A 225,272-nucleotide genomic window follows, 5' to 3' on the forward strand; every position below is an offset into this window, starting at 1 on the left:
AACAAACAATTTCGAACAGACTTTAGTGCTTGATAGGATATGCACACCAATAGAAGATGTCCTGTGTTCGTGTTCTGTCCATGATTTTAGTTTGCAAGCATTTAACTTGGACACGTTGCTGATTAACTCTTCGTCTCCGCACACAGCGTACAGATTTACCACAATTATCGAAGCAATTGTGTTTGCCGACGACCTTTTTCATGCTGCAATCTTACCCAAATTTAAACTTAAATTTACCTTCTTTAAAACAGAGAATCTTGACTCGGGTACTTCAATGGATTATGTGATAAACAAACAAACCGAACTGATCTACAGCGAGGGACATACGCCTAATTCCACTTGTGTCAGTCAAAAGTTGAGTATTCTCATTGAAGGTGATATTTTTTACAGTCACCCTCATTCACCACTAATTTTAAATGTCGCATCTGAAAACAAAATATTTGTTGAGATCGTTTCGGAAGAAAAGTCACGTGAGTTTGACATTACGAACAACCAAGTATCATCTCGCGTTTCATTGGTTGGTGAGCACGATCTTGTTAGTGTATCGTCAGCAAAAGTTATTTCAGTGTCATGGCCGAACTCACATACAGTGGACGTTCGTATTGCAGCAGCGTTGCAATTTCTTGGAAATGTTCCGATTGAAAAACTGCCTAGTAGCGAGTTTTTCTCCGCTACGTTGTTTTTGTCCGATGCTTCTCATTCAGAGCTAAATGCAGGAATATTCATATCCGAACTGGTTGAATCCAACCCCTGTGCAATGGCTCGATCTGCATTAGTACCGGGATCAAACATCTCTGTTCAATTTAGTTTTACCATACGTAACCCAACTGCAATAAGCGCTCTACGCCGCGTTACTGACAAGTGGAGTATAAATGTATCATTTTCTCCCAGTTATCGCTTAGAAGAAGTTGTCACCAACCATAACGCGGTTCCTTTGGAACTTACAATATTCAATCAAAGCACAACTGTGCTGCAACAAAGTCTTTTTGCTGTTCGTTCTCTTCCACTTTCTGTAAAGGTTGCTTTTCTAGACTTGCCCCAAGTGCTAGTTGCAGATGGAAAAAGCACTAACCAAATATCCACAAGGGTTTCCGTGGATTTACTTCGCCCTTTAAATTCTGAAATTTTGAACTTGTTTGAGGAAGTAACTAGCCAAAATGTTGACATTGAGTTTTTCATTGCAGTCACTATTAGTGAAGCGAACTGTGTTTCTTCCCATTGCAAACATGTCACCTTGGTTACCAACAAAATTACTAGAAGCTCGATAAGTTTTCTATATCAGCACGAACCATCCATCGAAGACTTTGACAACTTTGTGTCAGTTTCTCAATTTATTTGTGGTTTGGCGACTGTATCCTGGACCTTCAAACCAGTTGTAAGTGATGAAAAGGTTTTGCAACTTTATGATAGTCCAAAAATCACAGGGAATGCACACAATCACATGTTGATCAAGTGTCCATATGCAACAGAAAATCTGTCTGTGGCGAATTTTTTGATTCACGATAGTTTCAGTAAAACTATATCAAGCTCTCAGACACAACGCACGTTCAAATCTTCATTCATTACTGCATTTCCAAGTGGTTGTCCCGATTTATTGTTATTTCTTAGTCTGTGCCAAGTGTCCAGTTGCTTTGAACATTCTGATAACGTTGGTATATCACGTTTGACAAGTTTCAACTTAACTAGTTTCACGGTTATCCCTTTTACTGCCATGTATCGCTCCATACAAAGACATGTGTATCGTGTCGAACTGGAAATTGATTTACTGGTGACTAGTGATCAAGACAGTCAAATTGCCCCTGGACGTGAGCACTTGCCTTTGTATTTGAGCTGTGATAAAGATCGATGGACCAAAATCGTGGATCTGGACATCAGCGCAAGAGGGACAGAAGAGAAAGAAATGCCATTTGTCATCTCGAAGTTTCAGCTAGCTGGCGGTCCAACCATTTACGCCAACAAAAAAAGTGAATTAACTAAACTTACGTCCTTTTTCACACTGTTATAAAGTAAACCACTTGTTTGTTTTACATGTAGATTTTGGATTTAACAAATTGACGGAATTTGGCAATACGTTTTACAATTCGCCTTACGTTTTGGAAGCTGCATACAAGAAACCAGTACATAATCCGCGAGCGTTTGGGTTGAAATGCTCAATTGCCTATTACTTGATTGAAGCCAATGTTTTCCAACAAAGCGAAAACATATTGTTACCTCTTAAACGAGCTAAATTGAATGAGGCCCAAATGTCAATCCTGAGTAACTCACTACAAAACGGAATTCAATACCATCTTGATGACTTCGAACACGGAATAGGTCGGAACTGTTTAACTTTCTTCAGTGTTGTGCAATTGCGCTAATTATTGCATTTTAGATATCGTGTTAAAAGACTTGCTAAAGAAATGTATGTTATTCAAACCTTGTACAACGTTGCAATAGTAACGTTTTACACAAAGCTATTGTACAAACTAGAAGTATCTTTTAATAACACTCGGTGTTAGAAAACCACTTCTCATCATTTCCATCTTATTTACAGAGATCCCTGTTAATATGTGTGGTGGTGTAATAATTGGAATGATTATAGCAAGTTCTTCATCGACGTTTATGCGTCATCAATACATCGAATCTTCTCTTGCCAAACAAATTTCGACTACAATCCAAGTCAACATTTTGTGCGACTACGACTTATTTCGTTTGCAATTAGATGATTTTATTTTGCTACCAACTGGTCGATCAACGCTGTACCAAGAAAATTCGTTTCTCTTTTCCCCAACGATATCTGTAAAAGCTTCTGAAGAAATTCTTTTGGAAGTTATAATGTCAGTTTTTCCCAACAACGATTTGTTTACCCAAGACATAACTTGGGTGGCTGCGTTTTCTCTTGACAATGTACTTGGTGATAAAGACTTTCCTGTTAAGCTCCAAAATACAGCCTTCTTTTTCCAAAATAACTCACAAACTATGTCTGTGTTCTTGAAAACCAAACTCCATCTACCAACTCCCGATGAAATACTGTTGATATCAGCTGGATATCCATTTGATTGTTGGCGTGGGTTGTATGTATTACTGGGAGTTGTCACCTCTGCAGATGAACTACTGTTGCATAACAACTTTATTTCCATTCCAATCAAGTTGGATTGCGCTGAAATGACAACTTCATTAAATGTCAAAGAATTTGTATCCAACGATGCAAATAATATGGACAACGTAAAAACATTTGATACTGGTGAAAGTTGTATGGCCTTTCCCATTGATGAATTGCACAACAGTACGATTGATGTTGTAATGCACGTGGAATCAAAACAACCATTTTATGCCGGCAAAAGTCTAGCCATGGATGAATCGTTGTTCAAATTCTACCTTGTGCCCAAAAATAATCCGCAAGACACAACAAATCGAGTTGCGTTACTCATCGATTCATTGCTCATACAAAATGGCAAGTACAAGTCATATCGTTTACTTTTACGTGTACTTCGCTTATTTTACATTTTTTACAGTTTCTGCTGCAAAAGGGGATGGTTTTTTCGTGACTTCACACGTAGTCCAAGGCGCCCTGAAGTTCAATACCAACTTGACCACCAGTCAACTGTATTTGGTGGCAGTAGATGTTGATTCAACTCACGAAGCATTTGTACAAGATTTATATACTTTCTACGCATCAAAACTGGTCCAAGTGGAATCCAATAAAAATACTCCTTTCAATGTCTTCGACTTAAAGGTGCAGTTGTATATGCCGTTTCAATATAGTAATGAAATAAAGCTACGTTCATTTGGTGTTCACGTTAATGTAATGTTGTGTAATTGCTGTACAATTTCAAGCATTATCTGCAAAATCATTTTTTTGCAGGTCGTTGGCAAACAGGATCGCTTGTGGTTCAACTTTGCGAGTCCACTTCATCTTGAGTTTCTCGTATCGTGCCAACTTGCACCCTCGGAATGCGAAACATTGGAAAATTCAAGAAATCGCTTTGGGTATAATATTTTTATTCGTTAATCCAGCTCAAAGTTAATTCTCAGGAATGTTTGTTACAATGAAAGTATCAGGAGATTGAAATATGTTGTTTAGCTTTTATTCTTCAGGCAGTTTTGCGAGAGTTTGCTTCGACAGCCCGTGGACGATCTATATCTCATTGTTTAATTTCGGGCGCAAAAATTTTGCGACCTTGATCCCGGTAAAAGCAAACTACAACACATCTGCTGTCATATAATCACATGCTAATAAACCTTTATCTTGTAACCAATGAATGTCGGGATTATGTTTTCAGCTTCAGAATCTGGGCAAGTGGACTAAACAAGTCCTGGATAGAACCAGTTTTAATCTTTCATGATACGACTGTTGAGACTTCATATGAAACATTTGTACCAGATGTGGCAGTGATTAAACCACAAGAAAAGTTTCAATCCACTTTCTCTGTGCCAAACTATACCAACCGATTCTTGATTGAGACGAAAGCATTTTCTAGTAGTCAAAACATACCCTGCATTGCATTGAAGTAAGTTTTTTATTTGATATGTATAGAGTTTTGAAGAAAATAAACGTTTTGAGCTTTTACGTAAATGTTAATCTATAATCGCAATGCTGTTTTACATAACTATGTGAGGTTCTGTAGCGGTTGTACATTTTTTACATTTTTTCCATTTTAAGTTTAGGTTGCTCGGCGAACTATAGGTGTTACATCTTAAGAAGTGCGCAACCGCTGTAGACAGAATGTTTTCGTTTTAGATACATCGGCATCGAACTAATTCCAGCCAAGTCTGGGCATCAAACAGCAATAGCCTGGGCTCCAATGAAATGGCAGTGTGAGAATCTAAATGAGAAGAATACACCGGCAGTTGATATTTCTGTTGCAACGTTTGATATAACTCGTCTTTATGGACTTCTCTTTGATGGATTTGCAAGATTTGAGGCTACGTTTCATGTATCTTCCAATGATGACAAACTTATTACAGAGTTAACAGATGATCCCAGGGAATTATACAGCAGGTTTCAGTATTCAACTTATGCTTCAATGGATGAGAATTTATCTGCCGACGACACAGAAATTGTAAACAAGGAAAGAAAATCTGCCTTTGAATGGGATTCTTCGATTATCAGGTATTAATTTTTCGCCAATCCATATTAACACCAGTATTTGTAGCTTACGTAGAGCTAAGTTATGCAATGACAGAAATGTTTAATTTTTTCGTTGCTATAATTTGTTATCAGTGATGGAAACCTGCCATACAGCGGAAAGTTGATGGTCAGTGGTGATTTAACTTTGACAAAGTTCGAAGTAGACAGAATCTGTTCTCTCGCATTGACATCCAGTGTTATCAAGATGTATGTTCTGATTTATGCCGACAGTGGAAACTCCCAAGAGCCAAACATAATAGGTGAGTCCTACTAAGCTGCACCACAGCGTAGGCTATATAAAAACAATATCTGGTGTTGCAAATGTTTCCCTTTCCTCTCTTGCATTTTTTCGGCTTTTTAAATAATACTGTTAATTTGTTTTTATTCAAGGACATTACGATGAGACAGTTGAATGGGTCAACAATGTTCGATCCCTGGAAGTTCCGACAGAATCTTGTGTTGATCGTACATTTGCATTTAACATGATTTCCTATGTCTCACTGGCTAAAGGCAATCTTATTTCGTTAGGGGAACCAATGAAGTTGCAATTATCCGTGTTACATGCTTTTTCAACTTTTAAACAAGTAACAAACACGACTGTTCCTGATGTATTACTATCACTCATCTTACATAAAAACGATACAAAGTCTAATGGAAGCACAAGCTACACAATAACTGAAGATGAAAACGTTTCAGCATGTTTACTTGTAATTGAAGAAGCAAAAGGCGATGCAGGTTTCTGGGTGGAACAATCATCCAATTTTAGTCACCGTGGCAATGTAGATTTTTTGTCCTTTTCACTTCCGCGCAGTCAAAATTTATGTGGACACTTGTGGTCTCTTGAAATCAAAGTCGCTTCTTTTTACCTGCCATCTGGACAAAACTTGACCAAGATTGTTTCGTCAATTGAAATACCTGTAATGATCATTTGCTCACCTGAATTACTGACTATCGCTTCGCTTGACCTTGTGCAATCTCCGGAAAGCCTTGTTCCCAGTTTCTCACAGTCATTTGCATTTTTTCTCGAACTCCAGTCGAACAATATTAACCAAGTGGGTTATAAACAAATGTACGAAGTTGTGGTATTTATACGCTCATGTGATCGATCAGTTTGTAACGATAGTGAACAAACGATTCCCTCTACAGCCCGCATTGCAACATGCATCATAGAAAACGGTAAGATTTTCTTAAAATGTAAACGTATTTTTAAAAGTTGATCTGCCTGCTTTCTAATTTTCAGATTTGGAAACGGGAGGACTGATCAAATACAAATGTTTTACCGATTTGCCGATACCAACGGATTTGTGTCATGCACACCACAAACCATGTTTATGGATTAACGTTAATTCTCGTAAGTGGTTTCTGAAGTGTAAAAAAAATTGATACGTTACAGAAAAGGGTTATTTTCGGTTTCATGCTTTGCTGATTTAAATGACTTTACTGAAAATGTGCTGCAACTTGATCACAAACAACGCAATATATTTTTTAGCTCTACACAACAACACAGCATCGCAAAGGATTCGATTGGAACAAACTGTTATTGGCTGTGAAAATACAACATCTCATCTTTATGTTGATTACTCTGTCCATTACTTAACCAAAGAAAATATTACCGTCCATCCGTTGACCGATACTCTAGTGTCTTTCGTTGTTCAGGCGACACAACATGAAAACCTGATAAATTCCAGTCAAATTTTGCAACAGTTTAATCAGTTATTTGAGATCAATGTTTGGTTTTCCTTCCAAACTGACGTCCAGTTTCCAGTGTAAGTGTTATACCCATATTTCGTGCTAAATTCCTGATGAGTTTAAGAACTTTTTTGATCATGGCAGAAAACCGGATTACACCAAGCGTCGTGTACTTTTCACGGAGATTTTTCCAGTTATAGCGAGCAGTAATGTCTCAGCTCACTTTGATGTCAGGTTTCCATTCGATCCGAAATTCGGATGGAACGCTTTGTGTTGCGGGAAAAACTACCTTGTCATCGAAATTAAGCCCGCTAAGGAAATGATTCACGACTTCTTCCACGACAATAACTTGGCTGTCCGACCAATTTTCATCTACTGCAAAGGTAAAGTCGTGCCTTTCAGAAATGTCTAACATTTTATTTAATGTAGTTCACGTTTTTCAATTGACCCCAAACAAAATGAAATAGATTTACTATTTACGTTACAGGTGATTTCTTGCAAGTCGAAAACAGTGTCTTAGTTGTCAACAAACCGAGTCGTTACTTGTATACTGATGCGGTGCAACCATTTCGCTTGAAAACAAACATCAGATTATTGACTGACGAAAGCTACATCGAAAATTTGCTGATGTTAAAACGAGAGCTGTTTGTTCATGTGACCGCATATGTATCAGAAAATCCCGCACTTGACCTGCTCACTGACCAAGAAGTTTTAGTTTTACAGCAAAATACTACTGCCATTACCACTATTTCGAATAGCAGGTACGACATATGTCTTGAGTTAAGGTACTAAAATCATCGCGACTTTTCATGCATTTAAATTATTGCAGTTCAAAGTTGGAGCTTGACCTTTCAATACAAATTCCACACTTGGTCTGCGATCGACACCCTTTTTACCTTTTATTTTTAATCCGAGGTAAGTTTTAAAAGTTTTTATTTTATACAGTTGTACTATACATCTCCAGGCTAGTTAAAAAACCTGTTGCGTTAAAATATTTTAACTCGATTGTTTCTAAACATGTTAGTTGTTTATTTTACTTTCCCCGATTTGCTTTTAGGACCGCCAATGTTGATGGAAGCTGAGATGCAATATGGCAACAATATCGCAGTATTTCCACTACATAATGGTGACTTGCTTAACTGCGAGGTGAGCAAAATGAACGATATCGGCTTGTCACTGGCAAGTGTGACCATTCATCAAGATGTCATTGCACTGCAAAGTATTTGCTCAGCTGAATTAGAGGTTGCTATCGACTCTTTCAGGTAAGTTTTTGTTTATTACGCTACGGCCATTTTTTTATTGAATGCACAAACTAGTGTTTTCTGCCTGAAATAAGTTAACCCCATTTGTATAACGTTCTCTATATATTATTCTAGTAATTCTTCTCATGATAAAGTTTTTGTAATATTACATGAAAAATTTAATCTGGTGTTTACTATTTTTCATTTTTTTATGTTTAACAGCACGGAAAACAACCGTGGAATGGCGTTGGGGGGTATTTCGATATCTGTGTATGCCAGTGATGTTGCACATTCTAGCCATATCGCGTTTCCTTTATTGTTGACCAGTCTGGAAAAAGTTGCAGATCCACTTGATTTGATAAAACTTGAAAGTTCTATCATATTAAATATCACTGGGCGAATAAACTTTACAATCCCAACCGACTTAGCGGACAAGGATATACAACTATGTGGTCCTTTGCAGTTAGTTGTAATTGTGGATCAAGAAAATATCTTTCCTGATCGTTTTCGAACTGACAATCAAAAATATATCACCGTTACTTTATCATGTCCTGGTGATCTTACTGCCATTACTGAAACAACAATCTATGAAGAGCATTTTGTACCAGCCTCTCTTTCTGAAGGACACTATGTAGTTTTTCCAAGCCACCTGGTAGTAAGTACAATTTCCTCTACGTCTGTTAATTTTTGTTTCAAGTTATGGAATACTGCTGGTCGCGACATTGAAGACGGTAGCTTTCTTATCAAGTTTACTGACGAAAACTCCTTGGCGGGTAACGACCGACAGATGTTATCAGAACATGACCCTATGACCACAGTAAGTTACCTGAAGAATGGCCACTGGATGGAAGTCACAATGAACCTACAGTTGAGAATTGCAGTGGAGTTCTGTCAAAATCAAACAACTATTAGGCAGGGAGAGATTGGCAAAGTGAATTGGAATGGTTTCATCATGACAACGTTTAACAATCAAACTGATTTCTTGGCGTACAACAACATGTTTCCATTCACAGCTTACGTGGCTTGTCCTGGATCATTTGATCTTTTGTTTCCCGATGTTTTAGGACCTTTAGCTTTGGATATCGTGGAACAGCTGGAAGTTGATAAGGTTATCGACTTTAATGCAAATCTCTCGCTGCGAGTGCAAATGGAAATGCATCTACCACATGAACCACAATTACCAGACATTCTGTGCGAACCCGTGATAGTTAAACCAACAGCCAACAACACCGTAACGAGCGAAGGTTCTGGATTTGATTCTGATTCTGTGCCAACAATCTGCGCACAGGGAGATTTTCGAAATGAAACATACCTTGTGTTTTTGTTAAAACTTAAGTTAGCAAGTGACACAACATTTACGTTACCGGTTGGGGAACAAATATACCCTGTGGGTGACGTTTTGGAAAATGTTGAGGCAACGAAATCCAATTCAATATCGTTTGTGCAATACCTCACACTTCAATTGAGGCAGGATTTAGTTTTCCCACTGTGCATTGCTGAAACAAATTCCGTCGACATCCAAGTAAGTTTTATTTTAAGAGCGCTGTTGTCCCCAATATATTAGTACGGTTTTCAAACTTGTGGAACATATGATTAAAACCACAGAATTGCAACAAACGTCGAAATTGTTTTGTTTTTAAAAAATGTGTTTTGGGTATCAAGTCAACCATATTTTGTTGTGTAGCTCGAAGTATACTTAGTTCGCGAAAGCAACAATGAACTTCATACTGTCAAAGAACAATCGTACATGAACAACGCGCTTGTCATGCACGAAATACCATTTGTGAATTGCCCGACCGGGACACGGTAAAATTCACTTGTCTATTATTTTCATTAAAGTTTCTTAACTGTTTTTTTGAATGTTTCAGAATTTACATCAAGGAATTCGATTTACTTAGTCAAAGCAAAGTTCTCACCTTAAACGCAGTCATTCCGTATTACCTCGGTTTGACCGCATTCACAACTGAGCAGTATATTGATGAACCACAGATTCGTCTGAAGTCGCACATATGCACAACAACCTTTGGCAACTTTGATTTTAACTCAATTATCAGTACTGCAACATACCTCGCAGAACTGGAAAAATCAGGATGTTTTGAATATAATATGTTCACTGACGAACAGACTAAATTACTTGGCCAACCTATTTATGACGGCACTCTAAATTTAAACATCAGTGATTCTATGCATGCTTTAAAACTGGATATTAACAGTCACACATATTCGTTATGTTGGAAGGTTATTACTGTATATGTTTTGGCGTACACAGAGCGGGCTTCATCATCCCAAACAGTAAGTTCCATGAAATAGCATGTTTTAACATATACTTGTTTACCATTCATTAAAGTTCAATGCTGCTTTCTGGGATCGAAATATTATAGAGAAAACACTTTAGTTGGTGTTTTGACTTTTTTCCCATGAAGTCCACCATATATGACCCAGATATAACACGTTGGAAAAAACGTAATGAAATTAATTTTTACAAACAGGACGGCAGTTACGTCATCGACGTCAGACGTAATGTGGCTAGTGATGACGTGTACTTTGATTGCGGTTCACGAGTGATTGATGAATGCTCACGTGAAATTGACCGATGTAAATTTCCTTCCACATGTCGTGATCTGTATCACGGATATGAATGTGTTTGTGATGTCGGTGAACTGGCTGATCAAAACGGCCACTGTGTTCCATTGGAGAGCTGTTCTTCGATGGTCAACGGTTTGGACATCTTTTTCTTTTTTAAAAAAGTGTTTAAAAATAAATAATGTTTTACTGCGATAATTCAAATGACATTTGCAAACTGGATGTTCATGCATTAAACACCCCAAAAGTTTTTCTAATTTTAAAACTTGAATGGTTTTCTGCTCTTGGAACAATGGTCTTGTCTATGATCGTTATGTTATTTTTTGTGTTTATGTTAACAACTAAAACTGTACTGTACTTTTTTATTCAGAATACGGGTGAAAGTTTAATTAAATATTATAAATGTAAACTAAAAACAAAATTGCCGGCGATGCAGAATGAAACGTAGACATTTTATTACGAAAAGGTGTATATAAACGCGCTTGTTTCCGCTTGTGCATTATTCATTCACTGATGATGACAATTGTTTTTGTCGACACGTTTGCTTAATAAAATGTCTACGTTTTATTCTCCTTAGCTGGCAATTCGTTTTAGTAAATCTACTTTTCAAGTCCGTATCTTATGTACTTAACTCTTATGTTATTTCAGGTACAATGGATGGTATGCAATTTAAATGTGAAATTACCTGTCACAACGGTTCGGTATACGACAAGGGTTTGTGTAAGGTTGAAGACCAATGTTTGGCCCGATGTCATGGTTTCGCGACGTGCAAAGCCGTGGACGGTAAGAAGGAATAATTCGTCTTTTAAAAAATATTCAGTTTTTGAACTTTAGAGTTACTTCCTATTTTACAGGACTAGGAATTTGTCAATGTAATGATGGTTATGTAGGAGATGGTTTTACGTGTGTGGATGCGAAAAACTGCACAGAACAGTCTTGCGGCAGGGAAATCTGCGAGGAACTTTCACCTGGGTATCGGTATGTGAAAACAACAGTCAGGTTATTTATGGTAGTATTTAAAATCAATATGTTAACCTTGGTAGTCTTTACTTACATGTTACCTATAATTGGCACAAAAATATTTGTTATTCATGTGTAGATGCATTTGCAATGGAACTTGTTCTTTCAACTTGGCGTCTTGGGGTTCGTGGAGCAACTTTACTGAATGTTCATCTGTATGTGGGGTTGGCACACATTTGAGATCACGTGTTTGCCTGAACGAAGCCGAGGAGATATTAAATATTACAAACTGCAAAGGTATATATTTTCGGTAATTTTACAAACATTTGAAGAAAAAATCTTACAATGACATGTATTGCTACTTTTTTTGTGAATTGATTCTAACAGAGGTTTGACAAACATTTGACTTTTAGGTTTTTACAATTACTATTGGTCATCGAAAATTGGAAGGTCTGTATTTCATCTATTTTATTTTACTTTTAAACATTTTGTTGATTTCTTGTTTAGCTTAGCGTCATGATGTACCCAACATTGATGTGTCATTTGTACATCCACAACAATTGCGGTTTAAATCACCAGCATTATGAATTACCCTTGTTTTCATGCTTGTCTTGTATGTAACTAACTTTTCAGGTCGTTCTGTGGAAACAAGTTACTGTATTAACGAGGCTTGCCCAAATACAAACACCGACCTGTGTGCGAAGGAGGCCGACCGATGCGACCAGCTGAGTGGAAGAGGAATGTGTCACAGAGTAGCTTTGGATGAGTACAGGTATACACTTTAAGTTGTCAGTTTGTCAGATTCAATCTACTTTAAGCTGTTGCTCAAATTACGTGCTGTGTAACAGATGTGAATGCAAGCCTGGACATCACGCTATGCTGTATCCCAATGGAAATTTTAAACGATGTAGAACCGACGTCACTGAACAGAACTTGACGGACCGCACGTAATGAAGACGCGATTTTTTACCGCCTTTCACGTTTATTGTTACACCATGTTCTTTTGCAGATCTAGCTCAAAACCTGATCCACCGTTATCAAACTCAATGTGGATCCAACCAACTTCAAGTGCTATCTGCACGAACAGTTCGTCTTTCAACGAAACCCAGTTTATGGAGATAAAACTTCCCTATATTATCCCACTTGCATCAGATGTAATGGCGTCCAACATTCTCACCTACAGTAAATATTTGTACGTTGCCCCCAATGGAATTGCCGCGTTGTCAGGCAAGCCGTTGCCACTAAAAGCAGCACAGACACTGCAAAATCCTGGACACGTTTTGTTTTTCCCGTTTTTAAACGCATTTGACTCTGTCATGGCACCACTCTGGATGCGGGCAAAGTTAAAGAACGAATCAAGTTTATGCGTAGATACTTATAACCGTTTCGAACCAGGGAGTTCTACCTTGCAAAACTTGCTAATGGCTGACAGCTTTATAAACGAAAAAACACCTTCGTCATTTAAAAGTTTACTGCTGGTCGTTGCGACATGGACCAAGCTGAAAACAAAGTGGGAATTTCCCACTGGTTTACATAGTGCCAATGTGGATGACAACTTAAACTTCCAGCTGATCTTGGCAACTGACTATGAATCCACGTTTATGATTTACTCCTACGGAAAGCTTAAAGTGTTGTCGAAGCCCTCGGATGCCGAAAGCACTTTTGCGCTCGGCCCGGCTGTTTTCAAAGGCTACATACGACAGATGAACACAACATATGGAGATGACTCTGTGTAAGACAAGAACCTTTAATCGGCAGATGGATAATTAAAATAATGAATTTCCTAATTTATACGTCTCCAGATTCTCCATTGCCAACGATCAAGTTATCCACACAATGAGTCCGATCTTTAATATCACGGCGTTACAGAATAGTCATCAGGTGGAAAAGTTAAGTCAAGTTTACGCAAACGGTAAGTTCTTTGGGAAATTGTAGTGTAAGGTTTTTGGGAAAATTCATCTCAAAAAGTGGACTAAATAACCAAACTTAGGAGCTACATTGACTTAGGCTGATGTTGGTAATGATTTGTGTATTTCTTTTCGCAGAGCTGTCCTCCTGTCTAAAATGGAGCACCAATGAAGAGATTAGGCAGAATCTAACAATACGCGAAACATGTTCTTCTACTGAAGCTGAAGTGACCCTTGACCCGCTGCTATGGGTAAAGTTAACCTGTTTACTTATTTAATTGTGATTGGTTTATTAACATATTTTGATTTAGGAAAAAACAATCCATTGGGGAGCAACGGAAGGGTTGAAAAAATACGCAAGTACTTTGTCTCCCTCGTCGGAAAATGTTTTGCTGGTAAGTTTACAAACTGTAGGGTAGTGGCGAAATTATTGCAGGGCAAACTTTAGCAACTTTAGATGAACACTGGCCAGTTTGTTTTCAAAGAAGTAATGCTCATCCCAGTCCAAATAACAAAAAGTACAATATTTTTTAATTTCCAACTCCCAATTGCTGGTATATTTATGATGCGTTTATTTTTTAGGCGTGGGCTGAGATTGGCCGAACTTCTGTAAACTGTTACACCAGAATTCTAACTGACTCAGAAGGTTGGAACGTCGATTGCTGCTACAAGGATGGAAGTTTAGTGGCTGACTTTTATCGTTGGCATTTGTCGGGATTTGTTAGGAGGTAAATTTTTTTGCACTAATAAAGTGACACGAATAAGATTGTTTGTGTAATAGGTTTAGTGACAAGACGAGCGAAGCATATTTGCAGCAGGATCTAATTCCGATGTTACAATGTTGTGGGCTTGCCCAGGAAACGGGAGGAGATTTTACAAACCGTTGTAAAATGTACACTGACAGACGACCAATATCAGGTATGGTCGCCAATATCAGGTAATACCAGGTACTTGACAAGTGAAGTATTTCAGTGTGCGTACATTGTACTTTATAAAGATAAAACGCTTTTAAGACAAGCAAGCGCAAATTACCTGTCAATGCTCAAACACAAGCATTTAATAATAAAAGTGTCTACAAGCACAAGGAAAAGAGTGTTTCAATTTTTACCATAAAAGGGTAGCTAAGCTGTAAAAAGCTACTTTGCTAAAGTTTCATTGATTTTTTTAAGCAGGTTTAGTGCAATGGGCAACAATCGATTATTACACGAAGAATCTCGTTACCTGCTCCGCAAGGACAAGTAGAAATAAGATTTTTTAATAGGTTCATTTCATTTTACAGCCACTGATCGCAGTACAATATCAGCCACAGCTGTAGGTGGCGGAGATCCTGTGCTTGAGACACTGGATGGCGCATTGGTGCAAATTGACGATCCTGGACACTACGTCCTACTCAGGAGCGATGAAATGGATATTTACGCCACTGTCGACTGCACAAGCGTAAAGAGTGAAATAGATGATGATCAACTTGCCAGCGCTTTCACCCGTTTCCAGTTTCAGTTTAGGGGAATATCCCACACTGTGGATGTGGAAATCGTAGTTGTGGATTTTAATTTGCTTGACGTTCGATTTTTAAATGGGGATAAAACAAGTTCGGATTTCACTTACTATTTAGGTGAGTGATACACAAACATATTTACCCGTAAACAGTCAAACATACAGCGTGTATAACTGCTTTGGTGTTTTAGTTGTGACGAAAATATTTCGATTAGATTTTGCAGTAAGCCCTGTACTTTGACAGATAAAGGAAACAGCGACACCGAAATGTATGAGAAGGTGGACTTCGCATTTAAAAACACTGCGATTCTGAGTTTTCGGGCAGTAGAAAAGTCTCTAGCATTTTCCTTTCGGTTCCCATACACGTACAGAGAAAAATGCAGTGGATTGCTCGGTAAGGAAATCCTTTTTTATTTTTTATCGAAACCGCTTCCTACATATGAAACCAAATTTCAACCAGGTAACTTTGATTCTGAACCGGCTAATGACTTTGTCACGTCAAGTGGTCTTCTGTTGCCAAGCGTTGTGAATGCGGATTCCCCAAATCCTAGACTGGCATCGAACGAGTTGGTGAAACAATTCGAAAATTCATGGAAAATTTCCAGTTTAAAATCTTTGCAGAACAGCTCTGATTTGAATTTCTTTGAACCTGAACATCAGCTTACTTTCAAAAAGGTAATTAATCGAGTATTATTATGCTGTTCTTTTATACGTTGGTGTTTCAAATGGTATGTATCATTTGTGTGTAGATGCGTTAAGATACAAATGTAAATAGACAATTTCATTTTCAAACTGGCGTGATATTTAAATATCGGAGTTCTATGCCGAGAATGGTAAACTAGCGGTTTAATGATTTTTCTGCACTTAAAATTTTGGCATTGACAGCGGTTGCTTGATACTTTTCAGACGTCAATTCAACACGAAATACCTTCTGATCAGATGTACGTGTGTAGCAATTATTCAGGACTTGCCAATGGAGTATGTAAGCACACATTGTCAGGTTCTTCGAGTATTCATTTTGCAACTTCTTCCGCTCAAACTATTGCTTCATTGGAAGACGAAATTATTTCCAATCCAACTGGACGACCTCATCCCAATATCACGTGCTCCTCTCAACTCTACATCACTAGAGGGCGCAGTAAAGTAACCTGCCAAATCCAGGTAATTGACGTTAAAATACTGGCTTGTCTGCCTGGTGATAATTTATGGGTTGGACTGTAATTTGAGTACAAACATAAATTAATGATAAACCATCACTGGTAGAATGCGATACAGTATCAAAATGTCTTTTATTTATACTTGTGTTATCGTAAACTAGTCTATTTTTTTCTAATTAGTGTTTTAAAAATGCTGCGTCAGACTTTCGTATTGGCAATTCTTATAGCATCACATTTTTTTGTTTAGACGAAATCACTGAGACAGTTTTCATTGAAACTTGGTTCCAACTCACCCGGCAATTTAACACTGGGACATTTTCTCGCTGGTTTGGCAAGTTACACTTTAACCATCGACATTTCAAGTGGCGCATTCGACACAAACAGGTTTTATGAAGCATCACCTGAAAACGAACCACAGTTTGATCTCTCGCTGCTTCCAGAATCCATACAAAGTCCTGTTTTGATTGAAATGTTCACCTCCACTGCCATTCAAGGTATAACTTGCGCTATCATGTGTGTTTTAAAATATGTATATTTTGCAGGTGTTTTGAAATATGTATTTTAATCTAACGATTAGGCTGAACTGATTTTTTTTATAGGCGATGCGACAGACGACATAGAAGGAAGTGGAATAGTTAACGAAGAAAACCAACAAAAATTTGAAGAGAGAATGGTCGCAAAATACCTTCTACCAATAGTGTTTTGTCCATGTGACAACGAATTAGAATGTTTGTTCCAGGATGTAAGTGTTTGTTTTTGTCCAAATAGAATAGAGCGTGACGAAGTGTACGTTTTCTAATTATAAATCGTATGTTTATCTGAGTACATACGCTGTTTCATCAACCGTATTTACTAGTTTACGTGTATAATTTGAAATTACGTTTCAGATATTCTCTTACTATGAGTCTGTGTTCACAACGAATTAAACGCTTTCCAGCCCAGTTATTAATTATTTTCCAAAACATCTGTTGTCTGGAAAACAAGCCTTGCTTATGCAAATTTGTGTTATGTGTTACTTAACTATAACCTGCGGAAAACTACAGTGAACAAACGTTGACGAAAGCGTGTTTAAAAAATTGTTGTGTTAAAACTTTTAAATGTTTAAATCGCGCATCCTGCTCTTTATTGGTTTTAGTTCGCTCACATAACTAATTGCATACATTCTAAACTTTTCACTGCGGCCGGCGCGTGCCGCATAGTTTGCATGTCCTAGCGCTATTTTTTTTGGTGCGCCGATATATGGTGTTTCTACAATCTCATTTAAAATCTGATGATGGGACTGTTTGTATTGTTAAATTGTATACTATAGGACCATAGGTAGTCGCAATGCTTGTATATTACGTCACAACTAACAAAATAAGGCAACGCGCCCCCTCTTGTCCCCCGCTGCGGAGGCCCATGCCCTGTTCTAAACAATGGAAAAGAGTATCGAATATAGCTTAAATAACGGTCTTGCCGAGTTGGTTTTCAAAACGTCAGGCTAACGTTCTGATTTATCTTTGAATTTATTAATTTAAACTGGGAGGGATATAGGTAGAAACAAATGTCATAGAGTATCGACAAAAGTGCTTTTAATTTTCAAGGGTGACTTTGTCCGTGAAGCTTCCTCTGGCGTCCCGCTGCCTGATGGTGATTGGTTGAAAATTGCTTCTTGCCGATGCCCACCGTGGAAGTACGGAAAAATATGCCAATATGCAATGAATCCTTGTTCCGTTCATCCTTGTTTTACAGGTAAAATGACAGAAAAAAACTGTAAAACTTTACATAACACCAATTTTTTTTAAATAAATTCATGAAGCCGCCCTAAAATGATAAAAATGGTGATAAATTGCATGTATGAAACAAACATCTACACATTTTTTCTCTCGTATGTATGTCTAGATGTTGTCTGTTCACATGGTGAACAATACGACAACTTTTCCTGTGGAGACTGTCCGGCAGGAATGACTGGAGACGGTGTCGATTGTGTGTCGCTATCATGTTCTCAAGACCAGATCGAAAAGTGTGAGCACACATGTGCAATTGTGGATGGTTTTCCAACTTGCGTTTGTGGTGTTGGTACTTTGCTTAATTCCGACAATTCCACATGCATGGGTCAGTACTTTGTAGTTTTCTTGTCCTGCTTCAGAACGTAAAATAATTGTAATCTTTTTTAGACATCGACGAATGTGGTTTTAGTAGGGAGATGTGCAATAAACCCTACTCAACATGTGAAAACACTTATGGAAGCTACTTGTGCTCATGTCATCAAGGGTTCATGCTGCAAGGTAGCCTAGTGTTATAGCGATGTTGTTACTAATGGTATATTGTGTTGATAAATCACTTCCAACTGTGATCATCATAATACAGGCGAATATTGTGTTGACCTTAACGAGTGTGATGGAAATAACGGAGGTTGTGAAATTCGGTGCGAAAACAATGTTGGAAGTTATGAGTGTTCTTGCACAGCTGGATATCTTCTTGGAGAGGTGCGCAGTTTAATTACAGTTTTACGTTTTTGTTTTTGTTTTTCCACACATATATGTTGAGAACATTTTGACAACATAGGAATATTGACAACATTCCATTCCAAAACGTCGGTTTTTATTTTCACTTAGATCAATGCTGTTGAATCATGTATAATGTATATTATTTTTAATAATTCATGCCAATTTTGTAAATTCGGTTCGTGAGATATTTTAATTTGATAATAATGATTTTTTTTCTAATATTTTTTATTATATCAGGCTGTTCCAGCATGTTGTTGTGTTATTACCCATAATTGTATTTTTGCGTCAGGACAAGAAATCGTGTTTCGATGTGGACGAGTGCTCGTTTGCAAATAGATGTACACAAGGTTGTATTAATCAAGTGGGACAATACAGATGTTTTTGTGATCTCGGGTATAAACTGGACGAAGATTTAATAACCTGCATCCGTAAGTTGTGTGTGATACAGTTTAATTGAACATATAAAACTCAATTGTTGTTTTCTGTAGCGGAACAAGAATGTGACGAGAAAACAAAGTTACGGCATTGTAATTATCCGAATGCGGTTTGTGCCTTGACTGATTCCAATAACCCTGTGTGCCGATGTACTTCTGGTTATACATTTGATGCTTCTGCACACATGTAAGAGTAAACTTAAGTGTCAAATCGCATGTAGAAAATGACATGCCCGAAACGTTTCGAAAAAAACATAACATGAATGTTATCAATTGAGATGAGAATTAGTTTTTATTTCGGTTGTACCTTAGAGCAGTGCTCTTCAACCTTTTTTGGTGTGGTGAACCCTTAAAGTTGTTGTGGCGAACTCATGCACCCTGTTTACTTAAAAGGTAAACTAATATAAAAAGCGACATGAAAAATCGTTATGCATATCATCTTGGCAATTAACTCCAAGCATATGTTCGCGACTTCTCTATGAAACATCAGCGAAAAAACCAACACTCGATATCCTAACATCACCCGAATGTAACACAGCCACTATCAAACTAGACACGGGGATAAACCATTGAACAAGTTTACCTGGGTTATTCATAAGTTGAAACCTACATCTTTTTTAATATCTTGAAAGTCAAACATTAATGGTTCATTAAAAGTTTGTGATGCACCCTTGTATACCTTTTGGTACTGGTACACCCCATGCATATTTTGGTGCACCCTAGGGTGCACCGTGCACACCGGTTGAAGAGCACTGCCTTAGAGAACCTACAGAATTTAGCGAATCCTGCAGCAAAGATTTCATACAGCTGTATTTTAAACTTACAGATGCCAAAATATCAATGAATGTTCTCTGTCGTTGGAATTGTGCTCGGAAAACTCAATTTGTGTTGACACAGAAGGAGATTTCTACTGTCGATGTGATGCTGGGTTTGAAACCATCCCGGAGACTGTCGGCTGTCAAAGTATAAAATCATTGCTTACACTAACACTATATGTTTAATTACCTCTCCTAGTTCGCACTTGTTCCACATTACTTTACACTTGTTTTAACAACCACTATATACATAGCGAAATGACGAGTAGGCTACATAGAAATTGAAATAAAGAGGAAAAGGATGTGATGGTTGATAAACAGTAATTAAGTTAAAAAGTAAATAAACAGCCAAACCTCGGAGGTATTTGCAGGACTGTAAAATAGTAAACAGAGAAAATAATTTTATAAAACCAACTTATTTTTCTGCCAGACGTGAATGAGTGTGAAATCCGGAATGGAGGTTGTGATCAGATTTGTGTTGACGTGGTTGGTTCGTATTTATGCAAATGTGCGGATGGATACAAACTTACTGACGATGGAAGAAAATGTGAAGGTCGGTGCAGTCTATATTTTTCTAACTATATGCTATATGCGTTGTTGGTACACTTCGATTTTTTAGACCAGGATGAGTGTGCTTCGCAATATTCATCAGGGTGTGATGAGAATGCCATCTGCGAGAATCTACCTGGTTCTTACGTATGCCATTGCAAACAAGGTACATGTTTTGTAATTTATTGTGAAGCAATAGGAAAGTTATCGTGCTGGCCATTAAGCTCATCTGAAAAACATATCCTGACAAGTATTTTCTGAAATTTCAGGTTTCATCGGAAACAACAATATGTGTAACGATGTGAACGAGTGTGTGTTTAGCAACGGAAATTGCCAGTTTGAATGTGAGAACACAGTTGGCGGACGCAAATGCTCCTGTCCGTTAGGATATATTCTCAATCCTGACTCCCGAAGCTGTCGTGACGTCGACGAATGCCTAAGACCGGAACTAAACACATGCGAAGGCGTATCAATGTGTTCAAACTACATTCCTGGATATTCGTGCGTCTGCCCGACTGGACACAGAAAGATAATAGGAGAAAACACCACCACGTGTGAGCAAACTGCAGCTGCAAGGGCGAAAATTGAGAGCGACTTTGCACTCAGTGATCAATGCAAACGATGCCAATTCAGGTAATAGCCAGAACTATACGTTTAAATTCATGAATAATCGCCAGCAGGTTTTAAATAAGCACAGCAATTGGTGCGGTTTTCGGAAAATGAACTTAGTCAAGTAAACTTTTATTTCATTCATTAAATTTGTCATTGTTGAAGTGTTACATAAAACAGCAAGGACACCGTATAAAAACATGGGTGATCGAGTCAAGCATTCTATTATTTGAATGGTGCTTGAACTGATGTGGGTTCGAAACTGACCAAACAACCTGGTGAAGTACAGCCGGTGGCATATTTATTGTGGTGCTCTGTTTTCTGGAAACAAGGAATAAAACTAAACTTTAACAATTTAATATGCATGATATCCACTGTTTATTTGCAGCTGTGAAATAGTTGCAGTTTCAGCAAGGTGTCTCTGTCCCCAAGGATTCCGAGTGGGGACGATCGAAAACAACGAACAAGTCACAAACTGCTACGATGTTGACGAATGTTTACAGCCAAACATGTGCGGCCCCAACGCACAATGTGTAAATGTTCGTGGTTCCTACTACTGTCAGTGTGTTTCAGGTGTGTAAGACTGATTTTTTGCAATTCAAGAAAACATAGGGTGCAGTTTTGTAGTATTTTGTGACACTGATTACACAGCGCCAATTGAAATATTACGCTACCACAGTACAATCCTTAGAAATCGGCTAAAACGGGTGGGGGGAAGTGGGATAATAAGTTTACCAATATATGTTATAGTTCCAGGACCAATACCAATATATGGCTCGTTCAGGGTATTTTAGAGATACACCAATACTCATGAGAGTAAATTTGATTACAACTTAAAAAGTGTTTTGTCTAACTTTGCAATAAAATCTAGACTTGTATGAATTGGACGAAGATGGTTGGGCTTGCACGGACAATGCGGGTTCATGGGGCCACTGGAGCGACTTGTCACCCTGCCCCGCAAAATGTGATTACGGATTTAGATATAGAAATCGTACTTGCAACAACCCACCGCCCAGCAAAAATGGACTGAAGTGCAACGGATCAGCAGAAGATTATCGCCTATGCGCCGAGGAAGAATGTGAAGGTACATGTGACGAAAATACATCTGCAAATTTGTACAGAACTAGCAGATACTGGATGTTTTTCCACTTTCATGCATGATTGAAAAGATTCATCAGCAATTCGATGACAAAACTGCGAAGTCGTGCAAATCTATGCACATTCCGTCTTTTTGGAACAGAATTACGCCTTTGTTGTTATATTTTGATGCGCTCTTTTTTACACAGTTGATGTCATGGCCGAAGATTCTTCTGTCGAACTTGTAATCAACGCAAGTGTAATCGAGTGGGTTCTTCACATTAAACCTGTTCTTTCAGTCTGGGTTGCTGATGCAGTTGATTCGTATTGCTTGGTAAGATTAACATATTGATATTTTACCATAACAAAACAATTTTTTTGACAACTTGATAAGCCGTACTATTTTCTATTTGTTACTTTGATCTAATGCTACCAAGTGATTTTGCTTTTTTATTCAGGCAAATTTCGAGGAATGTTGTGGGTTTCCGTCTAGGAATGAACAGAATATCGTTAAAGGAAATTTTGCCTTGTTGGATAACACTGTTGTTCCATCGTTTCCTCAAAAACAAGGCAGAAATTTAAGGTAAAAGTATGTTTTTGTTTCACTTAAGAACCCGAAATGTACAATAAACTAATGACTTGCCTAATAAAAACACAGTAGTCAATCTATTCGACGTCACCAAGATGGTAGAGTGATTAGCGCAACAGTCTTGTGTTTCGAATCATAAGTTTGTGGGTCTTAATCCTGTCTAGCAAATGTGAGTGGCCTTTCGGTAAGCAACGTTTCGCCACACACAAAGCCTATGCCGTTTATTAAAATTCATGTGTAGTAGCACATTGAACAACTTAGCTACATAAACTATTTTAGGTCACTAGGCAAAAATGTTGACACGCTACACTTTATTTCAGAATAAAAGTTATAAGTAAGTGGTCCTGGCTGTCAGACTTCTGTTACTCCAATTCAGACCATCAATCCAGTCTAATAAAGTCGAAACAGCCATGGCGATACTTGAAAGCTACAACTTTGCTATCGGCCATTAAAGATGCAAGCAACTCGAGCGACCATTCTATACTGGGACACGATGTGGTGTCTTTAAAGCTCGGCAAAGTTCGAAAAGCCCCTCCTGTGTTTTCGGCCCCCATCCTGGGATCACTTTTCTCAATTTTGTTGTTTTCGTCCATCATACTTAGTTACTTTTTGATCGCTACATGTAGAGATATTCGTCAACGAAAAACGTTTAAATAAGCGATGACCAGAGTCCGTCAAAATAAGCTGTGCTGTTTTTCAATATTGTGATCATGTTGTGATAGCTTGTGTAGAAAACACTTGTACAATAAATACTTCAAATATTGTTTGAGCATCCACTGCGATGTAAAAAAGATCTCTTCTACTCTTCACGCAAGATAGACTTTGACAGACATAGTCTTCACGCAAGATAGACTTTGACAGACATGGCATTGTTTAAAATGGAAAAATGTGTACATCGGGGAAGTCCCCCAACTGCCCAGAAATGCACATCATGGAAATGTAAATCTACGTAACCTACCATGCGACGAACACTGCTTTTGGCACCATTTTACTCCCTCCATGAATTTGGTTTACTGTTATGGTTACTTGCTACTAAACATTACAAGTATTTTTATCTGTCAAATTGTGTCTCACTTTCTAATCGTTGTGTAAAATTGTCGTAAAAATACACTCAACTACTTCAGAAAAGCAATGCGGATTTTCGCACATGGATTCCGAATTTCCGATATTTTGATCAGCATCATTTTTTGTAATTTAGTTTAGGATATGATATGTGCAGTCAGTTGACATCAGTTCTATAGAACCGTCTCACACAATATTATGAGATTAGCGAACCGGTTAGCATTGCTGGGATAAATAGGACTTTTGTGATAGAACCGGTTGACAAAAAATTTAAATCGTACCACTGTGACCACTGGAAACGTGGGTCACGTCTAAAACTGCGGGCCCACTTGGCCCGCTAGGCCCAGCACTTGGCACGCCCCATGCAATAAAAAAAACTGCGGGCCCGCAGTTTTTCCTTGCTAGAGCCGCGACAATCACTAGATATAGTGGGCCCGCGGTTTTTCCTGTGAGAGGCGGGCCAAGCACTAGATATAGTGTGCCCGCAGTTTTCACACTTGCGAGAAGCGGGCCCGCAGTTTTTTAATTCCATCCATGAAGCGAGCCAAGTGCTGGGCCAAGTGGGCCCGCAGTTTTAGACGTGACTGCTGGAAACGTTAGTTTATTGGAAAGTAGGGAAACTATTAGAATAATTTTTATTGAATATCTTTCTAGTTCGATAAAATAAATAAACTTTCCAAATATTCCGGTCATGTCTTATAATCTGAAGTTGATTTGCTTGTTTAGATTTAAGGTTTTCAACACAAAACGTTTTCAAAAATCTTAAAATGGAAGGTGTTCTGAAAAAAATAAAAATCCAAACAGGGGTAGTCAAGAGGATTGCAAAAGAGAAAACCATGTATGAACAGGAAGCGGTGACCATTCGACAACAGATTGAAGATATGAAAACAAGTGGCAAAGATGAATACGACATTAAAAAGAGAATTGAAGTTTTGGAGGAGTCTGAAATGATGGGCCCTGACTGTAATAGCCGTTTGAAAGTTGCAATAGAGAAGTTAACTGGCTTGGTTGAAGAAAATGAGGAGTTGAAAAATCAAGAAGTGTATAAAGTGGCCAAAAATTTACTGGTAGAAGTTATAAACTGATGTGGATACTGTGATTATTATTTGTGTTTTATAATAAACACCAAATTGTAGCAACAATATGTTTTTATAATTCCTTTATTTCTGTTGTCAAAAACGATATCTGTTGAATGTTATATGAAGTGTTTTAGGCTGATAGACATGCTGGTGCAAACCTAAGAAATAATTTTTATGAACGGTTAGCCTTGCATGGTACTGATTAATCATAACAGTTAATAATTTTAAATGTGTAGACCTGTTTTATAGTGATATTCTCAAATTGAATGCAACCTATGTAGAAATGTATTGCTGTGGTCTATCTTCATGATTTGTTTTCGTAGGTCTGAAAACTTGTAATGGTAAGATTATAGAGAATTTAAACCATGAAAAATTTAAAGTTGCTTTATAGAGAAAGGTTGCTTGTAAAGCCAAGTTCAAAGTTTTTTACAAACAACCATGAAGCATCAAAGTTCTTTATTGCTGATGATAACACAATCGAAGGATACAATGCTTTGGACATGCAAAAACTATTTGATTTGGATCTTAAAAACCCTATGTATGGCATTGATGCTTATAATTTGTGTATTGTTGGGTTGCAATTCATGTATGGCGAGGAACAAATTTGTGTTGCAATGCAGCATGGTGAAATAGCTCTTTGTAATATATTGGATCAAGGCTTTGAAAGCACAGGGATGTTCGATTGCAAACTTAATTCAATGCACTGGAGCCCAGACCAAGAAATTGCACTTTTGGTGACTGATCGTGGTAGTGTGGTTCTGTTGACCCATGATTTTGACCCTATTCAGGAAATTGATATCAGTACTGACCAGTTTGGAGAGGGCAAATTTGTTAATGTTGGCTGGGGTAGCAAGGAAACACAGTTCCAGGGTTCAGCTGGAAAATATGTACCTGGAAAAACAGCACCTGCTGAAAAAACTTTATTTACTATTGATGATCAGGAGACTAAAGTTGAATGGAGAGGAGATGGTCAATATTTTTCTATTAGTAACCTTAATAACAATGAGCGGGAGGTTAGAATTTGGAACAGGGATGGTGAACTTCAGTACACATGTGAGAAACTGGCAGGTCTAGAAAGTGCTTTTGCATGGAAACCATCTGGTGCTTTGATTGCCACAACTCAGCGCAAAGTCCATCGACATGATGTGGTCTTTTTTGAGTTAAATGGTCTACAACATGGTGAGTTTACACTACCATTTGACACCAAACAGGTAAATGTTCAAAGTCTGGCATGGAATGCAGACTCCAGTATTCTTATGGTGATTGCACAATCAACCCTTCCTGAAGTTAACAAGACTTACCTTCAGCTATGGTACTGCACAAACTATCATTGGTCACTGAAGCAATGTTTGGAGTTTGATCGAAAAGTTAAATTCTCCTGTTGGGACAGTGAGCATCCATTTTCACTTCATGTTATTACAGGTGATGGATATTATTTAAATTATAAATGGGCTTGGATGATCGATGCCCAAGTGCCACCAATGACCATGAAACCAATCACATCAGACAGCACCAATACTTCATCTGTTGCTGTCATAGATGGAAATTTCATTAAATTGACACCATTTGCAACGATGTCTGTTCCTCCACCAATGTGTGCACACCAGTTTAAGCTTCAAGATCAAGCTGCTGTGGTTTGTTTCTGCCAATCAAATGGTAGTTTAAATCAAATTGGTGTTTTAACCAACAAAGCACAGTTTTTAACACTAGAACCCTGTTCTGCCTCTGTGACATCTAATAAACCAGAATTGGGGTTTGCATGTGATGAAGGAACAGAATTATGCAATTTTGTGGTTGGTAATGTTTATGACCTCAACAAATGCCACAAGCAAATTGATTGGCAAACTGTGCGGCATCCAGTGTGGAGTGATTTTAATACTTTAATTGCTGCTGCTGCTACAAGATTGTCAAATAGTGATTGCCTTTTAATTTTGAAATTGAACGGAGATAAAATTAGTTGTGAAAAAATAATTGATGTGGAGGGATTTGTGATTGCGATTACAACATTCTCGAACAATAAAAACTCTGTCCAAATTGTTTACCAAAACCATCATGGAAAAATATTTCATTGTACAGACAATGATGGAATGCCAATGGAAACATCAGAAAACTTTAGTGGTAACATTCAGCTGCCTTGTCTTTGTCCAAGAATGAGTGTGTGTTCTTTTGGTACAGAAATGGAGAACTCTACTGTGGGACTTCTTTCGTTATCTCCACAAAAGCAGTTGTTTCTAGACAATGTAATGATAAATAGTGAGTGCACATCATTCGCAATCCACAGTAAGTTTGTTTTAATTACTACCTCATCTCACAAGCTTATTGCAATTTCAAGAAAAACCTCTTTTAATCAGCTTATTGATCTGTATTCAAAAACAACCCAAACAGTGGCTAATGTCATATCGGTCACAGAGGTTTCACGTTCTGTGGAGAGAGGTTCCACTATTGTTGTAGTTACACCATGGGCTACAAAAGTGGTACTGCAGATGCCAAGGGGAAATTTGGAAGTAATACATCCTAGACCACTTGTGCTGTCAATATTAAAAGAATTGCTTGATCTCGGAGAATACAAACAGGCATTTATGATAATGAGAAAACACAGGATCAATATGAATCTCTTCCATGACCACAATCCAGAACAGTTTTGCAAAGAAATAGCTCGTTTTGTTAAACAACTTGACTCAACTGAATATCTTAATATATTTCTTAGTGATCTTCGCGAGGAAAATGTTACTACCACATTGTATCAGCAATATTATCCCACTAACTCCAATGCTTTAGACTCCTTGTTAGCTGTAAAATCAAGCAAAGTTGACAAGCTTTGTGATTTGGTTCTTTCTGAGCTGACTAACAGTGAACAACACCTGTACTCAATTCTTACAGCCCATGTGAGAAAATCAAAACCTGAAATTGATGCTGCTTTAAACAGAGTTAAATCATTAAAAGAAAGTAATAAGCAACAGGTCAGTGGTGCTCTACAGCATTTACATGTGATGGTTGATGCCAGGGTTTTATACAGAGAGGCATTGGCAACCTATGATTTGGAACTAGCACTGATGGTTGCTCAGGTTTCAAATGATGATCCAAAGGAGTATATTCCATTTTTAAATGAATTGAAGCAACTTGAAATCAATTACATGAAATACAAAATTGATATGTTTTTAAATAAGTTTGTCAAAGCACTGGAAAACATTGCAAACTGTCCTGATCATTTTGATGAATGCACTGAGCTTATCAAATCCAAAGAGCTTTACAAGGAAGCAATGAATGTGTTTGACAGATTTAGTGCATCACACAAGGAAATTTGCAAACTTTATGCCGAGTTTTTGATATCGAAACAAAAATATAAGGAGGCTGGTACCATTCTCTTCCGCTGTAACTTGTACAAAAGAGCACTAAAGTGTTATGCAGAAGGATCTAACTGGGAGCTTGCGCTAAGCTGTGCTGCATGCCTACAATACAGTGAAAAGGATTATTGCATTCTAGCTATGTCCTTGGCTCAGGGTCTGTTAGAACAAAATCATCACCTTGAAGCAGCAAATGTATTTGTATCTGAGGCCAAGGATCCGCATGCTGCTGTCAATGCTTTGGTCAAAGGTTGTAAGTGGGCACAGGCCCTGCAAATTGTTTACAAATACAAAATGAATGATTGCATAAATGATGTTGTAAAGCCTGCCATCCAAGAAACTGCCAGCTCTTTTACTTCAACTATAGCCAATCACAGGGATAATTTTGACCGATATTACACAAGACTTATGAAAGTGAGAGAAATAAAGAAAGAAAAGCGATTAAGAGTAAGTTGTTGAAAGATATTTGTTTTCAACTGTGTAATTAATATCAGTAAATTAATTACTTTGATTATTTTGACTTCGGGAGTTTGACAAAGTTGGTGACTTTAATTTAGTTAAACCCATCAGATTCCACTGAGTTGGAACAATTTTGCTCTAGTTTTTTTTTCAGGGAAAACAAGTGGTTGAGGAAGGATTAGAACCCACGACCTTGTAAGCACAAGGCAGTGGTGCTAACCACTGTGCCATCTTGGGGAATATTTTTCTTGTTAAATGAATGTTTCTTTGCAAAAATCGATCTGAAAATAAATACATGTAAAACTCAAAAGTGTAAAAATGTGTAAAAAAAACTAGTATTTTGCCTTGTATAGCGTTAGCAATTAATTCTAAACTTTATGTTCAGATGCAGATGACTGGAGAAGAAGAAGATTTGGATTCTGATATTGCATCAGACTTTGGCAGCACAATAACCAGCTCAAGTCAAGGAAGTAGGATGAGTAGAGCATCTGGGCGAAGTGCCAAAACTCGCAGAAAACAGCAACGCAATAAATATTCACTGAGAGAAGGGTCCCGCTTTGAAGAAGAGGGTTTGCTACAAGCCATCCACACTATTATAAAACAATTAGCAATACTAAAGGATGATATAAATAGTGTAATTTCCCACCTTGCATTATTCTATTTGGATGATGAAGCTTGTCAGTTGCAAAAACTACATGCAAGCACAGTTAAAATTTTTACAAAGGCTTTACCGCAAATATGGACACTGCCAGATGAAAGTTTGGGTTTCACTGGTGCCCATGCTACTGTCAACAGCATACTTGGATCGCAATCTGCTGCTCGGCAAGAAGAGATAAAATTGTCTGATTTGGAAATTTGGGTTCCACCCAAAATCGACTCTCAGTCAACAGGCATGCACATGTATGAATAATAAGGCATGTAATCGTCATTTAACTTATTTTGGAGTTGTTTAATCCATTTTCTATGTTGCGAGCACAGACATAATGTACGATATTGTGATACGTCCATCTTCAGTTCGGCAGAAACTTTTGTTCTGTAAAATTTTATGTGTGTTCTGGTGATACAGTACTGGGAGTCGCCACCCACCCGGAAAAAATGGGGTGATGTTTCAATGTTTTATGTATTGATGTATCAGTCACATCAGGAAAAGTTCGTGATCAGGACTATTGGGTTTCAATGACATTTTGTTGAGGTAAAACCAATTATACGTACAGAGTGATTTCATTCTTTTCAGATTAGTTTTAATTGATGTGTTACAGGAAGATCGATTTCAGTTAGGGAAAGTGGTAGTTATGGGCACCAGGTCTCAAATGTATCAGGTCAGTGAAGTTGAAGTTCATGTAATCCTGTTATATAAGCGCACTTTTTATGCGCAGAAAAGCACCATGAGGTGGCGCAACATAGCCTCGAGGCAGATGGAAAGTGAACCTAATTAGGTTGTGTTGGTTTACAGGTAAACACTTTAACCAAATAACCCGAAAATTATCAACTGAACCTTTTGGACAGGTGACTGACGTTTGTCAATCATTGTCTCGTAAGTTGTTCTCTCTTATCAACATGTGTAGCTTACACGCGTATTCGATCAAAGAAAGTCAAATTGCGTACAACTTTTTTAAAGTCTTCTGTTTCAGCCCTAAATCTGTCCATAACTTTTAAATTTAGGCTCCGAAACGGGCATACCGAACACAAAAGCCATTTTACTAATACAAAAAAGAGAGACTTTAAAACTGTTTTCAAAGTACTACACTTCGGTATTGGCAAATATCATTTGCCAAGCGATTTTCATAAAACTTGAAAAACCGATGTATTAAGAAACCAAATGGTTTCTCTTACACCTAATTTTGTACTTTTTTATTTCATCTGCAAAAAATAGTCTTAATTACACTGGCTAACAAATGAATGCTAATGAACTTTCCCCCTAGGGTGCACCGTGCACACCGGTTGAAGAGCACTGCCTTAGAGAACCTACAGAATTTAGCGAATCCTGCAGCAAAGATTTCATACAGCTGTATTTTAAACTTACAGATGCCAAAATATCAATGAATGTTCTCTGTCGTTGGAATTGTGCTCGGAAAACTCAATTTGTGTTGACACAGAAGGAGATTTACACTAACACTATATGTTTAATTACCTCTCCTAGTTCGCACTTGTTCCATATTACTTTACACTTGTTTTAACAACCACTATATACATAGCGAAATGACGAGTACATAGAAATTGAAATAAAGAGGGAAAGGATGTGATGGTTGATAAACAGTAATTAAGTTAAAAAGTAAATAAACAGCCAAACCTCGGAGGTATTTGCAGGACTGTAAAATAGTAAACAGAGAAAATCATTTTATAAAACCAACTTATTTTTCTGTCAGACGTGAATGAGTGTGAAATCCGGAATGGAGGTTGTGATCAGATTTGTGTTGACGTGGTTGGTTCGTATTTATGCAAATGTGCGGATGGATACAAACTTACTGACGATGGAAGAAAATGTGAAGGTCGGTGCAGTCTATATTTTTCTAACTATATGCTATATGCGTTGTTGGTACACTTCGATTTTTTAGACCAGGATGAGTGTGCTTCGCAATATTCATCAGGGTGTGATGAGAATGCCATCTGCGAGAATCTACCTGGTTCTTACGTATGCCATTGCAAACAAGGTACATGTTTTGTAATTTATTGTGAAGCAATAGGAAAGTTATCGTGCTGGCCATTAAGCTCATCTGAAAAACATATCCTGACAAGTATTTTCTGAAATTTCAGGTTTCATCGGAAACAACAATATGTGTAACGATGTGAACGAGTGTGTGTTTAGCAACGGAAATTGCCAGTTTGAATGTGAGAACACAGTTGGCGGACGCAAATGCTCCTGTCCGTTAGGATATATTATCAATCCTGACTCACGAAGCTGTCGTGATGTCGACGAATGCCTAAGACCGGAACTAAACACATGCGAAGGCGTATCAATGTGTTCCAACTACATTCCTGGATATTCGTGCGTCTGCCCGACTGGACACAGAAAGATAATAGGAGAAAACACCACCACGTGTGAGCAAACTGCAGCTGCAAGGGCGAAAATTGAGAGCGACTTTGCACTCAGTGATCAATGCAAACGATGCCAATTCAGGTAATAGCCAGAAATATACGTTTAAATTCATGAACAATCGCCAGCAGGTTTTAAATAAGCACAGCAATTGGGGCGGTTTTCGGAAAATGAACTTAGTCAAGTAAACTTTTATTTCATTCATTAAATTTGTCATTGTTGAAGTGTTACATAAAACAGCAAGGACACCGTATAAAAACATGGGTGATCGAGTCAAGCATTCTATTATTTGAATGGTGCTTGAACTGATGTGGGTTCGAAACTGACCAAACAACCTGGTGAAGTACAGCCGGTGGCATATTTATTGTGGTGCTCTGTTTTCTGGAAACAAGGAATAAAACTAAACTTTAACAATTTAATATGCATGATATCCACTGTTTATTTGCAGCTGTGAAATAGTTGCAGTTTCAGCAAGGTGTCTCTGTCCCCAAGGATTCCGAGTGGGGACGATCGAAAACAACGAACAAGTCACAAACTGCTACGATGTTGACGAATGTTTACAGCCAAACATGTGCGGCCCCAACGCACAATGTGTAAATGTTCGTGGTTCCTACTACTGTCAGTGTGTTTCAGGTGTGTAAGACTGATTTTTTTGCAATTCAAGAAAACATAGGTTGCAGTTTTGTAGTATTTTGTGACACTGATTACACAGCGCCAATTGAAATATTACGCTACCACAGTACAATCCTTAGAAATCAGCTAAAACGGGTGGAGGGAAGTGGGATAATAAGTTTACCAATATATGTTATAGTTCCAGGACCAATACCAATATATGGCTCGTTCAGGGTATTTTAGAGATACACCAATACTCATGAGAGTAAATTTGATTACAACTTAAAAAGTGTTTTGTCTAACTTTGCAATAAAATCTAGACTTGTATGAATTGGACGAAGATGGTTGGGCTTGCACGGACAATGCGGGTTCATGGGGCCACTGGAGCGACTTGTCACCCTGCCCCGCAAAATGTGATTACGGATTTAGATATAGAAATCGTACTTGCAACAACCCACCGCCCAGCAAAAATGGACTGAAGTGCAACGGATCAGCAGAAGATTATCGCCTATGCGCCGAGGAAGAATGTGAAGGTACATGTGACGAAAATACATCTGCAAATTTGTACAGAACTAGCAGATACTGGATGTTTTTCCACTTTCATGCATGATTGAAAAGATTCATCAGCAATTCGATGACAAAACTGCGAAGTCGTGCAAATCTATGCACATTCCGTTTTTTTGGAACAGAATTACGCCTTTGTTGTTATATTTTGATGCGCTCTTTTTTACACAGTTGATGTCATGGCCGAAGATTCTTCTGTCGAACTTGTAATCAACGCAAGTGTAATCGAGTGGCTTCTTCACATTAAACCTGTTCTTTCAGTCTGGGTTGCTGATGCAGTTGATTCGTATTGCTTGGTAAGATTAACATATTGATATTTTACCATAACAAAACAATTTTTTTGACAACTTGACAAGCCGTACTATTTTCTATTTGTTAGTTTGATCTAATGCTACCAAGTGATTTTGCTTTTTTATTCAGGCAAATTTCGAGGAATGTTGTGGGTTTCCGTCTAGGAATGAACAGAATATCGTTAAAGGAAATTTTGCCTTGTTGGATAACACTGTTGTTCCATCGTTTCCTCAAAAACAAGGCAGAAATTTAAGGTAAAAGTATGTTTTTGTTTCACTTAAGAACCCGAAATGTACAATAAACTAATGACTTGCCTAATAAAAACACAGTAGTCAATCTATTCGACGTCACCAAGATGGTAGAGTGATTAGCGCAACAGTCTTGTGTTTCAAATCATAAGTTTGTGGGTCTTAATCCTGTCTAGCAAATGTGGGTGGCCTTTCGGTAAGCAACGTTTCGCCACACACTAAGCATATGCCATTAAAATTCATGTGTAGTAGCACATTGAACAACTTAGCTACATAAACTATTTTAGGTCACTAGGCAAAAATGTTGACACGTTACACTATATTTCAGAATAAAAGTTATAAGTAAGTGGTCCTGGCTGTCAGACTTCTGTTACTCCAATTCAGACCATCAATCCAGTCTAATAAAGTCGAAACAGCCATGGCGATACTTGAAAGCTACAACTTTGCTATCGGCCATTAAAGATGCAAGCAACTCGAGCGACCATTCTATACTGGGACACGATGTGGTGTCTTTAAAGCTCGGCAAAGTTCGAAAAGCCCCTCCTGTGTTTTCGGCCCCCATCCTGGGATCACTTTTCTCAATTTTGTTGTTTTCGTCCATCATACTTAGTTACTTTTTGATCGCTACATGTAGAGATATTCGTCAACGAAAAACGTTTAAATAAGCGATGACCAGAGTCCGTCAAAATAAGCTGTGCTGTTTTTCAATATTGTGATCATGTTGTGATAGCTTGTGTAGAAAACACTTGTACAATAAATACTTCAAATATTGTTTGAGCATCCACTGCGATGTAAAAAAGATCACGACTTCTAGTCTTCTACTCTTCACGCAAGATAGACTTTGACAGACATGGCATTGTTTAAAATGGAAAAATGTGTACACCGGGGAAGTCCCCCAACTGCCCAGAAATGTACATCATGGAAATGTAAATCTACGTAACCCACCATGCGACGAACACTGCTTCTGGCACCATTTACTCCCTCAATGAATTTGGTTTACTGTTGTGGTTACTTGCTACTAAACATTACAAGTATTTTTATCTGTCAAAATGTGTCTCATTTTCTAATCGTTATGTAAAATTGTCGTAAAAATACACTCACCTACTTCAGAAAAGCAATGCGGATTTTCGCACATGGATTCCGAATTTCCGATATTTTGATCAGCATCATTTTTGTAATTTAGTTTAGGATATGATATCATCAGTTCTATAGAACCGTCTCACACAATATTATGAGATTAGCGAACCGGTTAGCATTGCTGGGATAAATAGGACTTTTGTGATAGAACCGGTTGACAAAAAATTTAAATCGCACCACTGTGACCACTGGAAACGGGTAGAGCTACTAACAAAGAGCTTGGGCTGGCCCTCGCCCTGGGAATTTCTGGTAGGTGGCGCAACAGAGCATAGGCGTTTACGGTGCTGTTACAGCAATTTGGGTTTATGGTAAGAATAATTGCTGAGTCAGCACCATAAACGTCTATGCTCTTTTGCGCCACCTACCAGAAGTTCTTAGGGCGGGGGCCAGCCCAAGCTCTTTGTTAGTAGCTCTACCCTGGAAACGTGGGTCACGTCTAAAACTGCGGGCCCACTTGGCCCGCTAGGCCCAGCACTTGGCACGCCCCATGCAATAAAAAAAACTGCGGGCCCGCAGTTTTTCCTTGCAAGAGCCGCGACAATCACTAGATATAGTGGGCCCGCGGTTTTTCCCTGCGAGAGGCGGGCCAAGCACTAGATATAGTGTGCCCGCAGTTTTCACACTTGCGAGAAGCGGGCCCCCAGTTTTTTAATTCCATCCATGAAGCGAGCCAAGTGCTGGGCCAAGCGGGCCAAGTGATCCAAGTGGGCCCGCAGTTTTAGACGTGACCGCTGGAAACGTTAGTTTATTGGAAAGTAGGGAAACTATTAGAATAATTTTTATTGAATATCTTTCTAGTTCGATAAAATAAATAAACTTTCCAAATATTCCGGTCATGTCTTATAATCTGAAGTTGATTTGCTTGTTTAGATTTAAGGTTTTCAACACAAAACGTTTTCAAAAATCTTAAAATGGAAGGTGCTCTGAAAAAAATAAAAATCCAAACAGGGGTAGTCAAGAGGATTGCAAAAGAGAAAACCATGTATGAACAGGAAGCGGTGACCATTCGACAACAGATTGAAGATATGAAAACAAGTGGCAAAGATGAATACGACATTAAAAAGAGAATTGAAGTTTTGGAGGAGTCTGAAATGATGGGCCCTGACTGTAATAGCCGTTTGAAAGTTGCAATAGAGAAGTTAACTGGCTTGGTTGAAGAAAATGAGGAGTTGAAAGATGAAGAAGTGTATAAAGTGGCCAAAAATTTACTGGTAGAAGTTATAAACTGATGTGGATACTGTGATTATTATTTGTGTTTTATAATAAACACCAAATTGTAGCAACAATATGTTTTTATAATTCCTTTATTTCTGTTGTCAAAAACGATATCTGTTGAATGTTATATAAAGTGTTTTAGGCTGATAGACATGCTGGTGCAAACCTAAGAAATAATTTTTATGAACGGTTAGCCTTGCATGGTACTGATTAATCATAACAGTTAATAATTTTAAATGTGTAGACCTGTTTTATAGTGATATTCTCAAATTGAATGCAACCTATGTAGAAATGTATTGCTGTGGTCTATCTTCATGATTTGTTTTCGTAGGTCTGAAAACTTGTAATGGTAAGATTATAGAGAATTTAAACCATGAAAAATTTAAAGTTGCTTTATAGAGAAAGGTTGCTTGTAAAGCCAAGTTCAAAGTTTTTTACAAACAACCATGAAGCATCAAAGTTCTTTATTGCTGATGATAACACAATCGAAGGATACAATGCTTTGGACATGCAAAAACTATTTGATTTGGATCTTAAAAACCCTATGTATGGCATTGATGCTTATAATTTGTGTATTGTTGGGTTGCAATTCATGTATGGCGAGGAACAAATTTGTGTTGCAATGCAGCATGGTGAAATAGCTCTTTGTAATATATTGGATCAAGGCTTTGAAAGCACAGGGATGTTCGATTGCAAACTTAATTCAATGCACTGGAGCCCAGACCAAGAAATTGCACTTTTGGTGACTGATCGTGGTAGTGTGGTTCTGTTGACCCATGATTTTGACCCTATTCAGGAAATTGATATCAGTACTGACCAGTTTGGAGAGGGCAAATTTGTTAATGTTGGCTGGGGTAGCAAGGAAACACAGTTCCAGGGTTCAGCTGGAAAATATGTACCTGGAAAAACAGCACCTGCTGAAAAAACTTTATTTACTATTGATGATCAGGAGACTAAAGTTGAATGGAGAGGTGATGGTCAATATTTTTCTATTAGTAACCTTAATAACAATGAGCGGGAGGTTAGAATTTGGAACAGGGATGGTGAACTTCAGTACACATGTGAGAAACTGGCAGGTCTAGAAAGTGCTTTTGCATGGAAACCATCTGGTGCTTTGATTGCCACAACTCAGCGCAAAGTCCATCGACATGATGTGGTCTTTTTTGAGTTAAATGGTCTACAACATGGTGAGTTTACACTACCATTTGACACCAAACAGGTAAATGTTCAAAGTCTGGCATGGAATGCAGACTCCAGTATTCTTATGGTGATTGCACAATCAACCCTTCCTGAAGTTAACAAGACTTACCTTCAGCTATGGTACTGCACAAACTATCATTGGTCACTGAAGCAATGTTTGGAGTTTGATCGAAAAGTTAAATTCTCCTGTTGGGACAGTGAGCATCCATTTTCACTTCATGTTATTACAGGTGATGGATATTATTTAAATTATAAATGGGCTTGGATGATCGATGCCCAAGTGCCACCAATGACCATGAAACCAATCACATCAGACAGCACCAATACTTCATCTGTTGCTGTCATAGATGGAAATTTCATTAAATTGACACCATTTGCAACGATGTCTGTTCCTCCACCAATGTGTGCACACCAGTTTAAGCTTCAAGATCAAGCTGCTGTGGTTTGTTTCTGCCAATCAAATGGTAGTTTAAATCAAATTGGTGTTTTAACCAACAAAGCACAGTTTTTAACACTAGAACCCTGTTCTGCCTCTGACATCTAATAAACCTGAATTGGGGTTTGCATGTGGTGAAGGAACAGAATTATGCAATTTTGTGGTTGGTAATGTTTATGACCTCAACAAATGCCACAAGCAAATTGATTGGCAAACTGTGCGGCATCCAGTGTGGAGTGATTTTAATACTTTAATTGCTGCTGCTACAAGATTGTCAAATAGTGATTGCCTTTTAATTTTGAAATTGAACGGAGATAAAATTAGTTGTGAAAAAATAATTGATGTGGAGGGATTTGTGATTGCGATTACAACATTCTCGGACAATAAAAACTCTGTCCAAATTGTTTACCAAAACCATCATGGAAAAATATTTCATTGTACAGACAATGATGGAATGCCAATGGAAACATCAGAAAACTTTAGTGGTAACATTCAGCTGCCTTGTCTTTGTCCAAGAATGAGTGTGTGTTCTTTTGGTACAGAAATGGAGAACTCTACTGTGGGACTTCTTTCGTTATCTGCACAAAAGCAGTTGTTTCTCGACAATGTAATGATAAATAGTGAGTGCACATCATTCGCAATCCACAGTAAGTTTGTTTTAATTACTACCTCATCTCACAAGCTTATTGCAATTTCAAGAAAAACCTCTTTTAATCAGCTTATTGATCTGTATTCAAAAACAACCCAAACAGTGGCTAATGTCATATCGGTCACAGAGGTTTCACGTTCTGTGGAGAGAGGTTCCACTATTGTTGTAGTTACACCATGGGCTACAAAAGTGGTACTGCAGATGCCAAGGGGAAATTTGGAAGTAATACATCCGAGACCACTTGTGCTGTCAATATTAAAAGAATTGCTTGATCTCGGAGAATACAAACAGGCATTTATGATAATGAGAAAACACAGGATCAATATGAATCTCTTCCATGACCACAATCCAGAACAGTTTTGCAAAGAAATAGCTCGTTTTGTTAAACAACTTGACTCAACTGAATATCTTAATATATTTCTAAGTGATATTCGCGAGGAAAATGTTACTACCACACTGTATCAGCAATATTACCCCACTAAATCCCATGCTTCAGACTCCTTGTTAGCTGCAAAAATCAAGCAAAGTTGACAAACTTTGTGATTTAGTTCTTTCAGAACTGACTAACAGTGAACAACACCTGTACTCAATTCTTACAGCCCATGTGAGAAAATCAAAACCTGAAATTGATGCTGCTTTAAACAGAGTTAAGTCATTAAAAGAGAGTAATAAGCAACAGGTCAGTGGTGCTCTACAGCATTTACATGTGATGGTTGATGCCAGGGTTTTATACAGAGAAGCATTGGCGACCTATGATTTGGAACTAGCACTGATGGTTGCTCAGGTTTCAAATGATGATCCAAAGGAATATATTCCATTTTTAAATGAATTGAAGCAACTTGAAATCAATTACATGAAATACAAAATTGATATGTTTTTAAATAAGTTTGTCAAAGCACTGGAAAACATTGCAAACTGTCCTGATCATTTTGATGAATGCACTGAGCTTATCAAATCCAAAGAGCTTTACAAGGAAGCAATGAATGTATTTGACAGATTTAGTGCATCACACAAGGAAATTTGCAAACTTTATGCCGAGTTTTTGATATCGAAACAAAAATATAAGGAGGCTGGTACCATTCTCTTCCGCTGTAACTTGTACAAAAGAGCACTAAAGTGTTATGCAGAAGGATCTAACTGGGAGCTTGCGCTAAGCTGTGCTGCATGCCTACAATACAGTGAAAAGGATTATTGCATTCTAGCTATGTCCTTGGCTCAGGGTCTGTTAGAACAAAATCATCACCTTGAAGCAGCAAATGTATTTGTATCAGAGGCCAAGGATCCGCATGCTGCTGTCAATGCTTTGGTCAAAGGTTGTAAGTGGGCACAGGCCCTGCAAATTGTTTACAAATACAAAATGAATGATTGCATAAATGATGTTGTAAAGCCTGCCGTCCAAGAAGCTGCCAGCTCTTTTACTTCAACAATCACAGGGATAATTTTGACCGATATTACACAAGACTTATGAAAGTGAGAGAAATAAAGAAAGAAAAGCGATTAAGAGTAAGTTGTTGAAAGATATTTGTTTTCAACTATGTAATTAATATCAGTAAATTAATTACTTTGATTATTTTGACTTCGGGAGTTTGACAAAGTTGGTGACTTTAATTTAGTTAAACCCATCAGATTCCACTGAGTTGGAACAATTTTGCTCTAGTTTTTTTTTTTCAGGGAAAACAAGTGGTTGAGCAAGGATTAGAACCCACAACCTTGTAAGCACAAGGCAGTGGTGCTAACCACTGTGCCATCTTGGGGAATATTTTTCTTGTTAAATGAATGTTTCTTTGCAAAAATCGATCTGAAAATAAATACATGTAAAACTCAAAAGTGTAAAAATGTGTAAAAAAAACTAGTATTTTGCCTTGTATAGCGTTAGCAATTAATTCTAAACTTTATGTTCAGATGCAGATGACTGGAGAAGAAGAAGATTTGGATTCTGATATTGCATCAGACTTTGGCAGCACAATAACCAGCTCAAGTCAAGGAAGTAGGATGAGTAGAGCATCTGGGCGAAGTGCCAAAACTCGCAGAAAACAGCAACGCAATAAATATTCACTGAGAGAAGGGTCCCGCTTTGAAGAAGAGGGTTTGCTACAAGCCATCCACACTATTATAAAACAATTAGCAATACTAAAGGATGATATAAATAGTGTAATTTCCCACCTTGCATTATTCTATTTGGATGATGAAGCTTGTCAGTTGCAAAAACTACATGCAAGCACAGTTAAAATTTTTACGAAGGCTTTACCGCAAATATGGACACTGCCAGATGAAAGTTTGGGTTTCACTGGTGCCCATGCTACTGTCAACAGCATACTTGGATCGCAATCTGCTGCTCGGCAAGAAGAGATAAAATTGTCTGATTTGGAAATTTGGGTTCCACCCAAAATCGACTCTCAGTCAACAGGCATGCACATGTATGAATAATAAGGCATGTAATCGTCATTTAACTTATTTTGGAGTTGTTTAATCCATTTTCTATGTTGCGAGCACTGACATTATGTACGATATTGTGATACGTCCATCTTCAGTTCGGCAGAAACTTTTGTTCTGTAAAATTTTATGTGTGTTCTGGTGATACAGTACTGGGAGTCGCCACCCACCCGGAAAAAATGGGGTGATGTTTCAATGTTTTATGTATTGATGTATCAGTCACATCATGAAAAGTTCGTGATCAGGACTATTGGGTTTCAATGACATTTTGTTGAGGTAAAACCAATTATACGTACAGAGTGATTTCATTCTTTTCAGATTAGTTATGGGTCCCCTTCCCTGAAGGGGACACATTTTGATTTTACTCGATTTCTTTTTTTTTTTTTTCTTTTTTTTTCTTTTTTTTTTTTTTCTTCCCTGAAGTTTGTCCACCCCATTTTGCCATGAAATCTTTGGTGAATTTAGATGAAACTTTCACAGATGGTAGATATGGTTGTGCAGATGTGCCATCTGCTTCGTTTGTCATGACAACCCCAGTATTTACCCCGCTAGCCCCCAAAATGTAAAATGTTGTTGGTGCGCACCACAAACGTTAGTTTTCTGCTAGCCATCAAAGTGTAAAATGTTGTTGGTGCGCACCACAAATGTTAGTTTTCTGAGGTGTTATAAAGGCAACCAGACATTTGTTACCAGTGTTTGTGGGTTTGTTCGAGGATGTTTTGCAGTTGACACTTAACAGCCTTATGACGTCAGAAGCAATGTTGCTAATAACACCTCTAGTGGTGAAAATGTTAAACATTGTCAGAATTGGATAAAATTTTACATGACTGTTGATTGGGTCATTGTGGTTTCATATTTTATACTTTTGGGTTTTAAACCCCATTAGTTACCCCACTAACCCCTAAAATGGGTGAGTGTTTTAAACGCTGTCGGAATTAGATGAAATTTTGACAGCTTGTATAATTTGTCATTTTTAGGTTTCAATTGTTGTGTTTAACCCTGTAGCCCCAATATTTACCCCTCTAGCCCCCTAAAAGGGTGAATTTGTTAAACATTGTCCGAATTGGATTAAATTTGGACAGCTTATAGAGTGTGCTACTTATAGTTGTTTTTTGTTATGTTCAACTTTGTCGCCCCAACATTTACCCCACTACCCCCCCAAAATGGGTCAATTTTTTAACAATGTCAGAATTAAATTAAATTTGGACAGCTTGTAGAGTGTGCATTTATAGGTGTATAATGTTGTGTTTTACCCTGTTGCCCCAGCATTTACCCCACTAGCCCCCCAAAATGGGTCAATTTTTCAAACTATGTCTGAATTAAATTAAATTTGGAGAGCTTGTACAGTGCAATATTTATAGGTGTTAATTGTTGGGTTCAACCCTGTAGCTCTATCATTTACTCCACTAGCCCCCAACAGTCATGTGCAATTCGCGCTGATTTGTGTTATAGGAGCTGATTGTTGTGTTTTAGCCTATTTTCTCATTGTTTAACACTTTTTTTCTCAGATAGACCATAAAATAGAAAAACCTTCAAAAATGTATAAATGGACTGAATTTGAATAGTTTGTTCTCCACATAGCATATTTATTCAGGCACAGTACCGATCACTGTGTTTTACCTTACAACACCCGACTTTCTCATGGTTATCTCTTGAAATGTATTATTTACAACTTTGCATGTGTGGGGGACCCATGAGTTTTTGCTTGCAGAAACAGCCAAGGTTATAAAAGACAATGGATGATATGGGACCTAATATAAAATTAGTGTAGAAAATATGTGTTATAGTGTATATGCAAGGGCAATATGTGCTAAGCCACCCTTCTAGTTTTAATTGATGTGTTACAGGAAGATCGATGTCAGTTAGGGAAAGTGGTAGTTATCGGCACCAGGTCTCAAATGTATCAGGTCAGTGAAGGTGAAGTTCATGTAATCCTGTTATATAAGCGCACTTTTTATGCGCAGAAAAGCACCATGAGGTGGCGCAACATAGCCTCGAGGCAGATGGAAAGTGAACCTAATTAGGTTGTGTTGGTTTACAGGTAAACACTTCTTTTTTAAAGTCTTCTGTTTCAGCCCTAAATCTGTCCATAACTTTTAAATTTAGGCTCCGAAACGGGCATACCGAACACAAAAGCCATTTTACTAATACAAAAAAGAGAGACTTTAAAACTGTTTTCAAAGTACTACACTTCGGTATTGGCAAATATCATTTGCCAAGCGATTTTCATAAAACTTGAAAAACCGATGTATTAAGAAACCAAATGGTTTCTCTTACACCTAATTGTGTACTTTTTTATTTCATCTGCAAAAAATAGTCTTAATTACACTGGCTAACAAATGAATGCTAATGAACTTTCCCCAATGTCCCTATTTAATAACAAAACTTTACACAGGGGATTTGGGGGCACTTCCATTGCACACTACGAAACCGACTCTTAATAATTTTATTCATCTTCTGATGGATGTAACAAAACATGGAGATTTAGCGTGCGTGGGAGGTAAAACTGAGGGCTTGCAATAAAGTGCCCACGCAAGCCTCACTCATGATTTTTATCGGTTTTTAAATATTTGTTTGCCGAGGATTCGAGTAGCCGATATCTACATTACACCTGTGCTTTGTACTTCAGGTAGATTAACTTAAAGACATTTAAGCACATGTGGTCAATTTATGTGTTCACTTAAAGGCGTGTCTGTTCATAGTGCATTTTTAAAGCAAAGATTAACTGTCGTGGGCAATAAGTTACAACATGCGTCGACTCGGCTCGGGGGAAGGACTCTGCATTAAAGTGAGGACGTGTCTTTTTTATGGCGGTGATGAAAAAGTTGAACAGTAAAGTCGGTTTTTCTACACAAGTTGAAACGTTGTGATGTGTCGGGTATTAAACGTACGATAATTGCCGGGCTGCACTTTAGAAAGGTGGGTTGCAGTTTTTGTATGTGCAACTTTTCCTCCGCGGAAAGTCCGGTAAAGCATTCTAATTACACATGTCAATGCGCCCTGCACTGGGCGGGAACGTTGCCGGCCAACCGCTTTCATATCAAATGCGAAATCAATTGGCGATTTATAATGGCGTCGTTTCGTTTGCATTGTTTATTTTCTGTTGCCCGCGGCCCGTACCGGACTGACTGCTTTTTAGATTTCGAATTACCCATAGAAACTTACTACTTTTCGCAACAGTTACAGTATTGCAGTGTGCAACTGATTCTGTATGACCATAAATGCTACCTTGTAATGCCTAAAACAATCTCGACAAATTAAAGATGCGTAGAACCACACCCAAATTTTTAAGTCACATAAACTTCTCCACATTGATTGAGCAGGTGTGTTAATACTTCATACAGGTTGTCAAAAAGCCAATGAGCTAAAAATGTTGAACGTTTATAACTAAAAGTCACTGGTCCGTTTTTTACCAGTTTTGTTCCGCCCTCTGTGCTACAATAAATGTTCGTTGTAACGAATAAACTACGCTAATGAGTCACCTATGCGTTTTGTACGTTTCTTGATTACTTTTGTTGCAAAGTTGTTGGTAAGGTTCGATTAGTTTGCTGTAAATTATTACAACAAAATTGTAACGTTGCGCCATACATTATCAAACCCTTTTGTTTCATTTCCACCGATTCAATTTACTGCATATCGCCCGACGGACCGATAGGTGGGGAAAAAAAGCGAAAGCAAGAACATGAGAAGCGAGGGCGACGGCGGGAAAGCTTCAGTTTGCGACCGTAGCCGAAGAGTGCGGCCGTGATAGATATCAACTCACGTGGGCAACTATAGGCGAAAGAATTTAGAAAAGTGTCGCAGAACAGTTTAAATTCACCAGAGTAGCGTTTGCAGGAGCCCAATACCAAAAAGGGACAAGGTGAGTGTTGTGGTTTGTAACACAGCAATATAATGTACGATGTTAATTTTTGACGATCGAAAGTTGCACCCAATCTCGTTTTCAAGGATAACGTCAAAAATGGAAAATGAAAAACGCGAAACCGAATGTGTTGCGTGTGGTTTTTGTGGAAACTGTGTTGCAAGCCTTCTAGATTGCATGAAATTAGAGTTGCACGAGATCGGAGTAGATGAAACATAAAAATACCAAGTGTAATCCTTCGTAATGGTCGGCACTTCAATCATTCGCACTTAGTAGTCACGTATTACTTTCACAGCTGAATCCATCAAAAACCGAGCTTGCTTGCTTCAGGGCAGTACGGGCTGTACTTGGTGAAGGGCACGGCACACGAGAAGTGATGCTTTGCGCAAAATATCCGTCTAATTAAATGCCGCCTATTTCCTGTGCCGCTTTGAAAAACTGACGACAAGTTAAAAACCCATTTCCGTTTAACACTAGCGGGGATGAGTTACTTTTATATCCTGAAATAACTGTGAAATCGGTAACCACCCGTGACGCACTAACTGCTTTAACAGTTACGTACTTAAAAGACAAACCAATTTGTTTCAAAATTCCCCATGGCAATTGTTACCCCGAAGAAGTTATGTCCAGGTATTTTCAGCATGCCTAAAACACACGCTATGGGTTGTTTTAGAGCTTGACCTTTAACATCCGCCTACGCGATAGTCATGCCTTTAGCCGTGTTGCAATGGCAATATGCAAGGTTAATTTTTCGCTTGTGTTTTTGCATAAAATGTCAAAATTGCAATCCTGTCCAAATAGAGACGGTTCCGAATTGGTCGATGCGTCACAGAGTGTGAAGGTCGTCATATAGACGCACCAGAAGGTTGTGATTGCCCGTAGCGCGCGTTCTATCTGGTGGAAGGCACAATGTTGACTCCCCGGAAAATATCTGTGACATCCTGTCCAAATAGAGACGGTTCCGAATTGGTCGATGCGTCACAGAGTGTGAAGGTCGTCATATAGACGCACCAGAAGGTTGTGATTGCCCGTAGCGCGCGTTCTATCTGGTGGAAGGCACAATGGTGACTCCCCGGAAAATATCTGTGACATGCCCCGCGGCCAGTCTCGCAAACTCCGCTAACGTACTGCGGCGTCCTAAAATCCAACCAAAGATCCCATAGACTTTATCTGCAAACTATTTTAAATTCACGTGTGTATTTGGTAAACTGAATTAAAGGTTTCTTGATTCTGCGATTTAGTGCCAAACACTTTTCAAATCCCGCTTGTGATACGCCAATCACATTTGTTTCAAATCTTAGCGCGATCAGCCAAAGTGGCGTGTGCGTCGATACTACGTATATACCAGTTGATGACGTTATGAATATATTTGTATCTTTTAAGGGCGTTATGGAGACTCGCCACGTAATGGCGCTTGTCGCCTTTCTGGCCATTTATCTTGTGACGACCGAAGCTCAAGTAGCAACCATACCAGCCAATATAGTGGTAAGCTTTCAGAATTATTACACAATCTTCACATTTATTTACATTATATAGCATGGATGGGTCCAAATTGCAGTGCTTAGTTTACCCCTAGCATATTATGTTAATTTTTAAAAGAGCTGTTATGACGTTACACATATATACCGGAAAACAGTGTCGTCGCCTTATTGCCGATTAGGCGGTGGTATATCGCACAACTCGGTCCATATTCAATATTTAAAACAGCGTAAACTCGCTTCTCTGTATCTCTTGTTGCATAAGTGTTAACTATTACTACACTGTTTAAATTAGATATATTTTTCAATGGGACAACTAAACATATTTTAATATGACAACTGTGCTAGAATGATCGCATAGAAAACTTAGCGCACACACTTAAACTTTTAACAGATACGGAGCTTCACGGAAGTGTACGGCACTTCACTACTGGTCACTGCAAACTTCGCCGATATTAGAACTTGCAACATCTTCAACAGAGATCGAACTGCATGTGTTAACGCAGGTAGGTTATACACACCCTTTACGATAAAGATAGTGAGCCGCAAAAATGCAAATCACTTTTCTTTTTTACAGGCGTCATTGTGGGTCAGAACGACCAAACTGAATGTACGATAAGGTACGGATGCTGCTACAACGAGCTTGAACGTGTGCTGGATGGTTCAACGGTAATTTGTTTCCTAGTTTCTTCTATTTGGTTCTCTGTAATCAGGTTATGCTTTTGTGAAAAAGATACATTGTAATTGCAAAATCCAAGCCTTGCTGGAAATAAACTGATTCAAATCGAAAATATAGTTATATATTCGTTTTTTGGGGGGCATACAACCCAACATACAAATAGTTAAATTATTTATCTGTGTGCAGCCGTCCTGTTATCAAACCTCGCAATACACTTCATCTCGACAAGGCGGCAGTGGGGTAGCGGAGGTTCTGGCTCAAACTTTTCAGGGAGCTGGCTTTGGTTTTCCGGCTGGTGTTGTGCCCGGAAATGTTCCAGGAATCTCTGGTGGGCTTGCTGTGCCCGCTATTCCTTCTTCCCAAGGTAAAAAAAAAACTTAAAATTACGTTCGCAAACTGCCTATTTTTTAATACCACACAAAGATAACAACTTATTTTACATTTAAATTTATGCAAATTTGATAATTTTTTACATTTGCAGTGCGGTCCTTTACCTACAACGGATGGATTTTCTCGTACTATCTTCAGAGAGTCACCTACCGTGAAGCATTACTCTACGCCGAAAGCGTGAACGAGCAACTTATCATCATTAACAACCAGAATATACAGGATACAGTCAATCGTAACCTGGAGTTCGATATTGGTGTAATTCTAAATGGAATCTGGGACAGCACACCATGGGCTGCTGGGTACTGGGTCGGAGGCAGCGATGTTGCTGTTGAAGGGAATTGGTTTTGGAATGACGGCTCCGATATAGCATTGCCCACTGAAACGGGCTTTCAGAATTGGATGTCATTGCCACAAATTAACTACCAAGAACCGAACGCCCGAAATTCTGATGAAGACTGTCTGTACGTGCTTGCCCACAAGGAAATTGGCGTGTATACTGGCCTTCTTGGTAAATGGTTTGACGGTTTCTGCAGCCGGAGAAAGTTCTTCATCACCCAGAAACGTGCTCTTGTAGCAGGTAGGTTAAATGATTTCAATAACAAGCTTAATTCTCATTTTATTTTGCTCGTGTAGTTAATAACAGCATTGCTCGTACATTTAAGACCCGCTTAACATCACAAAACTAAACATCACGCGTCTTTTTTACACAGATCCATGTGCAAACTTTCCATGTCAGAACAGTGGACAGTGCCAGAGCCAGGGCCTCAGTTACATCTGTATATGTTTGTCCGGATTCGGAGGATCAAACTGCGAAATCGACAACCGCCCAGTTGGTAAATCAAACATTTTCATATTTTCACACAACAATTGTTTTGCAACACTGTTATTTTTGCGTTGGGCAACCCCGACAACAAACATTTAAAAATACCCCGATCTTCTTCAACATTTTTCCCTGTCATGAAAGCGTGAGAACAACTCATTTGATCCTCTTTGTAATATCTTAAACGCTGTTTACACAGACCCATGCACAAGTTTTCCGTGTCAGAATGGTGGTCAATGTCGTAGTCAAGGGTCTTCCTACTTCTGTACGTGTCTATCCGGATTTATAGGATCAAACTGTCAAATTGACAACCGGCCAGTCGGTAAGTGATGTTCTCACGTAGTTTACTGACGTAAACGTATTGTAGATTGCAGTCCAAACATAGCAAATAAATTTTAGTAAGTCGCTGGTGAATATGATGTAAGCAGAACTTTTGTGGGTGAAATTGAGTATCTCCGTTAAAAAATAAAACAAACATTTAGGCAGACAAATTGACGTTCTCAGCCAATTGTGGCTTTAAAAAGCCCACTATAAAGCCAAAACTTGGTAAACTAATACATTCAAATCGTAACCTTTTCATTAGCATGGAATTGCCTTTATACCCGTTTTACAAATGCGGCATGTGGGAGAAATTAACGTTTCCCATTGTAATTGCCGGTTAAAGTTGATTTCACCTACTTTGATCGCATCTAGCAATTATATCGCAACAATTGTTCGTTACGCCGCGATTTATCGCCTTTAAATTGCCCAATACCAATTGGCGGTCATTATTGCAAATGACTGCCTTTAGCCTTTCATAATCTTACACACCTTGAGGGCGCACAATGATTGATCTGACAAGTTTACCTTTAGACCTTTATTAAAAAAACTATGACTAGAGTTAGCTACTATGTTTCTAAATCACCTTGTTTTTGTATGCAGATCCTTGTTTGGCCCTGCCCTGTTTGAACAACGGTTTGTGTCGCAGCGTTGGAAGTCAGTTTGTGTGCGTCTGTCCTCCAGATTACACCGGCTCCACTTGCCAAATTCGTGAGTCTTGTTTACCTTGGACTTTTAGAAAGCAAGTTCTAACTGATCATTTGACCGATTAGTGAAGGCTTTGATGATTTCAATGTAAAAAATCAAAACATAAATGCATGTTGTAAATTTATGGTTATGCAAACAAAATCAATTGTTTTCATTTAATGATATTTATATCATGGAAATTTAAACCATATATTTTCTGTTTCAGGTTTAATCACTACGACGACAACAACGCAGGTAACACGTTATTTTCATACATATATATAGTTCATTTAAAGTTACCTATTTATCATGAAAAATTTGAATTTTATTACGGATTATGACGGACCAGAAATTAAATTTGCATCTTTGACTTTAAGGCACCTATAACCGTCCAACCACCAAGACAGGAATGTTGTCAAATTGCCCCAAGTGCCAGGTACGCTGTGACGAAGAAAACCAAACTTGTTGTTAAAATTGCTTTTCTGGTGTGGTATTGGTTTCATGTATTTTTATGCTGTTTTTGTTCAAACTGTATGCTATTCAAGATATAAAAGATTTATTACATTTAGGACTAATATTTATTAATGGTAACTGTCATTGCAGAACGCCATGCGGTGGTCGAACCAATCTTGCCCAATGCCTGTTTTCACGGGGATGTTGCTACGATTCCATACAACAAGAATGTTACATACCTTTGAGTAAGTTTCTTTAAGAAGCGTTAACAAAATTGCCTAAAATGTAATCCTGTAAAAATATACTCCTGCCAAAGTCAGCATGATTTATGAGACGTTTTCCCCCAGTTGCCCACGGTCATTGCTTCTTGGCAGGGATGCAACCATAATTTGGGTAACAACACTGCTTTACCTGACACATAAAACAGTTAAAAACAGCTTAAAGTTGGGATTGCGGTCAAATTACATGCAAATATCATTGCAGCGTGCTTCGGAAACTGTATTTTACTTTGTTTGTGGTTTTATTTAGATGTTAACATATTGCTGATTTTCGTTGTAGACCCTGTCCAATGTGCAGCTCTAACTGCTACACCACCACCTACAACAAGACCGGAGACCAAATCGCCCTCGGGAGACAGTAAGTCATATTTCTTTGCCTTGAACCTGCATGTAAATATTTTCGTGTACTGCCTGAAACAATAATTTGTTAAATTAACGAATCGTCGTTTTCTAAGCGATGTGCAGTTATCTTTGTGAATTGTGTTTATAATTAGGGAATTTAAATATGAAATTAAGGCCATTATGAACGATGGATATATGTCAATTGCCACCGATACCCATTCACGAATGATTTTTTTCTAGCTGGAATAGGCTGGCTTTTGTGGAGCGGTTGGTCTGAGTGCTCAAAAACCTGTGGTCAAGGAAGTCAAATCAAGTTTCGTGCGTGTGTCGGGTCAACACCTGGTTCTGCGCTTTGTCCTGGAATAGGTCGAGAAGTAAGAGAAAAAGAACAACAGAAGTTATTTGCTTTAAAACCTGTATCAGTTGTAACATGATTTGTTCTGTTGTTTAAGCTATAATATCTTAACATTTTAAATTATGCATGTTTAAACACAAAATTGGATCAGTATTTTTACAACAGTTTTTGGTCGCATCGCATTGCTTACAACTGTATTTTGCTTAGGAAATTACTTGCAAGGAACGTGACTGTCAGGGATGGGCTGACTGGGGTGAATGGAACGCTTGTCCCGTAGCCTGCGGTGGCGGTACACAACTGAGGTAAAACAAAATATTTTGACTCTTAAGATATTAAATGTAAAACCGAAGTTATTTTAAAAAGAAACCTAGGGTACTAAAATCACATGATATTTGTTGCTTTAACATTTACCCCGGAATTGTGTTCACTCAACGTTTGCAACATTAAACAGAGTTCGTGAGTGCGTGAATTTCGCTGCCGAACCGGCGGATGTGGCCTGTCCAGGTTCTGGGGCTGAAACGCAAGTTTGTGCGAGCAATCCTTGTCCCGAATGGTCGCAGTGGACCGGTTGGTCTGGTTGCAGTGTTCCATGTGAGGGTGGGACATCATTCAGAACAAGGTAAGCTAATATCAATTAGTTTTATTTTGCTACCAATCATTTCTGATGATTATGATCAAACGTTGCATGACTGCCGATTAGTGTTATTTTTCTGCGGCCGCTCTTTTGATTTGGTTCTTCTTTTCGGTTCATTGACCGCACGTTTATTGTGTTGCGTTGCTTTTGTTGCACTTTTAATTTTGCTGTGGATGTCAATTTTTTGCTTTGCTATGCAAAACAGAGCTCTTTAAACTTTGGTTTTAAAACTCAACCATACACTGAAAAGGCTGACAAATAATTTTTATCTTGCTGTTAGTCTGATTCGATATAAACGACGATTATAGTAAAAGGGGCGATTAAAATTTTTCTTCTTCACTGTAAAAAAGGTTTGGAGAGCTCTTTTAAAGTTGGTGATTGTTGTGCATCAATATGCTTTTATTGATTTGCTTTAATATCGCAAAAAGTTGATGTGCTTATGCGCCGCTTCGCAAATATTGAACACTGATCACAACAACAACAAACCAATCAAGCAAATTGTGGCTTGCAACTGCTCAGCTTTTGTGGATTTGGCAACACAAAAACGCCAAATGACTTTTGTCAAATGTTAAAGAACCTGTCCAAGTGGAAATCAATGTCCTGGACCCAACAGAGAAACTATAACATGCAATGTCAACAAGATATGTGCATCGTGGACGACATGGACTAATTTTGGCACTTGTTCGGAGACATGTGGTCCAGGCACACTTAACAGAATTAGGTAAGATTTTAAAACTAATGTTTTTGAAATAAAAATTTTGAAAATCTTGTTTGTTCAACTTCACATTTCGGCCATAAATACTGTATTTAACGTACTTTACATGGCAGGGAGTGCGTTGGGGAAGGTGAGTGTGTCGGAAACTCAAGCATTGTTGTCACCTGTTTTGTTGAAGAATGTCCTAGGTGGGGAGATTGGTCGACGTGGGGTGGATGTTCGACCTCCTGTCTTGATGCTACACGTAGTAGAAGCAGGTAACAAATCATGTGATTACTTTTGAGCGAGAGCAAAAATGCACTTAATATTCAACCTAAACCGATGTTTGTTCCTGGAAGGCTGGTTGTGCCCCAATTTTTTGGGGGCAAAAAAATATTGAATAGAAGGCTTCGTTCAAATTGGAGTAAAATTGCACAAAAAGCTTGTGTACTAGCTGTTCTAATGATTATTTTCGACACAGTATTGGGAACTCCGATGTGTTTTCTGCTTTGCAGGGTTTGTGAGAGTGGAAACAATTGCCAGGGCAACGCGTTAGAGGTGGTCAATTGTGGTTTACCATTTTGCCTCCCCTCGTTCGATGACAGCATCTGGTCAAGTTGGTCATCTTGGGGCAATTGTTCGGCTCCCTGTGGTGGCGGTGTGTCTTTTCGCACAAGGTGAAAGTTCAAAGATCACCGCAGTCATCTCAGGAAACCGCCTATTTTTCGTCGTTTTTTAATTTGCGTGCATTTTCTATCTCTGTATTGTTTGCTTGTTCATATCATTGTAAGTCGGCAGAGGCATAAACTTTTTCCTGTTGTTGTTTTTGTATATTTTTGTGCTTCCGATTTTATTGTTATAAACACATGTGTCGTAATGTGATTACCAATTGGACAACGACTTTGCAGATCCTAATACCTTTTTGGCTTGCAGAGAATGCCTCAATGCCATAGATGAAAATTCTTGTATCGGTGCCAGTCGCGAGGATGATGTTTGTAACACCGGACCTTGTGCGACTTGGGGAGATTGGAGCCCTTACAGTGAATGTCCAGCAACATGTGGTGGTGGTAAGTAAAACATTTTAAAAACATTGTAATATAATGCGAGAAAATAGGCTCTCTACAAAATCACCAAAACGTATCGACATAGATACACCTGCCAAAAAGCTACCCGCTGTCGAAATTTTGTTGTTTCTGTTTGTTCAAAGTTAAATCAAATGGTTACGATGTATATTAGAAGCTGTTCTGATATAAACTGATTTGATTTTCCTCAGAGATTCAATTCCGCCCAATTTGTGCATGCAGTTTTAGGCTATAGGCTGTGTTGTCAAAAGTTTGATCGAAAATATCTAATCCACCTTTGTTTTGAAATTTGACAGCTACGCAAAGTCGGTCTCGTGTTTGCATGCATGGCGAAATCGGTGACCCCGGCTGTGACCTCATCGAAGACGCATCAATGACGCAGGACTGCGCTCTTAACGACTGTGAGTTTTGGAGTGAATGGTCGGAATATGATACCTGCAGTGCTTCATGCGGAAGTGGAACACAGGTAAAAAACTGGAGAGCAAACTTGTCATGTGCTAGTGAAACATTTTCTTTAACTATACTTATTTGTGCAGACACGAACTCGTATATGTAGAAACGGAGTGCCGGGTGTTGGAGCTTGTTCCGGTGCGGACAGCAACACTCGCACTTGTGTAGGATCGGAGTCGTGCCCAACATGGACAGAATGGGGTGACTTCCGTGCATGCACACGATCGTGCGGCGGTGGACTACAAACCAGATCGAGGTACTTTTGAATTTTTGCATGTAATAAAAACAAGTTGTTGGAAAATCCTACGGTCGCGTCGAAATTAGAGTAAACCACGGGAATAAAAACTAGTGAAAAATGTCTTGATTAAGAAGACAATGGGCGATAATACGATCATTTTTTAATGTTCTGATCGTGTAGTTTATTGTTTTTAAAAACGACGTCTTCATAAAGCCTTTCTCTTTTTTCAGGACTTGCCAGTTCAGTGAGAGCGACGATGAATGCGAGGGCGATTCCTCTCAAACCGTGGCTTGCAACAATCAACAATGTGAGACATGGAGCCCGTGGGATCCATCCGGACTTTGCAGCAAATCATGTGGTGGCGGTAGTCAGATGTTCACACGTATCTGTGTGGGAGGATCCGAGGGAATGCCTGGTTGCTTAGGAAATTCTACCAAGGTATTGACGGAAAGAAACTTTGTAACGCGTCTGTACTCTTTGAACTCTCGGTGAAAATGTCATTTTTATGGAACTTTATTGGCACATACAGGGTTTGTATTTGCAAATAAGAAACGATGTCAGCTTAGTTGCTTTTAATTTGACATATGTTTTTATAGTTAGTTCCTTCTAAGCTACAAGTCTTCATCTAAGTATTCAACTTTTCCTATAGTACGAACCATGTAACTCTAATATCTGCCCCTTCTGGAGTGATTGGGAGAACTTCGGTCAGTGTGAGGGCGAATGCGGCGAGGGAACTCAGCTGAGACGGAGGATTTGTCTTCCCTCTCCAACGCAGGAGAGTTTATGTGCAGGATCCCCTGTAAGCTCAGTGTCATGTGACACTGGAAAGTCTTGTGGCGGATGGTCACAGTGGGGTGAATGGGGAGCATGTGGAAAGACTTGTGGAGGTGGAAGTCAAACCAGATATCGAACATGCAATGGTAAGTATTTACACTGTTTTATTTATTTGTTGGCTTTTAAGTTGGCACAGAGTGTAAACTTCACAACATAAATGGAAGTTTTTATCATTTAAGCAAAAAATGGTCAATGAAGTCACGTACAGATTTGTCGGACGCCGTTATATTGTTTACAGCCATACTACTTGGAGTAGCAGGCAAAATTATCACAATTAAGTTAAAGATCGTAGGTTTTCGTCTTTTTGCATTTAAGGGAAAACAAACGCCTAATTCAGACTTTTTAGTGCCCAGATGCACACTACAAGCAAATTAGGTAAATGTTTTTTCCACAGGTGGTTCAGTCGGTGACCCAGGTTGTGATGGACCTGCTGATGAAAACCGCGAATGTCAACAACAGGCTTGCCCAACTTGGTCAAGTTGGACGGTTACACAGGAATGTCCTGATTGTGGACCTGGAACAATTATCCGATCCAGAAACTGTATTGGCGGAGAAGTTGGTCAAGACGGTTGCATGGGAGAAAGTGCGATGTTGGAAAGCTGCTTTATCAAGGTAAATATCAGGTTTAACTTTTTGTCAGAGTTTTTACATAAATTTTAGAGAGGAACTGATGTTGTGTCAAAAGGGCAACGTTGTGATGCGTTTTGACTAAAAATGGAAAGCTCAAGAGATAAACTTTTGTCTCCTCAAAGTCTAGAACGTAATATTGATGCACTTAAATGATTACAAACGTATTGTCATGTTAATTAACTTGGCATATAATTAATTTTCAGTATAGAGTGCTTGTCCTAGAAAGGGTCAAGTTGAAAACTTATAGGGCTTGTTCCAGATACCTGTGTAAAAAAGCTAGACTATTGTGTACAATATTTTGATTTTTTAATATAATGTGGTATATTTTTACTACCTTAATGGATATCAGCTTTCTTGTAATCTTAAGGTAATTACCGAATTTAGAATTAGCGCTAAGAATTATTTTGCACAGATGTTGTCGAGGTATATCTTTGTACTTAACGTGTGTCTATTGTTGTAGGCTTGTGCTGCCTGGCAAGAGTGGTCCCAGTGGGGTCAGTGTTCAGAGACATGTGGGCAAGGCACCAGAGAAAGAACACGAATTTGTCAGGATGGTCAGGTCGGAGAAGCAGGTTGTCTTGGGGACAGCAGAGAAATTGAGGATTGCAACCTGGGCTCTTGTGCTACGTGGTTGGAATGGAGCGGATACTCTCCTTGCACGTTAGTATTCTGTTTGTATGATTAGCATAATGCAGTGGTTCTCAAAGTATGGGTCGCGACCCAAACATGGGTCGCGCAGGGTAAAAAAATGGGTCGCGCTATGGCGATTCAATGCTGTCCAAACGAACAATTGCTGCATTAAGTAAACACAAACGAATTTACTTAATGTAGTAGTAAAGTCACCTCACTCGACCACGTTGTACAGTAAACGGAACCAACTATTACCACATACAGACGACAATAGGCTTCCAACTTTACTGTTACGCACATGGCGATTGTAACGTGACACGTCGTAGCACGGGAAATAGTAGGACACGTTAATCATGCGAAACTGAATGAGGATATGTACCAGTTAGTGTTTAAGGATGAGTAAGTATTCGCACAAGGAAACATTTTTAGAATTGGGATTCACTTCTATCAATGATCATAGTGCTGCAAAGCCACAATGTGTGTTGTGCTATGCAGTGTTGTCGAACGAATCGATCTCGTTAAGTCTGCAGCCATTTGACATGGTCCTTAGGAGCCCATATATGCGGCGACGACGTGGCCTCGAAATTGCAGTCCGTCTTAATACATTTTTGATGTTTGAGACTTGGGTCGTGAGATGTTCATAAAACTCAAGATTTGGGTCGCGGTCATAAAAGTTTGAGAACCACTGGCATAATGTGTATAGAATGGACAATTTAAATTTACAATCTAAAATGGATAGGTATAGAATGAACATTTAAAAAAAATGTACAGGTCTTTTCACGAAATTGGAATACATACTTTTAGTTTTATAGTTGTATCAAAACTCAACACTTAAACGTAACTCAAAACTCTACCGAAAACTTGTTTTGCGATATAGTTTTAATCATTGACTATCTTAACAGTGCTACGTGCGGTGAAAATGGTCGCCAGTTCCGTTCTCGGGATTGTCAGAGCGGAGGTGACAACGAGGAAGGTTCAGGGCAAGAAAGTTGTTCTGGGTCTGGATCAGAAACCAGAAGATGTAACGTCAAACTTTGTCCGACGTGGGCCTTCTGGGGTAATTGGTCAAAATGTGACCAACCATGCGGTGGTGGAAACATGGTAAGAATTAAATTGCACACCGAAAATCTTTCTTGGTTACCAAATCTTACAAATTTACTGATGAGGTTGAATTACAGTTGGGATGAACCTGGTTTGGGGCAAGAAATAAAAACAAATTTACAATTCAGAACGTTATGACGTACCGCATGGTATTTTCAATTAATAGTTACTAACAATAATTTCAACAGGATCGCAGAAGGGTGTGCCAAAACGGCAGCCCTGGTCAAGATGGGTGCATTGGCGTACTGATGGAAAATGCTGAGTGTAACACTGGTAGTTGCGGAACATGGGCGTCATGGGGTGAATTCACCGATTGCAACGCTCTGTGTGATGGTGGAACTCAATACAGAAAAAGAACATGCGAACTCGTTCCCGGCGCAGGTAACATCCACATGTTTTCTGATTTTTTTCAGTTAAGTTTGTGTGTGACATAGCACATTTTTCTAATGTGTTATTGAACTTTGCGTTGTTTTTGACACACTGTGTAAAAATAAAAGAAATTTCATCACAAAATGAGCAATGCAAGTCACATCATTTCTTCCCAATTATAGTTGGATATTCTTGTCCTGGCGACGGCACCGATGAGCAAGTGTGTAACACCGGCAGTTGCTCAGGTTGGGGATCGTGGGGTCCATTCTCAGACTGCTCACTAACCTGCAACGCCGGCTTATCAACCAGATACCGATCATGCGAAAACGGAGAGGTAAGGCATAGAAAAGTAATTTTGCTTGACTTGGCTTATCACAATTACTTCATGCGCGTGACTGTGATGTATTGGTAGATTAAAGACTAAATAGCTAACCAAAAAGTTTAATATGCTATTTGGCCAAAATAGTTCACGGCGTTTGTCCCAGGTTTTCTGAAGGTTGTTTTAAACTAAACAAAGTCAGTCAATGTTTGCCACAGTTATCGTGATAACTAAACTTTCTCTTTGAAACACCTTGAAAGTTAACTAAACATAAAAAATTTTACAGTATGGTGAAGGTGGGTGCGCTGAAGGCGCCAAATCGGAGACAGTGACTTGCAACACACAGGCATGTCCGAGTTGGTCAGAGTGGTCAGAGTATGGAGACTGCAATGTACCATGTGATGGTGGAACACGACAACGAACCAGGGATTGCGTTAATGGAGTTGCTGGGGAGGCTGGCTGTCGTGGAATGGTTGTCGAAACACAAGGATGCAATGATCAGGTAATGTTTAAATTACGAATGATAGGTTTACCGTTTTGACCGAGCCATCCTTTGAGGGTGGAGTTATAATCAATAACATTTTGAAAAATAAATACTTGTTTGGCTTTATATGTGGCTTGGAAGAAAATCGTGTTTAAATTCCTCATTTATTGCCTTTATGCATTTTTTACAGGATTTAATTTAAGGCAAAATTTTCAATAAATATGGGTGGGTGATAACTTTTATATTTATACAGCCTTGTCCACGCTGGGACGGATGGAATGATTGGTCTGCCTGCAGTGTTACTTGTAATGCAGCTGTTCAGAAGAGAACTCGTAACTGTAGATACGGATCACCAGAAGATTGCGACGGAGATAGCGAAGAGAGCCAACAGTGCGCCACTAACCCTTGTCGTAAGTTCTGGTTTTATCTCTAACTTATGTGCTGGTAAAACTTGTGTTTAGTACTCTTATTCAATACAAACGAAGTTGTTTCATTTTTACCCGACTTTAGACTTGATTTACTTAAATTTCTGCTGTTTTTCTTGCAGCGTTCATGGGCGACTGGGGCCCATGGAGTGAGTGTTCAGAAACCTGTAACTTCGGTCAAAACGAAAGAAGCAGAGAGTGTGTGAACGGAGAGTTTGGAATGATTGGATGCGAAGGTTCCGCAACTGAGTCAAAACCTTGTGACGATTTAGTAAGTTTCGTTATAATTTTATAAAAATGTTGGCCTCATATTCTAACGTTGTATGAAACTCCAAACTTCATGCAAGTATTGTAACACTATCATTTTTTTAGCAACCCTGCTTTAGCTGGTCACAGTGGAGTCCATGGGGAAGTTGTAGAAATTCTGGGGGTGAACGTATCAGCTGTGGAGTGGGAACCAAGAGACGATTCCGAAACTGTCCCGGTGGAACCATCGGTCTTCGGGGCTGTGAAGGTCCCAACGAAGAATTTACTCCTTGCAACGAGGGACGCTGTCCATACTGGGACGAGTGGTCAACATGGTCACCTTGTAATGTGAAATGTGGTGGCGGGATTACGGTAAGTCGGAAGGATCGGCATATAATTGCTTTAAATCGGATTTAAAGCCCGAATGAATTAATTTTAATGCTTGGGCTAAGCGACGAAATGTGGCGTGTGACAAAAACATTTTCTTTCAATTTTTGAAGGTTAACAGGATTCCTAGCGAACCTGGCGTAGTTAAATGATATTGCGCTGAAACCGTTCTAAACTTTTTACCTGTTTTAATTGATTTTTGCCTGTAGAACACGTCACGATAAGTTTGTGTCGAAAATCGATTTTTGACAGCCATGTAACTTGGCATACTATTTCGTCAACGAAATATATGGTAAATGACATTAACTATCACATGTGTGCTTTTTAACGCATATACATTACTGGCATATTACCGTCAGTGTTTTTGCTTATTGATTATGTTGCTACTAAACCATTATGCTCATTGTAATTTAAACCTAAAATGATTATGAACCCTTCTTAAATTACAGGAAAGATTTAGAGATTGTATAAACGGGGTTCCTGGTGACAACGGTTGTGAAATTGATGGTTCAACAGAAATTTTGGAATGCAATACTAACCGATGTGGTATGTTCAAAATTGATTTTGTTACTTTGCCTTGACATTACCGAAACGTTTTTACAACCAAAACTATACAGACGAATAGTATTTTTTTCTAAATGTACATCGTTGTTAAAATTTGTATTTCTGAAAAACAGATCCACCTCCCAAACCAGTCCTTGACAGTAAGTTGCACAGCATCCACACTAACAGTGCAAAATCATACTAACGTCGTAACTATTTAGTTTATTCACTAACATATATAACATGTACTAACCAATAAAATACGTACAGTACTAACCATTACTATAAATATTGTACTTAATGCATTTTTAAATCGTAACTGCATGCTTTTTACACTTTTCTCCGGTTTTATTGTGGTATATGTAACTTACATATTTTAAACACTCTTTTATTCTTGGCAAATTGTTAACTTTCATGTTTAAAAGTACATCATTTTCACATACAAAATCAGCAAAAAACACTTGTTTCAGCTATTGCATACATCAATTGATATATTGGAACGAAATTTTCAGATTGTACTTTATTGGATATTGGCTTCATCATTGATTCAAGCAGCAGCATCGGAAGCGATAACTTCGAAACTGTGCGAAGTTTCTTGCGATCAATAATGCGACTCTTGAATGTTGGGCTTGACAAAACGAGGGTAAGATTTCAAACCTGCCCAGTGCAGTCAAATAAGAAACTTATTTTGTTGTTGACATTGAAGGACAGTTTAAGTTTGTTTATGGTTAACGTTTAAGTTTTACGAACTTTTTCTGTGTTTTGTGAAACCTTACCTTATTTGTACGCATTAGTTTGCTTTCGTTATTCTTGGTGTCCCTGTATTGAAACTTTATTCCCTCAGGTTGCTGCCCTACGATACAACAGAGATGTTTATCCTCTGTGGAGTTTCGCTCAGTCAACCAGCACTGACGATCTAATCGACAGAATCAATCGAGTAGTTTACAACGGATCTGGTACCCTCACCGGTCAAGCACTTTCCTACGCAGCAGCAAACATGTTTACAGAAGCGGAGGGTGATCGACCAACTGTTGCTGACCTTGCTGTGGTGTTAACCGATGGCAGAGCGCAAGACAGGCCGGATAGCACTGTTGATGTAAGTTATTTTTTCGTCTTGTAATGTTTGCGCTTGTGAGCACTACTTTCTGGTGGGTAGTTACCGTAATTATATACTCCCAAATAAAATGGTCATTTCGGATAGGGTCTATGCTTTATAAATTGTAATACGACCTAACATTACTGAATAAACGACTTAGCATTACTATAAAACAAATATTTAGAAGTGAAGAAAGGTTTAACTATTTAATTGTCACTAAACGAATTGTATTTGCAGTTTCTGAAGGAGAATGGTGTCATCGTGGTGGCGATCGCGGTCACCGAACGAATTGACGTTGAGGAAATCAATGCGATTGCATCAGATCCGGATAGCACTTACGCCTTCTTCGTTGAAGATTTCGAAGGATTGCTAGAAGTGGTCGAGAACGTGGCGTCATTTGCATGTGGCAGAGGTTAGTAATATTGTGGTACAGTTTAAACCCACATGAAAATTAAAAGTGACATGACGATTTATGTGCTTAGTGTATATATAAAGATCTACACCTTACTGTATTATAACATATAAGTTTATTTTATCAGCTACGTGGGGTGAATGGGGTCCTTGGACACCGTGCCCTCGAACATGCGGAGGAAGTCCTCGCGTCAGAGAGAGACAATGTGTTGGCGGTTTCGGCACCAACGCAGGAATATGTCCCGAAGGTGTAAGCAGTCAGAGTGAGGTAAGAACTCTTGTTCTGTGAACATGTCTTCGTGGTATTTGGAGGTGTAATGTTGCGTGACAAATACTCCGACCAGAGTTGCAAACGGGCCTGAAATTGGAGCCCGAACCGGACCCGAACCCGAAAGTACAAACCCGACCTGAACCTGAATCGTTTTTGAGCACCCCGTTTAGGCCCGAAAGCTTGATTGTCAGGCCTATACATTGAAGCCTCAGGAAAGACCAAGACAACAAACACAATTGATCTTGAACAAAGCGTTATAGGGCTGTTTGACATTAGGTCATTTTTTTTTAAGAAACCTAAGCCCGAACTCGGCCCGACTTACAACTCTGACCAAGGCACCTTTTTTTAAAAAAAAAAATTTTTAACACCACCTATATCATGTTTTGATATCATTATTCAATTACCTGGCAATCGATCCCGATTTTCACGCTATTAGTGGTTTGCCGCAAACTGCCGCAAAACGTATTACACCATTGGGTTGAATATAAAGGGTCACGATTTTAACGCTACAGATGTCGCACACAGATTTGCAACACCGCACCTTGTCCGAACTGGTCTCCGTGGACGCAAAACGACGAATGCTCAGCGCCCTGTGGTGGAGGCGTCTTACAAAGAAATCGTATCTGTATTTTCGGCACTGCTGGCCAACCTGGTTGTGAGGGATCGGAAGTCAACAGCACCGACTGCAATACACAGGTACAGTAGACTTCATTTTGGTGGAACTTTATACAGATTCAGTCGCAGCAAGCGGATAGGCATCATCACCTACAGTGGAGTGATGCCGACAGGTTTCTTGTGGAGGCTGAAAGTTGTAGGATACAGGAATGACTTCTCATCGTAACCGATATTTTTCACATGCTAGACTTGCCCAACGTGGTCACCTTGGAGCAACTGGGGTGACTGCGATAAATCCTGCGGTGGAGGTGATCGTTTTAGGTCACGATCATGTAATGGTGGATCGCCTGGGACCACCGGTTGCATTGGGCCAGAAACGCAAACTGGATCCTGTAATAGCAGGGTATGTTACTGCATCTATGTAGCTGTGGTAAAACACACAGATCGTTACCGGTTATTGCTTTCTCGTAGTTTTGTCCCGAATGGTCGGGCTGGGCACAGTGGACCGACTGCACGTTGTCTTGTGGCAACGGCACATCAACCCGCAGGCGAATTTGTTTGTATTCATCACCCGGTAGTGAGTGCTCGGGTCCAGATTCCCAAACTATACCGTGCAATGGCCAGGTGAGAGGGCCGGGTTTGTCATTACTAACCTGCCTCTCAACTTGCAACCTCTCTGTCTATCCTTTACTTGACTTTTCTATCGTTACTAACAAGCGATTCCTTTCGCTGAATTTCTTCCCAGGATCTCTATCATTCAACGATATTACAAAATTTCGTTGCTAACAATGATGAAGACTTCTACTAACAGCCTTTGAATCAAGGGCTCAATTTTCTTGTAAAAATTTCCGAACAGCTAACAGGTGCTTTTTGTTGCCTGTTTTGAACATGGGCTAACTGTGGCGGTTTGTGCCGTGCGTTTGTAGCCATGTCCTCGTTGGACGCCATGGACACCGTGGAGCGACTGTTCAGTGACGTGTGGAGGTTCTCGCGTCAGTCGAAGTCGAGAATGTGAGTACGGAGTCAATGGGGGACCAGGATGTCGCGGATTAAGAGCGGAATCAAAGAGTTGTGCCAGTCTGGTAGGTTCATGTCTTTTAATAATGGTTTTCTTGATTTTACAACGTGTTTTTTGGGGACTTATTACTTTCATTGGTTTTCGTAAAGTTTAGAGCTCAAATAGCAGTTTACTTTATATTGCTAAAGGTCTTAAAACTTTTGTACGCTTACTTCTAAACTACACAAAACAGGTAACTGTCTTGGATGGCTTATTAAACTCTGTAAACACTGCTAAAATCAACAATGTTTTTTTTAAACACGACGAATGCTTTTATTATCGCTTCAAGAGGTGATGATATAAATATAAGCCTGAAGCTAGGGTGTGTTAAACCACCACTTTGGTTGTAGATTTGTTCGACTTGGTCCAACTGGCGACCCTGGAGCCCATGTAGTAAGACATGCGGTGAAGGAACGCGGAAGAGAGCACGTGACTGCACAGGTGATCCCTCGATTGTCCCTGTGTGCGCCGGAGATGAAAGCGAAGAGCAAACTTGTATTCTGAGAGTAAGCTAATTTTATTTCAGATTTTACAACACAAAAATCTGCAGAACCAAGTTTCAATTTCTGTTGTAACTGTATTGCTAAAAACTTTACAATGGTTTTTAAACAACTGTCTCTCCGTTGCTTACATACTATTTCAAACGAGATTTTACGTTTTCATATTACCAAACAGATATTTAGAGAAGTAAATCTCCCTTGTCACGACTTTTACCTTTTGAAACAAAGCATCATTTTCATTCTATAATAGCGCAATTTTCATTGAAGGTTAAAGATTCTTGCCAAGTAGCGTATGGTAACAACTTACATTACTTACTAAAATAACAACAGTCCAAATTATATACGTGCTTATTGAATATAGCTCAAAATGTAGTCATCTTATCACTTCAAGTTTAATTTTTTTTGATGTTTTATGCTTGTTTTTTTTCAGTCAATTTGTCCAAGTTGGGAGATATGGCCCGATACGCCGGATGACGTGGAAGAATGTTCTAGAACTTGTGGAGGTGGAACTTATATCCAGAGGAGAAGATGTATTGAAGGTTTGCCTGGTGAGAGCGGATGCACTGGTAAACCGACACGTTTGGCTACCTGTAACGAACAGGTAAGATTGTGCGGTTTTGTCGTTTCAATATTGTTTGTTTGTACGAAAATCGATTTGCAGAGATTTTAGTTTTAGTTTTTGATTGTGGCTTTTTATTAATTAACATTGCGCATGTCCTGTTTAATGGGTAATCAGCTGTTAAAATCCGGTTGTTGCGGTGTATAAGTGAAAAATAAGTCATATCATTTACATGTCAACTGATGGCCTTAAAATTAGTTGCAGGTTGAAGATAGCTCAATATATCTTGCGTTTTACAGCCTTGTAGTTCTTGGGGCGACTGGGGATCGTGGTCAGGATGCAGTAAAACTTGTGGTCAAGGTTTTCGAATCGCCGAACGTGTTTGTTACCGTGGTGAGGAAGTTGTCAACGATTGTCTAGGATCCGTCCAAAGGCAAGATGTCTGTTATTCAAAGGTTGGTGGCTTAATCAGTTTTTTATTTTGCATAAGTATGCAATGAGAGGCATGGTGTTGCTTCACCACTGAGAGTGACAGTAGTTAACGACACATGTGATATTTATGTCTTGTATGTACAGCCCACGATATAAATTGATTTTAACAAATCCAACACCGACAGGCACAGGGCCATGGCCCAGTATTTATCACTCCCTGTTCCAATAATATAAAAACTTTTAAAAAAATAAACTATGCTAGCAGTCAAGAAAACAAAAACAAAAGAGAAAACAAAAACAAAAGAGTTCTAACTATATGATTGCATTTGTGTTTAAATAGTTAGTTGTTTTACCTTTTTGTTACATATTTGGACATTTTGAATGTTAGGCGGCCATAACTTGGGTATTCTCATGTTGTACTGAGACTATATGCCTCATTTTTTGGACTAAAATCAGAGGTCATTGGACTAAATCAGTTTGAGAAACAATGTTCTGTTTGAATAGTTTGTTTTTGGTGGACACATTACCACCAATTTGTATTTCTTTCTTTAGGACTGTGCTCAATGGTCAAACTGGGGAAGTTGGTCAGGTTGCAGTTTGACCTGTGGTGGTGGTGGAACGCGATCTATGAAAAGATTTTGCTACAACTACGAAGAAGCAATAAACGAGTGCGAAGGACCGGACGAGAGCATGGAGGCTTGCAACAATCAGGTAGAGTAAAACCGTCTCTGCGTTAGTTGACTTTAACTTTCAGTTTACTATAACAAAAATTGTTTGTTCAGAACTGCCCTGAATGGACAGCATGGCAGCAGTGGGGTGAATGTGATAAGAATTGCGGAGGTGGATCACGAATCAGAATCCGCGCTTGTTCAGTGGACGAAGAAGGAGTTCTAGGATGTATCGGTCGATCATTCGACACAGAGTATTGCAACGGTCAGGTATGTATCGCAGTGTATAAATATTAGTAAAAACTTGTCAAATGGACACACCAAAGTATCGAACACGTGAACAACTTTCAACGTGTGTTTTCTCTTTCAAATAACTGGGGACTTCTAAGTTCTAACTATAGCGGGTTTAAGTCCTGCTTTGCTGTTAAGTCGGTAGAAAGCTTCCTAAATTGCATAGGGTCGGCGCTGGAAATGCGAATATTTTTCTAAAAGCTTTTTGCTCCCAGCTGTAGCGCTTACCGCCCGCAGGTATTCCAAAAACTTTCTACATGTATCGTTTACTAAGCCCTCTAAGTCTGTTTTCAAATGCAATACCCTGTTTTGTTCCCGACAATTTTCGATTTTTCAGTGGGTTAGCCTGTAAATAAAACTTTTTTGTCTTTTTTATTCTCAGGCTTGTGCTTATTGGTCGTTGTGGAGTGAATGGAGCGGGTGTGGAGTTACTTGCGGTCAATCTACTCAGACAAGACGTCGTATTTGTGTGAACAGGATCGAGGGCGTACAAACTTGCGAAGGCGCTAGTTCGGAAACAATACAATGCACCGACCTACCAGTAGGTTTTTATTGTAATCTAACACTAAATCTAACTTTCCTTTGATCATGGTTAAAGAACTGCAACATCAATCTACAACACAGCGCAAACAATTAGTTATACAGGAAATTTAGCGAAAGGTCATAGTTAGTCGCCGAATCATGAAAACACTAATAGGTTTGTTGGATATGAGTGTATACCTTTACCTAAGTTAGGCAATATTTCCTAGTGCTGGCAATAAAAATCATTATTAACTTCCAATTTTACATATAATGTTTGGTTACACATTTTGCTCTTTTTGTTTATTGTTGAAAGCTTCGCTAGACTCTGGTTTCTGTGTATGTTTTCTTAAATCTTGACTTGTGTTCAGAACTGTCCAACCTGGAGCAATTGGAACAACTGGTCGCCGTGCAATGTGCCTTGCGGTCAAGGAATCCGCGAACGCACCAGAGTTTGTAACAATGATGCAGAACAGTTTGGTCTCTGTTACGGACCCGACAAACAAACTGACATCTGCCAAGATCTGGTAAATCATCTTCAATTATTCACAACATTTTTTCCGATTTTTTTATTTTATTTTAGTTATCCAAAAAAGGCTCTAGTCTAAAGTTAGGCTAATGTCTTGGCACTAGGTGGGACACATGAAACGCCAATAAAGACAAAAAATGTGATCACTACGCACTTATAAACCGTTTACATTTTTTAAAGCATTTTAACCAAAATTGACATTGAAATTCTGATTTCTGTTTCTGGGTCACAAAAAAGCTTAAGTTAATATCAAGCTCAAGTAATAAATAAAATTTGCTCAGGTTTGTCCATACTGGTCAGAGTGGACGGGATACAGTTCATGTACGGATTCTTGCGGTGGTGGAAGCCGAACACGAACAAGATCCTGTTTGCCAGAAGGAGCAGACTGTTCCGAACTTGGTCCTCTGCTGGAAACATTGAAATGCAACGAACATGTAAGACAAAGTTACATATTTTTGGGCGCCCAAATATCGAAGTGATGTGTAACCTTACCAATTTGAACAAAGGCAACCTTTAATTTTCTTACACAATTTTGAGTTAAACGCTTTGTATATCGGCTATTGTAGAAATGTCCAGAATGGTCGAAATGGACGCCATGGAGAGACTGCTCCTTGACGTGTGGATCAGGTGAAAGGTCAAGAATGCGTATGTGTCTGAACGAATACGGAGAAGGTGGTTGTGATGGTGACGATCAGATGATCGAGGTCTGCAACAACCAGGTATGTCTTTATTAATTACAAATCACTACGGGTATAGCATGCACTATTGAAACAAACTGTTTGTGTCCATAGCAATGTCCATCATGGGCTTCTTGGTCGGATTGGAGCGACTGCAGCGAAACCTGTGCCGGTGGCGTCAGACGGAGAAAACGAACTTGCTCGAACGGATTTCCAGGCGAACTTGGATGTCTGGGCGACGAAAGCAATGAAGAAACTTGTAACCTGCAGGTTTGTATTTACAACAAAAAGTAAATACGAAGTTGTCCGTATTCCCCTTTCTCGTTGCCTTGTGCACTGACTTTAATAGAAAAGTTAAATACAGAGATCTATGTGATGGAAGTTTTAACTTCCACTTTGCTTTTAGATTGTACATTTACATAACTTCTGACACCTATTTATTCAATTCTGTGCAGCCCTGTCCTGAATGGACAACTTGGGGAGAATGGACAAGTTGCTCGGAATCATGTGGCAGTTTTGCGAGTAGGTCACGTGTTCGTGGATGCAGTAACGGTATGCCGGGACAATATGGATGTATGGGAGATGATTCCCAAACCGAATCTTGCAAATTAGGAGTAAGTTTCGGGTTTTGAGCCTTTTTGTTGGGACTGGTAAATGACATGTGCACGTGTAATGCGATATAGGTAAAAGAGTTTTTAAGTTTTGTAAGGTGCAAGCAAACCAGAACCGTTTAAAAACTAATCTACCACCATATAAAGTTCAAACAATTCAGCATGGTAGATTTTATAGTCGAGACTAAACCATACCTACACACATTTAAGGTTGCAATCGGCTTACTGCTGAGTGCAGAACAAACTTTTGTATAGTAATCCACACAAAGCTAGGCAAAAATTAAGATCTTGAGGCAAATATTCTGACAGCGTAGTGATTATTTGTCAATTTCTAGATGTGTCCATTCTGGTCGACTTGGGCGCCATGGCAACAGTGTACTGCCCCGTGCGCAGGTGGAACCAGGTCACGTGTTCGACTTTGTGTGAACGGTCGCACCGGATTCAACGATTGCGAAGGAGACGTTTCCATGACGGTTGCATGCAACATACAGGTTTGTATTGTAATTTCGTACGCTCCGTGATATGACCTAAATATTTCATTTGCATTTAAAATAATTTGAAAGCGTGAACTATTTTTTATGTTTTAAATCAGAGCTTGTTTTAATTATAAATTAGAACTTTTTTTAATTAACCGATTTCTGCATTTTTTTCTAAATAAGAATCCTTTGAACACAAAAAGCAATTTTATGTATTGACTTAACCCGCCTAGTTGTACCAAACGCCAGTAAGTGGGCGGTACTGAGTATGAAAAACCCTTTATCAGACCGGGAAATAAACAAAGTCTTAAGCTTCACAATGTTTTTTTTCAGGAGTGTCCAACGTGGAGTCAATGGGGTGAATTCGACGAATGCAGTAATGATTGTGGAGTTGGAATGCAAACGCGCAACAGGACATGCTTGAATGGTTATGCCGGTGACGTGGGCTGCGAAGGGTCCGACGTCGACCGCATTGCTTGTGTTGGAGAGGTGAGCAGTTGTTTTTGGCGTTCATTTTTACCTTTAGTGCGACGTTTATTACCAACATAAAATTTGAAGCGCAAAATGTATGTACAGTAAAATAAGCCTTGATTAAATAAGTTCTGATTAAATATGATAAACCCTTTTAAAGGGGGGTTTGTTTGCAGTTTGTGATCTTTTTGTTTGTGGGCAGCATAGCGTTTATAAACTTAATATACTAATAATGTTAAATTTTAGGTTTATTAAGTTCAGTGTATCTTGTAGAACTGTGCAACTTGGACACCGTGGACAACCTGGACTCAATGTACTCAGACTTGTGGCATTGGAACACGTTCTCATCGACGAACTTGCCTGAGAAATAGCATTCCTAGTGTTGGATGTAGGGGATACGCGGTTGTCGAAGAACCTTGCTATGGAACGGTAAGTTACGCGATATTATTCAGTTTGTTGTCTAATATATCATTTAAATCGCTTCTTATACGAAGTTGAAAAAAACTTAAACTTTCCATATGAATATTTACTTCGGATTTAACCTGTGCTGACGAATATTGGTAATGGATATTATTTAATTAAGTATTTCGTGCCAAAAATAGTGGCTTGGTGCTGGACAATGACTACAATTACCAGTAGTTAAACAACATCATTTTACGTTTCAACATACATCTACCTACTGTCTAACTCTAAAACATACCCATAAAACCCAAATCTGAAAACACTATAATTTTAAATGAACAAGTCGAGAACTGCTTAATTGTAACGCCTCGATCTGCGCTTTCGGTTAAAACTCTGCCGCTATATCCATAGTCTTTATTTTAAAATATTGTTAATTTTCAGGCCTGTCCGACTTGGTCACACTGGGGTTACTGGACAGCTTGCTCCCAAACATGCGCTGGAGGTTTCCGTGACAGGATGCGAGTTTGTATCAACGTTGGAAATGATGAAGCTGGTTGTCCTGGATCTGACACCATGACTGATGAATGCAACATATTTGTAAGAATCCCACAATTATTTATGTACTGAGAATAGTTTATGTATTTTAGAATGTTTATTTTCTTAAAACTTGACAACGAGGCAATGGAAATATTCTGTCGAAATAGATAGTCCAAAATTACGCAAAACATTTGGTAATGAGTCAGTTGTTCAGATAATGGGTCACGCCTGTCTTAGACCTTATCTGAAACATATTTAAAGGTTTATCAAGTAGCTATATCACTGTTATACTCGACTTGTAATAAAAATGAAGAGATAAAAAGCATACAAATTGACTTTGATACACATAAAACTACTTTAAGCGCCATATTTTTGAAGCAAACTTACACCTGATCTTTACAATAAATTGACAGGATTGTCCGACCTGGTCATCATGGTCCGAAACAGTTTCATGTTCTGCTGCATGTGGAGGTGGAGTTCGTGTGGTGACCAGAACTTGTATTGGAGCGGCACAAGGAAGAACATGTGTTGGTGTCAGCAGACGGGAAGATTTCTGCAATGCTCAGGTTAGTTCCTTAACCGACAAATTGTTTTTACACAACCTTTACTGAAATACTCAAATGCAAGTGAATCTTGGTAATAGTGTTTGTTGCCAAAAATTGGGTACTTTATGTTTCATCTTTTACCAATTGCCTAAATTGCGTTTGTTTTACAGCCTTGTCCAACTTGGTCGATGTGGGGTCAGTGGTCAGTGTGTTCAGCCCCCTGTGGCGAAGGAGTTCGTTCTCACACTCGAACTTGTCTGTATGGTGAAGTTGGAGATAACGGTTGTACCGGTGACGTGTCGGAATCATCCACATGTTTTGTCCGGGTAATTTACGTTCTATGCGTTACGCTCCAAAACGTTGTCATGTCTCTTCTTTTATAAAAAGAAATCTTATTATTTTCACTTTTTTAATATCCAAAAAAGTGTTTGTTAGTAGTAAAGATAATTGGCATCATAAAAATTAAAAATAGAGTACAATCAGTTTGACTCAACCCAAAACCCGGTTATTATAACAGTAAGGCGATCTTACATCGTTATGACGAAATATGTGGGGATTGTAATCTTCTTTCAACCTTTAGAACTGTCCGTCGTGGGAGGAATGGAAGGAATGGTCTGGTTGCTCTCGAACTTGTGGTGGTGGCAGACGCAGCAGAGTGCGATATTGCTTAAACGGGGATCGTGGAGTGGAAGGTTGTTTGGGAGATTTCGTGCAAAGCACCGCATGCAGCACACAGGTTTGGGAAAATTGTTGAATTGAAAATTATTATTTGTCCACTTGTGTTTATTTAGCAAGCTTTATTTCTAATTTTTAGCCGTGTCCATACTGGAACAACTGGGGTGAATGGACAAGTTGTTCAGAGACATGTGGTGGTGGAACTCGCACACATATTAGGACTTGCAACAACGGTATCCCTGGTGATGCTGGGTGTCGAGGTGTCACTGAACAAACCGGACACTGCAACGTACAGGTACACTTCATTTGGTTTTCTTAAAACAACAATTTTCCGTTTAACAAACCGTATGTTACAATGTTCTAAGACAATCGATTTGTAAAATTTAATTACAAACATTAAAGTTTTGCCTTCAGTTGTAATGTAAAATAAAAGAAGCTTGCATAGATTTAAAAAAAATACTTATATATTTTTACTTACTTATGCATATTAATGGTCTGAACTTGTTTTATTTGTTGTTTAGGATTGCCCGATGTTTTCTGATTGGTCAGAATGGTCGTCATGTGGTGTGACGTGTGGACAGGGTATGAGGTCACATGTTCGTAGTTGTTTGTACGGAGTATTCGGGGATGTAGGATGCAACGATGGAGAACTCGCTGAAAAAGCAGATTGTTCAGTCGGGGTTAGTTGTCTCTTCTTTAATTTCTTGTTAATTTTGCTTAAAGTCAAAGTTTCAAAAATAAGTGACTCATATTGGTAACAGAATGTGGGGAACAGTCAATCAATTGTTTAAAAACGTCTTAGCAAACAATTTATAATTTTGGACTAAAATACTAAGAAATGAGTGATTCGCTTTTACCAAAAGTCACGCAGTAAAGTTAGGTCTTAATATAACTGCCATGCTTGGTTTTGTAAAGCTGTATCTATGTAGACCTTTGATTAAAATTACTCGCGATTTCTTCATACCTAATGCCAGATATATATGTATCTAGTATTATCAGCTTAATGGGTGAAGTTATCAATGTGTTTGTTCTTTACAGTCTTGTCCCGCATGGTCTTCGTGGGAATCATGGAGTGATTGTAGTGAGGCATGTGGTGGAGGCTTCCAAACCCACTCCCGTGTTTGTGTTGTAGATGGGGACATCGCAATCGGATGCCCTGGACCTTCCTCTGAGTATCAGACCTGCAATTCTGACGTAAGGATTGTGTTGAGGCTTTGAAAGCTACCACAATGAAAACTGTTTAATAAATAAATCTCCTGCCACACATCGCCACAGTGGCAGTTTTTAATTAAATTTTTTGCAAACTTGTATATTACGAACATTATATTTTCCTTTGCACTGATGATGACAAAAGCGATTTTGTTTGTTGGCTTTTGGGCAGTTTTTCGGGTCAACGTAGATTATTAAACAAAAGTGCTAAATCAAAAACCTTGCACATTTTTTGTTCAAATAAAAAAGTAGATTTTTTTGGTCTAAAAATCCCAACATGTGTTGTAGGCTTGTGTTTTCTGGAGCCCTTGGAACCCTTGGCGTCACTGTAGTTTCACATGTGGTGGCGGTAAAAGGTTAAGGTCTCGTATGTGTCTGAACGGAGAGGCAGGTCAACTCGGCTGTGAAGGACCAACGGCGGAAGAGCTATCTTGCAACACACAGGTACTAAAACTCAATGCTAAAACAAAGTCCAGTTTGAACTAAAGCGAAACATGCGTGGTTCTTAAACCTAATGTTTAAATATGTCAATTTACAAAGATGTTTCACAATAAAGGTCGATTTTAAGTGGCTTTTAAAATTGTGTCATTAACAAACTGAATCAAAGTAATTTGATAAACCTTTCTATTGTTTGAGGAAAAAATTAAACAAGTGTTTGAAAAAGCTGAGATAATATAATTTTTTAAAGCTGCAATGGTATAAACGGTAGAAAACATGTCACCATAGAAATATGCATTTACGGTCGGTTGTGTTTTTTAGGAATGTCCGACATGGGCGCCATGGGAAGAGTGGGACGGTTGTAGCGCCCCTTGTGGTGGCGGACGAACTTTCAGGTCACGTACTTGTGTGAACGGTGGATTCGGTTCACAAGGTTGCGAAGGTTCTTACGTTGAAAGCAACGAATGCAACACTCAGGTAATGAATCCAAACTGTTTTCATATGTTCATACGCTTTCTTATTTTAATGTTCTAATTGTTAAATTCAGGCTTGTCCGACGTGGACTCAGTGGTCACCATACAGTGATTGTTCGGTAACATGTGGACGTGGAACTCGATTCAGAACTCGCAAATGTTCAGGACTTGGCTGTTTTAACTCAACAAGTGAACGGAGAACCATCAGCTGCGTCCGCGGGGTAGGAGCATATCTTTAGATATTGTTTATGTCGAGTGTGTTTGCCACAACTTATGCATACACATTTAAAGTTGTTTTAAAACTTTGCAAAAAGGATTTTTGTTCATTTTAAACCACTGTCGCAGTGTAAACGTTAATCGACGTTTCTCAAAAAATGCAATTGTTTGAAAAAATGCCGAGTTAAAAAGTGCGCTTGGATTGGTATTTAACCACTTAAAGGCGTTCTACGCTATAAACGTCTGTGTACAAAATTCCATGTGCCGAATGAGTTTTATTTTTTCCCAATACCACATCTTTTGTTTTGTTGAAACAATTGCTATATATTTAGCTAGATATTTTTGAGTGATTCCAGGCAAATTTACTTTTGTTTAATAAACAATGTGTTTTAATTCAGCAATGCGCCTATTGGACGGACTGGGGCGACTGGTCATCATGCAGTCGTTCGTGTGGTGAAACTGGAACTTACACAAGATACAGAATATGTGTGGGTGGAAATGCTGGGGATGCCGGCTGTGAAGGAACTGCGTCAGAAGAAGGATTGTGCGGAGGCGGGGTAGGTTTCCACTGTGAACGATGTGCAAAATACAGTGTTGATATTTGAAACAAGTCTAGTTGCAACCTGATTTTTGTCTTAAGTGACCTAAAAGTTATCAAAACATGTTAGGCGTTTGGTACGAGTTCTGTACAACTAAACAGTTGTCTTAACTTTTTATTGCAAAATATTTCCTGAACCCGAGTAGTCGGTACCGAGCACCGCTGTTTTTGATGCTCGGTGCTCGGCCGAGCAGTTGCACAAACTGGCCCGAGCATTAAGTTTGCATTACTATGCCCTGTAAACGAAACTATTGCTCGAAAGGGTATCCAAGAACAAAAATCACTGTTTTATTAAATGCGTCAGATTTTGGAATAACGCGTCTTTCTTGGGTCTGTGTAGCTTAACAAACCGCTGGTCACTTAAGGGATCTTGGAAAGCTACAAAACTAACGTGGAATTAAGAATGTTTGTAACGTCACGACACACCGACCGTTCTCGAGCACCGAGCATTAATGTGAGATGGTCGGTGCTCGACCAAACAGAACATTGACAGTTCTGGCACATCCCTAAAACCTCGCATTATTTTTAGACTTGCCCGAGCTGGTCATCCTGGGAGAACTGGAGTGATTGCAGTGAACAATGTGGAGGAGGAATTCAAACTCACACAAGAGAGTGTTTGAACGGAATGGCTGGACAAAGCGGATGTACTGGTCCTTATGTTGAACAGAAGTTCTGCAATGGAAATGTAAGTTGGGATTCCAATTTAAAGTAAATTTAAAGCGAGTATTGTTAAAATAGTCCTAAACGATTTAAGTATATGATGTCGAATTTGTCTGCTGCAAGTAATACAAACAAATTTAAATGGCGCACTGTACAAACAAAACCGACAGAGTTATGGACCGCTTTTCTCGAAAATCAAGCAGAGTTTGTCGTCTAAAAAGTATGTTATTGATGTAGGAATAGAAAATGATTTCCTGAATATTTTCAAAATTACAAAAATCGTATCGATATATCTGTGTTTATCGACACACGCGCTTCAGGTTTCTCGTCAAAAAAACGCAAAAATGAATGCGATGTCAAATAAGCGCACTTAATCCATACTTACAAAATTTAATAAATTATTAATAATAAGTGAAAAAGTCCGATAAAGTACAAAATTTAATTGCGGAAGATTTCTCTAAACCTGAATATCGTGTTACAGGCATGTCCACACTGGACGTTGTGGGGATTCTGGAGTTCCTGTACATTGGCTTGTGGAGGCGGAAGCAGATCACGAACACGAGCTTGTGTGAATAGTGGAGATGCGTTGACCTGCTTTGATGGAGTGCCGAGCGAAACAGAAAACTGCAACTCATTTGTAAGTTCAACGAAGACGTGATTTTCTGTGTACTATATTTGCCATATTTCGTTGACTGAAAATTATCACACGACAAGCAAGTTAACCAAAAATGAGACAGTTTCTTTTTAACGTTTTCAGGAGTGTCCGACTTGGTCAGAATGGCAATCGTGGGGAGATTGCAGTAAGGATTGTGGAGGCGGACACAGGAGTAGGTCACGTGTTTGCAATAAAGTCGATGACGGATTTTACCTCGACTGTCCTGGAAATATTATGGAGTCGGAACAATGCAATGAAGACGTAAGAATTTTTACTTAACTTGTGATTCATAGGTTAAGTAGTTTTTCGATAACTATGGGTGTAATGAACACACAGTAAATGTTTCGCTTTAGTCAAACAACCAAAACCATAAAAATCGGGATATTTTGTTCGGTGCAATGTTGTTGCACAAGTTCGTTTTTTTTAACTTGGCGCATTGTGGTCCAATAATGTTTTACGTATTGCAGGTATCTAATTTTGTCGATTTTCTGCTAAGAAATATATAAAATGACCTTGAACTTGAAAGGCTTTTTAACATTATAAAGCAAGCTAATTAGGCCATTTAATTTTTTAGAAACCAAAATATTTGAACTTGAACTTGACCTAAACATAACCTTTAAACCTGAACTTGACCTAAACATGACCTTTTTGCGATTGTAAAGCATTTTGTTTTTATGTACCTTTTTATGCAGAATGGGTGTTTCTATGCGATTTTTTTAAAGGTGACCTTGGCCTTAACATTAAACTTGTCCTTGGACTAGATTCATACCTTAACTTTCTATGTAGCAATGTGCGGTGTGGAGCGGCTGGAGCAGTTGGTCGTCATGTACCGTCGATTGTGGCAGAGGAACTCGCTCTCGATCCAGGGAATGTCCCTCTGGTTTGCCGGGTTTTATCGGCGAATGTTCAGGAGACAGTGATGAAACAGAAGATTGTGTTATCGGGGTAAGACACCTTCTAATATCTCGTAAAGTTATCGGTTCGATCTCCCATTGTTTTGCACGAATTTATCTCTATTGTCCTTCCCTTCGTTGACGAATCCAGACAACTAGAAATGAACAATCACATCTACTCTTTGTAGGCGCTTCAGGGCTGATCCCAGTTATGAATTTATGTTCATCTTATCTACTCTTTGTATTCATTTGAGTACATATCGAAGATATTATTATTTTACAATGCTTTATCTACAAACATGCTAATTTACCAATCTAGGTAACTTCTGCCTACAATAGAGAATTTCTGGGAAACCATTGTGAAGTAGATTCCTTACACTTTGAAATAACATTTATTACCTGAACAACATGAAAAATAATTGGTTCCCTATGTAACTTTGATTTGAAGGAATGTCCGTTTTACACTGAATGGTCTGAGTGGAGTAAATGTAGTTTGACGTGTGGTGGTGGGGAGCAATCAAGAAAACGGCGATGTGAATACGGAATATCGATAATCGACTGTCTTGGGGATCCAGTTGAAAGAAGGACTTGCAACAACGTTGTAAGTATACGCTATTGCGAAAATCTAATATTCAATTGTCATTTTACAATATTTTATGTGTCATGCACGTGGACTGTATCTACAAGTTGTTTTTATTAAATCGGTCGGATTTATAGGTAAACTGTTTTTACAAATAAAAGCTTGTTAAAGGTCACTTTATGATGATTGTTAGCGAATAAATCATTAGCACAAATTGAATTGAAAATCTCTTTGTTTTATTTTGATTGTATTTGTTTCCGCAGGAATGCCCAGATTGGTCAGATTGGTCACCATGGTCAGTTTGTACAAAGACATGTGGTGGTGGAATTCGTACGCACTCCAGAATCTGCTTGGGTGGAGATGAGAATGAGATCGGGTGTGTTGGTGCCACAGAAGAAGAGGAATATTGTAATGGAAGGGTACGAGAAGCATTTGTGTACTTTTAAATCATAAAACTACTTCTAAGCGAATTGTTACAAATGGTCATTATTTTTTTTTCAGGTTAGTTTTCCCCCCAAAAAAATTGAATTTTAACTTAAGTACATGGCTTAACTGAAACTTTACAGTGTATACCCATGGCAATAAGCAATATACTTCTAATGTACATTGCAAACGTGTGCCTTTCTTTGTATCTTCAAGAAGTGTAATTTACTGTATACTTTGTTTCCACAAGAAAACTTTTCTATCGTAATGTATCAAAAAATTCCAACTGACTGGTATTTTTTAGTGTATTTTTTGTACGTATTTTTTCAATATTTATTGTAACAAATATTGTTCCCTTTGTAACAGGCGTGTCCGTACTTCTCACCATGGAGTCAGTGGGGAGGTTGCTTTGTGACGTGTGGTGGAGGATCGCAAATGAGAGCTCGTGTTTGTGTGAATGGGGAACAAGGAGAGATCGGTTGTATCGGAGATGTTGCGGAAGATCAGTTATGTAACAGCCAGGTTGGTGAATCACTCATTTGATTGTTGTCCTACTCGTATAAATACAAATATTGTCGATCCCATGTGTTAGCTTATTTTTTTAGTTTTTATTTAATCTAAATTTGGTGTCAATTTTTCCTGAACAATAATATAATGACACTTTGTCTTTGTTGATACTTTAGACTTGTCCAAGATACGGTGAATGGGGAAGTTGGTCGTCATGCAGTGCCACTTGTGGTGGTGGAAGTACGTCACGGACAAGATCATGTCTTTTCGGCTCGTTTGGAATGATCGGATGTACTGATGTTTCCGAACAAATTGATTCATGCAATGAACAGGTAACTGTAAAAACCTCGATTTACCATTCATGTAATGCTTTTGAAGTGATGTAGGCTCCACCACAGCGTTGCCTTTGGTTTTGTTACCAATCTTGTGCTAAACATCAAATCAGGTTTATCCTTGTATAGACTGTTACTGTGGTTTTTTAAAAAAACCTAATAAATGAACATATCTCTTAATTACCCTTGGTTTATTTTGTAATCATTTACTTCAATTCGTTTAATTACTAGGTTTGTCCGGAGTTTTCTGACTGGTCCGAATGGACAGAATGTTCAAGGACATGCGGTCAAGGTGAACGACAAAGAGTTCGAAACTGCATCAACGGTGAAGTTGGTGAACGAGGTTGTATCGGTTTGGTCGATAACGAGGAAGTTTGCGTGCGAGGGGTAAGAACCATTAACTTGTTGATTAATTGTTAATGATTGATTGTTAGTTTGATAATTTATAACATATTTTTTTTAGTAATTAACATTTTGTCACGGGCAGTAGGCTATTATGTCTATGTTACCTTTAATCAAAGTTGTTACGAAACTTGTAACTTAGTTTGGAGTTAGTAGTGTTTTATTCTCAAATACAACCTGGCTGTGTTCTCCAACACGAATAAAGCTTTTAGTCACCGCCTCTTTACAAGTGAAATTTGTACACATGTCTAAGGCACAAACGGAAGTGTTAGATTTTGCAAAAGTAACACTAATAAAGCCAGGATATGTTTTATTTACAATTTTTGTTTTTGCATTAATTTTGTTTGTTTTCACTTTTTCTTACAAAAAATTTTTTTAAGACCTGTGCATACGGAAACTGATATAAACAACTTTTCCTGCAGCATTGTCCGTATTTAACCTTCTGGTCGCAATGGAGCAGCTGTAATGCTTCTTGTGGTGAAGCGATCAGATACAGACAAAGGACATGTGTCAATGGTGATTTCGGCGCACCAGGATGTATCGCTTCAGACAGAGATTCTTCTCTTTGTCCATTAGGAGTAAGTCAATAACGCTGTGGTTTAAAAATGTTCAATTTAAATATTTTTTTCACTGACCTTGGATTTAAAACCAAGCGAAGGCGCGAAGTGTTACCCTTATATCAAAATATTTATCATATTACGAAATATTATCGAATTTGTATTTTTTAGCCATGTCCGTTCTGGTCGGAATGGACACCCTTTACCAATTGCAGCGAGCTTTGCAATGGTGGCCTCAAGTCTAGGTCACGTGTCTGCGTTAACGGAGGTCTTCTTAACGACGGCTGCTATGGACCGGCAATTGATGAGAGATTCTGCAACGGTCATGTAAGCATTAATTCATTTAGTGTCGCGTTTCAAGTAAAAAAATAATGTTTACAAAGACTGATAAACAATGTATTTAATAGTTAAGTACTATTTTAGTAATTAATTCAAATTAAAAAATGTAAAAGAAAACAAAACTTGTAAGTTTCGTGTAAAAAACGTTTTGTCAAATTTTTGGACACAGCTATTGCGAAACCACATTTCAGTGCAAAACAAAGTTTTAATTTTAGTCATGTCCTTACTGGAGTTCTTGGTCGTCATGGAGCGGGTGTAACGCAAACTGTGGAACTGGAATAAGAGGCCGAAGACGAACTTGTGTTAACGATGGTTCGGGCGGACTTACTTGCGATGGATTTGACGAAGATACTTCACTCTGTGCAACCCAGGTTTGTATGCATTTATATTTCTTGTGCCCCCTACCCAAGATAGACGCTGTTAAGAAAATTACAGAACCTTGTAAATAGCAGAAAGAGTATCAATGTTGCAATGAAACTAAACAAAAGTAGTACAGGTAGCTTTTTTCTGTTTTTGTTCAAAAAATATATTTAAGATCATAATATTTTCATCGTGAATATCTTTTGCCATGTTAGTGGTAAAATAAATTACTTTAATTTTTTGCAGCCTTGTCCAACTTGGGCTGAATGGGCGAACTGGGGTGATTGTAGCCTTCCATGTGGTGGTGGTACAAGCCGACGTATCCGTGTTTGCCTAGCAACCGGAGGACTTCGATGCCCCGGATCAAGCGACCAATACCGGGACTGCAACGTTGAGGTATCTTTTAGTACAGCGCCTAGTAAAAGTCTGTCCCATTGGTTAGATTGTTAAATTTGTGTCAGCAAAGAGGATAGCATCATTTCACTGTAGTGTCATAGTACAATGTTGTTTTTAGTGAATATCAGTCACGAAACATTTAATGTACATCAAACTCATTGTACTTTAACTACAATCAAATTGTATGAGGAAATTCATTGGTAAACGTCATGATTAATTTCTATTTAGAATTGTCCAACATGGCAATCATGGAGAGAGTGGAGTAGTTGTAGTCAGGCTTGTGGACGAGGTACAAGAAGACGAAGTAGGGATTGTGATGATGGGCTGATCGGTGAACCTGGATGTGAAGGTCCCGCTGTAATGGATGAATCCTGTATAAGAGGGGTAAGCGTGTTAGCAAAGTTGCGAAGTGCTCAGATGCTTCGAAGTCATTATACATCCAATACACTATTTTCCATGTGTACATATTGCCAAACTTTTGTACTCAGTGCATGCAGTAAATCAAAAGTCACGAAATAACATAACTGTCATAAGTATGCGGTGATTTCGCGTTGTTTTGACCAAGCGAAAGGGACTAATTTTTTTATAACCAAATAACGATTTATCATGCGTCAGTGTCTTGAAAATTGTTTTCTATTGTAGTTCTGTCCGTACTTCAGCGAATGGAGTTTCTGGTCAAATTGTGATGTGACATGTGGTGGAGGCGGAACTCGAACCCGATCACGACTTTGTGTGAATGAAAATCCACTGCTCGGACAAACATGTGAAGACGGTGCAACCAACGAACTGCAAAACTGCGGCGAACAGGTAATAAATAAATGCTAAACACAATTATCTGATTTTTTTAATGATAAAGTTCGGACAAAACTTAAAGTTTAAGGACAAATGGTAAATCGCTTTTTTAATCAGGCTAGAGTTAGACCATCACGCAACAAAAAAATGGTATCTACGAAACTTTTGTTTCTCAAAAAGCAACAAATAGAATAGTTTGTAGTGCAAAGGAGTCCATTTTAATTTTGTGTTTAAACCTTTACAGTTACTAAACCTTTACAGTTAAGGCTTTTCACACACTCGTGCTTAAGGTTAATCGTGCTTAAGGTTGTTTTCTGCGCATTACAGAATTGTCCTTCATGGAGCTTGTGGACATCATGGGATGCTTGTGATGTGGCTTGTGGTGGTGCGATTCGACACCGAACAAGGCAATGCAGGTTTGGATTCCCTGGTATGATTGGATGCACCGGGCAAACCTCACAGGACGATTACTGCAATTCTGAAGTACGTTGTTTGGATTTGCCAACGAAGTTTTTAATTACTTGTTGGGAAATATTTTAAATCTTGTCTTAACAGCCGTGTCCGACGTGGTCGAACTGGGGATCATGGACAGATTGCACTAAATCATGCGCCAGTGGACTTAAATCTCGCTCAAGAACTTGTACAAACGAAAACTCTCTACTTGAACTGTTTTGCGATGGATCTTCCAGTATGAGTGTGTTCTGTAATGTTATGGTAAGTCTAACTATTTCTTCTTCCTATGCACATTTGGGCTTAGTTTATTCAGTAGATTTAAAACCTAAAACGGATTTAATATTTTGCCTTTAAAGTGTGGTTTGAATTAAATCGTGATTTTTGAGCTTTCGGGCAGTGTGAATGCAGGTTTATGGGTAGACTTCATGTAACTTATTTTTTGTGCGTAGGATTGTCCATTCTGGGAAGACTGGAGTGAATGGTCGAGCTGTAGCGTCCCTTGTGGTGGAGGATTAAGTCGTCGTGAAAGAATTTGCCAGAACGGTTACCCTGGTGATGAGGGTTGTCTTGGAGATCCTAAAGAACAAAGAGAATGCAACAGCAGGGTAAAAAATTGTGTTTTAGCTGCCAAATATGTTGAACTTGTTTGATTAACTTGCTTTCCTTTGAACTAATACATTCGTAACGTTTTATCGTATTTGGTTCAGTTATGTTCTTACTGGAGTGAGTGGGAGAATTGGTCACGGTGCAGCAGTGATTGTGGTCGTGGAGAAAGAGGCCGTGAACGAACCTGTGTAAACGAAAACGAAGAAAATCCATGTATCGGAGGAAACTCACAAATTGAAGACTGCATCATTGGCGTAAGTTAACACCCCTGACAGAATAAACCACATGGTGCTTTCCGTTTGATTTCAAAACCATTTGCTCACTTTGTATTTTAGTACTTGCATGCAAATCGTTAATATGTTTACTTTGCTGAGAGTATTTGAACTGAACAGTGCTTGGAAAATGCTTTCCATTCTTAGTTATATTTACTTTGCAAATCGAAATTTTACTAAAATTAGTTTAAGTTTTTGTTGAGAATCTTGATTTAAACATCAAATCGTTAAATCCGTTTTTGTTTGCTATTATAGAACTGTCCGTTCTGGAACGACTGGTCGGAATGGAGTAGTTGTTCTGCTACATGTGGTGGCGGAAGTCAAGATAGAACACGAAGATGTGTGAACGGTGTTGCTGGTGTCGGGTGCGAGGGTGAAGGTTCAGACTTAAGAGATTGCCAAATCCAGGTTAGTATTATAAATATCTTCCGTTTGCCGTGCGAAGGAGAGATATGTTAACTTTTTATGTATTATGTTCAGAGTTGTCCAACTTGGTCCTCGTGGGGAAATTGGACAGATTGCTCTAAATCGTGTGGAGGTGGCCGACGAACTCACAGCAGATTGTGCATCAATGGACTTCCTGGTGATTACGGTTGTCATGGACCGGTCACGACCGACCAGTTCTGCAACGGCCACGTAAGTACAAAACCGTTTTAATTTTTGTTCATACGTTTAAGTCCAGTAAAAATGAACTTACGTTTTGAAACGTTTGTGTGCTTGTCATAATTAATTATGATGTATAAATGTAGTTCACCTAATCAGCGACATTTTTTACAACTTAGTCATGTCCGTACTGGTCAAACTGGAATTTCTGGAGTGGATGCAGTCATACCTGCGGATCGGGAAGCACTTCCAGATCTCGTCAGTGCATTAACGGAGTCGACGGAGAAGCAGGTTGCTTAGGAAGCGCAGGAGAAACAGCGACATGTAGTGACAGGGTACTACTTATTGTTATATTTTAACAATTTTCTGCAAAAAAACTTGTTGAATAAAGGTTTTGCTGTTGCAATAACGTACAATGGCAAAGTTAAAACCAGCAAATATTTCAAGTTACTAGTTATATTGAAAAGGAAAAGAAAACTTCAATATTATGTAATAGGCTATTGCTGCCAGGCATACTGTATAACAAAGTATTGCTCATCCAGCAGTTTTTATTATAAATAATCGACGTTTCGACGTCCTATACAAGACGCCTTCATCAGGATAATGACGTAACTTGGAGAACAAAATTCTTATAAAGCGACAAATTGCAAAACACACACACAAAAATAGCGATAAGAAGATCGCGCGGCTGCAAACTCGCACCACGCAATGATAACACAGCTCAGTGCTGTAAATTATCGGGCGCTTTTACAGCACTGAGCTGTGTTATCATTGCGTGGTGCGAGTTTGCAGCCGCGCGATCTTCTTATCGCTATTTTTGTGTGTGTGTTTTGCAATTTGTCGCTTTATAAGAATTTTGTTCTCCAAGTTACGTCATTATCCTGATGAAGGCGTCTTGTATAGGACGTCGAAACGTCGATTATTTATAATAAAAACTGCTGGATGAGCAATACTTTGTTATATTCAATATTATGTGTTCGCCCGTGACTAAAACGTTGTTTTTATCCTTTCTCGGTTGACCACGAAAAAAATCAAAAACATTCATCTGATATGCACGTTACAATTCTAACGGTATTCCAACATTAAGGCATGTCCGGAATGGGATTTCTGGACCAACTGGTCGCAGTGTTCAAAATCTTGCGGTAGTGGATATCAGTCACGTGCCAGGACATGCATCAATGGGCGTCCGGGTCACACCGGATGCGATGGACTCGATTACGAGGAACTTGATTGTAATACTCAAGTAAGTTATCCTCTGAAAAAAAATTCAATTGTCGTCTGAGTACACAACGAAAAATGTTCGCAGGAATGTTCTGTCTGGCGAGAGTGGGTTGCTTGGTCGGTGTGTAGTAAATCTTGCGACGGTGGAGTACGCAGCAGGTCGAGAACTTGTACATCGTTTGGTGGGTGCACTGGACATAGTCAAGAAGAACAGTCGTGCGGCGATCGAGTAAGTGAAAACATATTACATTATTTTCTAATTCCGTTTACATACATTTGATGCCCCTTTCCTCGTAAGTATGAGTAGAAATATTTCTATTTAGCAGTTTAAGTACTAAAAGGTGTTAATTAGAATGATTAAACTTTGTAATTATAAATTAATAAAACGTTTACAGCCTTGTCCAAGATGGTCTTTCTGGTCACCCTGGAGAGCTTGCTCGAAGACTTGTGGTAGTGGAAGCACAAGCAGAACCCGAACCTGCCTCAACGAAAACAGCTTGCTCGAAGAGTTCTGCGAAGGCCCTAAATCCGAAGATTCTGATTGTAACACTAGGGTCAGTAAAGCTGAAAACGTTACACCTTGTGTTATTATTTAAAACGTTAACTGCAATTTGTCAAACTTAATCGCCTTAAAGACTGCGTTTAAAACGAATGACCTTACTCATTACAGAGTTGTCCAGTATGGCAGAACTGGAGTGAATGGTCAGTCTGCAGCAAAACTTGTGGATCAGGACGACAAGAACGAAGACGTACTTGTCAGAACGGAATAATGGGTGTTCCAGGATGCATTGGTTCAACCAGTGACTTCCAAACATGCAATACAGACGTAAGTGACACATGTAATATGAACCATCATCCGAAACATTGGATGTCTTTAAAACAACATATTAAAACAAATATGACACAGAGAACTACAGTGCATACAGTTTCCTGGCTGAATGAAAATTTACAATTAGGCTTTGCCACTTTGTTGTTTGTTGCGTACTTTTGATAATATAAAACGCAAGACTCGAATAGTAAACTTTGCGTTCACCAGGAATGCCCAACTTATTCAGACTGGGGTGAATGGACTGCGTGCTCGTCTGCCTGTGGGTTCGGAACAATCTCCAGATCCCGTGTTTGTTCGAGTGTAAACGGAGGTTGCAGAGGACCAGCTGAAGAAAACGACGTTTGTGAAGTCGGGGTGAGTATTCAAATGTCAATAAAAGACAACAAATTTTCGATTAAAATTGCTTTAGTTTCAAAAGAAACCAAAGCTTCTAACAAAGCTCGAACGTCTAAATTCATTACTTAGAACACAATGATGTAGTTAAATGATAGTCACAGATAGTGCATTGTTAATCGTGTATATTTTCATAGAACTGTCCATACTGGAGTCACTGGGGTTCATGGTCTCAGTGCAGCCTGACATGTGGAAGTGGATCCTATGCGCGTGAACGTATTTGTGTGAACGGACAGGATCCCGCAGACTGCCCTGGAGAACCGAGCGAACTAGCAAACTGCAATACCCAGGTACACATTATGTCAACAACATGTACTCGGATCAATACATATTAAAAGATGTTACAATTGTTTTACCGTTTTGCCAACTTATTTGAACAGTTAATGTTGCAAAAACATATGAATGTTTTTCTTTTTGTAACAACTCTGCCGTTAAGTGTTACCAAACAATCCTATCAAATCAAAACTTGTAAGCAAATTAAACTTGTTTATTGTGGTTTAAGCCCTGCCCGATACTTTCCGATTTCAACCCGTGGAGTGATTGTAGCGCTACTTGTGGCGGCGGTGTACGAAAAAGATCACGTGCCTGTATGGCTGGCAAGTGCGTGGGAAGTCTTGATGAAGAGGCCGAGTGTAATGTGCAGGTACGTGATTTCAATTGCTTAACAAAACCAAATAAACTAACTATGGGTTATTATTTTTCCGGCTGTTTAAAAACGCGATCAGTCATATTGATGCGTTTAAACAGTTTCTTGGCAAATACTTTATTATGTTAACACTGCAATATTTATATTTACCGGTTTTGGATTTTTTTGACAAGTTATGGTTTGAAAGCGAAAAAGCGGCTTGAAAGTTTTCTTTTACAAACTCATGACTTGTTTTATGTTTAGCCGTGTCCTGCTTGGACATCTTGGTACGAATTCGGACCATGTTCCCATTCTTGTGAAGGAGGTTTAAGGATCCACTACAGACAGTGTCTCCATGGCGACCCTGGTGATCGTGGATGCGAAGGAAGCAATAACGAAACTGATGTTTGTAACCAACAGGTAAATGCAGGTCAAATGCTAAATAACCATGTAGGTCTACCATATGGTGTAGCTGCTAGATTAATGTTGGATATGCCTAAAAGGTAATGTGGGCAATTGCTAAAAGTAAGCAGTTTGCTAAATGAAACGAACGAACTAATATATCTGACTTGTTTAGGAATGTCCCGAATTCGGTCCATGGTCAGAATGGGGAGACTGCAGTATGACGTGTGGAGGAGGCGTACAAGTGAGAACGCGAAGCTGTGCCACATTTGGTTGTATTGGTCCATCACTTGGACAACGCAGCTGCGCTATCAACGTAAGTGTGGTCTACAGGGCAACGAATATTTGCTCAATTCTTATTCCAACCTACCACAAAGTGAAAAAACGTTTAATTTAAAATTTTCAACCAAACTTGCAACACTTCTTTGAAATGATACCGTTTTTGCCTACGTTTATTGAAAACATAATCTAACACAAGAGCTCTTATTCAGACTCCAAAATTTAAATGAGTAGATAAACCATTTTGCTTGTAGGTTATAAATGCCAGATTATCAATAGTTATATTCATATTTGCAGTTTTGTTAACATCAACTATTTATCTTTAGCCATGTCCATATCTCTCACAATGGTCGTCGTGGTCTGCTTGCAACGCTTCTTGTGGGTTTGGACTTCGCACTCACTCGAGAGTCTGCATTAACGGAGAGTTCGGTGACATCGGTTGTGAAGACATACTAGTCGCCTTCGACGTGTGCGACCGCGGAGTAAGTATCCTAAATCGTTCGAAATCCTTTTGTCAAAAGTGTTTCTTCGATTTTTGAACCTTTTTGAACATGGATAATTACATTCTACCTTTTGCTTGCCTTTGATTGTCGTTACTTGGACAATAATGTCGCGTTTTAGCCAACATTGGCAATTTAAGTGCTCAACTTTTATTTGAAAGGACTAGTTGGCATAGAAAATCACCATGGTTAATTTACTTGTAAATATTACTTGTTCTCATCATGGGAACCAAAATGATAAAAATATTGGCTATTAAATTTTATCAGCCAAACTGTACGTAAATAACGTGTCCGGGAATTATAAACTCTTTTATTTTTGCAGGCTTGCAGATACTTCGGAGATTGGCAGAACTGGGGAGGATGTACCCTGACATGCGGCGGAGGAACAAGGTCCCGGTCACGTAGCTGCGTTGGAGGTGAAGTTGGAGAGGGTGGATGTATTGGAGACGATACTGCCACTATTTCATGCAATCCACAGGTATGAATGGCAAACATGTATTTGTTAGCGAAATGTAAATATTTTCCGCTTATTTACCTATACTACTGTGTATGGCAAACAAGCTTCTTATAGAACGTCTAAAATTGTGATTATTTACTTATTTTAGATGATTAGTTTCATCATTAACGTCGAGTAAAGTTTTTTATATTAACGACCAAAGTAAAATCTACACATAAACGAGTTTCATGCCAAACATTTCTTCGTTTTTTAATTGTTCTTGTAATAAATAAATTTTATCGTGTAGGATTGTCCTGTGTGGGATAATTGGCAAAACTGGGGAGACTGCTCAGCCACTTGCGGCGGAGGTAGAGTTGTCCGAAGAAGAGTTTGCCTGTTTGGTTTCTATGGCGACATTGGATGCCACGAAGGTTCACTAGAAGAATCTGACAGTTGCAATTCACAGGTCATTATATATTCTTCACTGACAATGTGTCACGTATTCAAGATTAGGCCACAAAGTTGGTCCATCAAATCTTTGTGGAAGCTTTTCTTTTGTACAAAGTTGAAGGCGACGTAACTAAATTTATAACATGCTGTAACTGAAGGTATTGTTGAAGTCAAAAAAAATCTTTTTAAAAAAAACTGCTAAAAAGGAAAAGCTTAAAAAAATGTTTCTGCAAATACAAACTAAATATTCAAGAAGGTCTACGTAAAAACGAAAGATGTTTTTATTTAATCTTTCTTGTGCTTTCAGGAATGTCCGACTTGGTCTGGTTGGGCTTTATGGTCGGGATGTAGTGTTACATGCGGTAGAGGTGAAAGGACACACAGAAGAACTTGTTTGAACGGAGAAGTTGGTGACATCGGATGTAGCGGGGCCGTCGACAAAAAGACGGTCTGCATCCAAGGAGTAAGTAGTCAAGCACATTTATTCAAGCACATAACAACTTTTGTTTGAAAGCAGTGTGGTTGGTGGTTGAATAAGTGTTGTTTAATGAAATCCGTAAAGCTATACTGATTAAGATCAACAGCTAATTTTCGGTATCATCGGTTTTAACCGTGTGTACTTGTATTATAGGTTTGTCCATACTGGGCAGATTGGAGTACCTGGTCTGGTTGTAGCGAGCAATGCGGTGGAGGCACCAGGAATCGATACAGGAACTGTGTGAACGGAGGACCCGGTGATGGAGAGTGCACTGGACCTACTAGAGAAGAAGAAGTGTGCAACAACCAGGTAACAACCACATCACATCTTTTTTATCGTTGAACAAATATATAAGTGACATGGATCTGTCGAGTAAAGTCAGTACTCCTATATCAGTTCCAAGCAACGCTGTTTTTTATTTGTGGTGCCGGACATAACATACGGATCACCCCCGTACGCAAAACCGGCAAAATATCAGCTTAAATACAAAAAAATCAGGGGGGAGGATGGTGTTACGGTATATACTTTATAAGTTTTATTAACTTAGCTTTAATATGCTAGGTTCCCATACAACCAATAACTCCTTTTGGTTAGACAGTACTTGTGATTACGGTAATCTTGACTTGTGCAACAATTGTGAATATCGTGGTTGAAGAAATTGCATATGTAGGCTTGTTCGGCTTGGTCGGATTGGAACACTTGGTCATCCTGCTCTCAAACTTGCAACGGTGGCGTTCGAACGAGAGAACGGAATTGTCTCAATGGTGATGTTGGAAGCAAGGGATGTCGTGGTATTGCTGCTGCGGAGGAATACTGTAATGCATTGGTAAGTAGTTGTTCTTTTTGAAATGTTTTTTGTAATATCTGTCACGTTAAATAGAGTTTTGCCGCCGAAAATCAAGCAACAGACACAAACAAGATGTCCGAGTTATAATTACAAATTTGCAAATGATTTTAGTGCACACTATTAAGCATTGGGTGTGATTACCAATTGGGAAATACATAAGCTGTTATATGTTTTATAGACATTTTACTATGCTGCTTTCTTTTTTAAGGTTAATGGAAATTTACGCCATTGTCAACGAATGTTTAAATCGTTTGCATTGAGATTCTGTTAAAATAGCGATATGAACATTTCAATGATTTTGTTTAGCCATGTCCGACCTGGTCAACTTGGTTGAGTTGGGGACGTTGCACGGAAGATTGCGGTGGCGGTTCACGAACCAGGACGAGGTTTTGTATCAACGGCGACCCAGGTTTACTTGGCTGTGAAGATGGTGGAATTGATGAAGCTGAACTTTGCAACAATTTCGTAAGTTCATTTCTCCTAATTCTCCCTTTAAAATGGCCACAAGTATAAAAGATTGTTCTTCTAAGGACTGTCCTTCATGGTCTGATTGGGAGCAATGGGGAACTTGCACAGCATCATGTGGTCCAGGATATCGCAGAAGAACCAGAGTTTGCTTCTCATCAGAGTTCGGTTTAACACGCTGTAACGGAGACAGCGAGGAATACGAAGATTGCAATGATCGCGTATGTTTCTGTTTAGAATTTTACATTCTTCTGGTTTTTGCGCGTGGTGGAAAAGCATCGTTTTAGTATAGTATTAAAAAAGCCTAACCGTATAAAGTGATTTGACAACCAGTGATAAATTTTGTAGCTTTATTCTGCTTTATTTGCTTGTGTCACGTGTTTTAAGGCCAACATGCGCCATTTTCAAATTGAAAATATCTCAAATTAGGATGCACAGTTTACCTAAAAAAAATAATTTAAAAGTTAAAAATTTGAGCATAACGTAGCGATTACCCTTTGTGACATACTTTAATTAAAGCGTCTTACTTCTTTTCCGTTTGTAAAGTTTGTACAAAACGTAAATTTCATTTTAGACTTGCCCGTCATGGGGAGCTTGGAGCAGTTGGACTGGATGCAGTCTTACATGTGGAAGAGGAGAAACTTCGAGAAGCAGAATATGTTTGGGTAGTGAAGCTGGTGAAGGAGGTTGTGAAGGACAAGCATCGGTGATCGTTTCTTGCATCAGAGGAGTAAGTACCAATAATATGTATTTGTAAACAGTTTAATTTCGTCTTTTTCGTCTTTTCAAAGAAATGCAATCGGAAACAACTCCTGGTTTGAAATCATAAACAGCCTTAACCACCCCGTATAAAAATAAAACTAATAGAACTAAAATGCTCAACAAACTTTTCACATGCTTTAAAAGTTCAAGCAACGGTGCTGTATGTAACCTCGTATGTTTATTGTACATGAATAGCTAAAATTTGACTTGAAAACCAAACAAATAAAACCTTTGCATTAAAATAACAATTTAGCATATTGGCTTTAATTTTGAATTTTTTCTTCCAGCAATGTCCGTTCTGGAGTGACTGGGCTCCATGGAGTGATTGTAGCGCCTCATGTGGTGGAGGTAACCAGAGACAATCCCGACGTTGTATGAATGGAAGAGCTGGTGATTCGGGATGCGAAGGTGAAGATATTGATCTGAGGGTCTGCAACCTTAACGTAAGTGACAAGAGTTTTTAAATCTTTTAAAAGTGTTACATTCCTTTACTGTTTATCTTTTAGGCTATAACTTATGCAAACATTGGTAAAAGATTGATGCACGTTGAGAAAAGATGTTTGTGAAACGTTTCTTGTTGCTAAAGTATATTGATTATGCTCTATTTTAATCAGTACATGTATTGTATAAATCGTATAGTAACCTCTCTTAGTGGCCTGAAACAACTTAAACAAGCATGTTTACGAGAGTCAGGCACAAATAAATTGCTAAAGTTTTAATTCTTGTAGTTTAGTCGAACCAAAGTTTCAGACAAAACCCTTTGAAACTGTTTTCGACTTTTATAGACTTGTCCAACATGGACCGCGTGGGGCAACTGGACGACGTGCAGTTTAACTTGTGGTGGCGGAGTTCGATCCCGACGCAGACTGTGCGCGTTTGGTGAAATCGGCCAGTCCGGATGTCATGGTAAAGAATTGGAAAACTCGTACTGCAACGGACACGTAAGGACCTAGACGAAAACAATATACGAGCAAGAGGATTAGAATGTACGTTTTTTTAGGTTTGTCCAAACTGGTCGCCATGGAGTCCGTTTAGTGAATGTGACGTCAGCTGCGGTGGTGGCATTCAAAGCAAGGTCAGACAATGTTTGAATGGGGTACAAGGTCAACGTGGATGTATTGGACCTCTACAAACATTCGAAAGTTGTCGGGAAGTGGTAAGTTTGCAGTTAAAACTTCCTACTGATTTTTTTAGGAATAAATATTTTGCTTACCCAACCATAAGTGCATGTATAAAAGTGTTTATATTTCCGTTGCAAATGATTCATTATGATTTTTTTTGGATTTTTTTTAAGAGTGCGATACATAAAATATTTCTAAATATCTTTCCTGCTACTGACACAAACATAGTGCTTGAAAACTAGTTTTTGGGTTTAACTTACCTAATACATTGGTTTTTATTCCACCATTGGTTTTGAATTTTTAGGTTATGCTGTAGTGAGTAAGTTTAATGACTACAAACTACCTTATAGCACCTTCTTGTTTTAGCCGTGTCCTACTTGGAACGAGTGGGAATCGTGGTCAACTTGCAGCAGACGTTGTGGTGGTGGACGCAGACAAAGAGTCAGGTTGTGTCAAAATGGTCTGCCCGGTGACGTAGGCTGTGACGAAAACTTCATCCAATCACAGAATTGCAACAGCGAGGTAATTTAAACCACGTATAGTTGTAGTTAACCTTTAACATCGCTGCTTTAATCTTGTTGGGACCGTTACATGACATTTTCCCATGGTGTTTGGTTGGTATGTACCCAGGTACGAACTTACGTTGCCAGATTCATTTTTACGTCTATGCTAAGCGGACTTAACAAGCGTAGAAAGGTGATCGTTTATTAAAAAAACTGATTACAGACCTGTCCATCCTGGACTGCATGGAGTTCATGGACATCGTGCAGTGAGACTTGTGGAATCGGTGTTCGTTCCCACTCACGTGACTGTCAGTTTGGCGTCATAGGCGAGATCGGCTGCATTGGTGAAGCAAGTGAAGAAGTCGACTGCGTTGAATCGGTAACAACTAATCTTTCCTTTACTTTCTGCTAAAAGACTTACTAAATAACATCAATTTCATTTGTGTGATAGGATTGTGCATACTGGTCGAGTTGGAGCGAGTACGGATTCTGTAGTGAATCATGTGGAGGTGGAAGTCAGACGAGATACCGACGATGTGTGAACGGAAGATCTGGTGTTGATTGCGTTGGAAGTTCGGAGGAAAGCGCGGATTGTAATCAACAGGTCAGGACTTCGTCCCGTAATATTGTGTTTTTGTCCGTTTTTTTTTGTAGTTTATGCCACAATGCGAGTTACGTTAATGATTTTTCTGGACTAACTTGTTTGATTTTAGTCAGCGGTAACTTTGTTACAGTGGTTCTGCCAAGAAATTGTGACGTCACACATAATTTGTACAATACTAATGACGGAATTTCGGATGAAAGTAACATTATTCTAACTCACAAATCCTTTACATACAAAGTGGAGATTGTCTCCTCGGCGTGCAATTTTGTATCTTGTGTTTTAACTGTATTGTATTGTTTCACCATACAGTTGTGTGTGTCCTGGTCTGCATGGGAACAATGGTCGGAATGTTCGGAGACGTGTGGTGTAGGATCAGTTATACGAATTCGTGAATGTATAAACGGTTTGGAAGGAGATGCAGGTTGCTATGGAAAATCCACAGCAACTCGCGACTGTTATATCCGGGTGAGTGAAATTTGTATTCTATGTATCGCCATGATACTAAAGCAAAATAATTTCTATGCGTTTATTTCGAGTAATAAATCTGCTCTTTTGAAATGTTTGAAGTATTCACTAAACAAAAAGCGCACCATTTCCACTGCCAACTTGGTCTAGCGGGACGATTTGACTTTATTGGGTTTTTACTTGTATCACCAGTACATCCTTGTCTCAACTAGTCCGTTCTATAGTATGTACTTTAGAACAAAAATTACCTATGCTTTTTGTATGTTACGTCATGAATGTCACAGACGTTTAAAAGCAAGGGCTAGGTGTAAGCTGAAACAAAATCGAAAGTTAGGGTTTTGTATTTAAAAATTTGGTGTATATTGTAAACGTTTTGTAATTTTTTGCAGGCCTGTCCATATTATGGGGAGTGGAGCTTTTTCACGAGCTGCACAAATTCGTGTGGAGGTGGAAGCAAAACCAGGAGTCGGGTTTGCTTCAACTCTGAGGGACCGAATGATTGTGGTGGAGACCTCACCGAAACTATTTCCTGTAATACTGGGGTAAGTCGAACCTAATACGTTTGTCATAAGGAGCAGTCAATAAAAAATGTGGAAAACACCAGGTAAAAATTCTATTCAGCCAAGAAATAAGGCATCACTGTACTGTGCTTTCACCCAAAATTGCCTTTCAAAACACAGTGGTATTTGAATCCGTGATTTGTCTACTGATAAAGATGTATTGCATAAGATATTTTGTATGCAGGTTTGCCCGTCATGGAGTGCATGGTCCGAGTACTCGGTCTGTTCAGAATCATGCGGTGGCGGATTGCAATCCAGAACAAGACGTTGTTTGAATGGAATTTACGGTGTGCTGGGATGCAGAGGAGTCAGAAAGGAATATGCAGCTTGTGGCGTTCAGGTACGTGATACTGTCCATAGTTTTGTATTTATTAATGGTAGTTTTCTTTTTTCGTGCATGGTGTGAAAGTATACCGCTGAAAAAGTCTGTAATGATATTTTTTGTATTTGCAGGAGTGTCCGTCGTGGAGCTCGTGGGACAGCTGGTCTTCATGCAGTGTAACTTGTGGCATCGGAACCCGCTCACATTCGCGAGTTTGTATCAGTTCAGATGGAAGTGTTGGATGTGTGGGACCAAGTGAAGAAAAAGATCAATGTATTGTAGAGGTAAGTAAAAAATGTACCCAAAGGCAAATGGTCGCATTTTTTTCTTTTTTAGAGTAGACTTTCATTTTTTGGGATTTTTTTTACAGATTCGTGTACCTTTTCCCCGGTCGTTAAAATTGCAAAGAAATACATAATTTGTTATATATAGGTTTTGATTGTAAATAAAAATGAGTATCCTTTCCTTGTCAGACATGTCCATACTGGAGCACATGGGACAACTGGTCACAGTGTAATGCCAGATGTGATGGTGGAATTCAGTCGCGAGTTCGTTTCTGCGTCCATTCCGGATCCGAAGATTTCTTGTGTGAGGGAGAAAACGCTGAAACACGGGACTGCGGAACAGATGTAAGTTCGCAATCTCAACTTTTTAAGTGCTTATTATAAATATATATTGCGTTGCTAAAATAAAAAGCCTTTGCAGTTTACACAAGTAATGGATTTTCAATTTTTTTTCAATTAATGGAAACTTAAGCTCAACGTTTTTAAATATTTTGTACTTAATTTTGACCAAGTGACTTTCGTGCCACGATCCTAAATTGTAAAGAAATAACTTTTGACAATAAAAAACCGAAACGAACCCGGTTTGAATTTTTGCAATTTGGAAAAAATTTACCTTTTTGCGATCCATTTAAACAATCATTTTTTGACCTATATTTATCATTTATTGTGGTGTGATGAGAAATAACATTGGTATTGTTTTGTGCAGTTGTGTGCAATCTGGACTCCATACGGCAACTACTCTGCTTGCAGCCGATCTTGTGGTGGTGGAATTCGCACCAGATCTCGTACATGTAGAAATGGAAGTCCTGGAACGTTAGGATGCCCTGGAACAGCTGACGATGAAAGCTACTGCAACCCTCAAGTAAGTCATTTTTAGAACGAATGTATACAAACTGTTGAGTAAAATCCCACATAATTAGAGAATAGTGTCATAATAATTCTATTCATGTATTTTATATTACTCGGTTACTTAAAATTTATGTCTGCAAACTCAACTTAGGCGTTTTTCGTAGTTTGGTTTACAGGCAACGAATTATTTTTTCAGCCTTGCCCTTACTTTTCACCATGGAGCGCATGGAGGGATTGTACGAACACATGCGGCGGAGGAACCAGAACACGTACTCGAATTTGCGTGAACGGGTTCGTCGGACAAGTTGGTTGTTTGGGATTCCTATCTGAAAGGGATAATTGCAACCAACAGGTAAATGTTTAGTAGCTTATATTTTTCAAGTTAGACTTTCAATTCACTTATTGCTGTGAATAGGAATGTCCGACCTGGTCGAACTGGCAGCAGTGGGAGTCTTGCTCTCGAACTTGCGGAGGTGGAAGACAATTCCGACGAAGATCATGCAACAATGGATTGTATGGACAAATCGGTTGCCATGACGGACCGCTCAGTGAAGGAAGGCGATGCAACGAAGCTGTAAGTTAAAATAACTTTAGTAACACTTTTCTTAGCCACAGTTGCACAGATATTACACATTTTTGTTTGCGTCTTCTTTATCCGCCGTAACATATTAGTGTTTTAACACAAAAAATGTTGAATAACGTACGGCCCTTAATACATTAGCAACAACACAGACTTTGCATGTTCTTGGTTTAAACTTTAAATCCTCGTTAAGTGTGTTCAGTTTGAACAAGTGGTCCTGTTACCTATCGTTTGCCGTCACTAAGTAAAATAAATAGCTATTGCATTTTACACAGCCTTGCGAGATGTGGTCATCATGGGGAAATTGGGCAGAGTGCAGTGAAGAGTGTGGCAGAGGTGAAAGGTCACGTTTAAGGTCATGCGTAAATGGTGAAATCGGATTTGGTGCGTGCATCGGGAGAAGCGTTATCACTGAAATGTGCCAACAAGGGGTGAGTTTGCTAAATGAAAAATTACTATGGCTGAAGCGTGGAATTTATAATCGTTTGTCGACATAAATAACTTGATTGAATTTAACAACAAATTTCACGATTAACTTTAATTGTAGAATCTTGGTTTAAACTTTGCAGCGACGAATGCTTCTTAAGTTATCCTAACTATTTCTGGGTAATATTTGGACTAAACTATTTTTACCTGTTTTTTTTTTTTTCTTTTTAACATCCAACCACGAAACAAAGGCATTTGCTGTAGTTAGTAACGTCCTTTGTTTGCTTTTAGGATTGTGCATTCTGGGATGACTGGACTTCATGGAGCAATTGTCCAGTGTCATGTGGACGCGGATCTAGAATGCGAACAAGAAGTTGTCATAATGGTGTGGTTGGAGATTTTGGTTGCAGCGGAAATAATCTAATCGTGGAAACCTGTGCCGATGTGGTAAGGAAAAAAAATATTGCTAATTTTCTATTTTTTAGCTTCCGTTTCTATTTGGAAAAGTGTAGTGTGTTTTCCCTTTTGACTATCGAAAAGGTTGATTATTTTTTTTGTCGTAAAGCCTTTTTTGGCACTAGAAATTTACTATGATCATTTCTATGTGTGTGTTTTTTGCAGCCATGTCCTAGGTGGAGTGAATACGGCAACTGGACCGCTTGTAGTTTGTCTTGTGGTATTGGAACTAGGTCCCATTCAAGAATCTGTATCGATGGTATACCGGGTCAACTTGGCTGCATCGGTGCTTTATCTGAGCAGGAAGTTTGCTTTAACCGCGTAAGTTTTTTTTGTTTTGTTACATGGGACGTGTTTGGTTATTTTCGTCGATAATTTTTTTTCAATACAAATTAATACAATTTAGGACATGTTTTTAAAAGGTACGATGCACAAATTATAAGTTTTTTAAAAATTTATAAATTTTCATTAAAATAGTTTAAAATGGGAAGGGTTATGCAAAAATACGGTAATATACTATTGACAATCGGTTGTAATTTTGCTAATACTTATATGACAAAACATAATGTGAAAAAAGAGAATCACCAAAATTTTTCGTACTTTAGCATTGTCCGACCATATCGAACTGGGGAAGATGGACGGAGTGCTCAAGAACTTGCGGATCCGGAATTTCTTCGAGAATACGGCATTGCCTCAATGGAGTGTTTGGTGAACGTGGGTGTAGCGTTCCTGCACAAGAATTCAGAGAATGTAGCACCAACGTAAGTTTGTCTTTGAACATGTCAACACAACTTGAGTCCATATTTTGTAAAAACACTACTCAATCGTTTTGGGTGATTTGTAAATACGCTATGCTTTTCAAAGTTTAATTAGACCGAGTTATCAAATTAAAATAAAGTATTGTAGAAATCACATTGAAAACTGTGAGACTCTAATGCCATATTTAGTCTTTCATAACTTAACTTGCTTTAAACTTAAAATGGAAACTGAGCTTGTTAACTTTTTAGTCTTGCCCCATCTGGGAACTTTGGGGCTCGTGGTCGTCATGCAGCGTCGATTGTGGCGGAGGTGAAAGGTCACGAACTCGTCTTTGTGGCGGAGGTTTACCAGGGGATGACGGTTGCGACGGATCAGATCGTCAGACAAATATATGCAATCTTGATGTGAGTTTTCTTCTCTAAGATATCGTATACCAATCTCCCCTTAATCGAATTATTGTTAAGTATTTATAATGTGCTCGTAAAACCGGTTGTGTTGATTTCTTAATTATGCTATTTTTAGCCGTGTCCGTTATGGTCATCCTGGGGATCTTGGAGCGAATGCGATACTACATGTGGTAGAGGTGTACAGTCACACACTAGAACTTGTACAATCGAAGGAGCTTGTAATGGAGATTCCGTAGCTCTGCAGTCTTGTATCCGTGGAGTAAGTTTATCTGTTCATTGCCGATATTTTAATTGACAATATGTAGTTGCTTCTGAATGAAAATCCGAACAAAAATATTTTGTCTTTACAGAGTTGTGAATACTGGACTGAATGGAGCGAATGGAGCAGGTGCAGCCGACAATGTAACGGTGGTTTCCGTACACACATACGTACTTGTGTTAACGGTCTTCAAGGAGATAATGGATGTCAAGGTAGCAGCAGTGAACAAGAGGAGTGCAACTTTGTGGTAAGTAAAAATAGGAATACATAAACCGTTCATATCATATTGAAACAACTGTTTAGCTACTTAAACATCTTTTATCTTTGCAGGACTGTCCGTTCTGGCAGAACTGGTCTAGTTGGACAAGTTGTACGGCTTCGTGTGGTGGAGGAACTCGCTCTCACAACAGAACGTGTGCTCTCGGCCAACCAGGGGATTTCGGATGTATCGGTCCAGTTTACGAAGAGCAATTCTGCGGTGGCGCGGTAAGTCATATACTATCAAACAGTATTTCATTTGTAAACACAAATCACTTTGACAGGCATGGTAGCCGTGCTAAGTAAATATCTCTACAGGTCTAAAGAAAACCTTAAGTTTGCACCGGGTCTGAATATGCTTTCAGAATAATTTTGCCACATGATAATTTTTAGATGGCGACAATAATAAATTTATTCCAAATGTTTAGACATGTCCTAGCTGGTCATCTTGGAGTCGATGGAGTTTCTGCAGCAAGTCTTGCGAGTCTGGTGATAGAGTGAGAACGCGAAAATGCGTCGCAGGAAACATCGGTGACATCGGGTGCGAGGAAGGCGATTTGTTCATAGAACCTTGCAACCTTCAGGTAAAGAAAATACACTGTACTTTGTAAAATTAAAGGCGACTATAAAAAGTAATTAAATAATACCCCGAAAGAATATAAAGTTGTAAAGGTTAATCTTAGATACACTTCTTTTACTAAAGCAATTAAACTAAATAACAAAAACCCCTCGTTTTCATTCTTAGTTTTAGTAACCTTAACTGAACGTAATATTTTCCCACCAGCCGTGTCCAGCCTACCGTGACTGGAGCGAGTGGAGTTCTTGCTCGAAGACTTGTGGACGTGGATTACGTAGTCGATCGCGGTCGTGCTTTGCTGGTGACCTTCCTTCATTCTTCTGCTCTGGACTTAGTCGGGAAGAAGAGTTCTGCAACCAACAGGTCGGTAGACTGTCAAAAATAAAAGATTTTAAGTCTTTGGAGCGACATAACGTTTTGACAATCCTTATGTTATTCTCATATGAAATGTAAAACCCAAGGAAGTTAACCAGTAAAAACAGCACAAGTTTTTCTGTAGCAATGTCCATTCTGGGATTTGTGGAGCCACTGGACTCCATGCGATATTACCTGCGGTCGTGGAACTTCCATCAGAACACGTCAGTGCGTAAACGGTGAAGTCAGCGAAATCGGATGTGTGGGTGACGTCACGGAGCAGCGAACTTGTATTCACGGAGTAAGTTTTATGTTTTGGTTTGACAAAAAACATACAAAACGTAAAAACGCATTGAGTTCTCGTAACCTGGCGTTGAATGTTTTGCTGTGTGAGTGTTAATGAATATGTGAAAAAATGGCTAAACTAAAAAGTAAAAGTAAAAAATAGAGTATTTCTATTAAGGCGTGTGTAGCTAAATTCGTATGTAAAAACGGCACAAACATACGATAAAGCAGAGATGTGATTTCAGAACTGTCCATTCTGGACTGCATGGGACGATTGGGGACCGTGTGATAGGACTTGTGCAATTGGAAACCGTGTAAGATACAGGAAATGTATGAACGGCGGAGAAGGAGCAGTAACTGGATGTCAGGGTGGTGCAATGGAGAGAGGAGAATGCAACAATATTGTAAGTAAAGTATTTGAATTTATTTTCAAACTACAAAGGTATACTAAACTCGATTTTACACATCTAAATCCTAAATAAACAATGTTGTTATTAGTTGCGGAGTTCTTACGTGTTTCAGTTTCTTTGATTCAATAAGCAAACAAAATAAACATTACTTTTATGTAGCCTTGTCCGTTCTGGACTGATTACGGACCTCCTGGCTCTTGCTCTCATTCCTGTGGTGGTGGAACAGCAAGCCGCTCAAGAATTTGTGTAAATGGTGTTCCTGGTGAAGTTGGATGTTTGGGAAGTGAAGTGTTAGTGTCTCACTGCAACGTTCACGTAAGTTCTTGTTTGTCACCAGGGTTTAAATATTATTGCGATAAAGTTAACATAAACTAATCAGATTTATAATCCGTGTTCAGTCGCACTTCTCATTTAATTTGGATGAGATTCTAATCCAATCGTTGAAAGCGCAAACAGCTGCAGAATGTTTCAAACAATACACGGAAATTAATCGTTTGTAATGTTTTTGGGATTAGAAGGTGCTTTAAAAGTCAGCATCAGTTTAAAAGTCAACGAGACTTATTATAGTACTCCTAACAAACATGTTTCTATTTATTGCTCAGTTCGCCGTTTTTTCAAATTGATAAAATATGAATTGTGCAAAAATGCCAACTTCAACTGTCTATATTTTCTGCCTGTTTTGATTTTTTTGTTTTTTGTAAAGACAATTGTGTTGAAGTGTTCGGATATTTAACTGACCGCTAATCCGTTTCTTCGCTGTTCAGACTTGTCCTTCGTGGTCTCGATGGGGAAGTTGGGGAAGCTGCGATGTGGTTTGTGGAGGTGGAAACATGAGAAGGTTCCGCGTATGTCTTTATGCACGGGACGGTGATGTTTGCTCTGGAAACAATGAAGAAATCGCTAGTTGTGGCGACGCGGTACGACATAATTTCGTGACATTGAACAATTTTTACAAACAGTACTTTTCAATTGCTTAACTCGTGTCCTGTAAATATTTGCAAATTAAAAACTTTAATACGGTTTTGTGATAAGACTGGTGATAACGCACTCAATCAATGGTGATGGTTAAACGTCACATCGAGGGACCTAGCTTCTACCAATTGAATCCAATCCTTTACTTTGTGTAAATTTTTTAAACAATAAAATTGGCATTATGCATAACTAATGCGTCAAGGTGTTGTAACAAAAATTGTGTTGGATTTAGACTTGCGCATCTTGGTCGTCTTGGGGATCATGGAGTTCGTGTAGCAAGAGTTGTTCTGGTGGAACTCGAAGTCAACAGAGAGTCTGTGTTGGTGACGTCGGATCGTGTGACGGATCATACGAAAACACCGAAACTTGTAACACCGGAGTAAGTTTAAGATGAATGCACTAAAATACCTCATGTAAAATACCTCATGTTGAAAGAAAGTCTCAAGAGGCAAACAGATTAAGTGTTTTTTCGGATATTGGAAGTTTTCAAAACATTAAAAAACGCACACATCGGGCCGTTGTGTTTAGCAGTAAAATTAATAAACTTGTTAATTACCACGGCTGAAACTTTTCTCAAATATGTTTTGTTGAATATATAAAAAAATCAAAGTGTTTGAGCATATCTTGATCAAAGCTTCTAAGTATTTTATGTAATTATCGACTTGTGTTTTACAAGCTACAATCGCCATTGTTTTAGAACTGTCCATCTTGGACGGACTGGACGTTGTGGACTGACTGTAGCAAGACCTGCGGAGTTGGCAAACAATCCCGACAACGTGGTTGTAACTTCGGTAACCCAGGACAACAAGGATGTATCGGCGATGTCAACGAAGAACAAAATTGCTTGGCTAAGGTGCGTGCGTTTCACCATTTTAATTGGAACCATTTCATATAAAACAGGATTGTACTTTTGTTTGCTGCCCTTGCAGTTTAAACTGTTATATGAATTATGTCAGCTGATCAAGATTACAGAGATTTCTTATGAATTTGATTAAAATAAACGAAATTTAAAAGAGACCCAACCGAAAATACATGTTACCCAACAAAATTGACGAAGGTCATAAAAATATTGGTCAATTTTCTTTTACTCTTGTTTCCCTTTGCACTGCATGCGGCTGCAATGTTTTTGAAACCGCCTTTTCTCAAGAAATGTTTACAATTTTACGGTGACTTTCTAATCACAACCGATAATTACTTCGCGCGATCAAAACATTGATCAATAGCGCCCGCTCAATAAAGCCTGGGTTCTATGACCCACGGCAATTTGCGAGCCAGTGTTGTGAAGGGATTTAGAAGGTTTAAAACTTCGCTTGTAAAAAAAACGGAAATATTTTTACTGTCCTTTGGAACTGTTTGTAATGTTAGTATGTGCGCACTAGTTTAATCAGACCGCATCAGCAAACAGGTACATTCATCTGTACTTGCAAATGTAATTATTTTCGGCGTGTAATATACCTACAAACTACAAACTTCAGCGCTTTTTAGGTGGATTTTCTGGTTACAACTCGTGAGCGTTTATACCTGCAATATTTGCGATTTTATACTCAGGTGTGTGCTTACTGGGGAACCTGGGGTCCGTGGGCTCGTTGTACAGAGGCATGTGGCGTCGGAGTTCGAACTCACACACGAGAATGCATCAATGGTTCACCGGGAGATGTTGGATGTGAGGATAGCGATAGTGAAAGCACAAGTTGCGAGAATGCGGTGAGTGTCAAATGCCCTGTATTTTTGTTCGTGTAAAAATGACGGTAAATTTTTAGTTTGTATCCAGCCGTTTTTGCAACTGATGAGTTTATTCGTTGGTTTTTAGGGGTGACGCTTACTTAATATAAATTTTCAGTATGAATTCGACAAGTCGCTCGTTTTTTTATTTCGTAAATGCAATATTTGCGTTTTATAGATCGCCTTGCCATATTATTAACCTAACCACTTTTAACCTAAATTTAAAGGCAGTCGCATTTTAACCGAGTATCACTGGAGAACACCATAATGTATTGTTGTTGGAGAGAGTAGTGAGCAAAAAAAGCCAGCTGATTGACTGTTATTTGTGTCTGTATAGCCTTGTAAAATCGAGTTTGAATGGTCACCATGGAGCAGTTGCACTAAGACTTGTGGCGTGGGAAAACGTTTCCGATCACGAGTGTGTGGAGGACCTCGCTCTGCTGAATGTGAAGATCTACCAGGACAAGAGGAAGTTTGCAACATCGTGGTATGCCCTGTTGAATAGAATTTTTCTTCTCTTCAAAATCAAATTAAAATTGAACATTCCAACCCCTGTAATTTTAAAACTTTCTTTCGTTAAAAAACGGTTTTTCTGTGCCTAAATTTACCTTTTAACATACTAACCTTGTTTCTGTTTTGCAGTAACGCATTTAATGCTTGGATCTTACACTTGTGTTCTTCTATTCCATTGGAAAGAAGTTCCAACTAACATTTTCTCTTCATTAACCTTTACAATACAACGTTTGTTGTAGCACTAACAAGCTTTGTTTTACAGGATTTAAACACTAACCTTGTATTTTGATATGTGACATAATTGTATTAGTGCAAAAATCTTAATCATATTTTTTACTATTTTAACTTGTTTTTTGTTTGTTTGTTAATTTTAACTGTATTTACTAACCATATTAACCCTTTTCTCCTTCTCTTCTTTTTTACACTTTCTTGCAGGTTAATTAACCCAATTTCAGATTAAACTATTTTTTGGTAGTTACCAATCAGTAAAATAAAAACACCTTTTTATTTGTTTTTTGATGATATGTTTACTATGTTTAATCTTTGACTAATTTCATTACTCTTAACCACACTAACCAAATCTTCTTTCCCAATAACCAAGATGTTTTTTCTTTGTTGTTTGAATATGTTTTGCTTTTGAATACTTGTTGTTTGTTATTTGCTTTTAACATTTTGTAACGATAAGTTAATAACTAACTTATTATACTAACCACTAACCCTTTTTTCCTTTAACCAACTACTAACGTGTTTTTTTAATTAAGTAATTACCAATACTCCAATTAACTAATAAAGTGTGTTTAACCTAAAGTAACTCTCGTATATAAATTTTCTTATTTTTGGATTAATTGTTAAATTTAAATGCAAAACGTAGCACTTGAAAAAACTTACTCAACAATCAATTTGCAACACAGAGTTGCCCGTCGTGGACGCAGTGGTCGTCATGGAGCAGATGCAGTCGAACTTGTGGTGGTGGAGAAAGTTCCAGAAACCGTGTTTGCACCAACGGGGAAATCGGAGACATCGGATGCGGCGGAGAGGCGGCAGAATATAGAAACTGCAGCCAAAGCGTAAGTTCTATCAACGAAAAATAATGTTTGCATTAAAAAAAAATATTCTTGATGTCTACAAAATAATAGATGCACAGTAAATCTTTGGCCGAATTGGCGTAGTATAACTAAGATCCAACCTTCCTTGCATACTGCTTGGAGATAACGCTATAATATACTTCCATGTTTTTTGCAAATATTTTGTGATTAAGTTTGCTTACTATTCTCCTTTGGTGTTGTGTCGATTTTGGCCCTTCTAATTACTGTTTTTGTTTTTTTGTTACAAACTTAACATTGCATCACAAATTGTATTTGTAGGTCTGCCCATCATGGACTACCTGGTCTTCTTGGGGAGATTGTAGCGCCACATGTGGTGTCGGTTATTACTCGAGACAGCGATCTTGTCAGAACGGCATGATCGGCGACATTGGATGTAACGATGTTGCGAGTGAAAGGGATTCGTGCGGAAGTCTGGTAATTATTAAAAACAAATTGTTTGAGAACAACATACGGCTACTTGACTTGAAACTATATGTATATTTAAAGTGTACATTTTATATCAATTACACGTGCATACTTTATCATACAACACAAGTCTTGTACATTGTTATACACACTGTATTTTTATTTAGTGGTTTGCTGTATATCAACTTTAAAGCTTTTACATCCTTGTTTACAAGCGCCTGCGTTACTGCCTTTGAATTTAACCCAACTATTTGATTAACAGTTGGATCGTTGTCCGACCTGGGCCGAATGGGGATCGTGGAGTCAGTGCACAAAGACATGTGCGGGTGGTGACAGAACTCATGTTCGTATTTGTTTGAATGGAAATGTTGGTGATATCGGATGTGATACTGGAGAGCAAGAAACAGAAGCTTGCAACTCGATGGTAAGTAAACATATTTTTAGACAACTTTGATGTTTTTTTAAAGAATATGTTTTTTCGGCTAATTCACGAGGCAACCGATTTTTGAAACCAATTTTGTGGGCTGTATGGAAACCCTTTATCGCTTTATGTAAATGAAAAGTTTTGTTGTCTACCTTTTTTCAATTGTCGTTAACTTTCAGGTTTGTCCTACTTGGACACCATGGTCAAGTTGGTCTGCATGTTCACTCACCTGTGGTTCCGGCTCGCGCTACAGAACTCGCGGATGCCAGGGTGGCAAGTTTGGTGAAGTCGGTTGTGACGGCGATATCCGAATTGACGAAAACTGTAACGTTCAGGTACAAAATATAAGTAAATTAAAAACCGTAAATTTGTGCTAACATTTGTTTACTTTTAAACAACAACCATTTAGCGTATTTTTTTCACGTCAGATCTTTACGAATATATATGTATCTCTTATCAGACCTTATACTATGTTAACTTTTACAAAGCCACTTATCTGATGATTTTTTTTGTAGAACTGCCCGACTTGGTCTGCGTGGGGTGCGTGGAGCGATTGTAGCAAAACGTGTGGTGAGGGCATTTACTCTCATGAAAGAGAATGTATTAACGGTCAAGTTGGTGATCTTGGATGTGACGGACCCACGGTGGTCGAAAATGTTTGTCAAGTGAAGGTATGGTGCCATTTTGATTTCTTTTGTTTCTTTTGAAGTTAATATTTTTTTTGCCATCCAAGTAAAAATGTAAGCGCTATTTGAATGTCAATAACATGTAAAAACGCATAATAAACAAATTTCTAATCATTCGTATTTATCAACACATTTCCGTTTTGGGGGCATTACGTAGTATTTTTGCACTTTTTACGCATATACGTGAGTTTTTGGCATATTTTTAAAGTTATATATGTTCTTTGTGTAGTACAGTATTACATACACCACGTCCACGCTCGTATTTTCGTTAAATTTTTGGCATATTTTGTGTGTAGCCGTGTGCGTATTGGTCACAATGGAGTGAATATGGCAAGTGCACGAGAACATGCGGTGGTGGTCTTAAGAGCAGGGAGAGACTTTGTGTGAATGGACAAGCTGGTGATGAAGGTTGTGAGGGATTACTAGATGAATCTGTCACCTGCGCATCAATGGTAAATAACACCGAATCAATTACATGTTACAAAATATAACATTTGATGTTGGCTATTGCACAAGTTTTCCACATACATTACATACAACTTGTGATTTAGCTTTGCCCGGTCTGGGGACCTTGGTCATCTTGGGAAGAATGTACTCGCTCATGCGGAGGGGGAACCACCCAGAGAACTCGATCATGCGAGAACGGAGTTCAAGGACAGATCGGTTGTGAAGGATACGTGCTCGATTCACAATCTTGTGGAACTGAAGTAAGTTGAAATAAGAGGCATGATTTTCAACCGTAAACTTGTTATTCAAAATCACTTTTTCAAAAATCTTGCATTTCTTGTTTATGCTCCTTTTGAGTATAGATGGTTGTACCAAGTAAAGAGTTAAAGCCGCTGTATGTTGAGTGTGTTAGAATTGTCTGACGTTAGTGCAAAATGATTAACTTTGCAATTTTTACCCGAACAGCAATGCGCCACTTGGACAAGCTGGGATGAATGGTCGTCTTGCACACTCACATGTGGGGGTGGTTCACAAAAGAGATCACGTGAGTGCTCGGGTGGTGATGAAGCCGAAGAATGTTTGGGACCAGCGGAAATGACCAGAGGATGTAACTACCTGGTAAATAATCTGCTTGCGATTGTACTACCTCTTAAAATATATCATTGATTAATTCCTATTCTAACTTTTACAACTAGTCGTGTCCTCACTGGTCTCCATGGTCGCGAGCTGATTCATGCAGTAAATCATGTGGCGGCGGACAAAGACGTGAAAGCAGAAGTTGCTTTGATGGTGAAGTCGGTGATATTGGATGTGATGGAGACGCTGAACGCTTTGTGGATTGTAACAGCCAGACTTGCCCAACCTGGTCGTCGTGGGGCAATTACACCAGCTGCTCGCGTTCATGCGGTGGAGGCGTCAGAAAACGACTCCGTACCTGCATTGGTGGTATAGCCGGCGTAGATGGATGTGAAGGAAGCACACAAGATCAAGTTGTCTGCCAATCTCAGGTAAATTTAAACAACCACATAAAACTCTAGGCTACACAGGATACTTTTAGTTTGGCTTTTCCATATCATAGGACCATTGTCTATTTTATTCTATATTTAACTTTTAAATTTTGAAATGTGTCACAGGAATGCCCATACTGGACAGCATGGAGTGAATTCGGACCATGCAGTAAAACGTGCGGTGTTGCTTTGCACAAACACACTCGTACTTGTGTGAATGGCGAACCTGGAGTGCATGGCTGCGAAGGGAGCGATGAGGAAAGCGGAGTCTGTAATCTCGGAGTAAGTACTGTTTTTTTTTCTAATTTAATTAAATTCTCGTGGAAAGAACAACACCAGAGCCCGCCGTCGTCGTGTCTCTTTGTAGTTTCGTTTGGTGAATAATCTCTATAAAATTAATTTACTTTAACCCACCAAGTTTGGGTTGGCTAAAGCAATTCCGCTTAAGAATCTTGCTCTGGAGGCCAAGATAGGATTATAAACCAGAACACGCTTATCCCTTTTTTTGCTTTTTATTTGAAAGTTTTATGTACGATGACCCAAACGATTTAAGCCGTACCTATTTGTAATACTGTTACAACTTTAAATTGTTTTTTGGTAACTTTCAAATATTTTTTGTAATCGCAGAATTGTCCACGTTTCGAACCATGGGGATCATGGTCGCCGTGCAGCCGCACATGCGGGGGTGGTAGAACTGAACGAACGCGTTCTTGTATTGATGGGGAGATCGGAGATATTGGATGCGATGGCCCTGGCTCGGAAGAAATTGATTGTAGCCTAAGGGTAAGAGACCAAAGCGTATTGCAACTAGAAGTCATTTTATTAGCTAACGGGGTTTTAGTAGCTTAAAAAAACACAACAGTGTTTTTCTGGTTGGCCTAAGCTAATACGTTAACCATTGAGAAAATGGTTGATTCATAGTTTTAAGTGAGTTTTTAACCTAATCACACATTGACCAAATAAAAATATTTCAGGAATGTCCATTCTGGGGTCCATGGGGATCATGGAGTTCGTGTCCAATAACTTGTGGGTTCGGTAGAGTCACTCGATCACGTGATTGTACTAATGGTGGAATTGATGGATCTGGTTGTGAAGGTTTCCCGGTAGAAGAACAATCGTGTGCCGAATCGGTATGTGGTGCAGAAAAAAGTCTCTTTGAAACATCTTAAATATTTAGTCAACACTGGTATTATAAGATTTAATTCAGTAAATTGCGTTCGAAAACCGATTTTGAGGTTAATTGTGTTATGCGGTTTACTCAGAGTTAAAAGGAATTGTTTTGGTTTAGTTTTGTAATTAAGTACACTTTGCCTATTTAGGTTTGTCCCACGTGGAACAACTGGTCGGAATGGGGAGGATGTGACGTCACATGTGGTGGAGGAAGACGCGGACGAAGTAGAACTTGTCAAAACGGCGAGGTTGGTCAGATTGGATGTGAAGGTGCAAGCAGCGAACGACAAGGCTGCAACGAACAAGTAAGTTAAAAAAATGTAATAAATATTCGTTAAAAAGAATTAGGTATTAAGTATAAATTGTTGGAGTTTGTTTATATTCTAACGACTTGTTGCTACACAAACGCTGGTGAAACTTAAACATAGACTAAAATAAAGTTTGGTTGGACTTCACAATTCGGGCAATAGCTTCCAGAAAAACAAATGCTTTACTAAACTGATTTGTAAAAACTTTGTTGCGAAAACAAAAGATTAATACGGAGGCAATGCATACATTTAATATTCTACTATTCGTTTGCAGCAATGTCCATCGTGGGTAACATGGTCGTCATGGAGTCAATGTTCACATACTTGCGGAGGTGGAACTTACTCTAGAACTCGTTCCTGCTTGTTCGGAGAGGCTGGTCAAATCGGATGTCTTGGATTCACGCAGGAACTTGCCAATTGCCAAACCAACGTAAGTAAACTTGGTTCATTTTCTGTTCAAATGAAATCAAAAACAAAGCAAATATTTTACACGTGATAACCGCCATGTTTTTACCTTGCTAAAAATGCTTTTTGTGCGAATGCATGACTTGGTTTCAAAAAGAACTTTCTAACGCAAGGATCTACAAACCAACAGCAGAAAATGGTATTGAGTCAAAATCTTTTAAAATCACTGTTGAAATTTGAAATTTTGACGTGACTTTTTGTTTGTAGGATTGTCCATCGTGGTCAGTGTGGGCTAGCTGGACAGATTGTAGCAAAACTTGCGGTAGTGGATCTCGTTCACGATCCCGAAATTGTCAGGTCGGATCAAATCTCGTGTTAGGGTGTGAGGGAGCCAACGAACAAGTTGAAAATTGTCAAACTCAGGTAAGAATTTAAGTAAAATCGTAATTTTGTCCCCATTTGTATGTCGCCTTTTAAATATTTCAAATTTCAAATAAAGATTTTTTTGTCTAATTTACCTTCAAAAAGTGTAATAAAACTTAAACTACAACGACAAACTTTTCAGACTTGCCCAAGCTGGACGAGCTGGGGTCAGTGGGAAAGTTGTGATGCTGAATGTGGTGGAGGAACTCAAACAAGAAGAAGATTCTGTGACAATGGAGTTCCTGGTGACAGAGGTTGCACCGATTTGCCTACAGATTCGATTTCTTGCAATGAACAGGTACCTAAAAATGTTTATTTTTGTCGACTTAAGTTTTCCAAATATAAATAAGCAAGATCTATTTCTAACTGTTTTTTTAAAAAAGCTCTACATTACAATTAAAAGGTGTCAACCACAAAATCTAATTGTTAACCCACAAATTTAAAATTTATACTACTGCTTTCGCTTTGGACATTTACATTGTCACACATCTAGCACAAGTGAACAAATGTCTCATTGTACACACCTTTAGATTTTAAATTGCCAATCAACTAACAGAATTATTGTTTATCCAACAGCCTTGCTCTCAATGGTCATCTTGGGGACAATGGGGACAATGTTCTAAAACATGTGGAGGTGGACAGCAAAGTCGTGAACGAATTTGTTTGAATGGAAATGCAGGCGACGCTGGTTGTCCTGGTTCCGCCCGAGTAACACAGATTTGTAGCGGGCAATCATGTCCTGGTAAGCATTTACTTTCACCACAACTTTTTTTTACGTTGTTTTATTTACTGATGTGTCTTCGTTTCTTATTTTTTATAATCATTTACTTTTGTGTCGTTGAACAGTGTGCTTTAGGCAGAAACGTTATGTTATAATCTATTGTCCTGGTTAAATTTTGGCTATTTGCACTCTTAATCGACAAAAACACCTTGACAAATTTGTGCTTTATGTGATGTATTGTTTTAAACAAACATTGAACGTGTGATCCCCATTTAATATTGTTGTGATTTTCAGTATGTTCACCCAACTACGAGGATGTTGGAATGGAATCAGGTTTCGTTGTGTGCAGTGACGGTGTTGAAATCGGATCAGTTTGCACGTTCAACTGCAGAGCTGGATATCAGATTGTCGGCATGTCCAACCTTGTATGTGAATCAGTTGCAGGTGTAGCTGCGTGGAGCAATTTACCACCAACCTGCTCAAGTAAGTTTCAAATCTTAAGTTATCTCAATTTTGTTCATTTTTGCCGTGGCGATAAGGTTCAGTGGAGGATTTTGTAGGATTAAAACATTATTTTTTCTTTGCAGAGAAATGCAGTGACCAGGTGGACGTAGTGTTTGTCCTGGACAGCTCGTCTAGTATCAGAGCTGTCAATTTCCAGGTGGTGCGAAAGTTCTTGACCAGCCTCGTTGAGAGGTTTAACGTCGGCCCAGAAGATGCATTGGTAAGACACCCAACTTCCTAAAATAAAAAAACAACATTTACAACAAACAGTTGTGGCAAACATATTACTTTTGGCGAAACAAAAATTGCGTTCAGTAAGAGTTAATTTGCAACTTTTGCGCAGTTTGGAGCGATTCGTTACAATAATCTCATCGACCGTCTGTGGGATCTCAACGCTTTCACCAACAAGGCCGGAGTGTTGCAGGCCATCCAACGTATTCCATACGATGGTTTCGGAACTTTAACCGGAAACGCTATAAACTACACACAACAGTTTATGTTTACCGAATCTACCGGTCGAAGAAGTGGAGTCCCGAAAATCGTAGTGGTCATCACTGATGGTAAGTCGTCTAAACAGCTTTATGTGCTCGAATAAAAATAATAGTGTTGACAATTTCGTATGTACGCGATTTGCCGATACGATAACAGGCTAACAAATTGGGAATCGTATGAATATGTCCCTCTTTTGGACTAATTTTGGGGGGTGACAGTATTTTTTTCATAATATACTACTATTTTGTGCAATGTACGAAAATAAATACCAAATTCCCTTTTTTGCCAAATTCGTTCTCCAATATACTTATTCTAATTAAAATTTGTTCTTTACACTTTAGGTATCTCGTTTGACGACGTCCAAGTACCTTCGCTACTGCTGAAGGCTGACAACACGCTGGTGGTGGCTGTTGGTATTGGTAATGTTGACATTACACAAATCAACGAGATTGCTTCCGATCCAGACGCAGACTTTGCCACGACTGTGGACGATTTCAACTCTCTCACCAAAGTGGTGAACAGCATCACAAACCAGATTAAACTCTGTCAGGTACATGTTTTAAAAAAAAAACTTTGTTAAAACTGTATTCTTGTTGTGTTTTTTTTTTAATTACACGGTGGAGTTACGTATGTTTAATACGAACCTGCTCCAAACTCCGTTAAAGTTTGGGGTTGGGGATCAGTTGTTATATACTAACCAAATTACGTAAAAAATACTAAAATGACATGTTGCAAATTTGAGACAACTAAAAAGCACGCCGCAATTAATCATTTTTACTTCTATTTTCCAGGGTATTGTCAACGTTACGGATTGTCCGTCCGAACCGGTGATGGATGTTGTGTTCGTTGTGGACAGCTCCTCTAGTATTGGGGCAGCAAACTTTGAACTTATGAGACAATTTATCACCAACCTTATCGAAGTTTTTACCGTTTCACCTTCGACTACACAGGTAAAAAATATTGTAAAAATATGTTGAATTACGTTTAGTGGCATTATGTTGCTCTTTATAATAGAAATATATGAGGTCTGATAGCAAAAGAAAAAAGTTTAACGAAAATGTTGTGTAAAAGTCAAGTTTTAAAATCATGACTATTTGGATGCGTTAACTGGATAGCGCAAGTTCACGACAGTATGTGGGTTTACGTCAACATTTTATTTAAATCTTGTTGGTGATTCAAATACCAGTCATAGGTTACAATTAAAACAACCGTGATGTTTTTATGTCATCTGGCTTTTGGTAACATCTACCTTTACTTGCTTTCAGGTCGGGTTCTTAAGATACAATAGAGACGTTGATCCCATTTTTGAACTCAACACGCACACCACCACGGAAAGTGTTATTACTGGTAGGTGTATTTTATATGTGCGTAAAATAACTAGAAGGGATTCACAATAACCTCGATCTAACCTTTTCACAGCCGTAAACGGTATTGTTTATTCGGGATCTGGCACAAGAACCGGACAAGCTTTGTCGTATGCATCGACTAATTCTTTCCGGGCTTTCAACGGACGTCGACCTGGAGTACCTGCTGTTGCTATTGTGATTACTGACGGTAAGAATTATTGTGTATAGTACAGTAATTAATGGTACAGTTTAATTTGGGTTATGAATTTGGTTGGCTGAAATTAAGTATTTTTTTTGCTGCGCTAACTTCATTTTTGTCTGGTAATATCCTAGTTTGGCCAAATCTGCCTACCAATGCTCGATCGGGGTTTAGTTGATTTTATTTCGCTCGAAGAACAGAAGCATAATAGTAAAAAATATACACATTAGCCGTAAATAGCTGTGCACTATAAGCCTACGAAGCACAAATGATGACAGTCCGAAACTAGTAAATCAGTAGCACGCGGGTTTCTTGACACATTTTAACATTTTTTTCCTTTCACAGGCAAAGCACAAGATCAAGTTGCCGGACCAGCCAGCGCATTACGTTTGTCCGCAGAAGTCATTGCTATTGGTATCCAGGGAGCGATTGACAGCGAACTGAGAGAAATTGCCGGACCGCCGCCAGAGGGCACTGATGCGCAGAACGTCTACAGTGTTCAAGACTTCGCAGCTCTAGCAAGTCTTATCGAGAACATCAGTCGCGCTGTGTGCTTTGCTGGCCGTGGCTCGGGCTAATTCGTCGATTATTATTCTTTGTATTATTTTAACGCAATTGTGCACTAACTTATGAGCATGCCTTTACGTCATATTAGTTTCGCTACGGGTGCCAAGAGTATAGGTGGGAAAACTTGCGGTGAATTTGTCGTAGTTTAGCTTGGTAGCGTCCAGTCTTCTACATCGTGTGTACATATCTTCACAGTCCCGCTCACCCACCGTTGCCAAATAAAATATTTGCAACCCAACGTTGCAGTGTGCTGCTTGATTTCAAGGATAGAGCAGTACGTGTTTTTCCGCCCAGAATACATACTCGACCATCTCTTGACATACAAGATTTTTTTTTACCATTTATAATTGCAAGTTGTTTCAAACCCGCGAATAGTGATGCTGGGACAAAATTAGCCCCAAAGGTTGAGCTGCATTGGGTGATGTTGAGTTTATTCGGTTGGTGAAAGAAAACATATACATAGCACTAAACCAATCACTTTATAGCTGCACAACGTTGAAACGTTATGGTGAATGGCGGTGGATGAATGCGCTGCAGTAAGTTCATCAAATAGTCACAGCGCAAGGCAGTGGTTGTCGTTTCTTGTCAAGCTGCCTATATTATTGCGTCCCTTGAATCATTTTTTATTTGTTTGTTTCGAACTATAGAGTTGTGACTCTTAATTTAACTTATCTGCTGCCATTGGGTTAACGCAATGCCACCAAGAAACGCAAAATAGCTGAAATGATTTAAACCTATAGCGGTAACCACTAGCCACCTTGATTGTGGGTCTTTTATATCTTCGCAGTCATAATTTGAAATTACTTAATGCAGATACCAACCTTCCATATTAACTAAAAAGTTAATTAAAAAAAACTGTATTGTCTTGGATGAATGTATTTTTCGCCATGAAAGCTAGAAAAAACATAAGGCGTTATTGCACAAAATAACGAAACAGATATTTTAAACAAAAAGCTTTGCGTAAGGGAACTAGGCACAGCAGATAAATGCATATCGCACACTGAGTAAAAAAGTACAAAAACTGCACTGTTTTACCAAGTACATAGATTGAGATTTACACATTGGTTATTTATGTTTTTATGATGTAATCTACAGTTGTGGTAAACTTAAACTAAACAATTCTCAAAGCAAAAAACACAATATTTTACAAATGTAAACCAAATATGTTTAATATCAAAACAACAAAAAGTGCTCACAACTAAAATATTTTAGACAGCTAAATCCAGAAATTTGTACCACTCCACTGTAGTCAGTTTGGGAAACAAAGGCACATTTTAAAAGTGAAAACATGATAAATCATGCATGGACAAAATCACCCATATCTTCATCATCAGTAATACTGAACATTCTCTCTGCCTGCGTTCGTGGATCTTCATCATTGCTCCGACTAAAAACAATTATGACTGATAATTATGACACACAGTTATTGTTTTCTTTCAGATATATATACAGAAAAAGTTACAATGAAAAACCTGAGTATGTAAAATTATATATGCTACAATAACAGATACAATGATTCATCAAATTTACTGATATTTTCAAAAAACAATAAATCATGTTTCAATGGGTTGGCTATTTTTTTAAGCACAGAAGAAAAATTACTGCTTCCTGGCATTGGGAAACAAAATCTGTTTCCATGCAAAAGAATTAAACACATACAAACTTACCACTTTTTCGTATCTGAATTTTCCGGTGAACCTATTCCAACGGGATCCAACCTTTTCTCAAGAGGCTTTTCGTGTGCTTGTTTCCCACTTTTGCTTACTCCTTTACAAAAAATACATAGCAGTGTTTCTGTGATGATCATTATGCTTGTATTTTACAAATCACATGAAAAATTGGTATTTTAATGATATAACCATACTTAGGAGATACCATTAAACATGTCCTAAATATTTACTCTGTAGTCTCGATTCAAATTATCCCAAGATTACAGAAAGGTTAAGAAGTGACAGAATAGGCACATAAAAATGTTATCGAACAAAGTTCATCACAATTTCATTTGTTTTGACACATTAGTGAATGAAACTAATAACAAAGGCTTAAAGTTGAATTGTTAACACACATGATACTTGTTTGCAACACAGTTACATTCTATGTCTATGCCAGTGAAAACATTTGATTACACTTGTTTGATCCAAACATAGCTAACCTGATGTGTAGGAATCCCATTCAGGTTCTTCTCTAGATTTGGCTTTAGGTTTTGAATGTGAAAATTCAGATGTTACAAAATCTTCCTCACTCGACATTCCATCACCACCTCGATCAAATGATAACGAATCAAGTGTTGTGTTACAGTGATCAGATGTAGAAGATGTATTGGCTGCTGTTTCTATATGTAAGGTACACAACAAAGTCAAGTTTGTCTCAAACAAGTACCTTTTTGCCACTTTGCATGTAGGTAAATATTGCACTTGCAAAAAGCGCAACAAAAATCGTAATATAGTTTGTTGACAAATTCATAAACTTACCTTTGCTTCTGCTTGCAACTTGGTTGCGGAAAGCTATGGAACGTGATCGAACTTCTTCAAGAAAGTCTTCAAAATCATCTTCCACCTCTTCACTAAAAATTTACAAAACTAATTGAACAGTGTTTTGTTCAAACAAGTAAATAATACAACATACAGGGTCAAACTGTGTCGACTAGTTGAGTCTCCACCTGGCGTTGATAAACCTGCTGCTTTTTCCTGCAAAAAACATACAAAAAAATCTTTAGAAATAAAAACCTTCAGTAGGGTACAAAATCTGCAGTATATATTGTTTGATAGTTGTGACATCAGAGTTGTTTTAATTTTATTTCAAAAAACTATTACTTTACTATTTTCGCCATATTTATGCAGCTTATCTAAAAATGCTCAAAAATCAAGTACTGATCAATCAAATGCAGTGTAAACTAACGAAAGGCTTCACCCAGTACACTAAACTTAAAAATGTATTCAAGAAGATACTTACTTTTAGGGAGAGTGTCATTGAAGTCGCTCTTTCAGCTTCACGCTGGGCTTCCAAAAAGGATTCTTCTTCAACCCTGATTTGTTCTTCTTCTTCAAATAGCTGAAAACAAACTAGGATTTAAAAAATGCTTGTTACAATGTTAGGATAATTAATTGATAGGTATAAATATCCGTAGTAAATTTATGCTACTAACCTGTTTATTAATCTGTTCATCAACCTTTTTCTGTTCTTCAATGATTTTATTGTAATCACGTTTGGCAATATATTCCCGCTCTTCTTGAGTGATAACACTAAACAAATAGCATGATTTACTGTGTGAACTGACAAAACAAAATTATTAAAAATGTAAACATATTCTGTACAAAGGTAAAAGAATTCATCAACTTTAACTTATTGGCATTTTTGCTATCTAATATCATATCATAAGCACATTGGAAGCAAACTACATATATCTGCACTGTTGTATCACTGAATATCACTTATACCCAGACAAAGGGCAGATGAATTGCAATTGACCACAATAAGTCTGTTCACATGCACAAATTTACCCAGGTAAATTATGAAAATTTACCCTGTTTTGTCGGAAAAGAGAAAAAGAAATAAGGCAAATGGAGTGAATTACTGGGTAAATTATGAAAAATTTACCCGAGTAAATTTGGTGGGTAAATTTCAAAAACACACTGGGTAAATTTTACCGGATGCTCTTCTCACAACATCTGTGGCTTCACAGACGCAATGTGTTTTAAAAATATGTTGGTAGAAACTTTGACAACATGCAAACAGCAACGATCATTAAAAATTTGTTTACTGCTAATAAACACAATTGACTTTGCATTATATGACTTAACAAGGTTGTGTTGTTTTGTTTTATAAAAGTTTAAATGCTCAGACAATGGACAATAGGCTGAAAATTTAATACATGTTTAAAAAGGTGTCATAAAAGAAGAACGCTGTCCAGTAAGCCGTTACACCTAACCGACGCTAATTTGATTCCTGAGAATATGTTTTATTACATTAAAATCAGGGTAAATTTTTCGTCATGTGAGCAGAGGGCATTTTGGAGTAAAAATTTACCCTGAATGTGACGTCAGAAACCGGAGTCAATTTGAGGGTAAATTTTGAAATTTACCTGCTCATGTGAACAGGCTTAATGTTTTAGAATTGGAAAAGTTTGGAAACAAACAAATAAACAAAGAAATGTGTTAAATTGGTGGCTACATTAGCTAAAACGCCCAATCTTTTGTCACTAACTGCACTGATAGACCTTATAGGATAAAACAATGTGCACGGGCTACTCTAAAATAGGAGCCCGTGTGCACTGTCTGCAGCTTATTTGTCATGTCAATGCTTTTGAATAAAATACGTCTGCTTTGGCAATTTGGTTTAATGGTTGATTACAAATATGTTTGTTTATTAAACTGAATACACCTACGGCAAATCAGATCCATAATTTGGCTTATGTTCATCCAACATTAGGTTTTCAAATTCAACTCCAATATTTCGTGAAACGTCATCTTTGTATTTGACCAGATGTCGCAACCTGCAACGCATCACTACGTTGTATTGTATAAACATGTAAAAAACACTGAATTCCACTAAAATTGTTGTTTTAATTAGTGTATACTTTAAGACAGTAACTGTATAGCATTAACAAGTGTTCGGATGAGCTTTAACACCACATAACATACCTTTGTCTTCTTCGATTGCCGAATATAATGCCAAGACATCCAAAACATTGCTCCATAATTATATTTGCACTTGTTTTGTCAATGACGAATCGTCAGTCGTCACACACAAACAGAAATCGACAAAACCATTAAGTTCACATGTTTAAACAAAGTTAAATACTTAAAATTCTAGTACACAAACACTTGTTTACGCAATGAAGAACTGGATAAGATAACTTCCAATTGCTGCTCTCGTGACCAGCAGCTATTAACAATGATGCTGCACGTCAGCCTACATAAATGACGTCATAATAGTCAACAGAACGATACGTTTATGAATGTTGGTCCATAGAAATAAAAAAATGCTTTAAAAAAACTCTCAACGTCATTGCAACATTTTGTCAACATTTATGATACCGACTGTAAACGCAATTCCGCCTTCGTTTATAAGCCGCCCTCGATTGTAAGCCGCATGTTGAGGAGTTAAAAAACGCTGGATTTTTAGATACGATTGTTTCATAATCATAATACATCTTTTAGTTGTTACATAGTATAATTATTTGCCCACATCTGTTAGTTACGTTGATAACTGTGCTCAACAGAACGTTTATCGACGTATAATCAAATTTTGAACCCCAAATAAATTAAAAAGTTGGAGTGTAGAAATAACATCGGTATAAAATTAAAATGTAAGCCGCCCTCGATTGTAAGCCGACCTCGATTGTAAGCCGCCCTCGATTGTAAGCCGCCCCCGACTGTAAGCTGCACAAACCACAGGTAAAAACACAACAATATAAGCCGCGGCTTATGATCGAGTAAATACGGTACTTACATGGCTGCTTTAAGTTAGACTTTTAAGTTGGAAGCAATGTTACTGCTTTTCGTTCGCCATTCGCTTAAAGCAAGGGTGGGCAACCTACGGCCCGCGGTTGTGTAATTAAATGGTTTGATTGTTATCAGTTTATCATTAAGAATAGGCATCTTTACGTACAAACGCACTATTGTTGTGTGTAAGTGGGCTTGGAACTGTGTCATAGAGGTGTGTTAAAGTTCATCAAATGTGAGCATGATTTGTTAGTATTCTAAACAAACCTGTTTAAGGTTGAAGTTTGAGCAAGCAAGTAATGTATATTTTACTTGATATTGTATATATGTTCACAATTCACATCGAACAAATACGAGTTAAAGTTGAGTTCGCATAAGCGCTTGTGTTATTGAATTACCATCGTTGCGGCTCGCCTCCGTAATATCACTATTTTTTGGCCCGCACGTGCAAAAAGGTTGCCACCTCTAGCTTAAAGTATGCATTCATGTTGTACAATCCAATTATTATGCACTCGAAACATTTTGAATTTAAACGTAAAAAACATTTAAATGTTTAAGGGCAGAAGTTTTCTGATCTTATTGCTTATCCCTATCAGCATGTGTTGCATGATTATTTCTGTGCACTGTAAACAAAACAAATAAATATGATGATGCACAGGCGCAGCCACCTAGGCCTACTGTACCTTTTTTGGTAGACATGTTTTTCCTAATTAAAGAATTTCAAACTTGTCCTTCAGACAAAAAAAGAGTCAAATATCCCCCCATTTACCTAGTTTAAATATCATGCTAAACTTCAAATAAGTACAGAATAGATACAGATAGATTTAAACAGCAGCAAAGATTGTTGTCGAGTGTCGAGACCCACACAAAACAGTCCCATGGTCTGAATCGAAACTCCAATGAGCTGTGATGTTAGTAACAGACAGTGGTTACTCGCTGCGACCCACAAAATTAAAGGCCGATTTATTTTGTCTTGTTAAAATGTTGGGCATAAAGTTTATTCCACCTCTAATCGTACACTTCGTTCAATCACCACATTACTCGAAATACGAAAAGCAGCTCTGCTGGCAGCTGAAATCATACGATTTATTGTTGTAAACGAGTTTGTGACTCAAGTTTGTAGAGCTCTTCCGGCAAATGTAAATTTTATTCCGACGTCCTATACAGGTCGTCTTCATCAGGGTAAATAACACTGAATGCGACTAGTACAGTGCACGATAAGTTTATGATTAATGAGGTATTGCAACTAATTTTGCTCCTACCTTGTGTGTATTAATTTGGGACATAAAAGATACAAAACTTCTTACGAGTCTCTAAACTTTCATCTACACGTAAAATGTGTAGGTCTATATGCTGTTATATTTTTAGCATTAACCATACGCTTATTCAAACTTCGTAAATAGCCCACTGAAGCTTCATTCCTTTTTGTACGTTATTTCGGGCCCTGATTAGCTTTAGAATGTTAAAGCTCGCCAAAACAAAAGAGTGGTTGAAATATGGTTACAGTTTTGAGTAGGTTGATAGTTTAATTAAAATCCTTTTATAAAACGTAACTTTTGACCTCCGAAAAGAACTCATACACTTATCTTAAGTTTTTACGTATTATATTACATTTTCGAACGAAAAGATCAGCTAGAAAACAAGGCAACAATTTATGAAATGAAAAACTTTAGCTACAATAGCATGTTGGAACAGAAGAGAAAAAAGTTTGCAGAATTCAGTCTTGTTGATGCAGTTGTTTCATGTAGTTGTCGATCTAAAATAAGAAAAAAAATATTAAAAGTGGCAACGTAATAACTACCAATATGTACTTGCCATAACATGTCCAAGCAGCGGGTTTTCGTTCGAATGTATTTCCTGTAGCTGTCTGTGTATTTCGCTTTCCATGTTGATGGCAAGAACATTCGCTTTGTCACGGTCTCCAGGCGACATCAGCAAACAAGCTTAATACGAAAAATACATTAGGACGATCGCAACATAAACATACATTGCTATTTTTGTACAATTACTGTAACAACTCACTTACCTAACGCAAGAGCATGTAGATTGAGAATTTCAAAATGTTGGGCAACATTTGCGAGATCAATCCGTAGAAGAACAGGACATTTAATAAGAAATCGATAGGATGAGAGGGCGGTATTTCTCTGAAACACAACACACAAGTTTTGAACATAAATAAAGCCAAAAAACATCTACATTTCGTACAAAGTTTACTGTTCGATACAATTAACAACAATTTTGTTGGGGCTTATTAAGTTCGTCATACCTGACTTTCTTCTAGTGGTGGAGTAAGAGCAACTAGTGGCAGAGTAACGCATGACTGCCAGACAGATGGGAGACAAGAGAGAGATCGTACACTCGGTAAACGGCAAATTTCAGGAAGCAATTGATGCAAATAAGACACCTTGCATACAAATAAAAAAATTAATAATGTAGAATTGCAATAGAGAAAAATAAACCAATAGTCATATATCGAACATAAAAACAGACCAACAATACCTGCTGCAAAGAAACAAGTTGTTGAAGCAAAACCACCCAAGTATCGGATGAGACCGAACCAAATTCACGACACAAGTCAGCAGCAACACGTAGAGCGAGTGGATTGTGTCGATGGGAAGGTGATGCGATGATACTGCGTGCCACAGCTGATTTATCGGCTCGTTTGAGGTTTGAACTCGTGATCTTAAAGTTGGCTGCCTCCAGCTCCGTAAGATATACCAAGACACGTAACTCAGCCCTAAAAAGTAGTTTAAATACTAACAAGGCATTCTAATAGATTTTTGGTTCTGGCGTTAGTTTGTACATTCAAACATTAAAATGAGGGTGTAAAACAAACCAGCAAATATAAATTAGGTTTCGACTGGACAACTGCAGAGCAGGATTTAAATAAACAAGATTTCTTTATCCACGCTCCATACGATAAATGCAGAGAAGTAATTCTTGTCATACAAATTATGGATGCCAAAAAGATTTTAGATTTTTAATTGGATGATATGAGATGCATCTTTTGACTGTGATTATTATTCAGACAAACACAAATTTTTAATTTCGGTAATTACCGTAGGTCTTCAGATCGCATCCCACACATTGAGAAAATGGTGTCGTCGTCAGCAACGTCCAAGAGACATTTAAGACCACGAACTCGACAGGGGTTAGTAAATTTTTTGTTCTTGTGATCTCCAACCCACCGTACAAGTAATCTACAATAGTTACAATTAGCCACGGGATTATAAAGAATTTTAGAAAAAAAAACTTTTAAATGAAAATTCGAGGGGTTAAGGGTTTATAAAGTATGTATTTTTTTACTTTGCTTGTTGCAAGGGATTTGCGTGCGAAATCAGATAAAGTAGAAATATGGTTTCTTCCTCATCTGGACTAGGTTGAGTTGATGATTGCGCGAGTGCCTTTGCCCTCATCCGATCAATCACCACTGTCTGTAAACCAATTAGGGTATGTATTTGTAATGCTAACCAGACTTGGATCAAGTTACTAATTTTTGTTTTAATCGTTTAACGAATGAGAGTAAAATTTTAGTGGATATTATCGAACTATGGACAGTATAGGTATAGGCAACCAAACGTTACCGATTCCTCGTCAGCTTGTGGATCAGGTTTGTCAGCAGCTAACAGGAGTTGATAGATAAGAGCTCGTTGTAGACCTGCGATGTCTAGGTCGTGGATTTCAGCAAGGCGATTAACAACCTTATGAATATCTGAAACCATAAATTTTTAGTCATTTGTTTGACGATGTGAAAAATCATCTGATTTTATGCGCTCCATTAGAAGTAATAAAAAAACTCCAAAATTAATTTCCCATCAGTTTTTTGCAGCGAATATTACCCAAGACCAAAAATTGGCATCAAGAACGGCCCAGTTGTAAAACAAATCAGTTGTTACAATCCAAACAACATCCAATGGAATAAGTTGCTTTACTTTATCTTTGCCTCGTATAAAGGAATAGTGATAAACATTGCCGAAATACAAATTAAAAAAGCTACCAAATTTTCGCAAAGCTGAATAAAAGATGTAATACGTCATGCACGGCAGTGACAGTTGGTACGCTTCAACATTTTATGTTAGCAACATTATCCAGATACTGGTACAGATCAATATCATACCTGGGTATCTATCACCAGGTTGAAAGAAGCGATGCAGTATTGTGTTGTGTTTGTACAACATCATCACTAACTCGGTTGGTTTGTTAATAAGAGCTAAAAGATCCGCAGAGTCGAGTTCGTTTTCTTTTAGTAGCAAGTGAGTGTCGGCTTGTTTGTAATTCCGCGCAAGTGTGTTGAAAGCATTGGAAATGGTTTTGTGCTGCGGAGAATCTTCTGGAACGTTGTTAAGCCACCGAGTTACCAGTTCCATGCACCTTAACAAAAACATTCAATTTGTGGACAGAAAACAGGAGAGTAAAATATTTTTTTAATGTCAAAAAAACACTGTGAATGACATCACCCTAAATAGATGTTTGATAACGAACCTGCAAAATGTTTGTAACTATTGTTGTCAAAAAGTAAAAAAATACGGTAAAAAGACAAATGTCGGGATATCATTTGTTTACATGTGTCATAGACCAGGGTAAACAAATGTGAGAGTCTTGGCAATGAGTATAAAAGGAAAATAACGAGAAGAAGGTTTGTTTTAAATATTCTACTATTACGTTCTTAACTGTGCCCCATTTCTCCTTGTTTGTCGGTGATTCAAACATTTTCGACAAGTAACAGAAGTTTCTATGATCAGTCATCATTGTAAAAAAACTACTTATTTTACCATTTATACGCTGCAACTTTATTTTCACCAGATGGCAGAATTTGGGAAACACGTTTTGCCATAGCAACTGCCATATCGAAGTGTTCCATACGTTCTGTAAGTGCTTGAATTTTCTGCAACAACTTGTTGTCTGACAACATACTTTCCTGGCCTTTTTCCTACAATCAAAAAACAAGTTAATACAGCACTAAAACAGTACCAACTCACTTCTTACTGTGTAGAGTTTCAGGACATTTTCCGCTGCGGTTAAGTAAAGTGTGTCAACATTTAGATCCAGTAGCTTAGCAACGGGAGCTAGGAAGCAAGCTGAATTTTCATCGGCCTCCGCTGTCAAAATCTTCCACGACTGTGATGCGTCACCGAACAAGAAGGGATGTAAAGGTAATCTGTCAACAACAAGAAGTCGATATGAAAGAGTCGGCGAAGTACCCAACGACTTTTAATACTGCATTAGCGTCTATGGATTATGAGGAGCGTGGTAAATGCAGTCACGACATAATTTTGCACTCATCATCAAAATTGCCATTGTTTCAACGTTTTCATAAAACTGTATTCGCACAGATTGATCAAAATACTTTTTAGCCAATGTGCGGTGTATCTAAACTATTTTATTAGGCTGAATGATGAGTATTTAGTATTTTGGCATATAACAAAATGTCCTTATACCTCTGGCTGGATTGCTTAAACAGAGAAGATTTGATTGTGAGGTTTTCCCGCTGATCCGGATTCCACAGACGGTAAAGTTCGTAATCGGTTGGCGGCTTGTGATGTTTCACGTTGCGCAGTGAATTGATCAAGCGCAAACCCTATACATTTTTTTTACAAAATGATAATAAATCAACGAAAAGATTATGTGGTAAACATATGTGTTCGTCTCGAGATAATGAAATCAATAAAAAAATATTAACGGTAATAAATCAACTAAACGGTAACTCACAATTTAAAACACAGTTTCTTTACCTTGCCAACATTGATGGAACCATCAGTAGCACATTTGCATGATTCGATCACGTGAAGCAGAAATTCACAACGGTCGTAATCGTAAGGTGACACGTGATTTCGAAAACACTTTTCGAGCTGACGGCGCAATTCGTGTTTGTCGCAGATTCGTGGAACCAGCCATTCTACACAAAAGAACATAAATATTTCATAATCTATTAAACCAGCGTGCCCCTCTCGTGCGGGAAAACGTTATCTGCTAAACGACTACCTTGAGTATTATTTTGTTAATTACGCCATTGCCTTTTGTAAAGAGCCCCTAATTGACAGTATTCTGTGCATATCTTTTTCGAATCTGATTCAATGACCCGTTTTCTATTCGATTATGCCGTGAAAAATTGCAATCTACAATTTCATTGATAAGTTGGGGGAACGAGTAAGGGTTAACTTAAAGCGGCAAAAGATTAATAACTATCAACACCTTGTTATATTATAACAACCCATTTCAACTGCCCTAATTACTCAAACAAAATATCAAAATCTTTAAAATGTTACTTAATTCTTCCTTGACTTTGCTCCACGGAACCTTTTCTTCACTTTCTTCGTTCTCACGAGACGAGTTTGGCGATCTGAACGTTTGACCGACGGCAAGTAAGGCGGTGGAGGTTTGTGAGATTGGCATTAGACAAGAACTGGGTGAAATCGGATTGTTTACGTCCATAACATTGTGCAGATCGGCACCAAGCAACACTTTCACGTATTGAATAAGAGCTTGATCCCGGTCCAGGTTATAATTCCTGAAAAGCAAATTAAGTCCGAAATAAAAACAAAACTACCTGTAAAAAAACACGAATAGTTTGGAAGATAAAGTGGCCTTGAGGAAAAGCCTCATATCTGACGTAACAACGGACCAAGTTGAAGTCAAATTTATCACTCAAGACGTTTTTTACAAATAGCGTTTTGCCAAACAAAGGTATCTTGAATGGTCAAAAGGGTAAATGATGAGTTAGAGCAAACGATATGCAGACTGAATCATTGTGACGTCCATGTTTTACATACTTGCAGTATTTCAATATAAGCGATCCAGTGATTTGAGGTTGGGCGATGATTTGCAGCAAAAATTTTTGCTTCCATTGTTGCGGTGAGTTAATCAAGCTTTCGGCAGCAATCTGCAAAACAATCAAAACTTATGTAAAATATATATTTTATAAAAGTAAAATCGAAACTAATTCGCTAAAAACGAGGAAAAGCACACCAACCGACATTACCAACATACACGTTGGTACTTATATGTACGTATTTTAATATGGTTTAAGATTAGCTTTCAACCCAGCTAAGTAACAATTAAAAAGGGAAACTTGACCTTTGAGGTAAACGATTCATAGCAGGTTAATTGGATGCCAAGTGAGACATTTTCTGGATTTGAAGTTAAATTTACTTGGTATTGTAAATTTAGAAAAACCCGAAACCGCCCCATGCAAAAATACTAAATAGAAATGTAATCCGAAACCTGCACCTGTATCAAAATTTTCGACTAGCGGATAGGATATCACAATTACAAATTACCTGTATTGATGAAAGTTCCTCAGCCCATTTAGCGTCAAGTAATAGTGCCTCAAATCGAGGTGCGTGGTTGAACATGCAACGTAATCTTGCTACTGCCAAACCGGTTTGGGCAACACCCTTTAAAATAAGTATCATTCGATTAGCTTGAAAGCACACGTCGTTGACCTAGCTTAAAAGCAGCTTTGATCCCAAGTTTATTTTATATTGCACTACCATTATCTTTTTGTAGTTTTTCCCTCCATTTTGCTGCACGTTGTTCAGGATTTGGAAACACTGATCTGAATCAAGATCGAGCAGTAAACCAACAGCAAATGGAACATCCGGGTCACGACTCATCAAAATCTGACAAATGTTATATTTTTTAGCAAACATTATTGTTGTGTTGCTGATGCAGCGAGGTGGTTTCCAACATACCAGCAGCCCCTTGGGAAGTTAACTGGGTGATTTGGGCGCATCAAGAGAAAACCGGATCGTTCAAAAGGAATATAACGACAAATTTTGTCGCATATATATTTTAACGCATGTAAAGTACAGTATTTGAACAAATGTTATTACAATAATGGATTATTCTAGCCCAAAACCCTTTAAAAAAGAAAATAGTAAATTAACTGATATGTTTACGGTTAAATGTATTTGTTTCTGCTTGTTCTACATTGCTGGCAATTTGGTTCTTACAGTAAATATATTGTTCAAGTCCGTGTCTTGTGTACGTAAATACTTTCTTTCAGTTTTGTGTAAAAATGGGTGTTTCAATTGAACTAGCTGTTTACAGGGAGGCACAGATAAAAGTTTGAAAGCCACTCGTCCAGTGACAAACAAGGTAAACATTGCAGTCCAAAAGTGAATACTGTATCCAAAAAAGTATTTAATATTTTACTAAAGTAAGATTTATTACCTTTTCAATGAGAGTTTCCATGTAACTTTTTATTTCGGTTCTTGCCTGTTTAATCGCTGTAACGATCAAATCGGTCATATTTTTTCTGGTTGCAACATCTCCCTGAAAAAAACACGTTTCACACTAAATCATTGATTCCAGTGGAGAAGTAGTTGATAACAAACAAACTTCTGATTCCTATACCTGATAAAATATTTTGTGGTTTATCAAATGACTAATAGTTTTATACAGACATGTGACGATGAGATGCAAAGCAAGCACACAATGTCGAGCACTTGCAAGTTGACCAGCTATTTGCATGGAAACTTCGCCGAGTCGACTCAGCATAGTCTTACATTTCTCCATGCTGGTTGGTTGAGTGCAAGCAAACGATGTTCCTGTTGCGAAAGAAAGAAATTTTGTGAAACTTGGAGCTGCTGCTGATATGTGGACTAAGATTTGGCCTTCGTTCGTTCTTTTTGTGTAAAGTAAAACGACTAAACTATGGCTAGGAATATAATAATAGAGACTGTGTACTTATAACAAAACATATTCCAACTAAAATTGCTTAACAACTACTATTAAATTTGGCCAAAGATTGAATTCAAGCACAATCTTTAATTTAAATAGTCAGATTGGCTTTACAATTGGTTAGCGCGTTTTATAGTTTTATACAAAACAAGTATTTTAAAGTTTCCATAACATGACTATAGAGACCTTGTGGGGTAAGAAGGCAATCCCGTAACTTGGCAACAAGTGGAATAACTTCAGCCGCTCGCAAATTTAATCCGTCGTCCTCGTGATACCAGTTGTGGAGCCACTCACTGTGCTCGTACTTGGAGCGACGAACTTTGGGTCCACTCGAAACACACTGAAGTATAGAATAACATGAATGTGCTTAGTCACCAAAAAATACTCTTCTTGAAAAGGCAGCATTAAGAACGAAACCTCATGAAATAACGTGCTAGGTCAGTGGTTCCTAGGGATGTTCAAAGTAGAATAATTGAGTATTCTAGAATAATTGATGCGAATCTAGAATATCGAATCCAATTCTTATATTCATTTTGACTGAGCAATCATTAATCTTGACAACAACTAAAGTAGACCAGTTTAATACATTATAAAACATATGTTTCATTTATAATGTAAAAAAAGAACCAACCAAAACAAAGAAAAACACTAGGAAAAAACTTTGCACAACTGCATTGAAACTAAATGATCCAAAATCAACTTAGCCAGAAAAATTAGCATAAGGTTAAAAATAACTTTTACAATTTTATTTAGTGACTATTATTGCCTTCAGTAGAAGTAATTATGTTGTAAGCATAATTGTGGTAATTTGATTTGTTGATGGTAGAGGAATGACATAGACTCCCTAGTGTACTAATATATAACGTTTGTTAACCTAAAACAACTGCAAAAACAGGTACCCTAGCAAAGTTAAAACATTGGGTGATGTAAAGCTGGGACATTGGGTAGTTTTAAATTCCAATTAAACTACCAGCGATTTTGCAACACAAAATGTGAACTTTGCAGCGTGTACTAACTGCATTCTTATGTTTGGATGAGGTTAAAAAATGATGCCAACGTCATATGTTATGGGATTCCATCACTGTTTTTGGGATATTAACATACAATCCTATGCTTCCAATCGCTGCCTAACGCCATGACCGTTAAATTTTTGTTGTGTCGGAAAAAACGTCGGAAACAATTAGATGCTAGTAAGACGTTGCAAAAAGTCGCCGGTATGTCATTTAATGGCATAAGCATAATCACGTGATCAGATGCGTAACAAGTGCGCTAATCGTTAATTATGCCTCCAACGCACAACCGTCGTTATGGCGTTGTTATAGCGACTCGTGACTTGGCGTTATAACGTTGTATAGCGCTCACTGCTTTGACGGCGACGATGCGCTTGCCGTCTTTGCAACTGGTACAATGACCGGGCGTCGACGTAAAAGCGCAACACATGTGTTTACATTTTTGCCAACGACGAGAGCACACATTTATATCGGTTCCAATTACCCAATATAAACGGCAAAAATGGATTCGAATCCAAATGATTCGTTATTCTACTTTGAACATCCCTAGTGGTTCCCAACCTTTTTTGTCCTGTGCACCCTTTTAGTCGATATTGAAATCTAATTCCCCCCTACAAATTTAGTTTGCTAAAATATCGGTTACATTACCATTTTAATGTAATTCTTAGAACAGAAATCAAACTCTCGATTATAAGCTCTATATCCTCTAATACAAATTTGTGACACAATTCTCCCCTACAAACTACACAATTCCCTAGTGGGGAATTCCCCCCTGGTTGGGAACCACTGTGCCAGGTGCTACCCAAAGTGCGAACCCCTGGTGACGGGGAAATATCACACTGGAGGGCCAAATACTCCGACAAGGGCGCGTTTACTGGCAAACAAACACTACTAACTTCAAACAGCTGGAAAAATCTTTGACTGTGCTTAAGTTTAACACCACTAAATCACAGTAGGTTTGTTGTGGCGAGATGCAATAGTTTCCAGCACTAAAGAAGTACGATTGATAAGTACATTAGCAGTATGGTTATGTTGCCAGTAAAACCACAAACCAAATTTAATTTCCACCACACAGCATTTGAAAGCTTTAACCAAACCCACCTCGAGTTATTTAAGGCATATTTTTAAGAGCATATGTACCTGGGACAATAAATCCTGTGTATTCATGTCAGTTGCAAGATAGATTTCGCTCGCAATATTCGTCAGACTGAACAAGTTAATTACGTCAAGAAGGTCGTTGCTGTGGCAACATGTTGACGCAGAACCAACAAGATCACGAATATCTACAGAAAAAGTCCAATGTTTTGAATTTAGTTTTTTTAGCAGTAACAACAAACAGCATAAACGATGTGTTGTTGTTTTTTATTTGCAATTGTTTTCATACTTGGAAGTTGCTTAGCGATTTCCCCTGGGTGGGAGTCGAGTTGTTTAAACAAAATAAAAGAAACCCGTTGTAATGTGTTGGCGGTCTGTGTTGAAGGGGAGGCGGTGTAGAGATCCCTGCAAAGAGAAAAATCGGTTTGCGTTGAAAGCAGTATGTCAAAACTTCAATTAGAGTACAAGAAAATTTGGCTGAAATGATTTATTTATAACAAATTAAAAAAAAAATTACCAATTGCAACCACAAATCATATAAAACTCTCTAATATGCGAAATGGTATATACTCCTCACGATGCAAAACAAGCAACGCAAACCCTTGATTTGTAGGTCGGCCTGTGTTTTTCGTGTCAGGTTTGGGTCAAGTTTGAACACAATTGACTAGATTCGGACCTGGTTTCACACTAGGCTACATTTGTGCCGCAATTTACCCCACTTGTGAGCCGAATTCGGGTTCAGGCTTTTACTTTCAAGTTCGGCCTTCAAATCGACAATTCTGATCCCTTTAGAACGCTTTCAATAATTAGATAAGCACCTGCATAGATTGATGGCAGCGTCAACCTGGCATTTCTTTGCAGCTTGGATTGCAATCTTTGACTGCATGGTCTGTTGTGGAACTTTTAACAATCGAGCTACAGAGATCACCGATGCAAAAGTTTCGTGGCGTTTTGTCACGGACTTCGATTCAGACGTCACTTCTTCATCATTGCCTCGTTTACTGAATGAGCAAATGCAAAAACTAACTCCAAAGTCATGTAGCCTTTACACGTAAAAACAAGTATTCATTTATAACAAAATAATTCTTACTGTAACGAATGTAGGATTTCACACAGGCTTTTGATCATTTGGAATTATACGCTATGTCTCAATGATGCATTATATGTTTCAAGCAAAGCGATGTTCAGTAACTAACACATCAACTTATTAAACCCAAAGGTGTTCAATAAAGCCCATTTTTAATCTTACCTATGATTGGCAAATGAAGAATTACTGTGGTCACCAAATTTCGACACCTGAAAAAAAAATATATAGGATATATTTAATAAGATTTATTTCCCAGCAGCGGAGTGAACAGCAATCAAACTTACATTGGAATGAACGATGGATGGTTGACTAAACTGCGACTGATTCCCATAAAACGAAACAATATGTTTGTCGAGTATTGAGTCTCGGAACGATGAGTTTTCGTATTGATTTACTGTAAGATATTCGCCGTACTTTGTCTGTAAATCAATAAACACGATCTTTTTTTAATTTGTTTACATTTTAATCTGATTTTTAAGGCCTGACATGGTGATAAATTTAAAATATTGACCACAAATCAAGCATCTCCGCACCAATGCTGCCACAGCATGTGGTTACCGTTTTTACCGGTATAAAAACTAACCTACACGAGAAATATAAAATCATACCTGCAGGGCGTGAATATTTTGAAATTTCGTAAGCGTTTCATTCCACTCTCGTCGTTGAAAAGCCGATAGAGAACGTGGATAATCACGTAACATATATTCAATCATGTGACTTGACGCAAGGCAGTGATTGGCTCGTTCCTCAGCCCACGTCACGGTGGTTTCCTCGAGTATCAGGCAGGTTCTCCCAACAACCCGGTTCACCAACATCTCGGCGAGATCTGTCATCTTTTGTATTAGCTCAACGCATTTGTGAACCTACCAGCAAATAGTTTTTCATGAAGAGGAAATTTTCTCAAAAAAGCTTGAAAGTCCACAATGCTGATTTATAACACAACTATCTAAGGCAGTGGTCGGCAACCGCAGGGCCGCGGCCCGGTACTCACTCGTGGCACATGTTACTCACAATTAAAATAGTAACTAACTAAAAAATACCTAAAATGGTAACTAAATAGTAAGTATGAAAAGAGTAGCCCTAAAATGATTTTACCTTTCCCTGCTTAATGAGGCGATGAACTCGATACACGTAGACACGTTCCTCAGGAGTTTGGTGATCTTCAGCAAACAATGTGTGAGAGACCTCCAATGCGTCTTCAAGTGCTTCATCAGTGTCTTGGTTGATCAGGTAGCGCAAAAAACGCTAATAAAAAATTGAAATAACATGTAGGGTCATGTATGTCGACACATCCCTAAATTGACAACATTTTTTAGTAGCGCAAAATGGTACCAATTTTCCTGCATTGTCCCGATTAAAGAAATCGCGTAGATTATATTTTGCCGTAATAGAAGGGATCCTTTCCAGATGACCACAATGCTCCAATTCATTGCGCATTCTGCTGTAACTACTTGCTCCAATCCCACCCTGTGCACATGTTGAAGAATGTTAAATGCATTTCAGGGTCAAAGATCTGTAAAACTTTCATCTTTTTCATACATCGTTGAAGTGTTCGGTGATCTCCAGTGCGTTATGTACAAGTGTTTTCACATCCTTCGACCACGGAATTGAAGCCTTTTTGGCAAGCCGACAAACTGCCTTAACAATGACCTAAGTAAAAATATACAATTGATGGAAATGAATAAAATAATGCAGTTGCAGCATATAATGCCATTAGAACAAATGTGTTACCGATTTCTCACTTAACACACAAAAGTAATAAGCCACAATAGAAAAAATGATTTTACGAAGCAAGAGCGGTTTATACAATTTCCATGAAGTTTGAGGCAATTCAACGAAACTTAACGTTGGCAGGAATATACCTTTTCGTTTTTCAGACATTTTATCACAGCAACAACTTTTCGTTCTCGAAGGGAGTGAATCGCTCCTCTTGTGTTTTCTCCGCAATGAGTCATTACATCCTGCAGTGAATATTTATACAGACCTTTAAGAAAGATATGTGGAAGACATTATTGGCATTACAACCTCAATATACTGCAGCAAGGTCTCGTCCTCATCCAGCTTATGTTCCCGCATGTAAGGACGAACGGTGGTTTCAAGGCACTTTGCTACTAGTTCAGGTACGCCCACTTTGTCCAGCATCCGAAAAGTAAGGCTAGTCGTAGTTTCCTACGTATAAAAGAGAAAAACAATATGTCGTCCACCAATACAAGCTAAATGTGCCAATACAGTACCAAGAACTGTCAACTTGTACAATATTATATGGTGTACATGAGGAGATTAATAATTTTAAACATATATGCCGAAAATTACTTAAAAATAATTTTCATGTTAGGCACCTTTGTAAATTCATTCAAGGTCACTTTACACTGATAGCGTGATTGGAGTTTTGACAAAAGATGCAGACGAGAAACGAGCAACTGAAGTTTTGAAACTTCATCACTCTTGTGCTTGTGGATGAGATATGTAGCTGATAACTCTTCTCTACAAAATAAATTGGAAGCAACTTTATTACATAGTCTCAAAATATTTTTGTTCTTAGTCTTATATAAAAAGAATGTATAAAAATGGCACAAAAATGTAATCAAAGAATATCGTCACTATTTTGTCTTTATTCCTGTACCTAAATGAGCCAGCAGAAGTGAGTTGTCTTTGCAGTTTGAAGAAAACATTTGCAAGCATCAAACCATTTTCAGGCCAGTTTTTAGGAAATATTTCTTCCAGTGCTTCTGCACGATTGTGAAGCCATTCTGCTAACATCTGCTCACAAAAAATAAAAACATGTTAAAAAACAGCCTGTTTAATAGCAGAATTTTACCACAAAACAGAGAATCCTAGGTACAACTATGCTAAGAATAATAATACATACCTCGACAACGTTCGGAATTGCTGAGGCCAGAAATGAAGGAATAACATTTTCCATCCAACTCACAAGTTCTTCTGTGGCCACATCTTCAGGTATCAGATCAAGAAGGAGCTTTAAACCAACAGCTCCATTTTCTTCTAAATTCTCCACAAACTCAGCCTAAACAATAAAAAATATATGTCAATAAATTACCAGGTGTTACAAGTACAGTAGTGTAAACTTTCAATTATGTTTGCTTGAAAACAATGCACTCACAAAGAAACAGACATATAAGGCATTTTTGAAAAAAATATTCGATTAATGTAACAGTGTGAAGAGTGAACTAAATTTTATACAATACAAGTTTTCTTACTTCATGTCGACAACAAAGAACTGCCGCAGGCCGGAGTCTACCATATCGCAGAAGAATTGTAACAATTTCCGAGAGTTTTTGGCTCCGAAATTTTGACCACATTCCCAGCTCTTTGCATGAAAAAGCCATTTGGAATGTAACAAGTTGATCAAGAATTTTGTCAATCTGCAAAATAGAATTTTACTTGTTCCTGCAACATAAAGTAATTTCTTGTGGACAAAGTCATATAGAAGGAAGGATCCAATAAGCTTCAGGTGAGAACTGTGTTTATACAGCAATATTGTATTTTTTTGTATCTTTACCAAGTAAACTTTTATACTACACAAATCACCCCCTTCTTTTTATTCCAAACAATATTACCAGGGGTTTTGTTTAAGGCAACATGATATGACAGCACTTGCAAAAAATTAACCAAACATCACCTGTAACCTGATAGAAACCTCTGGTCCATGGCTAGGTTCTGACACAGAAGCTCGAAATGACCTTCCACATCCATCAATGTGTTCACGGGCAAGTGTAAGAAGTTGGTATGTGACAGATATATCTGGTAAAGCTACGCTCATGCACAATTCAGCTACAAATATAGGGTCTGAAATCCTACAAACAAGGTAAAAATTCACTATTTGGATTTAAATAAAAAACTGACAAAATACATTTTAATGCACCATACCTGTTCGCACATTCTTTAAAGTTTTCAAACTCAGATTTTAGTTTTGTGCTCTCTGCTATTGCTGACAATGCATAAATAATAGAAGAAGCCTGTGAAAACAAATTTTGCAGTAATATATTAAACACACCAGATCAATTAAAAACATTTTTACTTTTTGTTTATAAATATCCTGGGGGTCGAGGTCATACTTTTTGGCGAAAATTAGAGCTTCATCAAACTTGTGCTGCTGCAATAGTATTAGCATCCGACTGTCTGGTGAAGCAGAGCATATGCATTTCACAAGCAATTTCATCTGTCCATTGGGGTCACTACCAAACCAAGTGAAAAAGTAAACTTAGGTACACATCAATAATTTTTTTTAAACCTTTCAAATGGCTTCTCTGTCCAGCAAACATCACCCACAGTACAAGGAGCGGAACAAAATGATGTAGAATCACCAATTGCTGAGCTAAATATCTGAAAATCATAAACTTGTGACTAAATCACTTCAAAACAACATATATTTTTACCTCATCCATTGCAGGGAATTTAAAAGCAGAAATCTTTGTCTTTAAAGTCTGTGCATCTTTTACAATGCCATATATTATTCCAGTTGAAACTCTAAACGATAGATTAATCAGTGTCAAACAACATTAGAAAAAAATTAACAATTTTTCTTACTTGTCTTCATTAAATGGAGAACTTGGCATTCTAACTGTACAATCAAGAAAATGCTGGTTGTGCCACCATCTCAACAGAAACAAATAATTTGCTTCAAACTGATACAGGTAACCCTAAATATGAAAAAAATATTAAAAACACAAAACTTAAAAAAACATGCCACCAAAAAAATGGCTGGATGTACCTCATTGTCTAGACAAAACAAAGAATCAAACACTTTGTATATTTTTACAAATCCCACACAAGTCAAATTTCCAGGAAGCCCTTTAATAAAATCTCTTGTCACTGTCACAGCAACTTGAAAATTTTTCTTCTTTACTTCAGTGGTAAAATCCAAAGCATTGGATTCCCAGCTGACCAGTAAATCATCACCAAATCCCTAAATAAAGAACAAAAATGACATTTCGTTATTATATTTGTTTTGAACAGTTAAATCAGGGGTGGGCAACCTGCGCCCATTCATTAAAGCTTGTGCAACCCGCAGAGACACTTGGATTTCAGAAGTACTGGCAAAAGAGGCCAATTATTACATATTTTTTTGATTAATGCGCCTAATGCTAGTTTTTCTGGGATCTGGAAAAATGTGGCTAGAATCAAATACGAATTATACTTGTAGTTAAGCATATTTGGTAAGAAACAAAGCAAAATCACTTTGTGTGATGCACATGTGCAGCCCTCGATCCAATTTTGACATTTATAATTGGCCCTACAGTAACAAAGGTTGCCCACCCCTGAGTTAAATTAATTATGAATGTGATGTTAGCATAGAATAAAAAAGTTTTCACAGTCAAACATGTATATTAACATGAAGTAACTTACTGCTGTGTAGAAAGACATACTCTGGCCAAAGTTGTAAACCACCAAGTCCATAAACTTGTCATTGTGATGTGGTGAAGTCTCAAACATCGACAACTTGATATTATTTTTTATTTTGCCAACTTGTTCCATTTTGCCTTTATGGTAAAAAGGATCATGAAAAACACATCTACCAATACATCCAAATACCAACCTTGTTCAAGCAGTTCAAGAGGAACATTTGAAAAAAGGTAAACAAGACCAGTAACAGTTCCAGCATTGATGTTGTACAAACCTTAAAACAAAAAAGGTAACACCCTAAAATTATCCTAAGATTTGAAAATGGTTGGGAAAACTACCATGTTCATTTGATCTTGTAATAGCAACAGCACAAAAACAGGCAGAAATGTCATTCATGTTTGCCTTTACGTCATGCACTGCTTTTGAAAACACAACTTTAGTATGTTTCTTGGAAACAATATGCAGTGATCCAGAAGAATCGCCAAGCAAAAGAAATTTGCCATCATCACTCCAAGTAAGTGCATCCACCATGCAATCTGTAAAAAATTGATTACATAACTACACACAAATGTCGTACTAAGAATCATGAATAAAAGACTTTTAAGCAATCTAATTTAACAACACAAAAACATTTCATTATTTTTTCAGAGAATACATTATGCATTTATTTTTGAGAGGATACATCATGCATTTATATGCCTTTAACCATTCCAAAATACAAGGATCAGTAAAATGGCTTAACTTGGTATTCTAAACGTACAATGGAGTCATTTGATACTGTTTCCAAAAGTGGAGTAACACTACAAGCTAACATTTGTTTGTTATTGGTATAAATGAAGCACATACACACCAGTCTGCAGAGTGTAGCAGCGCTAAGTGATTTGTTTTTGAAAAAACATTTTTGCATGCCAAGTTTTAGGGTTTTCATGCAAAAATTTTGCACCAAAGGCATTTAATTGGGCTGTCATGACCTCTTTTACTTGCTTTGCGCCTGCTGAAATTGGTCTTGCACGCGAACTTAAGGGCTGTGTACATGCAACATGTAGGTCCTGCACGCACGAGATCTCGTAGGGAACTGCCATGTTCTGCAGACTGGCATACACATTCTAATTGCTTACCAAGATCTATGGTTTCATGAGATAAATTGTTGTTTAAAATTATTGACAAGTTTGATGAGCCAATGACCGCAATGTCTTGACAAGCAGATTGAGTGGAAACAACTTTTTTGGGTAAAATCTGAAAAGAATATTAGAAAAGGCTTTTGCAACATCACATATGCTTTCGAATTATTATGCAGTACTTACAGAATGACCTGAGCTAGCCCATGGACATGATGCAATGTCTTGAATATCATAGAGGGTCATAATTATGATACTTTCACATGTAGTTTTTACTTTGTTCAAAAAGTAAATAAAGTCAGCAAAAAATGAGAACAACAACAACAATACTACGTCCGGCGTATATGTACCAAATGCACAGAACACTTATTGTCAAGAAAACAGCCAGAAACACAATGAACAATGGTATTAAGATATATTTAAATTTACATAGGGAAGTAACAACTTTAATCAATCTCTTCTTAATCTCCTACAGCATATGCTAAACAACCTAAAAATTGGTCATTAACATCAATCATTCATCATATTGTCTGCACAATTTGTTTTAGTAAATAGCGGTAGCCATTCCGTGGGTCCAATTTGTTTTGGTAAATCTAAAAGTATCCAAAAGTTAATAATTACAGTTTCATGTACTAATAAAACGGTTTTTATAGCCTTTCCAGTTCCCATAAAATAAAGGTACCTTACCTTTCCATTTAAGATCAAACTTGGCGCCAGACGCAGTGAAGCATAACAAAGCAGTCAAGCCTGCAACAAAACACAAACACGACACGAGTCATTGAACCATAGAGCACTAATATTAGTAAACACTGGACAAACACACATCGGCTACGAAAAATAAACTGGGCCACAGTACCGTACGTCATCGATTATTGTTATTAACATTTACTCATCTGACCACTGTTTGTTTATCCGGTTATTGCCGAACATTGTTGTTGTCAAAAACGCGATCTTTCAAAAATGCGTTTAGTCGCACTTATAGTTTTGAAGTCGTTCATGTTAGTAAATACATATTTATATTTAAACATATAGTATCCATGGTTGAAACAAAGAGATTATAAAACTTTTTTACTTTATAAAAAAAGTATTGTTGGTAGTAATTATTTCCTACCTTCTTGGGAGAATTTACACCACGTGGTGGGGTAAGTCACAACAGTTGTTTCCAATGTAAACAACGTTGTTCATCCATTCTCATTCTAATAGATTTTACATCCAGCCAGTTGCCAGATAACAATAAACCATAGAAAGTGCAGATAATACCACCAAATATTTTGTACAGTAAAGTTTGGTATGGTTTAATAACCATGGATGATCTTGAAATTAATGTTTTGCACGAGACTTCCAAAGATCAAACAATACAAGTGAATGATCTTCAAACAGAAAAAGATGACTCTGAATTAACAAGCGAATGTCTTGATATTTTGATTCATCCCCCTGCTGATCTTCCTCTTCCATATGGAATTGTAAGTATTGTTTACATGTTGTAGAATGCTACACATACTTTGTGCTGCATTGTTTTTTTTTATTTTATATGTTGGACTCGTAAAATGTAACACAAATATTTTAGTCATAGCATTTTTTGTGCACTTTTAACTTTTAAATGTATTTATTGCTTCGATATTACTTAGATTCATGTTTTTGTCCAACCATAAGTTGGATTCATGTTTATGTCCAACCAAACGTAGCATTTAATATCACTTTATTGATTGATATAAATGACTATTTATTTTATTCCACAGGATGAGAAACAGACTGATCTGATCTTTCTCGATCCCAGTATTGGTGAAGGAAAGAGGCTAGTTCATGACAAAACTGCAACTATGTCCCAATTGTTTGCAGTTGCAAGGCAGTTCATCAACCCTGTATGTGGTAATATAGGCCTTGTGGTTGACGAGGTAAGGATATGGTTTGCAGATAATAAACAAAAAGTCAAATGTCTGGTATATAACTGTATTTGCATTGCTGCTTATGTTTTATTAGATGGTAAGGCGAGGCATCCCGATTAATGATGTTGATTCCACAAGTGGAATGACAATTCTTCATTTCGCTGTTCGTGCGGCAGCTATGACAGGTACATATTTTTGTTGACTTTTTATGTTTTACTTTATTTTGTAGAGATTGGCCAAACTATTAGCTGACATTACTGTGTGTGCTAGTGTAGTATTGTCCACTTTTGGCATGACAATTAATAAGCAAAAATTTGGACAAAATTGTTCCCAAATTGCTTTATTCAGCAGTAAAAAAATGTGTGATTAGTCTCATATCCTAATTCAGGGCTACTCAAACTTTTTTGCTCTGCGACCCCATTTTAAAACAGAAGGTTCTACGCGACCCCTTGATGGGTAAAGCCCAGGGATGCACAACCTTTTCGCTATGACGACCGCATCACATATCTTTATTTGACCAACGGCTGCCAACCTACTTGTTTTTATTTTTAAATTACTGATGTAAAGAAATACTTACAAAATATATGTTATATCATCTAATGGCGCCTAGTAAGCCTAAATTAATTTCTAACTTGATACACAGTTTGCCGGGCTTAGCTTTTATGACGTCATAATCTATATTGTGACGCTTGTGGTATCTGCTTTTTTGCATTGTTTGCACACAATAGGCATCAAAAAGTCTGGCGCATATGGCTACTAGGCTGGTAATATTCTTTCAAGTTCCACAAAATGTGTCTAGATCAGTTTGAAAATCAAAATATTTGGCAAAAGAGTTTTTATTTATGCCACGGCCGCCAGTACATACATATTAATAAACATGTTCACGGCCACACAAACTAGTCTCTGTGGCCGTATGAGGTTGTACTGCAGCAAGTTGTGCACCCCTGGTATAACCTATACACGGGAATGATGTTTAAACATTAAATGTACGCACATTTATGCCATTAATTATGACTGACATATTAACGCATAATGTTTCGCGACCCCAAAATTATACTTGGCGACTCCAATTGGAGTCGCGACCCACAGTTTGAGCCCTGTCCTAATTAACATATTTTTTTATAATTTCTTATCATATTACAACAGTTTAAACAGTTGTTAAACTGACTTGACTCTAACCATTTTAACTTTAAAAAAACTTTACAAAACTTGTGATGCACAAAACTAACATGGTGTATGAAATGATTTGCAAACCATGCCAAAAAAGTAAACAATTCTTGTGTCAGAAATTCAAAATTTCAAAACTGCGGACAATTTTTTGTGAAATTTTATGTTTTAGAAAAACATGCCCTATCTGTGGTGAAACGGCTCTTAAGTGAAGGCGCTGACCCGAATCAAAGAAGTTTGTATATGGACATGAATGCACTGCATCTTGCTGCATACTTCGATATTCCATCAGCTGTTGGATTGCTTTTGAAATCACGTGAACAATGGTCCTCTGTGGCAGTTGACAGTCTTTGTGGTAGTTTTGAATATGGAACAAGTCTGCATATAGCAGCCTCATGTTTAAGCTGTTGTGCTGCTGAAATTTTACTACAGGTATTATGGTAAATTTTGGGATTATTAAGTTCAAAATCATTTTTAAATACATGGTGCTGGTCTTTTACCTTTGTAGAAAGGTGCATGTTACTGTGCCAAAGATGACTTGGGTCGAACACCAGAGGAATGCATTCCAACCAATTTGAGTACAAAAGAGGAAAAAATGAAAGCCAATCACATTAAAGATTTGCTGTAAGTTGTGTTATTATACCTGGTTCCATTTATGTTTTTGCTTTATGTGTAAAAAATGTATAAAAAGTAAAGATTTGCCAGGCCAGTTGTATACTTCTACTCATATCATTATCCCTAACAATCCAGGCACCGTTATGGCAAATCAAAAACTATGAACAAACTGGACACAAAAAAGGGGACCAAGCTTACTATAGGCTCATGTGTAGAAGTAACAATTCGAAAATCCACAGCATCAGGAAAGTTAACAAAAACATTATTTGGTAAGCTGCAGTTAAAATTTAAAAAAATGACTACATCATTGATGTCAATGAACCAACCTTGCAGGGACACTACGCTACTTGGGAAGTTTGCCCACATCATCTGCTCAATGGGCTGGTGTAGAATTGGATACACCAGATGGAAAGAATGATGGTTCAATTGGAGGTTCTTCATATTTTGTGTAAGTTTTGTTTATACCTTAAATATGTGTTTCAAAATAGGAGCTTTTTCCAGGTAGTTTTGAGTTAATGCAGTTGACACACTGATATATAGATTCACTTTTTCTTTGTGGTAATGACACATATAATATTTTTTAGATGCAAACAAGATCATGGAATCTTTGTCCCTGCCTCACATGTAGTTGTGGTTGACAAAAAAGGACATAGTAGCCGATCAAAGAGAAGTACATATAATGTCATTACAACAAAAATTATTCACTGTTTCCTAAAAATGTAACATCTACAGGTCACAGAAAACAGGATGTGTCATGTGACTTTTTGGTTGGGGAAAGAGTGATTGTGGCAGAAACAAAGCTGGGAACAGTGCGCTTTGTTGGAACAACACAATTTGCCTCAGGTGTATATTGACAGTAAAGTTTATGGAAAGTATAACACTCCATACAACAGTTTAAATCAAGCAGATTTCCATTTAGTCCTCTTATGTACAACATTAATTTTTTGGGTACATTTACAACTTTTTATTCTGATGTATAGGCACATGGTGTGGAGTTGAACTGGATGAAAGAGGTCAAGGTCGAAATGATGGTAGCATTGGTGGGGTAAGATACTTCACTTGTGATTCTTCAAAGGGAATATTTGCTCCACCATCCAAGCTAAAAAGGGAAAACCCACCAGAAAGCGATGCCACAGAAAATGGTAAAAATCTACACTGTATGGAGAGGGTATAGTTCCACAGCACCTTTCCCATACCAGTTATGACGTTTTTTTGTGGTGTCTACTCTGACAAATCTTTACAGCACTAAATAAATAAAAGCAAAGATGTCAGTTGTATTTTGAGGCAGAATAAAAGTGGATTTTGTCCAAGCAATGGCACTGGGAGTGTAAACATAAACATTCGCTTATCTGCAATATATAAATTCTTTAATCCCACAAAGTACTGGACACTTTTTGCTACGCTGGCTGTACACTTTTAGATACACATGACATCAATCCATTTCCAGTTTCATTCGGACCTATAGCAAAGGTTTGAACAAAATATCGTTTTGCAGATGTCACAATGGATATCCTGCGCACACCAGACACAACACCTTTGTCCACACCCCGAGGTAGGAGGTCAAAGTCACACGACAGAGTGACGCAACCCAATCTGAAAACAGCATCCAAGTCGGCCCCTAGCACACCACATGTAGATCGAAAACGACTTTCGCGTTCCCAATCTACAACACCTTCAGAGTAAGTGATTCTGGTTTATGATAGTTTTACTTTTAACCTGTTTGTTACCAAATCTTAGGGTACCGACATAAAATATGGCAAAGTTAAAATTCGCCAATCCGTATTCAAAATACCTTTACCATAACAAAAAAGAATTTGACAGATTTTGTGTTTTGCACAGGAAAAAGACAAACTATCTTAAGCCGGACATGCAGATTGAGTTAGGAGCGACGGGCCAATCCGCAACTGTTAAGTAAGTTTCTCGTTACAGCTGATGGGATTATCCGATTGTTAGATATTGTTTATGTTGCTCTTAATCCAATAACGCAAACACATGTGACTTAATCGGATTAACTTCACCGAAAGGGAAAACCCAACTGACGAATTGTGAATCTTTGGTCAAGTCTATGTGGCGTTTGTAGTACCCATTAAGTTTCCCTATCTTAGGTTGGCTATTAGTGATCTTGCGCTATCAGAACGCGCAGTGCTTTTTATAGCTTTTTTAGTTCGTGATTGTATCTTTGCTATTTCAACGAAACTTTATATTCATTCCATCTAAACATTTTTTGACGCTGAACATTTATATAGCTGACTTTCCATCTGCAGCTTTTAAATGTCTTGTCGTCTTAAGTCGAATTGTTTTTTTAGGTTTATTGGCACAACAGATTTTGCATCAGGTTTATGGGTTGGTCTTGACCTCCGTTCGCCTATTGGGAAAAACGACGGATCAGTGAAGGGCAAACGCTACTTCACTTGCTCACCAAAACACGGAGTCATGCTTCGTCCTTCACGTGTTTCACGCAATGGTCTGAATGGGGATCAGCTCATTCCTCCACACTTGGTGGCACTAAAGCGCGATAGCAAATGACGTCCAGCAGAATAAGTTCCATGCACAATTCTTTTAAAGGCCCAAATCTTTGCACATGCTGTTTTAATATTGAAGCTACCTTAACAAAGCCTGGTTTGACTCTCGTGCCTAATTGCGGATTCACTGTTCAATACAATAAGTAACTTGGATTCAACGTTGCAAAAATGCAAAATACACAATTGTGTATGTGCTATTGGTTGCGTTGTGGCGTGGATGCTCCTAAGCCTAGGTACTTGGTGGAGCGCTGAGTGAGTTTGATTATATATAAAAATATCGTATCAATTTGTCGTGAGTTCTTTCATGTTCTTGTGGTTCATGCGAATGTCGATAATGATTGTGCTGCTTATAACTTTGCTTATGTATACGATGATGTTTGCTGCACTTATATCCTTTGCGTTGTTGGTGCCAAGTACGAATACACACATATTTTGACGAGTACAATATAATATGTTTTGCACAACAAGTCATGTAGCGTGCTCATGAAAAATGAATTACGCGAAATGTACACAGGAGTTTTTTGCAAGAAAATGCACAAAAAAGAAACATCCAGCGACCTAGGCGAGTAATCGCAAACAAAGATACGAAAGTTGTTTTATTTTTTATTAATATCTTCATGAACGCGAAAAAGCTATATTCTAAACGCCGACCATAGATAGATTGTCAGTTTCGAGCTAGTTTGAACCTCCGACTAAAACTACCTGCAATCGTTCCGTGTCATCCAACGATTAGCGACACAACACAAACACGCCCTTAAATTCTCTTCACTATTTTGATCCTCTTTGCAGGTCACAAAGAGGTTTTGATACGCACGATCACCCACAAACCGAGCCCTTTCACGCCGATATGTCCCGGCGAAACAGAGAGCGACCAGGTCCATAGTTCAGCCCCTATCAGGATGACATATCGGTGGTTTCGTGGTGTTACGGAACGTCGAATTAAGGCGTCGGTGCTGCGAACTGCGTGGCCTCTGCAACACTGATGTAGTCTAAGTCGCTTGGGGCGCTTGTTGACGGAAGGTTGTTGTGACGTTCGTCGTCATCTGCCAACGAAGAATCTCCGCAGTAATGATTAGGGATCTGAAAAAAACACGGTCTTGCCCACGAGATATTCACTAATAAGGCTTCGGTTTTGAGGCAAACTCAACTGCGAAATCAAAACAGAAAACCAGCTTTTATAATTTCCCGCATGCCAAGACAGAAAAGTTATTTTTGTACTTGCTTAATGAATGAGCAGTATTAAAAATCCGAGTCACTCCCCTGATAACCAACATACAAACTTCGTATTTATTTTTGTGGGGATGTGAGCTCAGTATCGTAGTGTTCTTGTCTCGAAAACGTAAATATATTAGTCTATAAGCGGCTATAGTTCGTGTTCTGGTGAATTACCAATTTTTGTTACTGTATCAGTGTCGGGCCTTACTTATAATAATGTGTTTTTTTGCTTGTCACCTTGCCGGTCATTATAATTGGCCTTAAGCCGCAACTGCCACTGTAATCCCAGCTGATATCACGTAGGAGTCAAACTTATTGCACCCACATCCCCATAATGGATCAAAAACGTGATTTACCTTTTTGGTAAACAAATATTCCCAAATTGCAGATCAAAGTTTGACCAGGTTCGGAGAATTGCCAATTGTCCCAAAATAAGACAACCATTATACGACACCGCGGTTTTGCGACAGTCGCGACAGACTATCGGTAATTACTGCCTGCCACTGTGGGCGGAGATTCACGCCGCGTTATTTATAGATTACAGGAACCGCTAATCTTAAGGTTGCATAAACAGTACAGCAGTGTAGGCGCGGTAAGATATACAAACGCTAATGCAACCGACCCAGACGCCGACAACATTCCACAAACACACTAACCTGTCCCAAGATTTCGTCCAAATCCCCCGCCACTGCAAGGTTCGATGCAGCAGTTACTGAAAGATTCTCATCAGTGGGAGATGGTGATTCGTCGCCCATTTCTAAAGCCTGATCCATTGTTACGTACTCATTAAGCAAAGGAGCTACAGTTTCTTCTTCAGCATCTGTTGCAGTGGGATTGGCACCTTGGCGGACTGAAGTGTACAGGCGATCAATTGAGTCTTGAGATCCCTCGCATGAATCCCTTGCATGTGGTTCGCTTGACATGCTCCTTTCTAGTAATAGAGGGTTCGATTCTGGTGCAGTGACGTAGGGATCGACTCTGCCGACATAATCGCTCAGTGACGGAGACGATCCCATTTGATCGCGTATTGGAGCAGGAGGCCGTGTCTAATGTACATGAAGAATCAAAGTGTAAACAAAATGGAATTTGTAAAGATACAGTTAAACCGATACCACGTCAGAATGATATTTTATGATGTAAGTCTTACCCCAGGAAGCATTTAGTTCAAACCTAAAAACACTTAACTCACAAACGAAATCATCTAATCATACAAGAAAGAACATACGGAATATAAATGTAATCATAATTAATTTCAAACTTTAAACCAATATTTCTCTAGCTTTTGGCGTTTGCGGCTATTTTTGCCTCCGCGTAGTCATTATCCTTGATGTAAACGTAAAAGAATGGAAACTGCAAGCTCTTCAAAAACATTGGTGTATATCGTAAGGTGGCGCATGGCAAAGGTGGGGTAATACTTTGTTACAGGTGGGGTAATACTTTGTATCAAGACCGACATCACTTACCCTGGAAGTTAAAGACAGATCATCGGGCCTAGAAAGTGCGTCATCCGTGGACGTTGAGCTTGAATGGTGACTTACTGCCGCGAGTTTCGTGTATAAAATGCCGGGTGTATTTCCATTTTGCCATTCCTCATTGGCGTGAAGCGGCGAGGAGAAATTATTGCGTTCCATTCCATCGCGTTGACAATATCTAAAATATGAGAAACAATCCAGTTTGCTAATCACAAAAATGTACAATTAGTAATACGTACAAACGTTCACACAAACCATTGTCATTGGTTTGAGATTAGCTCAACATGAGAGTTTACGTGCCAAAAATGTGATTTAAACTCAGATAGCTTATAATCAATTCAAAACAAGATATAAAAGTTAAATGTTCTTAACTTTATGTTATAGATCTTTACATTATGGTTAATTTATCCAAACATGTCTAACCTAACATATGAGAGGCTGTTGTCGGAACAACTCAGAGCGGCACGGCCAACCGGTCGCGGAATCGAAATTCTAGCTGAAATCGAAGTCCACGAGGTGGGGCGCGAGTGGCAAGCTACCGATGCGTCTGGGTAAGGATCCAAAGTGGAATTTCCTGATCCCAGAGAAAGCAGTGGAGACATCGGTGAGATTGTGCTGTACTCTGTCAAGTTCGAATCGCTGTTATGACGATGTTGTCTTGTAGTTGAGCTTTTATTGCGTGATGAACGTCGCGGGTTACTGCTCCGGAGACTGGAAAGTCCGGAATCGGCGTGGGCTAACGAGCTTCTCGTTGGTAAATCTGCGTCTTTTGTAGAAAATACACTTCCTCTGGTTAAATGTTATAAATAAGGACTGATAAAAAAAAACGAATAGAGCTTTTCATAATATAAAGCAAAGACGACATTATAAATTTAGGCATGACCAAATATTTTTTTAAATAGTGCCGCGACTAGGGTGCATTGACATTTTGTTGTTTTTGTCCTTGTCCTTTTGTTTATAAACAGTGATATTGCAATCAAACTCTATCAAAACAGATAGATGTTAAAATAAAGTTTGGCCAATTTACCATGGTTGCTTTCCAACAGATGAACTTTTTCGGCTTCTTCGCACTGGCTGGGACGGTTTTGTGCTGAACGAGCAGGTGGATTTCCCCTCGTCGCGCTGCAAGTTGCCTTGGTTTCGTAAATGTCATCCGCGTTTTCCACACTGTTCTCTCTAAACATGGCGAAGTGTCAAAGCAATTAGATGAAAGTTTGGCACCTTACGGCGAAATAGTTGACTGGCAGTAAATGTCGATGAAAGTAAACTTTATATTGCAACAACAAAGCGCTTTGTAAACAAATCCCATAGTTAAACATTGATCTCAATACGTTCAAAAAATTAGCACCAAACAACTGATTACCAACGTTTGTGTTAAAAAAAAAAAATTACCTTGCAATGTCGAAATGTACGTTTCCATTAGCATCACGTGGCTGATGCGGCGAATCCACGTCTTCGTTGGTGTCAGCTCGGAATGAAACGAGCAACATCGGGTCGGGTACAGGAGGCCAAATACTTTTTCGAATAGCCTGCTTAATCCGTTTTCTGTGGTAATGACCAGCGATAAGGCAACAGCAGATAACCGCCAGGCTAATAGCAAGTCCAACGAACATAGCTGCCATGTTGCTTGGAGTAGAAACTTCTAAATACCAAAACAGTGATTGGAAAGATTGTAACAAGCCAAATAAGGTTGGCTATGGGTAACGAGCAAAAAAAAACTTTACACAAAAAAATACTATTTTGTCTGCGTAAACAAAATAATAGGCTTGTTCTTTGTCTGTAAGTCATAATATCCAAACAGCCATTGTGTGTCCCACCTGTGATGCAAGTAACGTTGCTTAAATTCGCGCTTGCTCCGACAAGTTTCTTTCCATCAATTCCAAAGTTATAGCCCGATACGCTGACCCAGTAGCTTGCATCATCACCAGCAGAACAGCTGTTTGGTATACTGTAGCTTGTTGCTGTGGTTATGTATGACGAAAAAAATGATGGATTGTGCTTTGAAGTCGTCCCATACGAAAAGATATACCCGTCCAAATGACCGTTCTTGTGTTGCGATGGTGACCAGTTTACATTGATTGTTGTTTGAACTGTCCATGTTAGATGAAGCGGAACCCCGGGAGCTATCATAAAAATTAGACTTGATTCATTCCGATAATAATAATTCCTTTGTTTCGAAAGCCTTCTGTGAAGGGTGTTATGTACTTTGAAATTTGATTGTAAATGCAAACAACAATTCACAGCCAACTTTGCGTGTTAACTAAAGTGGCTACACACATATCGCTGTTTAATGGTTTAGGTGGCATTAATGCTAACAATCCCTTTACTGCAATACAGTTTTATATGGTATAGGGAATCACATCAGATCATTAAATAGATGCTGATTTAAATACGATAGTTGACGGACGAAGGTTACAGATAGCTGCCAAAAGAGTGTTTCATCATATTCCACGGAATGCTGCATTTGCAATAAAACGCTAGTAACGTATACAATAAATACTTAAAATAACATGAATTGCGTTTTAGGTGTTGTTGGTGCGCACGTGCACGCATAACGTATGTTTCTTCCAATCGGTCGGTCTTTAAAATGACCACTTTAAACCGGCAAACCAATAAACAAATGCTACCAGTTCACATATGTCCCACCAAAGTCACGTATCCAGCATAGGCCTTTTTCTAAAACTTACCCCCATCTGATAATGTTACACGTTGAGAACTAGAGGCTGGAAAACAAAATGGCAATCTAGGGTTTGTGTTGGTATCTTCACAACAGTATCCAAGTCCGACGTTGTATTCAGTGCCTCCGTAAACATCGTCAGTTATAACTTGCTTATGTTTTAAACAATCTCGTATCTATAAAAAATTATGTGGTAAATTGTTAGTTCAATTGAGTAAAATTCTCAATGAAAGTGATATAGAAGACCAACCAAAGACTCCGGTATTTAATCTATTTGTAAAGCGTATGAGGACTGCCAGGAACAAAACCGAAATCATAAGTGATTTCAGACCAGTTTTTGCTGTTAAAAATAAACGCAAATTACCTTTTTGATGTTTCTTTTTTGAACGCACTTTGTATAATTGCATTCCGCACCAGAAATTGAAGTATAAATTGCAAACAATTTCAACGCTTCATTTTTAACACTACATTCAATACCATCCTTCCATACCAAGTCTATCTCATTTAGTAGCTTGGTTGCGCCTGCGTCCGTCAGCTCAAACTGGATTTCAGAAAAGACCGGATTTTCTGTAATAAGATAAGCGAAAAATTAAAAATTTGGCTTTTTTTAAGTTGCATCTTTATCCACCAATACGTCTTTTTCCCAGGCATTTAATTTTACCACAATGTTTTATATTTCGAAATACAAGTACACAGAGACTATACACAACAATGACGTTTAAGAGGGTGACAAACTTAATTTACATTTTTACTTAAATTGTATGCATATTATGGCTAAAACAGTTTGTTGTAGCCTACGATATAACGATTATGCTGTAAATTTAGTAATCTTTTGACCACTTACGTAAAACTTGGTTTCCGGGTTGAGAATCAATAAGGATTTCTTCGCTTGCTGAAGTTGAACATCGGCGTAGGACTTTAGCTGTGTATATGTTACATGGCGAATCGGAAAAACCGAAAACAGATATAGTACCGGATGCACATAGAGTTTTTGCGGCAATATTTTCGCAATTTTCTCTGGAGGTGGCAACTGTGGTTGAATTGCTTTCACCAAATATTTCATTAAATGTGTTTCCTGATCTAAAATAGAATATAATTCGTTTAGGTTTTCGTTGCTTGAAATACAGATAGATTTTGTACCTTGGCGTTGCGCAAATTTGAACAATGCAAGTGTGGTCACCGCACACGTTCATAGGTGGATCCCATGACACTGATTTTTGATTATTATCGAGTAGGATTTTTACATTAGCAATTGGTTGCCACTCTGTTAAAAATAAACGAGATTTTATTAAATTTTAGAATCCAAATTGATTTAAAGCTGATATAAAAAAAAACTTAAACCCGAGAAGTATTTTTGTCGAAATAAGTGGATTGTTACCTTTCTGCACAGAAAGTGACCGTTGGTCTGACACAGAGCATCCAATGTCATTGCAAAACTGTCCCTGTACCCTTATTTCAGCAATGGTTAAATTCAAATCGATGTCAATCTGCAAATTGGTCTTGTGTGTTTCCAGTTTCTGAAAATTAATGCACTGCAACGTTAGTGGTGGTCAGTTATAACGACCAACTACAGCGGAAGGTCAAACTTACTTTTACTGAATTACCACCATACGTTATCACCAGTTTGTAGTGAAAACCTGGCTCGCCAGTTCTTGCGTATGGACGCCAACGTAGCCGCAAGTAACAACTAGTTAGCTCGTTGGATAAGATGCCTTGAACACTTTCAAAATGGAATTTCGATGTTGGCACTAGAAAAAGATAGAAATAATGCGTTTCCAAATTGAAATGTAAAGGCTTGGGTATAAAAACAGCCGTTAAATTTTATTTTCAAAAACTGACACAATAGTCAGGGTACAGAGATTAAAATGGCGCACACCTTGTCGACGCAAAACTCGTCGTTTTTTGGTGTGCATTACATGACTACGTGACACGAACATTTACTAAACACAAAAAATACCATTGTGGTCCGTATCACGTGACGTGATGTTGCTCCAGTCACTCCAGAATCCGTTAAATTGTACACCGTTCGGTTTCGCCGCAACCTGAACTTGGTAATTGCTTCCCGACCGCAAGTTAATTATGACGTGTGATGTTTCTGTGATGTCATCGATGGTCTGCAAAGAGGAACTTAAAAACTTTTCTGTTTGCGAAAGGGGATAGTAGAAAACAACATTTTAGTAGGAAAAATGTTTACACATTTACATTTTTTGTCAATGCAAATTATACATCAATATTTTACAGAACAATTTATGTATTTGAGATAACATACAAAATGAACGATGAAAACTTATGAATTAATTAATTGACAGCAACCGCTTTGTGCATCATGTTAACTGCGATTAACCTGCCGCTTGTTTCTTTACATTGTGATTTAGGAAAGCGAACATTTGTGGTAAAATGAACCTGCCTGATGACGATCAAAGACAAATAATCATTTGAAAACGTATTATAAAAACATTCGGTGCACGGCCAAGAAAAGTTGACAAGATCAGTTTCTGAGAACTCACGTGCCAGGTATCTGCATAAGCAGACGCTCGATATCGAAGTTTGTAGACAAGCGCGACAAGACGATCCACATGAGGCTTGTTCCATTGCACAAGAAGAGAAGTGGAGCGATGGTTGGCAGTTCGGCCATGTTGGGAGATGCGTACATTCTTAGGCGGATTTGGTGTGACTACAAAGTTTTGTTTCTGTTTAGTACTGTCAGTGCATATGAAGCGACAACGCTCCGAGCAGTATGCAAATTACCGAAAGCACATGCAAATTGGTAAACATGCTAAAAGTAATTAAAATATGTCCTTGTCATGCAAGGTAGAATATGCGTTTTTTCGTTCTAAACAGTCCCTGAAGAATTGCCAAGCTGTAATAACACATACATTCGTTTAAAACTTAACCAACTATATTTTACGTTCTTTGTTCGGTCTTATCTATGTTTATTTACTCCCGTAAAGTGGTGTGCTACTAAAACGCACCAATTATCAAATAGAAAATAAATTCATGCCACCGTTCATGTTGTAGTTGACATTACCCCACATATGCGGAATCTCGTTTGATGGTAATGAAATTGCGTTTCCTAGTTTGTTGGAGGCGTTAACCTGCAGCACGTACACGGGCAGGACACCGTGCGAGTTCAGATCAGGTTCTGTTATTGGTGACAACACGATTGAGCAGCAAATCGGCCGCTCGAAAGTTGATCGAGTCTGCTCGCAATACGAACGATTCTGGGAAGTCGTTTGTTGCTGGATGAGGTTGCTGGCGGATCTGCGAATATGGTTTGCAGAGATTGTTTTGAGAATTTATGGCAGATTAGCAGCAAGTGTGGAATAAAGCTTCGGTTTTACTCCCCGTTTTGTTTGGTTAAAGTGCCCGATCGGAGTATATCATGTAAAGTTGGCGCTTGGGCAAATGATGCAGGATTGTTTAGGCAACAAACATGTGCAAACCCCCAAAGAGCGGCGACAACTTTTATTCGTTCGCGGGTCATTAGATTTAGATCAGTGGTTCCCAAACTTTTTCATATTTTTTTCAAAACGGTCCCTTTGCCATTATTTCGAGGGCTCGTGGTCCTTAAGCCTGAATGTGTATTTCATAAAAACGAAAGTTGAATGCAGGATTTTAGCTAGTTATGCAAAATTGCGCATAACAATCATTCCAAGACAGCATGTGACATCACAAACAGGACAAAAACATTACGATTGTGCGCGAACAATTGCATTTTTGATAGTTGTCATTCAATAAAGGCCATTGTTTAGCAATGGAGACAGTCGATTCTCAATTCTACTTTAATTTAAACTTATTTAGTGGCACATACTGACGCCTCACGGACCCCTAAAGGACCGCGGACCCCAGTTTGGGAACCGCTGATTTAGACTGACATGTAATTATAACAGTGATAATCAATCATACATCATTTTTTCAGCCATGCAGCCCATATCTTACAAAATCGTCACAATTTGATTGGATACATGCTACGTGTTTTACAAATGCCAGCAATAATTATGGCAAGCAAATTGCATGTGATTTTATACAAACATAATTTTCACAACCGTAACATTTTCGTTGGTTAGCAATTTAACAAATTAAAAATGTTTATAGTAATTACACGACGCAAATTGTGTGTGTACAAAAACCATGGCATTTTAAACGTCAAATCACGTTTTTATCCAGTGCAAAGTATTTTTACCAAATTCTTTCGGAAAAACAGTCACTTCTTTCGAAAGCGATTTGCCCAATTGATTGTGGGCCGATATCGTTACATTCAAACTCTGCAGGTATAAGTGCAGCACATATATATTGGTACAGCCATTTTCGACATCGACAGTTCCGTTTTCACTGTGATAAAATGGTAAAAGAGTTTCCTGTATTCCAACAGGCCGTGGTTAAGCCTACCTTGAAGCTGTGTATTCCACAATATAAGTGGTGTTTAAGTTCGTTTCTCGTCCAGCCTTCCAACAACATAACATGTAGGTTAATTGGCCATTTGTTTCACAAGACACGTCGTAAGGGGCTTGAGGTGCATCTGCAACAAATATACTTTGCAAAATGCTTGTTTTGTATAGGCTAAGGGAAAATAATTTTTACAAGCTTCTTACATCCAATTTTTAGCTGTGTAACTTTCACTGGGTCGGACGCATTATTGTAAAAGCAACCGTAGAAACCGGACGCATCAGTGCTAACATTTTGGAGACTTATGGTAGAACGATTGTTGTAGACGTCGATCCAGTATCTATCTTGAATCTGCAATTACATCTTTCTATGATTTACAGAGTAATGTGTCGAAATTCAAATTTTGTGCAAATTTTCTACAAATGCATCAACTTTAAAAGAGTACTAATAATACCAGTGTTTAATTATATGTTACATATTTGTCACATTGTTTAACAAGGCATTTTATTGAGACTTTTGTTTCTTTTAATTAAGGCGAAATGAATCATAGGTAAACAATCGCTACATACCTTGGTTTTTCTACGCCAAACCACGCTGCCTTTAAGCCCTTTGTTTGGAAACAAAGACAGATTAGCTTGATGACTTGCGTTAAAGCAGTTTATACTAGCGTTGTCTCCAACTTCAATAACTTGTAAGATCTGGCCAAAAACTGAACCGGACGAAAACCATACAACTGCTAGTCCCCATATCGCACAAAAAATTTGGAAATCAGTCTTCATCGAAGAAATGTCACATGAACTTCATTCTACAATGCCCAAGTTTTATAAATATTGCTTTAAACTTGTTGCAAACTACCAAACTAGCTCAGAATTTTTATCGGTTACTCTGCAAAATTATTAAAATTACTAATCAACAACGGTAACCAGTCACCACGGGCGGTTTCTTCTCATGTTTAGAGCAAACAACTTAGCATTGTCTTTATGTTGAACAACTGGCCAGATATTCTATGAACAAAGTATATACCTGACGTTTAGTTACTCAAACAGTTCTTGCACTCACGGACATCTAGCTTTTCCAACAGTCACGTTTACCTCACTGTTTTTTCCTCTGACACTGTGCCCGAGGCTATGATGTGACGTAAAAGCTCATGCACAGACCAAATTATCATGCCACATAGCTTGGACGCACAGTTTGGTGTTGTGCTCATATCACTCCCTTTAGCGCTGAAACCTTTCTTGGTTAATGTTTGACAAAGTGTCCTGTTCTGACGTAACGATAGACGTTTGTTTGTTGACACATTTGTGACGTTGAGGGTAAAGATAGCAGCATGGAAATAGCGAAAGTCATCCAGGGACAAACTCACAGATGGATCGTGCCTGTTTTTATCTTTACTAACTAAAGCAAGAGATAAGAAACCTCCAATTCGCAGGTGTATTTTGAACAAACCACCCACGACGATTGTTCTCGGAGATTTATTATCTTTTTATTTTGTTAAACTTCGCACCAACACAACGTACCCATTCAATTAAAAAGTTTGCTATTACTATCTTGCGACACAAAGCAACAGCTCCGTTTCTTTTCAGTCATCCCCTTGTTTGCAAAAAGACATTAAGGCAAACAAACGCAAACTGCGAAACTTTGGTTAAACATTTACGACTGCAAGTCAATCTGTCAAATTATGGGAATGTCCAATGCTGACTGCAGGACTGATACCCATGTAAAGTAAAAGTTAGCAACTAGGCATAATGGAAGATTACGAAAACGAAAAATCAAAGAATTCAGATAGCGTCAGTAGCAGACATAAAATTTTTAAGTACACGCTGGGGATAATTATTATTCTTGTGTCTTTGGGATTTACCATCGGAGTGCTGTACAGCATCATTGACCACTACACCAACGTGAATGTTTACAACCCTGGCGACAATACCACGACCACGATCACGATCACGACCACGGTCACTACGTCTACAGCTCTCTCTTCAGGTATGTTGTGCTTTTTTGGTTTTGTAATGTAACGCGATTTTATGATTTACTCTTTAACACTTGTTAAAACAAGCATAAATAACACGTTGCTCAATTATGTAGCTCTTGGAACTAAACTTTTTTTTTTTTTTTCTTGGAACTAAACTACTATAAGCTCTTTGAAACAGAAACACCAAGTGCGACACCTATTGAAAACGAGACAATATTCAAAATTACTGGAGGTGATTTGTTGGAGTATTTCCCTGATGCACATGGAGACGGCCTCAACCTCAAATTTTATCATGGTGCAAACAGCAAAAGCGAAATGAATGACGCACTCGAAGGTATTTCGTATAGTCGTAGTGAAAAAGATATTTAAGGAAATATGTACGACGGCTTTACTATTTCTGCGCAAACCCTCTCAACTGACCTGGGGTTTTGTACACTCGGTTTTAGACCAGGGGTTCCCAAACTCCATGTGGGCTCGAAATGGTTAACATACTGGGTCTCGGAGATATTGTCAAGTAATAAATGTACAAAACATCCAAAAAGAGAGTATGTTTAGTGCCAACGATTTCTGTATGCAATTGTGAAATGGCATTTGCCATTGCAGACAGCATTAAGTGCATGTATTGTGATGTAATAAGGTCTCTTTCGGTCATTCTGGCGAACTAAATGCGCTGATTTTTGCTTTTTGTTGTAAATATTAAAATGAAAAAGGTTAAAATACTTTGTGGAGTTTTGTACATTTTCAATGAGTGTCACTGCCAGTTAGAAATTTGTCTATAGATCGGTGTGTGTATTGTGTGATTTAGAAGTAAATAATACGTATTTCTTAAAGACCTGTAAATGTTTGTAATTAACATGGAAGAGATATATTTCTTTTGGCTTTGTACACGGCATCGTTGTAGTTGAGGTATAATGAGCGATGGCCGTCTAATAACTATACTAACTTGGGGTCGCATTGAACAGTTAAAAGTTCGGAATGGGACCGTGTTATAAAATACTTGGGTATACGCATGTTTTAACCTATGCTTGTGTAACCTCAATAACATTTATCAGCGGAAAACTGATAAAGTAGTTGTTGATTTTACAAAACCTACACTCTTAGCTTCTGTACTGTGTAGTGAATACGTTGTGCATAGGGGATTACGACATACTAGAAGCGGATATTTCTCTTTCTCCGGATACAAATCAACCTATAATGGCTCATCCACCCATAACTACAAGTGACAACACTTTGGATGAGTGGTTTGCCGCGGTTACCGCGTCAAATAAAGGCATCAAAATGGACATTAAAAGCAACGAAGTTATACCTCCTGCCCTGCAGTCGTTGCGGTAAGTTATTTCCATTACCCCATTACACATGTGTTTCTATGGTAACGATACCTTTGTTTCAGGTCGTTTGTGACGTCACTACAACAACCTGTGTGGATAAATTCTGATGTTGTACAAGGTCCTAATAACAATAACAAACCTATTAATGGCACCTTCTTCGTTAGCAATGTAAATGCCATCTTTCCAAACGTTACACTGTCATTAGGATGGACTACCACATACAGGTAGCACATATTACATCGAAATATACCACGTTTGCAAACAACAAAACAATTTCTCGCATAAAGATTTGTTGGTGAAAATGAACTTTACTCATGGGAGTCAATGGATGAGATGTTTGAATTGGTCGAGAACTTAAATCAAAGAATCACTTTTCCGGCGAGGGCTGCATTGGTAAGAAAATCTTGGGACAGATTTTTATGGCTTCTGGAACAAAACAACAGGTACAAAGTAGTTCAAAACACTGCAGAGGAATCTATGTTTCACTACATTTTTAATTGTCACATATAGTTTAATATAAAATTTGAATTATGCAACGCCTGCGGCAGTTAGCCGCTTTGCTTTCGCACAAATGTTTTTCCCATAGGTTTTCTTTGACTATTTGGACTGGTTCTACCGACCCTGTGGATACTGTGGATATGGTGTTTGTGCGAGACAATTGCGGCCTAGACCGGGTGTTTTATGACGCCTACGACTCACTTACTGAACCATTACTGCACGCTATTGGTAGGTGACTTAATGTGGATCCCCGGATTTAAATGAAGTCAGTGACAAATATAAGCAAGAGAAGTAGGCACTTCTACTAAGCTCAGTGACTGATGTACACTTAGCAACCCTTTGTTTTAATTTCCTCTGTTCAGTGGATAGGCTTTGTTTGCCGGAAATGGGCTATCTTAGTCTGGTGCAATTTTGTTGTGGTCAATTTAGCTGCTGTAACAACAAGATTGTATTAGTAAACTGCAATTAAACAGAAACCAGCATGTACCCAAAAGTGTTTTATTCCGGCGGGAACGCACTGGATTACTTGAGGATACCAAATCGTGAAGCCATCAACGTAACTTGGGCTCATAGAGTTAACTCACATGCAGAACTTCAAGCAGCTTTACAGGGTAAGTCGAATTACACCATTAGTCAGCCTTTCTGACAAGCAATGCTAACAGAAAGCCTGGCGTTTGAGAACAAGTAACTAGCGTGAGCTATACCACTTTCGAGGCAAGCCTAGTGTACTGTACCAAAGATTGCACGCTTGAGTGGTTTTCAACTATTTCGTTATGACCAGGGTGTTTTCATGTCGGTTATTCGACTTAAGCCAGGGCTCTTCAACCGGGGTTCCGCGGAACCCTAGGGTTCCGTGAACTTTAAGGGTGGCACAGGGGTTCTCAGCGGTTTGGTGTTGCAATTAAAACACGAATGATTCATAATATCATTGTTTCGAACAGCACTGCTCGCCTATACACCTTCTAGTTAACCTTTGTTGCACCATTGATCAATTGTGACGTAATAAATACAATCTTGATACACTCTCTAGCTAAATTGCGAGATAAATGTAGAAACGACCGATCTAAATAACATTGCAATGCGTTTAATTGAAGTCAACCTTTATGATGTGCTTGGGATGTGTCAAGTAAAAATGCATCTTTTTTCTTTGATGTAGCCTACTGGTATTACATTCATTCAAATTATTTTATGGGGGGTTCCGCAAAGTTTGTCAAGCGAATGGCGTATATCCCGAAATGGCAAGACTAAACCTGTCTAAGGAATTCGCAGTTTTTTTTAATGTAGTGAAGAAAACAAAGCCCATCTTGTCGGGTCGAATGTGTTGATGTTATTCGTCATTCCTTAATGAGCATTGCTTTGCAGATGACAATATTATGATGTTAGAAGCTGATGTGCGTTTATCTGGCGAGGGTACTTCAAATGTTGATGAATCACTTCCCGTGATGGGGCATGATATAATTGATGCATCCACCAGTAACTTTTCGTTGTCTGATTTCCTCCAACAGGTGGGCTTCGCTCCGTGTTGTAGGTTATATTCCACGTGTTTCATATCACCCAAAAAGGAATCACATTTCTGCGTAACGTCGGGTGTATGTTTAGTCTATAGCTAACCGTGTATTCCAGGGGTGTGCAACCCGCGGCCCGCGGGCCACAATCCGGCCCGCAAAGCCGTTTAGTGTGGCCCTCAACAACACTCTGATTCAGAGCAAGTAAAAATGCACATTTCAGCAAAAAATCCCCGCTATAAGTTGCTATACGTAACAAGAATAAGCTAAACCAGCACTTAATTCACACACATTCACACTAGGTGCTTGTTGCGTATCTATACCAAATGTGACGTAATATACCTCTTTGTCTAGTAAACAATTACTTTGTTGTGAAAGGCAGTGTTGCGACGAAACTTTATTGCACCTAACATTTTAAAGTTGGTTTTAAACGCAAAATAAAACGCAGGGGTGTGCAAATAATATCGATATGATATTAGAATGCGAGCCGCACCAACAGTAGGGTAAAAAAACGTGTAAATACGGTACGTGAAAAAAATTGTGTGGCCTCGATTGATGTCCGAAATTGGTTATATGGCCCACTGACGAAAAAGGTTGCACACCCCTGGTGTATTCTATCAGTGTGTGAATATGTATGTCTACGAGTGTGTACATATGTAATTATTTTATAACATAGTTGACAATGCACGAAAAATATATACTATGACGAAACTACCATCCCCTCTCTTCCCACACTGATATTGTTGGCCTACATTTCATGTCAAAAGTTGTCAATACTACAAAAACATTGTACCAAAATTAAAACAATCAAAAAATTTTCCTTTGCAAAATAAGATAATTTACCAGCAAGAGAAAATAATTCATACAACTTCCTTCTTCCAAGATTTAATGAAAACTTTCCTTTTTACGCCTTTGCAGATAACCACCAGCCAAAAAACGAAAGGAGTAAAACTCGATTTCAAAAGTATCGGCGCTGTTACAGCTTCGGTAGAAATTTTACAAAAACAAAAATCAAACATTACTTTTCCTGTTTGGTTGAACGCAGATATATTGCTCGGTCCAAACTCAGTTACAGAACCGGTTGACGCCACAAATTACTTTTCTACAATAGTAAATAAATTTCCCGACTGCACGTTTTCTCCTGGTTGGACCACTGGTAGGTTAAATTCATTTCGCTTTTTCTCTTGCAACGGTGTGACATAAAACTTTAATTCGACGTGTGTATGTTTAGCGTATCGACCAGTGGGAGTAAACGAGCTGTACACTCAACAAACGGTTGAAGAAATGTATGGACATGTTTCTTCGCTTCGTCAGGCAATTACGTTTCCAGTGAGAGCGTCTCTTACTAGACCATCCTTGCCAGCCCTTCAATGGCTGGTGTCTAAATCGAATAGGTAAGTATTTGTATTAGTATTTTATGTCTTAAATACTTATAACTTAGTTCAGAAGATACAAAACAAACACATTTATTTTAGGTATTCCTTGACAGTATGGCACAGTTCACCTACTCCGGAGGGCGTGACGTCGGAAGACTTGTACGAAATTTATCTTGGTTTTCCGGCCCATAAAGTTTATTTTGACATTCCAGAAACAATGATGGAAGGTCTTAAACAATTGATTGCAAAAAAATCTACTTAATTCTTGACATACAATAATACTTTTGGGAGTCAAAAAAGTATAACTTATGCAGACTTTAAAAACATGTTACGTATGAGTTGCCGCTCAACAGTTAATCTTGTTGTCTGCTCTTTAATGTACAAAACGCGGCTTCATTTGTAATTAAACTACACGAGTACGGTACTTGCATATGCGCAGATTAGCAGCAGTTATCCTTTTTCCTACTTTTAGCTTTTGATCGTAAATCGACGCAGTAAACATGGCTCTAATTTTTGGCTCTGTGTACTCTAGTGTCTGACAAGCTTAGGCTATATATTTGTACAGGTTCCTCAGAATTTGACTCAAGACAAATAGGCCAGCAGTTTCCGTACCCGACCAACATCCAATAATTGTAAAATTTTGATACGAGCCTTGCTACAATTGCTGGCTATCGTTTTACAGCAAAAGTTGCAAATACAAAAAAATATTAATTTAACAAATAAAAATAGCACGTATCTTATAATTTTATACCTACATACTGGAGGGAGCATGATTTTTGTTGTAAAAAAAATGTTTCTTAAATTGGTAAATGTAAAAACAAAACATATTCAACTGAAACAAGGATTTTTCCATCTATGATTCAGTGGATCGCCAATGGGTCTTTGGGATTGTTCTAGGAGCCAGCAGTGAAAAAAATTCTAAGTAGACATTTGTTTAACTTCACTTACTTAATGAGTTTATAACATCTAGGCTGCAGGTCCGTTAACTAAATGTTTGGGAACAACTGTGATAGTATAAGTTAACAATACTAAAAATCAAGTTAATAAATCAGTTATTTTACCTTTTTAAAGCAATACGATTTATCCACCTTGGTTTTGCAATCAGACACCACAGCAGAGACGAGAGGGTGCATTATGGAACGAACATATTTGATATTTCAATAAATTGTGTTTGCTTTTGATCGTTTTATTATTATTTTAAGGCTTATTGGTAGAGCCTATGTAAATTGTGTTTGCTTTTGATCGTTTTATTATTATTTTAAGGCTTATTGGTAGAGCCCAGGGTTGGCAGAAGTTCGTGTAACCCATGAACTTTCCTCAAACCTCAATTGTTCGTTTTGCTCTCTGTTCCCAAACTGGGCAACATTTGTACAATTATTTTGACCTTGGTAACGAAAAAAACGGTTGTTTGCTGAAAGAAATTGACCTGGTCCACGAGCTGCTAAATACCTACCTTCTCCAACAGAAGTTTCGTACAACATCTCATGGGCGCATTTTATCCCAAACTGGAAAGAGTTGCCAAAACAGGTTATAGACCATAAGTTGAAATCACAAAGCATGTGTTTTTTTACGTTTTGGGCTTTAAATTCCTTACAAACATTCTGCGCTAGAAAATAAATGCGACAAGCAACAGGCGACAAATTTAAATCGCTGCGCGAGTAGCGCGACATGTTGCTATAAACGCTAAAACTCACTATTAACAACAACAGTCCGCTTGTGTTTATTTCAGACAAAAATTATCAACACAATGCCTTCCAAGAAAAAAAGAAAATCAATTTCCGTTGAGGCGACTAACAAACCAACGGAATTTCAATTTCCTTCTCAAGCCCTCCCTGCGTATGTCCCGCCACCTCCCCCTCCAGGACAAGCAGTATGTCTTGTTTTTTCGCCTTACTTTTTAAGATGACTTCAGATTTTCGTTTAATAGTTGCTGTCAGTTCTGCAAGCAAACGAAGTTAATGAGCGGCAGTTTCTTGGAATGAGGCTTCCCACCAAAGTCTTTGAACAGGTGAACTTTTAATGGTAATATAGGCCTGTGGATCTTAACTTCTTGGCCTTTTTTTACTTTGACTCCCTTTAGTGCAGTGGTTTTATAACATATTACAACCCTTTTACAAACACATAAAAGAAGTTTCAAAGTCAGAATGTGATCATCATACAATAATTGTCAAATGTCGATGTAACAATTCGGCTTTTGTACTGCAGCAAACCCATAAAATGGTGGTCATGACTCATGGCTCACATCACCATAAACATTTTCAATATTTTAATTGCAAATGTTGTTGTGTCAATACAAAATATTTTGGATAAAATCTGCCAATCCCCTCAAAAGTGCCTATTTGAGCAAACTTATTGTGGGTCGCACATCCAAGGTTGAGAAACACTGATATGGGGATAGTGAAACAAAACAGAGATTTATTATTTAACATATGGCCCAGTTTCCTACAATTTGTACTTGGAAACTGTAAAAAAAGCACAAACAATTTCGAGCACAATGTAATTGACATAAAGTTAGTGTTATCATTATCACCTCCCAATTTGGGCCATAAAAACTTTTAGAATATCCGCTTTTTTCCTAATGACCTTTTTCATCATAACATTATGACTTGTGTGACAAAATGTTTCACTTGCAGCTAACAATTCAAGAAATCAGGGATTTAAAAGTAGTGTTTGATGCATTTGACCTTGACAACTCAAATACAATTGATGTCAAAGAAATGCACAGAGCCATGAAAATTCTTGGGTTTCGCACAACAAGGAATGAAGTACGTCAAATGATTGCTGACGTTGACACACAAAACAGGGGGTAAATTTTTGTTTTGTTTTTCACTAAAAGATATTAACACATACTCTTATCTGCAGGGAAATTAATTTTGCTGATTTTCTTATGTTTATTATTGAGCGACAAACTGACTCTCGGGATATATATGAAGAAATTCGACATGGATTTAAAATGTTCGACACAGGTAAACCATTTTAATTTTCAAAAAAGTCTTGTTGCCACTTCATTTAAAAAATCTATGAACCCTCTCTAAGGAAAACATGTTTTTAGATGAAAGTGGAAAGATTACTGCCTCCTCATTAAGAAAGGTTTGTCGTGATGCTGGAGTCAGATTTAGTGAAAAAGAAGTGAGAGAAATGATTGAATTTGCAGACAATAATGGTGATGATGCTGTAGATGAAGATGAATTCATTGCTGTCATGCTCAAAACCAACTTGTTTTAGTTGAGAAGTGTATTTTTTTATGATGGTTAATCACTGTGGACTGTTATGATTGTGTTACCTGCACACTGTGATTAATATAAAAATGTGCCATGCTACTGCTAATTTTACTAAGTGTTTTAAAACAGGTGCAATACCAGAAAAACTTTTAAACCTAGTCATTGAGAGTATGGTGAAATCAGTATTTTGTGACTAGTGCAAATTTTAAGTCTTACAAACTAAGATAATGTCTTCAAAATAATGCAAAATTTTAGATTATTTCATGTATTATTCATCCTTTTTAGCTTTTCATAGTTTCTCAATAAGTGTTTGCTTGCCACAAAAAATACTGCATGTCTTGGTTGTAAAAGCCAAAACACATTAGGAAAACTGTTTCTAAATGGAATACAAACTACTAAACCAATGTTATTTAGACTTTTATTTCTACATAAATAATTTGTGTTTGTTGTACAGATAAAACATATACCACAACAAAAGTAGAAGGAAAATGCAAGTAAATTGTGTGCAACTAAAAACCTGCAATTAAAGTGCAAGTAGTAACACAATTTAAACTACTGGCAATGGAGCCTCAGTATCACTACAAACAAATACAATTTTTAAACACATTGCACCGACACAAATAAAACACAAATATATTACACATCATCAAAGAGATTTTTAGGTGGCCTGGTGGAGAGATTGCTTCTTGTTGAATTTTGATATGTGGATGTTGTGCCCCATTCTGATGATTCATCATTTCCCCAACCACTGTCATCAAGGTCATCTTTGTGTTTGTGTGACACTGAACTGTAGTCAATCGGTTCGGCGTCAGTGAGAAGTTCAAGTTTGTCCGTTTTTCGTTTATATCGTTTCGGTGATTGAGTTACTGTGTCTGTGGTACAAAAATGTGCATTGGGAATGAGCTCGATACATTTCCAAAGCAGTACAATCACATAATAGCAATTCAACAACAACTCCTTGGTCATCCTTTATATGTGCAGCTTTATAATGAGTAGATTATTTGGGAGTTCCAGAAGCACAAAAAAACCTTGTGGACACCACAATGTTATACAATAGTACTTTTAAAATGGTATAAGAAAACTTTAGAATACCTGTTCCAGCCTCTGCTTGTCTCATGGTCCGTCCTTTCCATTGTCGACTACTAATGTCTTCACCATTGTCCCTCTCTGCTCGTTTCAATGAATTTAACTCTCTTTGAAGACGGCGTTTCTCTAAAAAGTTCCAAGTTTGTAAATTAAATATTATTGCTGAAAATAATATCACAATAATTTATTTTACAAAAATTAACCTAAATCATTTGTTATGTTGCACAATACATCTCAATAGAATACATATACAAGAGGGATTCAAATAGCTTACAAAAACTGCCCTGAAATCATTTTGAGGCACTCTGCTAAAATGTGTGTAAAAAGTTGAGATTTACCTCTGTTTACTAACTGCCGGCCTTCATCAACTAAGTCAGTTGTCATATCATCTGCTTCATCTATAAATCTCTGAAAACCCACAGCTGAGAGACATCTCTGACCAAGACTGAAGTATGTGGCACAACATAGCACACATACAAGAATGGGAAAGTAAATGTTAAAACCATCCGAAATAAAGGAAATTACATCAAGGTGCCCCATGATCTGTTAAAATAATTTTATAAAGTTGCAACGAGGGAACACACAACAGCCTAAATAGATTCACAGTCAAAGTGTTTTGTCACAAATGCCAATGTGTCGATTGATTTTTGACCTTGATTTAAATAGCCTGCATATTTTTAAATGGTTTCCTTGCCTTTGTGTATGATGTTTCCACCCCATCATCACCGGTAATATGTGTGTCCAAATGAATTAAGCCCAGAAAGTTTAAACAAAGTGGAGCGGTAAGCCGGCAGAACATTCTGCAAAAACATGATAAATCACAACAACACATAATAACATGGATTAAGTTTGAGTTGCGTTTAATCATTGCACTATTACAAGTTAAAAAAACACATCTGCAAATGATAACTTACATGCCAACAAACATGAGACTCGATTCATCAGTCTGATGATGTCCAGCAATGTAATAATAATTAAAAAACTTTATTCTGAACACAGTGTAGTATGCACAAACGCATAGATAGGATATGATTAAACAGCTGGCAAGCTGAAAAAAAGTTTAGAGTTAGTAGTTGTGACAACAATTGGTCATTTTTATAGCACACTTACCTCTATATAGAAGTAGTCATAGTTTTGTTTGGCCAGGTTAATAAAAATGGCAAAAAGAGATAAAACAGGGCTCTCATTAAAAAAAGTGCATTCTGACCAGACCACCATCAGGGAAAGTACAGCAAGGCAAATCGCGAGAGTCTTTCGCAATGCTGGTTGTGTCAAGCAATACCAGTACCATTCTATAAAAACAGAATTTAGATTTGTTAGAAGCTTATGCAGCAAGTTATCCCCAAAAAAGGCATGAAGTGACCTGACACACAACATTGACCCAGTTCCGTTTAAGGTGGCATTTTTTTAATTAAAATTGCAACAAAATAAAAAAAATCAAAATATATCTCACTGAGTTGAGATGAACAAAATGTTCTGTAGCAATAGTTTTCATCCTCATCAGATGGAAATTCTTCTTTCCACCTCCTAACAAAACAATAATTTAGTGAAACCACTCAGCAAACATCTCATACATTTTTAAATTTCTGATTAATATTACATGAGTTGCTGATAAAGAACCCCATTTTTAGTGTTGGACAATTAGGAACCAAGGCTGTATTCATTGGTTGGAGATAAATAGTAAATACAGTCACATGTAGTTTGGACAGAAAACAATAGATAGCTAACTTTATCTGAATTGTGTGGTATGACTGGTCACAAATCCAATCCTACTCTATTTACCAAAATTATTTGGATGTTGGTGTTAAATATTGTGCAAGACAAAGCACAAAAGTGATTTTTTTCGAAGCTCACATAGTTGAGAATGTAGCCAAACCGGTTGTACTGCACAGCTCTATAAACTTGATACTATGCCTGGCAGCAATAGCTTATTTATTGTACTGCATATGTTGAACAGCAAAATGAATATTAGATACATATGTTACCTGTCAATCAAACCAAGATTCTTAGATATGGTCTCCAAGTGCAATGCTTTTCTCATCAAAATTTTCCACTGCACAGTAGTCCGCTTTTGTGTGTGAACAGCACGAATGATTTGCCTGTGATTATAACAAATGTAAGTCAAATTAAAAGTAGTATTAAACAATTTGAATATGTTTTTCATTACATGCACAAGGTTTTTTCCTATTTTACAGTTTACTGTATGTGTTCAATCTATAAAGTAACACATTTTTTACAGGTCGCAGGGAGACATTGCACGAAATACGTCAAACATACACTAAAATACCTAAACTTTAAATTAGTCATTTGTTTTTAGCACTTCACCTGTGAATTCGGACAAGTGTTTTCTCTGTTGGAAGGTCACTGCGACTTCTCCCAGCATCATAATCCTCATAATCATCCATTCCTTGACTGACACGAGTTTGAAAAGCATCAGGACACTGTGCATAAAAGTTCAATACACGTATTTGGTGAAACATTTGTTCTACCAAACTAATACCATTTAATTTCAAAGAACTGCATTATAAAATGTGGCATGATTTGTAAAACAGAACTAGTACCATTAAATTTCATACAAAAACATGTAATCTACTGCATTAAAAATGTGGCATGATTAGTAAGCATGAATAATGGTTTTACCAGTAAAAAGTTTTAACAAATTTAGAGCTTACCTTCGAAATAATAATATTGACAAATTTTCTGACTGGATGATTGTAGCGGACAATACCAGAAACTTTTTTCACTTCCTGTGTAAAAATCTCTTCATTAGCTAAAGGTCCAAAGTGCAGCACTGTTTGAAAGGCATTCATATCGGCCAATTTGGTCAAAACACGAAATAAAGATGCACAGCCATAAACATTAGTCATACTTGTTTCACCATTGAAGTCTAACAGTCAAATAGTTAATTTTACTTATTCATGTTAAATAGTGAACAATGAGATATATTTCCATTACTAAGCAACAAAGGTGTGCTGCTTCAAATATTTGTTCGGCCATGTATTAATGTGCAGAAAACCATGCACACAAGGGAAAACTTCACACACATACCTTGGGACACTTTTGTGGGTTTAATCAGATGTGTATCTCAATGTATGTTATGTGTGTAAACATTGGCATAAGCAACACATAATTTAAACACAAAACATACTTATTAAGGAAATCGAATCCAAAATAGCAGTTAAATGTGCATTAAACTTGCCTCCAAAATATCTTCAAGGTCTTCGTTGGCCTCTTGTTTTTCTGTACTTAGCCTGGCAAGTTGAAAATAAGTCCATGCTGTTGTCCGTGAGATATTCCCAGCATCCCACATTTTGCGAGGAACTTCTACCAATCCGTAACCCAGCAACAGGACCAGCAAGAACAAACCCCACGTGTTTGATGCAGTTATCAACAAAACTTTTAATTGTGCACTGATAAAAAAGTATAACATATTTTTGGATAGTGTTTTTGGTGAAAGTGATCAGAATCCAGAGTCTAGTACTCACAAATCCAAACTGAGTTGTGGTGATGCAGCAACATATATTAACAGACCACCAAAAATTAAAAGATATGATCCGTAATAAAAGGCATTCTCAAAAACTGCACGCTTCAGTTTGCCTAAAACAGAGAAGTCTCCAGCACAGACGTAGGACTGCATGAATGGCAAAATAAACCTGTTTTAAAACAAAAATAGAAAAGCTGTTGTCAAAATGTTCGTTAACAAATGCATCAGCAAAACTTTTTTTCTCACCAGGTTAAAACCTGTGATGTCCAGTAAACTATGTGCCACATTGCAGGTAAGGTGTCGATAGGAACATAACTCCAAGGTTTTTTACACTCTCCATCTTCGACAGAAAATGGCACTGGTACTGAAAAATAAGTCATATATGTAAAAAAATGATATTTGTGATGATCAAACCGATTATAATTCGCTGCGCTGTTCTTTTAACATGAAACGGAAGACTTCCTAAAATTGGTTTTATGGCCAAAAGTTTGTTAAAGAAATTTTTTAAATAAATGACTGTCCAAATTATTTTTGCCATCATGCGTTAAAGTTTTTCGCACATGGGAATGTGCATATTTATACACATGCATGGAGATTCCTTTTACATTAAGATGAGATAAAGACATAAAAAAGTTGAACAAGATTCATGTTCAACATACAATGATGCAAAAGTTGTTCACAAATCACAGATAGATTAAACACACAACACACACAAAAAAAAATTCAATATTTTTTTCTAAACATAACTGTTGACTGGTATAAATTTGACACACACAAAAACCTATTGCATTTTAATTTCATGCATTACAGTGAAACAAACTTCCAATCTGTTTGGGGTTAGTATGCAGAATTTTTGGTTTCAAAACTAACATTGCCATTACACAGACAACAAGCATTTTCATACCAGTCACTAAATCAGTTGAAACAGAGTGATTTGTGGCAAAAATTACTGTGCTTGTGGAGATGATGGAAACGTTTTCCATTGTATGAATAGAAGCATTTACATTGCCAGTGGTAGGGCCTACTGTTGTGGACTGCCATGTATCTATAACAAAAGATAAATGCCTATAAATACATAACATCCACAACAAAAAACAATCTATGCAACAGCATAACAGATATATACTCTCAAAAGAAATCAGTATAAATGGTGGCTTTGAGTATTCGAACTAGTAATTGGGGAACTCCGCCAGTCAATCGCATCTACACATGAACACAGTACGCATGTCTACAGCCGAGTAACTGATAAACAAAGAATCTAAATGTTCGTTGAAAGGTCACCATTATGCATTGCAATTATTTTCCTCCTTGTAATATTTTAACTGTATTTCTAAACACCAATTGCATAATGCTAGCATCAGCATAATGCAAATTTGCTTCAAAACATGCTTAACAGCTAAAATGCACTACAAGATCATTGTTTACCAGGCAACAGATTTGCAGATGAGTTTGTTGAAACATTAACAGGCGATGCAGAACTAGTTTGTCCATTCACTGCTGTTGTTGCTTCTGATGTGGTAATACACTGTCTGTAAAATGTCTACAAACAAAAACTGCTTTTCAAACTAAAAATATTGTTTGAAAGACTTGAAATTGTAAACTACTTGGGTAAAGTTAAATATGTGAACATTAACAACACATGGTAAATTCCTTTGAACACTTGGTACATAACTAAAATAAGTACAAAGTTGCACTTACTGATGAAACATCCAATGGGAGAACAAAGACTATAATGAGACTAAAGTACCAGGCCACCAGCGTTGCGATTATCACAATGGGGTGATATTTAGATATTTTTCCATAATGATGTAGCAGCAGTAGAGCAATACAAAACACAACAATTAGCTCCAAAACCAAAGGCCCAACACTCATATCACCGATAATTCACAAAGCCCTACAGTTCTAAATCTGCAATAACATTATAGACTGTGAATGAAACAGTTCATCAACAATTTGGTTAAAATCTTTTAAAAGTGCTAGAGTGCCTGACTTGCCAACAACAATCAAACATGGTATGCATGAGCATCATCAGCAGTATTTTTATTCCAATGTAGTGTGCGGCAACCCCCGGCACATGTGCCATGTTAGGCATATTTTCAAGGCCTGCCAAACCGTTTGTGAGTTCAAATTCAAGTACATGCATACAATTAATATTAGTTTGTCATGACATAAAACCCAGCCTTCACACACAAATATCCTCTTTACTGATTGCTTATTAAACCTGGAACAAAATCACCATTTACACATAAAACTGTGGAGCTTTACAAGTGTGTCAAAACAATTAAATTGGCACAAAGCACTCAAAATTTGCCAACAACAGTCCCAATTTTTCCACTTCATCACAGTCCAAGTTAATAATCTCAGTGCAATTTTTGACTTGACTGAAGTCTCCCAACTATAAAATAATTGTTTTTTGCATTTTATTTCAGTGACGAAAAATACTTGTTTTTTTCTTCATAAATTGCTAAAATCGTTTGTCATGTATAACTGACAAGTTATAGTCTTACATTACATGTTTGTACAGGCGCAAGTGCCACTGCCAACTGCAAGCATAACTTATGAAACTACAAATTATGTCTGATTTCAACATATTACAAAACACTATAGACTAGAGGTGAATCTCAAGCCATTACCAAAAACGTTGGACAAGAACGTATTAAAACAACATTTTGTGACAGTATTTGGTAAGTACATAGGAAAGATACGTGATTATGTTAATGTTAATCTGCTGAAATGTGAAGTTACAACACAAATCCTAATTTTTATATTACCAGTATAGCAATGCTGTCAGCAAATTTTTTTCGCGATCAAATATTATTGTTATGATTGAAATCGACAATCAATAAACATTCAGTGGCAATTGTCGTTGTACAAATGTACAGGTAGTCAATAGTCCCATGCTCTCTCTTGTGGTCAGCTGTTTTTCAGCAACGCCAAACAGGGACATTATGACGTCACAAATATATGTGGAAATTTGCCGTATTTTGTTTTCGTTCAGTGGTTTACCAACCTCAATTTGCAAACTTTCGTTTTAATTCGCTTCATTGGTTTAAGTTTAAACAAGGCCAAAAACGCAAAAAAATGTCCTAACCGTTTCTTTGAGTGAACCCGCGAACCGGGTTTAGAGGTTTGCACATATAGGCGCCGAGTTTTACAAAAATGCAAGGTGGAGAACATAAAATATAACGTCACTTCATGTGACGCCACTAATGCGTGCAATCACAAAAGCTCAAAGCCTAACAAACTTCCAATAGAATGCAACGTTCGTCAAAATCATAAAAAAGGAAATGTTTATAATAATGTTAATTTGAAATACGTTGCTGTAGCGTTTATCATTGGTTTGGGAATGTTTTAAAATGTTTCGTCACGGTATTGCTTTGTATCACCTGTTATAACCATTTGTCAATTGCCAAACAATTGTGTGTTTGACGTCATAAACGGGGAGTTATATCCCATACAGGTTGCAGTTTTTTCAAGTTTTGTTGCTTTTTCACCAAAGCACTAGTTTAAATGTAAAATCGTTTCTGATTTTATTCAGATTTTACGATGTTTCGTACGATACTACTACAAACAAACTATAATATCCACGATGGCCTCCACCGTGCTTGACCAAATCCAAGGTGGCGACGCCATCCGACCACCGCCTATTGGTTTGTACTTTGTACCATATACCCGAGCCCGTACCGTAAATGTTATTTTTCTAAATCCTTGACCCGAAGTTAAACCCTATATACTTCGTGTGGCGTTGAACATGGACCGATCCAGTCAGTATGCACCCTGCATCAAAATGCACCTCTAATTTTGCGATTCCCTCAACAACAAAATATTGATTTCAGAATAAGTTAATATTATAGAATTCTTATAACGTGCCGCATAAGGCGCAGCTAAAATCTATTTGGACTACGTTAAGGTCGTGTAGTTTTGTTTTTGCCTAAACCAGTGGTTTCCAAACGTTTTTGGTCTGTGGCCCAAATGTCTATTTCAGTAGTTCTCAAACGGTGCGTCGTTTCAATTTTCCAAGGGCGTAGCAGAATAGTTCCGTTCCGTGACCTTTGTTGTTGTATCAATAAACACAACTTCAAAATAAGTTTCCTCATTAACTGTTTTTTGCTGCTGCGTCGCAAGTCCAAAAAACTTTTTCAGAGGCGTCGCAACAAAAAAAGTTGAGAACCACGTGCTGTAAATTTTGGGCACAAACAATTTTGAAAATTTAACTCAAAAACAGGCGAAATGGTTTCTAGCAATTTATTTTTCATAAGATACATGCTCCTGAAATTTGGCTACAAGATTCGGAATTCTTGGCTCTGTTTATGACAAAGCACAGCGAATACTTGCTTGAATAAATGCCTACTTCTCAATTCCCGTAACTCACATGCTTGACTACTCCCACACAGCAGCTAAGACCCATTGTTAGGAGACAATGACCTTTCTTGCTAAATAGTTATTGTTTTGCAAATATTATGTTTTCCAAAACAAAGGGCATAATATATACAGCATAACAAAACAGTAGAATCTGTTCAAATGGCTCTGTGGCCCATTGAAAATGTCATGGTGGCCTAGTACTGCCATGGCCTACAGTTTGGGAACCCCTGGCCTAAACCGAAACAAAACTCGATCCCGAAATGTCTTTCAAACGTAAACCGAACCCGACCCTCTATAACAGTGGTCATCAAACTTTTTTTCACTGCGGCCGGATAAGTTCAATGATGATTCGTGCGGGCCGCATGGTTTTACATGCATGCCCTAGCGACGTCTTTTCAAACTTAGCCCACGAGGCGATTTTTATAGGGGCGTCAAGATATGGTTTTGTTACAATCCTATTTAAATTCTGGTGATGCGACTGTTAAGTGTTAAACTGTGTAGTTCGTCTTATCTCACGAGCAATGCTTGTATATTACCTCACAAGTCACAAGTAACAAAAGAAGGTAGTTGTTTGCGCACAATTAACATGTGTAGTCTTGTTTATGACGTAACAAATTGACTTTGGATCAATCCTGGGCGTTGTAATCCTATGAAACTAGGTAATATCAATTCTACATATCGCGTCAGGAAAATCCTCCTATTGAACAAAAACCAAGTTGTCCACTGAGCTCTGAGCACGTTAAAAAAATCTCTAAATGTCCTTTGTTTTCTACTTTCTGATTTTACCATAGATACTACACATGTATGGTATGTAGTATCTATGGATTTTACTAAATATATTTGACAGCTCTGTCTACAATCACCTTTGGAATCAACCCAAAATGCATCTTTAGCTCATAAGTTATGACAGGTTATGAGTCATAACCTTTCATAGAAATATAGGTGGATTTTGAATAAAACAGCTTTATGTTGAAACACAATTTAACTAAGAAACTTCACCCCAAAAATATTAGGTGACTGCGTAAAACGTATCATGATCGTATTTCTTTGATAGTCATTTTGTCCTCGTTTTTGGTGATGGAAATATGGTAGGGCCTACATCAGACAGAGTTTGCTAAATACCAAAAATAAAGGTCAAAGAAAAAAAAATCAAATAAAGAAATGATTCAACAGACTTTCAATAGCACAGGCAGCTCGAAAGGGGGCCCTCGAAAGCACTGTCGAGATCAAGATAAAAAAAACGTGGACAATAGGTTAAAATGATAAATAACCATTTTTCGCCCATTTTCGGGTTAGTCCACATACATTATTGATTTCACGTAGCGCCCGAAATATCAAATTTATTTTAAGATGGTAGATTGGTGGATTTGAAGTCATCAATATGACCAACATCTTAACAATGCTAGTGTGCCATTTTGACATAAATCGTGACCTGCTGTTTCTGATTGGTCATGTGATTAGTCTCGAAGCAGACGCGACTGTTTTCGTGATATGCAATGGTGTGTTCTGATTGGCCGAGAGATTTTCACATAGTGGCGAGTAAGAACTGCTGAAGCTGTGATCCTTCATTGTCTGTGTACTGTTGGAAAGCGTAGTTTGGAAGTGGTACAAGCCTAAGTAGTTTTCGTTGTTAGTAATGTCAGGAAGACTTTTTGTTTGTTTTCCGAAACATAAACTGCGAAAATTGAATGAGTTCATGCGAAAACCGAGAGTTTTAAAGAAGTCTAAACGAGCTAAAAAGTCGCCCAAACTTGACTTGTCTAAAACTGATAAAACTATCAGATCCCGCATGAGTAAAGATGATCAGTTAGATAATGCTAAAATATCTGAGCATATTTCGAATCCTGAACCAAAGATAAATTGTCTTACTGACCATGGTAACTGCCACAAGTCACATTTAGTGGCTTATATTTTTTGATGTTGATTATAAAAGCTATTTTGGTAGTTATGTGTGTGGCCAAAATTTTCTGTGGAATAGATCTTGAATGTAATATGCTTCCAAAAAATAGTAACTTAGCCTGAAATATAATGAAACTTGTAAATATAAAATATGCTTGTTTGATTTATATAAGTTTTTCAAATATGTTTTCATTCTTGAGTTACTTTTTTGTGGTAATACCACATGTTTGTACATAAGTGAATTTCATCTAATGCCTGTTATAAACGTGTTGCCAACAGGCAATGATTAAATGTGCTTTCTTGGTTAGATTGTGACTCTTGTCTTAATCTATGTTGTGCATTTATTGCAGAAAATGAAAGAATCGTTCAGCTACTTTCATTGTGCCATCAGGAGCTCTTTGCTTTACCTCGGCATGCCATCAAGAAACAGCTTAAGAAGCTGGCCAAAAGCCAAGCCAGAGTACTGGACATTGATGAAAACAAGATCACAAGTCTTTGGCTGAATGAATATTTTGAAAAATTCAAGCACTTGATAATTGACAATTGTGAAACAGAACTAGGTGATAACTCTGAAATATGTTATGATGTGATCACAAGTTCTCCTGTGCAAGACCTCACAGCTGTATCTGTGAAATCAAAAGAGGTAAAATTGCATAGCTGATGTAAAAAAATATTATAACTTTTTAAACAGTGGGTAAGATTGTAAGGTTAAAACAGTAATCCTACAGACAAAACTATTTGTTGATATGCAACTTTTTGTTTTTTTATTAGGCTTGTACTTCGAATCATCAACCGGACATTTGTGTACCTGACTTGGCAGCATTGTTTAAAGTCCCAAACAACCAGGCACCGGATGTTTCTTCCAGGAAAAGAAAATCTTCAAATCCCATAGTAAAATCAGGAATACATATCAAATTGGACAAACCTGTTCATCGCCATGATCAAGCTGAACCTACTGCTAATATCACAACTTGCCAACCAGCCAGTAAATTGCATGGTCTGGTTGAATCAAAGCAAACAGAGAACCACAATCCAAAGGCGACAAAAAGAAGATACAAAAAACATTACTATGAAGACTGTTCTTCTCCATTACTCCCACTTCGCTCATTACATCCTAGAAAAACTGGTTGTTTACTAATGCGCTCCAACAAATTACAAAAACCAAAGAAAACCCATAAACTGGATGAAGTACAAAATCAACTGTTTGAACTTTGCTCTTCTCTTAAAGGCATGTAGTTATAAAAAAATGTCACATAAGAAACCTGTTTGCAAGTTTTGCTAATTTTTTCTTTCTTTTTAGAGCACCTATTTGAACCTACCTCAACAGAACAGCTTTTTGAAAGAGAAAACAAGAAGCCTGATAGCGATGATTGTGATTCTGGATACAGAAGTCGCGGCGACAGCCAGGACAGTGACAAACTCACCAATCAATACGGGGGCCATCAGAATCTTCCATACAACAAGGAATTAACTGAATCAAACAGACATTCAATTTTAAATGTGCCTTTATCAAGTCCTGAGCGAAATACTCCAGCTGTTAATTCAATGGAAGTTCCTGTTGGGTCGCAGTATAGGGGAAAGGCCACTAAATGTACCCAAAACAATTCTTCAAATGTTGCGGGTTCATGGGATCTCTCTGAGCTTATTGAGTGCACTAATACTGAAGTTGATAGTTTAAACATGCCCTCGGACGATATTGATTTTATGGAATCGTTTTTTAATTTTGATTCATGGTAACGGATTTTTTACTGTTTTGATGTCAGTTGCCAAATACTGTGACTTTTAATACATTTCTTTTTATCTTTTTGACTCCAACTCCGTGGCGTTGGTTAGCATCCTAGTGTAAACTTTGTTTATAGGTTTCCCACTTAAACGTCTTAGTCAGTGAGTTTAATGCGTCCGTTACGCTGGCTACATAGCCCCAGGGCTCGACAAAGGCTGTGGTAAGCGGTTGGTATTAAATTTGTTCATAGGCTTGAATATCTGATAGACGGAACGACAGCAAGTCAAGAAACGAGATGTTGTTTGGACAGTGTAAAATCGCTGAGAATAAGTCAGTTATTGGTTCCATACTACTTGCAGCAACAACCCTGGTCTTGGTTATGTTCGGAAGTGAGAATAATTCTGCGATTCGGACCAAACGGCAAACTGATGCGACCGCTGTGTCGGTGATTGAACAAAGTAAGTTGTCAATGGAACTAACTATTTTTTAATTAGATATGTGCAGTTGCTGGATAGTTGAAACACAAAATAAGATCTGATGCAGAGAATCTGGTGTTGCGATCTTTAACTGGTGAGGCTCCAAAGCAGCAAAATTCCGAATCCAAATATTTGTGAGTCCAATAAACTCGACCGAATCGTTCGTGATATCAGGCGAAGTTTTACACTACGCTTTTGACATCAGGCATAGGTTCAAACAGCGGCGTTGAGTTGAGTTTATTTCGCTTGGTAAACTAAAGACACATATAGCGTCACAATGACACAGAACAATCACCAAGCGTTCCAACATCAGGACAATTGTAATGCATTATCATGTTAGTCCTGTGGTTTTTATAAGGCTGCTTCAGCCATCATTGTCAGCTTGCAAATGAATTCCCGATCTGTTTGGTGTGGGATAAATAATAACGCACCAATAATAATGGTATGGGTTATTCAATAACAATAACCGTTATTGTGTAGCTTGCATGACTTTGTGGTCTCGCCTGCGTACTTTTAGATGCAATATATATACATGTATTAGGATTTAGATTTAGAATTTGGGTACGAAAATTTCGGCCGAATGACAATAATTTCGGCCAAAATGACAACCGTTTCTACGGGACAAATGCTGATTCGGCCCCCAAAATCGGCAAACTGGACATTATTTAGAATTAGGCTGCTGTCACCATACATGGTGCGACGTCACGTTATTGCTAAAATATGTGTGCAAACTCTCAACAACAATCAATGTCTACTATTGTTGATCGAAACTTATTAAATATTACTGTATGCGGAAATTTACGAAATTGAAACAGTGAAAGGTCAAATTATACCATTAAAAGGACCAGAAACTCATAGATCATACAAGGGAATGAAAACGTAGTTTAAAAAAAAGCTTTATTGATTCCGACAGTAACCCAATCTATACTTGAAGGTTGTCCAGGATTTTCAGCCGCCGGAGGTCGCTGTATGCAAATACTGGATTCCTTGCCTGAATCTCAAACTAAAACGACAATAAATGGATTGACGTTTTACAAAGCCCGCAGTAAATGTAAATCATTTCCTAATGGATCACTGGCTGATGTACCAACTGAGGCAGAATACAACAACATGATAAAGTATATTGCCCAAGTCTTCCTTGAAGAAAGTAAGTGAAGCGATGTTGTTTGGTAATTGCCACAAATATAGTAAAGTTTGCCTTGTCCATTACAGGAGTTTTGCGTTGCAACAGAATTAGTTTTTAATATTTTCATGTTAATTCGACGTCTAATAAGTGAGAAATATATTGATACGCACCAATAAGATTAAAACCGATAAAATTATAACTCATAGGTCGTAGGTAATAGCCACCGTTTCATTGTTCGTTTTAGATGTGAAAGCGATGACAGTTTGGATGAGTTCGAAGTTAAGGTGGGTAACCGTCATATACATTTTATTTCACGTAACATACAAAAAAAAACTACTGATTTATTTTAGTCACTGAAACCCGTATTATGGTTCCATTTAGGGTAGGTGACCTAATTTTCGTAAATTTAGATACCTACAACTTTACAAAGTTAGCAAACCAGCGTCTTCTATTTTTTAGGCATTTCCTTTTGCCTCGTTCCTTGCTAAAATATTGATAAACTGCTGTTACTATTGGCCTTGCAAAGTTTTAGATATTATTTTGTCTCGTGACCGTGTTATTTAATAAGTTTAGTATAAACAACTGAGTGAAAAAATACGATCCCTTTCTAACAGTTTCAATTGTTTATTGGACAGGTTTGGTGTTTGGTGCGACAAACTTTCAAAACAAGATATCCCAGTGACAAATCGTCGCTGTGTAGCTCTCCGTGTTAGTTTGAAAGAAGGAGGTGCAACACCTGCCCCCGACCTCACCTCAGCTGTAACTGGACAAGAAATCGACCACTGCATATTTACTGTCCCTTGTAATCGTTTTTGGCAATTTCGCCCTATGTGTTCGCGCGGATTTTAGCTTCACAGTGCTCGCATCAGCGATCATCGCATTTGATGCGTCCGTAAAGTGTCATGCAAAAATTATTTGCTTACGACGAAGAAAACGTAATTGTAACCAATAAAAAGAAAAAAGACTATATACCAGGGGTGGTCACCTGCTTCACGATGGAGACCTGCTTCACGTTTGAGCCGCATATCACATAGCACAAAAAAATCGAAAAACGAATTTATTCACTCACAACGAAGTGTATCAAATAATGATTATTGTTGTACGGATACTGTGAGTCTCCACCTGGGCTGCAAGGTGTTTGAAATTAGCAGGGCCCTCGAGAGCGAAAAAATATGCTGGTGCAATTAAATTTCTGGGGCCCCCTTTGAACACTATAGTCATGTCCAGAATAGTAACGTCAAACCTTAAGAGTTTTGAAAACCTAAAATTGCTATATTTTTTACTGAATACGCTAGCTAGAGCAATAACCGTATTTGTTGACCTTTATTCCACATTACTATTTGATTAGTTCTAGGGCAGCGGTTTTCAAACAAGAGCCAATGGTCCCATAGTGGTACACAAAGCAAATTCCGTAGGACTACCAAGAGCCCAAGATTATACAATCTTACAAGAGTTGCAAACGAACAATTGATTGCGCATAATCGAAAATCTTAAACTCGTCTGTGATGTCATACGAGGCCAGGTCCGGCCCGCGACCGTATTTTTTGGTTTGCCAAATCGTACTTATAACTAGGCCTACGCAACATTCAAAAATTAATTTACTTTCTGCGAAAGTTTTCCCGCAACGACATGTGGAATTAATTTTAACTGGTCGCATAGGATTGCAACGTACAAAAACGATCCTAGGCCAGTGAGTCACATCAGGGGTCGGTAACTTTTTTGCACTGTGGACCGTTTTTTATAACCGAAATTTTGACGCGGACCGGCCTTTAAAAAAACTACAAATATTCAGCAATGAAAACGCCTAAATTAGTTTATCATCCCCGGGATACATGGGCAAAATGTTTTAAAGCTTTTAACCTGAAAAAGTATACCGCCCGGCAACGAACTCCCCGCGGCCCGGCGGTTGCCGACCACTCTGTGTTACATCACAGACAAGACTACAAGTTTTAATTGTTCGCTAACAATAGCACAGTATTGTAGAAAGATCTCTTGGCGGTACGATAAAAATTAGCTTCGCGGGGTAAGTTTGGAAAGACTACGTTAAGACATGTAAACTATGCGGCACTCGCGGATCATTATTAAACTTATCCGGCCCGCTGTGAAAAAACTTTTGGTGACCCCTGGCTCAAACCAAGCGGCAACTACAACACAATGCCAGCAAATGAAAGTTTTTGCATGTAACAGCGACTACGTTACGTGAAAATTAAGCAAAAAAACACTACGAATCATTAATAATTATGGGCCCCTATAGATGCTCATGGGCGCCGGTGCAGCGCACTTATTGCTAGTAGCAGCTGCAATACAAATGTAAAATGATTTTAATGTCAGCCCTGACTTACAGCTAAAATATAAAAATATATTTGACTACAATGCACAATCTAGCACGCTTCCGTGCAATAATGTTCTTTTCGGTTGGTTTTTGGAATGCACATTGGTTAAGACAAACAGGCAGCCTATATTGTTAATACGGGATAGAATACATTGTTTTATCGGGTTAAACAACTTGGCAAGATGGGAAATGCATGTTCCACTTTAAAGAGCCGCAATCAAAGGTTCAATGAGTCGCAGTTTGGCCATCCCTGCTATACCTAAACAAGTGATTTTTGAGCTAAATAGCAGGGTTCTAATGTAGAGAAATTAAGTTTTACTTTTACAGGGTACAATCTGGCGAAACAAACAAACACAACTTTTACCGAAACTTCAGAACAGTGGATTTTAAAAGGGTTGTATACAAAGCTCAGAGAGTAACATTATTTTTTGGTGCGTGCTGTTATACCGTTTTTGTTGAGTTATGGCGTTAGTACATTTTCCACCAATATTAAGGTACCAACTGCCATTGTTGTGCATTTACCTCTACATTATTAAAAAAATTACCTAACACCATAACTCAGTAGTTCTCAAACTGTGCGCCGTTTCAATTTTCCAAGGGCGTCGCAGAATAGTTCCGTTTCGTGTTTTTTGTGGTTGTATCAATAAACACAACTTTAATAATTAGTTTCCTCATTAACATTTATTTGCTGGTGCGTCGCAAGACCAGAAAACTTTTCCAGAGGCGTTGCAACAAAAAAAAGTTTGAGAACCACTGTCATAACTCATCAGCTGCACATTTAGCTAATTTTCGATAGGTTTCGATAATTTAGTTCCTAATGTAAAATATATTTTTTTTTTTTTTTCACGGGGTTCGAACCCAGGACTCTCCCGGGGACGAATCCCGATCAGGGTTTTTTATGTCTGTATATGGGTCAGGCGCGCCAGACCGTTCGGCCAAGCTCCTGCCCAATGTAAAATATTTCAAAAAACATACTTTCCTACCCACCCATCGCCACCTATCGAAAATTAGCTAAATGTTCGGCTGACGTGATTTATAGGTTAGTAGCTCCACCTACATTAATTTATGAAGATGCGGATGGGTCACGCGCATGCTAAAATATCAATTTAATGCTGATGTACAATTTCAATGTCGTCGCATAAATACACAAACAGACATAGCGCGTTTAACCCGCACAAAGCCAAACTAGCCCAAAGGTATCTAAGATCAGAATATGTCAGTTATTTTAACTAAAAACCCTCACCCCAACACTGATAAACCTGTAGAGCTAGTCTTTAGAAAGCTTTTATTTTCTTAAAACTTACAACCTATAAGCAGACGAATAAATAGAAATTTCTATAAATCCTAAACTCCGCTTCCTGCTGATGTTATGCTATAACAAACGCTGATGGAAAGGGAAAAATGAACATGGCTTTGGAAGGGACAAAAAATAAACATAAGAAGTAAACTGTGCATCGAAATGAAGTTGTGTACAAGTCGTAAAACAATAAGATACTGAATATGTAAAATATGCAAAAAGTTCTAACTGCTGTTGCCAAACTTTTCTCTTGCTCAACTAGCAAGTGAAATATCTCACTCGACTTTCGTTACATTCTAGGCGTCTTTATTAGGATAAAGGTTCACCGCCTAGCATAATGGTTCTTAACACCAAAGATGGCGATACTGATAGCACGAAGTATATATTGGCTCAAACGCAGTGATAAAACCAATATTGTATATTGTATAGTGGTAAAATCAATATTGTAAATAAACGGTGGACGACTTTACACTTTGACTTACAATGATAGGTAGCCTTGTATAGTGTTCGGTTTTATGTTAATGGTGGATAATGAGTCTCAAGGTTATAACCGCGTCACTACAAATTAAAGAGGTATACCACCGTCCTTAATCCCCCAAGCTCCTGGGCTTGTCAGGACAGAGTCCTGGAAACTCCACATAGGTGTCTTGCACTTCGGTTCGGCCGTTTATTACTTCTTGGCGAAAGAAAGTGACACGCTGATATAAGCGAGCACAAGTCAAACAGAATGACCAGAAAGAAGGAAGAGAGCGAAACCCAGTCGGAAAATTATCCCCGAATCATACATATAATATATAAGTTCATGTTTGTGTTACGTACGATTTTCTGGTGACAATCATAGATATATAGGGTTGTTTTACACGGAAAGTTAACTTCGGATCATACATGATGCTAAGGTGAAGTTCTTACATGATTTTCTGAGAATATACTCGCATAATCCGTACATATACCCGCGGTTTTCTAGGGTTAATATATGATAAACCTATCGTGATTATCTGAGAATACACTCGCATAATCCCTACCGAATGTATAGTTTTCTAACATTAAACTATGATACCCCTATCCTGGAACGTCATCGTTTCACAAATTTCACACTCATAAAGAAAGAACATATTTTAATGAACGAAAAGCCATCAGAATATATAGGCGATTATAAACATGTCGCAACAAACAAGTTGTGGGTGTTCACATTAGGTAATTTATGGGCGACCACAAGGCCCAGTTGCACTAAGCCTCGTCCTCAACGAATGATGCAATATAGGTTCTGTTACAAAACCACTTCCGCTGTCGGTTTAATTTTGCCGTTGTCCCATCGGCTGCATCCACCAGAACAATGTTGATGTCGTAAACGATTGTTTTGTTCTTTTTATTCTTGCATTCAATGAGTGGAGTAACATCTACACAAAGTCAATTAAGTTGTTATTTTGTTTTGAAAAAGCTAGTACACGTCTAAAATAATGTAAATTCTACTTACTGCGATGAAGTGAATACATTTTTTTAATCCTTGATGCAGATTTCGAGTGCTGTCGTTTGGGCCCCAATCGTCAGTTTGTTGCATCAGACTCAGATGAATCACTGTCTATATTACCAACTTCTTGCCTCTTTTCTGCCATATTACTATTTTTCATCAGCTAGGCTTTCCGTCTTTTTTCATCAAATGGTTTGTTACATACGCTAGTAGGATCCGGCATTCTTAATTCCATTATTTCAAGTCTTACCTTAATACACCTAATGCATACAGCAGTCTAAATTAACCCAAATTTTGCGTCAAAAACGCTGATAAGTTTAAACCCGTCTTCAAATCGCTTGAACGTCTGTGTGAGCAATATATTTTTTTAAATAGGCCAATACCGCCTAGACAAAACCGCTTTTAACGCGTCGCAGCGGATTCATTGTTGTCAAACGGGCCGAAGTCTTTCTCTCGCTCTAATTATCTGTGGGAGTCGGGAAGGGAGATAACAGCGGGTCATTGCCATGCGATCTCTTGGTTATTTTCACCTAGAGAATTTAAAAGAAATGTTTGCAAAAGAAAAGTTGAAACAGGACGTATACTGCAGGAGATTACAAACATCGTTGTGCGGTGACGCGCAAGTCTATTTAAAAAAATTGCAACCAATTTTCACATAACGGGACAAGTGGTCTCATGTAAAAAAATAACTCGCCACTATATCCTACATCAACACATTCCACTCCTGAATTTGTATGTAGCCTAAGCGGTGATTATGAAAAATGCTTTGCGAAAAACACCAAAGAATTTTTTACATAACCCTTACAAAAATCAAAGAAGAAAACAGCGGTTCATTTCAAGTGTGAATGTTCATTGAAATATCGCAGAAATTCGTAGGTTAATGACAGAATTACACTAGAAAACCGAATGTACTTGTTTAACAAGAACTTCTGTGATAATCGCACTATATTTCTGGTATATCATGTATGATTCGGAGATAGCCCTTGGATAAAGTTCGACTGGGAATGAACGAGTGCGGTTTTATATATACCCCGGATAAAAGCGTTAAATCGTACATATGTGCTCTTGCGATTGGCTCTTGCACAATTCCCACACAAAGCAGCGTCCAATCACAGCACAGGACAAAACATACGGTTAAAGCTCGCAAACACCAGATCACAAAGTCGCATCTGCATCGTAATTAACTGTGACAGGAAATATTACGAAGTTCGAACATGATTTGTCAATGCAGTTGGATTTGGTGCTACACAAAAACGAGCTATTTTGGTAAACAACTATTGCAAAGTTTGCACAAATATGTCGCAATCGCTACCAAAAACGCTGCGCAGTTCATAAATTGACAGTTAATGTATAGATGAACCAAACGCTATTTAAAGTATTTGAGTTACCTCAGTTTGAATGTTTACTACAAGGACTGCATCAATGTCTTTTTACTGTCTCGTGAAATTGAAAGTAGCGAAACGCCAAACAGTAAAAAAATATTTACAATAAAGATACCGTTTTCATGAGGTAAAGTTTACGGTAAACTGTAGAAAGCGGGTTTTGCGTATTTACTATGCAATCCCCTGCGGTACAAATAACGACAAAATTTATTTTAAATACTTTGGAGTATGTTTTGTATGACTTTACATATGTATGATATATCATGTACTTTGCTTAATTCAGTTTTAACGATGCACGTGGTATTTTATGCGGTACTGTAGCAGAGAGAAATATAATAAATAGAATATAGCTAAACGCATATCAATGTGACAGAAAGTGTAGCCTATAGAGTTTATCAAGCAAAATACTTAAAACGAGGCCGGTTGAAACAAATTATATGTACATATCATTTAGTCGTTGGTGTCGCATAGACTTGTTGAATTGCTTGCATAGCACATAAACAGATACTACTAATCCGAGCACCACTACTCCAATAACAGAAAGTCCGATAATTAAGGTATTTACTCCTGACGAGGACGCGAGTACGGCTTTATCAGCAGCACTCGTTGTCGTCCGGTTGCCGTAATAATTGTCGTCTGTGAAGTTGTTATGACCGTTATCATCCTTGGAATTTGCGACTTGGAAAATTGCAAACCAAAACGGGATGATGAAAAGTTGCAGTTTCATTATTCCTTTAACCTGCGCTTTCCCCCTACTTAGCAAAACATGTTATCTCGGGGCGTTGACAATAGAATCATTACCTTTTCTTGCGACAAATCTTTTTCGTGATAAAACTTGATTTGAATAAAGTGGAACACAAAAACTGTTACCATTCCGTTCAACACAGATTTTTACAGTATTACAGCTTATATTATAACACCTTTAAATGCGACTTACAATCGAATCAATGCGGTATCCAACGTGAGATTATTAAACTGTTTTTATATGTAATATTCATGTAATAACATTTATATTTGCAACGTTCATGCTACATTGAAATGGGTCTACCGCATCAACTTTTGAAAGCAACTTTAGAAAAATCTGCTTCATAAGCAATTATACTTTTAAAGACGGTGTTGCTGTAATAATATAAAAATATAGTTTGTTCAAAAGCAAAATCTTTCTTTATCACCTATACAGACTTACGATACAGCTAAAAAAAAAGTTCAAAAAAACCTTCAAACGGCCGAGGGCCACCGTGTACTCGGCGTCATAGCTGGTACAGCTAGTATTGATACATTTAGGACGAAACCGAAAGTGATTGTGCGATACGAAGAACAAGGTTTATTAATTACACAGCAACAAAATTAATTCACCATATGTCACGATCAGATATAAAAACCAGGAAGTGATTGCAGTAGTCGCCCTAAGCAAGGATACGTAAAAAAATCTGTCTCACTTTGCATGTACGGTTAAATTTCACATGGTACTGCCTTTAATTTGGCTTATAGAATCGTCTGTGAACTTTAACGGACCGTATCGGCCTCGTTAGTTTTTTACACTTATAATTTTACCTATTATTGAATGTTATTGAATTTTTTACACTTATTATTTTACCTATTGAATGCACTGATTGCTTGGCATCAAAACTGATGGGTTTTCCTTCCTCAATTTCGAAATGAAGTGTTTTTGAAGCCACAGATTATTCTGTTAGTATAGCTAAATTTCTTCGGCAATAACTTCCGAATGTTAAGTTTCGTACCAACCAAATTAAGACGACTTGGGTCCCACTTGACACACATCGTGGTTGCAACTACCCGTATGCCCGAGAACTGGAAGAAACAAAAAATTGTCCACAACACAAATTGGCCTTCAATAACGTGGAACATGCCGTCTCCTTTTCCACAATAGATTTTGTATCCCGCTGCTCTTTGCTATACTCATCATGCGCTCGCAACGATCTAGCTTTATTGACCTGTGATGAAAAAAATCTCATCGGAATTACAAGATTTTGAACAAAACTGGTATTTTATGAGGCTACATATACAGTACACATCGACTGAAAGAAAACTTGTTAGTTATGCAATCCGCTGGATGAAGCGTTGGTTTAGTATTTAAGTGTATAGCCATCTGCTGGACACTTTAAGCAGGGCTATCCATACACTAAAGTGAGTACATGTTTTTAATTGTTTGACACTTTTAAACGAGATTATTAATAAATGAAAAGCAACCCAAAAGAAAAGAAATAAAAGAATAATTTTATTGCCGGATTTTAATCCAGGACGCTCCGAGGACGAAAATCATAACCTTTGCTTTAAATCATTTAGATCAGTGATTCTCGATCAGTGGAGCACCAGCTTTTCGATCAGTGGAGCACCAGCTCTTTTCTAAAAAAAAACACAATTGTCTGTCCAATTTTTGCTTATACAGTCGCAAGATCGGATATTGCATGAGATTGTAGAAATACTTCGCGGTTCTTATGAAATCGTCGTTTCGAATTTTATATCATGCCGGTAAGAATTTTTTCAAAATGTAATTTATTTCGCATATGGGCCTTTTTTAACCAATACAGGGCGTTTTTCGTTACGTCACGTATAGGCCGTAATTGCGAAGTGGTTTTCTTTGATGCGTATTCTTGGCGTTGTAATGTCGTTACTGATTTTTCAAATCAAAATAATATTTTAAAAGATGGCGAGGCTGATACGCTGGTAACAGTTTAACATAACCGGTTTTTACGTTAAAAATATTCAATGTTACGAAACGCATGTGATGCTGTATTTCACTTGAACTGACAAATTTGCCCATTTGTTCTCTAGCGCCCCTTTTACATTACATATACCATAGGCGCCGAGTTTTACAAAACTGCAAGGTGGCGGACGTAAATTATGACGTCACTTTTTGTGACGTCACTAATGCGTGCAACCAAACGAGCTCAACCCTAAGCACAATAAACTTTCAATGGAATGCAACGTTTGTCAAATTCTTTAAAATAATAATTTTTAGACTAATGTTCATGTAAAACACATTGCTTTAAGGTTATTATTGGTTTAGCAACGTTTGGGGCGGGAACGTGGCCGAATGGCCTGGCGCGCCTGACCCATATACACCTGATTAGGATTCGTCCCCGGAAGTATCCTGGGTTCGAACCCCATGAACGACAAAGGGCAAATTTCAGTTCTCGGACTGCCGCCTGATTGTCGAAAAATACAATTAAAAAAAAACGTTTAGAAAATGTTTCGTCAAGTTGTTGCTCTTGTATCACCTAAAAAAACCATTTATTACAGTACAATCGCATTGTAGGCTACACATTAATGGCCATACATTCACTGCAAACAGTTTTGTGTTTGACGTTTGAAGGCACTAATCAAAACAGATTGCAGTTTTGGCACGTTTTGTTGCTTTTGTTAATGGCCATACATTCACTGCAAACAGTTTTGTGTTTGACGTTTGAAGGCACTAATCAAAACAGGTTGCAGTTTTGGCACGTTTTGTTGCTTTTGTGCCAGCATGCTTGTTTGAAAGCAAAATTATTCCCAAATTTCTTCAGATTACGATGCTTCGTACTATACCGCTACAAACAAATCAAAATATCCACGGTGGCCGCCACCGTGTTTTACAAACCCAAGGTGGCGGCGCCACCCCGCCACCGCCTACTCGGCGCCTATGCATATACCCCAAGAGGAGCGCTATTAACGCCTAGTTTTCCACCACTGATCTAGAATTAAAATTATAATTGACGTTGTTGAAACCAAAAACAAAATAAGGACGAAGAACGTTTTTTAGTAATAATAACAATCATATTTTTTCGGCGTCGTCTATCAACACAAAGACAAGTCTTTAAAAGGACGGTATGACAACCCTTTCTATTAGCTGTGTAGCCTATGCCTTGTTTTTATCATGTTAGTTTACACTTGGGCATAGCTGAAAACCCTAAAACCGTGAAAAGTGAAATTTTTTTCAAAAAGTGAAATTTCTTTGCCTTATATTTGACTACAATGCACAATCTAGCACGTTTCTGTGCAATAATGTTCTTTTCGGTTGGTTTTTGGAATGCACATTGGTTAAGACAAACAGGCAGCCTATTGTTAATACGGGATAGAATACATTGTTTTATCATCGGGTTAAACAACTCGGCAAGATGGGGAAATGCATGTTCCACTTTAAAGAGCCGCAATCGAAGGTTCAATGAGTCGCAGTTTGGCCATCCCTGCTATACCTAAACAAGTGATTTTTGAGCTAAATAGCAGGGTTCTAATGTAGAGAAATTAAGTTTTACTTTTACAGGGTACAATCTGGCGAAACAAACAAACACAACTTTTACCGAAACTTCAGAACAGTGGTTTTTAACCGGGTTGTATACAAAGCTCAGAGAGTAACATTATTTTTTGGTGCGTGCTGTTATACCGTTTTTGTTGAGTTATGGTGTTAGTACATTTTCCACCAATATTAAGGTACCAACTGCCATTGTTGTGCATTTACCTCTACATTATTAAAAAAATTACCTAACGCCATAACTCAGTAGTTCTCAAACTGTGCGCCGTTTCAATTTTCCAAGGGCGTCGCAGAATAGTTCCGTTTCGTGTTTTATTGTGGTTGTAAGGTACCTGAAGGTATATAGGCCCGGAAGGTAATAAGGCCCACTGCTAATATTTTTTTATGTGCCAGAAAAAATGCTTCCGTTTTGATGTAATTTTAAAATATATATGTACTTAAAATGATTTACAAAGTTTTGGATCTGCAAGTTATATGTAATTGTTATCATGACCAATCCAAATTAAGAAGGGTTTATTTTCAACTTTTTATTATTTTTTGTTAAAATTGATAGCAAAAATGAAAAGGTTGTGTTGTCGAAATGAAAACTTATTAAGCTATATTATAAATGGGGTCATTTTAGTTTAATTGGAGCATTAGGCTATCCGATCTGGAAAAAAGAATTACTTCAAATAAATTTTATTACGGTTTTGTTTATCAGGCATTGCTTGCAATAAGGCCCAACGATAATTTGTTATTTTCTCAAGTCTCTTTTATAGTAAAAGCGACTGATATTCACAAAATTTGCTTTTTTGCTTTCTTAGGTAGATAAAATGTCCGAATAAGATGTTTGTGGAAGTAATCTTTCGTTTAGTATTTTTGGTTATCAAACGTCAAGGGGTCGTTTATTCTTTTTTAGTACCTTCAGATTAACAGTTATAAGTCTTAGTTAACAGTATATGTGTAATATAAGTTAATAACGTTGCTTGTTTGAACTTTTATTTGACCGAAGCAAAGTATAAATGAGTCTGATTGGTTTCTAGACTATTTTTAAAAACATGAAAATGTTGGGCTTTATTAACAGCATAGGTTTGTATTAAGGCCCAAGTTTTAATTTTTTTTAAACTGTTATCCTACAAAAACAAAACTTGCAAACGCCCTCAAAATTTAATGGATGTTTAATATCAACCTCTGCAACAATCATGCCGAATTTGGCCTGGAACGGTTAAATGGTTTTTCAGTTATACGCAATAGTTTTTTAATGGGCCTTGTTAGCTGCAGGTACCTTATCAATAAACACAACTTTAATAATAAGTTTCCTCATTAACATTTATATGCTGGTGCGTCGCAAGACCAGAAAACTTTTCCAGAGGCGTTGCAACAAAAAAAAGTTTGAGAACCACTGCCACAACTCATCAGCTACACATTTTGGTGGCGATGGATTTTCGATAGGTGGCGATGGGTGGGTAGGAAAGTATGTTTTTTGAAATATTTTACATTAGGAACTAAATTATCGAAACCTATCGAAAATTAGCTAATTGTTCGGCAGACCTGATTTAGAGGTTAGTAGCTCCACCTACATTAATTTATGAAGATGCCGATGAGTCACGCGCATTCTAAAACAATAATTTAATGCTGTACAATTTCAATGTCGATGCATAAAATCACAAACAGACATAGCTCGTTTAACCCGCACTAAGCCAAACTAGCCCAAAGGTATCTAAGATCAGAATATGTAAGTTATTTTAACTAAAAACCCTCACCCCAACACTGATAAACCTGTAGAGCTAGTCTTTAGAAAGCTTTTATTTTCTTAAAACTTACAACCTATAAGCAGACGAATAAATAGAAATTTCTATAAATCCTAAACTCCGCTTCCTGCTGATGTTATGCTATAACAAACGCTGATGGAAAGGGAAAAATGAACATGGCTTTGGAAGGGACAAAAAATAAACATAAGAAGTAAACTGTGCATCGAAATGAAGTTGTGTACAAGTCGTAAAACAATAAGATACTGAATATGTAAAATATGCAAAAAGTTCTAACTGCTGTTGCCAAACTTTTCTCTTGCTCAACTAGCAAGTGAAATATCTCACTCGACTTTCGTTACATTCTAGGCGTCTTTATTAGGATAAAGGTTCACCGCCTAGCATAATGGTTCTTAACACCAAAGATGGCGATACTGATAGCACGAAGTATATATTGGCTCAAACGCAGTGATAAAACCAATATTGTATATTGTATAGTGGTAAAATCAATATTGTAAATAAACGGTGGACGACTTTACACTTTGACTTACAATGATAGGTAGCCTTGTATAGTGTTCGGTTTTATGTTAATGGTGGATAATGAGTCTCAAGGTTATAACCGCGTCACTACAAATTAAAGAGGTATACCACCGTCCTTAATCTCCCAAGCTCCTGGGCTTGTCAGGACAGAGTCCTGGAAACTCCACATAGGTGTCTTGCACTTCGGTTCGGCCGTTTATTACTTCTTGGCGAAAGAAAGTGACACGCTGATATAAGCGAGCACAAGTCAAACAGAATGACCAGAAAGAAGGAAGAGAGCGAAATGAACGAGTGCGGTTTTATATATACCCCGGATAAAAGCGTTAAATCGTACATATGTGCTCTTGCGATTGGCTCTTGCACAATTCCCACACAAAGCAGCGTCCAATCACAGCACAGGACAAAACATACGGTTAAAGCTCGCAAACACCAGATCACAAAGTCGCATCTGCATCGTAATTAACTGTGACAGGAAATATTACAAAGTTCGAACATGATTTGTCAATGCAGTTGGATTTGGTGCTACACAAAAACGAGCTATTTTGGTAAACAACTATTGCAAAGTTTGCACAAATATGTCGCAATCGCTACCAAAAACGCTGCGCAGTTCATAAATTGACAGTTAATGTATAGATGAACCAAACGCTATTTAAAGTATTTGAGTTACCTCAGTTTGAATGTTTACTACAAGGACTGCATCAATGTCTTTTTACTGTCTCGTGAAATTGAAAGTAGCGAAACGCCAAACAGTAAAAAAATATTTACAATAAAGATACCGTTTTCATGAGGTAAAGTTTACGGTAAACTGTAGAAAGCGGGTTTTGCGTATTTACTATGCAATCCCCTGCGGTACAAATAACGACAAAATTTATTTTAAATACTTTGGAGTATGTTTTGTATGACTTTACATATGTATGATATATCATGTACTTTGCTTAATTCAGTTTTAACGATGCACGTGGTATTTTATGCGGTACTGTAGCAGAGAGAAATATAATAAATAGAATATAGCTAAACGCATATCAATGTGACAGAAAGTGTAGCCTATAGAGTTTATCAAGCAAAATACTTAAAACGAGGCCGGTTGAAACAAATTATATGTACATATCATTTAGTCGTTGGTGTCGCATAGACTTGTTGAATTTCTTGCATAGCACATAAACAGATACTACTAATCCGAGCACCACTACTCCAATAACAGAAAGTCCGATAATTAAGGTATTTACTCCTGACGAGGACGCGAATACGGCTTTATCAGCAGCACTCGTTGTCGTCCGGTTGCCGTAATAATTGTCGTCTGTGAAGTTGTTATGACCGTTATCATCCTTGGAATTTGCGACTTGGAAAATTGCAAACCAAAACGGGATGATGAAAAGTTGCAGTTTCATTATTCCTTTAACCTGCGCTTTCCCCCTACTTAGCAAAACATGTTATCTCGGGGCGTTGACAATAGAATCATTACCTTTTCTTGCGACAAATCTTTTTCGTGATAAAACTTGATTTGAATAAAGTGGAACACAAAAACTGTTACCATTCCGTTCAACACAGATTTTTACAGTATTACAGCTTATATTATAACACCTTTAAATGCGACTTACAATCGAATCAATGCGGTATCCAACGTGAGATTATTAAACTGTTTTTATATGTAATATTCATGTAATAACATTTATATTTGCAACGTTCATGCTACATTGAAATGGGTCTACCGCATCAACTTTTGAAAGCAACTTTAGAAAAATCTGCTTCATAAGCAATTATACTTTTAAAGACGGTGTTGCTGTAATAATATAAAAATATAGTTTGTTCAAAAGCAAAATCTTTCTTTATCACCTATACAGACTTACGATACAGCTAAAAAAAAAGTTCAAAAAACCTTCAAACGGCCGAGGGCCACCGTGTACTCGGCGTCATAGCTGGTACAGCTAGTATTGATACAACAATTGATACATTTAGGACGAAACCGAAAGTGATTGTGCGATACGAAGAACAAGGTTTATTAATTACACAGCAACAAAATTAATTCACCATATGTCACGATCAGATATAAAAACCAGGAAGTGATTGCAGCAAGCAAGGATACGTAAAAAAATCTGTCTCACTTTGCATGTACGGTTAAATTTCACATGGTACTGCCTTTAATTTGGCTTATAGAATCGTCTGTGAACTTTAACGGACCGTATCGGCCTCGTTAGTTTTTTACACTTATAATTTTACCTATTATTGAATGTTATTGAATTTTTTACACTTATTATTTTACCTATTATTGAATGCACTGATTGCTTGGCATCAAAACTGATGGGTTTTCCTTCCTCAATTTCGAAATGAAGTGTTTTTGAAGCCACAGATTATTCTGTTAGTATAGCTAAATTTCTTCGGCAATAACTTCCGAATGTTAAGTTTCGTACCAACCAAATTAAGACGACTTGGGTCCCACTTGACACACATCGTGGTTGCAACTACCCGTATGCCCGCGAACTGGAAGAAACAAAAAATTGTCCACAACACAAATTGGCCTTCAATAACGTGGAACATGCCGTCTCCTTTTCCACAATAGATTTTGTATCCCGCTGCTCTTTGCTATACTCATCATGCGCTCGCAACGATCTAGCTTTATTGACCTGTGATGAAAAAAATCTCATCGGAATTACAAGATTTTGAACAAAACTGGTATTTTATGAGGCTATATATACAGCATACATCGACTGAAAGAAAACTTGTTAGTTATACAATCCGCTGGATGAAGCGTTGGTTTAGTATTTAAGTGTATAGCCATCTGCTGGACACTTTAAGCAGGGCTATCCATACACTAAAGTGAGTACATGTTTTTAATTGTTTGACACTTTTAAACGAGATTATTAATAAATGAAAAGCAACGCAAAAGAAAAGAAATAAAAGAATAATTTTATTGCCGGATTTTAATCCAGGACGCTCCGAGGACGAAACTCATAACCTTTGCTTTAAATCATTTAGATCAGTGATTCTCGATCAGTGGAGCACCAGCTTTTCGATCAGTGGAGCACCAGCTCTTTTCTCAAAAAACCCACAATTGTCTGTCCAATTTTTGCTCATACAGTCGCAAGATCGGATATTGCATGAGATTGTAGAAATACTTCGCGGTTCTTATGAAATCGATGTAACCCAGTTTGAAAACCACTAATTTAGATGTTACATCGCAAATGCACGTCGTTTCGAATTTTATATCATGCCGGTAAGAATTTTTTCAAAATGTAATTTATTTCGCATATGGGCCTTTTTTAACCAATACAGGGCGTTTTTCGTTACGTCACGTATAGGCCGTAATTGCGAAGTGGTTTTCTTTGATGCGTATTCTTGGCGTTGTAATGTCGTTACTGATTTTTCAAATCAAAATAATATTTTAAAAGATGGCGAGGCTGATACGCTGGTAACAGTTTAACATAACCGGTTTTTATGTTAAAAATATTCAATGTTACGAAACGCATGTGATGCTGTATTTCACTTGAACTGACAAATTTGCCCATTTGTTCTCTAGCGCCCCTTTCACATTACATATACCCCAAGAGGAGCGCTATTAACGCCTAGTTTTCCACCACTGATCTAGAATTAAAATTATAATTGACGTTGTTGAAACCAAAAACAAAATAAGGACGAAGGACGTTTTTTAGTAATAATAACAATCATATTTTTTCGGCGTCGTCTATCAACACAAAGACAAGTCTTAAAAAGGACGGTATGACAACCCTTTCTATTAGCTGTGTAGCCTATGCCTTGCTTTTATCATGTTAGTTTACACTTGGGCATAGCTGAAAACCCTAAAACCAAAAAGTGAAATTTCTTTGCCTTCAACTTATCTTAATCTGTTCTGTTTATGGCTTTTAGCAACGATCGCTCAACGGGGCTTACATGCATTTGACTCAACGCATACCGATACCGGGGCTCAGCAGACCCAGCAGTTCCCCATCAACAGCACGGAGATGTTGGCTGAAAAACTGGGCCAGTAGATCCCATGGACTTTCGGAATGTTAATTTGTAAGGGTGTGCTTCTGTTTTTTATACAATAATTTTCAGTTGAATTTCATAGAACTTCTAAATTCCCCTTTTCAAACTTGACGTTGGGCATCCTCTGACTGAGAATTCTTTGTGTTCCTTTAGTCTTAGTTGAATGCCAGTGTTTCACCACAAAGCGGTATTTTATAGTGACATATTGCTTTTATAGCCTAGCCCTAGTCTATATCCCAACGTATTCAAATTACCGGTAGGCTAGTCTTTATACCACTAATATATAATTCGGTTTTGTATGACAGTGGGTGTTGCATGTTCAATGCATGTCGATATCCTCATGCAAGAGCAGGATCAATACTAAAAAATACGCAATTCTCGCTTCACAGTTCGCAACGCTTGTTGCTACAAGCATTGATTCAGTTCATTGAACAAAACAAGACGATTAATTAATCGACGGTTAAAACGCATTGTAGGGTGCCGGCAAATTAACAAACGCCCTCCCTTTGCTGTGGGTGGTCTATTGGCGTCGTCTTGTCTGGAGACGTGTAGCGTAGACGGCTTCTGAGTTCATTCGTCATATTTATTGCTTTTATTCACACGGTTCCTATTCAAATTGCTTTGGTACAATTCAAAGTAAGAGTGGCATATTGTATTATAAAAGCAAAAATATTTACGAAGCAACAGAAAAGGTATGTGAAAGGCTTCTTTTTTCGAAATCCCAAACCCAGCCGCACCTACACATCGCGACTTTTTCAATGGGCAGGTTTGTCGACCAGCACTTCACAATTTCGGGCTGGACTGCGCAAATGAATCGGGGCGTGAAGTGCGCGAAAAAAAGTTTCCTCCTGTCTTTAATCTCGTTTTGAGCTGCCTGTAAAAAGTAAACAAATGTGTGCGCGGCGCTGGATTTATTTGTAACTAAGCCCACGTTTCGTGCGAATCGACGCATAACACAGCCTTTCTTCTGCGGTCGGCTCGTCTTGGGTGGTCTCCCAAAAGCCTGCTCAGGCACTCAGACAACACAGTTGAACAGACTGGCGGATGCTTTCAAGTTGCGTTCAAGCAGGTTAGGCAAAAGATACATCAAGTATTATGTACATTAGGTATTATATCAAATAATATAGTTTTTGTTAATTTGAAGACAACATAAATTCAATTTACTGTTCAGTTAGAAAGGTATATCAGTTGCCATTGACTAAGTGTGTCAGTAAAGATTGTTTTATATGTTAAAATTCTCCTTTTCTGTGTCAAATGTCAATGTGCCATTAAGGCATAACTAAGTTTAACGGTAAATTGTTCTTATGGTTGAAAGTAGAATTACAGTTCCATTGTTTCATGTTATGTACGATTTTATATGCGGGGCGAGCAACTATACCTTGTACATTTATTGTAACACATATCTAAATGTAAAATTTTTAATTATTTTCAAATAATTTTATAACTCGATACAATTGTAGTTTGACAATGTTTGGCCAAACAATCTGTATTTAATGATTGTAAAAATGAGTTTGCGGGGTTAGCAAAATGCTATTTGTAGTGCATCTTCGGCAAAGTATTGATTTTTTGCAATATAATTTAGTTGTTGATATTTGTAGTTACTATGTTACAATTACAATTAATACTTCGCTTTACAGAACAATTGTATACAATGGAAAACTGCATGATTGAACAAACTTGGGCCATTTTAAGTCCTTAGTCCATGGCTGGAGTATTTGTTTCCCAGGTAAATTCAAAAACACCAAGGTTACCAAACAGCACTAACAGCATGGTACCACCAAATCCCCCACCTGGTTTAAGTGCAATATATCAAGCATGTCGACAGGTGTACCAAGACCAACAAAATCCGCTTCAAGTTACTGCTGTGATCAAATACTGGTACGAAAAATTGCATTTTAAAGTGCTTCTTTTTTTTGGAAATGTGTATATATCTGTACCATTTTAAAAGTTGGAAGTTTGAGTTCAAATTGTTTTGTGTATTTGAAGCAACATGTGTAGTACTGCACTGTTAAACTCATTAATCAAATTTATTGGTCAATTTTTGCATCAGTTAGCATAGATGAAAGGAGCTTTTAATTTTTAGGTTTTCCACTTTGCTATTTCAGCAATGTTATTCTTTGTTACTTGCTGTTGTAAATATCCACTGTATAAATTATTTACAATGCAGGCTGGGTGGCCCTGATCCACTGGATTATGTGTCTATGTACTATAACAAGGGAGATCCAGACAGAAACATACCAGAACACTGGCATTACATTACCTTTGGATTCTCGGATTTACATGGCGATGGGAGAGTTCATCCGTAAGGAATAAGTTTTTGCCTCTGTGCCTGAATGCGTTCTTTTGTGTGTGGAAAGTGTCAAAATAACATGGCTTTTATCTACAGGACTGGGAACAGTAGCGGACCCAGCGGGTTTGGATTTGAGTTAACCATGAGGTTGAAAAAGGAATCTACTGACACTGGACCACCCACATGGCCCGCTGAATTGCTTCAGGCCTTGGCACGATATGTCTTCCAGTCAGGTCCATTAATAAACAAATGTCACTTTTAAAGATTATATCAATAAACCACGATTTTATCAGATTTTATTGCTATAAAGTGGTAAAAAGCAGTTCTCAACTGATTAGGAAATTTCATTAATTTTAGGCTGGTATTGTTAGTACCACTTTCATAAAATGTGTTTTAAAAAATTTCAGAAAATGCATTATACAGTGGTGATCATGTCTCTTGGCATGCACCTCTTGATAACAGTGACTCAAGACTACAACATATGTTAATGACAGATGACCCACAGCTTTCAATGATAAACACTCCTACTGGCTTCATTTCCTTCATACAGGTAGGCATCATAAAAACATCTGAAATGTTTGAAATTAATTAGTGATTTATTACAGGTTGTTGGTGTTTGCTCTGAAGAACTGAAAGCTGCCCAACAGTGGAATGGGCCTGGGGTTATGGAGCTGTTTAAGTCAATTCCCCTGTAAGTAACACAAAATAGAATCAATGAAGCTCATTTTATGAAAAAAATACATACAAATTTGTATCGTGGAAGTGTTATGTAAGCCTAAATTTTTGCTTTACAATAAAGTGCTGGTGGTCCCTGGCTTGTCACAGACATGAGAAGAGGGGAAACAATTTTTGATCTTCATCCATCCCTGCAGGTAAAAACTTAAAATGTCAAAAACTTGTTAGAAGAAACTTAAAATGTCAAAAAACGTATGTTAGAAATTTCAGCACAAAACAAAAAAACTGTTTTATTTAAAGCTAATTCTCAAATGTATTGTATTAAATTTGTACAAAATAGTTCATTGAAATAGATTTTTGTTTAGCTCTTACAGTCTTACAATTTTATGAAACATGTCCCTTAGTATTTTTTTACACACCGAAAACAAAACGCCATCTGCCAATCTGAATATCCAACACAAAACTTATCAATCACGTTTACAATACAAACAAAATCTTATCATTACTCAGGACAAGGTGGATGAAGGAATTCAATTTAGTGGATCAAACTTAAGTGGCGTGAGTGCAAAATGTACCTGGCTTGATTCGTCGGAATCCGCTATTTACGCTGGAAACGACGACATTCATCGCCCTCCGGTTTTGTCACAAGAAGGTTCGTATTTTTCCAAATTAACCTACTTACTTCAAAGCGTGCGCGATTAAACCAGCTATTCTGGTAGGGATTTTCTGAACAGAACAGAAAAAAAAACCATGCAGATAATTGATTCGATACATCGGAGGTAAAATCACAAAGGGTCTGATTTTATAAATTTACATGTTTAAAATACCCGACTTACTAGCGTTGTATGATTTGGTTAACTCCCGCAAATAATCTAGTCGACTGATTAACAACAGAACTCATAAACAACATCACAGTGACACAGTCTGTCACTTTTTTCAACACAAAAACTGAATTGTTCTGTACTTTTTTAGCGAGGCTGCAATGTTTGCAGAACAGACGCTGTGTTATCACAATAGTATGAAAATGGGCTAAAATATATCTAAATAACCTTTACGTTGAACGATACGTTGTGTAATAAAAAGTTTTGTTGCATGGATATATAAAATGTTTTTTTTTAATTCAGAATTCTACTCGCAAGTTAATATTGTCGCAATAGAAACGTATGGTTTTAAGATATTGAAGCATATCGACTCACTTTTTATTAGTAATAAAGTATTAAATTGAAAAACTATTGATTTGAAGAAAATAAAAAATATGAGTTTTTTGATAACGCTTGTCGCTGGTGAATGTTTTAGACGAGTAATATATTTTTTCTGTTTCGTTTTGTTTAGTTTCAAACCAAATCAAAGACGCTTTCCTTGAAGGGCTGGTAAAAGCGAAAACGCAAAGAATCGCCGCCAGTGAACTGTAAGTATTGAGTGAATTAAAAAAAAACTTGTCTGTGTTCGTCAAGCAATTTTTATGCCATCGCAATGTGATTTGTGTGTTTACTTCATTGTTTGAGGTTCAGTATCTTTTGAACATTTATGATTTTGTCAAAATTCGACTGGTTTGGAAAAGCAACAATTAAAACTTATTGCCAAACAATGGCGACGATGTTTGAATACATATTACTTATATATACACTTATGCAGCGAACGACACCAGCAGGACAACGAAGGAAGTCACGATTTCATTTACACCCAAAATCTCGAGGCTGTCCACTTGAAGTTCAACCCAGAAGCCGCCTCACTCCTTTCCCTGGCTTGCAAGGGTAGAATATTACACGGTCGACATTTCACGTTTAAAAGTGTGAATGGGGACACGGCAATCACGTTTGTAGCGACAGGTAAAATTGTTTTTATTGGTTGGTTTGCTCCCCAATCCAGTGCAAGGTTAAAAATTCAATTTTTTGACCGTTACTGACAACAAACTCAAATTTAATTTATGATACGAAACATGCGCTTTTTATAATGTTCAATATTTAACTTTTCACTTTTACTGTATCGTCATATTTTGTTAAATAACTCCCAGTTTGCTTGACTAAGAAGAAATTTTTGCTATCTTTATTGAGATATGTGACGCTTTTCCACTCAAACGCCCGAAACAAATTTTATGTCGCTAAGTGTAACGAACAGATTGCATTGCTGTTTTATGTAGGAGTTGAAGGTGCATTTGTCAATGAACGAAATCCGTACGCCGCAAGAGGTTCATGGCTTCAAGTTTTAATCAGCGAACATTTGGCAAGAAAGTTAATCCACAAGCTTGAGGAATTATCTACAATCGAATCGGTAAGTGCCACAGCGGTATTTAAGTGCCGGATTATATTGTGCAAGCCCTTTGCACCTTGTGCGATGTAATTTGCTACACCTTACACGATATCACAAGGTAGATTATAGTATGTGTTCACACTTTGGAATGTCAAACATCTGAACTAATTATGAATTTGTTGCTTACCGAATACCATATTAGTGGAGACGCCTTCGTTGATTTTTTTATAGTTACGAAATTGCTTTACTCGCTCAATCATTTTTCATTCAATTCTTTTTGTAAAAAAAACTCGTAAAAATGTATTCGATCGATAAGTTTAGAAGAAAAAAGGCTTAATATCGCCACCTTTTTTATCTAAAAATTGTCGAAATCTACTATCGTTTGAAAACGAAATTCAATGCGCTTTGTACAGCGAATAGCGCTTTGGTTGTTTCCGACGCGACTTTGTTGCATTTGTCCCGTTAAAGTTCAAGAATTTGAGCGACAGACAAAACATTTAGTATCGCCCTTTCAATGTGTTTTTGTTTCCCACCGCATAACACGGCAGCAAATAGAAAGTTGTTGGAAATAGCAACGACACCTGTGACGTCACAGCTTTCTGTGCGTTTCGGGTTGCGCGAAATAAGGCGTGCTCGTAATTGAACCGTTTAGCCCCGTGGCGATGTGATGTCGCAGCAAATTGCTGACTAGAGAGAGTGTGCGCATTTTGGTGTAAACGCACTGGAATACTTTGCCACCAACCCATGATGAAAAAGGTCAAATACTTTGTGAGGTCATTGAATTAGTCAACGATCAAACAAGCTGGTCTTATTTCAAATTGCACACGTCTGTCAAACCTATTTCAGTTGCCCAATGCGGTTTTAGTTCGGCTTACGTGTACAAGCTCCCAAGCATATGGAAATCAATTATATCCATTGACGATAAAAATATAAATGTAGAGACCTTTTTAATGTTTGGTCAATATTTAAATGGTGCCAAATGGTAAACTAGGTAAAGATTACCTGTTTTATGCCTTAAGTAGTCTTGGTACAAATCAGAAAATGAAAAAAACAAAAAACAATCGTATTCCTCCTCGTTTAAACCCTTACGATTTAGCACAGGGGTTCTTAACCGGGGGTACGTGTACCCCTTGGGGGTACGAAGCATCAAAGCAGGGGGTACGACATGCAGGGTGAAACTATATGCTATATTTGTGAAGAATGCGTAACAAGTTACTTTGTTAAATACAGTATCTACAACGGGTTATTTTTGTACTACTTAAAATAATACTGTTTTCATGCATGCATTCAACACCCAAGTTATAAATACACTGAGTTTAATTACTATTGCTACAATTTTATTTACTTCCGTCGGCCATTTTAGACAGGGGGTACGAGAAAATTTTATGAAAGCTCAAAGGGTACAAGCGCAAAAAAGGTTAAGAAACACTGATTTAGCAGTTCCATGTGTTTTTGCTTGCAGTATACATTTGTCACGAAATTAGTTTTCAAGTTTCCATTGTAATCTGTTAATACGAAACTTTATTTAACATGTTTAGTGTCTATGAGAATGGACGCCTTATCGGTAATTCTACCTTCCTAGTTTATAATGTAGCGACTACAAACCGTCTATTCGTCGATTTTTTATTGTAATGCCCTTATCCACCCTTCATGCCAACCTGCTATAGACATTGTACGCGTTTTCATGTTGTATGAAGATATGAACTGCATTAGCCCACTCAGAGGCTTAAAGCTGTATCTGGGGCCAGAGCTTCGACACTTATAATTTGATTGATTGCCCCCACTGTCACATAAATCACGTGCGTGTGCTGGTCAGTTACGGATGAGTAAACAATGTAAATGCACAAGATCTCACCTTAAACTATCAGTTACGCCAATTTCTTTCTGTTGCGCATAGGGCGCTGCAAGCAGTTTAAGCACTAAATTTTTGGTCAGCAAAATAATCGCTTTAAATTTGAAGAAGGTATTAAAGAATTATAGGCCAAAGCGTCAAATAGTTTATTCCATCAGTTTCTTTGACTCGCGTACAAAGTATCATAACCATCGAGTGACCTTGGCAAAAACTGTTTTTTTTTTATTTGACATTTTGCTTGTTTAAATACTAGAAACAAAGCTTCTGAACTCGCCACCGTGATGTGGTGTTTACGTTACGGTAGGAAAGCGTTAAGTGCTCACAATGCCCTGCCAAGGTGGGGCCAGCAAAAAAGCGGGGTTTGTAAATTTCCGTTATTGGTCCTAACTTCACCCGTCCTTCAGTCTCCTGCGCATGAAATTATTATTACTAAACGGTTGTTTTTAAAAAACAAAAATTAGAAATTCCTTTAGCTTACTTGCCTTGCGAAACAATGTTGTTAAAAACAGGAAGATATTTTAAATGCGTAATAAACTTACAAAAGGCAAAAGATGAAAAACTAAAATTTTACTTTCAGGTACAATTACCCAAGGAATACAAATGGCTTGAAGAAAAGCTGGAAATCACAGTTCATCCAGATGCTGTATTTGACGCATTGCTTCCAATGCATTTTCCTCCTTGATCAATCCTCTATTGGACGCTGCTTTGCAATTCCAGACCAATCTGTCTTCTCTCTGTCCTCACGCTACCGGAGTCGATTCACGCTTAGTAGTTTACAACGCGCTTCAAGCACTTTATATGCACGCTACGTTTCCTTATGTACTGCACTACAGGGGTTTTATCAAAAGTTGATTCTTGATTTTGCAAAATTAAGTATAACCTTGGGACACGGTTGTCCCGGTGCATTCGTCGCATTTTTCTTTTTTACGACTCACTGTTTTTTCTTTGCTTTGAAAGTACATTTTTCGAGTCAATTGTCTGTTGCTGTAATAAATCTTTGTGTTGTCAGAAGATATTACTTTATCCACATACCCGAGTTGTGTAGGAATGCGCCTCGTATTCGGTACCAAGCATCGCAATGTTTTAGACCTGGTGTTCTACTAAATTCTGTGATATCGCAAAATGATTAGAACTAAACCAAAACAAGTTTTATGATTCGACATGGAATCGCAAAGTGCTTTCTTTTTTTACATTTTAACTTTGTTACACGTCCGTTTTTGAAAATTTTGTTAGTGAAAGAGTGGGGACATGTCAGTCTTGAAGAATAAAAACTTCTGTGACTAAGGTATTGTTACAGTTCATATATGTGACGTCATATTACAAGAATTGCTAGGGCAGTGACTTGTAACTGGCTACTCCAGTACCACCCCTATAAACGGTAGATATTAGACTGACTGAATTAATTTACATTTGAAGCCTGAGCATTGCAGATTTTCGCATTTTAACAAAATAAATCCAGGGAATCGCAAGGTTTGAATAGAAGATTGCCTATTTTAGAGAAGCGCCGCTGCAAGACAATTGTGTGTCCTCAATATGCGAAAACTATGCTATCTGTGCCCGAGTGTAACTGCAACATAACAAACCTTTGAGCTTAAAGTAATGTGTATCACTGATTTGGGGAATGCTCACCCAGGATGCATGCGGATTAGGGTTCAATCTGTTACTTTATCACTTTCAGATTTTGGATTCACTTTCCTTTTTCCCTGCAACTTTACATGTTAGCAGGATGGTTCGTGGTGGTTTCGAGTTGGAGTCACCCCTCTGGACCCCTTAAACGGGTCATGTTTAGGGGACCAGAGGGGTGACTATTTGAACAATGCATTAAAAGAATGTGTAGCCTGCAGTTTGTAGAATATGCCACTGCGTTGTTTTTATTATACCCTACACGTTTCCAATTACCCCGCCAGTACCTAAAATCGGCCAAGGTAATGAACAATGTTTGAATTACCAACTAAAGTGATTCTGTTGGTCGAACATTCAAATGTGATTCTGTATCAGCGCAATGTGCAAGATTTTTGTTGATCGGCGGCGGCAGATATCCAGTCGTTGTGAAACAAAGACATGCATCAATGCTTCGCAGTGGAAGCGGGGCAAAATATATGCCTTATTGTTTTGTTCTTATTTTAAACTTATATACTCTAAAACGTTTACTTTTTGTTTTGATGAGGCGCTACAGTTTATGTAAACAAACAATGTTTTTTTCTGAAGCTAAAATAAGCACGTTTTTTAATTTGTGAAATAAGCTCGGTTCGGTTGTTAGTTGTTACCTGCGGCTTAAAAATGGTTTGTTGTTGTTTGCCGGTATTTTGTGGAGTTCGCATTTTACTATTTATGTCTAGATTTTATTTCTTGAAATAGCATTATTGCTGTGAACTTTTTATTAAAATTGTATACCTTTTTTTAAATACCAACTTGTTTACATCTAATTTGTAGAAATTTTGTAACAATAATCTGTTTATATATATTATAAATTTAACACGCATTGTGCATTTTGCGTCAATTTACGAGAAATAAAAATATAGTTTTAAAAACATTACAGAGTTTATTTTTAAATGACTTGTACCGTATTTTAGGTAGCAGAACAAGTATAAATATTTAGAACTATAATTTATAAAGTCCAACATTTGTTGGTATGCTGTTGGAAAAACTACATTGTTATGGATGATGAAAACTCAAACCAGCATTTTGTGGAAAATGTTGAAAAAGATGTCAAAGAGTGCGACAGTGAGACTGAAGATATGTCTAAGACGAAATCTCATGAAGTTTCCACTGGACTCAGGATAATAAATGAAATTATTAAACAAAACAAGTAAAAAAACATAAAGCAACATCTGGTTGTGCTGTTTTTAATGGCTCTTCGAAATTTTAATTTACAGAACCATATGTTGGCCTTTTATGGAACCAGTCGATACTGAAGGTTTGGGACTTTGGGATTATGAGCTCAAGATTAAAGAACCGATGTGGTTGAACAAAATTTTGGAAAATATTGATCAGGATCATTATAATTCACTCTCTGATATTGCCAGAGACTTTAGACTGATGGTTGAAAACTGCTACAGGTGCAAATTATTCATTCTTATTGTAGCGATTTGGAAGTAATTGACTTTTATAAACATTCCGTTTTTTTAGGTACAACACAACAGATCATCCAATATCAAAAAAGGCAAAGCGCTTGGAAATGTTTTTTGAAAGCAAGTTGGCATTGCTTAGCAGGTATTTTTCTTAAATGCTACAAAATTTTTCTGTTTAACAGAAAAATATCGGTTTTGTCTTTTTTATAGAGTTATTCAAGACAGTGTAACTGTCGCAAAAACATCTAATGGTCGATTTGCAACAAAATTGGAAAATTTTACATCTGAAAATTCAAGGTAAACTCGCCTATTTTATTTTAAAGCATAAATTTGTGTGAAACATCTTATTTACAGATTGCATTCAATGTAAAAAAAACATAAAAAGCATATGACAATGCTGTTATTTATTCTATTTTAATCTGTTTGCACTTTCATAATATTGTTCTTCAGGAGTACCAAAGGCAATGGACTTTCTAATGGAAATAGTGACTATTTTAACGCCAATGACTTTGATAACCAACCTCATCTAGTCTATGATTTTGTTCGATGTGAAGAGGCAGTAATGGCTGAAGATGAAAAGCAGGCAAGCTACCGGGAGCGAAAACAGCAACAAGCTTTGTATCAGCAAGTTGCAGCTGTTTTTGTCAATGGACTCGAAACTCCAGAAAACTTGAACACCATAAAAACTTGCTCAGTTTTACCAGAAATAGGTAGATACAGATGCACATTTGTGTAGTTTTGTTCAGACCTTGTTACTTTTATCTCTCTATACATGCTGTTGTCAGTTTTGATTCCAAAGCATCTTTATGTTTTTATAGGTTTATTCTTCCATCTAAATGAAGGACTTCTAAAGTTACCAGAACTTAGTATGTACTGCCTTGAAATGGGCTTGCTCATCCCTAGTGACTCTTTATACCTCGCAAAAGTCATGACATCTTTTCTCAGCACATACTATGAACGAAACTTGATAAGCCAACGCCAGCCAATGTCGTTCAAGTAAGGTTTAAAATGAATGAATTTCATTTATAAGTTTTGACAATTTAAAAACACGCTGTCCGTAGTTTTTCTCGTAAATTTTTGTTTGGAAACACTTTAATTAGACAACAGATGCACAGTGTCTTAACCTGTAGGTAGTAAGACCAAAAATACCTTTAACTGTAAATTGTATTTTGGTGTGTGATAGTGTATGGAACAATCGTCTAAAGCTAAAGATCAACAAATGGTTTGAAGTTGTCAGGAAGCATCTGTCATTTGTTGTTGCTGCGGATAAACTTTGTCTTAGTGTGGAATTCTTTGAAGCGTTGCACTGGAAGAATCCTTTTGAATCTGAGGACAGAAAAACATTTCTTGAGCTTTCATACTATCAGAAAGCGCAAATAATAAAGGTATGTTTAAACTGGTTATTTCATTCACTGACTGACAATATGTTTAATTCAAACATTTTCATAGGCACTGTGTGACAATCAGACTTCTACTCAAAGTGTTCAAAACAATATTGCCAATTTGCCTTCAGAACAGGTCAGAAAATTATGGTAATGGAAGATTTTTGTGTACAGTTTAAAAGCTGTGTATTGTTTTGTGTGATCTGTCTGACACCAGCAATCTGCTGATTACCATTTCCCTTGTGTTCATTGTGTTATGTTTTAGTTACGTCCAATGGATCTGGGTGAAGATGTGGAAGGAAATTTGTACATATATTTTCCTCAATTTTGTGGTGATGATGTGCGGATATACAGACAACGTAAATATGGTGATTTTACACCAGTAGACTGCCCTGTACCAGAAATTCTAGACCAAAGTGCTGCTATTTCCCTTGACAACCCAGTAGATAAAACATCCCCAGTTCCCATAAATTTGTTGGATATGGATATACCTCCAAAAGAGAACTTGGACACTTCTGCTCCTGAAGTGCTGAATTCAGAAATGTTGGAAGATAAATCAACTCTGAATGAAATACCTGATAGGTCCTCTCTTACAGATGAAAAAAATGCAGAAAATTTGACAAGCAATCTTTCTGAGTTAGTTACTACTGGTTCTGAATCAGTGGATGATGAAATTAAACAAGAAGACTCAGAACTGACCATGCTGGGTGAAGAAAAAACTGTTTTGCCTGATGAAAGTAATGTACAGAGCTGTGAAGAAAAGGACACAGTTACCAAACCATCCCTGGACGATGTAAAACTTATTACAGATCCTAACAATGACATAGCCAATGTCTTTGTTGAAAATGATCCTACTAGTGAAAATAAAGCTGCTGTAAGGAATGAGGACAATGAAAATGACGATAGTGAGATCGTTTCTTCACCAATGGATATCAAGAAAGAAGAAGAAATCTTAACAAACTTTGATGATGTTGGTGAAATATCAGTTGCTAGCTCCTTAAACACTACCCAAGATGAAATTTGTGAGAGTGGTGCTGACGAGCAATCAATTGATAAGGAATATTCTCCAAAAACACCAAAGAAACGTGGAAGAAAAAAACTGTAAGTCAATGTACAACTATGGATTTTATGTTAGGCCCTACAACACCAACTTATGCGCATGTATGTTTGCTTTGTTGCAGAAACTCCATACCTGATTTCTCTGAAGGAATTCGTCGCAGTTCAAGAAAGCGTGCTTCTGTTAATTACAGCAAAATGATGATAGAGAGGGAAGTTGAAGAAGAGAAGAAACCTAAAGTTGCTGTAACACCAAAAAAACGTGGAAGAAAACCTGCAAAAAAATATCGAAAACCTATTCCTATTGAGGTTAGCTAGGACTAAAGGCCGACCATATTATATTATTTACCATCAGTGCTCAGATACTCTTTTTTCTATTACTTTCTAATATAACAAGTTTATCACTGTGGAATAACTTATTTGTGCACATATGTGGACACTTTTTGCATCATATGCTGTAGCAAATAGCACCCGACTTTCTTGGTTATTAAAGTACAAAAAAAATCTTATAAATGTTAAAAATTTCAATTTCTGTTTGGATTCATTTTTTGCATTTTCAATCAGATACTTAATAAATCTCACACTAACCTACTATAAGTTTGAACATGCCTATCATTTGGACTAACATTGTGTGTTTATTCCAGACCACAAATTACTGGTTAGATGTGTGTTTCATATAAAATGTGGTTTTGTTACGCACTCAATACAACTATTTGTGTTTATTTTTCCAGGAACCAGTGTGTGAGTTTGGCACTGTTGATTTCGAAATGGTGTGTGACAGTATCAATGCATTAAGTACTTTAATATCCACCATAGAGGAGGAGCGCTCAAAAGCTATTAAAGTGAAGAAGGTAAGTCAGGATATATGCACTTTGAAACAAGTTCACCATTTATGATAGTTCTGTGGTAATCAACAGACAATGAAATCTAATGTTTTAATAACTGTGTGTTTTGTAGCCTTCAATTATCACAAAAAATGTGACAACACTTTTGGAAAGGCTACGGTGGTTGCTTGACGAGCTCCTACCATGGGAGACAAGACTTGAAAAGGCAAAATTTGATGCTAAGATTCGATTAAAGAAGGAACATGATGAGATAATACATAAAGCAACAACTGGAAATGCATTCAATGCTGTTGATAGCAGAGGAGACCCATGGGAAGAAGAAATTTCCAACAAAGTAAACATGTGGTTATTTCATTGGTTTTGTGAAAACTATAGACTAATAGTTAATTTAAAGAAGACAGTGTGTATATAATTGATTGTCTGTAGTGGCTGGCTCAAAACGTAGCACTGTGCCTATTTGCTAACTATTGAAAACCAAAATGTGTTTGCTTATTTGCAAGTCTAGATCTTGACTTTCAATATTTCTGCGGTTGATGTTTTAATCTATGAACTAGTTTTATTGCATGTCCAGATATTTAGACGAAATTTACTTATTTTGTACCTCAAAATTGACAACATAAAAAACTTATTGTTATCAACAGACAACTTTACGAATATATTGGTGTTAACTTGGGGAGACATTATTAACACAGAAAATTTTCAGAGTGCTCTTATTTCAATTGAAAATTCTTCCACTCGATCTGGAACTCCCAATCCTTTGTATTTGGAAGAGAGTGACTCTGAAAGTGATAGGGAACTAAGAAGATCAAAGCGAAAACCAAAGAGATATGAGGAAGATGAAGATTATGTTTGTGAATCTTCTGACGATGAAATGTTATCAGCTCTTCCAAGTTCATTTATGTATGATGAGTTTGATGAAGGTATGCATGTTAGTAGAGCAGATTACAGTTCAATGTGTTTTCACATTACTTTTAAACTTTAAATTTGTTTTGGTCCATTTATGCTTCTGGAAATGACCCAAACCATAAAAGTTGTTACTAATTTTATTGGAAAAACTGTCAGTTTCGAATCTCTTCCTACAATTTTAATGCTTTATCAGCTTGACCTACCATAAATTTTAAGTAACCTTATTAGGATAAAATGCAGGAACACTTCTTTTTTATCAATGAAATATTAATGACGCAATTACTTCGATTCAAAGAATATAGGTAAACGTTTTTTCTGCCAAACATGTAGGTTAATATGACAGGAGTAGCCAATTTTTGACCACAATATAAGCTTGTACCACCTGTTTTCCTGTGATCACCATCTACTGCATTGGCAATCGCGTTGCAATATTTCAACAGGCCGGAAACGTCTTTTGCCGGCTGCGCTTGATGAGTTGGAGGACGTTTTGTCCCATAACGTCCCTGCACTGAAGCGAATAATAACACGCGAACGACAGGATGACGATCCGGATGGTGGCGCTATGGCGCTGAACGAAAGACGAACTCGTCAGCGAAGTAAACGTGAAAATAAGGTGAGATGTTAGGAAACTATGTAACTATGGTGGATAGTGTTTCTGTAAATATTTCCATAAAATAAAGCTACTTGGTTATATTGGCAGTTATCGTAAATGAGATGCTCTCAGTTACCAAATTTTTACACCGGATATGTTAACAGGTGTTCAGAAAAGTTCTTTACCTCGCATTAAAGCACCACCAGTCATGCGGCCCCAGCTTAATGCCTCTAATACGTCATGACCAAGTTGAAATTACCGAGGTTGTAGATCGAATACTGGCCAAAGACGCCGTTGCAAGGCAACAACGAAAGGCGACCAGAGAGCAGGAGGACAGAAAGCGGCGATTGACTCTTCAAGCTCAACGTCAGAAAACCCGCTTGCAACAGAAGAAAGAACGTAAAGAAAATGCTGCCCAAGAAGAGTGTGTCGAAATTGTCGGGGAGACCACTTGGTCCCCGTCAAAGAAACCGTCGTTGCTGGCAGATTCACCGGCTTATCGCGTGCAAGACAACGAGACTGTAGAAAACGTGATTATACGCCTGCAGAACGGAAAAGTGTGTCCGGCTCTAAGGTTTACCGACGGCCGTATTGCGCCTATTGTGCGCGTTGACAACGATACAAAACCTGCTGCCAGCTTCGATGACCTTACTTCAGGCTTCAGCCGCAATAAAACGCAGAACGCTGAAAACAAAGTACCTTATATATCACTTACCGGTAACCGCAAGCGTGCATTGGCCTCCATACTAAGGAAGCCAACACCTAAGAAGCAGCAAATGGACATGACAACATCTGAACCCGGTATAAATGTCAATGACAATGACACCACGATCAGTGCGTCTTCTGCTTCCCAAGCACCGGATACAAGTAAAGCGCCTGCAGTTTGTGTGCAGTCCGTTGCAAAAACTAACCCTGTGTCTGTGAAGTTTGTCCATCAATCCATAAGTGACCCACCGGCCAACAATAATACGACCACTAACCTCTCAAGTGCTCTGACCAAACCATCTGGACAGTTTATCAACCTGGTTTTATCAAATCAAGCAAGGCAACAAACCACAGCCTCTCATACATCGAACTACCGGGCAAGCCCTACTGGTGTCGGAAGCTTGGGCAAGTTTGTCGTCAAGGTCAACCCTCGCGTTTTAAACATTGCCAGACCACTAGTCTCACAGCAGTCTTCCACAGGCTATCAGCCGGTTTGCACAGGTTCTGTTATAGCAAGCAAACCTGTGTCAGTGGTTGGAACAAGAGTCACCCAAATAGGAAGCAGTGTAGCGACGGGTAATGCCATGACAGTTATGCCACAGCCCTCGCTTGTTCGTTGCCAGGCCGAACCCCCATCAGGCAATCAGCAGCCACAAGCATACAAGCCAATACAACAGACATCAGTTGTGGCCGCTTCCGCGTTGGCTATTCCCGCTTCAGCAACGAATGTTCCGTCGCAACCCACTCACCAACTGCGTGTTTTGCCTACGCTGGTTGCTCCAGTGCCTGTCGTACAACCTGTTCATATTGTACCGACTGTTGCACCACAAGCTATGGCAATCCCGGTCCAGACTCGACCTGTTTTGCTCGTTTCATCTCAAGCCCGCCCAGCCGTCAATGTTACTAGTTACCAGCCGCCTCCATCCCTGCCTTCCACATCTCAACAACCCCAGCGTTATGTATTCTCCCCGTACTCACAAGGCCAGGGCCAGGCCTAATATTTGCACACAACGATATTTGATATTTTAGTCCACGCGTCTGTTTGTTTGACTTTTTTTAGGAAATTTGTGGACGCAAAGTTTTTTGTGCAAGGTCAACTACTTTAAATGCCACTTCTATTGTGGAGTACGATCATTGTTTCACCGAACGCGTTGTGTTCACGTGTCTTCTGTTAAACGTTTAAAGGTGACATTAAACATTTGCCTTTTTAAGATTTGTGAAAAACTTTGAGATACGTATCACGGAAAGTACTTATCTGAGTTATTCGCGTTAAGTCGCCACTATCGCATTAACGTACGTTTGCGACTATTTGCTTCATCGGAATATGACACTCAACACACGTTAGAAACAAACTAAATCGAAACAAGGAACTTCAAATCTCGCTTGTTGACGCCAAATTTGTTATGGACCACAAATCGATTAATGACTTCCTTGCTAATTTACAGTAAGGCCGAATCAACTATACATGTTATAGTATGCTGTATAGTTCGCATTCTTACTGCATTTGAAGAGAACAAATAACAAAGGTTTCATCTCCATAGAACATAAAGAAACTGAAGAATAAAATATAGGACGCACAAATGTTAATCATAGGGTTATATAAAGTCCTCACCATATGTGTTGATGAGTATGTTTACTAGTCGCCGAACATTACGGGACGAATATACACGTCGGATTTGGAGAAACACTTCGCGGAAGAACAGCGATTGTTCCGGTGACTTGTTTACGGCTGGGGCGAAAATTTGCGGGGCAATGTGTCAAGAAACGTCCTGAAAAGTGATTGCGTGCTTACACCACGTGATGTGAACAAGTTTTTGCCATTTGCTGATCGAAAGCCACCGGCGGATGTTGTGTGCCCTACTGACCTGTTGTTAATTGTCAACAAAGCAAGCCGCCAAGAATTTAGTCTGTATAGGTCGCATACAACAAGGTATGTTCTCCTCTCGTGATTCATTGCACCTGGTGTATTCAAACACAACCTCTAGCTACTTTGCGTTTTTGGTTGACTGAGCCAAGTAGGATAATTACACTTCCTTCCATGCCGGATGTTTGACAAATCATGCGTTTGATTATTTCCATCCGCTGTTGGTTTGGCTGAAAGCATTCTTTCGGCAGTGTTCCCGTCACAACTGCGACGCACATTTCACAGTTACTGTCGAATTAAATGTGGTCGAATGGGATATCCCAAATAGCAAATTACACGTACTTATCAACTATATTTGAAACCAATCTGCTTTGGACAGGTAGACAATTTGGTTTGCGTTACAGACCGATTTACGCCAGGCAATGCTTTGTTGGTCTTGGTCAATAAAAAATCAAGGAACAAACGGGGCAAAAATGTAACTTACTAGTCACTATTTTCAGGACGGTTCCGGGTACGAATCTCGATTTCAAGTCTTTTTGCATGTCATGCGCCTCACACCCTTCGGCGCACTCCTTGCCTTTGGTTTAGTGGCGATCTTGAAAGCAATTAGGTGCTCATACACCTAGAGGTGATGTAGTATTTACTCATAGATTTCGCCTTTTATGGTGTAATAAACAAAAAGACAATCTTGGCGCAATCAGTATGCAACAATCAAAGGGGACTTCGTATGGCTCAATACCCGTGACATCATATCCACACGCGTTGGTCACGTCAATGCGCTCAGGCCCAACTTCCTGCGCCAACCGGACGCTTGTTGTAATGCAGAACGACGGCTTTGTGGGAGAAATGTGCCAACGAGTGAAATGAGACCGCGTCTGATGGCGGTGACCTTGCGGACCAGACAAAGAAAGCACTGAATTGCAATAGCTGTTGTGAACTCAACGAAACTCGAATGCAACAGATGAAGCGTTCTGTTTATAACTGTGTCTGGCGATTCAAGCTCTCCATATAGCGCCTTGTTTTTTCCGCTGCGTACGTGCTTCCTATGCAAGTCATGTTTTAAGTACATTACCCCCTTGCTCTCTCTGCTAAGAACACATCTGGCCTGTTTAATGGTTATCATAACCGGTCAAGATGTTTGTGAGCTGCTATATAAATACATGAATCGTGTAATAACCGCGTTCGACTTGGCCGATCTTCCGAGCAGTTGACAATATTTTTGACACCAATCAAGTTTTTTTATTACAATGTAACAAAAGCGTGACGTCACAGCAGTAAAAACAAACGAACTTAATACAGCGATAAATATAATTACAACGTCAAGGTTGAACAACAAAATGCAAAACTTTCTGCAGTTGGTAAAAATAGTGTAAAATTTTTTAGAAGAGATTTGAAGCAGCGAAGTGGGTAGAACATTTAAAAATGTCTTTACGCTTAGTGTACAAATAATATAATCAATGCCACATTCTAAAACGCTGCCCGTTACTATTTCAAAAGTAAATTGCAACGTACAATGAAAGACCAGCCTTCAAATGCTGCGACATTATCAAGGGTCATTGATCAAAGTGCGCACATATTTAATGTCGTGACCCACCGGCACACAATGTAAGAATCAGTTCATTCATTTACCGGACTTGCGTGATCAAGGCTGATTGTTGCAAGAAAAGTGGAAGGTTAAAAGGACACGCCTGATTGTAGCAACAATCACGAGCTTCCACAGCTGGTACATTCTACCACTTCATATAATACGCAATGTTGTTGCGTTAGTGCGGTGCGATCAGGGCATTTCTGTTCATCGGGACCAGCCCGTCGTTTTGAGTCAGAGTTCATCAGGCTCTACGGCACGTGTTGAACTTCGCGCGTTCCTCAATTGCCCAGCGGGGAATTGATGGTGGAATCCCGGCTGAATGACATCTCGCTGTTGATTGATCTGTTCGAGGCGAGTCTGGAACGCGCTTGCCTGCTTGCCGACCTGGAACTGGCATTGCTGCTTTCATCCGAACCGCCCTTGAGCTTTTCAATTCGTCGCCGGACTGACTTGCGACGAAAAGAACGGTCGTATGACGTGTTGGTTACCCAAGTGTTTCCATGTAATCTGCGAAAAAGGAACAATTGTTAAAGTAAAGTTGTTTTAAATACATTATCCTGTAACTTTTTTTGGATCGTGGTGGAATGTTTTGCCCATGTTGTGCACTTTGGGCGAACTTTAGCACGTAACACGTACATTCTCAAGAGACTTAACCGAAGTTCGCAAGAAACTTTTCACATTGAAACAACGTACAAAAAACACGCCGAACTGTTTCATCACCATTTGTGCAAAATTAATTCTTTAGAAAAAAAGCACAACGGTGACAAACACGAAACAAACCGGTCAACAAAATAGCGGTTTGGTAAAGTGACGCGATGTTGGTCTGCAGCCAACGGAACAAGCATGTCGTTTCACTCGAGAAAAATGCCACTTATTGCGCAATTGCTGTCGTTGGAAGTCGGTCGGTATCGCACATTGATCAGGAGGAAGTGTTTTGTTTTCGTGATAAGCTAAAGCGTCACCGGCTTCCTATAGCCCCCCTTGTTTATGTTGTTTTTCGGCTTCGGTGAAATCAGACAGCAAACAAATAGGAGATGATGACGCCTAGCGCTTCCGCACCCACTAATTGTGCTCAACGTCCTTACAGAGCAAATTATTAAAACAACATAACCTTTTATGGTTCGGCGTTTTTACAAAAAATAGTGTATTGCTACTTTTAGGCACGTGAGATTGCAGATTTGAACCATTGTCATAAACGTATTGTGCTATAAGATTTATTCTTTCGCTGCAACAGCACTGATAAATGAGAAGCGCCATTGCTGTGCACGTCATTGCATCACTGCTTTGCATCACCGGCGGATGACGGCTTTCCGGGCACGCTATAGGGTTATTTCGTTGCAAGTTGCGCCAGACAAACACATGTGTAACAGCACAACAACAAACAACATTACATGTGACACATTATACCGCAATCGAATGCTGCAGGTCATACAACAGGATAGCAGTTTGCAATTTCGGTGGTGTTGTGGTTTAATGCTAACACAAGTAACTTAATTAAAATAACCCGCGGTTAGTCCTAATCAAAAATGTCATTTTTCAAAACCGCAACCAATCAATGCCTTATGTAACGGAAGATTTTGTTGAGGACTGCCTAATGCTTTCCGGTGCATTTCGGCAATTGCCCGCTCTGGAAGTTAAAGATCAGTCGCACTACGGCGGAAACAAATTAGCATTCGGCACCGATCGGAAGCATCTCGCACCCTGATTGGAGCGAATTCTTCCGATATTTTGTGCGTTGCTGGCACGTGACCAAACTAATTGCACGATACCGTGACTACATGACAAATATTTGACGTCAACATTCAAGAGGACATGACGAGAAAATTGCTCGCATTAACGCATCGATCATGTAACACCCAAACACGTTCAGAAATGCACTCTAAACAATGTGGGTTTCGAAGGCTTAAATGTGAACAGATGGTTTTGTCATAATAAAACCTGTTATAAAAATTTACAGTGGTCACACAACCTATCTACATTCAAAAAATTCTTTACCTGCCGTCAGATCGTCCAAAGATGCACGGAAGTGCTATCCGCTGTATGGTGACGCGCATCCGCGGCAGACGTACAGAATAAATAATTGGATTGCAAAAGCTGTTGATGACGGTCGGTACCAGTGCAAAATCGAAAACTTAAAACAAAAGAATTCCATTGTAACAAAGCTGCTTTCGGATGATTTGGAATAAAATGCGATCGTTCCCATAAAGTATGATCCTTAGATCTACCAGAAGATCACTACTGCGTCGCCAGCGTTGTCTGCTCAAAAGTTGCGCTCCGATGAACGTCTCCTAATACGGACTTTTAAAGCGATAACCTCGTGTCAAATCTGTCGCGATCGCACGGACAGTGTGCGTTTGCAATGTACAGTGTCACTTGGAAAGCCGAAATTATGACGCCTTGGAGTCAGGTTGGCGTCAGTCCAGTGGTGACCTGGTCGCCAGTAACGCCGACCGGCGAGAATAAATGACACCACGACGCACCCTACCCCGGAATGTGGTTGCACAAGTAGGCTTTAGAGATATTTTATGAAATGTCTGTATTTGGTCTTTTGTGCTATATATATGTACCTTTCTTTCGACAAATATACATTATCGTCTCGTATTTGCAGACCCTTTCTTTTGTACTGTGAATGATTTGTGGCGCAGTTTTGTTACTCAATGAACTCTAAGTAGTTAGTTATCTATTCAATTTGAAAAAGGTCCATAAAAAACGTTTTATGAAGAAAAAACTTTTTTCACCTTTACTCAGTTGGTCCGTCCGGTAGGTGATGATAAGGTCAGCAACAAACAGCGCCATCACAGGAAGCCAGCAGATCACGAAGATCCCCAGTGTAATGATAAGTGTTTTTGTTAGTTGAACTTCCCGCTTCTGTTGACATTAAACAAAAAGGTCTTTTAAAGTTTGCCGCCGTATGACACATGCTACCACAGACAATCAAGTAACTATTATTAAGAGAGATGACAGATAAACGGAAGACTAAAAAATAACTTAAATAGTTCATCACAGATAGACAGGCGTTCGAAAACATAATGCACTGAAAATTAATTACGTGCATCAAACACAGACCAGCTAGAAGTTCGTAAAAATAGCGGCCTCCAATTTTGTCGCATGGCTTATCATGCACCGTAACCGGCAGGCAACGACAAAAAGGTTTCAATCTCATGCAAAAAAGAAATTAATTGCATTTTTTGCAACTTAAACAATGCTTCACTGATTTCAGTAGCACGCCTGTGAAATTAGTTTTGTTGTGCTGTAAACTTACCGAAGAAAATCTTTGTCCACCCTGCAATAACCATCAAAGCAAATGTAAGTTTTATTTGGGATCATCTGATGCAGAAACTGATTAGTTACAGTGATTGGGTCGGGAGAGGGTTTGTTCTCGACGATTACCGGGGAATCACGAAAAGGGTATGAGGCGCAAAAGCGGAAACCATTAGTGACAGAGAAATTGCGACATGGACTTCTGGTGTGGTACATGGCAAACGTTTGGCGTCTCGTGAGTGCTAAAATCCTTACAGTAGGCATGTCGATAATGCCGGACAACACATTGTATTGCTGGCGCCAATCGCAAAATTGTTCCCACGGTTGGGGCCCAGCGCGTAAAACAACTTGCGGGACGCGTCAGGGGTGCCCAGTATGACGCATATTATGTCATTGTTCTGTCATAAAACGCAAGATTTTTGCGGGAAAATTTGCGAGTTTTGGATAAATTGTCGTTTCCAAGTCACATGTCAACACCATGTTGACAGATAGTTGTTGTTTAATGTCCACAGTGCGGAAGCTAATAGCATTATGTCCAAGCCAAATGCGCTTGTTGCCAACGGAGCCATGAACCGCGACGTTTCCTACATCGAATATGTTTTCCACGTAAGTGGTATAAATATGGACATTACAGAATTTGTATCAGTTTTTGTTTCCGAACTGTGCCATACAAATAATGTATTACACGCTTCATTTACAAGGCCATCGTACTGAAATTTTTGCAACTGGTTTTGCACGTATGTAATTTAGATCTCAACACTTTTCTCTTACCGTATAACGCATATAGTAAAATCGATTTTTGCTAAATTCCCATGTGGTTTTTAGTATGTAACGTGCATGTAACGTGTACATCAACATTGCATTTCGTTGAAATACGTCAGGTAGCTGGCACATTCCATTCATCCGCGGTCTTAAATGTTCCCGCCATTCTGAGCTATCGGTTATACGGAAACACGTGACGTCAAATATAGAGTGCAAATAAATGCAATGTGCGTAGGAGTCATTTCTGATAAGCGTACGCTATTTGCGAGCGCAAGTACTTAGGAATATGTGGTCAAGTATCAAGGCTTGTTTGGCAAAAACGACTTATACGGCAGCAATTACACAAAACGTGTGTAAGTTAACACGTCAACTTTAAACTTTACAGATTTCATAATTATAGACTTTCAAACATCGGTTGCTCGGATAACTTTTCATGCATTCTTGATTGCCACACTTTAACCTGTTAAGATCGAAACAAAAACAAAGCGGGAAATTCCAGCTCGGTATATTTGTAAAAGTTACCTTTGCTTTCGCATCAGCGGTGGAGCTGCTACTGCTGTTCCTGCTGTTTCCAAACGTTTTCTTCTTCACGACTTTAAAGAGCGATGCGTAGAAATAGATCATGACTATGATTGAGCATAAAAAGTACACCACCCCGCCCATGATGTAGGATTTAGTAAAGGGAACGAAAGATTGGGAACACTGTTTGTCACACACCTCCGAGCCAAACTGTTGCCGCATGCAAACACATATACCTGCGAACACGGGAAGCTTGATTTAGGCTGTTTGAGTGTTTGGACGAAACAATACAGAGTATCAGTTGCGCAAAGCAAACGGGAAGTCGTTTGCGCTTAACTTGTGAGCACAGGAGCTTTCACAAGGAGGACATTGCGCCAGACTTACCATCGTTGGCGCAGCAGTGCTGTTCGGCACATGACCAACCAAGCAATGGTGCCATCAAGGCCGCGCCAAGTGACGAGATCCATGACATTGCAATCAGGAAAATGACCAGTCGTCTGGTGAGCAACTTTTCGTAGTCCATGTGACGGGTGATGCGCACGTAACGATCAAAGGACACCAACACCAGGCTGTTAATTGAGACGATGAACGTGAAAACGGGCATACCCTGAAAAAAATAAAGGCATACAAAATCGATAGTATTGTTTACAACCAAGGACTTAATACCCAGTGATATTGAACCAAAAAAGTCTCCACCATGTCTGGCGCAAGCTTAACTCGAAACGAACCTTTTTATCAGGCAGTAAGCGAACCTGTCCATTAGATCAAGGGTTAACGAATACTGCTTTATCGAATTGCGAATGGATGAAAGCCAGATGAGGCAGATGCTGTGCGCACTGTCGCCCATGTATTTCGCGCTTTTCTCTTTCCTTTTTTGCCTAACTCGGTGTCAAATTTCACCAATGCAATCGCCAGTCGCTACGCCGCGCACACACTCAGTAAGTAAAAGCAGAAAAATACCAACATTTAAATTTGATTTCAACTGCAGTTGGCTTGCAGTTGGCCACAGTCATGTAAACATTGGTTACTTGCATTTGAGTTTTCAACTGCAGTTGGCTTACCTTTAGAACTATGCGGGACAATGGAGAACTCCCAACCGGAACAAAAATCGCCAGAACCACTTCCAAGCCAGTGAGAAGATCAGCTGCGGCCAAACTGGCTATGAACCAGTAAGGTGGCTTGCGTAAGCTCCGTGGACCTTTGGTAATAGCTGCCAGTACAACGAAATTTTCCAGCACCGTCAGAAGTGAAATCATACAAGCTATAGCCTCAGCCAATGTCACTTTTCTCACATCAGTGGCATGGCAAAGTGCATTTTCCAATTCTTGTGCAGTATTATTCCGTGCTACGCCACCCACCGTTGTCCATTCCGTTAAGTCCATCCCAGACGTTGTTTCCTCGAAACTTCTTAGAGCAGTGGCTGTCTTATACTCCGTACTCAATCCTGTTGTACTTTCTGACTGGCCTACCGACCCTAGGACAAGTCCATGAAGCAAGTTAACAGGTTGCAAATTTGACATTTTAAGCGTTACAAGCTTACTGAAGCCACTTCATACAACTTCGCACTTGTCGAGTCTCAATAGCAAACCGATGTTCCCCGCTCATATAAACGTGCATGCGCCCCCTACAGACGAAGCGATGAGAAAAAGGCACGCGTTTCATTATTGATGTTGACTAGTAGCCAGCGATAAGTATGGTTGCAGTTATCTATGCGTTAGCAAAAGGGTGGACACTATGGGACGGAATAAAAAGGATTTTTAGGCAAAATGATGTTCATGTGTTCGGCACAAAGCTTTCGTTTTATGAGTTGATGTATTCTATAAACTGTTTAACTTTTCCCGTCGGTCGTTGCGTATCTGCCAAATACGTTTTTTTTTCGTTTGACTCGTTTAACAAACAAGGAAATATATGTTTATTGATATCGTTGTTTTTAACTTATTTATAACTGTAAGTTTCTTTAAATACTTGTAATGTACAGAAAGGTTGAGTCAAAAATCTTATTTTGAGATCGAATCTGCCGAATCATATATCTTCTTGGTGGGTGTCATGTCATGACTTTTTATTAATCTATTTATCTAACAATAAAAAGGTACTTTTTAGTGCTGTATTACATTCAACACAAAACTATAATTGTATAAGATAGCCTACGTAAACATTTTTATAGACTTCTGGTGAGATCGCAACTTGAAGTTGTTTGAGTTATACCAACGCAGTTGTGGGAAGCATGCATATAACACATGGTAAAATCACACAAATATACGGTATCCCAATCTGTCACCGATTTCATGCCACAGTCATGTAAACATTGGTTACTTGCATCTGAGTTGTGTAAAGAACGTTGCTACGAAATCGAAAATTGAATTGTACTGACACCTTGCGGCTATGCATTTAATTCACTTTATTGTTGTCGGGTTGAGTGATAATTTATTATACATGGTGTTTTATTCGGCAAATTACTTACCATGCAAAACAATAGGCCTAAATGGGAGCTTGGTTTTGTGGTGCAAATGTGCAGGGGCAGATCGACATAGTGACCAAGTGGTCTCACGATGCACTGGCTCAGATAAAACTTTACGCATTTCAGAAAGCCATATTGTGGAGAGTTACTATCTCTTTGAAAATACCTTTATTGCAATGTTTTACTAATTCAATGTTTCTGGGACGTCAATTCCAATCACGTCAATGTAAGAATATCTAGGCCTTCTCTTGCCACATGACAAAAGCCCGAACTTAACTTATAGCAATTTACCCAAGCGGTATGAGGACTACAGCAGGGGCAAAACGGGTTTGTGCGGCCGTGAACATGCATATTAAAATATAAGTAAGGGCAGTAGTGACGTAAATAGAACGCTAAATATTTTGATTTTAAAAGTGCTCTAAATAGATTTTATGGGGGACTGTTCTGTTTGATCTGTATCAAGTTGGAAATAAATCTGGGCTTTTCTATGGTATATTTATATGATAAACCTGTTTTTTTGAAAGAAGGATCTGTGATGCCGCCGAAGAGGTTGTGCACCCCTGGCTGGACGACAGGTATAAGCAGTACATTTTCATCGCACCCACGTTAAATTAACATGGCGAGTTTTCCCAAATAATAGCCCAATTATAAGTGAAATTTATAGGATATAATTTACCGAAATTGCCTGTTTTCTTTTTGTTGGTGATTAAAATACAATCACAATTACCAAGTCATTGTATTTCTTAAACAGATAATTAGTTAGTATTCTATGGAGCTACTAACACAAGAACTCACACCACAGGTAGAGCTACCAACGTAAGAACTGACAGTAGCCAGGTTTGTGAATTTCCGCTGGGTGGCGCAACGAAGTATAGGCATTTGCAGTGACAATAACAGCAATTTGCAACATGCTGACTCAGCAATTATTGTCGCCGTAAACGCCTATACTCCGTTGCGCCACCCAGCGGAAATTCACAAACCTGGCTACTGTCTGTTCTTACGTTAGTAGTTCTACCAGGTCACACCACATGCCTGATCATTTCCGTTAGGTGGCGCAACGGAGAATAAGCGTTTGGGATGGCATTGGCAATAATAGGTACTCTACCCCCACTCCACCATCATCATTTCGCCGAAATCCAAAATGAAAAAACAAAACAAAATTTTACGCATGAATGCGTGCTGTTGCAGAAACATTTTTGTTTTACTTTGCACATTTTTTTTCCATTTTGAACGACTCACCATTACAGACGTTCACCTGATAAAATGGTCCCAAATATAATTGTGACGTCATTAGCGTGATTGTAGCACATAATGGCTGGGTGGAAATCAATGCAAGCTTGCTGCAATGTTCAAAATTTCGAATGAAATAAAAATACATTCCGCGCATAATATTTTTCTATAAATTGGCACAGAGGTACCTTAGAGCAAGTACGGGCCTTGAAGGCCCGTTCACACCGGACGTAGCGTAGCGAAGCGAAGTTGGGCGAAGTTGAGCGAAGTTGAGCGAAGTTGAGCGAAGTTGAGCGAAGTTGAGCGAAGTTGAGCGAAGTTGAGCGAAGTTGAGCGAAGTTGAGCGAAGTTGAGCGAACCTTTCGCTACAATGGATTTAAATGGGACTGTTCACACCGGACGCAGGCTTCGCTCAACTTCGCTCAACTTCGCCCAACTTCGCCGAGGTTTCGTGCGCGTAGCGAAAAAGTTGGGCGAAGTTGGGCGAAGGCTCCTGTACAGTCGTAATTTTTTGCCAGAAACTTTGCCGGAAACTGTACAGTAGGCTGGATGAAGGTTTAAGGCCCGTTCACACCGGACGTAGCGTAGCGAAGCGAAGTTGGGCGAAGTTGAGCGAACCTTTCGCTACAATGGATTTCAATGGGACTGTTCACACCGGACGCAGCCTTCGCCCGAATTCGGGCGAATTCGCGCGAATTCGGGCGAACTCGCCGAGGTTTCGTGAGCGTAGCGAAAAAGTTGGGCGAAGTTGAGCGAAGTTGGGTGAAGGTTCCTGTACAGTCGTAAATTTTAGCTAGAAACTTTGCCGAAAACTGTACAGTAGGCTGGATGAAGGTTTAAAAGTAACGAGTTTTTGTTTGTCAGTGAAAAAGCACAGTTGGCTGTTTTAAAAAATGTAAAACTAGTAGTTTATCTTTTTAAATAGATAAAAATCCTTTTTGAATTTGAAGCAAGTGTTTTAAAACAAATTGCAGTCAATGTAAAAAACATGTAAAAATTCAAATAATGATCGTATAGCCACTGTAGTTAACTAATATGTGTATGTGAGCAAACCTGCAGCTACATGAAAAATTATCTGTGATATTAGTTATGAAAACTTATGTTTTGTTTAGCAGGTACAATAAAGACATCTATTTGTAATATAAGCCAGGTATTTTGTCAAAACAAAACTTGTTTTAATTAGGAAAAACTAGTTTCAATGTATGTAAAGTAAGCTGTACTTTTCTGGTTCCCTATAACCAAGGATTCCCATGTCGGACTTGATTGGATTTACCAATACCATATGTAGGTTTGTATTGTGTAGTAACATGTTTGATATATATCAGTATAACTTTTGCAATGTTTTAAAATGTTGGCATTAGTATACTTTTTGCGTTGTCATTCACATGTTGTTCTATCAAATCTTAAATATTCTTCAAAACTAGAGTGTTGTTATTTAGATGTAACTCAAGATCCTGAAGTGTCATTACTTGATCAAGGAAGGTGAAACTGAGTCTGCATCAAGGCCCATGTTGGGAGTGTACTGGCTTTGAAACATCAGAACACTACTTGAAACATCAGAACACTACTATGCCAACAAAAAACAAAAAAATCTTCAGTATTTCAAATGGTTTGTTGTTAGTTATGATCCCAATAAAATGTTTCCGGCTATTTCATTTCGTTTTCATGTTGAAAATAAAAAGTTACCATAAAGTTTTGCATGAAAATCAAGGTATTCAATCGGGAACAGGACAGAAATTGTACTTAATAAACAGTAGTTGGTTCTGGTAACATATGTTTTATGACATATAGAATCAGGATATAGCAAGATGTAGCAAAGAAAAAATCACAAAACGTTTTCCTCATGCATTTTGGTGATTCAAACATATTATTACTGTACAGTAAACATGTACATATGTACAGGGAATATGACGTCACAATGTCAATTAATTCAACAGTAGTTAAATGTTGCGTAATGCAACATGGTGCCATTTGCTAACCATGGTGTTGAAATAACACAGACAATCAATAATTTCCGTCATGCCACAAACAACAGGCGATCTGCAGAAGGATGTGATATTGCTCGGTTTGCTCAGATGGGACAGGAAACGTTTAGGCTTGCGTTGTTAAAAGAAACAAACCATGCATTTCAAAAACGAATAACTGACGCATTCTTTATCGCAACTATCGTAACTTTATTCGCGTGTATTCTCTTTTTATTATGTAAAGTTAGAAGCGCATTACGCAAACTGGCAACCGGATATAAAGGCCCCGCCCAGTTGCGTCAGTATATATAGGCCTCGCCCAACTGCGTCAAGTTGATGTAAAATAATGTTATGATTGATTGTTATGTTATGTTTTTGATATTGTAAATCTTTGTTATTGTATAATCTTACATTGCATCCAATAAAATCAAGAGGTGGTGTGGTAAAGGTTGTAAGTATTTAGGGGGCATAGCCCTGCTAAATAGTTTAACTCTTATTTAAACTAGAAATAGTGCACAGAGATCGTAAGCGTTAGAGTGAATTCACCCCTGATTGAGTATAAAATTAGATTTTAGTTTGTGACGACAGTTTAGGACTTGAGACAGATAATTCAGTCTCAATAGGCTAACTGAAGCGTTAACATTGGTGCTCCCGAGTGAAGATCTCTGTGCTATTTGCATAACGGTTAACATTGGTGCTCCCGAGTGAGGATCTTTGTGCTATTTGCATAAAAGCTAGTTTTTATTTATTTGCTACATAAAAATTTTTTTTCACTATTTTAACAGAATTAAAGCATGAGCCGAGCTGCAGGAGACGCTCTTGCGAGTATTTCAGGTAAGTCACGCACTGAAAATGATTTAAGCTCTACAATGACAAGGCAACAACCCTATATGAGGTATGAAAACCCTACTTGTTATATTTGCTCCCAGGTGGGACACATTGCCCCAAATTGTCATGTTACTCAAATATTCCATTCTAAAAGTTGGGCTGTTGTTCAGAAAAACAGTAGTAATTTGAACTTACATCCTATTCCTAAGTGTTTAAAGGTCAATACCAAAGATTCAACTTTCATTAAAAGACGTGACAAGCCTCAGCAACATCCCGGAAGAAATAAAAATCAAGAAGGACAAAGATCAATTAAGGTGAAATCTAAAACGAAAACATTTGTACAGAATGAGATTCAACATGATTTGGAATTGCCAGAGGTGTGCGCAAATCTGCACTAGACTGACGAAGCTTTGTTGAAAAGTAATGTAAGTAACTATTAACATTATTGTTATTATGTACGTTTTTATTATTATTGTATAAGTTTTTATGTTTTGTTTGTTGTCATAACTGTTGTAAATAATGTAAAGGTGTGGGGCAACACCTGGTACAAAAAATGTCTCTTACGATGATGCATATAAACATCTAAAAACAAACTTTCCCATCTTTCCGTGCTTGCATTTATTGTAGCTACCCTAAGGATATCGATAAATTGCAAGTAGAGGCGCCTTTCGTGGTCTAGATGGAAGAAGTAACCTGTGAGCAAAAAGGGTAGGCGCCACTTCGAGCAGTTACGCTGCCCCATAATTGCAAATTATTGTGGGGAGATGACAGCTAGCTCCTCGAGCGGTTACACGTCTGACAAACGTAAGATTAAAGCTGTGTCATAAGCTTTGTTACTTTGTATATAAAGGTTTTTCTTTAATCAGTGCTCCCTTAAATGATTTTAAGATTGACCTCTGTATAGGTTGTGTATTGTAACCAGAAAATAACCGTTTTGTTACAGGATTTTGTTGCAGGATTTCCTTGATTGTTTTTCAGGTACTTCAGGCGGGACCTTTTAAGTACCATAAGCAATTAAGAACAAAACATCGATATCCTGAGGAAAGTGCACTTCCTTGCAACCTCATTCTGACTAACATTACTTTAAAAATCAAATACAAAATTATAAAAACCCTACAAAACCCACGCCACCTTCAACCCCCTACCTTTCACCTTCTACCTTGTAATTAACTTTGTGTATTATTTTCTAATTACTTGCTGCCAGTGCGCCTATACAATCATTAATAGCACATTCTGTTGCTGCATCAACGGCTAACCCTGCACTGCATCTGCTGGAGACTGCAGCAGACTTTCTATACATGGACATATAAAGGTATGTTCAATTTCGTTTGTCACCCAAATTGTTTTGAGTTGTTCTCAGGAACCAGAAAAAGTGATGGTGAAAAACTCCCTACACCACAATGAACTTTGACAGCACCCTCGTCACTGTCTTCATTCAAGTTTACAGATAAGAGTCTGTAGTCAACACCTGTCTCTGGTAAAAACAATTTAACTCTTTTTAACCTTCGTTCTAAGT

At 38.1% G+C, this 225,272-nt stretch overlaps 17 protein-coding genes, 2 long non-coding RNA genes and 2 pseudogenes across 27 annotated transcripts; 15 read left to right on the forward strand and 6 right to left on the reverse strand.

Annotated features, from left to right (window-relative positions):
- Positions 1-7,118: 7,118 nt before the first annotated feature.
- LOC145223489 (uncharacterized) lies at positions 7,119-24,036 on the forward strand. The gene is made up of 40 exons (XM_080089902.1): positions 7,119-7,182; positions 7,287-7,560; positions 7,629-7,714; positions 7,857-8,061; positions 8,263-9,562; positions 9,725-9,846; positions 9,909-10,332; positions 10,530-10,758; positions 11,272-11,406; positions 11,478-11,601; positions 11,723-11,880; positions 12,217-12,355; positions 12,432-12,530; positions 12,593-13,315; positions 13,386-13,495; positions 13,629-13,741; positions 13,802-13,885; positions 14,073-14,218; positions 14,272-14,408; positions 14,770-15,102; positions 15,229-15,378; positions 15,445-15,659; positions 15,891-16,145; positions 16,389-16,635; positions 16,741-16,883; positions 17,725-17,872; positions 18,023-18,235; positions 18,298-18,408; positions 18,491-18,609; positions 18,920-19,058; positions 19,119-19,251; positions 19,891-20,027; positions 20,310-20,432; positions 20,499-20,594; positions 20,698-21,061; positions 21,426-21,610; positions 21,909-22,121; positions 22,324-22,448; positions 22,573-22,697; positions 23,024-24,036. The coding sequence occupies exons 1-40, from the start codon at positions 7,119-7,121 to the stop codon at positions 23,358-23,360; spliced, it is 8,583 nt and encodes a 2,860-aa protein (XP_079946028.1). The 3' UTR covers positions 23,361-24,036.
- A 428-nt stretch (positions 24,037-24,464) lies between these two features.
- LOC145222814 (tubulin-specific chaperone A pseudogene) lies at positions 24,465-25,167 on the forward strand (annotated as a pseudogene). Its single transcript, XR_013859384.1, has one exon. The product of XR_013859384.1 is annotated as a tubulin-specific chaperone A pseudogene (transcript).
- A 40-nt stretch (positions 25,168-25,207) lies between these two features.
- On the forward strand, positions 25,208-29,871 carry LOC145222812 (elongator complex protein 1-like). The gene is made up of 2 exons (XM_080089023.1): positions 25,208-28,635; positions 29,033-29,871. Exons 1-2 carry the CDS (start codon positions 25,210-25,212, stop codon positions 29,555-29,557), a joined length of 3,951 nt encoding a protein of 1,316 aa, XP_079945149.1. The 5' UTR covers positions 25,208-25,209; the 3' UTR covers positions 29,558-29,871.
- Positions 29,872-30,846: 975 nt separating this feature from the next.
- On the forward strand, positions 30,847-34,504 carry LOC145223490 (uncharacterized). The gene is made up of 9 exons (XM_080089903.1): positions 30,847-30,853; positions 31,014-31,136; positions 31,203-31,298; positions 31,402-31,765; positions 32,130-32,314; positions 32,614-32,826; positions 33,029-33,153; positions 33,278-33,402; positions 33,725-34,504. Exons 1-9 carry the CDS (start codon positions 30,847-30,849, stop codon positions 34,059-34,061), a joined length of 1,575 nt encoding a protein of 524 aa, XP_079946029.1. The 3' UTR covers positions 34,062-34,504.
- An 872-nt stretch (positions 34,505-35,376) lies between these two features.
- LOC145222293 (tubulin-specific chaperone A-like) lies at positions 35,377-36,079 on the forward strand. Its single transcript, XM_080088392.1, has one exon. It carries the CDS (start codon positions 35,445-35,447, stop codon positions 35,760-35,762), a length of 318 nt encoding a protein of 105 aa, XP_079944518.1. The 5' UTR covers positions 35,377-35,444; the 3' UTR covers positions 35,763-36,079.
- Positions 36,080-36,119: 40 nt separating this feature from the next.
- On the forward strand, positions 36,120-40,774 carry LOC145222291 (elongator complex protein 1-like; annotated as a pseudogene). The gene is made up of 2 exons (XR_013859308.1): positions 36,120-39,536; positions 39,936-40,774. The product of XR_013859308.1 is annotated as an elongator complex protein 1-like (transcript).
- A 3,377-nt stretch (positions 40,775-44,151) lies between these two features.
- LOC145222290 (uncharacterized) lies at positions 44,152-113,121 on the forward strand. 3 transcript variants are annotated; one of them, XM_080088387.1, is made up of 165 exons: positions 44,152-44,328; positions 45,712-45,813; positions 46,201-46,312; positions 46,384-46,475; positions 46,672-46,849; positions 46,967-47,452; positions 47,586-47,708; positions 47,895-48,017; positions 48,617-48,724; positions 48,927-48,955; positions 49,078-49,136; positions 49,304-49,398; positions 49,712-49,789; positions 50,014-50,147; positions 50,336-50,430; positions 50,580-50,747; positions 51,337-51,483; positions 51,591-51,734; positions 51,972-52,133; positions 52,390-52,523; positions 52,835-53,004; positions 53,075-53,244; positions 53,457-53,664; positions 53,876-54,146; positions 54,455-54,672; positions 55,151-55,350; positions 56,223-56,421; positions 56,610-56,802; positions 56,973-57,124; positions 57,396-57,611; positions 57,847-58,003; positions 58,141-58,289; positions 58,391-58,636; positions 59,101-59,197; positions 59,329-59,355; positions 59,707-59,837; positions 60,039-60,290; positions 60,528-60,702; positions 60,830-60,969; positions 61,498-61,668; positions 61,835-61,990; positions 62,059-62,211; positions 62,514-62,669; positions 62,995-63,150; positions 63,575-63,745; positions 64,003-64,158; positions 64,688-64,846; positions 64,918-65,073; positions 65,477-65,635; positions 65,985-66,140; positions 66,424-66,576; positions 66,709-66,861; positions 66,934-67,089; positions 67,275-67,433; positions 67,766-67,921; positions 68,240-68,395; positions 68,651-68,806; positions 69,221-69,376; positions 69,730-69,882; positions 70,032-70,187; positions 70,442-70,597; positions 70,676-70,831; positions 71,058-71,216; positions 71,575-71,730; positions 72,034-72,189; positions 72,505-72,660; positions 72,731-72,877; positions 73,271-73,429; positions 74,000-74,155; positions 74,612-74,767; positions 74,888-75,046; positions 75,572-75,730; positions 76,127-76,279; positions 76,522-76,677; positions 77,048-77,203; positions 77,365-77,520; positions 77,752-77,907; positions 78,345-78,500; positions 78,651-78,806; positions 79,034-79,189; positions 79,425-79,574; positions 79,803-79,958; positions 80,217-80,381; positions 80,694-80,849; positions 80,922-81,080; positions 81,269-81,424; positions 81,527-81,679; positions 81,953-82,105; positions 82,178-82,333; positions 82,480-82,635; positions 83,388-83,543; positions 83,607-83,750; positions 83,917-84,075; positions 84,192-84,347; positions 84,558-84,704; positions 84,881-85,033; positions 85,246-85,386; positions 85,633-85,788; positions 85,946-86,086; positions 86,376-86,531; positions 86,872-87,027; positions 87,293-87,451; positions 87,743-87,898; positions 88,067-88,222; positions 88,584-88,739; positions 89,067-89,225; positions 89,291-89,446; positions 89,800-89,955; positions 90,275-90,430; positions 90,773-90,928; positions 90,988-91,143; positions 91,475-91,630; positions 91,835-91,990; positions 92,063-92,215; positions 92,525-92,680; positions 93,070-93,222; positions 93,425-93,580; positions 93,694-93,846; positions 94,036-94,191; positions 94,553-94,708; positions 94,892-95,047; positions 95,111-95,269; positions 95,551-95,706; positions 95,993-96,148; positions 96,323-96,478; positions 96,763-96,918; positions 97,165-97,320; positions 97,439-97,582; positions 97,674-97,829; positions 97,913-98,068; positions 98,269-98,424; positions 98,625-98,780; positions 98,917-99,072; positions 99,302-99,460; positions 99,626-99,781; positions 100,231-100,383; positions 100,671-100,817; positions 101,136-101,291; positions 101,987-102,142; positions 102,498-102,647; positions 103,585-103,740; positions 104,038-104,193; positions 104,447-104,608; positions 104,788-104,943; positions 105,124-105,279; positions 105,591-105,746; positions 105,846-106,001; positions 106,207-106,359; positions 106,437-106,748; positions 106,875-107,030; positions 107,376-107,531; positions 107,723-107,878; positions 108,068-108,223; positions 108,501-108,656; positions 108,899-109,054; positions 109,197-109,352; positions 109,631-109,796; positions 110,070-110,258; positions 110,363-110,499; positions 110,623-110,839; positions 111,113-111,321; positions 111,563-111,721; positions 112,037-112,118; positions 112,191-112,325; positions 112,662-113,121. In XM_080088387.1, exons 2-165 carry the CDS (start codon positions 45,718-45,720, stop codon positions 112,892-112,894), a joined length of 25,821 nt encoding a protein of 8,606 aa, XP_079944513.1. In that variant the 5' UTR covers positions 44,152-44,328; positions 45,712-45,717; the 3' UTR covers positions 112,895-113,121. The 3 variants fall into 3 exon arrangements, with proteins under 3 accessions (XP_079944513.1, XP_079944514.1, XP_079944515.1); XM_080088388.1 differs by lacking the exon at positions 59,329-59,355 and having other exon boundaries at positions 44,165-44,328; XM_080088389.1 differs by lacking the exons at positions 51,337-51,483; positions 51,591-51,734; positions 51,972-52,133 and having other exon boundaries at positions 44,166-44,328.
- Positions 113,122-113,743: 622 nt separating this feature from the next.
- Positions 113,744-117,748, reverse strand: LOC145222292 (uncharacterized). Its single transcript, XM_080088391.1, has 9 exons — positions 117,524-117,748; positions 117,268-117,375; positions 116,029-116,125; positions 115,836-115,934; positions 115,509-115,570; positions 115,355-115,446; positions 115,036-115,215; positions 114,551-114,650; positions 113,744-114,270 (listed from the first exon to the last, which is right to left on the reverse strand). Exons 1-9 carry the CDS (start codon positions 117,577-117,579, stop codon positions 114,180-114,182), a joined length of 885 nt encoding a protein of 294 aa, XP_079944517.1. The 5' UTR covers positions 117,580-117,748; the 3' UTR covers positions 113,744-114,179.
- Positions 117,749-119,822: 2,074 nt separating this feature from the next.
- Positions 119,823-137,452, reverse strand: LOC145223804 (kinetochore-associated protein 1-like). The gene is made up of 48 exons (XM_080090190.1): positions 137,371-137,452; positions 136,870-136,958; positions 136,684-136,801; positions 135,904-136,101; positions 135,759-135,839; positions 135,569-135,702; positions 134,934-135,128; positions 134,750-134,862; positions 134,599-134,689; positions 134,454-134,545; positions 134,241-134,397; positions 134,090-134,178; positions 133,842-134,016; positions 133,420-133,584; positions 133,071-133,226; positions 132,825-132,961; positions 132,541-132,685; positions 132,227-132,370; positions 132,064-132,162; positions 131,741-131,851; positions 131,534-131,668; positions 131,297-131,446; positions 130,810-131,064; positions 130,486-130,620; positions 130,364-130,410; positions 129,933-130,115; positions 129,404-129,519; positions 129,160-129,302; positions 127,196-127,349; positions 126,683-126,876; positions 126,500-126,601; positions 125,818-125,946; positions 125,605-125,721; positions 125,098-125,207; positions 124,594-124,835; positions 124,060-124,223; positions 123,766-123,905; positions 123,314-123,485; positions 123,100-123,257; positions 122,445-122,698; positions 121,912-122,039; positions 121,634-121,761; positions 121,387-121,527; positions 120,827-121,064; positions 120,594-120,731; positions 120,354-120,471; positions 120,143-120,270; positions 119,823-120,083 (listed from the first exon to the last, which is right to left on the reverse strand). The coding sequence occupies exons 2-48, from the start codon at positions 136,927-136,929 to the stop codon at positions 120,045-120,047; spliced, it is 6,618 nt and encodes a 2,205-aa protein (XP_079946316.1). The 5' UTR covers positions 136,930-136,958; positions 137,371-137,452; the 3' UTR covers positions 119,823-120,044.
- Positions 137,453-137,830: 378 nt separating this feature from the next.
- Positions 137,831-143,312, forward strand: LOC145225386 (CAP-Gly domain-containing linker protein 4-like). Its single transcript, XM_080092069.1, has 13 exons — positions 137,831-138,146; positions 138,423-138,578; positions 138,664-138,754; positions 139,909-140,168; positions 140,245-140,360; positions 140,487-140,620; positions 140,685-140,799; positions 140,936-141,021; positions 141,084-141,194; positions 141,332-141,493; positions 141,847-142,030; positions 142,191-142,262; positions 142,658-143,312. Exons 1-13 carry the CDS (start codon positions 137,988-137,990, stop codon positions 142,875-142,877), a joined length of 1,866 nt encoding a protein of 621 aa, XP_079948195.1. The 5' UTR covers positions 137,831-137,987; the 3' UTR covers positions 142,878-143,312.
- LOC145225382 (uncharacterized) lies at positions 140,684-153,729 on the reverse strand. Of its 2 annotated transcripts, XM_080092063.1 has the most exons (20): positions 153,647-153,729; positions 153,193-153,428; positions 152,830-152,974; positions 152,627-152,756; positions 151,266-151,498; positions 150,745-150,911; positions 150,195-150,351; positions 149,828-149,985; positions 149,616-149,754; positions 149,378-149,501; positions 149,082-149,317; positions 148,602-148,804; positions 148,248-148,413; positions 147,378-147,683; positions 146,953-147,202; positions 146,588-146,736; positions 145,984-146,326; positions 145,552-145,738; positions 144,745-145,134; positions 140,684-143,953 (listed from the first exon to the last, which is right to left on the reverse strand). In XM_080092063.1, exons 2-20 carry the CDS (start codon positions 153,400-153,402, stop codon positions 143,813-143,815), a joined length of 3,834 nt encoding a protein of 1,277 aa, XP_079948189.1. In that variant the 5' UTR covers positions 153,403-153,428; positions 153,647-153,729; the 3' UTR covers positions 140,684-143,812. The 2 variants fall into 2 exon arrangements, with proteins under 2 accessions (XP_079948189.1, XP_079948190.1); XM_080092064.1 differs by lacking the exon at positions 153,647-153,729 and having other exon boundaries at positions 146,953-147,199; positions 153,193-153,586.
- Positions 146,099-148,605, forward strand: LOC145225388 (uncharacterized). Its single transcript, XR_013859878.1, has 2 exons — positions 146,099-146,164; positions 146,607-148,605. It is a non-coding gene; the product is annotated as an uncharacterized LOC145225388 (long non-coding RNA).
- Positions 153,730-153,959: 230 nt separating the features above from the next.
- Positions 153,960-160,829, forward strand: LOC145225384 (protein FAM151A-like). Its single transcript, XM_080092068.1, has 12 exons — positions 153,960-154,606; positions 154,774-154,929; positions 155,731-155,923; positions 155,986-156,147; positions 156,211-156,366; positions 156,510-156,649; positions 156,895-157,032; positions 157,784-157,926; positions 158,845-159,082; positions 159,158-159,320; positions 159,402-159,529; positions 160,374-160,829. The coding sequence occupies exons 1-12, from the start codon at positions 154,369-154,371 to the stop codon at positions 160,481-160,483; spliced, it is 1,965 nt and encodes a 654-aa protein (XP_079948194.1). The 5' UTR covers positions 153,960-154,368; the 3' UTR covers positions 160,484-160,829.
- On the forward strand, positions 160,771-163,477 carry LOC145225387 (uncharacterized). The gene is made up of 6 exons (XM_080092070.1): positions 160,771-160,829; positions 161,032-161,172; positions 161,230-161,310; positions 161,936-162,108; positions 162,165-162,268; positions 162,355-163,477. The coding sequence occupies exons 2-6, from the start codon at positions 161,050-161,052 to the stop codon at positions 162,525-162,527; spliced, it is 654 nt and encodes a 217-aa protein (XP_079948196.1). The 5' UTR covers positions 160,771-160,829; positions 161,032-161,049; the 3' UTR covers positions 162,528-163,477.
- On the reverse strand, positions 162,925-169,028 carry LOC145225383 (G-protein coupled receptor-associated protein LMBRD2-like). 3 transcript variants are annotated; one of them, XM_080092065.1, is made up of 16 exons: positions 168,792-169,028; positions 168,519-168,633; positions 167,998-168,138; positions 167,340-167,457; positions 167,095-167,262; positions 166,809-167,019; positions 166,282-166,356; positions 165,935-166,050; positions 165,595-165,708; positions 165,063-165,136; positions 164,720-164,901; positions 164,524-164,657; positions 164,304-164,409; positions 163,948-164,152; positions 163,616-163,735; positions 162,925-163,395 (listed from the first exon to the last, which is right to left on the reverse strand). In XM_080092065.1, exons 1-16 carry the CDS (start codon positions 168,963-168,965, stop codon positions 163,160-163,162), a joined length of 2,289 nt encoding a protein of 762 aa, XP_079948191.1. In that variant the 5' UTR covers positions 168,966-169,028; the 3' UTR covers positions 162,925-163,159. The 3 variants fall into 3 exon arrangements, with proteins under 3 accessions (XP_079948191.1, XP_079948192.1, XP_079948193.1); XM_080092066.1 differs by lacking the exon at positions 167,998-168,138; XM_080092067.1 differs by lacking the exon at positions 168,792-169,028 and having other exon boundaries at positions 168,044-168,138; positions 168,519-168,585.
- A 3,965-nt stretch (positions 169,029-172,993) lies between these two features.
- LOC145224898 (uncharacterized) lies at positions 172,994-175,163 on the forward strand. The gene is made up of 4 exons (XM_080091512.1): positions 172,994-173,332; positions 173,705-173,997; positions 174,126-174,582; positions 174,655-175,163. The coding sequence occupies exons 1-4, from the start codon at positions 173,092-173,094 to the stop codon at positions 175,089-175,091; spliced, it is 1,428 nt and encodes a 475-aa protein (XP_079947638.1). The 5' UTR covers positions 172,994-173,091; the 3' UTR covers positions 175,092-175,163.
- A 63-nt stretch (positions 175,164-175,226) lies between these two features.
- LOC145224899 (uncharacterized) lies at positions 175,227-177,648 on the forward strand. The gene is made up of 4 exons (XM_080091513.1): positions 175,227-175,535; positions 176,488-176,700; positions 176,924-176,963; positions 177,315-177,648. The coding sequence occupies exons 1-4, from the start codon at positions 175,373-175,375 to the stop codon at positions 177,526-177,528; spliced, it is 630 nt and encodes a 209-aa protein (XP_079947639.1). The 5' UTR covers positions 175,227-175,372; the 3' UTR covers positions 177,529-177,648.
- A 3,760-nt stretch (positions 177,649-181,408) lies between these two features.
- Positions 181,409-182,152, reverse strand: LOC145224336 (uncharacterized). Its single transcript, XR_013859618.1, has 2 exons — positions 181,783-182,152; positions 181,409-181,705 (listed from the first exon to the last, which is right to left on the reverse strand). It is a non-coding gene; the product is annotated as an uncharacterized LOC145224336 (long non-coding RNA).
- A 12,272-nt stretch (positions 182,153-194,424) lies between these two features.
- Positions 194,425-202,028, forward strand: LOC145222228 (suppressor of fused homolog). The gene is made up of 12 exons (XM_080088297.1): positions 194,425-194,727; positions 195,296-195,536; positions 195,826-195,960; positions 196,045-196,181; positions 196,356-196,498; positions 196,554-196,639; positions 196,748-196,820; positions 197,134-197,275; positions 197,956-198,031; positions 198,259-198,452; positions 198,764-198,894; positions 201,303-202,028. Exons 2-12 carry the CDS (start codon positions 195,361-195,363, stop codon positions 201,405-201,407), a joined length of 1,398 nt encoding a protein of 465 aa, XP_079944423.1. The 5' UTR covers positions 194,425-194,727; positions 195,296-195,360; the 3' UTR covers positions 201,408-202,028.
- Positions 202,029-203,269: 1,241 nt separating this feature from the next.
- On the forward strand, positions 203,270-210,493 carry LOC145222226 (uncharacterized). The gene is made up of 15 exons (XM_080088294.1): positions 203,270-203,534; positions 203,602-203,784; positions 203,855-203,938; positions 204,007-204,093; positions 204,247-204,506; positions 204,615-204,792; positions 204,980-205,181; positions 205,246-205,314; positions 205,444-206,279; positions 206,360-206,543; positions 206,966-207,085; positions 207,192-207,413; positions 207,783-207,999; positions 208,426-208,598; positions 208,742-210,493. The coding sequence occupies exons 1-15, from the start codon at positions 203,383-203,385 to the stop codon at positions 210,278-210,280; spliced, it is 4,506 nt and encodes a 1,501-aa protein (XP_079944420.1). The 5' UTR covers positions 203,270-203,382; the 3' UTR covers positions 210,281-210,493.
- Positions 210,494-212,368: 1,875 nt separating this feature from the next.
- On the reverse strand, positions 212,369-218,851 carry LOC145222227 (cannabinoid receptor 2-like). Of its 2 annotated transcripts, XM_080088295.1 has the most exons (7): positions 218,338-218,851; positions 217,661-217,883; positions 217,280-217,512; positions 215,997-216,017; positions 215,473-215,602; positions 214,730-214,865; positions 212,369-213,241 (listed from the first exon to the last, which is right to left on the reverse strand). In XM_080088295.1, the coding sequence occupies exons 1-7, from the start codon at positions 218,794-218,796 to the stop codon at positions 213,013-213,015; spliced, it is 1,431 nt and encodes a 476-aa protein (XP_079944421.1). In that variant the 5' UTR covers positions 218,797-218,851; the 3' UTR covers positions 212,369-213,012. The 2 variants fall into 2 exon arrangements, with proteins under 2 accessions (XP_079944421.1, XP_079944422.1); XM_080088296.1 differs by lacking the exon at positions 215,997-216,017.
- Positions 218,852-225,272: the final 6,421 nt, after the last annotated feature.

The sequence above is a fragment of the Phallusia mammillata genome, chromosome 4, assembly GCF_965637545.1.
Source record: "Phallusia mammillata chromosome 4, kaPhaMamm4.hap1.1, whole genome shotgun sequence".
NCBI classification, from domain to species: domain Eukaryota; kingdom Metazoa; phylum Chordata; class Ascidiacea; order Phlebobranchia; family Ascidiidae; genus Phallusia; species Phallusia mammillata.

Coding starts and splice junctions, on each gene's coding strand:
- LOC145223489 (XM_080089902.1), top strand. CDS start 7,119: ATGATTCACGACTTCTTCCACGACAATAACTTGGCTGTCCGACCAATT. Junction 7,561..7,628: donor ACCACTATTTCGAATAGCAG/GTACGACATATG, acceptor AAATTATTGCAG/TTCAAAGTTGGAGCTTGACC. Junction 22,449..22,572: donor CAGTTGATTCGTATTGCTTG/GTAAGATTAACA, acceptor TTTTTTATTCAG/GCAAATTTCGAGGAATGTTG.
- LOC145222812 (XM_080089023.1), top strand. CDS start 25,210: ATGAAAAATTTAAAGTTGCTTTATAGAGAAAGGTTGCTTGTAAAGCCA. Junction 28,636..29,032: donor AGAAAGAAAAGCGATTAAGA/GTAAGTTGTTGA, acceptor CTTTATGTTCAG/ATGCAGATGACTGGAGAAGA.
- LOC145223490 (XM_080089903.1), top strand. Junction 33,154..33,277: donor CAGTTGATTCGTATTGCTTG/GTAAGATTAACA, acceptor TTTTTTATTCAG/GCAAATTTCGAGGAATGTTG. Junction 33,403..33,724: donor AAACAAGGCAGAAATTTAAG/GTAAAAGTATGT, acceptor ACTATATTTCAG/AATAAAAGTTATAAGTAAGT.
- LOC145222293 (XM_080088392.1), top strand. CDS start 35,445: ATGGAAGGTGCTCTGAAAAAAATAAAAATCCAAACAGGGGTAGTCAAG.
- LOC145222290 (XM_080088387.1), top strand. CDS start 45,718: ATGGAGACTCGCCACGTAATGGCGCTTGTCGCCTTTCTGGCCATTTAT. Junction 98,781..98,916: donor AAGAGTTCTGCAACCAACAG/GTCGGTAGACTG, acceptor GTTTTTCTGTAG/CAATGTCCATTCTGGGATTT. Junction 99,073..99,301: donor AGCGAACTTGTATTCACGGA/GTAAGTTTTATG, acceptor ATGTGATTTCAG/AACTGTCCATTCTGGACTGC.
- LOC145222292 (XM_080088391.1), bottom strand. CDS start 117,579: ATGGAGCAATGTTTTGGATGTCTTGGCATTATATTCGGCAATCGAAGA. Junction 116,126..117,267: donor AATTATGGATCTGATTTGCC/GTAGGTGTATTC, acceptor CTATTTGTTTAG/TGTTATCACTCAAGAAGAGC. Junction 115,447..115,508: donor AGTCGACACAGTTTGACCCT/GTATGTTGTATT, acceptor GTAAATTTTTAG/TGAAGAGGTGGAAGATGATT.
- LOC145223804 (XM_080090190.1), bottom strand. CDS start 136,929: ATGACCCTCTATGATATTCAAGACATTGCATCATGTCCATGGGCTAGC. Junction 129,520..129,932: donor GCTGCCATCAATCTATGCAG/GTGCTTATCTAA, acceptor TTCTCTTTGCAG/GGATCTCTACACCGCCTCCC. Junction 120,084..120,142: donor CGCTGCTTGGACATGTTATG/GCAAGTACATAT, acceptor TTCTTATTTTAG/ATCGACAACTACATGAAACA.
- LOC145225386 (XM_080092069.1), top strand. CDS start 137,988: ATGGATGATCTTGAAATTAATGTTTTGCACGAGACTTCCAAAGATCAA. Junction 138,755..139,908: donor TCGTGCGGCAGCTATGACAG/GTACATATTTTT, acceptor TTTATGTTTTAG/AAAAACATGCCCTATCTGTG. Junction 141,022..141,083: donor TAGTAGCCGATCAAAGAGAA/GTACATATAATG, acceptor TAACATCTACAG/GTCACAGAAAACAGGATGTG.
- LOC145225382 (XM_080092063.1), bottom strand. CDS start 153,402: ATGAAGACTGATTTCCAAATTTTTTGTGCGATATGGGGACTAGCAGTT. Junction 149,318..149,377: donor CAAATTTGCGCAACGCCAAG/GTACAAAATCTA, acceptor ATTCTATTTTAG/ATCAGGAAACACATTTAATG. Junction 145,135..145,551: donor ATCTGTCTTTAACTTCCAGG/GTAAGTGATGTC, acceptor CATGTACATTAG/ACACGGCCTCCTGCTCCAAT.
- LOC145225384 (XM_080092068.1), top strand. CDS start 154,369: ATGGAAGATTACGAAAACGAAAAATCAAAGAATTCAGATAGCGTCAGT. Junction 156,367..156,509: donor CTTCTGGAACAAAACAACAG/GTACAAAGTAGT, acceptor TTTTTCCCATAG/GTTTTCTTTGACTATTTGGA. Junction 157,927..158,844: donor TGTCTGATTTCCTCCAACAG/GTGGGCTTCGCT, acceptor ACGCCTTTGCAG/ATAACCACCAGCCAAAAAAC.
- LOC145225387 (XM_080092070.1), top strand. CDS start 161,050: ATGCCTTCCAAGAAAAAAAGAAAATCAATTTCCGTTGAGGCGACTAAC. Junction 161,173..161,229: donor CTCCCCCTCCAGGACAAGCA/GTATGTCTTGTT, acceptor TTCGTTTAATAG/TTGCTGTCAGTTCTGCAAGC. Junction 161,311..161,935: donor CCACCAAAGTCTTTGAACAG/GTGAACTTTTAA, acceptor TTTCACTTGCAG/CTAACAATTCAAGAAATCAG.
- LOC145225383 (XM_080092065.1), bottom strand. CDS start 168,965: ATGAGTGTTGGGCCTTTGGTTTTGGAGCTAATTGTTGTGTTTTGTATT. Junction 168,634..168,791: donor TCCCATTGGATGTTTCATCA/GTAAGTGCAACT, acceptor TTTTGTTTGTAG/ACATTTTACAGACAGTGTAT. Junction 163,396..163,615: donor ACAAGCAGAGGCTGGAACAG/GTATTCTAAAGT, acceptor TTTGTACCACAG/ACACAGTAACTCAATCACCG.
- LOC145224898 (XM_080091512.1), top strand. CDS start 173,092: ATGTCAGGAAGACTTTTTGTTTGTTTTCCGAAACATAAACTGCGAAAA. Junction 173,333..173,704: donor AAATTGTCTTACTGACCATG/GTAACTGCCACA, acceptor CATTTATTGCAG/AAAATGAAAGAATCGTTCAG. Junction 173,998..174,125: donor TATCTGTGAAATCAAAAGAG/GTAAAATTGCAT, acceptor TTTTTTTATTAG/GCTTGTACTTCGAATCATCA.
- LOC145224899 (XM_080091513.1), top strand. CDS start 175,373: ATGTTGTTTGGACAGTGTAAAATCGCTGAGAATAAGTCAGTTATTGGT. Junction 175,536..176,487: donor TGTGTCGGTGATTGAACAAA/GTAAGTTGTCAA, acceptor CTATACTTGAAG/GTTGTCCAGGATTTTCAGCC. Junction 176,701..176,923: donor CCAAGTCTTCCTTGAAGAAA/GTAAGTGAAGCG, acceptor TGTTCGTTTTAG/ATGTGAAAGCGATGACAGTT.
- LOC145222228 (XM_080088297.1), top strand. CDS start 195,361: ATGGCTGGAGTATTTGTTTCCCAGGTAAATTCAAAAACACCAAGGTTA. Junction 196,499..196,553: donor GCTTCATTTCCTTCATACAG/GTAGGCATCATA, acceptor GATTTATTACAG/GTTGTTGGTGTTTGCTCTGA. Junction 196,640..196,747: donor CTGTTTAAGTCAATTCCCCT/GTAAGTAACACA, acceptor TTTACAATAAAG/TGCTGGTGGTCCCTGGCTTG.
- LOC145222226 (XM_080088294.1), top strand. CDS start 203,383: ATGGATGATGAAAACTCAAACCAGCATTTTGTGGAAAATGTTGAAAAA. Junction 204,094..204,246: donor TTTACATCTGAAAATTCAAG/GTAAACTCGCCT, acceptor ATTGTTCTTCAG/GAGTACCAAAGGCAATGGAC. Junction 208,000..208,425: donor GTATGATGAGTTTGATGAAG/GTATGCATGTTA, acceptor ATATTTCAACAG/GCCGGAAACGTCTTTTGCCG.
- LOC145222227 (XM_080088295.1), bottom strand. CDS start 218,796: ATGTCAAATTTGCAACCTGTTAACTTGCTTCATGGACTTGTCCTAGGG. Junction 217,884..218,337: donor TGTCCCGCATAGTTCTAAAG/GTAAGCCAACTG, acceptor TATTTTTTTCAG/GGTATGCCCGTTTTCACGTT. Junction 214,866..215,472: donor GACGGACCAACTGAGTAAAG/GTGAAAAAAGTT, acceptor TTTTGTTTTAAG/TTTTCGATTTTGCACTGGTA.